At 38.6% G+C, this 243660-nt stretch overlaps 1 protein-coding gene and 7 pseudogenes across 2 annotated transcripts; 1 reads left to right on the top strand and 7 right to left on the bottom strand.

Moving 5' to 3' along the window:
• Positions 1–15917: 15917 nt before the first annotated feature.
• On the bottom strand, positions 15918–47868 carry LOC119525952 (cytochrome c oxidase subunit 7B, mitochondrial-like). Of its 2 annotated transcripts, XM_037824729.1 has the most exons (3): positions 47792–47868; positions 45153–45281; positions 43848–43921 (listed from the first exon to the last, which is right to left on the bottom strand). In XM_037824729.1, exons 1-3 carry the CDS (start codon positions 47829–47831, stop codon positions 43848–43850), a joined length of 243 nt encoding a protein of 80 aa, XP_037680657.1. In that variant the 5' UTR covers positions 47832–47868. The 2 variants fall into 2 exon arrangements, 1 of the variants encoding a protein (XP_037680657.1); XR_005215044.1 differs by lacking the exons at positions 43848–43921; positions 45153–45281 and adding an exon at positions 15918–16255 and having other exon boundaries at positions 47792–47846.
• Positions 47869–60348: 12480 nt separating this feature from the next.
• On the top strand, positions 60349–62037 carry LOC119525948 (annotated as a pseudogene).
• A 327-nt stretch (positions 62038–62364) lies between these two features.
• Positions 62365–105468, bottom strand: LOC119525947 (annotated as a pseudogene).
• A 10279-nt stretch (positions 105469–115747) lies between these two features.
• On the bottom strand, positions 115748–131704 carry LOC119525946 (annotated as a pseudogene).
• A 5148-nt stretch (positions 131705–136852) lies between these two features.
• LOC119525945 lies at positions 136853–138085 on the bottom strand (annotated as a pseudogene).
• An 8246-nt stretch (positions 138086–146331) lies between these two features.
• Positions 146332–146665, bottom strand: LOC119525944 (annotated as a pseudogene).
• A 498-nt stretch (positions 146666–147163) lies between these two features.
• Positions 147164–147645, bottom strand: LOC119525943 (annotated as a pseudogene).
• A 1562-nt stretch (positions 147646–149207) lies between these two features.
• Positions 149208–150649, bottom strand: LOC119525957 (annotated as a pseudogene).
• Positions 150650–243660: the final 93011 nt, after the last annotated feature.

Raw genomic sequence — 243660 nt, 5'->3', positions numbered from 1 at the left:
ATGGGTTTCTGTCAACATAGCAATGGATAAATGAACAACATACAACACCTTTTTGCATTTCTACATTTTTTCTCAGAAATGAAGTGTTAGCATCATGCGAAGGCAATTATTGGAGAAGATAAACTGCATTCAGAATAAATGTATCCTAAATCATTTAAAATTTCTAATTCTTTGTGGAATGACACTTCTGTAAGTAACAAGAAAAATGCATTACTAAATAAATGAATTTTAAAAGCGACAATTTTTTAAATGACACACAAAATTTGAGCCCCAATTTAAAAATTATTATTAGAATTAACAGACGTAAAATGACTTTGTTAAACTGCTATAAACGTTTCCAAACACTCCATTTTCCACACTTACCTATTTGTGGAGTAGCACCAGTCTTCAGACCACACTTTGAGTACCGCTGCTGCAAATTATCAACTGGACCAACAGAATTCCATTTTTAAGCATTTAATCATGATTACTTCAACAAATGCAGATATATTTTCCCACCCTTCTTGATTCTGCATCATTCAGATTCAAGTAGCCTGGGGGAAGGTTGGCTGAAACTGGCAGCTGCTGCTCAAATGTGATGATTCTACCATCCTTCAGCAAAGGTACCCAGGCAAACCCAACTACCAAGACAATAACAAACCATGAGAAATAAAACAGTGTATACAATTGGCTACATAAATGTCCCACTGCTGGGGAGCAGGACAGGGTGGTGATGTTTCCAGAGAGCTGTATGTGGGAGGCCAGGTATTGGCATCTGTGTAATGGGAAAGGATAAATGGGTTTAGATTGTTTCCTAATCCCAGCATGGCGGCTAACAAGTTATTTACCACATTTCCTTGACTATAAATGTGAATTATAATATATAGCCTTTCCACCCAACACTTATAAAAATCAAAGTGGAATAATATTTGAAAACACATTAAAAATTAAGAAATGCACCAATATAATTAGCTTTATACTCTGGGGCTATTTTTTGGCAGATTTTGTTAAAGGTTCAGATTTCTGTCATCCATCCTTATACTAGGGCTGCAGAGTCTCCCAGACAGCGATCACTATGTCCTCAAATTTCTAATGGCAACTCTAGGACAGGAGGATATTAAGGTTGCAAGCCAAGGTTTATACAAGGCAGTAAGCATAAATGATTAAATTGGGCTGAGTTTTCCTGATTATAGGAGAAAGAGGTATAGTGGGAGAACACAACCAGGACATAGTGTTTAAGACTTGAATCCACTGGGAGATTTTTCCCCAATCTCTACATTTCTTAATAGTTCTACCCAAAAGAGCCTCTTGGCTTTCTATTAGAAAACTCACCATGTTCTAGCTAAAAAAACCAGAGCCATCTGTATTGCTCAAGTTAGGTGGTGTCAGTATTTCCATTATAGAGATTACTTTGGGTTTCAAATGTTTATAACTCGGCTGTAAAAAAGCTTGCTCTGGACTAAGTTTTGGCATAAGAGAAAGGGTGTTGGTCTTAGAGCACTTTTTAAAGCCACTGCTTTCTGATTCTTTAAAATTCTTTGTGTATGTGTGTGCGTGTGTATTTATACTGTGAACACAGAAATCAACACAAATCAGGTTAGAATGTTTTCGTTCATGTGTTTAACTTGGCAAATGCTTTCAGTGTTAGAAGAATAAAATGTTGCTTTCTCTGAGTAGACTACATGGCTTTCTCAGACTGAAACATGCATGAAGGTGCATCTTTACTAGCACAACTTCAGAATGGCTTCCCCAGACATTTTCTTTTCCAAAAAGCAGAGGAAAGTAACAGGAGCAGAAGAACCATTAAAACGACTCTGTCAAAGTCGTTATGCTGAAAATTTGACAAAGGAAAATAGGTTTCCAGCTCAGAAAATAAGAAAATAGGAAAATGAAAAGAAAATATATTTCTTGTTCTTAAACAACATTTTTTCCTCGTACAGTTTTTTATTCAGATATGTGCCGGTTTGAGTGTATTGTGTCCCCCAAATGCCATTATCTTTGTGGTCTTGTGTGGGGCAGAAGTTTTGGTGCTGGTTGGTGTCCCGGCCCGCGGGACGTTCAACAGAGACTCCGAATCCTGTGAGGGAGGAATGGTATGGGACAAGAGACGCGAGGAACGACAGCAAGACAGGTTTCTGATCAAGCTGCAAAATTTTATTGAAGAGGCAGAGCATATATACTCTAGGAGAAGGGGAAGTGGCTAGCAAGGGCTCGTGGCGGTCTAGGATTGGTGGCTGCTGTTGCTAGGGTAGATGGCAGATGTAAGGTTAGCACTTTTGGCGCGAACTAGCACTTTTGGTGCGAACTACTTCCGTAAAGAAGGCTGAGGGTAATTTAAGCTGTTGTTGCATCAGCCCTGGCGGCCATGTTGCATATTTCCGGCATTGCTGAGGGTGGATTTTATACATGCTACCTTAATTGCCCTCTACATCTCCTCCCTTTGTTTTTCAAAAGGATGGAGGAAGAATGCTGATCGAGCATTCTTTTGGCATTAACCTGCTGGGGGAAGTAGAGGCCTCATTCCCCAAGTTGTTTGTGGCTCTGTTTTTCTGGGGAGGGGAATTTGTGCAGAGCGAACCCCTATGCTAATGAGGCATACTTCTCAAGGAGCTCGAAAATGGCCTTTAATTGTTTTGGCCCTCCTTTGCAGTGCTTTGCCTCGCACCCAGCGGTACCAATCATAGCATACGCTAGAAGCATATTTTCGAGTTATATGCTGCTCCCGTAGGAGGGGGTTTTTTACCCGTAAGGGTGGGTAGCAGTCAGATGGTCTGGATCCAAACCCTGGTCAGCGAGGTGAAGCTGGTGATAATGCACTTGAATAGGCTTGCTTAGGGCAGAGTCAATTTGATCCTTAACTAGCTGTATTATTCTTTTTATGGCCCAAGGAGCAAAAGATATTATAAGGATTATGGTTATTAAGGGGCCTAGTATAGGAAGGAGGTAAGGGAGGTTTCCATTAAGCCCCCAGGAGATACCCCCTTGGGTTTCTCGCTCACGTTTGCGATTTTCAATTCCTTCCCTAAGTTTGGTCATGGAATCCTTAACTATGCCAGAATGGTCAGCGTAAAAGCAACATTCCTCACCTAGCGCAGCACAAAGCCCTCCTTGCTTAAGGAAAAGCAGATCTAAGCCTCTCCTGTTCTGGAGAACAACCTCCTATAGGGACGTAAGGGATTTTTCAAGATGGGTGATGGAGGTTTCAATGCGGGCTAAATCTTCGTCTATAGCAGCTCTTAGGTGGGAGAAGCCTTGGTGTTGGAGAATGATAGAGGCAGCTCCGGTGCCTAGGCCAGCAACACCTGTAAGTTGGGCCTTTTTTGGTTGCCGGCTGCATGTAGGTTGGGCGTGTTCTGGGCAGGCTACAGCAAAGTTGGCGACGTGCTGGAAGAGAAAAAAGGAGAGAAATTTTTTCTCAGGGAGGGGTTTGTTCCCTGGAAAGGTTATTGTTAAAGGGAAGGGGGGATTTTGGGGCTTGTTTTGACAGTGGAGGATTAATATGTCTAATTAGTCTTTCTGGAAGCCAGCGAGGACCCTCTTTTTCTTGGTCATATATGCAAGCAGAACCTCATCCCCAGATGATAACGGGGTCAGGTCCATTCCATTTTGATGTTGAGGGGTCACGCCACATAACAGTGGCTTGTTGCATCTGTGTTTTGGGATGCCAATGTCTGTCGGCTGCAGATTGTCCTGCATCGTCCAGAGTTAGGAAGTTAAGAACAAAAACAGCATGATGTAAAAGGTCTCGGGGACGTTGTTTCGTGAGATTGAGAGTGCTTTCGGCTAAGTGGCACAGAGCATTTTTTAGGGTGCGATGTGCTCGTTCTACTATGCCTTGCCCCTGGGGGTTATACGGTATTCCTGTAGTATGCTTGATTTGTAATTGTTGACAGAAGGTTTGAAAATTTTTGGCAGTATACCCAGGTCCATTATCTGTTTTAATGGTTTTAGGCTGGCCTAAAACGGTGAAACAATGCAGTAAATGAGAGATAGATAACATGTTTTGAAGCTTCTTCTGTTTGCAAACTAGCTTGAATAAATCCACTATATGTGTCAACGCAAACATGAATATATTTGAGTTGCCCAAAGCTGGCAAAGTGGGTGACATCCATTTGCCAGATTTCATTTGGGATAAGCCCTTTTGGGTTAACTCCCAAATGAGGGACTGGCAGTTGGGTTACACAGTTTTTGCAGGCTTTAACAATTTCCCTTGCTTGTTCCCTTGTAACATTAAATTTTAGGCGGAGGGTGTTTGCATTTAGGTGGTGTTGGGCATGGGCTTGGGAAGCTAAGGTTAGAGAATCGCAGAGATTGGGGCATATTAACTGAGTGGCAGCATCTGCTAGCGCATTGCCTTTTGCAAGAGGACCTGGTAGATTTTGATGGGCACGGAGGTGCCCCACAAAAAAGGGGTGCTGCCGTTTGAGAATTAATTTTTGTAACTTTGAAAATAAGGGGACTGCATTGGTGGATGGTTTGATAAATGGAGTTGTTTCTAATAGTGGTATAGACTGGGCTATGTATGCGCTATCAGTGTATAAATTAAAAGGTTGGTTTTGAAGGTGGGAAAAAACCTGCAGGACTGCATAGAGCTCGACAAGTTGAGCTGAGGTATAGGGAGAGCGCACGGAAAATGCTTGACCCTGGATGACATATGCTGCGGTCCCATTTGCTGAACCATCAGTAAAGACTAAGGTAGCAGAGTCTATGGGTTTTGCTTTAGTGATCTTTGGGAAAGTGAATTGATGGATTTTAGTGAACTGGATTAATGGGTCGTTTGGGTAATGATTATCAATATCGCCTAGGAATGAAGAGCATGCGATAGCCCATTCATCGCTGGTTTGGAAAAGCCAATGGATTTGATCTTGGGTGTATGGGACAATAAGGGAATCGGGATCTTTTCCAAACAGTTGGCGGCTGGTTTGCCGGCCTTTAATTATGAGGGCAGCTATAAGAGCAACGTATGGCGAGAGCACTTTTGTTGGAGTAGCTGGGAGGTGAACCCAGAGTAGTGGGTGGCCTCGCCCGTTTGGTTGTTTTAAATTGGATTGCCAGAATACGCCTGTAGGCGTGTGAATTGTATTAAGAATTATAAAAATTAAAGGCTGGTGGTAGTTTATTTGAAAGCAAGTTTGATTTTGGATAGCTTGATTTATGATGGTAAGCGCTTGCATTGCCTCTGGAGTTATGCTTCGGGGAGAGGAGGGACTTGCGTCTCCTTTCAAAATATTAAAGAGTGGTAGGAGAGTTTCAGTGGGTAGTTTTAGGTAGGGGCGAAGCCATTGAATGTCTCCCAAGAGTTTTTGGAAGTCATTCAACGTTAGCAAATGGGAGGTTCGCAATTGAATGCGGGGTGTTAAAACTTATTGGTGCCAAAGTTCGAACCCTAGATAAGAAAAAGGGTCTGAGGTTTGTACCTTGTCGGGGGCTATTTGAAGACCTTTTGCTGTTAAATTTTTAAGAAGGTCTTGAAAACAAGAATGTAATTTATCTACGTCCTCACCTGCTAATAGGACATCATCCATGTAATGAAGAATGTAGATTTGTGGCCATAGCTGTCTGATAGGGTTAACGGCTTCAGCAACAAATTTTTGGCATAAAGTTGGACTATTGGCCATGCCCTGTGGTAAGACTTTCCATTGAAACCGGGGCATAGGGCCTTGAAAATTGATTTGAGGGACGCTAAAGGCGAAATATTGCCTGTCTTCTGGGTGAAGAGGTATGGAGAAAAAACAATCCTTTAAATCTATAACTATTTTGTAAAAGTTGATAGGGATACCAACTGGTGAAGGGAGACCGGGTTGCAGCGCCCCCATGGGTACCATGGCTTTGTTTACGGCGCGCAAGTCTTGTAGCAGTCTCCATTTACCTGATTTTTTTCTTATAACAAAAATAGGAGTGTTCCAAGGGGACTGAGTAGGTTCAATATGTCTGGCATTAAGCTGTTCCTGTACTAACTTTATAGCCGCTAGGGTCTTTTCCTGAGTCAGGGGCCATTGATCAACCCGTACTGGTTCTATGGATTTCCACAAAATTTTTTCAGCATGGGGTACAGGGATGTCAATGGCCATCAGGCTAAATTTTGGGGGAGCCCAAGTCCTGTTCTACCTGTATTAGGTGTTATAGAGATGGGCAGTTTTATTCCTTGATTAGCTTTGCCTAGGCCTTTGCCAGGGAGAAAATTCATTTTGAGCATTTGAGCAGTAACTGTATCACTAGGGCTGCACATAAAAACTTTCATTTGAGTTAAGATATCTCTGCCCCATAGATTAGCGGGGAGATGGGGATAACATAGGGTATAACTGTACCAGCGTTCCCTTCCTCATCCTCCCATTTTAGGGCTTGTGAACTTTGTAGAGGATTTGTGGCTTCTCCTATTCCCTGTAGGTGGGTGGCAGCGGCCGTGAGAGGCCAGGATTTAGGCCAGTGATTTGAGGATATAATTGTGGCGTCAGCCCCTGTGTCTAAAATACCTTCAAATGATTTACCATTTAATTTTAATCGTAAGATGGGTCGATTATGGGATATTGGCTGTGCCCAAAAAATATCGGAAGATCCAGGGCCCTCCGTGGGGCGCTGGGTTTTTTTGAAGTTTGAGTTAATGCATTGAAGGGGGAGGATTACAAGCTGTGCTATTCGGGTGCCGGGAGGAATAGAGACAATGTTGCTTGAGGTGGCTGCGATTATTTTTATTTCACCCTTAAAATCATTATCCAGCACACCTGGGGTGATTTGAATCCTGTGAAGGGCGGTACTGGCTCTTCCTAAGATGAGGCCAAAGGTATTTGGGGGCAGTGGTCCATAAACTCCCGCTGGTATGAGGAGAGGACTGTTTTCTGGGGTTAATATTGATTTGGAGGTGGTACAGAGGTCCATCCCTGCGCTTCCTGCTGTTGCTCTCCATAAGTCTGCGACATAGCAGCGTGGTTTATAGTTGGGAGCGCAGGTACTGCGACTGGGGATGGCTGAACAAACCGTATTGCCCCTGGGTTTGCTTTGCTTGGGGCCTGGGGCCAGCCCCATTGGAAGTTTCCCTGGAGCTTAGGCTTAAGGGGTTGGCCATTAATGTCTGCGTTAGAGTGGCATTCAGATGCCCAATGGAACCCCTTTTTACAGCGGGGACAAATAGAGGGCGGCAATGGGGGTTTATTAGTAATGGGTAAGGAGGAACTGGTTTGTGGCACGGGGCAATTTTTTGAAAAATGGCCAGGTTGCTTACAGTTATAGCATGTTGGAGGCTTTGCTTGTGTCATAAAATTTTTATGCTGCGCTGCAAAATTTTGAAAGGCGGCACCAATGGCTATTCCAAGAGTTTGAGTGAGCCCAATGCCAGAACAGAGCTTTATGTAATTATTAAGGTTGGTATTATGAAAGGGGCGGATTGCTGCTTGGCAGGCAGCGTTAGCATTTTCATAGGCCAGGTGTTTAATAAAATCACTTTCGTTTTCGCTGGCCCCAAATAAGCGCTCAGCCACGTTTTGCAGGCGGCTAAGGAATTCGCTATATGGTTCATCAGGTCCCTGTCTTAATTTAGCAAGAGAGGCAGTGGCGGCACCCTTTTGCAGAAGTTTTTTCCATGCTCTAAGCGCGGCCGTTTGTATTTGCGCTAAGAGACCTGGGGGGAATTGAGCCTGCTTATTATTCTGATGGTAGGGGCTTTGACCTAAAAATTTGTTTAATGTCCAGGTTTTAGAGGTAGCTTTACGGGCATTACGGGTGGCATACTTTTTACTATGCTCTTCATAATCGGATTTCCACAACAGGAAATCGCCGCCTGACAGGGCAGCTCTGGCTAATTGGGACCAATCGTTAGGAGTGAGTTCTTTTTCACTGAGACTCTCTAATAGGGTGAGCGTGAAGGGGGCGGTAGCGCCATAATCACTCACTGCCTTTTTTAATTTTTCTAAATATTTTAAACTGAGTTTTTTTATATTTAACTGTTGAAGCAGTACTAGCTTCTTCCTGCTCTTCTTCGTTAGAACTAGGGGGATTTGATTGTTCCTCTTCCTCGCTTTCGCTACTAGAATCGCCATTTTGGAAGCTGGCAGCACCATTTTGGGAGCTGGCGGCGCCATTTTGGGTTTGACTACGTGTAACTGGAAAGGCGTAGGTGTGGTGAGCGCAATGGGGACGTGATGAGTGGGCGTTTTCTGGAAGCACAAGGGCTGCAACGCTCTGAGTTGCCGACTGGAGGTCGGCGAGCAAATTGGCGGCTCGCAGCCGCTCTTGATTAAAAGTTTCTCTAAAGTTATCCGCGTGTAGCCGGAGGTTTTCTGTGGCCTCTTCCAAAGCGCGGAACTGAGGTAAGGACGTGACTGGATAAAAATGAGAATATGGTTTTGGAAAATCGGGTGCATAAGGGGGTGGCCGAAACGGAGGAAGGGAGTTGATCTCCAAAGAGGGAGAGATTTTAGGCTCCAGTTCCTCCAAAAAGGGAGAAATTTTAACCTCTGGTTCGATATTGTGCTGATCGGGCGATAGACTAGCTTGACTGGTTGGGGTATTTGGCCTATCCCTGTTGGGGTTTTTGTTTAGGGGATCCTCAGGTATGTTAATAATTACTGAGCTGCATGCTGAAGCGGGACGAGAGTGCTCTCTTAAAGCTTCCTCTCCTTTTTTGCAGAGGTTTTGAATGTCTGGAGCTAAAGAATGGACTCTTAAGATTTCATTAATTAGATTCCAATAAGAAAAGGCAGTAACCGGGACCTTTTCAGGACCAAAGGTCCGTGAATAATCTTTTAAACAGTCGCCGACTCTTAGCCAGCATTGGTGGTCTACAGTACCTTCTTGAGGGAACCAAGGGCAGGTTTTTAACAAAAAATCAAAAAAGCGCGTGAGATCTTTTTTCTTAACTCTAGTTCCTCGTGCCTTGAGCGATTGTTTGACCTGACTAATATATAATTCATGTTGGGAGATTGCTTGTCCCATGTTGGGGGTGGGGGCTTACCTTTTGTTGCTTTCTTTTCTTCTTTCCGTTTCTTCCTTTCGCCGGCACTGATCGACTGCTGAACGGATCTGTCTCGCGAGCGCGCTTCCCCACGGCGATCCCGGGTGCGGTGAGTGTGAGAGGCCTCTCTCCTTGAGTGCGGCGTTCCGTCTCTCACAGAACTCCGAGCCCCACGTTGGGCACCAGTTTGTCCCGGCCCGCGGGACGTTCAACAGAGACTCCGAATCCTGTGAGGGAGGAATGGTATGGGACAAGAGACACGAGGAATGACAGCAAGACAGGTTTCTGATCAAGCTGCAAAATTTTATTGAAGAGGCAGAGCATATATACTCTAGGAGAAGGGGAAGTGGCTAGCAAGGGCTCGTGGCGGTCTAGGATTGGTGGCTGCTGTTGCTAGGGTAGATGGCAGATGTAAGGTTAGCACTTTTGGCGTGAACTAGCACTTTTGGCGCGAACTACTTCCGTAAAGAAGGCTGAGGGTAACTTAAGCTGTTGTTGCATCAGCCCTGGCGGCCATGTTGCATATTTCCGGCATTGCTGAGGGTGGATTTTATACTTGCTACCTTAATCGCCCTCTACAGTTGGATTTGCTTGGAATGTGCCCCACCCAGCTGTGGGAGATGATTCTGATGAGATGTTCCCATGGAGGCGTGGCCCCGCCCATTTGGGGTGGGCCTTGATCAGTGGAGCTATATAAATGAGCTGACTCGGGGGAAGGAAACGAGTGCAGCTGGGAGTGATGTTTTGAAGAGAAGCAAGCTTGCTAGAAAGGAACGTCCTGGGAGAAAGCCGTTTTGAGGCCGGAGCTTTGGAGCAGATGCCAGCTGCCTTCCAAGCTAGCAGAGGTTTTCCGGACGCCATTGGCCATCCTCCGGTGAAGGTACCTGATTGCTGATGTGTTACCTTGGACGCTTTGTGGCCTTAAGACTGTAACTGTGTAGTGAAATAAACCCCCGTTTTATAAAAGCCTATCCATCTCTGGTGTTTTGCATTCTCCAGCATTAGTAAACTAGGACAAGATATAATTCACATACCACACAATTCACCCCTTTAAAGTGTAAAATTCCATGGCTTTTAGTATATTTGTAGAGTTGTACATCCATCACCACTAACTCCAAAACTTTCTCCTGACCCCCATAAGAAACCCCGTGACCATTAAAACTCATTCCCCTTCCTCCCTGCCCCTGATGACCCCTGTCCCTAATCTACTTTCTGTCTATGGAATTGCTTAGGCAACATTCTTGCACTGTGAATTAATCAGAGCACGGCCAAGTGTGTCCCTTAGCAAAAACTCATACAGAGCACTTGGAAGCTGTAAAACTACAAGGTCAAGCACACCATCTGGCTCAAAGATGTGAAGCCACTTGAAGGATGGACAGTTTAAAGTGATGAGTGGCACACTCAATAACTGGGTCATGCTTCACTGAGCACCACACTTGCATCTAGTATTTGGAAAAGGAAACCAGTAATTTCTCTCTCAGAAGGTGCACTGACATGGGTTCTTACTGTTCTGCTACATTTTCTTCTCAACCCTCCAAGTCCCTTCCCTGAACTAAGTAACATGGGGATACAGAACCAGACCACACTATCTACAAAGGCAATTTTCTAATATTCAGTTCTGCTGCCTGCTGGGAATCACTGAGATGCCTCACTAGCAGCTCAAACTCTACATCAGTCCAAAACCTATCATCTGCACACACAATTCTGCTGCTGGCAATACCTTCTTCTTTCTAATCACCCAGTTTTGAAACTTCAATGCTAATTCTGAATTATCTGATAGCTGGTCATTTACCAGGTCCAATATATTCTTGTTCTGCAATTCCCTTTTACTCCATCCTGCCCCCTGCCCCATTACTACCATAGTGTAGTTCTTCCTTACCTGAACCTTTGAAGTAACCCCCTAACTGGTGTATCTTCTTTCACTCTTTTCCTGCTCCAATTCACCTTACCCATTATATTGCTGCCTGATTGAATTTCCTGACAAACAGCTCTTTGTGGTATTTACAACCCACATACACACCTATAGCTCCATACTGCTGACAGAATCAAATCAAATCCTCATCCTGGCATTCAAGGCCTTCCATGTTCTAACTCCAATTTTTCAACTGATGTCCCATGATTTCCCCATCAAGCACCCTGTGCTGCAGTCATACTTGATGACTTGGTGCTCTCCCAATACATACCCCTCAATACTCTGCCTCTGTTCAAGCCATTCCTCCATCCTATAGTCCCTTACTTTTCTGCCATCACTACATTCTCAAACTCGACCCCTCCCTTTAAGGTCTGGCTCAAATACCGTTTCCATGTGGAAGACTTTCCTGATTTCTAGCCACTCCCCCCTGCCACCAGCTGATGCAATAACTCTCTTCTCTGAATTCACATAGCACCATTTTCTTGATAATAACCACTTACTGTCTTATATTAATTATTTATGTAGGCCTCTTAGATCATATGGTCACTGAAAATGAGATCTGTGTTTGATTTGTCTCTGTATTCTCCAGAGTACTGACTACAATGTCTTACACATAACAAATATGCAGAAATACTTGCTGAATGAATGAATGCAAGATTGATCCAGGCTAGCCTGGATCTGAATACCAGGACATGCTGACGTCTACATACTGGGTGTGATAGAGGCTATGTTCACAGGGCCTTCTATGTTCTCCTAAGGATGCTTCCCATAGGTTCATCTAAAGCCTTGCTGAATGAGACCATGCCGATGGCTTCACTAATAAAGCTTACTGAAGATTGTTAAATCTGTTCTATTCTCATTAGAACCAAGCAGCCCCCAACCTCCTTTAGGCTCACAGATGTCCCTGGCTCTGGGCTCACTTCCCTCTTTACCAGCGAGCAGAACTGGAAAATTCTGGTTGCTAGGCCACTTGACATAAGAGAAATAACAAAAATATTGTATTGTAATATGGGTTTCTCTCTGAGAATGGCAAGATTACTTTATGTTGCTTATCGTACTAGCAAGCATTTGGACAACGGTATTTGGAAAAGTGATAAGAAAATGAACACATCCTTCATCTTTTATGAAGAACTTTTTAACTTGGAAATGTACTTTCTGGAGAGGGGGGAGTGGTCTGTATCTTGATGAAAAGTGGTTATATTCCAGACAATTCCACTTCAAACAGCTGTAGAGAGAGAGACATTTAAAAAGCACACCTACCTGGAGTTTCAACTGTGTCCTGTTTTTAGTCGTTCCCTTTGTATTAATTTTGCAACTTACATGATAAAAAGTGAAAAGCAAATGAAGTTTCTGATGAAGGTGAATGGGAAGCTCAATTTTAATATGAAATGACAGCAAAATTACACATGGCATCTGGTTTTCTTTTAATTGTGAAGCTTGATTGTCAGACATTTAGTTCAGTTTTATCATACTTTCCCAGAAATACTTCCTAAGTGACAGGCCAAATGGCCAAATAATATGTATAATTCAAATATATTTCAAATGCTTTTCTGGTCAGTTTTAATTTGACAATTATTTTCTCCCTGGTTGAGGGCTGATTTATTATCTTTGGCTGGAGAGTTCAACGGATTCTACTAGATCCAACTTTGCAGCCGTACTTTCTAAAACACTGAATCAAAATCCCATCTTCACAGCCCAAGAATACTGTGTAACTCAATCTGAGTCAATGAATGTCAATCTATTTAAAATGTGCACTGAATTTGAAAGACTACTTTTTTCTAAGTCACTGCTCTCTGTTGCATGAAAGAAACTTTAAGCCTTTACAAATAAACATGCAAAAAAAGTCACCATGGTATTATGGTATCCACAAATTACAGTTCAGATCAATTTCTCTAGAAGAAATAAGACTTTACACTTGAATAAAGAGATAAAAATTCTCACTCTGGATGCATGAATTTAGTATTAAAAATTAATGCTTATATTAAAGTATACTTGTTTTCCAATAAGAGCCCAAATGAATGTTTATAATACCTCCTAGAGGTATGTAATAGACCAATTACAGGTATTGATTATAATGCACATACATGCACACACATGGTTATATATGCAAACACACACACACACACTCCTGGTCGAAATACAGAGTGAATAATTGAAAAGCCTGTTGATATCAGGCAACCTAAGAACAGTGGAATAGCTTACTATGTAATCACGTTTTCTGTAGTCACTGGTGTTGGTTATAGAGATGGACAAATTAAACAGCTTGGTGATGGACATCTGGCCCAACTGTCATTCACACAAGGCATGGTTTTGGAGTAACAAACTAATTTCTGTTGTAGGTATATTTCACCACAGAACATGCATATTCAATGCATCAAGACCATCTGGGTATCTAAGGCTCTGCTGCACATAAATATGGACATACTCCCACCCTGGGTGGTAAAAATGCAGGGCACCACTACTCCCCCTCTCCTGAAACTAGGGACATTAGATTAAGAAAGAAATGAGTGAGGCCTAAGGCCTCCACACAGTAGCAGATGGACCTGGAGAAAATGTGACAGCACGAGGAAAGCATTCAGACAAAGCCAGGATGGGAACCGTGCAGAAAGAAGCAGAAACAGCAGAAAATCTGGCCCAGGATACAAATACAGGTTCCATGGAGACATGTAGTTATCAGAAGCAGTCTACAGATTTGGATACTGAAGCTGTGACGGAGACATTAAGAGAGATACTCAGAAGCACACAAAGATGTAGAGACAGAAAAGTGGGAAGAAAGAAAAAGGCAGAGACAGGGTCAGTAGGAAAGAGCAGACTCTTAAGGGAGACGCAGATACCAGGAGAACTCTGCACTAAGGGGATTTGTGCAACCAGCAGAATTCTAGCAGCCTAAACATACCACTGCATTTCTCAAAGCATTTCACTCATGGAGAGGTTGCCCCCCATCACACACAACCACATGGGAAAGAGCTAGAAGGGCCTTCAGAAAATCTCTGAATTTCTTATTTGAAAGCTGAGGAAATGGAGACTCTGAAAGAGGAAGTGACTTGCTCAAGGTCACAGAGCTGATTGTCAAAGCAAGGGTTAGAATCATACTTCTAAGTTGGGTGTTTCCCATTTTGTTATTTCAAGTTATGGAGTCCCTTAAATTCATGGGCAAATCTTCCATTGTCGTCAAAGGCACCAAGCAGGCAGCGGCCCTTCATTTTGATGTGACATTTTCTGTTTTCATGGAACAAAACATTCAGGGATTTAAAGTGCAGATGAAATAAAGGAGATGAATTGAGGAGAGAAAATGGCAACCACTGCATTTTATAAATGTCAGAATAATGTGCTCTTACCTCATCATAGAACTCTGGATTTTGGTTGTGATGCGAGACAACAGCGTATGCCTTTGTGTTAAAAGCAGACCCCACAGGTTTTCCATAAATGTACTGCAAAAGAAGGAAACAGAGTCACCATTCTAAATGACAGTCTTTAAATACGATGATTGGGAACCAAATACAGTTAGAGGCATCTGTGAGTACAGGGCCATAGCCAAGTCCAACTGGCTCTCACCATGAGCCTATTAACTGAGAGTTGTTTACATAGTCACTCCAGACACCACTCAAGATAATGCCTAACTTGGCTGTGCAGATGATTCTGAATTTCTGGTCAAAGAAATGCAATTCCAAACTAGTTGACAGTAAGAAGCTGAACACTTTTAATCATTTGGAAGGAAAACACTCTCAATACCAGGCACCAAGCTTTATCAGTAAAGCTTATTTCTTTCAAGCTTTTTGCATTTCATAGTATGAGAGGGATCACCCTCAGCCAGTCAGAAACATCTGCCTATAGGAATTAAAAATTGAATGTCTGTTAATCAACAGACAGTTTACTGTTCTCTCTCTTTATAAGCCACATGCTAAAACAAAATCACCAGCTTTCTGCTATGCCAATGTAATAAATGTAATCCTTTCTACAGCCCGATGGAAAGATACAATTTCATTTCTAGCTTGAGTTTTTCACTTTCCTAGACCTAATAAACTCAACAGTGAATATGGAGCCAGCCAGACAAGGTACTAATTACCTCACTCTGTTACTTCAGAGCAAGCTTCTCAGCCTGCTAAGAAATGAAATTGAGACTCCATATGACCGCATATTCCAGCTCTCCTTAAATATGGTTATGAGGGCAATTTGCAAGAACTGCTGAGAGGTAACCTAAGAATCTTTAAGTATACAAAAGGATATTGCATGGAGGAAAAGGAACACTTGTTCTCATCTCCACAGAAGGGAGAGCCAGAGAAAATACACCTAATTTGAGCTAGCTAATCCTTAATTTAACTTAGGTTTCTCTGTGGAAAAAAAAATATCTTTTTAAAAGTCAGGGCTATTAACCATTCACGACTGTCAGGGGCAGTCTAGCCTCTTTCCCTAGGTGACTTGGGTATCAGACTAGCCACCCATCTGTCTGCTCTCAGCTCAGTCTAGAAAAAGAGAAAAAAGAAATTTATAAAAGAAAAGAAAAAAAGTAAAATTCAGCTACAAAGAGTCAATACATAGAGGCACTGTGAAGTGACAGGTACTTAAGGATTGCTGTATCAGATGACTCAGATGACACTTTTCATAAATCACTAATCCAAGTTTGGAGGCCCCATTAGGCCAGTCATAGAATAGAAGTCAGATCTCAGAGCCAAGCAGTCATGCTGTGCTTCTGTCAGCTCAAAGCCTGCTGAGATTTCAAGGTGAAAGGAGTTTATAGGCCCCGATGGTACCATTATAAACCATCAGGTCATAAGAACAAATGACTTCCTGAATGGGTGTCAGAGCAATGTTAAACCAAAGTGGAACAAAAGCAAAAATCTGATATATGAAGCTTAGCCAGTTTTAAAACTATTTATTTGCTCCCAACTCATTTTATTACTTATTCTTTCCTATCTATCCCTTAAAGTTAGTAAGGTTAGGAAAAAAAATATTACATTTGCTGCTTTAATACATTTTATTTTGGCTATGTAAACAAATTAAAAGCATAGAATGAGACTGTGGAGTGCCAATATCTCTAACTGTACTAAACATATATGCTTATCAGTATCATAAACAAAACTTTAGAGCACTGGCATCACTTTCATCTGAGTCCCAGAATTCCACACAGACAGCAATGTTCCTTGCCTAAAATGATGATTCAAAATGAGTCACCAAATTATAAGATTATGAAGAACATTCTATACCCCAAAATGTAAAGCTTACCCTACTAACCTTGGCAAAAGTTTTCTGGCTATCATATTTTAATTGCAAGGGATATACATACAGATGGTTTCTGTAAACAGTAAATGGGTAACAGTATTTTGTCATTTCTGGAACAAACTCTTCAACCTCCACAGTAATATTTTTACAGTTCTTTTCAAAAGGCTTCAGGGGCACATATGAAGAAGTAATACAATCTATAGTGGGAAAAACAGGCAAAGAGAATACAGTTTAACAATCATTAACACATTCCTGCATTTATAAAAACATATTGTGTTCAAATGGACAATGTCATCAAAGACTGATTTAAAAAACGAAATTCTTAGTGACTGACAAAGTCATACAATCACTTTAAGAACCCAAAAAGATAACATGGAGCAGAGCAGAACCCTTCAAATCAGGCACGGATTGCTATTTCATTCTCAATGTCTACTGGAGTGATTTGCCAAATATAACACATCATAATGCTGACAAATGTAAACTCTGCAAAGAAATCCATTACATTCTTCTTCTTGTGGCTACAATTTAGCTTTCACAGCAAATTTTTATTGGTATCAGGGAAATAACAGTAAATTTATGCTTCAAATTAACTCATGGTGAGTTGCTTTTAAAGTTACCTTGGGGCAAGTGCAACTTTTCACCTAAGAAATAATGGAAGCCTTTTGAAACTACAGATCTTCTATGTTACCAATAATAAATACAATACCCCACAATGTGAACAATACAAAGCTACAGAAAAGTTTACCAGCATGTTACTGAAGTAGCCACCATAGGAAAAGTTATTTGCGGGTAGCTGAGCTTGTACCTCAGCTTGCCAGGCCTGGGCCAGGGGACCTGATCACCCCCTGGGGAGGGTAGTAGGTACGGGCGTGAGTGCCCTCTGCAGCCCCCCCGAGCCTGGGGAGCGAGGTCAAGGCAGCTCCCTTTTCCTCACCCAAAATGTCATGGGCAGGGGAGGCTTGCCGGAGGAAACCGCCTTTCTCCCAACCGCCCTTTCCTCACTTCCCTATCTTGCCCACACACTCCCTTGTGCCAAGGCCACTCCTGCCACCGCCAGCGCGCATGCACCGTGGCCAGAACAACCCCCGCCCGCTGCAACGGCTCCTGCGTCCTCTCAGAACCAATCCTAGCCCCTCTCCCTTCAAATTGCCATTTTAGGCTGCTTCACCTCCTTTCCAGCCCTGCCCTTCTTACCAGCCTATATAACCTGTGATCACCCCTGAATAAAGTCTCTTTGGCGCATACTCCTACTGGATGAAGAGTGTCTTGTCCTTATCGCCGCCCTCCACACCTTGCACGCCTCCCGCCGAGGACCCGGCCAAGTCCTCCGCCTCCCCCTCGCCTCCGGGAAAGAGCCCCCGCCGCCGGTACCCTTTAAGCAGCCCCGAGAGCTGAGGGCTCAGCTACCGGCCGCCCCTCCCCCCAGAAGCAGTAACCCCGGCCGCAACTGGTGCCCCGTGTGAGGAACGTCTCCACACGACAGTTCGGCAGGTCGCCCGCTCGCCCGGACGCCTCTCCAGCTTCCCGTTTCCTCGCCTGCAAGGTAAGGGCCGCCTCTCCTTCGCCGCTTCCGGAGCCGTGGGAGGTTCACTGCTCCGAGGCCGCTCCTCCCTTCCCCCACGCTCTCTTCATCCAGTAGGAGTATCCCCCACGCTCTCTTCGTCCTCTTGTATGCGCACTTCTATGACCCCCGTTCCTCCTAACGCTCTCCCTCTTCCCCTCCATTACTTTGCTGTAGTTCTTTGTATCTTTCTTTCCTCATTTGGCACCGTGTGCCTCTTTGCAACCGCCCCCCCTGACTGCTCCCGTTGCCAAAGGGCACTGCTTTCCGCTCTCGCCGTCTCCTTCGGCCTCAAGGCCACGGTTTATCTCATTCTCTCTGCTCGGTAAACAACCCCCCCTCCTCCCCCCTCAGCTATGGGTAATCGTCTATCTACATGCCAGGCACCTCAAGTTCGTGCTCTAGCGGGTCTCCTAGACACGCATCGCTGTAAAGTGTCTGTCCGGCAGCTGCAGATATACTGGGACCTCCTGCTGCCCTTTAACCCATGGCTCACCACTTGCCATCTTTGGGACCCTGTTATTTATGATCGTCTTATTGATCGAGTCACCAACGCCATGGAACATGAGAGCAAGCGCTTCCCTCCCGGCTTGCTCCCCACTCTGATAACCATCCGCTCCTGCCTTCAAGGCTCCCTCCCCCCTGATCGAGGCCCCGTTAAATCCAAGGAGGCCCTATCAACCCAGCCAACAGATTTAGATAGCGATACTAATTCAAATCATGACTCGGACACGGAGTCCTTAGTCGAGCAGATTAACAACGCGCTCGAGGTAACTCCCAAAAAGCAAAATAACACTGCGCCACGCCAAGATGGCGAACTTCCTCCTTCTTCTTCCATCGAGGGGAGGAAATGCTCTAGTGATGACGTCAGCCCTAAGCCCTGCCGGAAACCACATACGCTTTACCCCGCCCTTCCACAGGGCGGAGCTAGTCCACCATCTTGTGCCTTGAACCCTGCCCTTTCACAGGGCGGGGCTGATCCACCATCTTGTGTCTTAGCCACGCCCACCGCGCCGCCGTCTTGCAACGCTTGGGGCCTCCCACTCCCGCCTCCCCCTTCGGCGAGCTCCCCCTCGGAACCGCTACCGGCAGCTGCCGCCGCTCCTTCCACCCTGCCGACTAACAACCCCTGGCTGCCTTCTACACCTCAAGGCAATCCTTGGGGCAACGCTCCCCCTACCCCCACTCCCGCGCCAAGCCCTCTGCAAGCGCGTCCTCCTTTCTCTCGTGCTTTTCGCTGCTTTCCTCTTAACCTTGCCCCCACCCCACAGAAACTGCATGACTGGTATCCCATTGACTCAGATACTATCAAGCAGCTTCGCAGGGCCGTCAAGGAGGACGGGTTAGGTAGCCCATACGCTTCCCAAATACTGCAGGATCTCGCCATGAACTATTGCCTCCCCCAAGACTGGGCCTCGCTTGCCCGTTCAATTTTTAACCCCGGTCAGTTTGTTGACTGGCGTGCTCACTTCCAGGCAGAAGCAGCTAAGCAAAGTGAGCAAGACGCAGCCACTGGAGTCTATCATCACCCCGAAGCCTATCTAGGCACGGGAGCGTTTCTAAATGCGTCTGCTTATATTAATGCACCTGCCACCTTTTGGCCTATCCTTTGGGGAATCGCCTTACGAGCATTTGCCAATTGCTCTGCCTGTCGGCCTAATAAATTCACCAAGCTCTTCCAGGAGCCGAGTAAGCCTTTCGCCACCTTTGTCTCCAGAGTCGAAGAAACCTGCGCTCGAAAGGTAAGTGATCCCCAGGCCCAATATTACATGTGCCCATCCTCAAATCCTGGAAAATCGTACTGTAATTCCCCCAACGAGTACTACTGTGCATACTGGGGGTATGAGACATTAGCCAATAATTGGAAGCCTCCTGTTCCTGATCATTACCTTACCCTAAAGTGGGCCCCTACAGGGTGCAAACTCCCTACTGTTAACTGGCTCAGCCAAGAAAGTGAGGGATCCTGCACACATCTTAATCTTACAGTGCAGCTCCCCACTAATCCCTCCTGGTTACTCAGTCAAACTTGGGGCTTCAGAATCTATGAGAAAGGAACCGACCGAGAATCACTTATTCTAATAAAAAAGGAGGCTGTAAGCCAACCATGCCAAAATACTGCATTAAAAACACCCTCTGGCATAGGTCCCAACCAAGTCCTTAACCCCCTTTTTCCACAGCCTTCCAGCCGCACCTCAAGTACAAGCAGCGCATCCGAAAACCGCACCTCAGCTACAAACAGCGCATCGCCAACCCCACCACCCCAACCTTTTCTGCCCCCCTCTCGTTATTCCTCTCCCCTCCTCAGCCTCATTCAAGCAGCCTTCACCTCAGTAAACTCCTCCAACCCCAATCTTATCTCCTCCTGCTGGCTCTGCCTCTCCACCGCCTCCCCCCTGTATGAGCCAGTTGCCTCCAACCTCTCCTTTTCAGAAAACACAGAAGACAGCCCCTCGGAATGCAATTGGAATACCTCTGCCGTCCCCCTGACCTTTCATTCAGTCTCCTATACAGGAAAGTGCGTCCGCCCTCGCTCCAGTAACTCTCCCGACCTCACTGCCTGTACCAGCTACTCATCTCCCAGCAGCTCGGCAAAATTTCTCATTCCTCATAACTCCTCCCAATGGCTCTGCTCCTCTACAGGACTTACCCCCTGTCTCAGCACGAATATCATCAGTGAATATAAAGAAACTTGCCTCCTAATTGTCCTTATCCCTAGGGTCTTATACCACAGCGAAGAAGACTTCTTCCTCCATCTGGAAAAAACTGCAGCTCCTGTCCTTCTGCAAAAGCGAGAGCCCATCACCGCCCTCACAATTGCCTCCCTCCTAGGTCTTGCCGGCGCTGGCACCGGAATCGCTGCACTAGCCAGTCAAGGCTCCGCCCTAACTCACCTCCGGGCGGCTGTTGACGAGGACATTCGTCACCTACAAAACGCTATTTCCCATCTAAAACATTCTGTCAATTCCCTCTCTGAGGTAGTGCTCCAAAACCGCCGAGGTCTCGACCTTCTCCTCCTCAAAGAAGGAGCCCTCTGCACCGCCCTAGGAGAAGAGTGCTGTGTATATGCCAATTCCACAGGTCTCGCCGAGGACAGCCTGAAGAAGGTCCGAGAGGGACTGGAACAACGCAAAAGAAACCGTAAAGCCACCAGCTATTGGTCCCACATCTTTACCCCCCTCCTCCCATACCTCCTCCCTCTCCTCGGCCCTCTACTAATGATTATTCTAGCTCTCATCTTAGGACCCTGCCTCATCCGCAAAATTGTCCAGCTTGTAAGGAAACAAACGGATGCCATTTTTTCCTCGTTCGTGCAAATCCAGTATCAGCAACTCGCCACCTCTGACGCCCCCCACTCCAAGATGACAGCCAACCCTCCGCGACCTCAACGCCACCGGTCAACCCGCCGACCGCGAGGCCCTTCTCAATCACCTGAACATCGCTCTCGCCTCGAGTTCCAGCTTCTCTGAGCCCCTGAACTTTAAACCCCTCACCTTCGCCCAGCCCGCTGCAGCGAAGCCATTGTCAAGCGCCCGGGCACCACACCTACACTGAGCTCCAGCCTCACCGAGCCACCGTCAACCCCTTTTTCCCTTCCCTGACCTCCCCCTTCCCTCACCCTTAGCGGGCCTCTCCGGTAAAGCCTCTTCCTCTAATTAGAAAAGAAAGGGGAATTGCGGGTAGCTGAGCTTGTACCTCAGCTTGCCAGGCCTGGGCCAGGGGACCTGATCACCCCCTGGGGAGGGTAGTAGGTACGGGCGTGAGTGCCCTCTGCAGCCCCCCCGAGCCTGGGGAGCGAGGTCAAGGCAGCTCCCTTTTCCTCACCCAAAATGTCACGGGCAGGGGAGGCTTGCCGGAGGAAACCGCCTTTCTCCCAACCGCCCTTTCCTCACTTCCCTATCTTGCCCACACACTCCCTTGTGCCAAGGCCACTCCTGCCACCGCCAGTGCGCATGCACCATGGCCAGAACAACCCCCGCCCGCTGCAACGGCTCCTGCGTCCTCTCAGAACCAATCCTAGCCCCTCTCCCTTCAATATTGCCATTTTAGGCTGCTTCACCTCCTTTCCAGCCCTGCCCTTCTTACCAGCCTATATAACCTGTGATCACCCCTGAATAAAGTCTCTTTGGCGCATACTCCTACTGGATGAAGAGTGTCTTGTCCTTATCGCCGCCCTCCACACCTTGCACGCCTCCCGCCGAGGACCCGGCCAAGTCCTCCGCCTCCCCCTCGCCTCCGGGAAAGAGCCCCCGCCGCCGGTACCCTTTAAGCAGCCCCGAGAGCTGAGGGCTCAGCTACCGGCCGCCCCTCCCCCCAGAAGCAGTAACCCCGGCCGCAGTTATTAATATATTTAAGGCACTTTAAAGACTGCTTGCCCTTGCAGCAGGGTGGTATTGCCAGAGAAGGAAGACCCATAGAGAGTCAAACCTGAGGACACAGTGAAGTGGGCTCCCTCCCCTTAATCTGTAACAAGAGAGTCCCCTTCCCCCTCAACCAGTAATGACTGCAAAGTAAACATTAAAGCCCTGAGAGGAAGGGAGTGAAACTGTGCCGTTTTAGGGAGTGAGACTTGCAGATGTATGCATTAGCCAAGCGTAACCATTTCAATAATTAATCATTGCACCGGCCTTGAGAAAACTTCTCAAGGTTGCTAAAGATCTTAAGCACCCATTAATTAACCGCCAACTCTGCTTTTGTCAAAGTAGCTTTCTTGCATTTTCAGGATGTGGTTTCTGCCTATATAAGTCTCAAGCACTCTCCGGTGGCTGCTGCTGCTTACTAAACTCCCTGTGCGGAGTGACAGGCGGCAGTCACCGGCCTATTGTTAAATAAAGGCTCTTTAAATTCTGTTTGGCTGTTTCGTACTTTAACTCGCGGGCACCGTAACACACAGTATTTTTGTTGGATTTGTTTTTCTGATAATTATAGTAATATATACTCCAGATAGACAATTTGGAAGTATAAACAATTGATCATTCCACTACCTAGAGATAACTACTGCTAACATTTTTGCAGGTTTTCTTCCCGTCTTCCTATGCATGTTTTATGTAATAACAAAATCCTACTGTGTATAGAAACTTATCCTGATTTTTTGGATATTTTATCTGATGTCTTATTCCATGAATTATGTAAACATCAGTTTTAATGGCTGCATAACGTTTCATGGTATCTACCTATCATAACTGGCTTAACCACATAGTGTCAGATTCTTTGATTGCTTCCAAACTTTTCCCAATATAAATGGCACTGTAAAGAACATCTTTAAGCATGAAGTCCTACCTTCATTTCAAATTACTTGTTATAGAAAAAAAAAATCCATTCTACTCTGAGAAGTCTTAAAATGTAAATTAGATGCTACTCCCCCACTGACTATCTTTTAGTGACTTCTTATTGCATGTAGAATAAAATCTGATCTTATTGAGTTCCCGGGTTCTTACACCATCCCCTGCACGATCTGATCCTTCCTACTTCCCCAACCTCAACCTCCATCTCTACTATTCCCATCACCCACTAAACCAGAGCCACATTGGTTCCCCCCCCTTTTTAAAAAATTTATTCTTTCACAGAAGACAAGGCTATTCCCAACTCCAGGTCTTTTTTAAATTTTTAACTGTTTATTTTGGAATCATTTCAAACTTACAGGACAGTTGCAAAAATCATACAAACCCCATACAGAAAATCCCTATGTATTTGCAGCCCTCCCAAATACTTAGATCCACCAATTTTAATATTTTGCCACATTTGCTGCATCACTCTGTCTCCCTATCCTTCTGTCAGTCCATCTGCCTGGCCTGCCTTCCATCCATCTGCTGCCAATCTGTCTGTCTATCGATTAATCTGTCTTCTGAACATTTGACAGCAGGTTGTACACATGATGCTCTTGAACACATAATACTTCCATGTACATTTCCTAAGAACAGGGGTGTTCAGATAGGGAATCACCTTAAGTGCAATTATCAAGTTCAAGAAATTTCATATTGATATAAATAAAGCTTACATATCTATATTCTAATTTTTTCATATAGTCCCCGCACTGAACATTTGACAGCAGGTTGTACACATGATGCTCTTGAACACATAATACTTCCATGTACATTTCCTAAGAACAGGGGTGTTCAGATAGGGAATCACCTTAAGTGCAATTATCAAGTTCAAGAAATTTCATATTGATATAAATAAAGCTTACATATCTATATTCTAATTTTTTCATATGTCCAAGTTATGTCTCCTTGGGTCTTTCTCTCCCATTATTAGATCCCATCCATGATCACATATTACACTTAATGATCATTGTCTTTTTAGTTGGTCTTTCTTACAAAGTGTGGAAACATATATAAAACATGAATCTTCCCATCACAACCCCTCACAAGCACACCATTCAGTGGGATTAATTACATTCACACTGTTGCAATACCCTCACCACCATACATTTACTAGAACTTTCCCTTTACCCCAAATGGAAAACCTGTACCCATAATGCTTTTTAACTCCCATTGCCCCTGCTAGACTGCATTCCACTTTTTGTCTCAATGAATTTGCATATTCTGATATGTTCTATGTGGTTAACTTGGGGCTTAAATTCAACATTTTCAATCTATAATAATCTTGTTTGCTTTGATACCAACTTAATTTCAACAGCATACACACACTATGTTCCTATCCACCCATCTTTATGGAGTTCTGTCACAAACTACATATTTATACGAGTCCAAAACAATTGATTTATCTTTACATTTTATGCATTTGCCTTTAGATTCTATAGGAAGTAAAAATTGGAATTCCAAACCAAAAATACAATACCATGGATATTTATATTTATCTGTGCCATTTACTTTTTTTAAAATTTTTATTGCGATTGTTCACATACCATACAATTATCCAAAGATCCAAAGTGTACAATCAGTTGCCCCTGGTACTCTCATACAGCTGTGCATCCATCATCACACTTAGTTTTTGTTCAATTTTTAGAACCTTTTCATTACTCCAGACAAGAAATAAAGCCAAAGACGAAAGAAGAATAAAACAAGAAAAGGGAACTCGAATCCTCCCATATCCCTAACCATCTCCCCTCAATTGTTGACTCATAGTATTGATATTGCACATTTGTTACTGCTTATGAAAGAATGCTGAAATACTACTAACTGTAGTATATAGTTTGCAATAGGTATATATTTCTTCCCTATATGCCCCTCTATTATTAACTTCCAGTTGTATTGTCATACATTTGTTCTGGTTCATGGAAGAGATTTCTAATAGTTGTACAGTTAATCATGGACATTGCCCACCACAGGATTCAGTTTTATACATTCCCATCTTTGACCTCCAATTTTCCTTCTGGTGACATACATGACTCTGAGCTTCCCCTTTCCACATCGTTCATGCACCATTCAGCACTGTTAGTTATTCTCACATCTTGCTACCAATACCTCTGTTCATTTCCAAACATTTAAGTTCACCCTAGTTGAACATTCTGCTCATACTAAGCAACCGCTCCCCATTCTTAAGCCTCGTCCTATATCTTGGTACCTTATATTTCATGTCTATGAGTTTACATTTTATGATTAGTTCCTATCAGTTAGACCCTGCAATATTTGTCCTTATGTGTCTGGCTTATTTCACTCAGTATATTGCCCTCGAGGTTTTGTCATCAACCCATTTTTTTTTAAGATGGTTTTGTTCACATGCCATACATTCCATCCTAAGTAAACAATCGATGGTTCTCTGTATGATCACATATTTATGTGTTCACCACCTTCACCACTATCTATATAAAGGCATCTACATTTCTTCCACAAGGCAGGAGGGAGAGTCAAAGAACGTAGAGAGAAAAAAGAAAAAAGAAAGACGAAAAAAACGACAGCTAGGAAGCAGCAAAATGAAAAAGAACCTTAAATCAAAGTAGTATAAAGGGTCAGACAACACCACCAATGTCAAGTGTCTAACATGCCTCCCCTATCCCCCCCACTTATCTGCCATTTACCTTGGTATATCACCTTTGTTACATTAAAGGAAGCATAATACAATGATTCTATTAGTTACAGTCTCTAGTTTATGCTGATTGCATCCCTCCCCCAATGCCTCCCCATTTTTAACACCTTGCAAGGTTGACATTTGCTTGTTCTCCCTCGTAAAAGAACATATTTTACATTTTATCACAATTGTTGAACACTCTAGATTTCACCGAGTTACACAGTCCCAGTCTTTATTTTTCCTCCTTTCTTCTGGTGTCTCACATGCTCCCTATCACTCTGTAGTGCTCCCTTTAGTATTTCCTGTAGGGCAGGTGTCTTGTTCACAAAGTCTCTCATTGTCTGTCTGTCAGAAAATAATTTGAGCTCTCCCTCATATTTGAAGGACAGCTTTGCTGGATATAGGATTCTTGGTTGGCACTTTTTCTCTTTCAGGTTCTTAAATACATCACACCATTTCCTTCTTGCCTCCATGGTTTCTGCTGAGAGATCCACACATAGTCTTATTAAGCTTCCTTTGTATGTGATGGATTGCTTTTCCCTTGCTGCTTTCAGGATTCTCTCTGTCTTTGACATTTGATAATCTGATTATTAAGTGTCTTGGCATAGGCCTATTCAGATCTCTTCTGTTTGGAGTATGCTGTGCTTCTTGGATCTGTAATTGTATGTCTTTAATAAGAGATAGGAAATTTTCATTAATTATTTCCTCTATTATTGCTCCTGCCCCTTTCCCTTCTCTTCTCCTTCTGGGACACCAATGATATGTACATTCTTTTATTTTGTTTTGTCCTTAAGTTCCTGGAGACATTGCTCAAATTTTTTCATTCTTTTCTCCATCTGCTCCTTTGCATGTAGGCTTTCAGGTGTTTTGTTCCCCAGTTCCTGAGTGTTTTCTTCTGCCTCTTGACATCTGCTGTTGTATGTTTCCATTGTCTCTTTCATCTCATGTTGTGCCTTTCATTTCCATAGATTCTGCTAGTTGTTTTTTTGAACTTTCGATTTCTGCCTTATGTATTCCCAGTGTTTTCTTTATAGCCTCTATCTCTTTTGTGAAATATTCTCTAAAGTTTTTGAATTGATTTAGCATTAGTTGTTTAAATTCCTGTATCTCAGTTGAAGTGTATGTTTGTTCCTTTGACTGGCTTATAGCTTCGTTTCTGTTAGTGTAGGTTGTAGTTTTCTGTTGTCTAGGCATCTGACCTCCTGGGCCACCTCAATCAGGTTTTCCCAGATGAGAACAGGCTCAGGTCACAGAAGGAGGAAATATTCAGTATCTGGTTTCCCTGATGGTTTTTCTTAGAGGATTGACACACCTGTGCTTTTCTGCCTGGCAGGTGCACCTGTCAGCCTGTCACCGCCTGTGTAAGAGGGTGTGGCCTGTGGCTCTCCTCCCCAGGCTTTGGGGTCTGGTTCCGGTAAGGCAGGCAGTAGAGCTGGGCCCCTCTCTTTCCTCTTTGGAAGCTATGCCCCCTCCAGAGAGGGCATCTGCATACCAATAAGTTCTTTGTTTCTCTGACTCTGCTGATCAAAGTGTTTTGATTTTAAAATGGCTGAGGCTGTCTTTACTGCAAAGCAGTGCAGGCTGAAAACAGCTGAGGCTTTCTCCACACAGAGAGAAAGGGACAGAAAGCTCCCAGATTCACCTGTCAGCCAGAGATAGCAGCCGATCCTCTGGGCTCCCCATCCTGAAACAGATATGTCCCCCGACTCTCCCAAGGTCAGTTGTCACCAAAAGCCTCTGTCTGCTTGTTGGGGATTCGCTGTCTGTATTGAGCAGTTAACATTAAAACCCCAGTTGGAGCTGGGCTGAGGTACACTAGCTTGTTCGGAGAGTGCTGCTCTCTAGCTTCTCGAGGCTTCCATGAGGGACGGGCTCTCGGCTCTCGGCACAGGTCCACAGTTTTTACTTACAGGTTTTATGCTGCAATCTCAGTCATTCCTCCCAATTCAGGTTGGTGGATGATGAGTGGACAGTCATGTTTGTCTCCCCACAGAATTCCAGGTTACTTACTAGTTTTTTGGTCGTTCATGATTTGTTACGGGGGTCTAACAGTCTTCCACTCCTCTCTATGCTGCCATCTTAGCTCCTATGCCATTATCTTTACAAAAGAAATTTTTTTCTTCATGCAACCTCAACCTATTTTCTAGTGTCCTTTCTTTTCAACCTGAAGAACTCCCTTTAATGTTGCTTGCAGGGTTGGTCTAGTGGTGACAAACTTCCTCAGCTTTTGCTTATCTGGAAATATCTTAATTGATCACTCTCTTTTTATCTTGGAGAAGTTGTAGATGTACAGAAAAATCATGCATAAACTAGAGATCCCATATACCTGCCTTCACAATGCAGTTTTCCTATTAGCAACACTTTTCATTAATGTGGTACCTTAGTTACAACAGATGAAACATTATACTACTAACTGTAAGTCCACAGTTTACATTACAGCCACTGTGTTGTACAGTCCTATGTTTTTACAAATTTTATTCCATTGATGTATATACAACCTAAAATTTCCCCTTTTAAACATGTTCAAATATATAATTCAGTGGTTTAATTACATTCACAATGTTGTGCTACCATCATCACCATCCATTATCAGAATTTCCCATCACCTCAAACAGAAACTCTGTGTCCATTAAGCATTAAATCCCCCTACCCAGGCCTCTGGTAACCTGTATTCTAGTTTCTAACTCTAAGAATTTGTTTATTCTAATTATATGTCCTTTTGTGTCTGGATTATTTCACTCAACATGATGTCTTCAAGGTTTATCAATGTTGTCACATGTATCAGAATGTCATTCCTTTTAACAAGTGAATAATATTCTATTGTGTATATACCACATTTTGTTTATCCATTCATCAGTTGAAGGATATGTGGGTGGCTTCCATCTTTGGGCTATTGTGAATAATGTCACTATGAACATCAGTGTGCAAATTATCTGTTTGAATCATTGCTCTCTCTTTAGCTATATACCTAGAAGTGGGACTGCAGCATCATATGGTAATTGTATACTTCACTTCCTAAGGAACCACTGAACTCTTCCACAGAGACAGTACCATTTTACGTTCCCACCTACTATGAACGAGTGTTCCCTTTTCCCCATAACCTCTCCAGCACTTGTTGTTTTCCTTTCTTAAGAGTAGCCATTCTAGTGGGGGTCAAAAGGTATCTCGTACTTTTGATTTGCATTTCCCTAATGGATAATTATTTTGAACATCTTTTCATGTGCTTTTTGGCCATTCGTATATATTCTTTGGAGAAATGTCTTTCCAAGTCTTTTGCCCATTTTTTTAATTAGCTGGTCTGTCTTTTTGTTGTTGAATTGTAGGAGTTCTTTTTATATTGGATATTAAACCCTTGTCAGATATGTGGCTTCCTCTTTTCTCCCATTGTATAAGTTGTCTTTTTACTTTCATGATGAAGTCCTTTGATGCACAAAAGTTTTAAATTTTGATGAGGTCCCATTTATTTTTTCTTCAGTTGCCTGTGCTTTTGGTATAAAGTCTAAGGAGAGGCGGGGCAAGATGGCAGACTGGTGAGCTGTATGTTTTAGTTACTCCTCCAGGAAAGTAGGTAGAAAGCCAGGAACTGCGTGGACTGGACACCACAGAGCAATCTGACTTCGGGCATACTTCATACAACACTCATGAAAACGTGGAACTCCTGAGATCAGCGAAATCTGTAAGTTTTTGCGGCCAGGGGACCCGCGCACCTCCCTGCCAGTCTCAGTCCCGTGGGAGGAGGGGCTGTCAGCTCCGGGAAGGAGAAGGGAGAACTGCAGTGGCAGCCCTTATCGGAAACTCATTCTACTGATCCAAACTCCAACCATAGATAGACTGAGACCAGACACCACAGAATCTGAGAGCAGCCAGCCCAGCAGAGAGGAGACAGGCATAGAAAAAAAAAAACAACACGAAAAACTCCAAAATAAAAGCGGAGGATTTTTGGAGTTCTGGTGAACATAGAAAGGGGAAGGGCAGAGCTAGGCCCTGAGGAGCATATGCAAATCCTGAAAAAAAGCTGATCTCTCTGCCCTGTGGACCTTTCCTTAATGGCCCTGGTTGCTTTGTCTCTTAGCATTTCAATAACCAATTAGATCTCTGAGGAGGGCCCCCCTTTTTTTTTTAATCCCTTTTTCTTTTTCTAAAATAATTACCCTAAGAAGCCCAATACAGAAAGCTTCAAAGAATTGCAATTTGGGCACGTCAAGTCAAGAGCAGAACTAAGAGAGCTCTGAGACAAAAGGCAATAATCCAGTGGCTGAGAAAATTCAATAAACAACACAACTTCCCAAGAAAAGGGGGTGTCCGCTCACAGCCACCATCCTGGTGGACAGGAAACACTCCTGCCCATCGCCAGCCCCATAGCCCAGAGCTGCCCCAGACAACCCAGTGTGACGGAAGTGCTTCAAATAACAGGCACACACCACAAAACTGGGCGTGGACATTAGCCTTCCCTGCAACCTCAGCTGAATGTCCCAGAGCTGGGAAGGTGGAGCAGTGTGAATTAACAAAGCCCCATTCAGCCATCATTTGAGCAGACTGGGAGCCTCCCTACACAGCCCAGCAGCCCAGAACTGCCCTGGGGGGACGGCACTCACCTGTGACATAGCACAGTCATCCATCAACAGAGGACCCGGGGTGCACAGCCTGGAAGAGGGGCCCACTTGCAAGTCTCAGGAGCCATACGCCAATACCAAAGACTTGTGGGTCAGTGGCAGAGAAAAACTGTGGCAGGACTGAACTGAAGGATTAGACTATTGCAGCAGCTTTAAAACTCTAGGATCATCAGGGAGATTTGATTGTTAGGGCCACCCCCCCTCCCCAACTGCCCAGAAACACGCCCCACATACAGGGCAGGCAACACCAACTACACACGCAAGCTTGGTACACCAATTGGGCCCCACAAGACTCACTCCCCCACTCACCAAAAAGGCTAAGCAGGGGAGATCTGGCTTGTGGAGAACAGGTGGCTCGTGGACGCCACCTGCTGGTTAGTTAGAGAAAGTGTACTCCACGAAGCTGTAGATCTGATAAATTAGAGATAAGGACTTCAATAGGTCTACAAACCCTAAAAGAACCCTATCAAGTTCAGCAAATGCCACGAGGCCAAAAACAACAGAAAATTATAAAGCATATGAAAAAACCAGACGATATGGATAACCCAAGCCCAAGCACCCAAATCAAAAGACCAGAAGAGACACAGCACCTAGAGCAGCTACTCAAAGAACTAAAGATGAACAATGAGACCATAGTACGGGATATGAAGGAAATCAAGAAGACCCTAGAAGAGCATAAAGAAGACATTGCAAGACTAAATAAAAAAATGGATGATCTTATGGAAATTAAAGAAACTGTTGACCAAATTAAAAAGATTCTGGACACTCATAGTACAAGACTAGAGGAAGTTGAACAACGAATCAGTGACCTGGAAGATGACAGAATGGAAAAATGAAAGCATAAAAGAAAGAATGGGGAAAAAAATTGAAAAACTCGAAATGGACCTCAGGGATATGATAGATAATATGAAACGTCCGAATATAAGACTCATTGGTGTCCCAGAAGGGGAAGAAAAGGGTAAAGGTCTAGGAAGAGTATTCAAAGAAATTGTTGGGGAAAACTTCCCAAATCTTCTAAACAACATAAATACACAAATCATAAATGCTCAGCGAACTCCAAATAGAATAAATCCAAAAAAAACCCACTCCGAGACATATACTGATCACACTGTCAATCATAGAAGAGAAGGAGCAAGTTCTGAAAGCAGCAAGAGAAAAGCAATTCACCACATACAAAGGAAACAGCATAAGACTAAGTAGTGACTACTCAGCAGCCACCATGGAGGCAAGAAGGCAGTGGCACGATATATTTAAAATTCTGAGTGAGAGGAATTTCCAGCCAAGAATACTTTATCCAGCAAAGCTCTCCTTCAAATTTGAGGGAGAGCTTAAATTTTTCACAGACAAAGAAATGCTGAGAGAATTTGCTAACAAGAGACCTGCCCTACTGGAGATACTAAAGGGAGCCCTACAGACAGAGAAACAAAGACAGGACAGAGAGACTTGGAGAAAGGTTCAGTACTAAAGAGATTCGGTATGTTCGGTATGGGTACAATAAAGGATATTAATAGAGAGAGGGAAAAATATGGCAAACATAATCCAAAGGATAAGATGGCCGATTCAAGAAATGCCTTCACGGTTTTAACGTGTAAATGGATTAAACTCCCCAATTAAAAGATATAGATTCGCAGAATGGATCAAAAAAAATGAACCATCAATATGTTGCATACAAGAGACTCATCTTAGACACAGGGACACAAAGAAACTGAAAGTGAAAGGATGGAAAAAAATATTTCATGCAAGCTACAACCAAAAGAAAGCAGGTGTAGCAATATTAATCTCAGATAAAATAGACTTCAAATGCAGGGATGTTTTGAGAGACAAAGAAGGCCACTACATACTAATAAAAGGGGCAATTCAGCAAGAAGAAATAACAATCGTAAATGTCTATGCACCCAATCAAGGTGCCACAAAATACATGAGAGAAACACTGGCAAAACTAAAGGAAGCAATTGATGTTTCCACAATAATTGTGGGAGACTTCATCACATCACTCTCTCCTATAGATAGATCAACCAGACAGAAGACCAATAAGGAAATTGAAAACCTAAACAATCTGATAAATGAATTAGATTTAACAGACATCTACAGGACATTACATCCCAAATCACCAGGATACACATACTTTTCTAGTGCTCACGGAACTTTCTCCAGAATAGATCATATGCTGGGACATAAAACAAGCCTCAATGAATTTAAAAAGATTGAAATTATTCAAAGCACATTCTCTGACCACAATGGAATACAATTAGAAGTCAATAACCATCAGAGACTTAGAAAATTCACAAATACCTGGAGGTTAAACAACACACTCCTAAACAATCAGTGGGTTAAAGAAGAAATAGCAAGAGAAATTGCTAAATATATAGAGACGAATGAAAATGAGAACACAACATACCAAAACCTATGGGATGCAGCAAAAGCAGTGCTCAGGGGGAAATTTATAGCACTAAACGCATATATTAAAAAGGAAGAAAGAGCCAAAATCAAAGAACTAATGGATCAACTGAAGAAGCTAGAAAATGAACAGCAAACCAATCCTAAACCAAGTACAAGAAAAGAAATAACAAGGATTAAAGCAGAAATAAATGACATAGAGAACAAAAAAACAATAGAGAGGATAAATATCACCAAAAGTTGGTTCTTTGAGAAGATCAACAAGATTGACAAGCCCCTAGCTAGACTGACAAAATCAAACAGAGAGAAGACCCATATAAACAAAATAATGAATGAAAAAGGTGACATAACTGCAGATCCTGAAGAAATTTAAAAAATTATAAGAGGATACTATGAACAACTGTAGGGCAACAAACTGGATAATGTAGAGGAAATGGACAATTTCCTGGAAACATATGAACAACCTAGACTGACCAGAGAAGAAATAGAAGACCTCAACCAACCCATCACAAGCAAAGAGATCCAATCAGTCATCAAAAATCTTCCCACAAATAAATGCCCAGGGCCAGATGGCTTCACAGGGGAATTCTACCAAACTTCCCAGAAAGAACTGACACCAATCTTACTCAAACTCTTTCAAAACATTGAAAAAAATGGAACACTACCTAACTCATTTTATGAAGCTAACATCAATGTAATACCAAAACCAGGCAAAGATGCTACAAAAAAGGAAAACTACCGGCCAATCTCCCTAATGAATATAGATGCAAAAATCCTCCACAAAATACTTGCAAATCGAATCCAAAGACACATTAAAAAAATCATACACCATGACCAAGTGGGGTTCATTCCAGGCATGCAAGGATGGTTCAACATAAGAAAAACAATCAATGTATTACAACACATTAAAAACTCGAAAGGGAAAAATCAATTGATCATCTCAATAGATGCTGAAAAAGCATTTGACAAAATCCAACATCCCTTTTTGATCAAAACACTTCAAAAGGTAGGAATTGAAGGAAACTTCCTCAACATGATAAAGAGCATATATGAAAAACCCACAGCCAGCATAGTACTCAATGGTGAGAGACTGAAAGCCTTCCCTCTAAGATCAGGAACAAGACAAGGATGCCCGCTGTCACCACTGTTATTCAACATTGTGCTGGAAGTGCTAGCCAGGGCAATCCAGCAAGACAAAGAAATAAAAGGCATCCAAATTGGAAAAGAAGAAGTAAAACTGTCATTGTTTGCAGATGATATGTTCTTATATCTAGAAAACCCTGAGAAATCGACGATACAGCTACTAGAGCTAATAAACCAATTTAGCAAAGTAGCGGGATACAAGGTTAATGCACATAAGTCAGTAATGTTTCTATATGCTAGAAATGAACAAACTGAAGAGACACTCAAGAAAAAGATACCATTTTCAATAGCAACTAAAAAAATCAAGTACCTAGGAATAAACTTAACCAAAGATGTAAAAGACCTATACAAAGAAAACTACATAACTCTACTAAAAGAAATAGGAGGGGACCTTAAAAGATGGAAAAATAGTCCATGTTCATGGATAGGAAGGCTAAATGTCATTAAGATGTCAATTCTACCCAAACTCATCTACAGATTCAATGCAATCCCAATCAAAATTCCAACAACCTACTTTGCAGACTTGGAAAAGCTAGTTATCAAATTTATTTGGAAAGGGAAGATGCCTCGAATTGCTAAAGACACTCTAAAAAAGAAAAACGAAGTGGGAGGACTTACACTCCCTGACTTTGAAGCTTATTATAAAGCCACAGTTGCCAAAACAGCATGGTACTGGCACAAAGATAGACATATAGATCAATGGAATCGAATTGAGAATTCAGAGATAGACCCTCAGATCTATGGCCGACTGATCTTTGATAAGGCCCCCAAAGTCACCGAACTGAGCCATAATGGTCTTTTCAACAAATGGGGCTGGGAGAGTTGGATATCCATATCCAAAAGAATGAAAGAGGACCCCTACCTCACCCCCTACACAAAAATTAACTCAAAATGGACCAAAGATCTCAATATAAAAGAAAGTACCATAAAACTCCTAGAAGATAATGTAGGAAAACATCTTCAAGACCTTGTATTAGGCGGCCACTTCCTAGACTTTACACCCAAAGCACAAGCAACAAAAGAGAAAATAGATAAATGGGAACTCCTCAAGCTTAGAAGTTTCTGCACCTCAAAGGAATTTCTCAAAAAGGTAAAGAGGCAGCCAACTCAATGGGAAAAAATTTTTGGAAACCATGTATCTGACAAAAGACTGATATCTTGCATATACAAAGAAATCCTACAACTCAATGACAATAGTACAGACAGCCCAATTATAAAATGTGCAAAAGATATGAAAAGACAGTTCTCTGAAGAGGAAATACAAATGGCCAAGAAACACATGAAAAAATGTTCAGCTTCACTAGCTATTAGAGAGATGCAAATTAAGACCACAATGAGATACCATCTAACACCGGTTAGAATGGCTGCCATTAAACAAACAGGAAACTACAAATGCTGGAGGGGATGTGGAGAAATTGGAACTCTTATTCATTGTTGGTGGGACTGTATAATGGTTCAGCCACTCTGGAAGTCAGTCTGGCAGTTCCTTAGAAAACTAGATATAGAGCTACCATTCGATCCAGCGATTGCACTTCTCGGTATATACCCGGAAGATCGGAAAGCAGTGACACGAACAGATATCTGCACGCCAATGTTCATAGCAGCATTATTCACAATTGCCAAGAGATGGAAACAACCCAAATGTCCTTCAACAGATGAGTGGATAAATAAAATGTGGTATATACACACGATGGAATACTACGCGGCAGTAAGAAGGAACGATCTGGTGAAACATATGACAACATGGATGAACCTTGAAGACATAATGCTGAGCGAAATAAGCCAGGCACAAAAAGAGAAATATTATATGCTACCACTAATGTGAACTTTGAAAAATGTAAAACAAATGGTTTATAATGTAGAATGTAGGGGAACTAGCAGTAGAGAGCAATTAAGGAAGTGGGAACAATAATCCAAGAAGAACAGATAAGCTATTTAACGTTCTGGGGATGCCCAGAAATGACTATGGTCTGTTAATTTCTGATGGATGTAGTAGGAACAAGTTCACTGAAATGTTGCTATATTATGTAACTTTCTTGGGGTAAAGTAGGAACATGTTGGAAGTTAAGCAGTTATCTTAGGTTAGTTGTCTTTTTCTTACTCCCTTGTTATGGTCTCTTTGAAATGTTCTTTTATTGTATGTTTGTTTTCTTTTTAACTTTTTTTTTCATACAGTTGATTTAAAAAAGAAGGGAAAGTTAAAAAAAATAAAAAAAGAAAAAAGACAAACAAGGAAAAAAAAAAAAAAGATGTAGTGCCCCCTTGAGGAATCTGTGGAGAATGCAGGGGTATTCGCCTACCCCACCTCCATGGTTGCTAACATGACCACAGACATAGGGGACTGGTAGTTTGATGGGTTGAGCCCTCTACCATAAGTTTTACCCTTGGGAAGACGGTTGCTGCAAAGGAGAGGCTAGGCCTCCCTGTATTTGTGCCTAAGAGTCTCCTCCTGAATGCCTCTTTGTTGCTCAGATGTGGCCCTCTCTCTCTGGCTAAGCCAACTTGAAAGGTGAAATCACTGCCCTCCCCCCTACGTGGGATCAGACACCCAGGGAAGTGAATCTCCCTGGCAACGTGGAATATGACTCCCGGGGAGGAATGTAGACCCGGCATCGTGGGATGGAGAACATCTTCTTGACCAAAAGGGGGATGTGAAAGGAAATGAAATAAGCTTCAGTGGCAGAGAGATTCCAAAACGAGCCGAGAGATCACTCTGGTGGGCACTCTTACGCACACTTTAGACAACCTTTTTTAGGTTCTAAAGAATTGGGGTAGCTGGTGGTGGATACCTGAAACTATTAAACTACAACCCAGAACCCATGAATCTCGAAGACAGTTGTATAAAAATGTAGCTTATGAGGGGTGACAGTGGGATTGGGAATGCCATAAGGACCAAACTCCACTTTGTCTAGTTTATGGATGGATGTGTAGAAAAGTAGGGGAAGGAAACAAACAGACAAAGGTACCCAGTGTTCTTTTTTACTTCAATTGCTCTTTTTCACTCTAATTATTATTCTTGTTATTTTTGTGTGTGTGCTAATGAAGGTGTCAGGGATTGATTTAGGTGATGAATGTACAACTATGTAATGGTACTGTAAACAATCGAAAGTACAATTTGTTTTGTATGACTGCGTGGTATGTGAATATATCTCAATAAAATGATGATTAAAAAAAAAAAAAAAAAGTGAAGACGCCCGGTCCTAGATAATCTTTGTGACCAGGGACAGTGTCTTCCTTTTATATTCCAGGAGGGTACTTCCTTGGGCCATTGCAAATGCTAAAATATCAAGCCAGTAATAAATTCCTGTTAGTTGGAGACTGAAAAAAAAAAAAATAAAAAAAATAAAAGAAATGCAGAACCTTCAAGTTCTCCCAGAAGTAAAGGTTGTAGTGTGTTAGATGGGATTATTCTTGCTCTTCCCTTTCTATTTTTTAAACAAATTCCACTGCTTCTGCATGTATTTTTCAAAGAAAAACAACCTGCTGCATGAGAGAATACAGATGTTAACCTATCCTTTGGGGGAATCAGCGTTTAACCTAATCCTAGGTAGAGGCCAGGAATCAAGATCTTTGTAAGACTATAATTAGAAAATAATAAGAAGTTTCTGTAAGGGTAGAAAACCAGTAGAGAAATCAATTTGGAGAAGAATATGAAAGCAAATATTTCTTTAGAGAAAACCTGGAACAGCTCCTGGCTTTAGAATATGTTGTTATTAATTCCCAGCAATTTTAAAAAGCATTACAAATCATATTTAAGACACAACACTCAGTCAGAATTAAAGTAAAACAAGCATTTTTTCTCTTTTACATTTGAATTTACATCAGAATTAAACCTTATCATTATGCATTAACACCGTTTTCATCATTTCCACGTGTTTTTTTTTTCTGTGTATATGCTTTTTAAAAATTTTTGCTGGAGGGTAGTTGGATATAGTTTTAAGTTTACAATATCTACTATTATCTATTCTATTTTTATTTATTTTTTATCTATTCTATTATTTTTTTCCTTTAACCAATGACATCTAGCAAGATGTGGCTGTGTTAGAAATAGGGATGTTGTCATAATGTGTTACCAGATGCCCAACATATTTTCAGCCCCCAGGACTTTGCTCACATTATTCCTTCTGCCTAGACTGCCCTCCTCCACCTCCATTTCTGCAAAGCTAAATCCAATCCATTTTTCAAGGCCCAGCTCAAATGCTTCCTTCTCTGCGCTCTCTTAGCACTTTCTGTCTCTAACATACAATGTAACTGTGATAAAAGGTGTTTAAGTAACTGTCTTTCCTACTACATTGTGAAATCCTCCAGTACCAAAAAAACCCTCTCATCATAAAAGTTTCAAAAATAAAAAAAATAAAACCTCAGTTCAAAATATCCTTTAAAAAAGGATGAGATAAACAGTCTAGTTACTCAATCCAGAGGGGCTGCTAGAACCCGTTGTCTTCATTATTAGGTGAACTCACCTAACCTGATCGTAAACTCTTTTGGTCTTACTTCTTCAGCAGCAACTTCCCCGTCCCAACTCAGTATCACCTAATTTAATGTTGTGCACACATGAAGTCTCAACAGAAAGTAATACTACTATAGATGAAGCGTCTATGATTAAAACAGATATCAGTTCCTGAAAAATCAACTGTGAAATGATAGAAGAGTGTTGTCGGTACTTAGGTTAGCCTCAATGTCTACAACAGAAAGTATCAAAGATAAAGATGCAAGAGAATGGGACAAGGATGGGAAAAGGGCACAAGATTAAATGCAGTGAAAACAAGAGTGCTCTCAGTTTAGCTTATGCTATCAGAGAGAAACAAGCAAATGTCTATTTTTAAATTATTATTTTATTAATAATGGTGACCTTAGTAGCCTTAGTTTCCAAAGTAAAAAGAGGTATCACTAAGCAGAGACCCTAATCCATGTGACTCCTCCAAAACCGGGCACAGACCTCCTGCTACCCCAAAAAGACCATGAATGATCAGGACACTCTCCCCAGCGGGGTACAAGCGAGTGACGCGGACCATGGGACGATAAAACATAAGTGCGGTAAATAACCAAATTGTGAAGAAGTAAGAATTTGGAGACTGCCCCAGATTAAAATGACCTTCTCACCAAACTCAATTGTACAGATTGACAGTACAGAACACCCTACCCAGTAGAAGAGGATGATGGGAAGCCCATACAAGACCTGTGTTTTCTGTTGTATGGTAAAGCCTCCGGAGCTACGCAGACCGTGACAGCGATAAATCCAACAAGCGCGGGCTCCAATCTCACACACTGGAAGAAGTCTCAACAACGGCGACTGTGGTGGTGGCGGCAGCAGCTCCTCCCTCTGCTTCTCTTCTTCCTCCAACCACTGCCGCCACCGCCGCCGCCGGCCTTTACCGGTCCCTCCCCGGGCTACCCCACTTCCGGGCGATGCCCCAGCCAGAAGCAGGGCGGACGAGGGAGAGAGAATGAGGAACGCACAGACTGGAGCCAAGCTTCTCCTGCCACCTGCTGACCTTGGACCGAGGCGCAGCTTCAGGCAGAAGTCTTCCTTTTGGCGCTCCCCATCCCTACGCCCTCCTCCACCACCACAAACCAAACAAAAACAACTGGAGTGCCTCTGTCATTTGTAGTTTCCTAACTTAAAGTCATGATGAAGAGGCTGTTATTGTACCACATGAACTCCCTATAAATCGTCTTCTACATATTTCATTGTTTCCCAACATGAATTAAATCGCTTCCGTTTTTTTTGTAACCTGACTCCACATGTAAATGCCACAACTACTAACCTGCCTTCACCCTGCCATTGAAAAAATGACCAAGTGGGAAAAAAAAGTCCTTGTGTGTTGAAGTTTGTGGGGGAAGGAGCGACTTTCACATAGCCATCCCAAGCTTTGAACCACTTCCCCCATTTAATCATCTCAGTAAGCCATCATTTTAAACAGCTAGAAGATTCCAGGGATGCAAAAAATATTAGAGTATCTATCATCAAGAGTTTAGAAGAGATGAGATGCATAAAATGTAACAATGCAATGCAATAAACGTGGTAAAAAAGGCATAAGGAAGATATGATTCTTTTACTCCTGTTTTTCCAATCTTACTGTTTTTTTAAATCTAGGACTTAAAACTTATTTCGAAGCAACATGTGGACTTTTCATATTTCTTCTCAAATATGTGTCCTAAGATACAGGGGAAAACTAATCACAGGACCATTTGTATTTTCAAATGGAACCATTTGAGCCCAGTTCTCATACAAGAGTATCAAGTCTGAGAATGTTGCAGAACTCAAACTAGTACACAACATACAAATATTAAATAAGTTAATAATTGTAAAAGGCTCAGAAAAGTCTCTGGCACACGGTACACACACACACACACACACACACACACACACACACACACACACACACACAGGATGTTAGTTTTCATCCTACCTGTCAAATTCCTGTTAAGTCTTGACAGATAACCTTTAAAACCGCCCAGACCAAATTTTAGACCTGCTATTACGTATTTCCAAAAGAATTATCCCTTCCCTCCCCCCTACACCCACCCAAATAAAGTTGCAAGTTGGTTTGCAACTACAATATTAGCACTGCTTTAAGCATTCGAAGAAATTCACTAAAAAACAGAAAACAGAAATATCACCTTATCAGAGTAGTATCATATCTACTAGCACTCTAGTTTTTTATATAAATATTAAAGTTTACCACTATGGGCCAAAATATTCTCTATCAGTCATGTACATTTAGACACTGAGCCTTTCCCTCACTCTAAAATACCTTGCATATCTGTAAATGCATCATCCCTAATCCCCTTTATCAATGCCAAGCACACTAACATTTTTTTCACAATTACTATACGTATTATTTTGACTGACCTTTCAAACTGAGAAGGATATGTTCAAGAAGTAATCCAGTTTGCTGAGGTCGAGCAGATAGTTAAATGCCCCATAAATGCTTATGATGTGGTTTTAATACCTCAACTAAAGTTAACTGTCTTCAGGGGGAGGTCTCAAAATCTGTGCCTCTACAACTATCACAACACCTAGTTTTATATGTTTGTTGAAACAACTTGAACAGAACACAGGCACTAAAAATAATTCAGTTTTAAAGTGAAATTAAGAATGGGATTTATGACATTCACACTAATTTTTAAAAAAAATACTTCATAGCCCTCTAACAAATAGAGAACTGGCAGTGCTTCTAGAGTAGGTCAAATATGTAATGTGACAGGTTTGTCTCAACACTGCAAACCTATGATCTCTGTCAGAAAAGGCCTAAACCTAATCAGGTCGTGGTTCAATGGTTTTGGGCTTCATCAAGTAACCTCCCACCCAATTAAGAGTACATGAACAGACAATAGTTTAAAAGTAAGGAGCTCTCAAGACAAAAATTCACCTTTAACATATTTTTACTAAAGAAGCACTTAAGGAAAAAGGAACAAGTTTAAAATGCAAAAATTAACTGATACATTACCAAGCCTGGGAGCCCCCATTCTCCCAAGACACAGCTGGACATGAGATCAGAGAGCTCCCTCTTGTTTGAGTTACAGAAAATTTATAGCTTCTTGATTTAGAATTACTTTAATTAAGTCATATTCTATTTTTACATTAAATGATGCTTCATGAACACAAACGTCTCATGAAGCGAAGCATCTCGATCCATGAGTGGTTCAAGATCAAAGGAGGGTATCTACGTTATCAGACTTAGCCTTGAATGCCAGAAAAACTCTGATAATATTTTTACTAATTAAGCTATGATTTCTGTAAGAGCAATATAACATACTTTTACTTGTATAAAGACTAAAAACTTAGAGATTACTATTGTAACTTATTAAAATATAGTTTTTATTTTATTCTGATTAGTTTAGCCATCACATATTGATAAACATACATTTGATTAGGACTGTATTCAACCTTCTACATTATTTACAACTTATTTATATTTAAAGTAACAGCTGAAGCCCATCCTGTTGTCACAGAGGACTAGGTGATTATGATGTATCTGTATCTAAGAAGATTGGGAGGGCCTTTCTGCTTTCTTGAAAATATTCACAGCTTTTTAAACTGTTTAGCTTCTCCTTCAGTAATCTTCTCATATGGGATTTGAAGGCTATGAACCATCTTTCCCACTTAGTATAGTAAGGCCTTGCCACTTTTTATCATTTGGAAACTGTACTCGAGTGTTTTTAGGTAAAAGTTCTGTCAAATACGCTTCTGTATCAGAAGGAATGACTGGTTCTTCACTATCAGAACAGCAAACATCAGGTGGTATGTGAGACCAGCATGGAGAAGAAATCAGAGTTCTCATTATCAGATTCCTCAGTAGAGATATTATCCTGCGATACTAAATTCTTCAGACATACAGTTACTTAAGAATAGGAAGACTACTTTGATGATCTTCCAACTCTAGGTATTAAAACTCTTTAACTGAGGTGATGTGCTATGGGCTAAGTTTAGTGCATCTTGTGTGAGAGGATAAAACTTTTTATCTGAATGTACTAAGAAAGCTGCAAAGTCAGAATATTGCGATGGCATAAAGAATTTGAAGACTTAAACTACTGCTTTCTTTCTAGTAGTGGCCATGGTAGTTTTAGAATTACTCATCAGGACAAGGTAGCTATGAAATTAAGTTTTAGAAGCTTGCTCAAAGGTGCTGCCTATCATCACCAGGTTTTATAACAAAAAGCAACTTATACTTCTGCAAACAAATAGAAAAATACATTCCAAAATACCATATGTATTTCTTTTCACCTGTCAGAATAGCTGACACTATCACTCACCTGACAGTAGTAAAAATCATACTGAAAATTACCTCCTGTCATTAGAATACTCCTAAGTCAATGAAAACTATCTAATGGAAGATTGAGACCTCCTGAAACACATTTATTTTGCTTAATCACGTCTTAGAGTTACATGTGAATAATACTACGAATAACATTCTTTCTAAATGTGGTATGTTTGTATTCAAATTTTATTTAAAAATGGTGCTAGTTACTAGTTTTCTAACCTTATTTTGTAATGACAATTTTTCCCAAACCATGAAATTTCTGACATTAGTGCATTTGATGAGAAGTTAGGACATGTTATGAAAGCACTTCTAGTATTTCACGTAATATAATAAGCAAAAAATTTTACAAATGTTTGGTTAAGTTTAAATCCTTAGCTACATTAGGTAAATTTGGAGATTCCCAAAAGCCAGTTACCTAAACCTTTTATACTAACGTAAGTGGATTTTAGAAATCTCTAGACTTAGCTAATATATATTGCTACTCAACTGAATTTCATTTTCTTCATACTTGACCAGTCAAAACACTGCTATAGGAGAAAACTTTATAGCCTTCAGCCAAGGAAGTAATGAAGCCCTTGGTGCAGATACTGTTTTCTTCAGCTAAACATGAAATCCCATGTCATATAGTGAACTTACTATAATCCACAAAATGAAACATTGTTATAATAACAGTAAGGCAATAGGAGAGGCTACTGAAAGATTATTGTGAATCAACTGTTTTTGATGAGATTAAACTGTTTTTGACAGAACCCTTCTTAAGTGACATTTTAAACTTCTCTAAACAATGCTAACTATAAAGCTCTAAATAAACGTGCCAAGAGAGCAAGGAGCCAACAGGTCTTCAAATAACCTAGGAGTTCATGTTCTATGACCATACTTCTGTTGGTTCTGATGACACCGTAAGTTCTCTAGGCAAGAGTGAAAAGAACTTAATGCAAATTCCAAATATAAATATAAATGAGAGATAGAAAGAAGTAAGAGTAACCAAAATCTGGATACCAGATTTTAAGCTCAAAGATGACCTAAAATATCTCTCGTGATCATATGATATAATTTCAGACTTCTGGGTGACAGCCAAATGTTTCTTTTACACTACTTTACAGAGAAAAGATATTTAAGATTGTATAGCATTTTGACTTTAATATTAAAACAAAGGTTAAATAAATGAAAAGTGATCGAACTTGGTTTCATATAAAAGGAAACAAAGCCTACAAAAAAGGTTTCAAATGTACTTTATTTCTTCAATAATGCCGTATTTTAATGGACACACAATGCTTTTTACTTTCATCAATTATAAGTTGGTTTTGAAACATTTCAATAATCACATCAGCTGGGATGATTACTGATCTCTCCATTCCTTTGGGGTGACTCTGCCAAAAGGGGACAGGTTCCATTCTATTCTAATTTGTGTTGCTGTCTCTAAGAATGAAAATGCTGTCAGTTATACACATTTAAGTCAAACTCCACTTTCCCTTGAACCCTATTTCTTGAAAGTGACAAAGGTATTTTGCTCTATAGGTTAAAACACACAGAAACTCATCTGGAATATAGCCCTCCATGTAGACTAAAGAGCAGTGCTGTCCAATAGAACTTTCCTCAGATGATGGAGTATTCTATAATGTTTGCTGTCCAACATAGTAGTCACTAACCACATGCGGCTATTGAGCAAGAGGAATGTGGCTATTATGACTGAGGAACTGAATTCTTAATTTTATTTAATTCAAATTTACATTGTGTATTTCTATAGTATTTGCTCAAAATATTCCTTCCTTCAACCACAACAACCTAAGTAACTGCCAAAGAGACAGTTTTAACAGCCCTTCATTAAGGAGAACTTCATCTCTAAAAGCTCCTCTGATGACACACTTGTTCAACATCTGCTTATCCTTCTAATTAAGTACACAACTATTGTAATAGTATAACTGATTTCAGGAAGATCAACACAAGAATGGAAAGGGTCTATTAAATAAAGTTTGGTTAGCAAGGTAAGAGTTGATTTACTTTTAAAACCTATATATATACATTTCTTTTAATTTCAGAATTCCTATTTTTAACCAGCAAGAAGCGTGACTGCTAAATAGACTGTTAAATATACAGATGTAAAAAGCAAAAATATTGAAAGTAAATTACTTTACATCTCATCTGTCAGGAATACCATGCTCAGTTCTGTGCATACAATTTTAAAAGAAAAAATAACTAGAGTGTGTCCAGGAGGGTGAAAATCCTGGAAACCACGTAGCAAAAAATGACTGACAGAACTAAGGATGTTTAATCTGAAAGAGAGTATTCAGAGAGAGATATGATAGCAATTTTCTAATATCTGAAGACTGTTACATAGAAGTGGGATCAGAATTCCTGTGGGGCAATAGAATAATACACAGACTATAAAGGGAGGCAGATTTTAACAACATATCCTTTTACAGCTATAAGACACGAAAAGGGCTGCCAACTGATCCAGTAAGCCACTTGTTACTGAAAATGTAAAGAAAAGAAGATGGATGAATGCTGAATGCTGATGAAGAAATTCCTGCATTGCTTAGTCCCTCCTAACTATAAATGTATGCTACTGTGTTAAAACACGTTGAATACATGTGCAAAAGAAGAATGAGACACATCTAAAACAGAAATTACTAATCAATAGTACTTATATACGTCCATACAGCAACACAGAAAGTGGCTCCACTAGCTAATACAGCATTACCGTATGTGTCATGGAAATCAGGTGCACGTTTCTGGTGGCTCTGCCTTGCTATTGTTTGCTGAATGCTTCGAACTTAAAGAAAGAAAAAAAAAAAGATACAGAAGTATATCTATCAATTATCAGGAAAACAGAACACATGTGACCAATATTGCCAATCAAGAAAGCTAAGGAAATTAACTTCATAGCATTAAGCAGTTCAATAAAATGTTAAAATATTATAGTTAAAAGCAAAATAACAAACTTGAAATGCATCAGAAATAAAGATTGATGGATGGATAATGTGATAACAAATGTAGCAAAATGTGAACAACTGCAGACTCTACATGATAGGTATGTGAGTGTTCATCATATAATTTTTCCAACTTTTCTGTATGTTTTAAAATTTTCATATGTTGGGGAAGAAGGCAAAGAGGTGATGTTAGTCACATTCACTACAAATTGGTATTTGTAAAACCTCTGAAACTTGGTTCCTATTCATCCTATTCATTAATTTGAACATTTGTCTTAAAATTTTCACTAATGTTTACTCAACATTGTTCAACAACTCACAACATACAAGGGCAAATAAACTCAAAATTAATTTCAAATTACAGCAAACTAAATATTTATGACCATAAAAAATTTTAAACCTAAAAATTAGGGCAATTTTGATTTTTAAAAAAGTATGAAAATACAAGGAAGTAGAATTTTAGCTAAGCAGTTTGAATGACAAGTAGGATTTGATAATGTAAACCTGGGGAAGGGAAATCGGTACAAAGGTAAAAAAGCCCAATGTACTGGAAAATCTAGTTTGGTTGAAGGACAAGGTATGTAAGTAATAGGGGATAACACCAGAAAGGATCGTGGAGGGCCTCCAAGGCTGGGCCACTTTTTTTGGTAGATAAAGGTTTTTGAGCAGAATGACAAGCTTAAAACTTTGCTTTTACTATTACTCAAGTAGAAAGGGTAGAACAATTTTCAAATTGCCTCTAGAGGCACTTAGGAGGGGCGAGGAAAGAGCTTGGGAAATGCATAGATGAATATTTCTGGTATTTCGGTGCTTTTTTTTTTTTTTTTTTTTTTTGTTTTGCCCTTCCTCTCCAATCTATGTAGCAAGTCCTAATTGTTTTGAAGAGGGCTTCAAAAGGTACTTGTGTTAAGTATGTAATGGAAAGCATGTTAGAGAAACAGCAATACTGCCCATTCCCTACTAGCATTTAAGCACATCAAATGGCTCTTAGGTGACATAATGGGTTATTTCAGGAAAGTTATTTGACCTTTAATGGTTTCTTCTTATAACTGCCTTGCACAGCTTTTGTTTTCATCTTTAAACAGTCATACCTAGTATGCTTAAATTTACAAACATTTCACAATATAGTCTGCTCTTAAACAGTTAAAAAATGTGTGCTGAATTCCACCTTAAAAACAAAAGACAACCCTTTCCTGAGGTGCAAGTCCCTACTTGCTCAAAGGGAAAAGAAATTAAAAGTGATTACCAAACTGATAGAAGTTTTGGTAATGGATGATGGTGATGGTGGCACAACACTGTGAATTTAATACAACTAAATTGTATAATTTGAAGTGGATAAGACGGAAAATTTTAGATTTTATCTGTTACTAGAATAAAAAAATTTAAAAAACAGTTTTTAAAAAAAGTGATAAATAACTCTGCAATACCTCATGACCTCAAAATTCAGGTTACCCAACAAGATTTCTTTAGACCTCTCCTCTGTAACAAGAAAAGGTTTGGTTACCACACACTGGTAATCTCATATAATCCTCAGTAACCCTATGAGGTATTATTTACTAACCCCCTATTTTACAAAGGAGGAAACTTAGGTTCACAGAGGTTGAATCATCTGCCCAAAGTACAAAAATAATAAATGTGACTTGGGGAATATGAAAAACAAAAGGGCAACTATTTTTTTTTAGCTATTTTCAAAGTTGCCTGAGTGTTATTTAAAAGTAAAAGAAAGGCTAAAGAAGCTAAATGGTTATTGCTTAAGGTCATCTTCACTGTAAAACAACTGCTAACGCTGAAAAATTAATAATTACTCAAGGTCATCTTCAGTACAAATGAAGTATAGAAATGAGTTTTTCTCTCCAATCTAGTGTATTCTCAATACATAATGTGGTCTCAAATTTTCCCTGTACTTGCCTAACTTATAGGTTAAAAAAAAGGACCACAATTGCTTTCGGAGCACTAATATTCAGTAAATAACCCTCAAATTATTTCAAAGCTGCAGGGCTACCATTCAAGTTGTCTCCCTGCAATGAAACCAAATGAAAAGCTAGATTTACAGTTCCCTTCCGTTATGGCTATAGGAATTAGATAGGAAGTTCTACGTGGAAATAGAACTTAGGGAATTTAGGGAATCGCTTAAGGAACGAGAGGTATCCACCAAGTGTCCTTCCCTGAAATGGCAGACTACTGAATAACAAGAAAGCAGGGCCAGGTAACAGAGAGAAGGGAACCGAAGCAGATACTCCGGATGAGAAAGCCAATGCTAAGGACATCTTCCCAATTACTTGCGGCACGGTGGGGGAGGGGACTGAGGACAGCTGGCAAATGGATATAAGGCTGCTGAAAATGATTTGCTCACCTCCGAGACGACTCAGTGCATTTTTGGCCAAGGGAAACATCGTGAAGCTGGAGACACAACTAGAGCAACTGCTGCAGCTGGCTCAGTTACCCTTGTAAAGAGCCCTGAAACACAAAATGGCTTTCGGCAAGGCTCATTAATGAGATTTGATGAAATCTCGCGAGATCTGAAAAACCCCATCTAGAGATTGTATTCGCTTTTCTCAGTAAAAAAATGAGGGGTTTTGGGAAATGAAGTTTCAGCCTTTATAAATGACGTATCCAGTGTTTAATGAAGAACGGGAGAACCCCCTGAAACTAGCTTTAGGGCTCTTTAGAGGAGAGCTAAGAATCGATCTTAGGCTGAGTTGTCTGAGGCATCGGCTTCAAGATGATGTTCAAGTTCCAAAGGCTTAGGTTTGTATCTGGCTCCACACTGGCTCGTTCTTTCTGTCCCCCCAAAACTCCCTTCACTTCTTTAATTTTGTCTCCTTTTACTACATACTAATTGGCTTAACTTTTTATTTTGAAATAGTTTCAAATTTAGAGAAAAGTTGCAAGGATAGTTAAAAGAATTCCTGTACTATATGGATAAATATGTAATAAATATGTCATAAAGCAAATATAACAAACTTGATTGTAGAATCTTGGAGGTGAGTATTCAGAGAACAATTCTTTCCATTTTCTGTGTGTTTGAACATTTTTATAGTAAAATATTGGGGGACAGGGAGGAACTGTGTACTCGTTACCTAGGTACACCAACTAGTAATATTTTGCGACATTTGTCGTCTCTCTATATATAGTTTTTTTTTCTGAACAATTTGAGAGGAGGTTGCATACATTATATCATGCACCTTTATCTAATAGTACTTCAGGGTTCATTCCCAAAAGGTTATTCGCTTACATATAGCCACTGTACAGTTAATCAAATTAAGAAAATTTAATACTGATACAATACAGCCCATATTACAGTTTCACCAATTGTCCCAATAAAGATGTCCATACACATTTTTTTTCACATCTCTATACCACATTTCTTCACTGCGGAATAAGCTATCTTTGTTTCCATACGTGTCTCCTTGTCTCTCCCACATAATGAAATTATAAGTCATATGATATGTTCCCACCACACCAAAATAAATTCAAATTATAGGCGACTGACTTTATTTGGTTGGTTGTTTTTCTCTTGGGTATACTATTATTCGATAGTAAAGTTATCCCTAGTCAACCCGCTGTGATAAACAAAACTCGGCCAAAGAAACGGGAACTTCTTCAGCTATGGAGGATTTTTATTATACTTAGATAGGAGAATTCGATGTTTAAAGAAAACTGTATATGACGATGAAAGAGGAAGTAAAGCCTTGCAATCTCTTGCACCTATCTCTGAAACAAATATAATAACATAAAAGAGAATGCACTTGCTCTCTTTAACCCGTAATTTAAGTCCTTGGGGGTGCTTTAAGTATCAAGGCGTTTAACTAAAAAATATATAAATAATATGAATAGCTTATATTATAATTTTTGACATCCTCTTTCTCAGTGCACGTGGTAGGATTCCTGGACCATAGAAGGTATTCAACAAGTTGTTGTTCGTTTGCTTTTTAAAAACCCCCTCAGTGATATTAAGTACATTTTTGCTTTCCTACTTTTACTTTTTTTTTTTTAAATTTGAAGTACTTTAGTGGCACGATGAGACAGAGGCAAGATGAGAGACTAAGGTAGCTCTTAGTAATCACGTAGTTAGGTCTTATTTCCCTAGAATATTTCATGAAAACGGTGGATTTCAAGGACTTCTGAATGAACCTCTTGGTCTGAATGAGTCTTTAGGGCCGGGAGGAGAATACCAGGTTTAATCAGCATTAAGCCATTTTGCGCTCCAAAAAACCACGACATTTCGGAGGCGGGGCAAGATGGCAGACTGGTGAGCTGTAAGTTTTAGTTACTCCTCCAGGAAAGTAGGTAAAAAGCCAGGAACTGTGTGGACTAGACACCACAGAGCAATCTGACTTGGGCATACTTCATACAACACTCATGAAAACGTGGAACTGCTGAGATCAGCGAAATCTGTAAGTTTTTGTGGCCAGGGGACCCGCACCCCTCCCTGCCAGGCTCAGTCCCGTGGGAGGAGGAGCTGTCAGCTCTGGGAAGGAGAAGGGAGAACTGCAGTGGCAGCCCTTATCGGAAACCTATTCTACTGATTCAAACTCCAACCATAGATAGACGGAGACCAGACACCAGAGAATCTGAGAGCAGCCAGCCCAGCAGAGAGGAGACAGGCATAGAGAAAAAACAACACGAAAAACTCCAAAATAAAAGCGGAGGATTTTTGGAGTTCTGTTGAACATAGAAAGGGGAAGGGCAGAGCTCAGGCCCGAGCTCAGGCCCTGAGGCGCATATGCAAATCCCGAAGAAAACCTGATCTCTCTGCCCTGTGGACCTTTCCTTAATGGCCCTGGTTGCTTTGTCTCTTACCATTTCAATAACCCATTAGATCTCTGAGGAGGGCCCCCCCCTTTTTTTTTTCAATCCTTTTTTCTTTTTCTAAAACAATTACTCTAAGAAACCCATTACAAAAAGCTTCAAAGACTTGCAATTTGGGCAGGTCAAATCAAGAGCAGAACTAGGAGAGCTCTGAGACAAAACGCAATAATCCACTGACTGAGAAAATTCACTAAACACCACAACTTCCCAAGAAAAGGGGAGTGTCCGCTCACAGCCATCATCCTAGTGGACAGGAAACACTCCTGCCCATCGCCAGCCCCATACCCAGAACTGCCCCAGATAACCCAGTGTGACGGAAGTGCTTCAGATAACAGGCACACACCACAAAACTGGGCGTGGACATTAGCCTTCCCTGCAACCTCAGCTGATTGTCCCAGAGGTGGGAAGGTAGAGCAGTGTGAATTAACAAAGCCCCATTCAGCCATCATTTCAGCAGACTGGGAGCCTCCCTACACAGCCCAGCAGCCCAGAACTGCCCTGGGGGAATGACACTCACCTGTGACATAGCACAGTCATCCCTCAACAGAGGACCCGGGGTGCACGGCCTGGAAGAGGGGCCCACTTGCAAGTCTCAGGAGCCATACGCCAATACCAAGGACTTGTGGGTCAGTGGCAGAGACAAACTGTGGCAGGACTGAACTGAAGGATTAGACTATTGCAGCAGCTTTAAAACTCTAGGATCACCAGGGAGATTTGATTGTTAGAGCCACCCCCACCTCCCTGACTGCCCAGTAACACGCCCCATATACAGGGCGGGCAACACCAACTACACACGCAAGCTTGGTACACCAATTGGACCCCACAAGACTCACTCCCCCACTCACCAAAAAGGCTAAGCAGGGGAGAACTGGCTTGTGGAGAACAGGTGGCTCGTGGACGCCACCTGCTGGTTAGTTAGAGAAAGTGTACTCCACGAAGCTGTAGAACTGATAAAGTAGAGATAAGGACTTCAATTGGTCTACAAATCCTAAAAGAACCCTATCAAGTTCAGCAAATGCCACGAGGCCAAAAACAACAGAAAATTACAAAGCATATGAAAAAACCAGACGATATGGATAACCCAAGCCCAAGCACCCAAATCAAAAGATCAGAAGAGACACAGCACCTAGAGCAGCTACTCAAAGAACTAAAGATGAACAATGAGACCATACTACGGGAGACAAAGGAAATCAAGAAGACCCTAGAAGAGCATAAAGAAGACATTGCAAGACTAAATAAAAAAATGGATGATCTTATGGAAATTAAAGAAACTGTTGACCAAATTAAAAAGATTCTGGACACTCATAGTACAAGACTGGAAGAAGTTGAACAACGAATCAGTGACCTCGAAGATGACAGAATGGAAAATGAAAGCATAAAAGAAAGAATGGAGAAAAAAATTGAAAAAATCAAAATGGACCTCAGGGATATGACAGATAATATGAAACGTCCAAATATAAGACTCATTGGGGTTCCAGAAGGGGAAGAAAAGGGTAAAGGTCTAGGAATAGTATTCAAAGAAATTGTTGGGGAAAACTTCCCAATCTTCTAAACAACATAAATACACAAATCATAAATGATCAGCGAACCCCAAATAGAATAAATCCAAATAAACCCACTCCGAGACATATACTGATCACACTATCAAACACAGAAGAGAAGGAGCAAGTTCTGAAAGCAGCAAGAGAAAAGCAGTTCACCACATACAAAGGAAACAGCATAAGACTAAGTAGTGACTACTCAGCAGACACCATGGAGGCGAGAAGGCAGTGGCACGATATATTTAAAATTCTGAGTGAGAAAAATTTCCAGCCAAGAATACTTTATCCAGCAAAGCTCTCCTTCAAATATGAGGGAGAGCTTAAATTTTTCACAGACAGACAAATGCTGAGAGAATTTGCTAACAAGAGACCTGCCCTACTGGAGATACTAAAGGGAGCCCTACAGACAGAGAAACAAAGAAAGGACAGAGAGACTTGGAGAAAGGTTCAGTACTAAAGAGATTCGGTATGGGTACAATAAAGGATATTAATAGACAGAGGGGGAAAAATATGACAAACATAAACCAAAGGATAAGATGGCCGATTCAAGAAATGCCTTCACGGTTATAACGTTGAATGTAAATGGATTAAACTCCCCAATTAAAAGATATAGATTCTCAGAATGGATCAAAAAAAATGAACCATCAATATGTTGCATACAAGAGACTCATCTTAGACACAGGGACACAAAGAAACTGAAAGTGAAAGGATGGAAAAAAATATTTCATGCAAGGTACAGCCAAAAGAAAGCAGGTGTAGCAATATTAATCTCAGATAAAATAGACTTCAAATGCAGGGATGTTTTGAGAGACAAAGAAGGCCACTACGTACTAATAAAAGGGGCAATTCAGCAAGAAGAAATAACAATCGTAAATGTCTATGCACCCAATCAAGGTGCCACAAAATACATGAGAGAAACACTGGCAAAACTAAAGGAAGCAATTGATGTTTCCACAATAATTGTGGGAGACTTCAACACATCACTCTCCCCTATAGATAGATCAACCAGACAGAAGACCAATAAGGAAATTGAAAACCTAAACAATCTGATAAATGAATTAGATTTAACAGACATATACAGGACATTATATCCCAAATCACCAGGCTACACGTACTTTTCTAGTGCTCATGGAACTTTCTCCAGAATAGATCATATGCTGGGACATAAAACAAGCCTCAATAAATTTAAAAAGATTGAAATTATTCAAAGCACATTCTCTGACCACAATGGAATACAATTAGAAGTCAATAAACACCAGAGACTTAGAAAATTCACAAATACCTGGAGGTTAAACAACACACTCCTAAACAATCAGTGGGTTAAAGAAGAAATAGCAAGAGAAATTGCTAAATATATAGAGACGAATGAAAATGAGAACACAACATACCAAAACCTGTGGGATGCAGCAAAAGCAGTGCTAAGGGGGAAATTTATAGCACTAAACGCATATATTAAAAAGGAAGAAAGAGCCAAAATCAAAGAACTAATGGATCAACTGAAGAAGCTAGAAAATGAACAGCAAACCAATCCTAAACCAAGTAGAAGAAAAGAAATAACAAGGATTAAAGCAGAAATAAATGCCATAGAGAACAAAAAAAACAATAGAGAGGATAAATATCAACAAAAGTTGATTCTTTGAGAAGATCAACAAGATTGACAAGCCCCTAGCTAGACTGACAAAATCAAACAGAGAGAAGACCCATATAAACAAAATAATGAATGAAAAAGGTGACATAACTGCAGATCCTGAAGAAATTAAAAAAATTGTAAGAGGATAGTATAAACAACTGTATGGCAACAAACTGGATAATGTAGAGGAAATGGACAATTTCCTGGAAACATATGAACAACCTAGACTGACCAGAGAAGAAATAGAAGACCTCAACCAACCCATCACAAGCAAAGAGATCCAATCAGTCATCGAAAATCTTCCCACAAATAATGCCCAGGTCCAGATGGCTTCACAGGGGAATTCTACCAAACTTTCCAGAAAGAACTGACACCAATCTTACTCAAACTCTTTCAAAACATTGAAGAAAATGGAACACTACCTAACTCATTTTATGAAGCTAACATCAATCTAATACCAAAACCAGGCAAAGATGCTACAAAAAAAAGGAAAACTACCGGCCAATCACACAAATGAATATGGATGCAAAAATCCTCAACAAAATACTTGCAAATCGAATCCAAAGACACATTAAAAAAATCATACACCATGACCAAGTGGGGTTTATTCCAGGCATGCAAGGATGGTTCAACATAAGATAATCAATCAATGTATTACAACACATTAACAAGTCAAAAGGGAAAAATCAATTGATCATCTCAATAGATGCTGAAAAAGCATTTGACAAAATCCAACATCCGTTTTTGATAAAAACACTTCAAAAGGTAGGAATTGAAGGAAACTTCCTCAACATGATAAAGAGCATATATGAAAAACCCACAGCCAGCATAGTACTCAATGGTGAGAGACTGAAAGCCTTCCCTCTAAGATCAGGAACAAGACAAGGATGCCCACTGTCACCACTGTTATTCAACATTGTGCTGGAAGTGCTAGCCAGGGCAATCCGGCAAGACAAAGAAATAAAAGGCATCCAAATTGGAAAAGAAGTAAAACTGTCATTGTTTGCAGATGATATGGTCTTATATCTAGAAAACCCTGAGAAATCGACGATACAGCTACTAGAGCTAATAAACAAATTTAGCAAAGTAGCGGGACACAAGGTTAATGCACATAAGTCAGTAATGTTTCTATATGCTAGAAATGAACAAACTGAAGAGACACTCAAGAAAAAGATACCATTTTCAATAGCAACTAAAAAAATCAAGTACCTAGGAATAAACTTAACCAAAGATGTAAAAGACCTATACAAAGAAAACTACATAACTCTACTAAAAGAAATAGGAGGGGACCTTAAAAGATGGAAAAATAGTCCATGTTCATGGATAGGAAGGCTAAATGTCATTAAGATGTCAATTCTACCCAAACTCATCTACAGATTCAATGCAATCCCAATCAAAATTCCAACAACCTACTTTGCAGACTTGGAAAAGCTAGTTATCAAATTTATTTGGAAAGGGAAGATCCCTCGAATTGCTAAAGACACTCTAAAAAAGAAAAACGAAGTGGAAGGACTTACACTTCCTGACTTTGAAGCTTATTATAAAGCCACAGTTGCCAAAACAGCATGGTACTGGCACAAAGATAGACATATAGATCAATGGAATCGAATTGAGAATTCAGAGATAGACCCTCAGATCTATGGCCAACTGATCTTTGATAAGGCCCCCAAAGTCACTGAACTGAGTCATAATGGTCTTTTCAACAAATGGGGCTGGGACAGTTGGATATCCATATCCAAAAGAATGAAAGAGGACCCCTACCTCACCCCCTACACAAAAATTAACTCAAAATGGACCAAAGATCTCAATATAAAAGAAAGTACCATAAAACTCCTAGAAGATAATGTAGGAAAACATCTTCAAGACTTTCTATTAGTCGGCCACTTCCTAGACTTTACCCCCAAAGCACAAGCTACAAAAGAGAAAATAGATAAATGGGAACTCCTCAAGCTTAAAAGTTTCTGCTCCTCAAAGGAATTTCTCAAAAAGGTAAAGAGGCAGCCAACTCAATGGGAAAAAATTTTTGGAAACCATGTATCTGACAAAAGACTGATATCTTGCATATATAAAGAAATCCTACAATTCAATGACAATAGTACAGACAGCCCAATTAGAAAATGGGCAAAAGATATGAAAAGACAGTTCTCTGAAGAGGAAATATAAATGGCCAAGAAACACATGAAAAAATGTTCAGCTTCACTAGCTATTAGAGAGATGCAAATTAAGACCACAATGAGATACCATCAAACACCTATTGGAGTGTCTGCCATTAAACAAACAGGACACTACAAATGCTGGAGGAGATGTGGAGAAATTGGAACTCTTATTCACTGTTGGTGGGACTGTATAATGGTTCAGCCACTCTGGAAGTCAGTCTGGCAGTTCCTTAGAAAACTAGATATAGAGTTACCATTCGATCCAGCAATTGCACTTCTTGGTATATACCCGGAAGATCGGAAAGCAGTGACACGAACAGATATCTGCACGCCAATGTTCATAGCAGCATTATTCACAATTGCCAAGAGATGGAAACAACCCAAATGTCCTTCAACAGATGAGTGGATAAATAAAATGTGGTATATACACACGATGGAATACTACACGGCAGTAAGAAGGAACGATCTCGTGAAACATATGACAACATGGATGAACCTTGAAGATGTAATGCTGAGTAAAATAAGCCAGGCTCAAAAAGAGAAATATTATATGTTACCACTAATGTGAACTTTGAAAAATGTAAAACAAATGGTTTATAATGTAGAATGTAGGGGAACTAGCAATAGAGAGCAATTAAGGAAGGGGGAACAATAATCCAAGAAGAACAGATAAGCTATTTAACGTTCTGCGGATGCCCAGGAACGACTATGGTCTGTTAATTTCTGATGGATATAGTAGGAGCAAGTTCACAGAAATGTTGCTATATTAGGTAACTTTCTTGGGGTAAAGTAGGAACATGTTGGAAGTTAAGCAGTTATCTTAGGTTAGTTGTCTTTTTCTTATTCCCTTGTTATGGTCTCTTTGAAATGTTCTTTTATTGTATGTTTGTTTTCTTTTTAACTTTTTTTTCATACAGTTGATTTAAAAAAGAAGGGAAAGTTAAAAAAAAAAAAAGAAAAGAAAAAAGACAAACAAGGAAAAAAAAAAAAGATGTAGTGCCCCCTTGAGGAGCCTGTGGAGAATGCAGGGGTATTCGCCTACCCCACCTCCATGGTTGCTAACAAGACCACAGACATAGGGGACTGGTGGTTTGATGGGTTGAGCCCTCTAGCACAGGTTTTACCCTTGCGAAGACGGTTGCTGCAAAAGAGAGGCTAGGCCTCCCTATGGTTGTGCCTAAGAGCCTCCTCCCAAATGCCTCTTTGTTGCTCAGATGTGGCCCTGTCTCTGGCTAAGCCAACTTGAAAGGTGAAATCACTGCCCTCCCCCCTACGTGGGATCAGACACCCAGGGGAGTGAATCTCCCTGGCAACGTGGAATATGGCTCCCGGGGAGGAATGTAGACCTGGCATCGTGGGACGGAGAACATCTTCTTGACCAAAAGGGGGATGTGAAAGGAAATGAAATAAGCTTCAGTGGCAGAGAGATTCCAAAACGAGCCGAGAGGTCACTCTGGAGGGCACTCTTACGCACACTTTAGACAACCCTTTTTAGGTTCTAAAGAATTGGGGTAGCTGGTGCTGGATACCTGAAACTATCAAACTACAACCCAGAACCCATGAATCTCGAAGACAGTTGTATAAAAATGTAGCTTATGAGGGGTGACAATGGGATTGGGAAAGCCATAAGGACCAAACTCCACTTTGTCTAGTTTATGGATGGATGAGTAGAAAAATAGGGGAAGGAAACAAACAGACAAAGGTACCCAGTGTTCTTTTTTACTTTAATTGCTCTTTTTCACTCTAATTATTATTCTTGTTATTTTTGTGTGTGTGCTAATGAAGGTGTCAGGGATTGATTTGGGTGATAAATGTACCACTATGTAATGGTACTGTAAACAATCAAAAGTACGATTTGTTTTGTATGACTGCGTGGTATGTGAATATATCTCAATAAAATGAAGATAAACAACAACAACAACAACAACAACAATGTAAGAGGACCCGTACCTCAAAATGTATACAAAAATTAACTCAAAGTGGATCAAAGACCTCAATATAAGAGACAATACCATAAAACTCCAAGAAGATAATGTAGGGAAACATCTTCAAGACCTAGCATTTGGAGGTCACTTCTTAGACCTTACACCTAAATCACAAACAATGAAAGAAAAAATAGATAAATGGGAACTTCTCAAAATCAAGAGCTTCTGTACCTCAAAGGAATTTGACAAAGAGGTGAAGAGACAACCACCACAATGGGAGAAAGTATTTGGAAAACCATGTATTTGATAACAGACTGATATCTTGCATATATAAAGAAATCCTACAACTCGATGACAACAGTACAAACCGCACAAATAAAAAAAATGGGCAACGGATGTGAAAAGACAGTTCTCTGAAGAAGAAATACAAATGTCTAAAAAACACATGAAAAAATGTTCATCTGCACTAGCTACTACGGAGATGCAAATCAAGACCACAGTGAGATATAATCTCACACCAATAAGAATGGCTGCCATTAACCAAACAGGAAACTACAAATGCTGGAGAGGATGTGGTGAAACTGGAACTCATTCATTGCTGGTGGGACTGTATAATGGTACAGCCATTCTGGAGGACAGTTTGGCGGTTCTCCAGAAAACCTGTTACTGAGTTACCCTTCAATGCAGCAATTTCACTTCTCAGTATATGCCAAAAGGTCTGAAAACAGTGACATGAACAGATATTTGCACACTGATGTTCATCGCGGCATTGTTCACAATTGCAAAGAGATGGAAACAATTCAAATGTCCTTCAAGAGATGAGTGGATAAATAAAATATGGTACATACACATGATGGAATACTATGTAGTAGTAAGAATGAACGAGGTCATGAAACATGTGATGACATGAACCTTGAAGACATAATGCTGAGTGGAATAAGCAGGAGACAAAAGGAGAGACATTGTAAGTTGACAGCAATGTGAACCCTGTGAAAAATGTAAAATAAGTGTCTTATAATGTAGAATATAGAGGTTGTAGAGATGGTCAGAAGCTAGTGAAGGGGGAATGATATTCTAATATGTACAGATATGATAATGAGGGTGAACTTAATGGTATGGGAATGATCAGGTGTGACTATGGTTCCTTAATGGGATTGTAAGTATCAGTGATGCACTGAAGGCAAACACATTCATAAATGGTTGTTTAAAGACACGTAACCCACACAGTAGCACCACAAACCTAAATACCTGCTAGCACGATATACTTATGAGGTATGACACTGGTGTGGAGGTTTAACAACAGAGTCTATGGAAAAACTACCCATTACATATTAAAGAGTATATTTAATAGGAATATCTTACCAATACTGAACTAATACTGGGGATGAATAATTAGTAGCTAAAAGCTCTGGGATGTATTATGTTATGATAATTGTTTAAAGTTGAGAGTGATGATGATTGTACAACTAAGTGAAGATAATGTAAGAAACTGACCATTTATCTTGGGATAAAATATATATTAAGTAAAGTTAGGAACCCACTACTTAATAAATGAAGCCCTCAACCTGAGGCTTGCTCTTGTGAAATCTATGGCTGAGATCTCCTATAATTATGCCTAAGAGGCACCTCCAGGGAACCTCTTTTGTTGCTCAGATGTGGCCTCTCTCTCTAAGCCCAACTCAGCAAATAAATTCATTAACACCCCCCCACCCCCCACAACGAGGGACATGACTCCCAGGGGAATGAATCTCCCTGGTGACATGAGACATGACTCACAGGCATGAGCAAGGGATTGAAAGTACCTAGTTGATCAAAAGGGGGGGATAAGGTAACAAGCCGAGGTCACAGTGGCTGAGAGACCCAAATAGAGTCAAGAGGCTATCCGGGAGTTTTCTCTTATGCAAGCTGCAGCTAGGCATCCCAAATGGCCACGGTATGCCATGCCCTTACCAACAGTAGTTCCCAAATACCTAGGTCCCTACCTGAGATTCTATAAAAGACTCACTCGCTAAGTTTTATCTCTCAGAAACTTAAATCCACCAGAGTGTTCCTATACCAGACAAGTCCAGAGGTAACAGTCTCTTTAAGATTGACAATCAGATGCAGCACCCTTCCCCATAATGTCAACACCCCCTTTCAGTCTGAACAAGTTCGGGTGCTCACTGCCTAGATATCCCTAAAGATGGAGAAGGAGATTAAGTGAGAAGAAGGGGTAGCAAGAAACAAGATAATATTAACAAAGGTCTATGAATAGTGAAACTTCATGTAAATATGTGTGTGTGTATATGTGTGTATGTATATATATACATATATGTACATATATATATATTTAGATTCCCTGGGTGTTGGAGTAGCTGGAAAGAGGTAAATAACATGGTGGGACTGTAACCTATAACATCCTTTGAAATGTGCTCTACAGCTACTCGTTGAATTGTGCTTTGAAAGTCTTCACCTTTCCGTATATACCTCATATTGCATAATGGGGAAAGAACTGAGACTGTGAAACTGTAATCTGTCCCGGCCCGCGGGACTTTCAACCGAGGCTCTAACTCCTGCGAGGGAAGAATGGTATGGGACAAGAGACACGAAGAATGACAGCAAGACAGGAACTCTGATCAAGCTGCAAAATTTTATTGAGAAGGTAGAGTATATATGCACTGGAGGGAGAGGGGGTGGCTAACAGGGACAGGTGGCAGTCTGGGATTGGTGGCTGCTGTTGCTGGGGTGGATGGCCAATGGGTGGCTACTGTTTAGGCGCGAACTAGCTACTGCTTAGGCGGGAACTACTGTTTCCGTAAAGAAGGCTGACGCTATTCAAGGTTATTCTTGCATCAGCTCTAGCGGCCATGTTGTGTGCTTCCGGCATCGCTGAAGGTGCAAGTGCCCCCAACAGTAATCCATAACAATTTTTGAAATTACCTACAAAACTGCATGTCGAGCTATACATTGAACGTTAATACCTTTTTTGTATGTATGATATATTTTGAAATTTGCTCTCTAAATACTTGTTGAATCATACTTTGAAAATTATCAGTATTATGTATATATATTAAAGTTCATAATAATGAAAAAACAAAAAACACAAAACCTTATCAGGGCTGCAGTCCCTTCTAGGGAACAGGTGGCCACCTGATGCTTCTCCAATAACAGCACATGGGGAATCGCAGCTCCCGGCACAGCAGAAGCCAGATGCATCTCTGCGTTGGCCGAGCCCAGACCTGCCGCTCCCTCACCTCACTGCCACCATGAGGCCTGGAGAAGTTCTACAGCTCAGGTAAGGGCAGGGAGCTGTTGGCCCTGCAGCCCTTCCAGGTGGGGAACATGCTCGTCTCCTGCCCAGCCTATGCCTACCTTCTCATGGTCAAGGAGCAGGGAAACCCCTGCAAACACTGCTTTGCCAGGAAAGAAGGAGTGTACAAATGTGGAAGGCGCAGGCAGGCATTTTACTCTAATGTGGACTGAAAGAAGATTAGCCCATGCACAAATTGGAATGTTCTCCCATGGCTGTTTTTGGGGAAAACAGGAATCACTCGAAGACTGTAAGGCTAACAGCAAGGATTCTGGCCAAACAGAAAATCCACCCAGAGAGAACACCTTCAGGAAAACTGTTAACTGTAAGGGAGTTTGAATCACATCTGATAAGTTAGAGGAAGGATTTGATCCAGAGTGACACTGCTGCTCTCTGTCACTTTTACTCAAAGCACCTAGAATTCCCTGATAATGATGGCCTGGTAGTACTCTGCAAAGCTTAACTGTAATGACTTCACAACTGAAGATGATAAACTTCCTCATTTGGGTTCAGCAATATTTCCATGCATTGCATTGATGAATCACAGTTGTTGTTCCAATGTGATTGTGACCTAGAAGGGGACCCTGTCAGAAATAAGAACGGTAAAGGAAATCAGCCTAGGAGATGAGGTTTTTACGAGCTATTTTGACCTTCTGTATCCAACAGATGACAGGAATGACTGGTTAAGAGATTCTTATTTCTTCACCTGTGAGTGCCAGAAGTACACCACCAAAGACAAGGATAAAGCCAAGGTGGAAATCTGGAAGCTCAACAGTCCCTCAAAGGCAGAAGCCAACTATGACATAGTCAGATATACCTAAAATATCACTGAGGAATTAAGGAGGGCCAAGCACTACAAATCCCCTAGTGAGCTGCTGGAGATCTGTGAGCTCATCTAGTAGAAGATAAGCTCTATGTTTGAGGACGGTAATGTGTTCATGTTGCACATAATGTACCAAGCCATAGGTGGCAGCCTGTACATGAAGGACTGGGAAAAAGCCCTGCAATATGGACAGAAAATCATTAAACCCTACATTAATAAGCATTACCTTTGTACTCCCTTAATGTGGACTCCATGTGGTTGAAGCTAAGAAGGTTGTACATGGGCCTGGAAAACAAAGCTGCAGGAGAGAAAGCCCCAAAGAAGGACCTTGCAATCATGGAAGGTGTTCATGGCAAAGATCATCTCTACATTTCTGAAATCAGGCAGGAAATTGAAAGACACTGCAACTATGCAACATTTTAGTTTTTTTTAAATTCAAGTGGCGACACGTTAAATAATTTGAATATTTCACATCTTACACATCACTTTAGCATTTCTGTAAAAAAATCAGAATAAAAGTACTACATGATTGAAAACCTCACACATTGCTTACTTGGAGATTTGTCTTAATCTTTAACCTTATTATTAAATTAAATTTTGAATGCCTTTTTTCCTAAGAGATAATGTCATGATTTCATATAATATATAATTTCCTCTAGACAGAGCAAGTTTTTAAAAAATGTTATTGTTTATTCCTTCATGAATGTTGTTTGGATAGCTCAAGTTTAAAAAATGCAACAATTTTTCCCTTCATGCCTGTTGTAATGTTCTGAACAAATCTGAATGGTAAAAGAGAATAAAAAAAAATTAACAGTATTTCGGAAAAAAAACCTTATCAGATATATGGTTAGCAATTATTTGCTCCCATTCTGTAGGTTGTCCTTTCACTTTCTTATAGTGTACTTTGATGTACAAAAGTTTTTCATTTTGATGAAGTCTATTTTATCTACTTTTACTTTTGTTGCTTGTGCCTTTGGTGCCATATTTAAGCAATCATTACCAAATCCAAGTATATCAAGGTTCTCCCCTCCATGTTTTCCTCTAAGAGTTTTATGTTTTTAGCTGTTATATTTAAGTCCTTAATCCTTTAGAGTTAAATTTAATATACGATGTGAGGTAGGGGTCTATCGTCAATCTTTCGCAAGTAGGTATCCAATTTTTCCAGCACCATTTGTTGAAGAGACAATTATTTCCTAAAATAAAGTATTTGGCACTCTTGCCAAAAATCTGTTGGCTATAGAAGATGGCAGTGAGATACTTCACACTCCAAACCCCTACAGAAGCTTTGAACAACCAGCGAGTACTAGCAGAAACATTTTTCTCAAAGCTCCAGAAAACAGCTAAAGGATTGCAGTAATGGAAGAAATGCTGAATCAAGAACAACATCATTTAAAAGTGATAGGATCTCATGGCATCTTGCCTGTCCCCTCCCCTGTCCCCTCTCTGGCTTGGTGCTAAGCTGGCCTGAGCTCCCAGTGCAGACTCCATGCACACAGTTGGAGGATGTGTCTCTGGCCCAATGTGTCTAGAGACTCACTGTCCTATAACTTACCCTGTGTGTAGAAGGCAGCTCAAAGAGCTCTCCTACAGAACACTGCAGGAGAGCAGTCAAGTCCTGTTGCTTAGGACAAGAGATTGCTGGCTATAGAATATACAGTACAATGCCTGGGACTGCATGGAAACTTTCCAAGGGAAGAGGGGACATTGGTATCAGTGTAAATGGGGAAATTCCTAGGGCCACACATGCATGCCCAAGACAAGAGGCATGTGCAGAAAGGATCAGGAAGGCCCCTACGCTTTGGCCTGGAGCTATTCTCCAAACTTCTGTATAGATAAGCCCTGAAGGAGATCACACATGTCAATCTGCAAAGACTGGGAAAGATGTTTTCTTTTTCCCTTCATATTCTTTTTATTTTTTGTCAGCTCCAGCATTCAAGGAAAGCTCTGCCATAACACTACCTGGATATAATCTTAAGGAACAGACATCTCAGACTCTAAATTCGAGCCATAACACACTAAAATATCAAAATGTCCAAGTTGCATGAGAAGATTGCAAACCACATAGAGAAACAGGATGTAATGGCCCAGACAAAGGAGAAGTTAATTAAATAAAGCTTTAGAAAGCACCAATAAGGAGGATCAGAACTGGGGCATTCCGGACGAAGACTTTTAAAACATGGTCCTCAATATGCTCAAAGAGCTAAAGGAAAACAACATGGACAAAGAACTAAAGGAAATCAGGCAAATGATAGATGAACACAAAGAGAGTATCAGTAGAGAGATGGAAATTATGACAAGGAACCAAACAGAGCTGAAGACTACAGTAACAGAAATTGAAAATTCCCTACAGTTGGGTCCAACAGCAGATTGGAACTAGCAGAAGAAGCAATTGGTGAACCTGAAGATAAGACAATTGAAATCATCTAGTTTGAGGAACAGGAAGAAGAAAGAATGAAGAAAAGTGAACAGAGCCTGAGGAAACTATGGGACAGAATCAAGCATAAAATGTATGCATTGTGGGAGTCCCAGAAGGAGAAGAAAGGGGCAGAGAGAATATTCAAGGACATAACGGCTGAAAACTTCCAAAACTTAACAAAAGACACAAATATGCACATCTAAGATGCTCAATGAACTCCAAACTTGATAAACTCAAGTATACTCATGCAGCGCCATGCTATGATCAAACTGTTGAATGCCAAAGACGAAGAGAAAATTTTGTAATCTTCAAAGAGAGAAGCAACATGTCACATACAAGGAAGCTCATAAGATTAAGCATCAATTTCTCATCAGAGAATATTATTCATTTGTAAAAGGAATGAAGTTCTGATATATGTGACAACATGGATGAACTTTGAAGACAGCATATTGAGTGAAATAAGCCAGAAACCAAAGGACAAATATTGCATGATCTCACTGATATGAAATAATTGGAATAAGAAAATTATTAATAGTCAGAAACCAGAATACAGGTTACAGGAGCTAGGGTGGGGTAGGGAATAGGGAGTTAATGCTTAATTGGTAGTGTTTCTGGGTTTGAGTGATGGAAAAGTTTTGGTATCCATTACCAAAACTTAATTTAATTAATCAATTACTTAATGTAATTAATGCCACTGAATTATATATTGGTTAAAAGGGAAAATTTTTGGTTGTATATATGTTGGAATAAAAATTTAAATGTGTGGAAAGGGATAGAGGTGATGGTAGCACATTACTGTGGGTATAATTAACAGTGCTGAATGGTATGTGTATGTGGTTGATGGGAAATTTAGGGTCATATATGTCACCAAAAGGAAAGCCAGAGGTTAAAACATGTGACTGTACAACTCATTAAATCTTGTGGTGGATGATGATTATGATTAGCAGTATAAATATAAAAAAATTCTTCCATGAACTAGAACAAATGTATGAAACTTTTACAAGGAGTTAATAATAGTGGTATAGGGGAAAAAACTGACCTACTGCAAACTCTTAGTTAATAGTAATATCTTAATATTCTTTCATCAACAGTAACAAATGTACCACACCAATGCTAGGAATCAATGATGCGGGGGGGGGGGGGATAAGGGGTATGGGATATTTTCGGTTTTCTCTCTCTCTCTTTTTTTTTGAGTAATGAAAATGTTCTAAAATTGATTGTGGTGAAGAAGGCACAACTGTGTGATGATACGGTGAGCCACTGATTGTGTACTTTGGATGGATTGTACTGTATATGAATATATCTCAATAAAATTGCATTAAAAAAAAACCCACAGGATGTTACAACACAAATAGTGGATCCTAATATAAACTATGGACTAGAGTTAACAGCATAAATATAATAATATTGCTTTATCAGTTGTAACAAAGACTACCACACTAATGCAAAATAGTAATAATAGGCAAAACTGTGCGTGAGGGCAGTATACAGGAACTCTATTTTCTGCATGGTTTTTCTGTAAACTACAACTTCCCTAATAAAAAAAATCAGTTAAATTTCACCTAAACTCCATCCTTCCCCCCAAATCCTATAACTCTATCTTTTCCTTTGTTAAGATGACCCACAGTTCCTCTGATGTGTATGTAGTCTTCCATGCAGCAATGAGCCAATAAGCGTGACTTGATCAGACTACAACTTTGTCCCTGGTGGTTTTCAGCTTATTGGGCCAAGACAGATAGCACAGTAATGATTTCCAAAGGATATTATGACCTGCATTAACACGATAGCACCCTGAATAAAATGCTGTAGAGCAAATACTAGATAATGAGAAAACAGACAAATATAAATGTAGCACCAAGAATTATTATAAAGAGGATACTGAACAGAAGAACAATGTGTGTTTCAGCTACAAACTGGGCTTGGCTGCTTCCATGTATATAATTCTGGGGATAAAAGACAAAAGGGAATCTTTAAATATACATTAACTTTTGGTAGCCTAACTCTAAAATGGGCTATTTTAAAAATCCAATAAAAATATTAATTGACCTGGTGTATGTAAGCATGTAACATATTTGGGTCTGTGCCATTCATCAGTAAATAAATTTAGTTACAGTAAAAGCTATTTCTGTATTATTTATTATTTATTTATATTTTCATTGTATTTATATTGTGTTCTCAAGAAGAGAATATCTGAGAAAAATAGTGTATAAAAGCATCAGGTACAATAATGTGCACTCCATGAAAACAGGAACCACATTTTTCTTATTTATTACTAATAATACCTAAATAGTGCCTAGATAGAAACAGCAGATGCTCAAGTACTTGACCAATTATTCTATTCAGATGAAGCCTTTCATTCTCAGCCAGCTTAGTCAAAAGGATTCACCAAATGGGATAAGGAGCTTCCCATTTTTAAGAGCACTGCATGGCCTTCTCAGCAACTGAAACTTGCTAACACAGCAGAAGTTGAAAAGTTAAAAGTGAATGTAGTTGCCTTTGTATGCTGGTACTGATTTCACATTTAATGTTAACTTTGGCATACAATGGAAAGAAATCCTGGCCTTCCCTTACCACATGTCTTGTATGGGGATTCTTATGAGCATATGGTGGTCCTCTTACGTGGTTCCACATTTGACCAGATGTCATAGCAAGCACAAAACACTAGGAAACAAACAAAAAAATAAGTAAATACTCATATAACATAGTGACCAGTCCTCACCTTAATTAGACTAGCAGGATATGAAAAAAAAATACTGTTCAAGTAATACATGAAAAAGAAATTTTTTTTCAGATAAATGATTATTTTCTTAAGGCTTATATTTTGTCACAAAGGTAACAGGAATTACAATTCAATAATATTTACATCAAAATGCAAACACTATTTAAAAATTATAAATAAGGTGACACAAGTTTCAAAACTGCATATTGAAAAGGCCTTTTGTCTATTATTTAGGATGAATAAAAAACTGGGCACAATCAGTTCCTCAAAGCTCTGGTCATCCTAATGGGATGATGGAGGTAATAAACCGATTTTAAGGCAGAAAGTAAAAATATATCAAACCCTTGCTCTCATGTAAGAAATAAACAAAATGCTACTTCTCATATAAATGAAAGGTTCCCTGAAAATGCAGTATTAGAAGTTTTATTTAAATACTTTTTCTTCTAACTTCACTCACCAATGCTGCAAATGCCCATCCAGTTTTGTTAAAGAGAAAATCCATATTGCTTCTTCGAAGATACACAAACCCACCAATAACAGCCCAAAGCAATCCCAACATAAGGGGACCAGCATAATTTGGGGGTCGTATTACCCTGATCTAAGTGGACAAGGAGAGAAAAACATTTTAAAATATAAAATGTATTCATTAACTATATAGGTCAAAATAACTTAAAAGTAATCAAAATTAGCATGGTTACTTCCAGGAAAAATGATACTTAGTCATTCATCCCAGTCAAAATAATCTATATCATATCCTTAAATTTGATGCAACAGGTATAATATTCTGTATACAACATAACATCTTTTAGATTAAAAAGGATTTGCCAAGTACAGCTAGATAGCCCATGCACTTTAAAAAGGTCAAAAGAGTGGTCTCCATGCTGAATTCAATAGGTTAATACAGGATGCTTTCTAATTTCATCCTGTCCTCAGTATGATTCTGTTAAATGCTACTTAGGAAGGGACAGCCAAACTATTGCTTATCATCTCAAGTAATATGGACACAAGACCAATAAGGACCTCTGATTAAGAGTCAAAGGAGATACTAAAGTAACTTTCTACAAACTAGGGAAACTTACATTGACATCAGTTCTGTCAGCTATCCACCGGGCAATCTGTTCAGCTGAAAAACCCCACACCTGCAACTCGTATGTGTCACCTTGTTTGGGTTTCCCCTTTGCAGGAAAATTGATAAAAGTTGGAGCTGAATTCATATTTAGCTGAATAAAAAGGAGTTAATGATAATGCAAGTTATCAAGAAAATAATCCTAACCGCAAAGAATATCATGTGATTTAGGCATTTACAGATGAGGAAGTCCAGGTTTAGGAAGGTTAAGTGATTTACCTAAGGAATTACAGTCAGTAATAGTGGAACCAAGATTCAAACCCAAGGCTGCTTGTGACCTTAACCACTATACTTTACTGACCAAATATAAATTCTTAGCTAAGAAATCTACATTTTATTCCATTAGAATGGAAATGTGTTCCCATAACTCAAGTATTTTAATCTGTTCAGAGATTATGCAAAAAAGATTAATCTATGAGAACCAATTCTTATGCTCCAAAGAGGGTTTATCCTCAATTTGGAGGGAACGTCAGAATACCACACAGCTCTAAAATTGTAGTAAAAACCAATATAAACTGGTAGCCATATGTAGAAATGATTAATTCTGAGAGTTTACAAATCTTTATTCGCAAACACCACATTTCTCTATTCTTCATCATGACATGATTGTATGAGAAGACAACACTGGAACTGCTGAGGTAAAGAATCCATAGCCCTCTCATCTGCATTATATGTTTCCTGACATGGTATAACTGTACTTGTGGAAAACAGAAAGTCTCACAATAGAAAGTCTCATTAAGTCCAGGGGAAAGATCCTGACCAACAGATGCAAGAGATCCCCTCAGCAGGTAAATACTACAGTGGAGACTGATTTATATAAAACAATTATAACTTAAAGACATTAGCCACTAAAATAATCCAACCTCCTGCTTTGATTCTATACTCACATTAAAATCCTTCTAACTAATTTTTGCTAATACTTTACCATAAGGAGAGAGAGTATACTGATTAGTGGATATGATATTTTGGTCTCTTTGGCAGTATACTATGATGAATTAATGAACAGATTAGCACTTTGGTTATCAATGCCCATAGATTTTTATGTTTGGTCAGTGCACACAAGGTATCCAGAGCTGGATACACACTGTCTGCACAGTTAAAATTCAATTTCTGGGTCTGCAAAGTGTCCAGATCTGGACAGTGTTCATGCCACCAAACTGCTGCCCAAATCCTTTTCTTTTATATATATTTAACTATACCACCTTTGTTTTTTTTTGAAAATTTCTAAAAAAATCAAAATAAAAACTACATAATAGATGAATACATTTCCCCTGTAAAAAGTTTTTTTAAACACACCCATTAGGACAGCTATTATGAAAAAAATGGAAATTAACAGTTTTGGCAAGGATGTGGAAAAATAGGAACACAGACATTGTTGGGGGATTGTAAAATGTGCACTTGCTGTGGAAAACAGTAAAACAGTCTGGTGGTTCCTCAGAAAGTTGAAAATAGAAGTACCGTATGACCATTTCTAGGTATATACCCAAAAGAATTGAAAACAGGGTCTTGAACAGATATTTGTATACCAGTGTTCACAACAGCATTGTTCAAAACAGTCAAAAGGCAGAAGAAATACAAGTGTCCATCAGCAGATGAATGGATAAACAAAATGTGGTATATTCCTACAAGGGAACATTATTCTGCCATAAAAAATGAAATTCTGATACATGCTACAACGTGGATGAACTTTGAAGACATCACGTTGAGTGAAATAAGCCAGACATACAATGGCTAATGTTGCATGATTTTTCTTATATGAAATACTTAGTATAAGCAAATTTAGAGATAGAAAACAGAATAGTAGTTTCCAGGGGCTGGGGGGAAGGAGGAATAAGGAGTTATTGCTTAATGGGTATGAGTTTATGTTTGGGATAATGAAAATGTTCTAGAAATACACAGTGGCAAAAGTTGTACAACATTATCAATGTATTTAATGCCACAGAATTGTATATGTAAAAATGGTTAAAATGATTTTTATGTTATATATATTTTACCATAATATAAAAGGGGGGGCACCCCACCCTGATCAAGATGGTGGAGTGAGATGCTTCAGGGCTTGGTCCCCCCACAAAAGCTTGAACAAACGGCAAGAACTGGAAGAAACTTCTTTCTCAGGGCTCCTGTTACTTAGGACTGCAGTAACAGAGTGATTACCGAATTAAGAAAAAGTCTTCTTAAAAGCAGTAGCACCTCACCCTTGCTGGCCCCCCTCCCACAGTCACCAGCTTGGAAAGGAGCCAGCCAGTCATCCCAGTGGGGATTCCTGGTCCTGGTACCAGAGGGTCCAAGCTGGCCCTTGTGCACATACTGGGAGCTTGTATGTTTGGCACAATCTGTCTGGTGTGGCCGGAGGGACTTACCATCCCAGAACTTGCCCTGAATGTAGAAGGTGGCTTGCTGAGCTCCCCTATAGAACACTGTGGGAGATCAGTCAAGTCATGGCTGCCTGGGGCAAGAGACTGCTAGCTGTTAGGACATATAGTGCAGTGACCTGGACCATGAGGAAATGGTTTCCTAGGGAAGAGCTGACATTCCTTAACTGTATAATGGAATTCCTAGGGTCACATGCTCATGCCCAAGATAAGCAACATGTGCAGAAAGGATCAGAGTGGCCTCTATGCTTTAGCCCAGAGCTATTCTCATACAACCCATTGTATGGATAAGCCCTGAAGAAGAGAACCTGCACAGGTCAATCTGCAAAGACTGGGAAATGTGATTTCTTTGGTTTCCTATCCTTTTCTTTTGGCATTCAAGATAAACTCAGTCATAGTACTAGCTGGATGCAAGCTTAAGGAACAGACACTGAAGAGTCTAAATTTCAGTGATAACACATTAAAATATTAAAATCTCCAGATTCCAACAAAAGGTTACAAACCATACAAAGAAACAGGAAGTGATGGCCCAGGCAACAGAGAAGATTAAATAAAGCTTTAGAAACCACCAATGAGGAGGATCAGACCTGGGGCATTTTAGACAAATAATTTTTTTAAAAATGGTCCTCAATATGCTCAAAGAGCTAAAGGAAAACAACATGGACAAAGAACTAAAGGAAATCAGGCAAATGATAGATGAACACAAAGAGAATGTCAATAGAGAGATGGAAATTATGGCAAGGAACCAAACAGAGCTGAATATCACAGTAACAGAAACTGAAAATTCCCTATAGTGGGGTCCAACAGCAGATTGGAACTAGCAGAAGAAACAATCAGTGAACCTGAAGATAAGACAATTGAAATCATCTAGTTTGAGGAACAGGAAGAGGGAAGAATGAAGAAAAGTGAACAGAGCCTGAGGAACCTGTGGGACAGAATCAAGCATACCAATATATGCACTGTGGGAGTCCTGGAAGGAGAAGAAAGAAAGAAAGGGGCAGAGAGACTATTCAAGGACATAATAGCTGAAAACCTCCCAAATTTAACAAAAGACACAAATATGTACATCCAAGATGCTCAATGAACTCCAAATAGGATAAACACAGATAGACCCATGCTGTGTCATATTCTAATCAGAAATGCTCAAATTCCAACAATAAAGAGAGAATTCTGAAAGCCATAAGAGAAAGCAACATATCACATACAAGGGACCCCCAATAAGATTACTTGCTGCATTCTCATTGGAAACCATGGAGGCAAGAAGTTAGAGGTAAGACATATTTAAAGTGCTGAAAGCAAAAAATTTCAATCCAAGAATTCTATATCTGGCAAAATGTCTTTCAAAAATGAGGGCAAGGAGAAACTAACATGGCGGCTAGCTGAGACAGGGTGAAAAAAATGCCTCTGTGAAAAACACTAGCTAAAAACCAGAAAGTGACCTAGAATACCGGTTACAGCAGTGTGCCAGCTGGACGAGGGCTCCTAGCTCCAGAGGGGCTGTATACTTGGTGAAACCGGGAGTCTGCATTCTGAAATGAGTGAGTAAGCTGGTTGGAAGACCTGCGGCCGTGCGGCGGGCTGGGGAAGCCAGGGTTCAGCATATGGAGACCAGCTGGCTCTTTAAAAAAAAAAAAAAAAGGAGCAGCTGCAGCTGCGATTGTGAGAACCACGCAGTAAAACACAGCAAGAGGGGGCTGGGCCAGCCTCTCAGTGTTTGGCCGGGAAGATAGCCTGCGGCAGATACCCTTGGGTTCGGGGGAACGGAGGGGAGAGCCGGAAGCAGAAAGAAACCCCGCAGCTCACAGCTGGCCCCCCACAGCCCAGAGTCCCGACAGTTGTCCTGGAGCGGGGAAGGAGGAACTGTGTGAGAAGGAGGGGGCTGAGATGCCCCATTCAGCCATTTTTTTGCCTCAGGCTGAGAGCACACCACTGCATGGCCCAGTGGCCCAGGACTTTCCATGAGGGATGGCATGCACTGGTGATGTAGCACAGCATTCCTTCAGCTGAGATCCTGGAGGAGTGTGGCTGGGAGGGAGAATCCACTCAGAGAACCCAGGGACGCTATGCCAAGTCCGGTGGTTTATGGATCACCGAGAGAGAGGGTCTGGGGCTGAACTGAAATGAAGGCTTAGACTCTTGTGGCAGCCTTGAATCTCCGGGATCCTGGAAGATTTGAACATTAGGACTGCCCTTCCTCCCTGGCCACCCATACACACACCCCACATTCAGGGCGGACAGCTCCAGCAACACACCCAAACTGAGTTCTCCAACTGAACCCACAAGAATCATTTCCCCAAACACCGCGGGAACAAGGTGGAGAACTGACTTGAGGGGTATAGGTGACTCACAGACGCCATCTGCTGGTTAGTTAGAGAAAGTGTACACCACCAACTTGTATTTCTGAAAAATCAGATTGGTATTTTTTTTTACAACTTGAAAGAACCCTATCAAGCAAATCAAATGACAAGAGGCCAAAAACAACAGAAAATCTTAATGCATATGATAAAACCAGATGATATGGAGAACCCAATCCCAAACACACAAACCAAAATATTGGAAGATACACTACACCTTACAAAATTAATCAAATAACTACAATCAAGGAATGAAAACATGGCAAAGGATTTAAAGGACATCAAGAAGACCATGGCCCAGGATATGTGTGACATAAAGAAGACCCTCGAAGAGCATAAAGAAATTACAAGAGTAAATTAAAAAATAGAAGATCTTATGGAAATAAAAGAAACTGTTGGCCAAATTAAAAAGACTGGATATTCACAATACAAGACTAAGAGGAAGCCGAACAACATCTCAGTGTCCTAGAAGTCCACAGAACAGAAAATGAAAGAACAAAAGAAAGAATGGAGAAAAAAATAAAAAAAATCAAAATGGATCTCAGGGATATGATACATAAAATAAAATGTCCAAACTTAAGACTCATTGGTGTCCCAGAAGGGGAAGAGAAGGGTAAAGCTCTAGAAAGAGTATTCAAAGAAATTGTTGGGGAAAACTTCCCCAACCTTCTATACAATATAAATACACAAAGCATAAATGCCCAGCGAACTCCAAATAGAATAAATCCAAATAAACCCACTCCAAGACATATTCTGATCAGACTGTCAAATACTGAAGAGAAGGAGCAAGTTCTGAAACCAGCAAGAGAAAAGCAATTCACCACATACAAAGGAAACAACATAAGATTAAGTTGTGACTACTCAGCAGCCACCATAGAGGCGAGAAGGCAGTGGCACGATATATTTAAAATTCTGAGTGAGAAAAATTTCCAGCCAAGAATACTTTATCCAGCAAAACTCTCCTTCAAATTTGAGGGAGAGCTTAAATGTTTCACAGACAAACAAATGCTGAGAGCCTTTGCCGATGAAATACCTGCTCTACTTCAGATTCTGAGGGGAGCCCTGCTGGCAGAGAGACAGGGAAAGGAGAAAGAGATACAGAGAATTTTAACAGACATATATAGTACCTTACATCCCAAATCACCAGGACACTCACTTTTCTCTAGTGATCACAGATCTTTCTCCAGAAGGGACCATAAGCTGGGACATAAAACAAGCCTCAAGAAATTAAAAAAAAAATTGAAAATACTCAAAGCACATTCTCCAACCACAATGGAATACAAATAGAAGTCAATAATTTTTGAACTGTAAGTCCACTAGTTACTTCCTACATGATATAAAATACACAAACTCTAAGGACAAATCAGTGGTTTTGAACTCAGTGCAAAATATGTAATTTTAGACAACTATATAAAGGTGGGGGAATGCAGGAGTATAGGAACATAGTTTATGTGCCCTATTGAAGTGAAGGTGGTATCAAAGAAAAACAAGATTGATAAGGATTTAAGAGGTTAATTTTAAGCTCCACAGTAAACACAAAGAAATTATCAGAGAATATAACCATAGAGATGAAAAGTAGAGTTTGGGGTAAGAGAAATGGGGGAAGGGGCAATGGGGAGTTAAGAAATGAGTGTAGGGTTGCTGTTTGAGGTGAAGGGAAATTTCTAGTAATGGATGGTGGGAAAGAGCATTACAACATTCTAAACGTGATTAATCCCACTAATGAAAGGCTAGGGAGGGAGTGGAATGGGAAGATTTAGGCTGTATATATGTTTCCACAACTGAAAAAAAAAAAAAAAGACAGTCTAACTAGATGACAATTGAATGCTAAGGATGAACTTGGATGGGACAGGAGGATAGAGGACAGGTGGCTCAAAGGGACACAGTTGAGACATAAGGAAAAGGAAATACAGAATGTAAGCTTTGTATCATTGTTTAATCTCTTCTACTTCTTAGCTGCGCTTAATGGGGTTGCATAAAAGAATGTTCTTGTTCATGGGAAGTGTATACGTGAATTATAGTGAATGCTCAAGGATGTGTGCAGCTAACTCTCATATGTTCAGAAGACAGAGCAACAGATGATGGATGATAGGGAGGGAGGGAAATAAATAGCAATGTCACAGCATGTTAAAGTTGGTGGATTGAGCTATTGGGGGAGGGGGGTCAGGGTATGATGGAATTCTGTGTATGGGGCTAGTATTGTTTTTGCAACTGTTCATATAACTTTGAATTTATTTCAAAATAAAAAAAAATGCGGGCAAGATTACAACTTTCTCAGATAAGTAAAAGCTGAGAAAGTTCATAATCACTAAACCATAAACCTAAAACAGATGCTAAAGAGTTCTGCAGATTGAAAGGAAAGGACAAAGGACAATACATGATAGATCAAAGCCACATGAAGAAATAAAGGTCTCCATTGAGGGTTATGACTTGGGTATATATATAAATGCCATTACTATTTTATTATTGATTTGTAATTCCACTTGTTACTTCCTACAGGATCTAAAAGGCAAATGCATAAAACGTACAATCAATCATTAGTTTTGGACTCATAATGTATAAACATGTATAGTGTTACAAGAACTACATAAAGGTGGGGGGATGTAAGAGTATAGGAACATAGTTTGTGTATACTATTAAGTTAATTTGGTATCTAAGCAAATGAGATTGTTATAGATTTAGGATGTTAAATTTAAGCCCCATAGTAACTACAAAGAAAATATCAGAGAATATGCAAGCTCAGAGACAGAAAGTAGAGTATGGGTTGGAGGGAGCAGGGGGAATGGGGAGTTAATGCAAAATGGGTGTAGAGTTTTTGTTTTGGGAGATGGGAAAGTTTAGTAATGGATGGTGGTGAGGGTACTGCAATATCGTGAATGTGATTAATCTCACTGAATGAATGGTATGACTGGCAGTGTTTTAGATGGGAAAGCTTATACTGTATATATGTTCCCACAACTTAAAAGAATGAAAGAAAGAGCAACTAAAGAGACAGTAACAATTAAATGCAATAAATGATCCTAGATGGGATCTAGCAAGGGAGGAGACAAAACTCAAAGGGATATTATTGGGACATAATATAACTGGAATATAGACAGAAAGCCTAATATCAATGTTAAAATGCTTAAACTTGATAACTGTACATAAGGTGGTCATGTAAATGAATATGTGTCTTAAGTAATGTTCAAGGCAGTATTGAACGTTAGAACATAATATATGCAACCTACACTTGGGTGTTCAGAAAAAGGATTGAGAAATAGACGAATAGACAGAATGATATGGCAAATATGGCAAAAAAACAATTGGTAGATCGGGTACTGGCGGTAAGGGTATGCAGGAGTTCTCTGTATGGGGTTTGTATTATTTTTAAAACTGTCTTGTAAGTTAGAATATATTTCATAATAAAATGTTAAAGGGAGAAATGATTTAAAAACATTACAGGGTTACAGGGAGCAATCCCAGTTCCTTCTGGTAGCCAGTTACCATTTCCAGACCTTTCTGAATATATTCATATACATATGTATATATGCCAACAAAAATATAATATTGCTTTATGTCTGATTTTTAATGTAATGGTATCATATTAATTGTATCATTCTGCGAATTGCTTTGATTCAACCATGTTTGAAATATCTATCCATGACAGTACATATATATCAGCCCTAACTGCAGTTTTTAAAGTAATGATGCTACTGATGGACTTTCAGTTTTTTTCAATTAAAAGTAATGTTGCAGGGAACATCCTTGTATATATATCTCCCTGTACACATATGAGACAAATATTGTATGATCTCACTTATATGAAATAATTAGAATATGCAAATTCATAGAATAAGAAATTAGAATGCAGGTTACTAGGGACAGGGATGGGGGTGGGGAATTGGGAGTTAATGCTCATTTGGTACAGAGTTTCTGTGTGGGGTGATGGAATAGTTTTGTTAAGGGATGGTGGTGATGGTAGCACATTGAGAATTTAATACCACTGAATTGTATACTTGAAAGTGGCTAAAATGGTTAATTTTAGGTTGTATATATGTTACCAGACTAGAACTATACAAAACAAAGAGTGAACATTAATGTAAACAATAGCTTTTGGTTAATATAATTACAATAATAATGCAGCATCAGTTGTAACAAAGGAACCACACTAATGCAAAATGTTAATAATATGAAAACTGTGTGTACAGTGGATGGGGTATACGGGAACTCTGTAGTTTCTGCATGATTTTTCTATAAACCTTACAAGTACTCTACAAAAATGCGGAAAAAAAATGGATATGGGCAAATTGCCCTCCAAAGTGGCTATAGCAATGTATATTTCTACACATCACTGCAGGAAAGTATCCGTTTCCCCACACCCTTGCCAACAGTTGACCTGATGGGTGAAAATTTGTTTTTTTTTGTTTTTGTTTATTATTTATTTCCCTGATTAGTAGAAGGATATCCTTATACAAAATCAGTTCTTTAAAAAATTTTGTAAGCTTTGAAAATCCTTGAACATTAACAAGCCAAAATAAGATACACTATTCTTGGTAGGTTTACTTTCATCTGTGTTAAGTTTTTGTACATTGTGGTATATCACACTGTTACTTGGAGAAAGACTTGAATTTCTTTCACAGATGTACAGGCTACTCTCCTTCTACCACTAACTCTTAAATGAGGCTCTAAAATGGATTAATAGACATTGATATTACAAACCATTTGAGGTGGAAGAAAAGTGAACTTGCAGTTTTAAAAATCAACCACAGAAGTTCTTTACGTGTCTCTTCTTAAAATGAATGGAATTATAACTTTCTTTCTAAAACAATTACAGTTTGAATAATAGAGAATGAGAAAGCAATTCCTTATACTCCAGAAATTGTTTCCTTTGGTTTAATAAGTCTAAATGCAATAACCTTTTAGGTTTTAGTATGTTTTATGAATATACCCATTTTGATCTTTGGAGACGGCCACGTGAGACTGGAATACGAGTAGCACAATGATATACTGTAAAATGGGAACCTTAAGCTATTTGTTCAACATTTACTGAGCATCCATTATGTGCTTAGCTCCGAAAGCCTTAGGATGTAGGTCTTGCATATATTCTAAGAGACTGTGAAAAATTATAGGGCTAATTCTGTCATAAGATAGAATGTGGATAAGTATATAATAGAAAAAGAAGGGAATTACTGTGACCATGCAAGAAAAGGGTTGACTCACATTTCATTTGAAGAATATGAAAAGGCTTCATGGATGTAACTGAAATGAGGATTAAAGGATAAGCAGTACTTTTAAGTGGGGAGAAGGGGGACAGAGGAGAAAGTATACTTCACGTTGTTGGAAAAGAACAATGAACAACACTGCAATAAGATAATCATGGCATAATATGATTATGGGAAAGATGGTCTTGGGTGGTTGAAGGAAAAAGTACATTACGTAAGGAGGACCAAGGAATTCTGGCTTTAATCTATTGACCACTATTTTCAAAATTATGTTCCACTGGAATCTGGTAAAAATGCTCCATTAATTGGTCTAATAAGTTGGAAAATTCTCCATATTCTATTGGGAAGATATAATACATTTCAGCATGTTAAAGTGTCTGAGAAATCCTGTGTTCGGAAACAATTCTCTATGGGTTTCTTGTGGTTTTGGTATCTTCAGAGCAGAGGCATGGATAGCCTTTGTTTTGGGTAATGTTTTCAAGGATGCATGTATAGCCTTAGAAAAGAGATAAGAGTCTTCCGCCAAAACAAAGGGCAAGCAGGCTTATGCCTACTATAGAAGATTTAGGTTCTCTAGGCTTGGAGTACCTCCCTTATAATACAACCCACTGATCCTATTTGCATCACCCTGTAGCTAGAATTGAGGCCCCGGAACTGGTGCAAAAAAGTGTTGATAGCTTGGTTACTGCTGTTGCTGTGAGTAATAAAGTCCTCTAACTTGGATTCAAGTGTCTCATGTCTTCTGCCGGCATACATGAAACTGACAGGCTAACTTGTTAGCTTGTAAGTAGAATAAAACCTCAGACCCTTTGCAGTTCATGACACCCTGAAGAAACCAGTTTTATTTTGTTTAAACTACGGTGTCCCAAACTTAATTTTTCCCAAATAATTCTTAGTAATACTCTGTACGACAAACTCCAGGAAATGTTATAGCAGGCAATATGGAAAGAGTACTATATGGAAGGCAAGTGGACCAGTTAAAAGACCACTGCATTAATTCAAGTGAGAGAAGATGAAGGGCTTGGAGTGGAAAGGTAGGATGGCTATGGCCAATGTAGAAGATGAAGACAACAAAGAAGTGTCAATAATCACATAAAACACAGGAAGACCAGGTTTAGATGAGAGTGGGAAAAGACAGGAGTTTAACATGGGACATAAATTTTTGGATTGGCAAGACATTCATATGAAGATGTAGAGCAAGGAGTTATACTCAGATTTTTCCTTTTTTGTTTTAGATAATTATTATTGAGCGAAACATGTCCAAATGCATGAGTTAGACACATTTATAAACAAAGACAAAATTGAATATATGTCTTTGAGGAAGGGGAAAGAACTATTAGAGAGGGTGAAGTGAAAAATACAGGTGAGAAGGGGTCATGATTGACAGATGGTATGGGATTCAGGGACGAAGAAAGGGTTCAGCTTTGAATAAGACAGATCTTTTCCACTAAGATAAGAAGCAAAAAGAAAAAGAGGTATCTTGTTCTCTTAAGGACTTCAAGCCAACCACAGTAAAACATCATGGTGGTATAATGACCCACCATGATTCATGCTATGATATAAAAAGTTACTTGACAAACCCTCAATATTATTGAGTCTTGTATGGGTGAAACTAATGGCTGTAGAGAGGAGGCTAAGCTCACCTGTAATTATGCCTAGAGTTACCTCCAGAGAACCCCTTTTGTTGCTCAAATGTGGACTTTCTCTCTCTAAGCCTAAATAAATTCTAAGCAAATAGACTGATCACCCTCCCCCCAACGTGGGACAGGACCCCCCAAGATGAATGAGCTTTTCTGGTGACATGGGACATGGATTCCAAGAATGAGCCTGACCCTGGCACCAAGGGACTGAGAATGCTTTTTGACCAAAAGGGGTAAAAGAAAGGCAACAAAATAAGGTCTTAATGGCTAAGAGAATTTAAATAGAGCCAGGAGATTGTCCTGGAGGTTACTCCTATGCAAGTCTCACCAGACATGCCAAATGACCACAGTATGATAGGCCCAAGTCAACAGTAGTCCCCAAAACCTTAAAGAGTGCCCAGATCCCTATCTGAGACTCTATAAAGGTTTCATTCACTGAGTTTATTCATCAGAAACTTAGATCCCTCAGAGTGTTCCTATGTCAGCTAAGTCCCAAAACCCAGAGGCAATAGCCTCTTCAAGAACATGGACTAGATGTGTCCCCTTTGCTTATAAAGTTGACACCCTTTTCAACATGAACAGGTTGGAGTGGTCACTGCCTAGACATTCCTGAAGATCAGGAAAGTGATTGAACTAGAGGGAGGAGTAGCAACAGACAAGATGGAATTTAACAAAGGATTATGAATACTGAATATTAATATAATTTTCTTTTCCTTAGTTGCTAGGGTATTAGAATAGTTAGAAGGAAAGAATTGAAATGGTGGAACTGTAACCCACAGCATCTTTTGAAATTTGTTCTATAGTTACTTGCTAAATGGTAATTTGAAATCTATACCTTTTTGTATATATGTTATATTTCACAACAAGGAAATGACTGGAACTATGGTACTCATAATAACTTTGGAAATTTCCTATATATATACTAGTTATATCATACTTTGAAAGATATTACCTTTTTGAATGTATGGTATATTTCATAATAAGTAAATAACTGAAACTATGGAATTATAACCTATAATAGTCTTTGAAATTTGCTCTCTAACTACTTATTAAATTGTACTTAAACAGTTAGCACTTTTATGTACATATGTTATAGTCCACAATAAAAAAAAATGAAAAAAAAAGTTACTTGACAGATACTACCCCAATTTCCATTTTCCAGAAGACTATCACTGACCACTACATTTCATGGTTACCTCATGTTCAGTCTTTAGTTCTCTATTCCTTATCTTCCATAGGACCAGTCCTATTTAACTTTTTGTAGCCACTTAGAAAAAAGTATTCCACCTTACCCACATTTTACCTGTTCCTACTTGTGATGGTTGGGTTCATGTGTCAACTTGGCTAGGTGGCCTAGCTGTCTGGTCAAGCGGGCACTGGCCTGACGATTGCTGTGAGGCTATTTGAGGCTGGTTGGTTTGTCGGATCATCAGTCAATTGACTGCAGCTGACTGATGAATCATCAAGGGGCGTGCCTTCCACAGTGAGAGAATGCAATTGGCTGGATTTGGTCCGGGTGATCAGTTGGAGGCTTATATGCCGGACGGTTAGAGAACCTTCACTTCTTCTTCAGCTGCTCAGTGAAGCTTTTCCTGGGGAGCTCGTCGAAGTTGCCGGTTCGTTTCCTGAGGAGTTCGTCAAAGTTGTCGGTTCGTTTCCCAAGGAGTTCGTCGGACGTCTTCCTTGGAGTTGACAGCTTGTTGATGGCTCTGCAGAATTTGGACTCGTGCGCTCCCACAGTTGCCTGAGTCACTTTTAAATTTGATAATAAGAGACATCTCTCATTGATTCTGTTTCCAAGGAGAACCTTAACTAATACACTACTCAACAGAATAAACCAAAGATCTTACCATCTGAAATACATCAGAGCCTTCATTAAAATCCACCATACAAAAAATATCCTGTTGGTAAATGCACTGGAGTATCGCCAGGAGTTTGCCAGGATCTGGAATTCTTCATCAGCTTGCCTGGATGTCATCATATTTGTGAACAGAACATTTGAAGCAATTTTTAAAAGCAATAGTTTATCAGCAGTAAAAAAGGTCTGAATAAGCAATAGCAAAGTTTTTTCAATGGGGGAAAAATGGTAAGGAAGCCAAGCTCTACTAACAGGGGTAGGACAAACCTTGGAAAACACGGCCATTGTTTTGGCATATGAGAAACCTTGCCCGAAGTATTGGGGATTTCATCAGAAAGTAATAACTGCCTGACTCTGCTTCATTTTTGTGCCTGTTCCTCATCCTAAAGCTCTTTCAAAGGTCACTGGAAATTTCCAGCTTATTGTCTCTACAATAATCTTTAATACTCTAAATAACTTCTAAGAGTTTAAAGAGAAAATAGAAGTATTTTCTCCAGAGAAAGTGGGACTACAGAAGTAATCAATATTAAAATCTAAGCACATATTTTACTCAGTAAATAAAAATATAGTCAGAAGAATTAATTAGGGAAATATAAAAGGAGTCCAGGGAATTCATATTAATTGAAATCTCAAGTCATTTTTGACTTTTATTTCCCATGCGCTTTGTTTCCAACATCTGTCAGTTCTTCATTTAATTTCATTGCCAGCATCCAAAGTCAGATCTTTAATATCTAACATGAGGCTATTAAAATACTGACTCTAGCCCTCAACCCTCCAATCTTTTTATACAACAATATGTATCATTCTCCCTAAATTAATGCTTTCCTGAAATCCTTCCTCTCCTTGGAAACCACTGTCTCCAAACTCTTTCAACAATTATTCAAGGTTTTTTATCATCTAGTTCCAAATAATATATCTAGATTTTACCTGGCCTTATCATTAATAAATTTCAAACAGGATCCCTTAATTCCAGCACCTTATTTGCACCTCTATGCACATCACTGCATTCAGAATATCCTGTCTCTACCTAAATCTGATCCATCTGTCTAGGCCTAGAATATGTCCTATCTCCTCCACTAGGCCAATCCTAACCGTTCATTCCTGTTAATGTTCTTCTGAAATTTTATAGTATTTATTATTTAATAGTTTATTTGATACTTAAACATAAATTGCTTTATATTGCCAGCTGAATTCTCATATGTTACTTATTTCCCCAAACAGATGATAAGAGTAGGGAAACTTTCTTATACTTCTCATCCCAGTAGTACCAAATATATAGTATTATACATTTGCTGTTGCTTAATTTTTATTTGTTGAATACATTTAGGAAAATGTGAGCTAATTCAAATTTTTTCTTGTAAGATACCAGTAAAATACCAGTAACAATTTGGGTTAGTAAGAATTCCATTAGTTTGCATTTAATACAAATTACATTTAATACAGATACTAATCACAGTTATGTAGGAGTTGGTTTATTTCTTGATATTTTTGCATACTCCTGACTGCCAGAGAGAGAAACAACTGAATTGGGAGTAATTCTAGATTTTAAGTTTATTCATGGTTAATATTTACTATTCTTTTCCTTCTTCTACTAAGTTTTTATATTCAGCATACACCTGCAAAAATAAACATTCTGGAAACAAATATCTTAATTATACCCTACCTCCTGGGAGAAAATCCTTTAATAAAAGTTAGCAAGGCTTTGGATAAGATATTGCACATTATTCTGAGAGAAGGCTGTCTATTCCTTCACATGATCCAGGTTGCCAGAATTTGGAGAGCTTCTAAGTTCTTACAAAATTAGTTCTTCACTTTGTCATTTCATTTAAAGTGAATTTCCAGATCAGACATACTGATCTAAAAATAAAAGTAAAAAACACCAAAAAGCAAAAGCTATTTTATTAGATGACTGTTGCTTTATCTATCTTTTGGGACTGTTGTGTTAAAACAAGAGTATGAAGTTGAAAGCACTTATAAATAATAAAACACTATGTTAATGCTACATGTTTTTTATGTAAGTTGATACCAATTTATAAGGTGACTTTGATTTTTAAGCTATACCACAATACTTTATCAATGTTCTTTGTACCCCCAACTAATAAGGACAAATAACAACCAACTGTAAAAAGCAGTATATGTGTTACTATAGACATCTTAAGTGAAGATGTCTACAGTAAAATTATTTATATACCTAATTATTTAAATACTCATTGAACTAATTTGGTTTATCTGGGATCGAGAAATGATTAAAATCTTATGAGTTATTTAATTTAAAGTGTAGATGAAAGTTTATACTTGCACACGACACACTGTTTATGAAGTTGAAGAGCAGTGAACATGACAATAACAGAGCAGTTTCTCGGTGGGGCTTTAACAAGGCGACGGAATTTGTCTCCATTCATTCTTATTACAGGCCTTTTATTGGTCCATTCCATCAGCTGGCTAACCTTTTCTGATAACACCATCTAAAAAAGACAAAAGGAGCATGCTGTTAATACATTCAACTTGGCATTTAAAGTTCCTTTTAAGTAGGCAGCTTACTTAAAAATCAGACTAAAGAGCAGAGGTACAGAGAAAATGGGAGAGATGTAAAATTAAAATTTAGTAGTCAGGCCTGATGACAATTATTCTTAAAATTATATTCTTTCACAGTGAGATTTAATCAGACATTACGTTTTTAGTGTAAATTATTTATTATTTACTAAGAAATAACAAAAACTCATAAAACCTTCATTTACAAAACATTACAAAAAATGATGAGTTAAATCAATAGGCCTGTTTTATGTAAGATTTTGCTTCTCAGAAAAAAAAAGAGCTACAAAGAAACTACAATAGTTAAACAATCTTGAAAGTGAAGAATAACGCGGGAGGAATCACTGTATCTGTTCTTAAGGCTTACTGTATAGCTCCAGAAATCAGGGACAGTGGCGTATTGCTGAAGGGAAAGACAGAATAAAGAACCTGGAAATAAAACCACATATGTACAATTGATTTTTTTTTTTTTTTAGTTTATAGCTTTCATTTTATTTTTCAATTTTTAACTTTTTATTTTTATATTTACATAAACATACAACCTAAAATTTCTCATTTTAACCACTTACAAGTGTACAATTCAGTGGTATTAATTACATTCACAGTATTGTGCTATTGTCATCAACATTCATTATCCAAACTTTTTCATCCCCTCAAATGGGAATTCTGCACCCCTTAATAACTCCCCATTCCCCTTACTCCCCAGCCCCTGGTAACCTATAATTTACTATATTTATCTATGAATTTGCTTATTCTAGGTATTTCTTATCAGGGAGATCATACAATATTTGTTTTTGTGTCTGTTTTATTTTACTCAACATGATGTCTACAAGGTTCATCCATGTTGTATTATGTATCAGAAAATCATTCCTTTCTAGAGCTGAATAATATTCCACTACATGTATATAACACATTTTGTTTATCCATTCATCTATTGATGGATACTTGGGTTGCTTCCACCTGTTGGGTATTGTGAATAATGCTGCTATAAACATTGATGTACAAATATCAGTTCGAGTACCTGCTTTCAATTCTTTTAGGTATATATCAACTATGCTCAACTTTCTGAGAAACTGCCAAACTGTCCACCATCAACATCTATTCAAGTCTCTGCTTTCAATTCTTTGGGGTATATGCCTAGAAGTGGGATTGCTGGGTCATATGGTAATTCTATATGCAACTTTTTGAGGAATTGCCAAACTGATTTCCATAGCAGCTACACCATTTTACAATTCCACCAGCAATGTACTAAAGTTTCCATTTCTCCACATCCTTGTTAGCACTTGTTACCTTCCAACTTTTAAACAGTAGCCATTTTAATGAATGTGAAGTGGTATCTCCTTGTAGTTTTTATATGCATTTTTCTAATGTCTAATGATGTTGAACCTCTTTTCATATGCTTATTGACTATCTGTGTATCTTCTTTGGAGAAATACACGTTCAAGTTATTTGCCCACTTTTGTAGTGAACCCTTCAGAATGCCTTCTCATTTCTTTCTGTGCATATTTTTCCAATATTTTCTTTGTGATGACCATGGGGCTTAAACTTAACATCCTAAATCTATAACAATTTCATTTGGTTTATACCAACCTAATTTCAATAGCGTACACACACTATGTTCCTATATCCTTCTTTCCCCTCACCTTTATGTAGTTCTTGTCACTAATTACATATTTCTACATTATAAGTCCAAAACCACTGACACATTACTTTTTATGCATTTGCAGTTTTGATCCTGTAGGAAGTAAAAAGTGGGGTTGCAAACCAAAAATACAACAGTACTGGCATTTATATTTACCCATGTCATTACCTTTACTGAAGACCTTTATTTTTTCATGTGTCTTAAATTTGTTAGCATTCTTTCCTTTCAACCTGAAGAATTCCCATTAGCATTTCTCGTAGGGCCATTCTAGTGGTCACCACCTCCCTGAGCTTTTGTTTATCTGGTAAAGTCTTAATCTCTCCCTCAGTTTTGCCTGATACAGAATTCTTGGTCAGCAATAATTTTCTGTCAGTATTCTGTCCCACTGACTTCATGTCACCCCACTGCTTTCTTGCCTCCATAGTTCCCTAGAGAAATAGGCACTTTGTCTTACTGAGGCTCCTTCATATACGTTTCTTCTCTCTTGCGGCTTTCATAATTTTCTCTTTATCTTTGGCATTTGATAGGTAGATCATCATATGTCTCAGTGTGGGTCTATCTGGGTTTGTACTGTTCGGAGTTTGTTGAGCTTATTGGATGTCCATATTCATATCATTCATTAGATTTGGGAAGTGTTTAGTCATTATTTCTAGAATAGTCTTTCTTCCCTTTTCTTTCTTTCTTTTCCTTCTGAGTTTCCCATAATGTGTATATCTGCACACTTAATGGTATACCACAGTCTCTCAGGGTCTGTTTACTTTTCTTCATTCCTTTTTCTTTCTGCTCCTTAGACTGAATAATTTCAACTTTCTTATCTTCATTCTTTCTTCTGCCAGCTCCAATCTGCTGTTGAACCCCTCTAGGGAATTTTTTATTTCTGTTACAGTGATCTTTAACTCTGTTTGGTTCCTTTCATGACTTCTATCTCTTTATTGACACTCTCTTGTGTTAAACTACCATTTTTCTTTTGTTTCTCCATATTTTCCTTAAGCTATCTGAACATATTTATAACTACTTTTAAAAAAGTCTGTCTGGTTTGCCAGAACACTGGAACTCCTCTTTGATGGTTTCTTATTCTTTAACCTTCTCTTTTCCATGAGCCATCTTTTAGTAATCATTTGTAGGTTTTGTAATCTTTTGTTGCCACCTGGACATTTTGATATTGTAATGTCATAAGCCTGGAATTTGGACACTGAAGTGTCTGTCTTTTTAAGCCTGTGTCCAGTTAGGGTAATGACAAATTTCCTTGAATGCCAGGAGCTAACATACATACATACATTCATTCATTCATACATACATACATACATACATAAATGAAGAAAGAAAAAGAAAAAAAACCTTTCTCATATTTTGCAAACTTACCTGTGCAAGTTCTCTCCTTCAGAGCGTTTATCTCTCCTAAATATAAGTTAAGGCAATAGCCCAAGGCACACATGCATCTTGTCCTGGTCATGTCCACCTGTTTACAGGGATCTGAATGTCCTTTCTTCCCTAGGAAACAGTGTTTCTTCATGGTCCCAGACCCTGCACTGCATGTCCCACAGGCAGATGTGATTTGTTCTGTAGGAGAGGAACATGCAGAGCAAGTTTTGGGACAGCAAGCATGCAACAAGTGTCCTGGTTCAGTCCTTCAGGCTGCGCCTGGACATATTAGCATAGGCATACATGCTCCTGGTATGTGCACAAAGGTTACTCTGGTCCCTCCAGAATCTGGACCACGAACCTGCACTGGGAGCATGGGAGTGATAGGGTGGGGAGTGGGACTCCATCCAGGATGCCACAAGAGCCTACAGTTTTTAAGTTGCCTTTTTCTTGACTTGGTGTTTGCCCTGTTACTACAACCCTTCAACAGTTTTCTGGAGCTTTGAGGAAAACAGTTCTGCCAGTTTTGGGTTGTTGCTTAAAGCTTCTGTATGGGGATAGAGCCCACCATCTTGATTGGAAACTCCCTTTCTCCATTTTAAAATTTGATTGTTTGCCATTTATGTTGTTTAGTTGTAGGAGTTTTTATATATTGTTATTAAACCCTTTCAGATATATTGTTTCCAAATAATTTCTCCCATTCTGTAGGTTTTCTTTTCATTTTCTAATAAATGTACTTTGATGCACCAATGTTTTAAATTTTGATGAAGTCATATGCATCTTTTTCTTTTTTGCTTGTGCTACTGGTGTCTTCTCTAAGAATTCATTTCCTAACACAAGATCCTGAAGATTTTTCCTCTTCTCCTTGGAATATATGAATAAATTTTCTACTATTCATACAAAACAAAAATGTGCAATAATTTTCACAATTAAATTATAATATGCATAAACTTAAGCAAGCTTAGTCTTTCTATTCCCTTGAAACAGTTCACTTGGCATGGCACAAAATAACCTCACTAAGGGGAAGTCAATGTGTCAAATACTGATGGTAATAATCAAGTGTAATGAGAATGTAGGACTACAAAGGGATTAAGAGGGACAAAAAAGGGAGGTGAGACAGCAGTCCTCATTTCATTCTAATTGCTTACTGTGCTGGTTTGGATGTATTACGTCCCCCAAAATACCATTATCTTTGATGTAATCTTGTGGGGGCAGATGTATTCAGTGTTGATTAGATTCTAATTCTTTGATTGAGTGTTTCCATGAAGATGTGACCCACCCAACCGTAGGTGATAACTTTGATTGGATAATTTACATGGACGTGTGGCCCTGCCCATTCAGCATGGGCCTTGATTAGTTCACTGGAGCACTATAGAAACTCAGACAGAAGGAGTAAGCTTCCTATAGCCAAGAGGGACACTTTGAAGAATGTATACAAGCTGAGAGAGTAGCTACAGATGAGAGACAGTTTGAAGATGGCCACTGAAAGCAGACTCTTGCTCTGGAGAAGCTAAGAGAGGACAAACACTCCAAGAGCAACTAAGAGTGACATTTTTGAGGAACTGAAGCACAGAGAGGAATGTCCTGGGAGAAAGCCATTTTGAACCCAGAACTCTGGAGCAGATGCCAGCCGTGTGCCTTCCCAGCTTACAGAGTTTTTCCGGATACCATTGGCCATCCTCCAGTGAAGGTACCCAATTGCTGATGTGTACCATGGACACTTTATGGCCTTAAGACTGTAACTGTGTAACCAAACAAACCCCCTTTTATACAAGCCAATCCATCTCTGGTGTTTTGCATTCTGGCAGCATTAGCAAACGAGAACACTCACATAATATTTATTTTAATTAATTTGAGCAAAGTAGCTTAAGACAATTACAGATTCTCCTACTATCACTGAATATCATTAGAAATAGAGTATATGAGGAGGTCATGCCATCAACACGGCAACGTAAACAACTGCCAAAAACTTCTCTCCAGATATTCAGCAAAAAAAGGGGATAACCCTGACTTGTTCGGAACTCTGGAGGAGGGTGTGAATGGTGTGAATGGGAGAAGGACCGTATAGATGCCGAACTGAAGAAGAGAGCTATCAGGTAGCAGAATTCTATCCCGGGCCTGCAGGTCCTTTCACCTCCCCCTCACCCAGTCTCATGCAGCACGGAAGGAGCACAGAACCAGCAATTAGGATTCCTCTCACCTCCCACCTGGGACACAGACTAAAAAAATGCTCGTAACAGTGAGACAGATCTCCATTGCTTGGAGATTAGGGGGACAAGGGAGGACATTTCAAGGCCCAGATAAGTGAGGAGATGAAGAGTCTGGGAAAACATGGGCAGAGACTGTTTAAAGACCTGAGTCGGAAAGCCCTTCCCCCATCCTTAAGGAACACAGCAGCTAGTGGCCTGATATGTGTCATCGGTGTCCCAGAAGGAGAACAGAAGGGGAAAGGGGCAGAAAGAATAATGGAGGAAATAACTGAAAATTGTCCATCTCTTATTAAAGACATAAAAATACAGACCCAAGAAGTGCAGTGTACGCCAAACAGAATAGATCCCAGTAGACCAACTCGAAGACATTTAATAATCAGATTATCAAATGTCAAAGACAAAAAGAGAATTCTGAAAGCAGCAAGAAAAAAGTGATCCATCACATAAACAGGGAGCTAAATAAGACTATGTGTGAATTTCTCAGTAGAAACCATGGAGGCAAGAAGGCAGTGGTATGATATATTCAAGATACTGAAAGACAAAAGCTGCCAACCAAGAATTCTATATCAGGCAAAACTGTCCTTCAAAAATGAAGGAGAATTTAAAATCTTTTCAGACAGAGACACTGAGAGAGTTTGTAAACAAGATACCTACTCTATAAGAAATACTAAAGGGAGCACTACAGGCAGACAGGAAAAGACAATAGAGAGGGATTTGGAGAAGAGTGTAGAAATGAAGACTATCAGTAAGGGTAAAAAGAGAGAGACAGGAAAAAAATAAAAATAAAATGAACTATGACATATAAAATCCAAAAAATAAAATGGCAGACAGTAGACATTACATTGAGTGAAATTATCCAGAAACAAAAGGACAGATACTGTATGGTCTCACTAATATGAACTAATATTGATGAGCAAAATTTAAGAGTTGAGATCACAGGTTATCAGGAGATAAGAAGAGGTTAGAGATTGGGCATTTGATACTGAAGGAGTACAGAAGATTCTATGGGATTAACTGTATAGATCCAGAAATGGAATGGATAGCATAATAGTGTGTAAAGGTAGCACAATATTGTAAGTACTCTGAACAAAGATGAGCGTGAGTACAGTTGAAAGAGGAAGGCTAGGGACATTTGTGACACCAGAAGGAAAGACAGGAGATAAAGACTGGGATTGTATAATTTAGTGAAACATCGAGTGGTCAATGATGGTGATTAAATGAGCAAATATAAGAATGCTTTTACAGGAGGGAAAACAAGTAATTGTCAACATTGAAAGGTGTTAAAAATTGGATGGTATGGGGGAAAATACAATCAAGGCAAACTAAAGTCTATAGTTAATTGTAACATTGTAAGATGCTTCCATTAATTGTAACAAAGGCAATATACCAAAGTTAATGTCTATAAGAGGGGGATATAAAGGAGTGATACGGGATTCTTGTGGTGGTTTTGTTGTCTGACATTTTAATTGTATTTTATTTTATTTTTATTTTTCTTCTATCTTTTACATTTTTATTCTTCATTTGTTTTCTCCTTTTCCTCTTTCTTTGTGGAAGAAATGGAAATGTCTTCATATAGATTGTGGTGGTGAATGCATAATTATGTGATTATACTAGGAATCAGATTGTTTACTTAGGATGGATTGTATGGTGTGTGGATAAAACTGTTTCAAAAATAAACAGAGGGATACAAGTGCTGGAGAAAATGTGGAGCGAGGGATGTACTTCCCTGTTGGTAGGGAAGCAGAATGGCACAGTCCAGCTGGAGGGCAGTGTGCTGGTTCCACAAGAAGCTAAACACGGGGTTTCCATAGGTCCTGCTGTCCCATTATTGGGTATATACTTGGAAGACCTGAGAACAGGGACATGAGCAGATACTGCACACTGGTGTTTATGGCAGCCATATTCATAATTTGCATGGATGGAGGTGGCCTAAGGGTACATTGACTGATAAACGGAATGGTGAACTGTGGTGTATACATACAATGGAAAACTGAGTGGTGGCAAGAAAAAATGAAGGTGTGAGGTATGCAGCTAGGTGAATGGACCTTGAGGACAGTATGTTGAGTGAAATCAGCCAAGATCAAAAAGAAAACATTATAATGACTAACTATAATGTGCAAACTCTGAGAACTGAATCTGAGAGCACAGATTATCAGGGGAAGGCTTATGGTAAAGGTTCCTAGATTGAAAGCTCTTACACTAGTCCCATCTATTCATGAGTTGTAATGGTTATTTCTAAATTCTGAGATGCTGAGCTGTTTGTATATAACCTGGTCTGTTCCTGTAACTTCGGATATCTGTGTGACACCTGAGACTCCGAGCCAGAGTTTGGCAGCTCTGAATGTCAACATTACACCATACAGCAAATGTTAAAGAGGTTGAAAAAGAGATCAGACTTCAATTGGAGATACGAACAAAATGGACTTGATTAGAACTAAGGTAAACCAGACTAAAGGGAAAAGGATGATACTGACTGTGTTTTAAAACCTCAACTCTAGTGTGAGACCAAAGGAGGAGATGTTTATTTGGTGCAAAATCTTTATTTTCTATAGCATGCTATATAATTTAAATTGTATGATCAGTTTACTCAAACACCATAATTACATGGAACGTTGAATAGGGAGCGAGATCTAGTTGGTCTGTACAGGTTAGTGTGAAACTCATACATCCCAGAGTAATTTGGGCAGAGAATAAAAAGTATTTGAAAAGCCTCTTTAAGGGACTGGGGAAAAATGTGGAAATATTAAACTTCCAAACCTGGGAACTCCTGATATTCTCGCTTGTACTGGGGACTACCAATTTAGTAGGCCAAGCCCCTGATCTTGAGGCTTGCCCTTACGAAGCTTTTTATTGCAAAGAAGAGGCTAAGCCTACTTATAATTGTGCCTGAGAGTCACCCCCAGAGAACCTCTTTTGTTTCTCAGATATGGACTGTCTTTCTCTAAGCCCACTCGGCAGGTAAACTCACTGCCCTCCCCACTATTGGGACTTGACTCCCAGGGGTATAAATCTCCCTAGCAAAGTGTGACATGACTTCTGTGGATGAGCCTGGACTTGGCATTGTGGGATTGAGAAAGCCTTCCTGACCAAAAGGGAGAAGAGAAATGGAACAAAATAAAATTTCAGTGGCTGAGAGATTTCAAATGGAGTCAAGAGGTCATTATGGAGGTTATTCTTATATGTTATATAGATATCCCTTTTTAGGCTTTAGGGTATAAGAATAGCTACGAGGAAATACTGGAAACTGTTGAACTGCAATCCAGTATCTTTGATTCTTGAAGATGATCATATAACTATACAGCTTATACAGTGTGACTGTGTGATAATGAAAACCTTGTGGCTCATTATCCAGTATATGGACAGATGAGTAGAAAAAGGGGGACAAAAAGTAAATGAATAATGGGGGGGGAGTATGAGATGTTTTGGGTGTTCCTTTTTTAATTCAATTTTATTGAGTTATATTCACATACCATACAATCATCCAAAGTGTACAATCAATTGTTTACAGTACCACTATATAGCTGTGCATTCAGCACCTCAATCTATTTGTTGAATATTTTCCTTGGACCAGAAACAGTAAAAATAAGAATAAAAAATAAAAGTAAAGAAGAACACCCAAAACACCCCCCACCCTATTTTTCATTTAGCTTTTTGCCCCATTTTTCTACTCATCCATCCATATACTGGAAACAGGGAGTGTGATCCATAAGTCTTTCCCAATCACACTGTCACCTCTTGTAAGCTACATTGCAATACAATCGTCTTCAAGAGTCAAGGCTATAGGATTGCAGTTTGATAGTTTCAGGTATTTACTTCTAGCTATTTCAGTGCATTAAAACCTAAAAAGGGTTATCTATATAGTGCATAGGAATGCCTACCAGAGTGACCTCTCACTCCATTTGGAATCTCTCAGCCACTGAAACTTTATTTCGTCTCACTTCACATCCCCCTTTTGGTCAAGATGTTCTCAAGCCCACAAAGATGTTCTCAATCCCAAGGAGATTTACACCCCTGGGAGTCAGATCCCAAGTAGGGGGGAGGGCAGTAAGTTCACCCACCAAGTTGGCTTAGCTAGAAAGAGGGCCACATCTGAGCAACAAAGAGGTACTCGGGGAGACACTTACACACAATTGTAAGCAGGTTTAGCCTCTCCTTTGCAGTGACAGGCTTCATAAGGGCAAGTCCTGTGATAGATGGCTTGGCACATCAAACCGCCACTCCTCAATGTTTGTGACAACATTAGCAACAATCCAGTTGAGGAAGCCCAACACCTCTCCATTTTCCCCCAGCTCCTTAGGGAGGCCCTGCATATATATTTTTATTTTCTGTCCAAATTACTTTGGAATGTGTTGCTATTTCACACTAACCTATGCAAACCTACCAGGTCTCACTTCCTATTAAAAGTTTCATGCAATTTTGGTATTTGAACGAACTGTGTGAGTTAAGATTGTTTAGGAAATATAGATCTTGCACCAACTAAACATTTCTTCCCTTGGTCTCACATGGAATTTGAAGTTCTAAAATGCAGTCAGTATTGTCCTTTACCCTTTGGCCTGATTTGCCCTAGTCCTAACCACCTCTGCTTCACTCATATCTCTAACTGAAGTCTGGATTGTTTGTCAGCTTTTTTAACAGTTGCTACATGTGCTAATACTGACATTCATATCTGCCGAGTTCTAGCTTTGTGTTTCAGGTGCCACACAGATACCCAAAGTTCCAGGGATCAATTAGGTTATACACAAGGGGATTAGCATCTTGGAATCTGGAGATAGCCATTACAATTCAGGAATAGATGTGACTGCTGAAAGGGCTTACAATCTAGGGACTGTTACAATAAGCTTTTCCCTGATAAGCTGTGCTCTAACGTTCAATTCTGAGTTTATACATCGTAGTTAGTCCATATTGGTGAGGAATTATACTGTTTGCCTTTGTTTCTGGCGTAGTTCACTAAAAATACTGTCTGCAGGTTCCATTAACCTCGTTGAGTGGCACACAGCTTCAATCCTTCTCACATTAGCTCAATATTTCCTTGCATGCACACACAGCAGTTCACCATTCTGTTTCTCATTCAATGTGCCCTTAGGCCACCTCCACCCATTGCAAATCATGTATACTCTCTTCATAAACACCAGTGTGCAAATGTCCATTCATATCCCTGCTCTCAGATCCTTCAGGTAAATGCCCCCTAATGAAATTGCAGAACCTTATGGCACTTACATACTTAGCTTCGTGTGGAACCATCCCACTGTCCACCAGAAAGGCTATACCATTCTGCCTCCTAACCAACAGTAAATACATACATCCCTCTCTCCATGTTTTCTCCAGCACTTTTATCCCTGTTTATATTTTTCCATACAATTTTTAGAGCTATATTGACATACCATATAATTATCCACAGTATACAATCAGCTGTTCATGGTATCATCATACAGTTGTGCATTTATCACCACAATCAGCACTTGAACATATTGATTACTATGGGGAAAAAGTTCTTTTCTTTTTTTTAATGAATAATAAAAAAGATAATAAAAAGAAAAATAAAATATCATACAATACAGTAGTAGGGTCAGACAATATTGGGTGTTCCTTTTGACCTTTATTTTTTATTCTTATTTTTTTGAGTAATAAAAATGTTCAAAAAATGGATTGTGGTGATGAAATGCACAACTATATGATTATACTGTGAACAACTGATTGCACATTTTGGATGATTGCATGGTATGTGACTACATCTCAGTAAAATTGCATTAAAAATTGGCAAAAGTGTCATGCAACAGAACACCTACATTTTTAAACTTCCCCTGAGTAAGATCACAGTAATTTTTATAATATAGTCTAAACATTCCTAGTTCCAGGAGGAAGGGGTAAAAAACAAACCAACATCTTTACCAGCCTTTATCAATGCCATTTTTACAGATGAGAAAATTCAATTTTATAGATTGTGAAAACTAAGCAAACCAGCAAATTAAAGAACAGATTCCTGACTCTGTATGTGCACAGTTAATGAAACAATTCTATGTTTATTAAGGACTTTTTGATATATACTGCTGAATTCATCTCAATCCACCTGGGGGAATTAGGAAAGGATTAGCTGAGGAAGAAGGTAACATTTGAGCTAATAGTTGAAGGCAGTGTAGGAACCCTCAGGTGAATGGGGTAGGAGGAAGAGAAGATGCAAGACACTAGCAGAAGGTCCTGGGAATGCAGGGATTGAAAGCAAGAGGTCCAGAAATGCAGGTAATTCAGTATGACTAGTACAGAGAAGAGCCTATACTGAGATGAATCTGGAAGAAACAGATCACAGGCTATAGAGACCTTTTATACTTTGCAAATACACCTGCGAGAGTGATAAGGGTCTGAACAATGGCCAAGAATATTGCAATAACTGCCTAAATGGCAAATGTGGTCATTGTAAAAATCCAGAAAATATCAGTATATAGAGTAAATAATGAAAGTGTTCTCCTCATCCACCATCCCACTCCCCAGAAACAGCTACTGTTAGCAATTTGTTATGTAACCTAAAGTTAAGGTTTCTCTATACATATTCATACAGCTGTGTACAATGTTTTTTCTTCCTTTTTTTTTTTAACATAAAAGAGCTCTAGAATATAAAATTATGTTTTGCTCTGCATCTTGTTTTCCATGTAACAATGACTTGGAACCCTCCTAAAAAAGCACATCAATTTCTAGTTCCACTGGGTATGAGCCGGCTGACTTCACCATAGTGCTTATAATGGCCTATTTTTAATTTTACTTTTGCCAATCCAATAAGTAACTCATTTCAATTTGCTAACTTATGTTTTAATGGAATACTTCAAATATTTAGAAACATACAGAAGATAGCTTCTCTCTTATTTCTGTTCAAGTGGCAAGCATCTGACATATTTAATGGACATTTTAAAAGTGCATGTACATGTTTTGTGTACTAGAGGAAGCACAGAATGTATAGGAAATAGCACTAATCTGACTGACCTAGGGTGTTAGTCCTTCTGCAATATTAACTGTGTAAACTCAAGACTCGGGTTTCCTCATCTATAAAATGAGGGCACTGGTATATGTAAAATCGCTAATAATCTTTCTTTTAATTGCCTTTGTTACATTTAATGGAAGCATATCACAATGTTACTGTTGATCACAGACTCCAGCTAATAATCTTTTAAAGCTCTAAGAGTATACGGCTTTGAGCCACAAATGTTTCAAAACACAACGTTAAAATTCCTCTGCTTGGATTGCTTAAAGATGAGTAAAGAATACTGTATCTTCCCCACTTCAAAGCCTGTAAATTCCACATGGAGGATCTCAGTTTTGTTCACTTATGTAAACCAAATGTCTGGAACAGTGCCTGCCACGCTTGATATCTGTAGATGTTTTAAAGTGGGTTAAGCGCTTCTATTCTAACTAGCTTTGAAACATTTGGCGAATCAATAAATTTGGTATAGTTTTACTCTTAAGTCTAATTCTTACACTCCTGAAGTGAAAATGCTACAAAAAATATACATAGCTCTTATGTGTGCAATGAGAGAGTTATACACGCCGATAGCAAAAAGACGCTCAGATATATTTATCCCCGGTACATAAAGTCTAAGCACCCCCACGTGGCCCATACCCAAAGAAGTGTCAAAACTAGTAGCTATGTACATTCACAGGCCTATAGTTGTCATCCAGTCCCTCCCCGCTTTCAGTCTCTACGTTACCATAGGAAAAAGCTGTATTTCTTTCTCACGCACCACACAACTCTTAAAACGGCGGAACTGAAGCCATCAAAGCAACGAACTAGCGGGGAAAAGGGGCGGGAAGAGGACGACAGACACTCTCAAGCCCCACTTTCATTGGGAAAAGCCAACGTTGCTGAAAACAACGTCCTCACCTCCTTCTTTCTTTGGGCAGAGGTCGACGGAACTCGGTAAACGAGCAGAAGAGCCACTGCCACGGTAGCAGAGACATACCAAAGCCACCATCGCGCTGCCACGTTCGCTCCTCTCTCCCCGGGTAAGCGAAACTTCACTCATGCTAGCTTGCAGGGTGGGGCGTGAGAACAAGCTAACCGGCCCCTTACATTTCCTCTTTGGTCTAGTTCAGACCTGCCTGGCGGGGCTTCCCGTTATGTCATAGCTTGCCAAGCCTGACACCCGCTAAAAGACAGTTCACTTCTAATTGGTCCCCGTTAGCCAATAGAAAAAAGATAATCTAGAGGTTTTTCATTGGTCCGCTAAGGTTAATGGCGGTCCCTTTCATTTACTTAAGATGACGGACGCGCTAAGTGGCTCTTAAAACACGCATGCGCAGTTGTGAAATGTCCTGGGGTTTTTTTTTGTTTTTTGTTTTATTTTATTTTTTTTCCTTTTTTTATTTTTTATTTTTTATTTTTTTGGCGTTTATTACATTTTTTTTAATCTTCATTTTATTGAGATATATTCACATACTACACAGTCATACAAAACAAATCGTACTTTCGATTGTCTACAGTACCATTACATAGTGGTACATTCATCACCCAAATCAATCCCTGACACCTTCATTAGCACACACACAAAAATAACAAGAATAATAATTAGAGTGAAAAAGAGCAATTGAAGTAAAAAAGAACACTGGGTACCTTTGTCTGTTTGTTTCCTTCCCCTATTTTTCTACACATCCATCCATAAACTAGACAAAGTGGAGTGGGGTCCTTATGGCTTTCCCAATCCCATTGTCACCCCTCATAAGCTACATTTTTATACAACTGTCTTCGAGATTCATGGGTTCTGGGTTGTAGTTTGATAGTTTCAGGTATCCACCACCAGCTACCCCAATTCTTTAGAACCTAAAAAGGGTTGTCTAAAGTGTGCGTAAGAGTGCCCTCCAGAGTGACCTCTCGGCTCGTTTTGGAATCTCTCTGCCACTGAAGCTCATTTCATTTCCTTTCACATCCCCCTTTTGGTCAAGAAGATGTTCTCCGTCCCACGATGCTGGGTCTACATTCCTCCCCGGGAGCCATATTCCACGTTGCCAGGGAGATTCACTCCCCTGGGTGTCTGATCCCACTTAAGGGGGAGGGCAGTGATTTCACCTTTCAAGTTGGCTTAGCCAGAGACAGGGCCACATCTGAGCAACAAAGAGGCATTTGGGAGGAGGCTCTTAGGCACAACCATAGGGAGGCCTAGCCTCTCTTTTGCAGCAACCGTCTTCGCAAGGGTAAAACCTGTGCTAGAGGGCTCAACCCATCAAACCACCAGTCCCCTATGTCTGTGGTCTTGTTAGCAACCATGGAGGTGGGGTAGGCGAATACCCCTGCATTCTCCACAGGCTCCTCAAGGGGGCACTACATCTTTTTTTTTTTTTCCTTGTTTGTCTTTTTTCTTTTCTTTTTTTTTTTTAACTTTCCCTTCTTTTTTAAATCAACTGTATGAAAAAAAAGTTAAAAAGAAAACAAACATACAATAAAAGAACATTTCAAAGAGACCATAACAAGGGAATAAGAAAAAGACAACTAACCTAAGATAACTGCTTAACTTCCAACATGTTCCTACTTTACCCCAAGAAAGTTACCTAATATAGCAACATTTCTGTGAACTTGCTCCTACTATATCCATCAGAAATTAACAGACCATAGTCGTTCCTGGGCATCCGCAGAACGTTAAATAGCTTATCTGTTCTTCTTGGATTATTGTTCCCCCTTCCTTAATTGCTCTCTATTGCTAGTTCCCCTACATTCTACATTATAAACCATTTGTTTTACATTTTTCAAAGTTCACATTAGTGGTAACATATAATATTTCTCTTTTTGAGCCTGGCTTATTTTACTCAGCATTACATCTTCAAGGTTCATCCATGTTGTCATATGTTTCACGAGATCGTTCCTTCTTACTGCCGTGTAGTATTCCATCGTGTGTATATACCACATTTTATTTATCCACTCATCTGTTGAAGGACATTTGGGTTGTTTCCATCTCTTGGCAATTGTGAATAATGCTGCTATGAACATTGGCGTGCAGATATCTGTTCGTGTCACTGCTTTCCGATCTTCCGGGTATATACCAAGAAGTGCAATTGCTGGATCGAATGGTAACTCTATATCTAGTTTTCTAAGGAACTGCCAGACTGACTTCCAGAGTGGCTGAACCATTATACAGTCCCACCAACAGTGAATAAGAGTTCCAATTTCTCCACATCTCCTCCAGCATTTGTAGTGTCCTGTTTGTTTAATGGCAGACACTCCAATAGGTGTTTGATGGTATCTCATTGTGGTCTTAATTTGCATCTCTCTAATAGCTAGTGAAGCTGAACATTTTTTTCATGTGTTTCTTGGCCATTTATATTTCCTCTTCAGAGAACTGTCTTTTCATATCTTTTGCCCATTTTCTAATTGGGCTGTCTGTACTATTGTCATTGAATTGTAGGATTTCTTTATATATGCAAGATATCAGTCTTTTGTCAGATACATGGTTTCCAAAAATTTTTTCCCATTGAGTTGGCTGCCTCTTTACCTTTTTGAGAAATTCCTTTGAGGAGCAGAAACTTTTAAGCTTGAGGAGTTCCCATTTATCTATTTTCTCTTTTGTAGCTTGTGCTTTGGGGGTAAAGTCTAGGAAGTGGCCGACTAATAGAAAGTCTTGAAGATGTTTTCCTACATTATCTTCTAGGAGTTTTATGGTACTTTCTTTTATATTGAGATCTTTGGTCCATTTTGAGTTAATTTTTGTGTAGGGGGTGAGGTAGGGGTCCTCTTTCATTCTTTTGGATATGGATATCCAACTGTCCCAGCCCCATTTGTTGAAAAGACCATTATGACTCAGTTCAGTGACTTTGGGGGCCTTATCAAAGATCAGTTGGCCATAGATCTGAGGGTCTATCTCTGAATTCTCAATTCGATTCCATTGATCTATATGTCTATCTTTGTGCCAGTACCATGCTGTTTTGGCAACTGTGGCTTTATAATAAGCTTCAAAGTCAGGAAGTGTAAGTCCTTCCACTTCGTTTTTCTTTTTTAGAGTGTCTTTAGCAATTCGAGGGATCTTCCCTTTCCAAATAAATTTGATAACTAGCTTTTCCAAGTCTGCAAAGTAGGTTGTTGGAATTTTGATTGGGATTGCATTGAATCTGTAGATGAGTTTGGGTAGAATTGACATCTTAATGACATTTAGCCTTCCTATCCATGAACATGGACTATTTTTCCATCTTTTAAGGTCCCCTCCTATTTCTTTTAGTAGAGTTATGTAGTTTTCTTTGTATAGGTCTTTTACATCTTTGGTTAAGTTTATTCCTAGGTACTTGATTTTTTTAGTTGCTATTGAAAATGGTATCTTTTTCTTGAGTGTCTCTTCAGTTTGTTCATTTCTAGCATATAGAAACATTACTGACTTATGTGCATTAACCTTGTGTCCCGCTACTTTGCTAAATTGGTTTATTAGCTCTAGTAGCTGTATCGTCGATTTCTCAGGGTTTTCTAGATATAAGACCATATCATCTGCAAACAATGACAGTTTTACTTCTTCTTTTCCAATTTGGATGCCTTTTATTTCTTTGTCTTGCCGGATTGCCCTGGCTAGCACTTCCAGCACAATGTTGAATAACAGTGGTGACAGTGGGCATCCTTGTCTTGTTCCTGATCTTAGAGGGAAGGCTTTCAGTCTCTCACCATTGAGTACTATGCTGGCTGTGGGTTTTTCATATATGCTCTTTATCATGTTGAGGAAGTTTCCTTCAATTCCTACCTTTTGAAGTGTTTTTATCAAAAACGGATGTTGGATTTTGTCAAATGCTTTTTCAGCATCTATTGAGATGATCAATTGATTTTTCCCTTTTGACTTGTTAATGTGTTGTAATACATTGATTGATTATCTTATGTTGAACCATCCTTGCATGCCTGGAATAAACCCCACTTGGTCATGGTGTATGATTTTTTTAATGTGTCTTTGGATTCGATTTGCAAGTATTTTGTTGAGGATTTTTGCATCCATATTCATTTGTGTGATTGGCCGGTAGTTTTCCTTTTTTTTGTAGCATCTTTGCCTGGTTTTGGTATTAGATTGATGTTAGCTTCATAAAATGAGTTAGGTAGTGTTCCATTTTCTTCAATGTTTTGAAAGAGTTTGAGTAAGATTGGTGTCAGTTCTTTCTGGAAAGTTTGGTAGAATTCCCCTGTGAAGCCATCTGGACCTGGGCATTATTTGTGGGAAGATTTTCGATGACTGATTGGATCTCTTTGCTTGTGATGGGTTGGTTGAGGTCTTCTATTTCTTCTCTGGTCAGTCTAGGTTGTTCATATGTTTCCAGGAAATTGTCCATTTCCTCTACATTATCCAGTTTGTTGCCATACAGTTGTTTATACTATCCTCTTACAATTTTTTTAATTTCTTCAGGATCTGCAGTTATGTCACCTTTTTCATTCATTATTTTGTTTATATGGGTCTTCTCTCTGTTTGATTTTGTCAGTCTAGCTAGGGGCTTGTCAATCTTGTTGATCTTCTCAAAGAATCAACTTTTGTTGATATTTATCCTCTCTATTGTTTTTTTGTTCTCTATGGCATTTATTTCTGCTTTAATCCTTGTTATTTCTTTTCTTCTACTTGGTTTAGGATTGGTTTGCTGTTCATTTTCTAGCTTCTTCAGTTGATCCATTAGTTCTTTGATTTTGGCTCTTTCTTCCTTTTTAATATATGCGTTTAGTGCTATAAATTTCCCCCTTAGCACTGCTTTTGCTGCATCCCACAGGTTTTGGTATGTTGTGTTCTCATTTTCATTCGTCTCTATATATTTAGCAATTTCTCTTGCTATTTCTTCTTTAACCCACTGATTGTTTAGGAGTGTGTTGTTTAACCTCCAGGTATTTGTGAATTTTCTAAGTCTCTGGTGTTTATTGACTTCTAATTGTATTCCATTGTGGTCAGAGAATGTGCTTTGAATAATTTCAATCTTTTTAAATTTATTGAGGCTTGTTTTATGTCCCAGCATATGATCTATTCTGGAGAAAGTTCCATGAGCACTAGAAAAGTACGTGTAGCCTGGTGATTTGGGATATAATGTCCTGTATATGTCTGTTAAATCTAATTCATTTATCAGATTGTTTAGGTTTTCAATTTCCTTATTGGTCTTCTGTCTGGTTGATCTATCTATAGGGGAGAGTGATGTGTTGAAGTCTCCCACAATTATTGTGGAAACATCAATTGCTTCCTTTAGTTTTGCCAGTGTTTCTCTCATGTATTTTGTGGCACCTTGATTGGGTGCATAGACATTTACGATTGTTATTTCTTCTTGCTGAATTGCCCCTTTTATTAGTACGTAGTGGCCTTCTTTGTCTCTCAAAACATCCCTGCATTTGAAGTCTATTTTATCTGAGATTAATATTGCTACACCTGCTTTCTTTTGGCTGTACCTTGCATGAAATATTTTTTTCCATCCTTTCACTTTCAGTTTCTTTGTGTCCCTGTGTCTAAGATGAGTCTCTTGTATGCAACATATTGATGGTTCATTTTTTTTGATCCATTCTGAGAATCTATATCTTTTAATTGGGGAGTTTAATCCATTTACATTCAACGTTATAACCGTGAAGGCATTTCTTGAATCGGCCATCTTATCCTTTGGTTTATGTTTGTCATATTTTTCCCCCTCTGTCTATTAATATCCTTTATTGTACCCATACCAAATCTCTTTAGTACTGAACCTTTCTCCAAGTCTCTCTGTCCTTTCTTTGTTTCTCTGTCTGTAGGGCTCCCTTTAGTATCTCCAGTAGGGCAGGTCTCTTGTTAGCAAATTCTCTCAGCATTTGTCTGTCTGTGAAAAATTTAAGCTCTCCCTCATATTTGAAGGAGAGCTTTGCTGGATAAAGTATTCTTGGCTGGAAATTTTTCTCACTCAGAATTTTAAATATATCGTGCCACTGCCTTCTCGCCTCCATGGTGTCTGCTGAGTAGTCACTACTTAGTCTTATGCTGTTTCCTTTGTATGTGGTGAACTGCTTTTCTCTTGCTGCTTTCAGAACTTGCTCCTTCTCTTCTGTGTTTGATAGTGTGATCAGTATATGTCTCGGAGTGGGTTTATTTGGATTTATTCTATTTGGGGTTCGCTGATCATTTATGATTTGTGTATTTATGTTGTTTAGAAGATTTGGGAAGTTTTCCCCAACAATTTCTTTGAATACTATTCCTAGACCTTTACCCTTTTCTTCCCCTTCTGGAACCCCAATGAGTCTTATATTTGGACGTTTCATATTATCTGTCATATCCCTGAGGTCCATTTTGATTTTTTCAATTTTTTTCTCCATTCTTTCTTTTATGCTTTCATTTTCCATTCTGTCATCTTCGAGGTCACTGATTCGTTGTTCAACTTCTTCCAGTCTTGTACTATGAGTGTCCAGAATCTTTTTAATTTGGTCAACAGTTTCTTTAATTTCCATAAGATCATCCATTTTTTTATTTAGTCTTGCAATGTCTTCTTTATGCTCTTCTAGGGTCTTCTTGATTTCCTTTGTCTCCCGTAGTATGGTCTCATTGTTCATCTTTAGTTCTTTGAGTAGCTGCTCTAGGTGCTGTGTCTCTTCTGATCTTTTGATTTGGGTGCTTGGGCTTGGGTTATCCATATCGTCTGGTTTTTTCATATGCTTTGTAATTTTCTGTTGTTTTTGGCCTCGTGGCATTTGCTGAACTTGATAGGGTTCTTTTAGGATTTGTAGACCAATTGAAGTCCTTATCTCTACTTTATCAGTTCTACAGCTTCGTGGAGTACACTTTCTCTAACTAACCAGCAGGTGGCGTCCACGAGCCACCTGTTCTCCACAAGCCAGTTCTCCCCTGCTTAGCCTTTTTGGTGAGTGGGGGAGTGAGTCTTGTGGGGTCCAATTGGTGTACCAAGCTTGCGTGTGTAGTTGGTGTTGCCCGCCCTGTATATGGGGCGTGTTACTGGGCAGTCAGGGAGGTGGGGGTGGCTCTAACAATCAAATCTCCCTGGTGATCCTAGAGTTTTAAAGCTGCTGCAATAGTCTAATCCTTCAGTTCAGTCCTGCCACAGTTTGTCTCTGCCACTGACCCACAAGTCCTTGGTATTGGCGTATGGCTCCTGAGACTTGCAAGTGGGCCCCTCTTCCAGGCCGTGCACCCCGGGTCCTCTGTTGAGGGATGACTGTGCTATGTCACAGGTGAGTGTCATTCCCCCAGGGCAGTTCTGGGCTGCTGGGCTGTGTAGGGAGGCTCCCAGTCTGCTGAAATGATGGCTGAATGGGGCTTTGTTAATTCACACTGCTCTACCTTCCCACCTCTGGGACAATCAGCTGAGGTTGCAGGGAAGGCTAATGTCCACGCCCAGTTTTGTGGTGTGTGCCTGTTATCTGAAGCACTTCCGTCACACTGGGTTATCTGGGGCAGTTCTGGGTATGGGGCTGGCGATGGGCAGGAGTGTTTCCTGTCCACTAGGATGATGGCTGTGAGCGGACACTCCCCTTTTCTTGGGAAGTTGTGGTGTTTAGTGAATTTTCTCAGTCAGTGGATTATTGCGTTTTGTCTCAGAGCTCTCCTAGTTCTGCTCTTGATTTGACCTGCCCAAATTGCAAGTCTTTGAAGCTTTTTGTAATGGGTTTCTTAGAGTAATTGTTTTAGAAAAAGAAAAAAGGATTGAAAAAAAAAAGGGGGGGGCCCTCCTCAGAGATCTAATGGGTTATTGAAATGGTAAGAGACAAAGCAACCAGGGCCATTAAGGAAAGGTCCACAGGGCAGAGAGATCAGGTTTTCTTCGGGATTTGCATATGCGCCTCAGGGCCTGAGCTCGGGCCTGAGCTCTGCCCTTCCCCTTTCTATGTTCAACAGAACTCCAAAAATCCTCCGCTTTTATTTTGGAGTTTTTCGTGTTGTTTTTTCTCTATGCCTGTCTCCTCTCTGCTGGGCTGGCTGCTCTCAGATTCTCTGGTGTCTGGTCTCCGTCTATCTATGGTTGGAGTTTGAATCAGTAGAATAGGTTTCCGATAAGGGCTGCCACTGCAGTTCTCCCTTCTCCTTCCCAGAGCTGACAGCTCCTCCTCCCACGGGACTGAGCCTGGCAGGGAGGGGTGCGGGTCCCCTGGCCACAAAAACTTACAGATTTCGCTGATCTCAGCAGTTCCACGTTTTCATGAGTGTTGTATGAAGTATGCCCAAAGTCAGATTGCTCTGTGGTGTCTAGTCCACACAGTTCCTGGCTTTTTACCTACTTTCCTGGAGGAGTAACTAAAACTTACAGCTCACCAGTCTGCCATCTTGCCCCGCCTCCGAAATGTCGTGGTTTTTTGGAGCGCAAAATGGCTTAATGCTGATTAAACCTGGTATTCTCCTCCCGGCCCTAAAGACTCATTCAGACCAAGAGGTTCATTCAGAAGTCCTTGAAATCCACCGTTTTCATGAAATATTCTAGGGAAATAAGACCTAACTACGTGATTACTAAGAGCTACCTTAGTCTCTCATCTTGCCTCTGTCTCATCGTGCCACTAAAGTACTTCAAATTTAAAAAAAAAAAAGTAAAAGTAGGAAAGCAAAAATGTACTTAATATCACTGAGGGGGTTTTTAAAAAGCAAACGAACAACAACTTGTTGAATACCTTCTATGGTCCAGGAATCCTACCACGTGCACTGAGAAAGAGGATGTCAAAAATTATAATATAAGCTATTCATATTATTTATATATTTTTTAGTTAAACGCCTTGATACTTAAAGCACCCCCAAGGACTTAAATTACGGGTTAAAGAGAGCAAGTGCATTCTCTTTTATGTTATTATATTTGTTTCAGAGATAGGTGCAAGAGATTGCAAGGCTTTACTTCCTCTTTCATCGTCATATACAGTTTTCTTTAAACATCGAATTCTCCTATCTAAGTATAATAAAAATCCTCCATAGCTGAAGAAGTTCCCGTTTCTTTGGCCGAGTTTTGTTTATCACAGCGGGTTGACTAGGGATAACTTTACTATCGAATAATAGTATACCCAAGAGAAAAACAACCAACCAAATAAAGTCAGTCGCCTATAATTTGAATTTATTTTGGTGTGGTGGAACATATCATATGACTTATAATTTCATTATGTGGGAGAGACAAGGAGACACGTATGGAAACAAAGATAGCTTATTCCGCAGTGAAGAAATGTGGTATAGAGATGTGAAAAAAAATGTGTATGGACATCTTTATTGGGACAATTGGTGAAACTGTAATATGGGCTGTATTGTATCAGTATTAAATTTTCTTAATTTGATTAACTGTACAGTGGCTATATGTAAGCGAATAACCTTTTGGGAATGAACCCTGAAGTACTATTAGATAAAGGTGCATGATATAATGTATGCAACCTCCTCTCAAATTGTTCAGAAAAAAAAAACTATATATAGAGAGACGACAAATGTCGCAAAATATTACTAGTTGGTGTACCTAGGTAACGAGTACACAGTTCCTCCCTGTCCCCCAATATTTTACTATAAAAATGTTCAAACACACAGAAAAATGGAAAGAATTGTTCTCTGAATACTCACCTCCAAGATTCTACAATCAACAGTTTGTTATATTTGCTTTATGACATATTTATTACATATTTATCCATATAGTACAGGAATTCTTTTAACTATCCTTGCAACTTTTCTCTAAATTTGAAACTATTTCAAAATAAAAAGTTAAGCCAATTAGTATGTAGTAAAAGGAGACAAAATTAAAGAAGTGAAGGGAGTTTTGGGGGGACAGAAAGAACGAGCCAGTGTGGAGCCAGATACAAACCTAAGCCTTTGGAACTTGAACATCATCTTGAAGCCGATGCCTCAGACAACTCAGCCTAAGATCGATTCTTAGCTCTCCTCTAAAGAGCCCTAAAGCTAGTTTCAGGGGGTTCTCCCGTTCTTCATTAAACACTGGATACGTCATTTATAAAGGCTGAAACTTCATTTCCCAAAACCCCTCATTTTTTTACTGAGAAAAGCGAATACAATCTCTAGATGGGGTTTTTCAGATCTCGCGAGATTTCATCAAATCTCATTAATGAGCCTTGCCGAAAGCCATTTTGTGTTTCAGGGCTCTTTACAAGGGTAACTGAGCCAGCTGCAGCAGTTGCTCTAGTTGTGTCTCCAGCTTCACGATGTTTCCCTTGGCCAAAAATGCACTGAGTCGTCTCGGAGGTGAGCAAATCATTTTCAGCAGCCTTATATCCATTTGCCAGCTGTCCTCAGTCCCCTCCCCCACCGTGCCGCAAGTAATTGGGAAGATGTCCTTAGCATTGGCTTTCTCATCCGGAGTATCTGCTTCGGTTCCCTTCTCTCTGTTACCTGGCCCTGCTTTCTTGTTATTCAGTAGTCTGCCATTTCAGGGAAGGACACTTGGTGGATACCTCTCGTTCCTTAAGCGATTCCCTAAATTCCCTAAGTTCTATTTCCACGTAGAACTTCCTATCTAATTCCTATAGCCATAACGGAAGGGAACTGTAAATCTAGCTTTTCATTTGGTTTCATTGCAGGGAGACAACTTGAATGGTAGCCCTGCAGCTTTGAAATAATTTGAGGGTTATTTACTGAATATTAGTGCTCCGAAAGCAATTGTGGTCCTTTTTTTTAACCTATAAGTTAGGCAAGTACAGGGAAAATTTGAGACCACATTATGTATTGAGAATACACTAGATTGGAGAGAAAAACTCATTTCTATACTTCATTTGTACTGAAGATGACCTTGAGTAATTATTAATTTTTCAGCGTTAGCAGTTGTTTTACAGTGAAGATGACCTTAAGCAATAACCATTTAGCTTCTTTAGCCTTTCTTTTACTTTTAAATAACACTCAGGCAACTTTGAAAATAGCTAAAAAAAAAATAGTTGCCCTTTTGTTTTTCATATTCCCCAAGTCACATTTATTATTTTTGTACTTTGGGCAGATGATTCAACCTCTGTGAACCTAAGTTTCCTCCTTTGTAAAATAGGGGGTTAGTAAATAATACCTCATAGGGTTACTGAGGATTATATGAGATTACCAGTGTGTGGTAACCAAACCTTTTCTTGTTACAGAGGAGAGGTCTAAAGAAATCTTGTTGGGTAACCTGAATTTTGAGGTCATGAGGTATTGCAGAGTTATTTATCACTTTTTTTAAAAACTGTTTTTTAAATTTTTTTATTCTAGTAACAGATAAAATCTAAAATTTTCCGTCTTATCCACTTCAAATTATACAATTTAGTTGTATTAAATTCACAGTGTTGTGCCACCATCACCATCATCCATTACCAAAACTTCTATCAGTTTGGTAATCACTTTTAATTTCTTTTCCCTTTGAGCAAGTAGGGACTTGCACCTCAGGAAAGGGTTGTCTTTTGTTTTTAAGGTGGAATTCAGCACACATTTTTTAACTGTTTAAGAGCAGACTATATTGTGAAATGTTTGTAAATTTAAGCATACTAGGTATGACTGTTTAAAGATGAAAACAAAAGCTGTGCAAGGCAGTTATAAGAAGAAACCATTAAAGGTCAAATAACTTTCCTGAAATAACCCATTATGTCACCTAAGAGCCATTTGATGTGCTTAAATGCTAGTAGGGAATGGGCAGTATTGCTGTTTCTCTAACATGCTTTCCATTACATACTTAACACAAGTACCTTTTGAAGCCCTCTTCAAAACAATTAGGACTTGCTACATAGATTGGAGAGGAAGGGCAAAACAAAAAAAAAAAAAAAAAAAAAAAAAGCACCGAAATACCAGAAATATTCATCTATGCATTTCCCAAGCTCTTTCCTCGCCCCTCCTAAGTGCCTCTAGAGGCAATTTGAAAATTGTTCTACCCTTTCTACTTGAGTAATAGTAAAAGCAAAGTTTTAAGCTTGTCATTCTGCTCAAAAACCTTTATCTACCAAAAAAAGTGGCCCAGCCTTGGAGGCCCTCCACGATCCTTTCTGGTGTTATCCCCTATTACTTACATACCTTGTCCTTCAACCAAACTAGATTTTCCAGTACATTGGGCTTTTTTACCTTTGTACCGATTTCCCTTCCCCAGGTTTACATTATCAAATCCTACTTGTCATTCAAACTGCTTAGCTAAAATTCTACTTCCTTGTATTTTCATACTTTTTTAAAAATCAAAATTGCCCTAATTTTTAGGTTTAAAATTTTTTATGGTCATAAATATTTAGTTTGCTGTAATTTGAAATTAATTTTGAGTTTATTTGCCCTTGTATGTTGTGAGTTGTTGAACAATGTTGAGTAAACATTAGTGAAAATTTTAAGACAAATGTTCAAATTAATGAATAGGATGAATAGGAACCAAGTTTCAGAGGTTTTACAAATACCAATTTGTAGTGAATGTGACTAACATCACCTCTTTGCCTTCTTCCCCAACATATGAAAATTTTAAAACATACAGAAAAGTTGGAAAAATTATATGATGAACACTCACATACCTATCATGTAGAGTCTGCAGTTGTTCACATTTTGCTACATTTGTTTATCACATTATCCATCCATCAATCTTTATTTCTGATGCATTTCAAAGTTTGTTATTTTGCTTTTAACTATAATATTTTAACATTTTATTGAACTGCTTAATGCTATGAAGTTAATTTCCTTAGCTTTCTTGATTGGCAATATTGGTCACATGTGTTCTGTTTTCCTGATAATTGATAGATATACTTCTGTATCTTTTTTTTTTTCTTTCTTTAAGTTCGAAGCATTCAGCAAACAATAGCAAGGCAGAGCCACCAGAAACGTGCACCTGATTTCCATGACAGATACGGTAATGCTGTATTAGCTAGTGGAGCCACTTTCTGTGTTGCTGTATGGACGTATATAAGTACTATTGATTAGTAATTTCTGTTTTAGATGTGTCTCATTCTTCTTTTGCACATGTATTCAACGTGTTTTAACACAGTAGCATACATTTATAGTTAGGAGGGACTAAGCAATGCAGGAATTTCTTCATCAGCATTCAGCATTCATCCATCTTCTTTTCTTTACATTTTCAGTAACAAGTGGCTTACTGGATCAGTTGGCAGCCCTTTTCGTGTCTTATAGCTGTAAAAGGATATGTTGTTAAAATCTGCCTCCCTTTATAGTCTGTGTATTATTCTATTGCCCCACAGGAATTCTGATCCCACTTCTATGTAACAGTCTTCAGATATTAGAAAATTGCTATCATATCTCTCTCTGAATACTCTCTTTCAGATTAAACATCCTTAGTTCTGTCAGTCATTTTTTGCTACGTGGTTTCCAGGATTTTCACCCTCCTGGACACACTCTAGTTATTTTTTCTTTTAAAATTGTATGCACAGAACTGAGCATGGTATTCCTGACAGATGAGATGTAAAGTAATTTACTTTCAATATTTTTGCTTTTTACATCTGTATATTTAACAATCTATTTAGCAGTCACGCTTCTTGCTGGTTAAAAATAGGAATTCTGAAATTAAAAGAAATGTATATATATAGGTTTTAAAAAGTAAATCAACTCTTACCTTGCTAACCAAACTTTATTTAATAGACCCTTTCCATTCTTGTGTTGATCTTCCTGAAATCAGTTATACTATTACAATAGTTGTGTACTTAATTAGAAGGATAAGCAGATGTTGAACAAGTGTGTCATCAGAGGAGCTTTTAGAGATGAAGTTCTCCTTAATGAAGGGCTGTTAAAACTGTCTCTTTGGCAGTTACTTAGGTTGTTGTGGTTGAAGGAAGGAATATTTTGAGCAAATACTATAGAAATACACAATGTAAATTTGAATTAAATAAAATTAAGAATTCAGTTCCTCAGTCATAATAGCCACATTCCTCTTGCTCAGTAGCCGCATGTGGTTAGTGACTACTATGTTGGACAGCAAACATTATAGAATACTCCATCATCTGAGGAAAGTTCTATTGGACAGCACTGCTCTTTTAGTCTACATGGAGGGCTATATTCCAGATGAGTTTCTGTGTGTTTTTAACCTATAGAGCAAAATACCTTTGTCACTTTCAAGAAATAGGGTTCAAGGGAAAGTGGAGTTTGACTTAAATGTGTATAACTGACAGCATTTTCATTCTTAGAGACAGCAACACAAATTAGAATAGAATGGAACCTGTCCCCTTTTGGCAGAGTCACCCCAAAGGAATGGAGAGATCAGTAATCATCCCAGCTGATGTGATTATTGAAATGTTTCAAAACCAACTTATAATTGATGAAAGTAAAAGCATTGTGTGTCCATTAAAATACGGCATTATTGAAGAAATAAAGTACATTTGAAACCTTTTTTGTAGGCTTTGTTTCCTTTTATATGAAACCAAGTTCGATCACTTTTCATTTATTTAACCTTTGTTTTAATATTAAAGTCAAAATGCTATACAATCTTAAATATCTTTTCTCTGTAAAGTAGTGTAAAAGAAACATTTGGCTGTCACCCAGAAGTCTGAAATTATATCATATGATCACGAGAGATATTTTAGGTCATCTTTGAGCTTAAAATCTGGTATCCAGATTTTGGTTACTCTTACTTCTTTCTATCTCTCATTTATATTTATATTTGGAATTTGCATTAAGTTCTTTTCACTCTTGCCTAGAGAACTTACGGTGTCATCAGAACCAACAGAAGTATGGTCATAGAACATGAACTCCTAGGTTATTTGAAGACCTGTTGGCTCCTTGCTCTCTTGGCACGTTTATTTAGAGCTTTATAGTTAGCATTGTTTAGAGAAGTTTAAAATGTCACTTAAGAAGGGTTCTGTCAAAAACAGTTTAATCTCATCAAAAACAGTTGATTCACAATAATCTTTCAGTAGCCTCTCCTATTGCCTTACTGTTATTATAACAATGTTTCATTTTGTGGATTATAGTAAGTTCACTATATGACATGGGATTTCATGTTTAGCTGAAGAAAACAGTATCTGCACCAAGGGCTTCATTACTTCCTTGGCTGAAGGCTATAAAGTTTTCTCCTATAGCAGTGTTTTGACTGGTCAAGTATGAAGAAAATGAAATTCAGTTGAGTAGCAATATATATTAGCTAAGTCTAGAGATTTCTAAAATCCACTTACGTTAGTATAAAAGGTTTAGGTAACTGGCTTTTGGGAATCTCCAAATTTACCTAATGTAGCTAAGGATTTAAACTTAACCAAACATTTGTAAAATTTTTTGCTTATTATATTACGTGAAATACTAGAAGTGCTTTCATAACATGTCCTAACTTCTCATCAAATGCACTAATGTCAGAAATTTCATGGTTTGGGAAAAATTGTCATTACAAAATAAGGTTAGAAAACTAGTAACTAGCACCATTTTTAAATAAAATTTGAATACAAACATACCACATTTAGAAAGAATGTTATTCGTAGTATTATTCACATGTAACTCTAAGACGTGATTAAGCAAAATAAATGTGTTTCAGGAGGTCTCAATCTTCCATTAGATAGTTTTCATTGACTTAGGAGTATTCTAATGACAGGAGGTAATTTTCAGTATGATTTTTACTACTGTCAGGTGAGTGATAGTGTCAGCTATTCTGACAGGTGAAAAGAAATACATATGGTATTTTGGAATGTATTTTTCTATTTGTTTGCAGAAGTATAAGTTGCTTTTTGTTATAAAACCTGGTGATGATAGGCAGCACCTTTGAGCAAGCTTCTAAAACTTAATTTCATAGCTACCTTGTCCTGATGAGTAATTCTAAAACTACCATGGCCACTACTAGAAAGAAAGCAGTAGTTTAAGTCTTCAAATTCTTTATGCCATCGCAATATTCTGACTTTGCAGCTTTCTTAGTACATTCAGATAAAAAGTTTTATCCTCTCACACAAGATGCACTAAACTTAGCCCATAGCACATCACCTCAGTTAAAGAGTTTTAATACCTAGAGTTGGAAGATCATCAAAGTAGTCTTCCTATTCTTAAGTAACTGTATGTCTGAAGAATTTAGTATCGCAGGATAATATCTCTACTGAGGAATCTGATAATGAGAACTCTGATTTCTTCTCCATGCTGGTCTCACATACCACCTGATGTTTGCTGTTCTGATAGTGAAGAACCAGTCATTCCTTCTGATACAGAAGCGTATTTGACAGAACTTTTACCTAAAAACACTCGAGTACAGTTTCCAAATGATAAAAAGTGGCAAGGCCTTACTATACTAAGTGGGAAAGATGGTTCATAGCCTTCAAATCCCATATGAGAAGATTACTGAAGGAGAAGCTAAACAGTTTAAAAAGCTGTGAATATTTTCAAGAAAGCAGAAAGGCCCTCCCAATCTTCTTAGATACAGATACATCATAATCACCTAGTCCTCTGTGACAACAGGATGGGCTTCAGCTGTTACTTTAAATATAAATAAGTTGTAAATAATGTAGAAGGTTGAATACAGTCCTAATCAAATGTATGTTTATCAATATGTGATGGCTAAACTAATCAGAATAAAATAAAAACTATATTTTAATAAGTTACAATAGTAATCTCTAAGTTTTTAGTCTTTATACAAGTAAAAGTATGTTATATTGCTCTTACAGAAATCATAGCTTAATTAGTAAAAATATTATCAGAGTTTTTCTGGCATTCAAGGCTAAGTCTGATAACGTAGATACCCTCCTTTGATCTTGAACCACTCATGGATCGAGATGCTTCGCTTCATGAGACGTTTGTGTTCATGAAGCATCATTTAATGTAAAAATAGAATATGACTTAATTAAAGTAATTCTAAATCAAGAAGCTATAAATTTTCTGTAACTCAAACAAGAGGGAGCTCTCTGATCTCATGTCCAGCTGTGTCTTGGGAGAATGGGGGCTCCCAGGCTTGGTAATGTATCAGTTAATTTTTGCATTTTAAACTTGTTCCTTTTTCCTTAAGTGCTTCTTTAGTAAAAATATGTTAAAGGTGAATTTTTGTCTTGAGAGCTCCTTACTTTTAAACTATTGTCTGTTCATGTACTCTTAATTGGGTGGGAGGTTACTTGATGAAGCCCAAAACCATTGAACCACGACCTGATTAGGTTTAGGCCTTTTCTGACAGAGATCATAGGTTTGCAGTGTTGAGACAAACCTGTCACATTACATATTTGACCTACTCTAGAAGCACTGCCAGTTCTCTATTTGTTAGAGGGCTATGAAGTATTTTTTTTAAAAATTAGTGTGAATGTCATAAATCCCATTCTTAATTTCACTTTAAAACTGAATTATTTTTAGTGCCTGTGTTCTGTTCAAGTTGTTTCAACAAACATATAAAACTAGGTGTTGTGATAGTTGTAGAGGCACAGATTTTGAGACCTCCCCCTGAAGACAGTTAACTTTAGTTGAGGTATTAAAACCACATCATAAGCATTTATGGGGCATTTAACTATCTGCTCGACCTCAGCAAACTGGATTACTTCTTGAACATATCCTTCTCAGTTTGAAAGGTCAGTCAAAATAATACGTATAGTAATTGTGAAAAAAATGTTAGTGTGCTTGGCATTGATAAAGGGGATTAGGGATGATGCATTTACAGATATGCAAGGTATTTTAGAGTGAGGGAAAGGCTCAGTGTCTAAATGTACATGACTGATAGAGAATATTTTGGCCCATAGTGGTAAACTTTAATATTTATATAAAAAACTAGAGTGCTAGTAGATATGATACTACTCTGATAAGGTGATATTTCTGTTTTCTGTTTTTTAGTGAATTTCTTCGAATGCTTAAAGCAGTGCTAATATTGTAGTTGCAAACCAACTTGCAACTTTATTTGGGTGGGTGTAGGGGGGAGGGAAGGGATAATTCTTTTGGAAATACGTAATAGCAGGTCTAAAATTTGGTCTGGGCGGTTTTAAAGGTTATCTGTCAAGACTTAACAGGAATTTGACAGGTAGGATGAAAACTAACATCCTGTGTGTGTGTGTGTGTGTGTGTGTGTGTGTGTGTGTGTGTGTGTGTGTGTGTACCGTGTGCCAGAGACTTTTCTGAGCCTTTTACAATTATTAACTTATTTAATATTTGTATGTTGTGTACTAGTTTGAGTTCTGCAACATTCTCAGACTTGATACTCTTGTATGAGAACTGGGCTCAAATGGTTCCATTTGAAAATACAAATGGTCCTGTGATTAGTTTTCCCCTGTATCTTAGGACACATATTTGAGAAGAAATATGAAAAGTCCACATGTTGCTTCGAAATAAGTTTTAAGTCCTAGATTTAAAAAAACAGTAAGATTGGAAAAACAGGAGTAAAAGAATCATATCTTCCTTATGCCTTTTTTACCACGTTTATTGCATTGCATTGTTACATTTTATGCATCTCATCTCTTCTAAACTCTTGATGATAGATACTCTAATATTTTTTGCATCCCTGGAATCTTCTAGCTGTTTAAAATGATGGCTTACTGAGATGATTAAATGGGGGAAGTGGTTCAAAGCTTGGGATGGCTATGTGAAAGTCGCTCCTTCCCCCACAAACTTCAACACACAAGGACTTTTTTTTCCCACTTGGTCATTTTTTCAATGGCAGGGTGAAGGCAGGTTAGTAGTTGTGGCATTTACATGTGGAGTCAGGTTACAAAAAAAACGGAAGCGATTTAATTCATGTTGGGAAACAATGAAATATGTAGAAGACGATTTATAGGGAGTTCATGTGGTACAATAACAGCCTCTTCATCATGACTTTAAGTTAGGAAACTACAAATGACAGAGGCACTCCAGTTGTTTTTGTTTGGTTTGTGGTGGTGGAGGAGGGCGTAGGGATGGGGAGCGCCAAAAGGAAGACTTCTGCCTGAAGCTGCGCCTCGGTCCAAGGTCAGCAGGTGGCAGGAGAAGCTTGGCTCCAGTCTGTGCGTTCCTCATTCTCTCTCCCTCGTCCGCCCTGCTTCTGGCTGGGGCATCGCCCGGAAGTGGGGTAGCCCGGGGAGGGACCGGTAAAGGCCGGCGGCGGCGGTGGCGGCAGTGGTTGGAGGAAGAAGAGAAGCAGAGGGAGGAGCTGCTGCCGCCACCACCACAGTCGCCGTTGTTGAGACTTCTTCCAGTGTGTGAGATTGGAGCCCGCGCTTGTTGGATTTATCGCTGTCACGGTCTGCGTAGCTCCGGAGGCTTTACCATACAACAGAAAACACAGGTCTTGTATGGGCTTCCCATCATCCTCTTCTACTGGGTAGGGTGTTCTGTACTGTCAATCTGTACAATTGAGTTTGGTGAGAAGGTCATTTTAATCTGGGGCAGTCTCCAAATTCTTACTTCTTCACAATTTGGTTATTTACCGCACTTATGTTTTATCGTCCCATGGTCCGCGTCACTCGCTTGTACCCCGCTGGGGAGAGTGTCCTGATCATTCATGGTCTTTTTGGGGTAGCAGGAGGTCTGTGCCCGGTTTTGGAGGAGTCACATGGATTAGGGTCTCTGCTTAGTGATACCTCTTTTTACTTTGGAAACTAAGGCTACTAAGGTCACCATTATTAATAAAATAATAATTTAAAAATAGACATTTGCTTGTTTCTCTCTGATAGCATAAGCTAAACTGAGAGCACTCTTGTTTTCACTGCATTTAATCTTGTGCCCTTTTCCCATCCTTGTCCCATTCTCTTGCATCTTTATCTTTGATACTTTCTGTTGTAGACATTGAGGCTAACCTAAGTACCGACAACACTCTTCTATCATTTCACAGTTGATTTTTCAGGAACTGATATCTGTTTTAATCATAGACGCTTCATCTATAGTAGTATTACTTTCTGTTGAGACTTCATGTGTGCACAACATTAAATTAGGTGATACTGAGTTGGGACGGGGAAGTTGCTGCTGAAGAAGTAAGACCAAAAGAGTTTACGATCAGGTTAGGTGAGTTCACCTAATAATGAAGACAACGGGTTCTAGCAGCCCCTCTGGATTGAGTAACTAGACTGTTTATCTCATCCTTTTTTAAAGGATATTTTGAACTGAGGTTTTATTTTTTTTATTTTTGAAACTTTTATGATGAGAGGGTTTTTTTGGTACTGGAGGATTTCACAATGTAGTAGGAAAGACAGTTACTTAAACACCTTTTATCACAGTTACATTGTATGTTAGAGACAGAAAGTGCTAAGAGAGCGCAGAGAAGGAAGCATTTGAGCTGGGCCTTGAAAAATGGATTGGATTTAGCTTTGCAGAAATGGAGGTGGAGGAGGGCAGTCTAGGCAGAAGGAATAATGTGAGCAAAGTCCTGGGGGCTGAAAATATGTTGGGCATCTGGTAACACATTATGACAACATCCCTATTTCTAACACAGCCACATCTTGCTAGATGTCATTGGTTAAAGGAAAAAAATAATAGAATAGATAAAAAATAAATAAAAATAGAATAGATAATAGTAGATATTGTAAACTTAAAACTATATCCAACTACCCTCCAGCCAAAATTTTTAAAAAGCATATACACAGAAAAAAAAAAACACGTGGAAATGATGAAAACGGTGTTAATGCATAATGATAAGGTTTAATTCTGATGTAAATTCAAATGTAAAAGAGAAAAAATGCTTGTTTTACTTTAATTCTGACTGAGTGTTGTGTCTTAAATATGATTTGTAATGCTTTTTAAAATTGCTGGGAATTAATAACAACATATTCTAAAGCCAGGAGCTGTTCCAGGTTTTCTCTAAAGAAATATTTGCTTTCGTATTCTTCTCCAAATTGATTTCTCTACTGGTTTTCTACCCTTACAGAAACTTCTTATTATTTTCTAATTATAGTCTTACAAAGATCTTGATTCCTGGCCTCTACCTAGGATTAGGTTAAACGCTGATTCCCCCAAAGGATAGGTTAACATCTGTATTCTCTCATGCAGCAGGTTGTTTTTCTTTGAAAAATACATGCAGAAGCAGTGGAATTTGTTTAAAAAATAGAAAGGGAAGAGCAAGAATAATCCCATCTAACACACTACAACCTTTACTTCTGGGAGAACTTGAAGGTTCTGCATTTCTTTTATTTTTTTTATTTTTTTTTTTTTTCAGTCTCCAACTAACAGGAATTTATTACTGGCTTGATATTTTAGCATTTGCAATGGCCCAAGGAAGTACCCTCCTGGAATATAAAAGGAAGACACTGTCCTGGTCACAAAGATTATCTAGGACCGGGCGTCTTCACTTTTTTTTTTTTTTTTTTTAATCATCATTTTATTGAGATATATTCACATACCACGCAGTCATACAAAACAAATTGTACTTTCGATTGTTTACAGTACCATTACATAGTTGCACATTCATCACCTAAATCAATCCCTGACACCTTCATTAGCACACACACAAAAATAACAAGAATAATAATTAGAGTGAAAAAGAGCAATTGAAGTAAAAAAGAACACTGGGTACCTTTGTCTGTTTGTTTCCTTCCCCTACTTTTCTACACATCCATCCATAAACTAGACAAAGTGGAGTTTGGTCCTTATGGCATTCCCAATCCCACTGTCACCCCTCATAAGCTACATTTTTATACAACTGTCTTCGAGATTCATGGGTTCTGGGTTGTAGTTTAATAGTTTCAGGTATCCACCACCAGCTACCCCAATTCTTTAGAACCTAAAAAAGGTTGTCTAAAGTGTGCGTAAGAGTGCCCACCAGAGTGATCTCTCGGCTCGTTTTGGAATCTCTCTGCCACTGAAGCTTATTTCATTTCCTTTCACATCCCCCTTTTGGTCAAGAAGATGTTCTCCATCCCACGATGCCGGGTCTACATTCCTCCCCGGGAGTCATATTCCACGTTGCCAGGGAGATTCACTTCCCTGGGTGTCTGATCCCACGTAGGGGGGAGGGCAGTGATTTCACGTTTCAAGTTGGCTTAGCCAGAGAGAGAGGGCCACATCTGAGCAACAAAGAGGCATTCGGGAGGAGGCTCTTCGGCACAAATACAGGGAGGCCTAGCCTCTCCTTTGCAGCAACCGTCTTCCCAAGGGTAAAACTTATGGTAGAGGGCTCAACCCATCAAACTACCAGTCCCCTATGTCTGTGGTCATGTTAGCAACCATGGAGGTGGGGTAGGCGAATACCCCTGCATTCTCCACAGGTTCCTCAAGGGGGCACTACATCTTTTTTTTTTTTTCCTTGTTTGTCTTTTTTCTTTTTTTATTTTTTTTTAACTTTCCCTTCTTTTTTAAATCAACTGTATGAAAAAAAAAGTTAAAAAGAAAACAAACATACAATAAAAGAACATTTCAAAGAGACCATAACAAGGGAGTAAGAAAAAGACAACTAACCTAAGATAACTGCTTAACTTCCAACATGTTCCTACTTTACCCCAAGAAAGTTACATAATATAGCAACATTTCAGTGAACTTGTTCCTACTACATCCATCAGAAATTAACAGACCATAGTCATTTCTGGGCATCCCCAGAACGTTAAATAGCTTATCTGTTCTTCTTGGATTATTGTTCCCCCTTCCTTAATTGCTCTCTACTGCTAGTTCCCCTACATTCTACATTATAAACCATTTGTTTTACATTTTTCAAAGTTCACATTAGTGGTAGTATATAATATTTCTCTTTTTGTGCCTGGCTTATTTCGCTCAGCATTATGTCTTCAAGGTTCATCCATGTTGTCATATCTTTCACCAGATCGTTCCTTCTTACTGCCGCGTAGTATTCCATCGTGTGTATATACCACATTTTATTTATCCACTCATCTGTTGAAGGACATTTGGGTTGTTTCCATCTCTTGGCAATTGTGAATAATGCTGCTATGAACATTGGCGTGCAGATATCTGTTCGTGTCACTGCTTTCCGATCTTCCGGGTATATACCGAGAAGTGCAATCGCTGGATCGAATGGTAGCTCTATATCTAGTTTTCTAAGGAACTGCCAGACTGACTTCCAGAGTGGCTGAACCATTATACAGTCCCACCAACAATGAATAAGAGTTCCAATTTCTCCACATCCCCTCCAGCATTTGTAGTTTCCTGTTTGTTTAATGGCAGCCATTCTAACCGGTGTTAGATGGTATCTCATTGTGGTCTTAATTTGCATCTCTCTAATAGCTAGTGAAGCTGAACATTTTTTCATGTGTTTCTTGGCCATTTGTATTTCCTCTTCAGAGAACTGTCTTTTCATATCTTTTGCCCATTTTATAATTGGGCTGTCTGTACTATTGTCATTGACTTGTAGGATTTCTTTGTATATGCAAGATATCAGTCTTTTGTCAGATACATGGTTTCCAAAAATTTTTTCCCATTGAGTTGGCTTCCTCTTTACCTTTTTGAGAAATTCCTTTGAGGTGCAGAAACTTCTAAGCTTGAGGAGTTCCCATTTATCTATTTTCTCTTTTGTTGCTTGTGCTTTGGGTGTAAAGTCTAGGAAGTGGCCACCTAATACAAGGTCTTGAAGATGTTTTCCTACATTATCTTCTAGGAGTTTTATGGTACTTTCTTTTATATTGAGATCTTTGGTCCATTTTGAGTTAATTTTTGTGTAGGGGGTGAGGTAGGGGTCCTCTTTCATTCTTTTGGATATGGATATCCAACTCTCCCAGCCCCATTTGTTGAAAAGACCATTATGGCTCAGTTCGGTGACTTTGGGGGCCTTATCAAAGATCAGTCGGCCATAGATCTGAGGGTCTATCTCTGAATTCTCAATTCGATTCCATTGATCTATATGTCTATCTTTGTGCCAGTACCATGCTGTTTTGGCAACTGTGGCTTTATAATAAGCTTCAAAGTCAGGGAGTGTAAGTCCTCCCACTTCGTTTTCTTTTTTAGAGTGTCTTTAGCAATTCGAGGCATCTTCCCTTTCCAAATAAATTTGATAACTAGCTTTTCCAAGTCTGCAAAGTAGGTTGTTGGAATTTTGATTGGGATTGCATTGAATCTGTAGATGAGTTTGGGTAGAATTGACATCTTAATGACATTTAGCCTTCCTATCCATGAACATGGACTATTTTTCCATCTTTTAAGGTCCCCTCCTATTTCTTTTAGTAGAGTTATGTAGTTTTCTTTGTATAGGTCTTTTACATCTTTGGTTAAGTTTATTCCTAGGTACTTGATTTTTTTAGTTGCTATTGAAAATGGTATCTTTTTCTTGAGTGTCTCTTCAGTTTGTTCATTTCTAGCATATAGAAACATTACTGACTTATGTGCATTAACCTTGTATCCCGCTACTTTGCTAAATTGGTTTATTAGCTCTAGTAGCTGTATCGTCGATTTCTCAGGGTTTTCTAGATATAAGATCATATCATCTGCAAACAATGACAGTTTTACTTCTTCTTTTCCAATTTGGATGCCTTTTATTTCTTTGTCTTGCCGGATTGCCCTGGCTAGCACTTCCAGCACAATGTTGAATAACAGTGGTGACAGCGGGCATCCTTGTCTTGTTCCTGATCTTAGAGGGAAGGCTTTCAGTCTCTCACCATTGAGTACTATGCTGGCTGTGGGTTTTTCATATATGCTCTTTATCATGTTGAGGAAGTTTCCTTCAATTCCTACCTTTTGAAGTGTTTTTATCAAAAAGGGATGTTGGATTTTGTCAAATGCTTTTTCAGCATCTATTGAGATGATCAATTGATTTTTCCCTTTCGAGTTTTTAATGTGTTGTAATACATTGATTGTTTTTCTTATGTTGAACCATCCCTGCATGCCTGGAATGAACCCCACTTGGTCATGGTGTATGATTTTTTTAATGTGTCTTTGGATTCGATTTGCAAGTATTTTGTGGAGGATTTTTGCATCTATATTCATTAGGGAGATTGGCCGGTAGTTTTCCTTTTTTGTAGCATCTTTGCCTGGTTTTGGTATTACATTGATGTTAGCTTCATAAAATGAGTTAGGTAGTGTTCCATTTTTTTCAATGTTTTGAAAGAGTTTGAGTAAGATTGGTGTCAGTTCTTTCTGGGAAGTTTGGTAGAATTCCCCTGTGAAGCCATCTGGCCCTGGGCATTTATTTGTGGGAAGATTTTTGATGACTGATTGGATCTCTTTGCTTGTGATGGGTTGGTTGAGGTCTTCTATTTCTTCTCTGGTCAGTCTAGGTTGTTCATATGTTTCCAGGAAATTGTCCATTTCCTCTACATTATCCAGTTTGTTGCCATACAGTTCTTCATAATATCCTCTTATAATTTTTTTAATTTCTTCAGGATCTGCAGTTATGTCACCTTTTTCATTCATTATTTTGTTTATATGGGTCTTCTCTCTGTTTGATTTTGTCAGTCTAGCTAGGGGCTTGTCAATCTTGTTGATCTTCTCAAAGAACCAACTTTTGGTGATATTTATCCTCTCTATTGTTTTTTGTTCTCTATGTCATTTATTTCTGCTTTAATCCTTGTTATTTCTTTTCTTGTACTTGGTTTAGGATTGGTTTGCTGTTCATTTTCTACCTTCTTCAGTTGATCCATTAGTTCTTTGATTTTGGCTCTTTCTTCCTTTTTAATATATGCGTTTAGTGCTATAAATTTCCCCCTGAGCACTGCTTTTGCTGCATCCCATAGGTTTTGGTATGTTGTGTTCTCATTTTCATTCGTCTCTATATATTTAGCAATTTCTCTTGCTATTTCTTCTTTAACCCACTGATTGTTTAGGAGTGTGTTGTTTAACCTCCAGGTATTTGTGAATTTTCTAAGTCTCTGATGGTTATTGACTTCTAATTGTATTCCATTGTGGTCAGAGAATGTGCTTTGAATAATTTCAATCTTTTTAAATTTATTGAGGCTTGTTTTATGTCCCAGCATATGATCTATTCTGGAGAAAGTTCCGTGAGCACTAGAAAAGTATGTGTATCCTGGTGATTTGGGATGTAATGTCCTGTAGATGTCTGTTAAATCTAATTCATTTATCAGATTGTTTAGGTTTTCAATTTCCTTATTGGTCTTCTGTCTGGTTGATCTATCTATAGGAGAGAGTGATGTGATGAAGTCTCCCACAATTATTGTGGAAACATCAATTGCTTCCTTTAGTTTTGCCAGTGTTTCTCTCATGTATTTTGTGGCACCTTGATTGGGTGCGTAGACATTTACGATTGTTATTTCTTCTTGCTGAATTGCCCCTTTTATTAGTATGTAGTGGCCTTCTTTGTCTCTCAAAACATCCCTGCATTTGAAGTCTATTTTATCTGAGATTAATATTGCTACACCTGCTTTCTTTTGGTTGTAGCTTGCATGAAATATTTTTTTCCATCCTTTCACTTTCAGTTTCTTTGTGTCCCTGTGTCTAAGATGAGTCTCTTGTATGCAACATATTGATGGTTCATTTTTTTTGATCCATTCTGCGAATCTATATCTTTTAATTGGGGAGTTTAATCCATTTACATTCAACGTTAAAACCGTGAAGGCATTTCTTGAATCGGCCATCTTATCCTTTGGATTATGTTTGCCATATTTTTCCCTCTCTCTATTAATATCCTTTATTGTACCCATACCGAATCTCTTTAGTACTGAACCTTTCTCCAAGTCTCTCTGTCCTGTCTTTGTTTCTCTGTCTGTAGGGCTCCCTTTAGTATCTCCAGTAGGGCAGGTCTCTTGTTAGCAAATTCTCTCAGCATTTCTTTGTCTGTGAAAAATTTAAGCTCTCCCTCAAATTTGAAGGAGAGCTTTGCTGGATAAAGTATTCTTGGCTGGAAATTCCTCTCACTCAGAATTTTAAATATATCGTGCCACTGCCTTCTTGCCTCCATGGTGGCTGCTGAGTAGTCACTACTTAGTCTTATGCTGTTTCCTTTGTATGTGGTGAATTGCTTTTCTCTTGCTGCTTTCAGAACTTGCTCCTTCTCTTCTATGTTTGACAGTGTGATCAGTATATGTCTCGGAGTGGGTTTTTTTGGATTTATTCTATTTGGAGTTCGCTGAGCATTTATGATTTGTGTATTTATGTTGTTTAGAAGATTTGGGAAGTTTTCCCCAACAATTTCTTTGAATACTCTTCCTAGACCTTTACCCTTTTCTTCCCCTTCTGGGACACCAATGAGTCTTATATTCGGACGTTTCATATTATCTATCATATCCCTGAGGTCCATTTAGAGTTTTTCCATTTTTTTCCCCATTCTTTCTTTTATGCTTTCATTTTTCCATTCTGTCATCTTCCAGGTCACTGATTCGTTGTTCAACTTCCTCTAGTCTTGTACTATGAGTGTCCAGAATCTTTTTAATTTGGTCAACAGTTTCTTTAATTTCCATAAGATCATCCATTTTTTTATTTAGTCTTGCAATGTCTTCTTTATGCTCTTCTAGGGTCTTCTCGATTTCCTTCATATCCCGTACTATGGTCTCATTGTTCATCTTTAGTTCTTTGAGTAGCTGCTCTAGGTGCTGTGTCTCTTCTGGTCTTTTGATTTGGGTGCTTGGGCTTGGGTTATCCATATCGTCTGGTTTTTTCATATGCTTTATAATTTTCTGTTGTTTTTGGCCTCGTGGCATTTGCTGAACTTGATAGGGTTCTTTTAGGGTTTGTAGACCTATTGAAGTCCTTATCTCTAATTTATCAGATCTACAGCTTCGTGGAGTACACTTTCTCTAAGTAACCAGCAGGTGGCGTCCACGAGCCACCTGTTCTCCACAAGCCAGATCTCCCCTGCTTAGCCTTTTTGGTGAGTGGGGGAGTGAGTCTTGTGGGGCCCAATTGGTGTACCAAGCTTGCGTGTGTAGTTGGTGTTGCCTGCCCTGTATGTGGGGCGTGTTTCTGGGCAGTCGGGGAGGGGGGGTGGCCCTAACAATCAAATCTCCCTGATGATCCTAGAGTTTTAAAGCTGCTGCAATAGTCTAATCCTTCAGTTCAGTCCTGCCACAGTTTGTCTCTGCCACTGACCCACAAGTCTTTGGTATTGGCGTATGGCTCCTGAGACTTGCAAGTGGGCCCCTCTTCCAGGCTGTGCACCCCGGGTCCTCTGTTGAGGGATGACTGTGCTATGTCACAGGTGAGTGCCGTCCCCCCAGGGCAGTTCTGGGCTGCTGGGCTGTGTAGGGAGGCTCCCAGTCTGCTGAAATGATGGCTGAATGGGGCTTTGTTAATTCACACTGCTCCACCTTCCCAGCTCTGGGACATTCAGCTGAGGTTGCAGGGAAGGCTAATGTCCACGCCCAGTTTTGTGGTGTGTGCCTGTTATTTGAAGCACTTCCGTCACATTGGGTTGTCTGGGGCAGCTCTGGGCTATGGGGCTGGCGATGGGCAGGAGTGTTTCCTGTCCACCAGGATGGTGGCTGTGAGCGGACACCCCCTTTTCTTGGGAAGTTGTGTTGTTTAGTGAATTTTCTCAGCCACTGGATTATTGCCTTTTGTCTCAGAGCTCTCTTAGTTCTGCTCTTGACTTGACGTGCCCAAATTGCAATTCTTTGAAGCTTTCTGTATTGAGCTTCTTAGAGTAATTGTTTTAGAAAAAGCAAAAAGGATTAAAAAAAAACAAAAAACAAAAAACAAAAAAAAAAACGGCCCTCCTCAGAGATCTAATGGGTTATTGAAATGCTAATAGACAAAGCAACCAGGGCCATTAAGGAAAGGTGCACAGGGCAGAGAGATCAGCTTTGCTTCGGGATTTGCATATGCGCCTCAAGGCCTGAGCTCCGCCCTTCCCCTTTCTGTGTTCACCAGAACTCCAAAAATCCTCTGCTTTTATTTTGGAGTTTTTCGTGTTGTTTTTTTTCTATGCCTGTCTCCTCTCTGCTGGGCTGGCTGCTCTCAGAGTCTCTGGTGTCTGGTCTCAGTCTATCTATGGTTGGAGTTTGAATCAGTAGAATGAGTTTTCGATAAGAGCAGCCACTGCAGTTCTCCCTTCTCCTTCCGGGAGCTGACAGCCCCTCCTCCCCCGGGACTGAGCCTGGCAGGGAGGGGCGCGGGTCCCCTGGCCGCAAAAACTTACAGATTTCGCTGATCTCAGCAGTTCCACGTTTTCATGAGTGTTGTATGAAGTATGCCCAAAGACAGATTGCTCTGTGGTGTCCAGTCCACGCAGTTCCTGGCTTTTTACCTACTTTCCTGGAGGAGTAACTAAAACATACAGCTCACCAGTCTGCCATCTTGCCCCGCCTCCCCTGCATTTCTTTTATAAATTCCTTGATATAACTCCTTTTATTTATGTATTTAAAAATTCTTGACAAACTTTAATCAAGACTTTTAACAACCCAGTGAGTAAAAATAATCTTCATTTGCTAGTTGGGAAAGTAAGTTGTGAGGAGTGAAGATTTATCTGATGTGATACAGTGACTGGCAGAGATGAGAATAACGTTTTGGAGTTTTGTCTCAAAAAAGTTTTAGCAATGACTTTTCTAAATGGTGATTTTTCATAGAACGTAAGTCAAGGTAGTGGCAGGGAAGTGGGGAGGCATTAGCCAGCAGTAAGGCAGAGTATTTCAGTTCAGTCTACCATCCCAGCAATTATGTTTTTCAGTTCTAAATCTCAGTCTTCAGGTTGATTTAATGTGATATAACTTGCTTGCTGACTTGCTGAGAGAGTACGGCAGAAAAAGTATAAAAATTCCTTTAGAATGTGTTTCATTAAAGTGAAAGGTACAGTGTTTCTGGTTTCATAAATATGTTCTGGTTTTTCCAGCACTGTTAGCAAATTGAAGTGATTTCCTCATCTTTGTGAGCCCACACGTGTGGAATATTGGTAGAATACATCATTTTTTCACATATATTTCTTTCCTTAAAGGAAATTATAAAATATCTCCATTTTGAGCCACTTAGTTGCACTTTGTCCCATGTTTCTGTCCACATTTAGAATTATTCAGCTACGTCTCAAGATATTTAAAAAATTTTACCCACTTTTGCTTTGGAAATCCAATTTTCCAGGCCTATAAACATAAGTGTATTTTAACAGTTTACTAATTGGAAGAAATGGATTATTTCATATCTCAGGGAAATTGTTTTAGCCTGGCTAAACTGTTTAGTTGATTTTGTTTGTAAAAATTAATGTGTTTTGTTTTATGTTGTAATTGCTGCTGATCCTGCATGTGCAGTTGATATCCCAACCAAAAATAACTGAATTGTTCCCTTCCTCCACTCCCATTTGAGAGTTTGCAGAGCATTGTATACTTCTTGGGATTGTGAAGAAAATAGATTCTACACTCATAAGTGTTCACCTGAAGTGAGCATTAAGAGGGCTTCTGTTAAGACCTGAAAATCTGTAACAGAGAGAAAGAATTCCAAAGTGGAGAGTCCTCTAAAGAAAATTCTCAGGACTGTTTAGGATAAACCTGTGGCTGACCTCTGGTGTCATGAGGCTACTTAAGAATTGATCCTTAAGCTAACAAAAGCTTATAGAGAGTTTAGTTGTTAAAGATTTCTGAGTGGTAGGAATAAAATAATAATCTGAAATGGCAATTTTAAAAAATGATTCCATTCCCAATAGCATCTAACATCTAAAAGAATAAAACACCTAGGAACAAATTAACCAGGAGGTGAAGGAGACTTGTATACTGAAAAACGAAGCACTGCTGAAAGAAATTAAAAACTTAAATAAATGGCAAGACATCTCATGTTCATGGGTAGGGAGACTCAGATGGCTAAGATGTCAATACTACCTAAAGCAATCTATAGATTGAACGCGATACCTGTCAAAATCTCAGTGGGCTTTTTTGCAGAATTGGAAAAGCCAATCCTCAAATTTACATGTACTCACAAGAGGCCCCATTAGCCAAATCAATATTGAAGAAGAAGGAAAAGGTATCTAATTTTTTTGGTGATAAAATTATGTACTCTAAGAATTGTAATTGCGTTCTTAAATTGTTAAATCTAACATCAAATTAATATTAAACATAATTAATTAATAAAAACACTGTATTATTAACTATTGTTAATGTTAAATTATTTGCATATAGATACTTTCGTTTTGACCTATAAGTGCTTTCTCTTATGTTACTCTATCTTTTACTGTTAATTTTAAGTATTACCTTTTAGTTCAGATTTATAACCATAATATTCCTGATATTAATTTCTAACCACAACTGTAAGTGCATTTTTATGTATTAACAATCTGATTGGTGTCACAGTTCAAGGATTATCTTCTTAAAGCTCAGTGTTTTTCTTGTTCATGTGTTTTCTAACTAACTGATAAAAGGATTAATTTTGGTCACACATACTTTTGTAGTCTCCAGATAGTTTTAAAGCCTTAAATCCATTGTGTGATGATGTACAAAAGAATAATTTATTTAGTATAGTATATTATTTGACCTCAAGTGTCAGAGCATGATCATGATTGCCAAAGAGTTTGTCCACTGTATTTATTACCAAAATCCCCTACAAATTCCTGATGCTTAAAGTTAGGGGAAGTAGCAAGTCATGGGATTTTTTTTTTCACTTTTGTAAAAGATTAAATTTGAACTTACACAGCCTGCTGCGTTGACAAATGTATTACATGGGACCTTCTTTACTAAAAAATTATTCATTGTTTATCTGAAATTCAGATTTAACTGGGTGTTCTGTATTTTCATTTGCTAAATCTTGCAACCCTAATATGTGATTTTATGACTTCAAGAGAGCTATATTAACCAATACACTGTGGTGTTAGTGCAAGAGTAGACATGTAGTTCATGGGACAAAATAGAAAGCTAGAAATAGACCTACAAATAGATAGTCAATTCATTTTTGACAAGGTTATTCAATGGGGAAAGTATAGTCTTTCCAACAAATGGTGCCAGCAAAACTAGGTATCTGTATGACAAAAATGAACCTTAACAACAACAAAACAAAGATCAAAGTACTAAGCATCAAAGCTTTGTTAGGGCGAGGTTAGCATCATCCCTCTGGGATGTCTACTGAATACCGTGGATGTTCAGTGAGGGCTTTCCTGAATCCCAAGACAGACCCATTTCACTCCAGTTTTACACCTGTGGTTCCACTGTTTGCTGAGGTTCTGAAAGACCATTGGTATTTCTCCTTCACAGAGATAATCAGACTTGATAGAATATATTGTTCATATATGTAACCCAACATCTCCACAATTTTCTAAATCTTCTAGAGATAAAAAAATTTTGTAGTAAAGGAGAGTCTAAAGTTGTATGTAATGGTGCCTAAGAGTCTCCCCCTGAGTACCTCTTTGTTGCTCAGATGTGGCCCTCTCTCTCTCTAACTGAGCCATCTCGACAGGTGAACTCGCTGCCTTCCCCCCTACATGGGACCCGACTCCCAGGGTTGTAAATCTCCCTGGCAACGCAGAGTATGACTTCCGGGAATGAATGTGGACCCGGCATCGTGGGACTGAGAGTATCTTCTTGACCAAAAGGTGGATGCAAAATGAGATGAAATGGTTTCAGTGGCTGAGAGATTCCAAATGGAGTCGAGAGGTCACTGTGGTGGACATTCTTATGCACTATATAGATAACACCTCTTAGGCTTTAATGTATTGGAATAGCTTTAAGTAAATAGCTGAAACTACCAAACTCCAGCCTAGCAGTCTGGACTCCTGAAGACAATTATACAATAATGTAGATTACAAGGGGTGACAGTGTGATTGTGAAGACCTTGTGGATCACACCCCCTTTATCTAGTGTATGGATGAGTGGAGGAATGGGGATAAAAACTAAAGGACAAATGGGGTGGGCTGGGGGGATGATTTGGGTGTTTTTTTTCACTTTTATTTTTTATTCTTGTTCTGGTTCTTTCTGATGTAAGGAAAATGTTCAGAGAGAGATTGTGGTGATGAACGCATAACTATGTTATCATACTGTGGACAGTGGATTGTATATCATGGATGATTGTATGGTGTGTGAATGTATTTCAATAAAACTGAATTTAATTAAAAAAATTTTGTGGTATTATTTTATCTAATAGTTAACAAAAGAGACATCTACTTACAGCCAATCAACATGACACAAATTGAAAATTTTCTCCTATTTGGTGTTAGGAGACACATTGCTGAATCCCGTGCTAGTTAAACTGCTGAAGGTAAAATAAAGTGCTGTGACGTATTTGCCTTTAATGGATGGTCCAGAACTTGAGACACTCCTGTTGTAAAGTTTCCGAATTTGCTGTCCTAAGGAATCCAACCATCCAATTTTGTCAATCGGGTATGGCCTTTCAACATTACCAATCGCATACCACATGCAAGCCAGCCAGTGAACAATCAGGGCAAAAATGCACATTAAGAGCATCAGAACAGCAGCATCATGTTCTGAATATCGATCAAGTTTCCTGGCCACTTGCACAAGACCAAGGAGTCATTGAGCTGTTTTCAAAAGAGTAGTTAACATTGTTGTTTCATCAGTACCAGATCCAAAAATTAGCAAGTCAAAAGGAATTGCTGCACCCGTGTCAATCAGGAACTAGCCTTTGAAGTAGTGTTGGCAGGATCACTTACCACCTCTTCATTTTGATTTACATATGTTGTTCTGAAGTTTATTAGAGTATCTGTGATAAACATAATATCCACAATCAAAGGGCTGCATGAGTAGCCATATTCTTGTCTTTTCTGTTCTTCTCTGTCATTGTGGAGAAAGGCTGCAGAGTAGGGGATGAATATAGCAGTGTATATGACCAACAGCAAAATAAGCCAATCCCAGACAGCTCTGAAGGGACCGTAGTTTAATATTGTAAACTTGTTTATGCACGGTGTCTGCAATTTATATTCCGGCAAGACATCTGCTCCTAAAGAGGGAACCTGGGTTACTTCCTCTGTCACATTGTGTGTTCAGTCTTTAACCTTGGGTGCAATAATGATTTTATCTGAAGAAGGAGGGAATGTATTTTTCTTTTCAGTTTTGACATCTGAAAACTTCAGAATGAGCTGCAGAATCTTGTTAGTAGTGCTGTATTTGTTGAGGTTTGAATCCAACGTGGATCCCAGAAGGCTCGACTTGATATGATTAAAAGGCCCTTCACTTGCATGTCAAGTCTCTAAATATGTTCTTGGGGTGGACACTGAATCCTTCTATATCATGCACAGAAGATGCCTTGCGTATACTGCAAATGCCTTCCTTCGATCTGGAATGGGTCAACTGGGAACTTGACTGTTGCATGTCAGGATAGAGTCGGTCCCATTGTCTTTTGGGAGAGGAATGGTCAGGAGGTCCTGATATATTCACCAAAGGAGAACATTTGCTGGGCTGTATCAAGGCTTTTGTATCATCTGCTTCAGAGGGGCTGCAGCTGTCTTTGGTAGGAGACTTAAAGTGCTTGAAGCTACTGAATCATCACTGTGCTTAGAAGAATCGATTACTACCACATCAGGATCTTGTGATAAGGACCAGTTTGGATGTATGTCCCCCAGAACGCCATTATCTTTGATGCAGTCATATGATTAGATTGTTATTATTTGAGTGTTTCCATGGAGATGGGACCCACCCAACTGTAGGTGGTGATAACTCTGATTAGATAATTTCCATGGAGGCGTGGCCCCGCCCTTTCAGCATGGGCCTTGATTAATTCACTGGAGCCCTATAAAAGCTCAGACAGAAGGAGCAAGCTTGTTACAGCCAAGAGGAACACTTTGAAGAACACACAGGAGCTGAGAGAGGAGCTTCAGCTTACAGAGACATTTTGGAGACAGCTTTTGAAAGCAGACTTCTGCTCCAGAGAAGCTAAGAGAGGACAAACGCCCCAAGAGCAACTGAGAATGACATTTTGAAGAGGAACTATGGCCTAGAGAGGAACATTCTGGGGCAAAGCCATTTTGAAACCAGAACTTGGAGCAGACACCAGCCACATGCCTTCCCAGCTAACAGAGGTTTTCCGGATGCCATTGGCCTTCCTCCAGTGAAGTTACCTGATTGTTGATGGATGCTTTATGGCTTTAAGACTGTAACTGTGTAACCAAATATCTCCCCTTTATAAAAGCCAATCCATTTCTGGTATTTTGCATTCTGGCAGCGTTAGGAAACCAGAACAGACTGCTTTCTGTAGGTGAGAACTCTCAGACCAGGGAACTTGAACCCAAAAAGTTTTCATGACTGTGGGGGCTGGCCAGTCTGAATTCCATGGGGCAGGCTGGAGGCTGGAAATTCTGATGAGAGTTACATTGACTTCCGTAGTTTCAGGAAGGAGTGGAGGGTGCGGTCTTGAGGAAAAATTCCTTCTAGTCATGGGATCTTGAATCTTTTACTATTTTATTTGGTGCACATAAGTTAAGGCAAATGAGAACTGTTCCTCTGGCTGATGTGAAAAATAGATCTGGTATTCTTTCTAGTGTTTGCACTTTGGTTAAGAGTTGATATACTCTTTCAAAGGACCAATTTTTTTTCCCCAGACCTAGGAAGTGGCTAGAGTGGTATAGAAAGCCAGTCACTATGGCTAATATAAAGGAACTGTATTTTGTAAAGTATTTGTACATTTGAGCAAAGTTAGGTTTTTTGGAATTAAGTTCACCATTTATTCTAAAAAGGAAAACAACCATTCATCTTTGAAAGTATGAATAAGCAAAAGGTATAGTAAGTCAATTACTGATTAGATGATTAAAAAATAAAATGTTGGCACTTTGAAAGTAATCTCAAAAGAAAGGACCCCTAGTTTTGTTTTTGGATAATCACATTATTTAAAAATATGCTAAAAGACCTAATGTTTAAAATGGTGTCAGTCTTACTTTATTTGTATTCTCAGACCCTTCCAGCAAGATGAAGGAAATGGCCCATGTGTGTTTTTCCATCTTTACAGTGAGCATGTCTTTGAATTTGGCTAGACTTTGAAGCTCATAGTAACATTTTTAGAATTTAAACTGTACTAAAAAAAGTACAATGAAAGTTGATAATCAAGCACAAATTGGAACATTTTTGTTTACATTTTCTGGACTGTTGAATATTGTTCTGTTGATACTTCAAGGCATCTTAACTTCACCACTGAATAGTGATGTGCTGTTTTCAAGAGACAGTATAACATGGGATTAAGAATGGGGACTCTGGAGCCAGACTGCTGGGTTGGAATTCCAGCTTCTCTACCTACCACATGTATGATCCTAGGGAGGTTTCTAACCCCTCTTTGCCTCAGTTCCTGCAAATTTGTAAAATGCTGGCAATAGCAGTGCCCACCTTGTAGGGTTGTCAATGAGTGCATACATATAAACCCCAAAGAACACTGCCTGGCAGGTAGTAAGCACACAATCAAGTTTAGGTAGGATTATTTTAATATATAATTCACTGTAAAAGTAATTTTAGGGTCATATATAATAAAATTGTAAATTATAGTTCTGTACTATAAATTTAGTATACTGCAGGAGGAATATAGTAATCCATACCTGCAAGTAATATTTAATCTCTAAATTATACCACAGAAAGTGGAAAAATCAAATTAGTAGGGCACAGTAGACTATAGTACACCTTACAGTATGCCAGCACACCATCTCAGAAAGTCATTATGACAGCTAGCAAATCAAGTCATTCTGATGCACTCATTCTACTTCACCACCAAGAAAGCTCATAACACTCTGCTTGTGTAATTAATGAGCCGTGGACTCTGGACCATCGAGATTTTCCAGATTATTTCCCTAATTGCTAAATGCTGAACCATATTTCTAATGAAAGAGTTCTGAAATACAAAATTCAGTTAAGGGAAAATGCTTTATGCATGTCTAATTACAAAATAGCTGCATTATTACAATGTTGTCTGGAAATTCAATTTTTATAAATCATATTAGCACTAAAATTAGTAAATGTTTATCATGTGCTTGTTTTGTATCCAGTGTTTACCTAGGCCCTGTAAGATATGCAAAGAAGCATAGGACATATTCTCTGATGTCTTGGCTGGGAAAGAAGTCTTACATCAAACAGCTATAGAGAAATTAGGTACTAAATTAAGGTGTTTGGAATTCATAAAGAAAGTGGGTAGGAATATTGGACATGTTTTTTCATGGGGGAAGTGTGACTTAGATTCATTTACTCATTCAACAATTGTTGAGTAGCTACCATGTGCTAGGTACTGGGGGTATGATGGTGAACACTGAAGATATGGTCCTGCTTTTTGAAGTTTACAGACTAGTGAAGTGATAGAATTTAAATATGTAGAAGAGCGTTCTAGGTGAGGGGAGTGTTCTAAACAGTTAAGATACAGAAAGATATGGTAAGCGTGGATTGTGTGGGAATTGTTGAGGGGACTTGCCTGATTGTAACAGAGACTTTATGTTGAGGAGGAGTATTGAAAGTGGTAGATGAGCACTGTGGGGCCATCTTTTAAATGCTTTGAAGAACTATTCCATCAGGTACAGTGTATTGGAGAGGGATAGCAGCATGGGATTTGAAGCCATACTGCCAAGGTTTGATCCCGTCTCTACTCTGTTTTCTAAGTTTAGAATTTTGTATTAAGTTTTCTTAATGACACAACTTACATGAGGAATAAAATGATATTTTCACAAAATGGCTAGGATCACTAACCCTGGTTGCACCAAGTAACTCTAGAGAGGTTAAGCAGTATGCACATGAAGTTCCAGGGGGAGGTCCAAGGAAAATTTGGGAGAAGTAGAAAGCAAGGAAAGAGAAGGAACGACATTCCGTGATGGTTGGTAGAATGTCATCAGAAATGTCTTCAAACAAAATGGAGTGCATTTGCCTAGTCTTTGTTTTCATTTATGTTTCTGTAAGAAAAGTGTATTTCCCTTGTTCAAATATACTAAAAAAAATCTATTAAACTGTGACCTTGGACAAGTTACTTGGTGTCTCTGGGCCTTTGTTTCCTTATCTAGAAAAGAATCCTAATACTGTCACTCTTAGCTACCCAAGAGTTGTTGTTTCCTCACCCCTACATCCAGTCAGTCACCAAGTTTGTTGTCTAGTTCTTAATATTTCTAAATTTGCCCCCCTTCTCTCTGTTTGCATTCAGTCCCTAATCATTTCCCTCCTGGAAAATAGCCTCTTTTTTTAATATTGTGTTAACATATATTCGAAATAAAATTTCCCATTTTAACTGCTTTTAAGTATTCAATTCAGTAGTATTAAATATGTTTACAATGTTGGGCTACCATCTCCACCATCAATTACCAAAACCTTTCCATCCTCCAAAACAAATCTGTATTTCCATTAAAAATTAAGTCTATTCCCCTGACACCCCCACCCCACCACTAATAACCTGTAATCTACTTTCTGTTTCTATGAATTTGCAAATTCTAGGGATTTCATATGACTGAAATCATTCAATATTTGTCTTGTGTCTGACTTATTTCACTCGACATAATGTCTTCAAGTTTCATCCGTGCTGTAGCATGTGTGAGAACTTCATTCCTTTTTTTTTTGTTAATCTCTTTCCCCCATTCTTTCAACCTTTATTATATGAATAAAAGAACTTGAGACAATTTAGCTCAATTTTAATAAAATGCTTCCCAAGCATTACTTTGACAAAGTACCCAGGTTTAAGTTATGAACATTGACAGTGTCCATTTATATAACACTTGAAGTTAAGGACTTAACCATTTTCTAATATTAGCCTATTTTCTATCCTGCTTATTCACATATGCCCATTAACAAATGGAATGTTTTCTGTCATGTTTATTGATTTTGTGAGTGTTTTCTGGAAAACTTCAGTTTATTTGTGAAGGCTGATTTCCATGCTGGCATTGCTTGCATCCAAATATTAATGCACAGAGGCACAGGATTAGAGCAATGAGGCAGAGCATATTCAAACACTAGCACACCCCATTACCCCTTTTATTGCTTGTTTTTGCTTAGTACTTTGTAAAACAAAAAGAATCTTTGAATTCAGTGTTCAACTGCCAAAGAATAACAGCAGGGCACATATTTAGGGCTCAAATCAAATTCTAAGCACTAACTGGTGCAAAACAGACATTGGTTTTCATATATGATTCTTGTTATCTAAAAGTCCTCTCAACTAGGGTCTGGCAAACAAATTGATAATCCATACCAACATAATTTAGGTTGAAACATACACATGGAGTAACAGTGTGTTCTTTGGGAATTAAAGTGAGAGTAAGAATTCCAGCTATCCAAAATTCAATTCAGGCCTTTGGGCAGTGAGAAGGTTGTACTAAGCAACTGTGCTACATTTCTGCTGCATTAAGTTATTTTGAATGATTATACCTAGAGTATCCTTGGTTTTATCCAGTAAAATGCAGAGTGCCAACAGGAAAGCATGCCAGCAAGGTAAGAGTTCAGCAATGCATGATTTTTATTCTCTTGCTCTGAGAGCTTGTATCAGTTAAAAAATTAAACCAAGGGAAACAACTGAAGAGTTATGTGCCTCTTGTTCTTCAGAAAGGAAAACAAAGGTAGCCACTAATTTGCTTCAATACAGCAGGCTTAGCGGTCCTGTATTTTGATAAGTTTTTGAGAATTATTTTTAAAATATTAAGAAATGAAAAACCCCACTACCCTATTTTAGAATTTAAGCATAGGGCAAGAGGCCTTCTTTACATTCAAATAATATTCTGGCAGCAGTTCGAGTGTGACCAAGATAAAGAGAAAGGAGATTGTCTAAATACAACTAGTACTTTTAGGAAAGCTAACACACTAAAATGATTATTACATTTTTTTAAAGAAAATGCACAAAAACCAAATAGGAATTTTGAGATTTTTCATTTGAAGGTAAATCTTAATGCCATTAAATTCACAAATACACTAATTTAAATACCCAATCCTAGTTGTTATCTAAAACACACATTGCAAACGTACAAGTTATCTATTCTCTCCATATGTCAGTGTCCATTCATATGGTTTGGAAATGGGGAGAATAGATTCCCCTTAAACTGCAAGTCAGCAGGTGTTTCTTTACAGTTAACTTTAGCAAAATTCATACAAAATAGTAATTAACAATGATCTTCTTTACTTGTTAACTCACAAGCAAACACCTTCAAAACTGCATTTTGTTAAGTTTCTGTGCTAAAATGTAGAAAAACTCAACTACACAAATATTGAAAAGTTAAAAATTCCTTAGTTTTTTATTCTTGGTGCCACTACTACAGTTTACAGGACAATATACCTGATGTAATGAAAAGAAAAAGAAAAAGACAAAGCTACAGCAGGTAAAAGACCTCAGGAATGTACATCGAATTGACACTACATAGCATTAATCAATAGCTGCACTTTTTGCAAACTGTGGCTATGGCAGTTCTGAACACGAAGGGTTTCCTGTTTAAGCTGCAATAACTTCTGACTATGGATCATCGTTCCTTCTGTGGCAGATTTTTACAGTTCCTCTAATGCATTTGGGACGACTGTCTCAAAGTAACCTGCAGCTTTCCTGACAACTCCTCGCTCTCTCTCCTGCTAAGAACTGTAGCCATTTTCTGTTGAGTTTTTAGAACCTTCTGCTACCATATCCACCACTTCCACCACCAGATCCATAACCATCACCATAGGGACTGACTGAGCTTCTTCCACCAAAACTGCCCCCTTTCATGGGTCCATAATTTGATTGCTGTTATTCACTATAATTTCCAGAATCATTATAATTCCCACCACCACCATCGTTACCACTGCCAAAATTTCCTCCTTCATTGTAACCATCGTATCCTCCACCACCACCACTATATCCACCACCTTGGTTTCCATATCCTGGTCCAACACCACATAGCCCCCTCTACTACTATAACCAGGACCACTGCCATAGCTGCCACTGTCACCTCCAAATCCATTGTAACCACCATCACCTCCTCCATACCTACCTCTGCTGCCACCTGCACCACCATAGCCTCCTCTTCCACCAAAGTTTCCACCATGGCCAAAGTTCCCTCCACCACCTCCAAAGTTCCCTCCATGGCCTATAAAGTTGCCAGATCCACCTCCACGACCTCTTTGTGATCCAGCAGACTGCATCTCTTATTTAGAAAGGGCCTGTTTCTCTTCACAATTATGCCCTTTAGTAGTAGTAGTGGTATTTCTAAACAACAGTTTTATCAACTGTATCATGATCATCGTAAGTTACAAAACATCCTCTCTTTTTTCCACTCTGCCTGTCTTCCATAACTTCTGTGTTTTCTATCTTGCCATACTTTTCAAAGTAGTCTCTCAAATTATATTCTTCTCTATCTTCTTTAATACCACCAACAAAAATTTTCTTCACTGTTAGATGGGCACCAGGCTTTACAGAATCCTCTCTAGAAATAGCTCTCGTTGGTTCGACTACATGCCCATCAACCTTGTGTGGTCCAGCACACATTGCTGCATTCACCTCTTCAACACAAGAGTAAGTCATAAAACCAAAGCCTCTGGAATGTTTTGTTTGGGGGTCTCTCATCACCAGACAACTGTGAGTGTGCCCCATTTCTCAAAATTTTCTCTTAAACTATCATCCATAGTTTCAATGCTCAAACCACCAATAAACAGTTTTCTCAACTGTTCTGGTTCCTCGGGCTGGGGGCAACGGGGCGGCGGTTTTACCTCCATTTTGAGACCGTGCTTGCCTCCTCCAACTCGGGTTCAATATCCATTCCTTTTTTTTTTTAAATTAGGGAAGTTGTAGGTTTACAGAAAAGTCACGCAGAAAATGCGAGTTCCCATATCTCCCCCTGTTATTAACATCTTGCATTAGTGTGGTACATTTGATACAATTGATAAGAGAATATAATTGTACTATTAACTATAGTACATGGTTTATATTAGGGTTCCCTGTTTGGGTTGCACAGTTCTATACTTTTTTTTTTAAAAAAATTTATTCTGATAACATATATACAACCTAAAATTTCCCCTTTTATCCACATTCAAATATATAATTCAATGGTGTTACTTATGTTCACAATGCTGTGCTACCGTCACCACCATCCATTACCAAAACTTTTCCATCATCCCAAAGAGAACCTCTGTACAATTTAAGCAATAACTCCCCATTCCATACCCCTACCCTGGCCAGTGGTAACCTATATTCTAATTTCTGACTCTATGAATTTGCTTATTATAATTATTTCATATCAGTGAGAGCATACAATATTTATCTTTTTGTGTCTGGCTTATTTTACTTAACTGATGTCTTCGGGGTTCATCTGTGATGTTGCGTGTATCAGAACTTCATTCCTTTTTACGGCTGAATAATATTCCATTGTATATATATATACCACATTTTGTTTATCCATTCATTGCTTGATGGACACTTGGGTTGCTTCCATCTTTTGTATATATATATACCACATTTTGTTTATCCATTCATTGGTTGATGGACATTTGGGTTGCTTCCATCTTTTGGCTATTGTGAATAATGCTGTTATGAACTTCTGTGGGAAAATAGCTGTTCAGGTCCCTGCTTTCAGTTGTTTTGGGTATATAACCAGAAGTGAGATTGTCAGGTCATAGGGTAATTTTCTTAACTTTCTGAGGAACCATCACACTGTCTTCCACAGCGGCTGCACCATTTTACATTCCCACCAACAATGTATGAGGGTTCCCATTTCCCACATCCCTCCAATACTTGTTATTTTCTGTTTTTCTTTTCTAATAGTAACTATTCTACTGGGCATGAAATGATATATCATTGTGGTATTGATTTGCATTTTCCTAATGGCTAATGATGTTCAACTTTTCATATGTTTATTGGCCATTTGTGTATCTTCTTTTTAATTTTTTCCATTTTTTCCTATAAGTTTTACTCTAGAAATGTACATAGAACCTAAAATTTCCCCTTTTAACCAAATTCACGTATATAATTCAGTGCTGTTACTTACATTCACAGTGTTGTGCAATGTTGTGCTACTATCACCACCTTCCATTACCAAAAGTTTATAATCAACCCAAATAGAAGTTATGTTCATTTTTTAAAATTTAATTTAATTTTTTTTTATTTTGAAATAAATTCAAAGTTATAGGAACAGTTTCAAAAACAATACTAACCCCATACACAGAATTCCATCATACCCTGACCCCCCTCCCCCAATAGCCCAATCCACCAACTTTAACATGCTGTCACATCGCTGTTTCTTTCCCTCCCTCCCTCCCTATCTATCATCCATCATCTATTGCTCTGTCTTCTGAACATATGAGAGCTAGCTGCACACACCCTTGAACAAACACTGTAATTCACATATACCCTTCCCATGAATAAGAACATTGTTTCATGCAATCCCATTAAGCGCAGCTAAGAAGTACAAGTGATTCAACAATGATACAAAGCTTACATTCTATATTTCCCTTTCCTTATGTCTCAACTGTGTCCCTTTGAGCCTCCTGTCCCCCATCCTCCAATCCCATCCAGGCTTATCCTTGGCATTCAATTGTCATCTATTTAGACTGTCTTTTTTTTTTCAATTGTGGAAACATATATACAGCCTAAATTTTCCCATTCTGCCCCCTCCCTAGCCTTCCATTAGTGGGATTAATCACATTTAGAATGTTGTAATGCTCTTTCCCACCATCCATTGCTAGAAATTTCCCTTCACCTCAAACAGCAACCCTACACTCATTTCTTAACTCCCCATTGCCACTTCCCCCATTTCTCTTAACCCATACTCTACTTTCCATCTCTATGATTATATTCTCTGATAATTTCTTTGTGTTTACTGTGGGGCTTAAAATTAATCTCTTAAATCCTTATCAATCTTGTTTTTCTTTGATACCACCTTCATTTCAGTAGGACACATAAACTATGTTCCTATACTCCTCCATTCCCCCACCTTTATATAGTTGTCTAAAATTACATATTTTACATTGAGTTCAAAACCACTGATTTGTCATTAGAGTTTGTGTATTTTATATCATGTAGGAAGTAAATAGTGGAGTTACAGTTCAAAAATTATTGACTTCTATTTGTATTCCATTGTGGTCGGAGAATGTGCTTTGAGTATATTCAATTTTTTTTTTTAATTTCTTGAGGCTTGTTTTATGTCCCAGCATATGGTCCCTTCTGGAGAAAGATCCGTAGTCACTAGAGAAAAGTGAGTGTCCTGGTGATTTGGGATGTAAGGTACTATATATGTCTGTTAAAATTCTCTATATCTCTCTCTCCTTTCTTTGTTTCTCTGTTTGTAGGGCTCCCTTTAGAATCTGAAGTAGGGCAGGTTTTTTACTGGCAAAGTCTCTCAGCATTTGTTTGTCTGTGAAACATTTAAGCTCTCCCTCAAATTTGCAGGAGAGTTTTGCTGGATAAAGTACTCTTGGTTGGAAATTTTTCTCTCTCAGAATTTTAAATATGTCATGCCACTGCCTTCTCGCCTCCATGGTGGCTGCTGAGTAGTCACAACTTAGTCTTATGTTGTTTCCTTTGTATGTGGTGAATTGCTTTTCTCTTGCTGCTTTCAGAACTTGCTCCTTCTCTTCAGTATTTGACAGTCTGATCAGAATATGTCTTGGAGTGGGTTTATTTGGATTTATTCTATTTGGAGTTCTCTGGGCATTTATGCTTTGTGTATTTATATTGTATAGAAGGTTGGGGAAGTTTTCCCCAACAATCTCTTTGAATACTCTTTCTAGAGCTTTACCCTTCTCTTCCCCTTCTGGGACACCAATGAGTCTTAAATTTGGACGTTTTATTTTATGTATTGTATCCCTGAGATCCATTTCAATTTTTTCATTTTTTCCCCATTCTTTCTTTTGTTCTTTCATTTTCTGTTCTGTGGACTTCTAGGACACTGAGAGGTTGTTCAACTTCCTCTAATCTTGTATTGTGAATATCCAGAGTCTTTTTAATTTGGCCAACAGTTTCCTTTATTTCCATAAGATCTTCTATTTTTTTATTTACCCTTGCAATGTCTTCTTTATGCTCTTTTAGGGTCTTCTTTCTGTCACTTATATCCTGGGCCATGGTCTTCTTGATGTCCTTTAAATCCTTTGCCATGTTTTCATTCCTCGATTGTAGTTCTTTGATTAATTCTGCCAAGTGCTGAGTCTCTTCTGATATCTTGATTTGTGTGTTTGGAGTTGGATTCTCCATATCGTCTGATTTTATCATATGCATTAAGATTTTCTGTTGTTTTTGGCCTCTTGGCATTTTCTTTGCTTGATAGGGTTCTTTCAAGTTGTAATAAAAAAAGATACCAATCTAATTTTTCAGAAACACAGTTTGGTGACGTACACTTTCTCTAACTAACCAGAGGATGGCATCTGTGAGTCACCTATACCCCTCAAGTCAGTTATCAACCTTGTTCCCGCGATGTTTGGGGAAATGATTCTTGTGGGGTTCAGTTGGAGAACTCAGTTTGGGTGTGTTGCTAGAGCCCTGAATGTGGGGCATGTGTACGGGTGGCCAGGGAGGAAGGGCAGCTTAAATATTCAATCCCCCAGGTTCCTGGAGATTCAAGGCTGCCGCAATAGTCTAAGCCTTCATTTCATTTCAGCCCCAGACCCTCCCTCTCGCTGTCCCACAAACCACCGGATTTGGTATAGTGTCCCTGGGTTCTCCGAGCAGGTCCCCCCTCCTAGCCGTGATCCTCTAGGAGCTCTGCTGAGGGAATGCCGTGCTATGTCACCAGTGCGCGCTGTCCCTCAAGGGAATTCCCGGGCCACCGGGCCATACAGTGGTGCTCTCAGCCTGATGCAAAGATGGCTGAACAGGGTGTCTCAACCCCCCCTCCTTGCACAGTTCCTCCTTCCCAGCTCTGGGACAACTGGCAGGGCTCTGGGCTGTGGGCACAGCCCCAGGCAGGAGTTTATCCCACCCTCCAGGGAGCCAGCTGTGAGCCGCGGGGTTTCTTTCAGCTTCTGGCTCTCCCCTCCGTTCCCCTGGCCCCAAGGGTATCTGCAGTGGACTATCCTCCAGGCCAGACACCGAGAGGCCAGCCCAGCCCCTTCTTGCTGTGTTTTACTGCGTCGTTCCCACTCCTGCAACTGCAGCCGCTCCTGGGTTTTTCCCCTTTTTTTTTTTGAAAAGAGCCATTCGGTCTCCAAACGCCAAGCCCTGGCTTCCCCACAATGCTGTGCGGCTGCGGGTCTTCCAGCCAGCTTACTCACTCGTTTCAGAATGCAGACTCCTGGTTTCACCAAGTATACGGCCCCTGTGGTACTAGCAGACCTCGTCCAGCTGGCGCATCACTGTAACTGGTATTCTGGGTCACTTTCTGGTTTTTATCTAGTGTTTTTCACGGAGGTGTTTTTTTGCCCTGTCTCACCGAGCCGCCATCTTAGTTTCTCCGAAGTTCTGTTCAATTTAAGCATTAATTCCCTACCTCCAACCCAGCCCCTAGTTACCTATATTCTGGATTCTGACTCTCTGAGTTTGCTTATTCTAATTATTTCATATCAGTGAGATCATACAATATTTGTCCTTTTTTCCCAGCTTATTTCACTCAACATAATGTCTTCAGGGTTTATCCATGTCGTCACATGAACAGAACTTCATTCCTTTTTAATGCTGACTAGTATTCCATTGTATGTATATACCACATTTTGTTTATCTATTCGTTGGTTGATGGACACTTGGGTGGCTTCCATCTTTTGGCAGTTGTGAATAATGCGGCTATGAACATTGGTGTGTGAATATCTGTTTGAGTCCCTGCTTTCAATTCTTTTGACTGTATACTTAGTAGTGGGAGTGCTGGGTCATATGGTAATTCTATACTTAACTTTCTGAGAAACTGCCAAACTCTTTTCCACAGTGGCTGCACCATTTTACATTCCCACCAGCAATGAATGAGTGTTTGTATTTCTCCACATTATCTCCAACACTTGTAATTTTATATGTTTTTAATTAGTAACCACTCTAGTGGGTGTGAAGTGGTATATTGTTGTGTTTTTGATTTGCATTTCCCTAATGGCTAATGATATTCAATATCTTTTCATAGCCTTATTGGCCATTTGTATATCTTCTTTGGAGAAATATCTTTTCAAGTCTTTTGCCTATTTTTAAATTGGGTTGTTTGTCTTTTGCTTGTTGTGTTGTGGGAGTTCTTTGTATATTCTGGACATTAAACCCTCTTCAGATATTTGGTTTCCAAATATTTTTTAATTAAATTCAGTTTTATTGAAATATATTCACATACCATACAGTCATCCATGGTGTACAATCAACTGTTCACAGTACGATCATATAGTTACGCATTCATCACCACAATCTATTTCTGAACATTTTCCTTACATCAGAAAGAATCAGAATAAGAATAAAAAATAAAAGTAAAAAAGAACACCCAAGTCACCATCCCCATCCCACCCTATTTTTGGTTTAGTTTTTGTCCCCATTTTCTACTCATCCATCCATACACTACATAAAGGGAGTGTGATCCACAAGGTTTTCACAATCACACTATCACCCCTTGTAATCTACATTGTTATACAATCATCTTCAGGAGTCCCGACTACTGAGTTGGAGTTTGATAGTTTCACATATTTAATTCTAGCTATTCTAATACACTAAAACCTAAGAGGTGTTATCTATATAGTGCATAAGAATTCCACCAGAGTGACCTCTCGACTCCATTTGAAATCTCTCAGCCACTAAAACTATTTTGTCTCATTTTGCATCACACCTTTGGTCAAGAAGATATTCTCAATCCCACGATGCCAGGTCCAGATTTATCCCTGGGATTCATATCCTGTGTTGCCAGGGAGATTTACACCCCTGGGAATCGGGTCCCACGTAGGGGGGAGGGCAGTGAGTTCACCTGCCAAAGTGGCTCAGAGAGAGAGAGAGGGGGCAACATCTGAGCAACAAACAGGTACTCAGGGGGAGACGCTTAGGCACAATTATATGCAAGTTTAGCCTCTCCTTTGTGGTAATGAGCTTCATAAGGGCAAGTCCCATGATAGAGGGCCCGGCACATCAAACAACCAGTCCTAATGTTTGTGACAACATCAACATCAGTCCAGGTGAGGAAGTCCAACACTTCCACACTTTGCCCCAGCTTCTCATGGGGGCCCTGTAAATGTATTTTTATTGTCTGCCCAAATTACTTTGGGATGTGTCACTGTTTCACTCTAACCTATACTACCCTACCATATCTCACTTCCTATTCAAAGTTCCATGTAATTGTGGTGTTTGAACAAACCAACTGTAGAGTTATACTGATTAGAAAATATAGATCCTGCACCAAATAGACATCTCTTGCCTTGGTCTCACATGGAATTTGAAGTTTAAAACACAATCAGTTTCAACCTTTACACTTTGGCCCGGTTTGCCCTAGTCTTAACGAGAGATCTGCTTCATTCATATATAGTTGAAGTCTGGACTCTTTTTCAGCTTTTTTTTTTTTTTTTTGAACAGTTGCTGTATGCGCTAATACTGACATTCACATCTGCTGAGCTCTAGCTCTAAGTTTCAGGTGTCACACAGATACCATTGTTCCAGAGACCAATCAAGTTATACACTAAGGGATCAGCATCTCAAAGTTTGGAGATAGTCATTACAATTCAGGAATAGATTTGACTGCTATTTACAATTCAGAAATAGATTTGACTGCTGTAACAGCTTACAATCTAGGGACCATTACAATAATCGTTCCCCTCTTAGACTGTGTTCTAAGATTCAATTCTGAGTTTACACACTGTAGTTAGTTCATATTGGTGAGGCATTATAGTGTTTGCCTTTATTTCTGGCATACTTCACTCAAATGCTATGTACAGGATCCATGCACCTTGTTGCGAGTCTCACAGCTTCACTCCTTCTCGTAGTCGCTCAATATTCGATTGTATGTGCATGCCACAGTTCACCATTCTGTTCCTCAGTCTATGTACCCTTAGGCCACCTCCACCCGTTGCATATCAGGTTTCCAAATATTTTTGCACATTCTATTGGTTGTCTTTTTACTTCCTTCCCAATGGTCTTAGATGCACAAAGGCTTTTAATTTTGAGGACTTTCAATTTTTATGTTTTTTCTTTCGTTGTTTATGCTTTCATTATTATCTAAGAATCCATAATGGAATATCCTGAGGATTTTTCCCTATGTTTTCTTCTAAGGCATTTGTAGTTTTAACTCTTATATTTAGGTCTTTGATCCACTTTGAGTTACCTTTTGTATTTGGTGAGGTAGGGATCCACTTTTAGTCTTTTGCATGTGGATATTCAGTTTTCGCAGTACCATTTTTTCATAAAGAGTATTCTTGCCCTATCGAGTTCACTTGGCTCCCTTGTCAAAATCATAGTCATAGATATGTGGGTGTGTTTCTGCACTCTCGAGTCTATTTAGTGTCTATATGTCTGTCCTTGTGCCAATACCACACTATTTTGATTACTGTGGCTTTGTAATTAGTTTTGAAATTAGAAGATATGAGTCCTCCGACTTGGTTCTTCTTTTTTTCTTAATTGATACATTTATTAAAAATATAGACTAATGGTGCTGTGTTTAAATGCCATTGTTATGCTGACTTTCACAAAACATAACTAATTGTAAGGGACTCTTTGCAGTATACTCCTGACAGGTAAAAAGATAAATAGAAATGACTGTCAAGACAGTGCCATTTCAGACATGATTCCTGTTTAATACTTGCTAGAAAGTGGAGCTTAACATTGTTTAGAATTACACCAACATACATGGAGGCTGAATATCACAGGCATAAGGGTGTACTGTGACAACAAGAAATCTTTTCTTACTTCCCAAATGGTCTTACATTTAGCTACAAAGGTTGGTCACCTGAGCTAAACTTGTCCTTGACAAGTAGAATTTTTATGTCCATGCAGTCGAAGAGTTTCTTACATCTTTATGGGTGTATTCACTTGTAGAAATTAGCAGAAACTGTAACCAGGATCTTCAGCTCATTTATTCATATATGATGGCCAATATTCATATGCTGTCCAGTTTCTTTAAGATAAAAGGAGTGACTTGTAGCAGGGCCACATGTATGAGGAAGTTCCATATGGAGGAGAGCATGTCTTCATGCATCTTCTATTTCATTTCTTCTGGGTCTAGCTTTGGTACAAGGCCCTTGATCCGAACATCACTGTCTCCCTCCTTCCAGCTGCCCCACTCCCTGTTATTCTTTTGTTTTGTTTTTGTTTTGTTTCATTTTCAAATTTCATCTTTTTGATAAGCTTCATGAAGCACATCCTAAACACAATATGAGATACAACAGAATCTTTCTTTCTTTCAGTATTAAAAAGATGACATCTACAAACATTTTTAAGAAGCTCTTCTATATAATCAGGGTGGTGGGCTCAAAATGTAGAGTAAAGAACACCTCTTAGCAATTACATTCTTGACAGAGATTTCTTGTAGGTATGTTTGGAAATTGCTTCCTAACAATGGTAAGAAAACATTGTGTACATATTTTTTAAATGTTCCTAGATGCATATTAATTAAAAAATCATTCTGACCAAACTTTTTTGCAAGAAACAATAATCCTGTGTGCACGAACTGAAAAACTAGTAAAAGAAAAATACCCAGACTTTACATTTGTTCCCGAATTAGTCTTTAAATGGAAGGAAAAAAAAAATTGAAACACATAGAGCTTTCTAAAAGGTCTTTGACAGGCTACCCTGGGAGCTCAATTCAAAAGCAGAAGTTGAGATACTAAAACAAAGATGTTTTAGGGCAGTTCTAAAAAAGCATTTGGAAGGGTGATGCTGGGTCAGAAGAATTTTTATTCCTTGTATACATTATGTGTGCATGCCTCAGCTCAGTTGTCATAATTGTCTCTGTAATTCCCTCCAGAGTAGTGGTCATAACAACCATGGCATCTGCCACCATGGTCTCTGAACCTTCCATATCCATGTTCTTATCCTTCAGGCCGACTGTCATACCAGCTGCTCCCATATCCCTGGTCCCCACCACCTCTAGAGTAGCTGTGACCATGCCCATGACCCCCAAAGGCACCCCCTCTGGTTTCCTGGGCTGACTTGCCTGCATGGGCCAAATGGATCTGGCAGCCATCCATGGACTCTCCACTCATGGCTTGCATGGCTTCCAAGGCATACTCTGGATTGGTGAAGGTGATGAAGCCAAAACTTTGGGACTGCTTAGTCTCTTGCGCCTTGATGACAACCAAAACACTTCAAAGATAGGCCTGAAGCTGCTGAAGTCATCTTCCAACACCTGCTCGTTGGTGTTGAAATTGAGCCCTCCCACGAAGAGTTTTCCTTCTTCAGACCACGTGGCAGAGAATTTGAGTCCCGGAAATTAGAAAATAAAATGGTCTGAGCAACAGCTGAGGAGCAGAGAGAATGGGGCTCTGTTCTTCTTTTTTCAAGATGGTTTTGGCTATGGGGTCCCTTGCTCTTCCATACGAATTTTTTAAAAAAATTGTAAAAGTCTTTTTATTTGCTTCACCATTATTATTTTACAATACAAATATCACTTTGTGAATGCACACAAAAAAACCCTATGGGAGATAACTCTGCTGCATGTAAAATACAGAATGGAGATACATAAGGCTTCATTCTTAAAAAACTGTTTTGTTCTCCAGATTGGTAATTATAGAATGAATACTTCCCCAAATATATGTATGGTAGTAATAAAACTTAGAATTACATGCAGTTTCTGCACAAATATATTTTAAAGAAATAGATCTCTTTTTTGTTGTTCACCAACAAAATTGCAATGAAAGTAAGGATAATTAATTCTTATAGCTTTCAAGTGATCATTTTCAAAACTCTCTTTATAAAAAGGATATTCATGGCTGTTTCCATTGTATAGTTAAAATCGAACTACCAAATAGTTGATAAAATAATTTAAATGGTACATGTCATTACCACCTGCTCACAATATGTGAACAGGATGTGACCCTCTAATTTGTTTCTCCATTTTCTTTAATTCATAGCAATTTAAAACCATAAACAGTCTTCTGATTTAATTTAGCTATACATGCAAAATTTAGTAGTGTATACAAACATTTTTATTTTCATGGAATACTTTATTTTAAATAAAATTATTTAAGATTGCCTACTGACCACACATTCAAGACAAAAAAAGGCACTAGAACCATAGACAAATTTCTCTCCCAAGAAGCATTTTTAAATATTAACTGTCTTCTGTCTCACATGTAAAAATCTTTAAATTTGGTTTTCACGTTCTTTTGAAAAATAGTTAGGAAATACTTAGAAAATCACTTTATAATAGTCTTTTTTTTTGCACTTTTTGACACACTGTAGCTGCTGATTTTACCAAACCCCGTTACCAAACCTTTCTGTGTCTGTCATTTTAATTTGCATATTGATGCAACAGGTAGTTAAGACTTCAGAATCCAACCCCATTCAGGTACTTAGAAACTTTCATAGAGAAATTTGCTAGAAATGGCTTACAGCCCAGTCACTGGGGCAACAGATAGGAAAAGTATGTTTTCCCAAGAAAATAATATGCTTTATTTCCAGATATGACTGGAAAGACAAGAACTTATGATATAAAAACTTACATTTATGGTATTGCATCACATACAAAAGAACATGGTGGTCATGGGTTATGTAAATCCGAAACCCAGAAGCAGGAAACGTGTACAGTGCATGGTGGGTTAAAATTTCTTTATTGTTGTCCAATGTAGGTCCTTTGGAGAGAAAAAGGGATCACAGTGCTGGCCAGGTAACTCAATAGGTTAAGTCAAAATAACTGTTGAAAGATAATAGGATTAGGGAGGTGTTTTTTTTATGGCGTCTTCTCTTATGGAGTTCTTAGCACTTTGGGCAGCCCGTCCCCCCCCCCCCACACACACACACACACTTTTATAGCTGTTATGTGTCATTCACCAACTGGCTGTATTTAGCTTGTCTACCAAGATGGACTACTGGCCAGGGGAAAGGCCAATGATAAGATCAAAGTACAATTCCTTGAACGTTCTTTTCAAAGTATTGAAATGGCCTGTACCACCACATCCTGGCTAGGAGGTTCATCTGGGAAGCTTCTTTTAGCACTTGCTGATTGGCCGTGATATGATACCACCAGGGGAGTCTTGTGGTGATGTTATATGCCACCACCTCATCCACAATGTAGTGTTCATGTGGTAAGATAATACAGAAGATTCCAACTACACTGAGAAGCCAGTAAATCCAGTGGTACCACCAAAGTTGCCAAGGGGAGTACTCTCTGATAAATAAGTAGGTGAATGTTAGCATGACCGTGTGGCCTCTGTATAGATAGTCCCCACCCACACATATTGTGACAGCTGGTAATGGACAGGCCACCTCCAGCAATGAGCTTCATTATTCTCTGCAGTTGGGCTCCCCAGTCTCCAAGAAGCTTGAGAACAGTTGAAACGCATACTGGATACTGGGAGTGTAGTTACATACATTGTGATATACTGATACAGGTACAGTGTGCCAACTATGAGGAAAAAATTCTCTGCTAATGACAGATTTGTATTTTTTTTTAAATTCAGTTTTATTGAGATTTATTCACATATCTTGCAGTCATCCATGGAACACAGTCTACTGTTCACAGTACCATCATATAGTTGTGCATTTATCACCCCAATCAATTTTTGAATATTTTCCTTACTCCAGAAAGAATGAAAATAAGGATAGAAGTAAATAGACTTGTATTTTAAGAGTAGCCACTGAATTAGCCAGAATCCTGTGAGGATCATGCCGTTAATTTCACAAATAGAAAATGCCCACTGCACCTTGTTAAAATGGTCAAAAACTGTGTCTGGTAGTGGAGGCTGCACCTCCTTAGGAGGTACTTATTCATGGGTGACTGAGATCATCACTGTGGTGAGAACAAAACAGGAAAGTGCATAAAGAAAGGCCAGAAAAGTCTTGCTCCACTCTATGGAGTACTGGGAGCTCTCTGGTTCTCACATGGGAATCTTTATCATCTCCTTCCTATACCCATTTGGCATCCTTCTGGGTTTTATCTTGGTGTTGAAGCTGCTGTTAGGGACGTGGATGTTTGTGCCAATGCTGAGGTGCCCATTGGCATGGTCGCTCCTGTATGCTTCAGTGTGGTGCTTCATTTTTAGGGTCTCTATCATGTCCAAGAGCTGCTGCCTATTGCCATAGGAGACTCGGCACAAGGAGGGCTTTTTGAAATCCTGTTGGGTTAGGCTCATCAAGTCTCAGCCTGTGAAATGTTCCAGAGGCTCACAGTATCCTGGCATAGCATTCTCCAACAGCCAGTCTGCCACCTTCTCGGGTGACCACTACAACACTTCCTTCATTGTACTGACAGACAACATGCAGACCCCAACTTGCTCTTGGTAGGTCATCAGTTACTATTCCTACAGGGAAGGACACCATCCCTCCTTGGCTCATTTATCCTGTCAGCCTCGTGAGCAGACACTTGTTTGGCAAGATGGTCAGAGAGGTTTTTAAACACTTCATGTAGCTGTGGAGAGTTCTTAAGTGCCTGTGCATTAATGCACCTCATTTTTGAAGAAGATTCTTAAAAAATTCTTGTCATCTTGGCTTCCTATAAGTTACTGTCTTCTCCCATGTTCCAGTATATTCCCATCACCTTCAACATTTGCATTTATTAATAGGTTCCTTTAAAATTATTCTCATGTACGCTTCCTGAGGCAGGATCTTGTCTTCTATTTTGTAAGTTTCCCAACCATACACTTTTTTGCATCCCAAAGATGCAATTGTTTTAAAATGGTAAATGATATCTTAATATTAAGTCTTCTAATTCAAGAGCACTGAATATCTTTCCATTTATTTAGGTAAATCAGTAATGATTTATAGTGTTTTGTTTTTTTTTTTTTTTTTGTACAACTCCTTTACATCCTTGGTTAAATTTATTCCTAGACATTTAATTTAGTTGCCACTGTAAATGGAATTGTCTTCTTGGTTTCCTTTTTGGATTGTTCATTGCTGGTATATTGGAACACCACAGATTTTTAGTATTGATCTTGTACCCTGCCATTTTGCTGATTTCATTAACTCCGGTAGCTTTCTTCTGGATTCTTTGGGATTTTCTCTATGTAGGATCATGCCATTTATGAATAGAGATAGTTTTAGTTTTTCGTTTCCAATTTGGTTGCCTTTTTGTTTGTTTGTTTTTCTTTCCTAATTACTCTGGTTAGCATTTCTAGAACAATGTTTAATAGTGGTCGTGAAAGTGGGCATCCTTGTCTTGTTCCTGATCTTAGGGGAAAAACTTTTCAGTCTTTCACTGTTATGATGTTATCTGTGGGTTTTTCATATATGCTTTTCATATATGCTCTTTTTCATATATGCTCTTTTATATATACACTCTCGTCTATCAAGAAAGGGTGTTGGATTTTGTCAAATGCGTTTTCTGCATCAATTGAAACAATCGTGTTTTCTCTTGTTTCATTTTATTAGTTATTGATTGATTTTCTTATATTGATCTACCCTTGCATTTCTGAGATTAACCTGACTTGATCATGGTATATAATCCTTTTTATGTACAGCTGGAGTCAGTTTGCTAATATTTTGTTGAGGATTTTTGCATCCATATTCTTAAGCGATATTATCTGTATTTTTTTTTTTTTTTTTGATATCTCTGTCTGGCTTTGGTATTAGGGTAATGCTGGCCTGGTGGATTGAATTAAGTAGTTTTCCCTCCTCTTTAATTTTTTGGAAGAATTTAAATAGTATTGAAATAACTTCTTTGAATGTATAGCAGAATTCACCAGTGAAGCTACTTGGTCCTAGACTTTACTTTTTTGTGAGGTGTTTTTTAAAAAACATCTTTATTTTGAAATAATTTCAAACTTTTAGGATAGTTGCAAAAGAAATATAAAACCCATACAGAGAATTGCAATATAGTCTCCACCCAGACATCCATATCCACCAATTTTAAACATTTGCCACATTTTCTGTATTATTCTATCTCATATCTATTTCATCTGTCTGTCCATATATTTATCTACTTACTAAACCTTTGAGAGTAGGTTTTTATACATCATGCTCCTTGAACTCTTGATATTACCAAGTATATTTCCTAAGAACAAGGATATTCATTAATGTATCCATCTTAAATACAGTTATCAAGGTCAAGAAATTTAACATTAATAGAAAGCTTACAGTCTGTATTTCAGTTTTTTTGTATGTTCCAATAACGTCCTTTTCAGCATTTTCTCCTCCTTTATTAGATGCAGTCCAGGATCATGTATTATGTTTAATTCCCATTGTTTCTTTAGTTGCTGGTTTTAAAAAAAAATTATGGAAACATATATACAGCATAAACTTTCCCGTTTTGACTACCTCTGAATCTCCTATTCAGTGGGATTAATCACAGTCACAATGCTGTGTCACCCTCACTACTATCCATTACTAGAACTTTCCCATCACCTCAAACATAAACCCTAACTCCCTATTTCCACGCTTTCCTGCCTCTGATAACCTGGTCTCTACTTTCTGTCTCCATGAATTCTAGCTATTTTATGTAAGTGAAATCAGATAATAACTGTCCCTTTGTTGTTGGGAGGTTTTTGATTACTGATTAAATCTCTTCACTTGCTATTCTTCTGAGATTTCTATTCTTGAGTCAGTTTAGGTAATTGCTGTGTTTCTAGGCATTTATCTAGTTGATCTTTAATATCTACTCTGTTGGCATACAATTGTAGTATTTTTATAATTCTTTTTAATTTCTGTAAGGTAGTTAGTAACGTCTCTTTTTACTTTGTCAGTGTACATAAAGCTTTGTCAATTTTATTAATATTCTCAAAGATGCAACTTTTGATTTTGTTGATTCTCTCTATTGTTCTTCTATTCTTTATTTCATTTTCTCCTTTCTGAACTATTATTTCCTTCTCTCTGTTAATTTTGGGTTTAGTTTGCTCTTTTTATAATTCCTGTAGATGTGCAATTAGGTTATTGATTTCATTTATCTTTTTATATTGCTCAGGCTCTATCCACTCATGGATTATAAAATGGAACTTTTCACATTATTCCAGCCATTTCCATCAAACTCACTAGTGTGTGTACATGTTGAGGACACTGATTTGCAAGTATCTGGCCAGATATAATTTAAGTCACCCCAAAGTATGGCAGTATGATCTTTGAACACACATACTTAGACATTTTTAGTTTGTTGTGTTTACCTTTCTCTGAGGTAATATGTCAAAAACTTAATTTTCTACATTCATATCCCCCCCCCCTTTACAAATGGAGACGTTGGCAGTGATAAAACATTAGATATTGGTAAGTTCAGCCTTTGTTTTTCTTATTTGTGTGTTTGTGTGCCCTTCAACAACAGTAGGAAAAAAACCAGATAGGCAAGAGAAGAGGCAGTTTAATAATTTATTTCAAGGACCCAACAGAGTATACTGAACCAAAATTTAGAATTTAATTGTAGCTAGACACCTCACAGAATTTTCAGAATTAAAAAGGGGAACCCCCATGTGGTTAGTGGGGAAATTTTAGGTTGTATATGTGTTACTAGAATAAAAATCAAAAGCAAAAACCCATGGAAATGCACAACAAAAGCAATGAACTCTAAGATAAACCAAGGTCTATACTTAATAGTACAGTTATAAAAATGTACTTCTATCAGTTGTTACCAATGTACCACACCAGTGCAACGTTTTAATAATATGACAGTGTATGGGAATCCTGTATTTTATGCATGATTGTTCTGTAAACTCACAACTTCTGTAATAAAATAAATGTGAACCCCCCCCCCCCTTAAAGCAAACTAACAGTGTATCTTTCAAGGGAAGCATATAGTTTGCGAAAATTGAAAGTCTAAAATGGGGAAAAATAGCATCCTTTTAGGTAGAGCACAGTTTTTACTTTCCCAGAAACAACTTTCTGAAAATTATAGAGTCTGAGAAGTAGTGGTGTTAATTCTTGGAATGTTTGGTAAAATTCCCCTGGGAAGCCATCTTGTCCTGGTCTTGTCTTTTGAGAGTGGTTTGTAAATTACTGATGCAGTCTCTGTATTAGCTATTGATTTGCTGAGATTTTCTGTTTCTTCTTGAGTCAGTGTAGGTACTTTGTGTGACTCTAGGAATTTATCTGTTTCATCTAGGTTATCTGATTTGTTGGTGTACATTTGTTCATAGTATCCTTTTATACTCGGTTTTATTTCACTTGGGTCAGTAGTAATGTTCCCCTTTTCATTTCTGATTATAGTTATTTGTGTTCTATCTCTTTTTTTTCTTTGTCAGTGTAGCTAAAGGTTTGTCAATTTTATTGATCATTTCAAAGAACCAGTTTTGATTTTGTTGACTCTCTATATTGTTTTTTTGTTGTTGTCGTTTCCCTATTTCACTTATCTCCACTCTAATCTTTGTTATTTCCTTTTGCTGCTCATTTTTGGTTTAGTTTGCTGTTCTTTTTCTGATTCTTCCGGTTTTGAGATTAGGTCTCTGTTTTGAAAAATTTCCTCTTTTTATTGTAAGCATTTAGAACTATAAATTTCCCTCTCAGGAAATTTATGATCCATCCCATATGTTTTGGTTTCTTACATTTTCATTTGCATTCTGCTCAAGATATTTCCTAATTTCTTAATTTCCCTTATGCTTTCCCTTTAACCTATAGGTTGTTTAAGAGTATGTTGTTTAATTTCCACATATTTGTGAATTTTCCATCTTTTCCTCTATTACTGATTTCTAGCTTCATTCCATTGTGGTTGGAGAAGATACATTGTATGATTTCAATATTTTTTAATTTATAGAGACTTGTTTTGTGACCTAAGATACAGTTTATCCTGGAGAATGCTCCATGTGCACTCAAAAATAATGTATATTCTCTTGTTGGGAGAAGTGTTTAGGATATGTCTGTTAAGTCTAGTTGGTTTAGAGTATCATTCAAATCTTTTATTTTCTTATTGATCTTCTGTCTAGATGTTCTGCTGAAAGTGAACATTCACACCATTACTGAAAGTGGTATATTAAAGTCTCCTATTAATATGTAACTGTCGATTTCTCTCCTCAAATGTGTTATTATTTGCTTCATATATTTTAGGGATCTGCTGTTAGGTGTGTGTGTGTGTGTGTGTGTGTAATTTTATTGAGATATATTTGCATACCAGATAATCATCCAAAGTGTACAGTCACTGGTTCACAGTATGATAATGTAGTTGTGCATTCATCACCATGATCACTTTTTGAACATTTCCATTACCCAAAAAAAGAATAAAAACAAAAAGAACACCCAAAACATCTCATACCCCTCATCCCCCCATTATTTATTTATTTTTTGTCTTTATTTTTTACTCATCTATCCATACACTGAAAAAAGAGAGTGTCAGTCACAAGGTTTTCACAATTCCACAGTCATACTGTAGAAGCTACATAATAATCTTCAAGAATCAAGGCTTACTGGATTACAGTTCAACAGTTTCAGGTATTTCCTACTAGCTAGTCTAATGCACTGAAATTAAAAAAGCTTATCTATATAATGCAAAAGAATAACCTCCAGAGTGACCACTCATCTCTATTTGAAATATCTCAACCACTGAAACTTTATTTTGTTTCATTTCTCTTCCCCCGTTTGGTCCAAGAAAGTTTTCTCAATCCCACGATGCCAGGGCCAGGTTTGTCCCTGGGAGTCTGTTCTCCTTTGCCAGGGAGATTTAAAACACTGGGAGTCATGTCCCATGTAGGGAGTAGGGCAGTGAGTTTACCTGCAAAGTTGACTTAGAGAAAGGGGCCACAACTGAGCAGCAAAAGAGGTTCTCTGGGGGTGACTCTTAGGCATAGTTATAAGTAGGCTTAGCCCCTCCTTTGCAGGAATAAGTTTCATAAGGGCAAGCCCCAGGATCGAGGGCTTGGCCTATTAAATTGGTTGTCCTCAATGCTTGTGAGAATATCAGGAATTCTCTGGGTGGGGGGGGGGAGGTTAATATTCCCACATTTTCCCCAGTCCCTCAAGGGGGCTTTGCAAATACTTTTTTATTCTCTGCCCAAATTACTCTGGAATTTATTGGGGTTTCATACTAACCTGTACAAGCAACAAGATCTCACTCCCCATTCAAGTTTCCATGTAATTATGGTATTCAAATAAACAAGTTAATTTAGATCATGTGCTACAGAAAATATAAATTTTTCACCAAATAAATATCATTTCCTTTGGCCTCACACAAAAGTTGAAGTTTTAAAACACAGTCAGTAGTGTCCTTTACCCTTTAGCCTGATTTGCCTTAGTCCTTACCAGATCAGCTACATTCATATTTCTAATTGAAGTCTGATCTGTTTTTCTGCTTTTTTAACAGTTGCTGTATGGGGAAATGCTGACTTTCATAGCTGCAGAAGTCTAGATCTGAGTCTCAAGTGTCACACAGATACCCAGAGTTCTAGGGAAAGACCAGGTTATACACAACGCCTCAGCATCTCAAAATTTAGAAATAAATGTAACAACCTAGGAACCTTTACAATAAGCCTTTCCCTGATAACCTGTGCTCTCAAATTCAATTCTGAGAGTTTGCACAATATATTTAGTCAATAATAGTGAGGCATTATATTATTTACCTTTTCGTTTCTGGCTTATTTCACCAAACATACTGTCCTCAAGGTTCATTCACCTAGTTGCATGCCTCATACCTTCATTCCTTCGTGCAGCCACTCAGTATTCCATTGTATCTATACACCTCAGATTCCATTGTATCTATACATCTCAGTTTGCCCTTACATTCATCAGCTGATGTACCCTTCAGCCACCTTCATCCATTGCAAATCATAAATACTGCTGCCATAAACACCAGTGTGCAAATATTCATTTGTGACCCTGCTTTCAGTTCTTTCAAGTATTTACCTATATATATATATATATATATATATATATATATATATATATATATATATATATATATGCAGGATAATGTGGCAGCCCTATACTTAGCCTCCTGTAGAACCACTACACTGTCCTCCAGATGGGCTGCACCATTCTGATTCCCTACCAACAGTGAATAGGTACATCCTTCTTTCCACATTTTCTCCAGCACTTGTACTTGTCTGTTTATTTTTAACCAGTTTTATTCACACACCATACACTCCATCCTAAGTAAACAATCAATGGTTCCTGGTATAATCGCATAGCTATGCATTCACCACTACAATCTATATGAGGACATTTCTATTTCTTCTGCAAAGAAAGAGGGATAGGTCAAAAATTTAAGAATAAAAAATAAAAATTACAAAATAAAATAAAATAAAAAGGAAAAACAACAGTAACACCAAGAATCCCATGCCTTTCCCTTGTATGTCCCACTTACTGACATTTAGCTTTTGTATATTGTATATTATTTTCCTTGTAACAGAAAAAGTGAAAAATGCGGGCAAAAAAAAGAAAAAGACAGAGTAAAAACAGAACACCCAAATTGTTCCCCACATTCTTCCTTTCATTTTTTTTTTCTTTTTTTTGCCCGCATTTTTCTACTCATCCATCCATAAACTAGACAAAGTGGAGTGTGGTCCTTATGGCTTTCCCAATCCCATTGTCACCCCTCATAAGCTACATTTTTATACAGCTGTCTTCGAGATTCATGGGTTCTGGGTTGTAGTTTGACAGTTTCAGGTATCCACCACCAGCTACCCCAATTCTTTAGAACCTAAAAAGGGTTGTCTAAAGTGTGCGTAAGAGTGCCCACCAGAGTGACCTCTCGGCTCCTTTTGGATTCTCTCTGCCACTGAAGCTTATTTCATTTCCTTTCACATCCCCCTTTTGGTCAAGAAGATGTTCTCCATCCCACGATGCCGGGTCTACATTCCTCCCCGGGAGTCATATTCTACGTTGCCAGGGAGATTCACTCCCCTGGGTGTCTGATCCCACGTAGGGGGGAGGGCAGTGATTTCACCTTTCAAGTTGGCTTAGCCAGAGAGAGAGGGCCACATCTGAGCAACAAAGAGGCATTCAGGAGGAGACTCTTAGGCACAATTATAGGCAGGCCTAGCCTCTCCTTTACAGCAATCATCTTCCCAAGGGTAAAACCTATGGTAAAGGGCTCAATCCATCAAACCACCAGTTCCCAATGTCAGTGAGCACATCAGCAACCATCAAGGTGGGGCCCAACACCCCTGCATTCTCTCCCAGCTCCTCGGGGGGGGGGGGGTCTGCATAGTTTTTTCATTGTTTTTTTTAAATTAGCTATTAACTTTATCAAAATAAAAAATAAAAAAAAATACAATAAAAAAACATTTCAAATAAACCAAAACAAGGGAATAAGAAAAAGACAGCTAATGTAAAATAACTACTTTACTTCCAACATGTTCCTATTCTACCCCAAGAAAATATACAGACTATAGAACCCAGCAAAGGAATAAGAAAGACAGATAACATAAGATAGCAACATTTCTGTGAACTTGTTCCTACCATACCCACCAGATATTAACAAACCATGGTCATTCCTGGGCATTCCCAGGATGTTAAATTTTCTCACTATAGCTTATCTGTTCTTATTAGGTTATTGTTCCCGCTTCACTAATTGCCCTCTATTGCTAGGTCCCCTACATTCTACATTATAAGCCACTTACTTTACATTTTTCAATGTTCACATTAGTGGTAGCATATAATATTTCTCTTCTTGTGCCTGGCTTATTTTGCTCAGCATTATGTTTTCAGGGTTCATCCTTGTTGTCATATGTTTCACGACATCGTTCTTCTTACTGCCACATAATATTCCATCGTGTGTATATACCACATTTTATTTATCCACTCATTTTTTTGAAGGACATTTGGGTTGTTTCCGTCTCTTGGCAATTGTGAATAATGCTGCTGTGAACATTGGCTTGCAGATATCTGTTTGTGTCACTGCTTTCAGGTCTTCTGGATATATACTGAGAAGTGCAATTGCTGGATCGAAGGGTAGCTCTGTATCTAGTATTCTAAGGAACTGCCAGACTGTCTTCCTGAGTGGCTGAACCATTATAGAATCCCACCAACAATGAATAAGAATTCCAATTTCTCCACATCCTCTCCAGCATTTGTAGTTTCCTCTTTGTTTAATGGCAGCCATTCTAATTGGTGTGAGATGCTCTCTCATTGTGGTCTTAATTTGCATCTCTCTAATACCTAGTGAAGCTGAACATTTTTTTCATGTGTTTCTTTTTTTTTTTTTAATTCAGTTTTATTGAAATATATTCACAAACCATACAGTCATCCATGGTATACAATCAACTGTTCACAGTATGATCATATAGTTATGCGTTCATCACCACAATCTATTTCTGAACATTTTCCTTACATCAGAAAGAATCAGAATAAGAATAAAAAATAAAAGTGAAAAGAGAATACCCAAACCATCCCCCATCCCACCCTATTTGTCATTTAGTTTTTACTCCCATTTTTCTACTGATTTTTTTTCAATTTTTTAACTTTGTTTATCAAAAAATTAAAAACAAACAGGCAAACAACAACCAAAAAAAACCCCACAACATTTCAAACAAAGCAATGGATTAAGGAAAACAAATAACCTAAAATAACTACTTTGCTTCCAATCTGTTCCTACCATACCCCAAGAAAATTAATAAACCATGTCCAAACAGAGGAGTAAGAAAAACAAATAATCTAAAATAACTACATTGCTTCCAACATGTTCCTACCATACCCCAAGAAAATTAACAACCCCTAAGAAAACAAAGGAATAAGAGAAAAAAAAACCTAAAATAACTCTCTTGCTTCCAACATGATCTTACTATATCCAAGAAAGTTTACAAACCATAATCATTCCTGAGCATTCCCATAACATTGCGATTACCCTCCATAGTTTATCTGTTCTCATTAGATTATCATTCCCCCTCCACTAATTGGTATCTCTAGGTCCCGTACATTCTACAGTATAAAACATTGTACATTTTTCACAGAATTCACATTAGTGGTAACATACAATATCTCTCTTTTTGTGCCTGGCTTATTTTGGTCAGCATTATGTCTTTTTTTTTTTTTTTTTTAATCTTCATTTTATTGAGATATATTCATATACCACGCAGTCATACAAAACAAATCGTACTTTCGATTGTTCACAGTACCATTACATAGTTGTACATTCATCACCCAAATCAATCCCTGACACCTTCATTAGCACACACACAAGAATAACAAGAATAATAATTAGAGTGAAAAAGAGCAATTGAAGTAAAAAAGAACACTGGGTACCTTTGTCTGTTTGTTTCCTTCCCCTATTTTTCTACTCATCCATCCATAAACTAGACAAAGTGGAGTGTGGTTCTTATGGCTTTCCCAATCCCCTTGTCACCCCTCATAAGCTACATTTTTATACAACTGTCTTTGAGATTCATGGGTTCTGGGTTGTAGTTTGATAGTTTCAGGTATCCACCACCAGCTACCCCAATTCTTTAGAACCTAAAAAGGGTTGTCTAAAGTGTGCATAAGAGTGCCCACCAGAGTGACCTCTCGGCTCCTTTTGGATTCTCTCTGCCACTAAAGCTTATTTCATTTCCTTTCACATCCCCCTTTTGGTCAAGAAGATGTTCTCCGTCCCACGATGCCAGGTCTACATTCCTCCCCGGGAGTCATATTCCACGTTGCCAGGGAGATTCACTCCTGTGGGTGTCTGATCCCACGTAGTGGGGGGGGGGGCAGTGATTTCACCTTTCAAGTTGGCTTAGCTAGAGAGACAGGGCCACATCTGAGCAACAAAGAGGCATTCGGGAGGAGGCTCTTAGGCACAACCATAGGGAGGCCTAGCCTTTCCTTTGCAGCAACTGTCTTCCCAAGGGTAAAACCTGTGGTAGAGGGCTCAACCCATCAAACCACCAGTCCCCTATGTCTGTGGTCATGTTAGCAACCATGGAGGTGGGGTAGGCGAATACCCCTGCATTCTCCACAGGCTCCTCAAGGGGGCACTGCATCTTTTTCTTTTCCTTGGTTTTTTTTTTTTTTTTTAACTTTCCCTTCTTTTTTAAATCAACTGTATGAAAAAAAGTTAAAAAGAAAACAAACATACAATAAAAGAACATTTCAAAGAGACCATAACAAGGGAATAAGAAAAAGACAACTAACCTAAGATAACTGCTTAACTTCCAACATGTTCCTACTTTACCCCAAGAAAGTTACCTAATATAGCAACATTTCTGTGAACTTGCTCCTACTATATCCATCAGAAATTAACAGACCATAGTCATTCCTGGGCATCCCCAGAATGTTAAATAGCTTATCTGTTCTTCTTGGATTATTGTTCCCCCTTCCTTAATTGCTCTCTATTGCTAGTTCCCCTACATTCTACATTATAAGCCATTTGTTTTACATTTTTCAAAGTTCACATTAGTGGTAGCATATAATATTTCTCTTTTTGTGCCTGGCTTATTTCGCTTAGCATTATGTCCTCAAGGTTCATCCATGTTGTCATGTTTCACGAGATCGTTCCTTCTTACTGCCGCGTAGTATTCCATCGTGTGTATATACCACATTTTATTTATCCACTCATCTGTTGAAGGACATTTGGGTTGTTTCCATCTTTTGGCAATTGTGAATAATGCTGCTATGAACATTGGCGTGCAGATATCTGTTTGTGTCACTGCTTTCCGATCTTCCGGGTATATACTGAGAAGTGCAATCGCTGGATCGAATGGTAACTCTACATCTAGTTTTTTAAGGAACTGCCAGACTGACTTCCAGAGTGGCTGAACCATTATACAGTCCCACCAACAGTGAATAAGAGTTCCAGTTTCTCCACATCCCCTCCAGCATTTGTAGTTTCCTGTTTGTTTAATGGCAGCCATTCTAATCGGTGTTAGATGGTATCTCATTGTGGTCTTAATTTGCATCTCTCTAATAGCTAGTGAAGCTGAACATTTTTTCATGTGTTTCTTGGCCATTTGTATTTCCTCTTCAGAGAACTGTCTTTTCATATCTTTTGCCCATTTTCTAATTGGGCTGTCTGTACTATTGTCATTGAGTTGTAGGATTTCTTTATATATGCAAGATATCAGTGTTTTGTCAGATACATGGTTTCCAAAAATTTTTTCCCATTGAGTTGGCTGCGTCTTCACCTTTTGGACAAATTCCTTTGCAGTACAGAAACTTCTAAGTTTGAGGTGTTTCCATTTATCTGTTTTTTCTTTTGTTGCTTGTGCTTTGGGTATAAGGTCTAGGACATGACCACATAATATAAGGTCTTGAAGATGTTTGCCTACATTATCTTCTAGGAGTTTTATGGTACTGTCTTTTATATTAAGGTCTTTGATCCACTTTGAGTTAATTTTTGTGTAGGGTGTGGGATAGGGGTCCTCTTTCATTCTTTTGGATATGGATATCCAACTCTCCCAGCCCCATTTGTTGAAAAGACCATTATGACTCAGTTCAGTGACTTTGGGGGCCTTATCAAAGATCAGTCGGCCATAGATCTGAGAGGGTCTATCTCTGAATTCTCAATTCGATTCCATTGATCTATATGTCTATCTTTGTGCCAGTACCATGCTGTTTTGGCAACTGTGGCTTTATAATAAGCTTCAAAGTCAGGGTGTGTAAGTCCTCCCACTTCGTTATTCTTTTTTCGAGTGTCTTTACCAATTCTGGGCATCTTCCCTTTCCTAATAAATTTGGTAACTAGCTTTTCCAAGTCTGCAAAGTAGGTTGTTGGAATTTTGATTGGGAATGCATTGAATCTGTAGATGAGTTTGGGTAGAATTGACATCTTAATGACATTTAGACTTCCTATCCATGAACTTGGAGTATTTCTCCATCTTTTAAGGTCCCTTTCTATTTCTTTTAGTAGAATTACATAGTTTTGTTTGTAGAGGTCTTTTACATCTTTGGTTAAGTTTATGCCTAGGTACTTGATTTTTTTTTAGTTGCTATAGAAAATGATATCTTTTTCTTGAGTGTCTCTTGGTATTTTAATTGGTATTGCATTGAATCTATAGATCCGTTTAGGTAGAATTGCCGTGTTAACTATATTTAGTCTTCCAATCCATGAATACAGTGTAGTCTTCCATTTTTTTTTTAGGTCCTGTTTGATTTCTTTTAGCAGCTTCTTGTAGTTTTCTCTGTAAAGGTCTTTTGTGGCCTCGGTTAAGTTTGTTCTTAAATACTTGATTCTCTTGGTTGCTATTGTAAATGGAATTTTTTCCTTTATTTCCTTCTCTTGTTGCACACTACCTGTGTATAGGAACACTACAATTTTTTTGCGTGTTGATCTTGTAGCCTGCCTCTTTGCTGTATTCATTGATTAGTTCTAGTAGCTTTGCTGTAGATTTTTCTGGATTTTCTACATGTAGAATCATGTCATCTGCAGACATTGAAAGTTTTACTTTTTCCTCTCCAATTTGGATGCCTTTTATTTCTTTTTCTTGCGTAATTGCTCTAGCTAGAACTTCCAGCGCAATGTTGAATAATAATGGTGACAGTGGGCATCCCTGTCTTGTTCCTGGTCTTAGAGGGAAAGCTTTCAGTCTTTCCCCGTTGTGAATGATGTTATCTGTGGGTTTTTCATATATTGCTTTTATCATATTGAGAAAGTTCCCTTCTATGGGGAAATTTGAAATTTGAAGTGTTTTCATAAAGAAAGGATGTTGAATTTTGTCAGATGCCTTTTCTGCATCGATTGAAAGGATCATGTGGTTCTTCTGCTTTGATTTATTAGTGTGGTGTACTACATTAATTTATTTTCTTGTGTTGAACCAGCCTTGCATACCTGGAATAAATCCTACCTGTTCGTGGTGTGTAATTCTTTTAATGTGCTGCTGGATTCGATCTGCGAGTATTTTGTTGAGGATTTTGGCATCTATATTCATTAAAGAAATTGGTCTATAATTTTCTTGTTTTATAGTATCTTTGTCTGATTTTGGTATTAGGGTGATGTTGGCTTCATAGAATGAGTTAGGTAGCTTTCCCTCCTCTTCAATTTTTTTTGAAGAGTTTGAGCACAATTAGTACTAATTCTTTTTTGAATGCTTGGTAGAATTCACATGTGAAGCCATCTGGTCCTGGGCTTTTCTTTTTGAGAGCTTTTTGATGACTGCCTCAATCTTGTTACTTCTCCTTGGTTTGTTGAGATCATCTGTTTCTTCTGGAGTCAGTATTGGTTGTTTGTGCTTTTCTAGGAAGTTGTCCATTTCATTTAAATTGTCTAGTTTATTAGCATATAGTTACTTGTAGTATCTTCTCATTATCTTCTTTATTTCTACAGAGTCAGTAGGTATGTCTCCTTTCCCATTTCTGATTGTGTTTATTTGCATCTGTTCTTTTTTTGTTGTTGCTGTTTTCCTAGATGGGGGTTCATCAATTTTATTGATTTTCTCAAAGAACCAACTTCTGATTTTATTGATTCTCTCTATTATTTTCCTGTTCTCAATTTCATTTATTTCTGCTCTCATCTTTGTTATTTCTTTCCTTCTGTTTGCTTTGGGGTTAGTTTGCTGTTCTTTCTTTAGTTCTTCCAGGTGAATAGTTAATTCCTCAATTTTTGACCTCTCCTCTTTTAATATAGGTGGTTAGGGCAATAGATTTCCCTCTCAGCACCGCCTTTGCTGCATCCCATGAACTTTGATATGTTGTATTTTCATTGTCATTTGCCTAGAGGTATTTACTAATTTCTCCTGTAATCTCTTCCTTTACCTACTGGTTTTCTAAGACCATGTTGTTTCGCCTCCATATATTTGTGAATTTTATGACCTTTTGCCTATTATTTATTTCCAAGTTCATTCCATTATGGCCCGAGAAAGTGTTTTGTATAATATCAATATTTTTTTAAATTTGTTGAGATTTGCTTTGTGACCTAACATGTGGTCTATCCTAGAGAATGTTCCATGAGCACTTGAGAAAACAGTGTATCCTGCTGTTGTGAGGTGTAGTGTTCTATAAATGTGTTAAGTCTAGTTCATTCAACATACAATTCAACGTCTCCATTCTTTTTTGTTCCTCTGTCTAGATGTTCTATCCATTGATGAAAGTGGTGTACGGAAGTCTCCAACAATTATTGTAGGGGTATCTACTTTTCCTTTCAGTGTTCTCAGTATTTGCCTCATGAATTTAGGGGCCCTCTGGCTTGGTGCATAAATATTTATGATTTTTATGTTTTCTTGATGAATTGACCCTTTTATTAATATATAGTGTCCTTCTTTGTCTCTTTTAATTGTTTTAATTTTGAAGTCTAATTTGTCTGATACTAATATAGCTACTCCTGCTTTTTTCTGTTTTTTGTGTGTGTGTGAAATATCTTTTTCCACCCTTTCACTTTCAGCCTATTTTTGTCCTTGTGTCCAAAGTGCGTTTCTTGTAGACAGCATATAGATGGGTCCTGTTTCTTTATCTATTATGCTAGTCTATGTCTTTTTTGGGGGCAGTTTAATGCATTAACATTTAGTGTTATTACTGTAAAGGCAGTAACTTCACCTATGATTTTGTCTTTTGGAATTTGTGTCATGTCTTATTTTTTTGTCTCTCTTTTTACCCATACTGATAGTCTTCATTTCTACCATTTTGTCTTTTAGATTTTATATGTCATATCTTATTTTTCGTCTCTCTGCTTTTATCCTTCCTGATAATGTTCACTTCTACACTCTTCTCTAAACTTCTATCTCCTGTCTTTTCCTACAAGCCTGTAGTACTCCCTTTAGTATTTCTTATAGCATTGGTCTTTTTTTCACAAACTCACTCAGTGTCTGTCTGTCTGAAAATATTTTAATCTCTCCCCCATTTTTTAAATTAAATTCAGTTTTATTGAAATATATTCACATACCATACAGTCATCCATGATGTACAATCAACTGTTCATAGTACCATCATATAGTTATGCATTCATCACCACAATCTATTTCTGAACATTCTCCTTACATCAGAAAGAATCAGAATAAGAATAAAAAATAAAAGTAAAAAAGAACACCCAAATCATCCCCCTCATCCCACCCTATTTTTGATTTGGTTTTTGTCCCCATTTTCCTACTCATCCATCCATATACTAGATAAAGGGAGTGTGATCCACAAGGTTTTCACAATCACACTGTCACTTCTTGTAAGCTACATTGTTATACAGTCATCTACAGGAGTCCAGACTACTGAGTTGAAGTTTGATAGTTTCAGATATTTACTTCTAGCTATTCCAATACATTAAAACCTAAGAGGTGTTATGTAAATAGTGCGTAAGAATGTCCACCAAAGTGACCTCACGACTCCATTTGAAATCTCTTAGCCATTGAAACTTTATTTCATTTCATTTTCCATCCCCCTTTTGGTCAAGAAGATATTCTCAATCCCACAATGCCAGGTCCAGATTCATCCCCGGGAGTCATATGCTGCATTGCCAGGGAGATTTACACCCCTGGGAGTTGGGTCCCACGTAGGGGGGAGGGCAGTGAGTTCACGTGCTGAGGTGGCTCAGTTAGACAGAGAGAGGGCCACATCTGAGCAACAAAGAGGTACTCAGGGTGACACTCTTAGGCACAATTATATGCAAGTTTAGCCTCTCCTTTGCAGTAATGAGCTTCATAAGGGCAAGTCCCGTGATGGAGTCTCTCCTTCATTTTTTAAGGACAGTTTTGCCGGATATAGAATTCTTGGTTGGCAGTTTTTCTCTTTCAGTATGTTAAATATTTCATACCACTGTCTTCTCGCCTCCATTGTTTCTTTGGAGAAATCTGTACATAGTCTTATTGAGCTTCCCTTGTATGTGGTATTGCTTTTCTCTTGCTGCTTTCAGAATTCTCTCTTTGTCTTTGACATTGGACAATCTGATCAGTAAGTGTCTTGGAGTAGGTCTATTGGGATCTATTTGGTTTGGGTTACTCTGTAGTTCTTGAATCTGTAATTTTCCGTCTTTCATAAGAGTTGGGAAATTTTCATTCAATGTTTCTTCTGTTATTCTTTCTGCCCCTTTTCCCCTCTCTTCTCCTTCTGGAATACCCATAACATGTATATTCATGTGCTTCATGTTGTCACTGAGCTCCCTAAGACCCTGCTCATATTTTTCCATTCTTTTTACCCTCTGTTCTTTTGTGTGTATTAGTTCACATGTCTTGTCTCCCAATTTATGACTCCTTTCTTCTGCCTGTTCACATCTACTGTTGGGTCCCTCCATTGTGTTTTTCATCTCCTCCATTGTGCCCTCCATTCCCATAAGTTCTGTCATTTGTTTTTTCAAGTTTATGAATTCTTCTTTATGGTCATCCAGTGTCTTCTTTATATCCTTCATCTCTTTTGCTGTATCTTCCCTCAGCTCACTGATTTGTGTTTTGAATTAATTTAGGAGATCTGTTTGATTCTTATTTTTTTTAGTTCCTGTATCTCAGTTGAAGTGTTAGTTTGTTCCTTTTGTTGGTCTGTTTATTCGTATTTCCTAGTGTGGCTCATTATCTTAAGCTCTCTAGGCATCTGATTTTCTTGATTAGTTTATTATGGAGCTTGTTCTTACTCTTTTACCTAGGGTTTTCTTGTTGTTTGGCTTTGTTTTCTCTCCTTTGGTGTTCTGTTCAACTTATTTTAGATCTCTAACTTAGGTTCTATTTAGTTGATCAGACTTTTTCACCTCTTGTTTTTCTCTTTCTTGCCTTGCCTTTATGTAACCTTTTTGTGAGAGGGTCTCCTCAGATATGGTCAACCCCAGTCAGGCTTTCCCGTTTCAGAGAGGCCCAGGTTTCAGGAGATGAATATAGAGTTTCCCTGAGAATGAGACCCTTCTGTGAGGCCTTTGGAGTGTGTGCTTTTCCTATCCTGTCCAGCAGGTGGGGCTTGCCACCCTGCAGCGCCCTCACCAGTGTAAGGAGGTGTGGTGTCTTTAGTTCTCCTGCTGCCTCTTACCCTGTTGGGGGTGGGGGGGGTGGTGGCTGACTGAAGCTGGTTTCTGATTTCCAGCCCCTTGGGTCTGAGCTCCTTGAAGGAGGGCTGCCAATTGAGTTGGACCATGCACCCCTCTTCTTGGGGAAGTTATATGCCCTTCAGGGAATTCTCTCCCCAACTAGGCTCACTGTTTTATCTGTCAGACCTATCTCAATAGCTCTCCATTTCCTGGATTCAGAGAACAGTTGGCGATATCTGAAAAGAGAGATTTCACTGTGAAATCAGCTTTTCCACACATTCCAGACCTGTGTACGATGTGTGACTGGTCACTGGAGACCCTGAATACAGTTTCATGCAGTTCCTTACTGATTATCAGCTGCACTAGAGGACAGACTAAATTCCACTCCTCACTGCTTCACCATCTTGCCCCACCCTCACTATGTACCCCTTTTCATTATGCTTTTCTGTTCTGGGACCAGATTTGTCTTATAGCAGTTCAGTCCCTTACCACTACCACCCCCCACCCTTTTTCTTCTGTGAGACTTTTCTTCTTCCAGTTTCTTCTCGTTAGGGTATTCTGCCCCAGGGATCCAGATGGGGTCAATCCAGAGAGGTCTGTTTTGCATTTAGGTAGTTCAGAAAATAGATACTAGATTGAGTATATGCACTTCTTAGCAACAGTTCTGCCATATTCTCTTTTTTTTTCATTTTTTTTTCATTTTTATTGAGATTGTTCAGATAACATACAACTATCCAAAGATCCAAAGTGTACAATCACTTGCCCCTGGGTACCCTCATACAGCTGTGCATCCATCACACTTAATTTTTGTTCAATTTTTAGAAACTTTTCATTACTCCAGACAAGAAATAAAGTGAAAAATGAAAAAAGAAAAAAAAGAAAAGGAAACTCTAATCCTCCGCTGTCCCTAACCAACCCCCCTCAATTGTTGACTCATAGTATTAATATAGTACATTTGTTACTGTTTATGAAAAAATGTTGAAATACTACTAACTGTAGTATATAGTTTGCAATAGGTATATAGTTCTTCCCTATATGCCCCTCTATTATTAACTTCTAATTGTATTCTCATAGATTTGTTCTGGTTCATGGAAGCTGATCATGGACATTGCCCACCATAGGATTCAGTTTTATACATTCCTATCTTTTGACCTCCAGCTTTCCTTCTGGTGACATATATGACTCTGAGCTTCCCCTTTCCATCTCATTCAAACACCATTCAGCGCTGTTAGTTATTCTCACGTCTTGCTACCAACACCCTTGTTCATTTCCAAACATTTAAGTTCATCGTAATTGAACATTCTGCTCATACTAAGCAACCACTCCCCATTCATAAGCCTCGTCCTATATCTTGGTACCTTATATTTCATGTCTATGAGTTTACATATTATGATTAGTTCCTATCAGTGAGACCCTACAATAATTGTCCTTATGTGTCTGGCTTATTTCATTCAGTATATTGCCCTCGAGGTTTTGTCATCAACCCATTTTTTTTTAATATGGTTTTGTTCACTGACCATACATTCCATCCCAAGTAAATAATCGATGGTTCTCTGCATGGTCATACATTTATGTGTTCACCACCTTCACCAGTATCTACATAACGGCATCTACATTTCTTCCACAAGGCAGGAGGGAGAGTCAAAGAAGATAGAGAGGCAAAAGAAAGAGGAAAAAAAAATAACAGCTAGGAAGCAGCAAAAGGAAAAATAACCTTAAATCAAAGTAGAGTAAAGAATCAGACAATACTACCAATGTCAAGTGTCTAACATGCCATATTCTCTTTTGTATGTGGCGTTCCTCAGCCGCTTGTGTTATGCCCTGGGTCTCTGCCTACTTGGGTCCCTGTGCTTGGATGTGCATGGTGTTCTACCTTGCTGCTGTGAGTGGCTCTATGGTCTGCATCCACTGCAGGAGGGAACCAGGCTTTGCTGCTTCTGTGTGACTCTTAAGCTGCTCGGGATCAAATGAGGGGGAGGGATCTGGACTGGTGGGTCCACCATGTAAATATCCTACCTGAGTTTTGTTTTGTCTTTTCTTTTCTTTTTTTTTTTTTTTTGATTTAATATTTGTGGATTCCTTCTTCAGTCTCTGTTTTACTTCTGAGTTTCAAGCAAGTGAGATCTGTCCTTTTATTAGTTGATTCTGAGGAAAAACTTTTCCAGAGGGCTTCTTATGTTGTCATGTTGATGATGTCACTCTCCTAAGTTATTTTTTATTATAAAAGTAATACTAATGCTCATAGTAATAAAAAGTCATGAGGTCTAAGATGGTATATTCGGTAAAAAGTAAAATTCTCTGACTTCCCATTTCCACTTTTAGAGATAACCACTCTTGATAGTTTTTTCTGTGTCTTTCAGAAATTTTCAGTGTATTTGCAAGCATATTTAATGCCCATCTCTCTCTTTTTTTAACATAGATGGAATCACACTATATATATACTAGTTTGTACCTTGCATTTTTTCATTTCATATATGTTGTACATCTTCTTTAAATACATATAGATGTACTTCATTTATAAATGGTGTGTAATACTCCATCATGTAGATGTTCTGATTTTTATTCAATCAGTCCCTTTTTGATTAACATTATGTTGTTTTCAGTTCTGTGCTATTATATAGTATGCTTCATGATATCCTTGTACATTTTATCTTTATGAGCATATATTTTGGATAATATTTGTAGAATTGGAATTGCTAGGTCAAGGGGCAGGTACGTTCTGCATTTTGGTAAACAGTGCCAGATTGCCTCCAGAAAAGTTGTACCAATTTATATTCCCACTCACAGCTTATAAAAGTAGTTAATGGTTTTTAAGGCTTTTGGTACATATTCCCAAATTGTTCTCCAGAAAGATCATACAATTTTATGCTTGTACTCGTAGTGTAGGAGTGTCTCTGTTTACCTGTACCTACACTGGATATTATTAAAATTCTTTTTAAGCTTTTTCAATCTGTTATGTGAAAACGTGACCATCTGTTTGTTTTTATTTCCGATTACTAGTGAGACTGCTTAGCTTTATATATGCTTTGTGACCATTTGTATTTCTTCATTTGTGAATAGCCTGTTTATTTTCATCATGAATTTTTCTTTTGGGTGTTCACCATTTTGTTATTGACATGTGAGAGCCTTTTTATATTTAAAAGCTATTCATCATTTGTCTGTCATATAGATTGGTAGTAGTTTCTCCACGTTTCTTGTTTATCTTTTTTCTGTTTGTGTTTTTTTCCCTATTCACAAGCTTTTAATTTTTATGTATCATGATATCATGCTTGGAGAGGCCTTTCTTACCCCAAGGTTATACTAACATTTGCTTTTACTTTCTTTTAGTATTTTTTGGTATTTTATATTTAGATCCTTAATCTGCTTAGAATTTATTTTAGTTTAAGTATATAACATGGGGAACTACCTTCAAAATGACTAATTAACTGGTTGTCCTGATACCATTTATTAAGTGAGCCATGATTTCCTCACCTTCTTGAAATGCTGCCACTATCATGCAAACACACACACACACACACACACACACACACACACACACACACACACACACAGAATTCTTGTTTATACTATCTGTTTCTGAACTCTTTGTCCCATGGATCTATTATTCTATTCCAGCATCTGTTTTAATTGCTGTACCTTTATAATGTATTTTTCTATCTAATAGGATACTCTTCCTTATTTTTTTTCATAATTTGCCTGTGTGTTCTGCAAGTGGTGTATTCCTTCATATCAAACCTTAGGATCATTGTGCCTGGTTGTTCTCCCCTAACTTAAAATTTTCATCAAACTAAATTGGAAATTTATAGAGCAATTTGGGTAGAATTAACATGTTTACAATATTGAATCTTCTTGTACATTTCTTATTAAATTTCTTCCTTAGTATTTTCTTTTAGTTTGTGTGTGTGTACACAAGGAAGTGCCATATGAATGGGTCCTTTTACTATTATATTTTCTAGATGATTATTGTCATTGTATAAGCAATTGATTTTGATGTATTTAACCACCAACCTTATGAAATTCTCTGTTACTTCTCTATATTAACGCAACCTTAACAAACTCTAATTGCAGTGAATGTTCCAGGAAAACAAACATTTTAGATAATGCAAATTTTCTGTAGAATGTATAAGGTAATGTCAACATACATCTGTTTTATTACTTGCTTTTTTCATTAGATCCATATAACAACCCTATGATGTAGGTAAAGTTGTTACTCATTTCCAAGTTATGTAGGACCATGATTGACAAAGTGTAGTCTGTTTCTTCCCTGCATTAGAACCCTTAGAAGTGTTTGTTAAAAATGAAGATTTCTGGGCATCACTTCTGTCCTAACAGTTTAAAAAATTTTGGTGTGGGGCCTAGGAATCTGGAGGTCTTTTTTAAATGCAATTTTATTGAGATATATCCACCTACCATAAAATCATCCAAAAAAAATCTTCCGAAGTGTACAATCAGTTGTTCACAGTATGATCATATAGTTGTGCATTCATCACCTCAATCAATTTTTTTGGACATTTTCATTATCCAAGAAATAAAAATAAGAATAAAAATATACATAAAAGTAAAAGAAGAACACACAAAACATCTCATACTCCTTTCCCTCCTGTATTATTTGTTTACTTTTTGTCCCCCCTGTTTTCTACTCATCTGTCCATACACCAGATAAAGGGAGTGTGGGCCACAATGTTTTCACAATCACGCAATCATCCCATATAAGCTATATAGTTATACAATTGTCTTCAGTAATCAAGGATACTGGATTGCAGTTCAACAGTTTCAGGTATTTCATTCTGGCTATTCTATTACACTATAAACTAAAAATGGCTATCTATATAATGCATAAGGATAACCTCCACAATGACCTCTCAACTCCATATGAAATCTCTTAGCCATGGACCTTTATTTTGTTTCATTTCTCTTCCCCTTTATGGTCAGGAAGCCTTTTTCAATCCCATGATGCTGGGTCCAGGATCATCCCCAGGAATCATGTCCCACATTGCCAGGGAGAGTTACACCCTTGGGAGTCATGTCCCATGTAGAGGGGAGGGCAGTGAGTTTACCTGCAGAGTTGGTTTAGAGAGAGAGGCTACATCTGAGCAACAAAGGAGGTTCTCTGGGGGTGACTCTCAGGCACAGTTGTAAGTAGGCTTAGCCTCTCCTTTGCAGTAACAAGCTTCATAAGGGCAAGCCCTAAGATCAAGGGCTTGGCCTACTACAATGGTAGTTCCCAATGCTTGCAAGAATATCAGGAATTCCCCAGGTGGGGAAGTTTAATACTTCCAATTTTTCCCCAGTCTGTCAAGGGGGCTTTGCAAAATACTTTTTATTCTCTCCCCAAATTACTCTGGGATATATTGGGGTTTCATGCTAACCTGTACAAGCCAATCAGATCTCACCCCTTATTCAAGGAGGAATCTGGAATTTTAAAATTCTCTCCTAGCTGATTCTAAGCATATTCAACTTTGAGAAATTCTGAAGAGAAAAACTGAGGCTCTGAGAACAATTAAATGACTTTTCCAAATTCACATAGGTGATTTATTCTTGGCCACATGTTTCCTGACTCTTGGCGTAGTGTTCACCACTGTCTCTGGGTGTGAGTATGTACGTGTGTGTGCGTGTGTATGAGTCCTAAATATAAAGTTTTCATTTGCATCTTTAGAATGAATATTTCTTACGTTTTCCCAATTGCCTTGAAAGTTCTGTTGAGTGGGTATCAGAACTAATATCATCTATAATCTAAATGCTATAATCTAGATATGAAAGTTAGACACCTTAAAAATAATAAGAATAAATATTATATTCCTTTGCTTGTAGTTAAGTATATTGCACTAAGAGAATTTATTTCTCTGGGAACAATCTTGATCCATAGGTTCCAGAATGGAAATTATGTGACAGAGAGCAGATTCAGATCTTTCAGCCTTTTGTGTAGAAAGAATAGTCAGAAAAGTGATATATCCATTTTACCTTAAAGTTCAGGCAGCTTGAAATGACTGTAATGCTTTAATTATCAAGGCAGTATGACCTCTAAAGTTATTTTGCCCAAGACAGATTTATTGCTGTTGTTTGTTTGTTGTTGTTGAGTTGTTGGGTCCAAAATATATATTGCCTACTGTTAAAATTTTCATTTAACTTGCAACCCTCTGTAATTGCTCATTCATGGGGTTTTAATGTAATTGTCTCATTCCTCATTTGAAAGACCTTTTTTTAATGCAATTTTACTGAGATATAGTCGTATAACATACAGTTCTCCGAAGTGTACAATGAGTTGTTCATAGTATCATCATATAGTTGTGCATTCATCACCACAATCAATCTTTGTGATTGACTTTCTATATTACTAATTTTGGAGGAGAAGACAATTAAATTTGATTATGGAAAAGTTGCCAATTCCTTTGTCCCAACTCTGTTGTCAAAGCCAGATTATTAGGATGTGTTGTGTGTTTTTCCTTATTATCCCTGCAATCCTGAGCTAGACAATTTGGGAACTCTTTTGTTCCTCTTTCTCTGACAGTATAATTTCCTGACCACAGTTGGACTTTCCTAGCTTTTAAAATCAATCATAGTGAAATTTGTTGTTGCTTCTGCTTATTTTAAATCCCCCTTCTGTGACTGAAGAAAATTTTATGTATTATTCTTTTAATTTCTCTTATAAATTTAATATTAAAGAAATATTCTGCTCATTATTTTAATGCCCATCACTAAAAGTATTCCTTTTTTAGTACTCTCTCCACCAGCATTTTCTTCTTCCTGTTTCCTCAGTTCCTTTATTTTCTTCAGTCTCCTTCTTTGTCACCCTTAACCTTTGCTGATCTTTAAAAATAGGAACTGTACATGATCTGCTTCCTCTTTGTGTTAAAAAATGCTATTTGTAAATGTCTAAAGTGCTAGAAGAGAATAAATCCATCCAACTCAAGCAAAGAGATATCTTTGGCCAATTCCAGTTTTTTCTTTATTATTTTTACTGAATACTAAAAGTAAAGTAATTCAGAAGTGTATAAAGTAAGAATAGAAAGTCACCCCCCCCAAAGGTTAACGACTCTTAATAGTTTGTATCCTTCTAGACCTTTTTCTATTCATGTATATTCTTCCATGTCAGTTCATACAGGTTTCGCTCATTCTTTGTAATGGCTGTATTGTATTCTACATAGCATGAATGTGTCATAATTTGTCTATTTCCTTAGGTGGATGTTTGGAGAATTTCCAGTTCTTAAACTATTTAAAATATGCTTGTTTGTATGTATAGCCTTGTATAGCTGTGTAAATATTTTTGTAGGTTAGTTTTTTTTTTAGTAAAAGTGCTGGACAAGGGTTATGTACTGCCATATCTTGATAAATATTGCAAAATTGCCCTTCATAAAAGGCCATGATAAAATATTTTTCTGTACCCTAGGCAATATTGAATAGATACATCAGTCTTTTAAATTTTTGCCAACATGATAGGCACAAAATGTCAATGTTTTAGTTTGTACTTAATTTGTAATTAGTTTGTATTTGATTTCTAGCTACTTTGAGCCTTTTTCATTTGTTTTAATAACGAAATTATATATCAAAATTATATATAAATTATATATCAAACTAAATTATATATCAAATTAGAGCATATACTATAAACTTCTAGCAAGAAAAAACATACACCTTAGAGGAAAGTGTGTAATCTTTTTTCCCCCTTCTTTTCTTGCGTATTCTTAGAATGATGTAACATAATATACCAATTGATCATTTTTTCAGGTGCCTATAAAGAAATCCCAACTGACAGACTTTAGTATATGTTGGGGTGATAAGCCAAGTGGCTCTTTCTTAGGCTGCTCATTTGCCTGTTATCTGGCTGAACACGTTACTGCTCAAGTCTTTCAGTGAGAATGACATAGCTTTGCAAACAGTTATATCATTCCTGATAGTAGGCTAATTATTTTTGACTTCATAAATCTTTATTAACGTGTATTTTAGATGTCCAGTTTAGCACACTGCTAATTAACATCAGTCTGCCATGGCAACTCTATTTATTTTGTGTTTATAGGTCAGAGTCCCTGTAGGTGTATGTACTAAATTGACCGGAATTATACAATAAAATCACAAGGCTAAATAGTCGCGTAAGTATAATTTTCCAAATTATCTCAGTGGGTCACACTGATATTGTAAGTTGTGAGTCACTAGAATGTGACTCTTCCATGAAAACTTCAAAAACTGGGAAGATTCTTCTATTGGTTCTGGTTCAGTAATGCCTTCAAATGAGGGATTTTATTTGCTGACCTTTATTAAGACCTACAGTAAGATTCTATGTTGTTATAGTTCTAAGGCTACAAATTACTTTTTCAAAATTACAGATATGTACTTCTGACTTTTACTGTATATCAAAATCTGAGATTTAAATAAATTTACAAGTATAGTAAGATAAACGAGTTATGTTCTTTTTACCTCAAGATCTATGGGAAGTAGTTCCAACCCCTAAGGTCTTCCTACATGTTCATATGTGTTAAAGCTTTTTTCTATTAGATTTTGCATTTCAATCATAGCCATATTTGTTAAAAAAAAGATGGGATAATTAAAGCTATACTTGCATGTATATAAAATAGTTTTTGTTTATAAATCCCTTGAAGACATGGACTGCTTCTTCCCAGATTTCCCAGTTTAATACTTGTATGGCATAAGAATTCAGTAAATGCTGAATGAATCAGTTTTATCATTAAAACATAAATATTAGCTATTAGAATTTGTCAGTATGTGTCCAGAATCTTCAAAATGCTTTTATGTTCAATTGGAATACCCACCTCCCTGCTCATAGGTGAATTTTCAAAGGAGAGGAACAGGAAGTTCATAAGAGAATAAATGTAAGCAGTTAAGAAACATATGAAAGGGTTGTTAACCTCTTTAGTAACACAAAAAATGAGAATTTAAATCTATCATATTGCTAAAGATTAAAAATACTTGAGTGGATGTGAGTTGCATAAAAGGGCAATCTCATCCTGATGTTAAGAACATGATTTGGTGCAACTTTTCTGGAGAAAATTTTGTCGGTATGAATTAAACATTTTTTTTCCCTTCGACTTTGTTTATTGATGTACTGAACATGAAAAATACAAACAATCCAAACACAGAAGAAAACATGTACAGCCTCTTAAATACTCAACGGAATATATTTTCTATTCCAACAGATAAACACTGTTTTTGAATGAAAAAATTTTAAACACACAGAAAATTTGAAAAAATTGTACAGTGAACACTCTTACACCTATCATGTAGATTCTACAGTTATTTTGCTATATTTGCTTTAGTACATATATATATTTATACATATCTATCATGGTAACTTTTATTGAAATGTAATTCACATACCATAAAATTCACCTTTTCTAGTGCAGGATTCAGTGGTTTTTAGTGTTTTCACAAAGTTTTGCAACCATTACCACTATCAAATTCCAGAAGATTTGTATCATTCCAAAAAGATCCCTGTAACCGTTAGCAGTCATTGCCCATTCCCCACTTTCTCCACTTCCTGGAAACCATTAATCTTTCTGTTTCTATGGGTTTCACTATTCTGGGCATTTTATGTAGAAGGAATTGTACTGTATGTGGTCTTTTGTGTCTGGATTCTTTCACTGAGCACAATGTGTTTTCAAGGTTCATCCACATACAAGCACGACTCAATACTTCATTCCTTTTTTTGACTGAATAATATTCCATTGTGTATATATATATATATATATACAGAATTTTGTTTATTTGTTCATCAGTTGATGAACATTTGGGTTGTTTCTGCCTTTTGGCTACTATAAGTAATGTTGCTATGAATATTTGTTTACAATTTTTTATGAGGACATATATTTTCAGTTAGCTTGCATATATACCTAGGAGTGGAATGCTGGGTCATATGGTCACTTTATGTTTAACTTTTTGAGGAACTGCCAGATGATTTTGTTATACCATTTTACATTCCCACCAGCAATGTATAAGTGTTGCAATTTCTCCACATCCTCAGCAAAAGTTTCTATACTCCTTTTTTTTTAATTAGAGAAGTTGTAGGTTTACAGAAAAATCGTGCAGAAAATAGAGAGTTCCTGTATATCTCCCCCCCCACCACAGTTTCCTCGATTATTAATACTTTGCATTAGTGGGGAACTTTTGTTACAATTGATGAAACAATATTATTATAATTATACTATTAACTGTAGTCCATAGTTTACATTAGAGTTCACAACTTGTGTCGTACAGTCCTATGGTTTTTTTTAAAAACTATTCTAGTAGCAAATAGAATCATATAATTCCCCTTTTAACCACAATCAAACATATATTTTCAGTGGTGTTATTTACATTCACAGTGTTGTTTTACATTACTACCATCCATCACCAAAACTTTTCCATCACCCCAAACAGAAACTTTGTACCAATTAAGCATTAACTCCCTATTCCCTACCCCCACCCCAGCCCCTGGTAAGCTGCATTCTAGTTTCTAACTATATGAATTTTATTATTCTAATTAGATTATTCAATATTTGTTAATTTGTGTCTGGCTTATTTTACACAATATGATATCTTTAAGGTTCATCCACATTTGTTGCATGTATCAGAACTTCATTCCTTTGTACTGCTCAGTGATATCCTACTCTATGTATATAGCACATTTTCATTATCCATTCGTCTGTTGATGGCCATGTGGGTTGTTTTCATCTTTTGGCAATTGTGAATAATGCCACTCTGAACATTGGTGTGCAAATATACCTTTTGAGTCCCTGGTTTTAATTCTTTTGAGTATTTACCTGAAAGTGGGATTTCCAGGTCATATGGTAATTCTATTTATTTTTCTGAGGAACTGCGAAAATTTTTCCACAGCTGCTGCATCATTTTACATCCGCACCGACGTCTGAGTGTCCTTATTTCTCCACATTCTTGTCAACACTTGTTATTTTCCATTATTTAATACCACCTATTCTAGTGGGTGTGAAATGGTATCTCATCATGGTTTCAATTTGCATTTCCCTAATGATTAATGATGTTCAGCATTTTTCATGTGCTTTTTTTTGCCATTTGTTTATCTTCTTTGGAGAAATGTCTATATTCAAGTCTTTTGCTAATTTTTTAATTGGGTTTTGTCTTTTTGTTGTTGAGTTGTAGGATTTCTGTCTATATATTGGTCATAGATGTGAGGGTTTATTTCTGAACTTTCCAATTCAATTCCGTTGGTCAATTTGTCTTCCCTTGTGCCAGTACCATGCCATTTTGATTACTGTAGCTTTGTAATAAGTTTTAAAATCTGTGCGTGTGAGTCCTCCAATTTGGTTTTTCTTTTTCAAGGTGGTTTGGCTCTTCAAGGCCCCTTACCCTTCCATATACATTTGATGATTTGCTTTTCCGATTCTGCAAAGAAAGCTGTTGGAATTTTGATTGAGAGTGTATTGGATATGTAAATCATTCTAGGTAGAATTGACATCTTAACAGTATTTACTTTTCTAATCCATGAACACAGAATGTCCTTCCACTTGTTTAGGTCTTTGATTTCTTTTAGCAATGTTTTAATTTTTTTGTGTACAAGTCCTTTACATTCTTGGTTAAATTTATACTTAGATATTTGGTTCTTAATTCCTATTATACATGGAATTTTTTTCTTGATTTCCTCTTCAAATTGTTCATTACATAGTATATTTTTTATTATACTCCCCCTCCCCAAGGATTGTGAAGTGGTATCTCACTGTGGCTTTTAAAAAAATATTTTAAAATGCAATTTTATTGAGATATATTCACACAACATATAATCCACCCAAAGAATACAGTCAATGTTACTGTGATTTTAATTTGCATTTCCCGAGTGACTAATGATATTAAGCATCTTTTCATGTGTTTATTGACCATTCCTGTATTTTCTTTGATGAAGTGTCTATTCAGATGCTTTGCTACTTTTTTAACCTCAGTTATTTGTATTTTTAATGTTGAATTATGAGTTATTTATGGATTATGGGTATCAGACACTTATTATATGTATGATTTAAAAATATTTTCTCCCATTCTGGGCATTGTCTTTTCACTTTCTTGGTGGGTATTATTTGAAATAGAAAAGTTTTAAATTTTGAGGAGGAGTGATTTTGCTTTTCATGGCATGTCTCAGAAATCATTGCCTAATCCAGGGTCATGAAGATTTTCTTTTGTTTTCTTATAAGTTTTATAGGTTTAGCTCTTCCATTTAAATGTTCAACTCATTTTTAGTTAATTTTTGTATATGGTGTAATGTAGGGATCCAACTTAATTCTTTTGCATATGGCTACCCAGTTTTCCCAGCACCATCTGCTGAAAAGAGTGCTCTTTCTCATTTAATTATCTTGGCACCCTTGTCTGAAAGCAGTTAACCTTAAATGCATGGTTTTACTTCTGGACTCTCAGTCATATTCGTTTGATGTATAGGTCTATCCTTATGGTAGGACCACATTGTTAAATACTTCATAAGTGGTACATAGGAGGTAAGTAATGCCTTAGTGCCCCGGTATTAATGCCACTAAGACTGATCAGTGAATTAGGGTGGTCTTTGCTCCCTTGAGTTTTTGTCTTAAAGTCAAGGAAAATTACAGAGTATCTGGCAAGGATCTCAGAATTTTAACAGATTCCCACTACTTTTGGTCTTTTGACCAAAAAGAAATCACTTTTCCCTTTTGGCTGTCTCATCTCACAGGTGAATTCAGAGGTTGTTTTTCTATCCATCCACTTGACTGACCAACAAATCAACAGAAAATCATATATTGATCAGCTGCTCTGGGTGTAGTTTTCTCTCCTTTCCCCATCTTATTTTCTCCCCTAATTCAGATTTGGAAGACATGACTGTAATCTAAGTAAAAGAGAGAAACGTAGGGGCACATTCAGCCTTTCCTTACTATCTGGCACTAGTTGGGAATCCCTGTTAGTGGAGAAACAAAAAAAGTGATTATATTTGTATCTAAGTTTGGCCAATACTTGTGATTTGGGCTTATGCTCTTAATCTCTGTCTTTTTTAGTGTATAGTATTGCCTCTTATAATTATAAATAACATTTGTAGCATTCACTAGTGCTGGGTGCTTGTTTATATTTACTCAATAATAGAAACAATTTCCTACTTAAAATTTCCTGAGATTTTATACTGTTACATTGGTCTTAAATGCATTACAAATTATTTAGTTCTTGTATGGGAATAACGTGCTATTAATGCTTACATGGATTGAGGACAAGTATTTTAATAAGTAACTTCTGATGATACAGTTCAGTTCCTCTGAAATTATTTTCCTAAACAGGTATAACAGCTGAGTTATTCTGGGTGATAGAATATGTTCCTAGATTCTAGATATTGCCCACATAATCTTGACTAGTCAGTCTACTTTGTTGCAGTAATTGTGGATAGCATTGCTTCATCATTAGTTGCCTGTTCATTTCCAGCACTGTAAGCGAAATACCTTATCTATTCTTTAGTATACTCTTACCAACTTTAGCAGAAAGTTTAGAGAGATGTATTTAAATCTGAATGCTAGTTTCTGAAAAACTGGTGTGAAGAAAATTCACAAACTTTCCTTTTTCATGTCTACTCTAACAATAGGCATATAATGAATCAAGATTACCTGCTAGCGACCAGTTATTATATGTTCTTATTCTGATCCCTTTGAACTCATTCCAAGTTATTGTACTAACCTATTGAGTTAATCATCCATAGAGTTCGAAGCAGTAATACTTCACATTTAAAGTATACATTGTAACCAGTTGTTGCCAGAAAATGAGAATATAGAGCAAATTTTCAAGAAAAATTATATTATATTTTAAATGAAATAAAATAACAACGAAATGATTGATTTAATGAAGAGTTAGGTTTTTACATTTATTTCACAATTTTTATTCTTCTATTCTTCATTGAAATTCCAGAGATACAATACAGAAGTATCTCCTTTTCGTAGGAAATAGTTATTTTGCTATTTATTTTTAGAGAAAGAACAAATGTCATATAAAACTGTGTGAGGAAAATAATCTCTGACTCACTCAGTATTCTGACTGATGACAACTTAAAAAGTAGCAGCATAACATATTGGTCATTTCCATCATAAATGGCAAGTACAGTTCATGGCTTTATAGAACAAACATGGAGAAAAATTCAATGATGGGAAGAAGATTCTTCAGGGCCTAGATTTCAGCCATGTCCTTGTTAGGGTTGCACATTTATACATCTAAATTTATTACTCAGCTGTTTATAAAAGTTGGGTTATGATAGGTTTAGTCAAGGTTGAAGATGGAAATTACTAGGGCCCTCTTTAAAACGGGATCAGGTATTTTTTTGTCTTTGGTGTTCTGTGGTATAGTCCAGAGTCTTCCCTCACAGAGGTGGAAATATGGTAGAAACCCTTCTAATTGATTAGTAGTTGGTCAGTTAATAAAAAACAAGTTGAAGAAGGGAATCATAAAAATTATGTGTATGTAACTTAGTCACTTTTTAAAAACATGTGCTTTCGTTCTCCAATATTTATATGTAAAATCAAGGCCCTTCTTTGCACATGTGTTCTCTGGAATTCTCCTTTCCTTTCTTAGATAAATTACACTGATACTACTTCATTCCAGATTTCCAATTTGATTTCATTAAAGTAGATCAAAGAGAATAGACTTCTTTTAGATTTTTATAATTTTTCCCTTAATCTCTTAAAGTTGCTTCATCTACATTTGTCTCATTAGTTATTTTTAGTTAACTTTATTGAACCTTTCTAAAGTCTTCAGGTTAGTTTCCATAGAAACAACAACTCTCTTTTATGCTCATGTTTCATTAGTTTACATAATTAACTAAATCACATGATGATATGTTCACTGGCCATAATCAGGCTTGGAACAAACACAGCTGAATCTCTAGTATGCCAATAATTTGGCTGGTAGGAACAAGGAGTATGCATGCAAGCACTGGGCACAAGTGGTAAGCATGCTGTGGGCATCTAAATATTTTAGTGATATAAAAAAGACTATCAGTCAACCCATTGGAAGTTGGTCCGGAGAACTTGCTGCAGAGTGGAAATTTGCTTTTTCTCATCTAATGTATTGTGAACACTTTTCCTCTCTCTAAATAGAGATCTACATTATTGTTTTTAGCGGCTACGTGGTTATTTCATTTTATGTGTATTAGGCTGGGTTCTTGCTTACAGATAACATAAAGCAATTCTGACTAACTTAACCAGAAAAGGAATTAATTGGTAGGCTGTAATATTGCTTATTGTGTCAACAGGAAGGACGGTCAGCCAGTCTTGGAAAATGGGCAGGAACCTAATGAGGCTAAAACAGGCCAAGGTCACACTCCAGAAACAGTTTGGTGAGGACCTCTCCACTGGCACTGCCTTTCTCAGGACCTTTGCCACTGCTACTGCTGGCCTCTTGACTCTATAACTGCTGTGAATTCTCTTTAACTGCCCTTGTATATTTGTGTCACTTCCTCAGGTTAAAAGTCCTAGGCAGGAATCACTTGGCAGTATCTCAGCTTCAAGGTAACAGGGAGGGGGAGTATCTGTCTCCCCTCCCCATTAGACACTATTGCTTCAGCAGTAGGAAGCAGGGTCCTACTGCCTGTTACCCAGACACTCATAGCAGAGGATTTCCTTAACATGGCATGTGTATTTGGATGCTGGGTAATAAAAAATATGACAACTACCCATTATAGTGTGGATGCACTAGAGTTTAGCTAATGCCTTATTGTAGAAAATTTAGGTTGTTTCCCCTTCTGTTCTACTTTAAACCACATAGTAGTGGGCATATTTTGCCAATTTTACCAATCTGGTAAGGGGAAAATAATGTATCTTGGTTTTTTTAGATTTACATTTTAAAATTATCAGTGAGGTTGAATAACTTCATGTATTTATTAGCATTTTGGATTTCTTATTTTGTAAATTGTCTGACATATGTAGTACATGTTTTTCTATTGAGATATAGTTTACATACCATAAAAACCACCCTTTTAAAGTATACGGTTCAATGGTTTTTAGTATATTCACAGACCCACAACTATTACTACTATCTAATTACCTCATAAAGAAAGCCCATGCATATATATTTTTGCATTTTGTTTACATGGTGTTTTTTGCCTCATGAAATTTTAAAATTTCATTTAATTAAATTTTATCAACCTTTTCCTTTATGATTTCTGCTTTTGGCTTATGCATAGAAAAGATCTTCCCCACCCCAAGTGTTTTGTTGTTAATATTCACTGTCACATTCTCCTAGTATTTTCTATTTTATTTGTATATTTCAGCCTTTAAATGGGAATTAATTTTGCTGTAAGGTCTAAGATGAGGTCTAAAAATGTTCCCTTCAGATGGTTACCACTTATTGATTTCCCCATTGATTTGAAATGCTGCTCTTGTTATGTGCTAAATTCTTTTTTTTTTACATTACATATCTCTTTTATTTATGTTAGTTTCATTCCTAATACATGTGTATTTAAACATAAAAAAAAACAACACAGTAATCCATTAGAATTATTGATTGGGGAATTTAGTCAGGGAGACAAAGGTTACTCCTTTCCTATGTATTATCTACAACAAAACAAATTTTCTGTTCGATTCTTTTTTTTTTTTTTTAATTTTCATTTTATTGAGATATATTCACATACCACGCAGTCATACAAAACAAATCATACTTTCGATTGTTTAGAGTACCATTACATAGTGGTACATTCATCACCCAAATCAATCCCTGACACCTTCATTAGCACACACACACAAATAACAAGAATAATAATTAAAGTGAAAAAGAGCAATTGAAGTAAAAAAGAACACTGGGTACCTTTGTCTGTTTGTTTCCTTCCCCTATTTTTCTACTCATCCATCCATGAACTAGACAAAGTGGAGTGTGGTCCTTATGGCTTTCCCAATCCCATTGTCACCCCTCATAAGCTACATTTTTATACAACTGTCTTCGAGATTCATGGGTTCTGGGTTGTAGTTTGATAGTTTCAGGTATCCACCACCAGCTACCCCAATTCTTTAGAACCTAAAAAGGGTTGTCTAAAGTGTGCATAAGAGTGCCCACCAGAGTGACCTCTCGGCTCCTTTTGGAATCTCTCTGCCACTGAAGCTTATTTCATTTCCTTTCACATCCCCCTTTTGGTCAAGAAGATGTTCTCTGTCCCACGATGCCAGGTCTACATTCCTCCCTGGGAGTGTGCTAAATTCTTAAATATGTTTAAATGTTTGTTTCTGGGACTTTCTGTTCTTTTGCAAGGACCTGTCTGTCTTTTTTGGCATCAATATAAAACTTCTAAATAATTAGAACATTTAAAGACATTTTAATATCTGGTAGGGTAATTAACATTGTTATCCTTTTAGTGATGGATTTTATAAAATTAATGACATACTTGAAAAGTGTGGTCAAATTCGGTTGTCATTTGCAGCCTCATCTAACTTTTCTCATTTATTTTATGATTTACTTGTTTGTAACTAGTTATAGCAAATTAGAAATAAATGCTTTTTCAACTTGCTGTCTGTGTAATAAAGACTGATAGCTGTTTTTAGTTTTCATAGTTATTTAATACTTTTGCACCAGTGGTTTGGGGTGCTGTTTTGTCTTGGAAATAAAATTGTTAGATGGATTTTTCATTATGAAGAAAGTTATAGTATTATAGGCAGTCCTTGATTTACTGACAGATTATATTTGACAAGGTTGATGGTGATTGTTTTGATGAGGATAAAAAACATTCCAATTACAAACAATCTTTTCAGAATCTACTTTAGGCTCCTGCACCAAGACCGTATTTAACCCATACCATGATTGAAAAGTAGCTGACACATTTGCAATGTCCAATAGTTGAATCCTGGTCCTTTCTACCTTCCAGAAATAAGTGGTAGCTGCTTTGTCTGAGGCAAAAATTTCACACATACTAAAAACATGTTTTTTGCTTCAGTCTATCATTAACATGTTAGCAGTTGCTCAGCCCTTGGTGGAAAGGCACATAGTAACTTGAAGAATATTTCTCAATTTCTGGGCAACGTGTCTGCACCTGTGTTCATTGCAGAGTATGAATGTTTTTCAGGCATTCTCCACACCACCCACTTTAGCTAGTTTTACTTCGTGCCTTTTGCAAACATTGCCCTATTAAGTTAATCTTTTTGAGGCTATTGTTAGCCCCGGACTCAAGCATGAATTGGCTGTATGAGCTTCAGTTAAATTTGAGTTTTAGATTCCTTAATTGTAAAAGGAGGCTACCACTCAATTTATGTCACAGGATTATTGTGAGATTCATGTATGTGAAAGTTTCATCAACTATGCATTGCTGTGGAATCTGAAGTATTTGTATTGTTATCATAGGACAGCTCATTTATAGAGAGGCTGTGACTAGACTGCAGGTCACAAAATGGTCAGTAAAGCACTTTGCCTTCCCTTAATTTGAATATTCTGCTCTTTTTTTACCCTACTAATATGTCTTAAATATTGCCTCCTGATATTTTAGGAATAGTCAAATGAAAAGAACATTTAAGTTCTAAAACATACACCTACGTACTCCAGCTGTGTCACCTGGGATCTTAGTTCTGTTTACGTAATGACATTTGTCTGCTGAAAGAGATTTGACAGTATTTTGAAAACAAGTGGAGTAGTAAGGTTAATTTTCATTTAAAGTTTTATACAATTCAAAAGAAAGGGATGAATTATATAAAATAATAAAGAAGCTAATGTTTTCTCCTTTTGTTTTTAATTTACGGTTTGTATCGATTTTAAATAAAAGCAACTGGATAAGAAAAAATTAAGTTGATTTGGAAATATGTGGATACCTTAAAGATAGTTCAGTATTGTTTGCATAGCTAGAAATCGCCAATTTGTTTAACAAAACTGGGGTGTTTTTATAGATCTGGTATAATAAAACTGGGTGATTTTGGCTGTTTTATATGTTTGAATTTATCACTGGTCTTCCTTATTGAATTATGTCAATTTTGTTAACTTTTCTCCTAATTTCTGTATTTTCCCTATACTCTTTTTCTCCTTTATTTCCTCTTAAAATGGACTGACTTTCTTCTTTTAAAAATGGTTATAGTGAAATAATTTAGGCCTACAAAAAGTATAGATAATATTATAACAAATACCTGTGAGTCCACTATCCAGCTTAAGAAGTTAAACATTACATACTCAGTTGAAGTCCCCTTTTGTGCTCTTACCTAATAACACCCTTTCCTTCCTCCCCCAACTCTCTTGAATTTGGAATTTATCATTCTTATGTAAATCTTTATATGTTGACTAATAGTACTATACACACACACACACACACACACACACACATATATCTATATATACACATATAAAAATATATATGGAATTGTTTTATGTTTTTAAACTTTTGTTTCCTAATATTCTCCTTAATTATTTTTTTTTTCTTCAGCTGTGTTTCTGAGATTTATCCTTGTTGGTACATGCAGCTTTAGTTCAGGGTTTCTCAACCTTGGCACTATTGACTTGTTGGGCTGGCTAATTCTTTGCTGCAGGGGACTTTCTTGTACATTGTAGGAAGTAGCAGCATCCTTGGTCTCTACCTACTAGAGGCCAGTAGCACCCCTTCTCTCCGCCCACCCGAGTTCTGCAACCAAAAGTGTCTCCAGACATTGCCACATGTTTCCTGAAGGGTGCAGTCTCCCCTCTCTCCAGTAATGACCATCACTCTACTTCACTCATTTTACCTGCTTTATCATGTTCTACTGTATATTCACCATGGTCTATTTTCCGTTTTCCTGTTGATGGGTATTTAGGTTATTTCCCAAGTTTATTGGAAACACTGTTGCAGTGAGCATTCTTGTTAGTATTTCCTTGTTCACATGTATGAGACTTTCTCTCACCCTGGGGCATATACCTAACAATGAAAATGTTGAGTTGTAGTATATACGTATTTTCAACTTTACCTGATATTGGCCAAACCATTTCCAAAATGGTTGTACTATTACACTCTCACCACCTACATAAGAGAGATCCTGTTGCTCCACATCCTCCTCAATACTTGATATTATCAGATTTCGAAATTTCTGTCTACCTGATGTGTGTATATGATACTTATTCAGGTTTTAATTTGCATTTCCTTGGTTAGCACAATGATTAAAAATTATCCATATAGAACTGCAGACCAAACAGATATTAAAATTTACACTATCATAACTTTGTAAAGGTCCAGAAACACTTCCCAAATTATGTGGACTAATTATTTTAGGAGATGTGGTGGCTTGAAACTATATAGCCCAGAAAATCATATTTTTAAAGTAATCCATCCCTGTGATTGTAGGCCTATTGTAAGTTTTCGTGACTTTACTTCAGTTAAGGCGTGTCCCGGGTGGCTTTTTTTTTTTTTTTTTTTTTTTTTTTTTTGTAAGCAGGTAGAAAATTTATTTATTGAGAATGCATATAGGAGGAATATGCATATAGGAGGAATCTCTGAAAGAAAAGAAAGGTCAGAGGTGAGAGGCCCCGGCAATGTGGGGCCATTTGCTTTTATAGATTAGCTTTACTACTTCCCCCCTTCCATTATCAGGGCTCTTTTTCCTACCCTCCCTTCTCCCCAGGGCAGTGCCTGGTGGTATACAGTGCCTTTGGGTGGGTCAGCTGCCTCTGGGTGTTTCCCATATGTGGGTTGTTCCCCGGCAAGTTGTCTATCCAGGACAGGCCCTCCTGACCTTGATTAACCATCCTTGCTCAAGGGCTCCTTCTTGGTATCTTCTCTATCCTCTCTGTCTGTTCTAGTCTGCCTCAACTTCCCCCCTCAGAGAGTTCTTGCTCCTTAATCTTAAGGGTTGCTGAGGGATGAGGGTCTGTCTTCTGCAGCTGCTTTTTGTTTTTTACTTTAGAAGATGTAAGATAGAAAATTTTACTAATAAGCATAGTAAGCATATTCAAAGGAAAAATACAAAGATCCAAGATTCACATCATGATAAATGATAATTTATGAAATATCCTTTTTTGATAAAATTCCAGCTTTTTGTATTTGTTTCTATTTAACTTATCTTGCCACCTTTTCCCCATTGCTTTTCTGTTTCTTTCCTCCACATTTTCCTGTTCTTTGGTTACACTGACAGATTTCCCCTTCTCCTCTGTGGTTATAGAAAGATTACTCGTATACAACCTATGATGGTTACCACTACATTTCTTAACAGCCCCCTTAACTTTACCAACATTTAGATAATATCTATAACCTTCCTCTCCCATCAACCCCAAGTATGTTGTTAGCTATCCATGTACACTTCCTGGTTAGAGATGTGGCGTTTTATTTTCCAGTTTTACCTGTTGATTTTGGATGTGTGTGTTGGGAAGAAAGGATATTATATGTATATATTTGTAGTCACCTTGGATTGCTACAATATATCTGCCTCTTTCAAAGAGGGTATGCAAGAAATAAATGTCCTGAATTCTTCACTATCCCAAAATATCTTTGTTTTACCCCCAAAATTGAATGCCAGTTTGGCTGGTATGGGAGTCTAGGTTTAAAATCTTTTTCCTGCAGAACTTTCATGATACTGCTCCATTTACTTCTAGCATGTAGTGTGTCCAATGATAAATCTGCTGTAAGTATGTTTTCATGATCCTTTGTAGGTTATTTCTTTTCTCTTTCTGGAAGCCTTTATGATTTTCTCTTTATCACTGACATTCCAAAATTTCACCAAGATGTGTCTAGGAGTGAGTCTCTTTTCATCAGTCTTACTGGGTATTCAGTAGGCACTGATAATCTCAAGGCTGAAATCTTGATTTAGTTCTGGAAAGTTTTCTTTAATTATTTCTTTAATTATTTCCTTCCCTGTATTCTCTTTATCATATTTTTTGGGAATTCCTATCAAACAGATGTTGGAGCTTCTGGTTCTATCCTCTATGTCTCTTAATCTTTATTAATTATCTGCTTGGCCATATGCATCGTAGTCTTAGATTCTAGATTTTTGGCTTTTTCTTCAAGTATGTACATTCTGCTACTGAATGCAACTATTAAGTTTTTACTTTCCAAGACTTCTGACTGATAATTTTTAACCTTTCCAACCATTTCTTGTATCTCTATGAATCTATTAATTATAAGATTTCTAAAGTTTTCTTCTGTTTCCTGTACCAAGTCTGCTCCTTTAGATGTTTGCTCTTCTGTTTGCAGAATTTTGTGTCTCTCTTTCTCTGTTTTCCTTAAAAGTTCAGTGACTCCTGAAGGAATTCTCAAATTTGTACATGAATGCTTGTTTTGCTTACCATAACTTATCTTCGGAGAGTTTGAGGGAAAGGATAAATGTAAGGTTGGAGAGGATGTCCTGATTTCTTGAATTTGGAGCATAGCTGTTTTCTCTTCCTTCTAGGTTTTGTCTACCGTCTGGTGTTTTTCCAACTTTTTCATATCATAATCCCAAATGCAGTAATTAGAGGCAATTTCTTTAAGTCCATGTGAGGCCTGTTCTTTCTCAGGCTTGGGAGGTAGTCTTTACCTCTTCTCCTTCAGAGGTCTTTCTTTCTTTCCATGCTAAGTCCTCTTCCATTTCCCACTCTGAGGCTTTTCCTCTTCTGGTTCAGTATCCTCTACCTTTTTGACATCCCTGGGTACTCCCTCAACTTCATGTTTTGTGTCTACTATAGTATGACTCTGACAGGTTGAGTCCTGTTCCTTATGTAAACCTGAGGCCTCTCCTAACCTTGATTAATGGTCCTTGCTCAAGGACTCCTTCATGGTATCTCTCTACCCTCTCTTCCTGTTCTAGCCTGGCACAATGTCCCCCCTCAGAGAGTTCTTGCTCCTTAATCTTAAGGGTTGCTGAGGGACGGGAGTATGTCTTCTGTAGCTGCTTCCTGCTTGTCAGGGGATGTAAGCTCTGCCTGATGGGGCATAGGACTTTCTGGCTATCTCATTTAAGTTGAGAGGGGAGGAGTCCCGAGGGGCAGTTGGAATAGCTGAAAATCCTCACATCAGCATTGGTTTGGTGTGAAAGACTTCTATTCTAGAAGAAATAAACTTGGTGAGGAGTTTAAAAATGCAAGGGCTGATCAGTAGCAAGAGGAAGATAAAGGTGAGTGAACCTAGGATAGACATTAACTAAGAAAGACTGGGGAAGAGGGAAGGGAATGACTGTCCTTTAGGTCCAAGAGTGAATCCTAGCTGGGTAGCTCATTCCTGTTCAACTGGGGAATAGGAGGGTGCATGTGTCAAGTTAAGGGATACAGGAATGAGGCTTAGAAGGGGCTCGATTGATTGGGCTGTGGCTTTGGCTGCCGCGTTGGCTTGGTTATTTCCTCAAAAGATGCTAGTATTATTTTCTGAATGTCAGGGCAATGAATTACAGCTATTTCTGTTGGAAAAGAGCATGGCATTTAAGAGATTGAGTATCTCTTGATGGTGTTTAATTGGGAGAAAGCCTTGCTTTTTCTACACTGCTGCGTGAGAATCCAGAACTAGGAAGGCATACCCTTTTCCTTTTTACTACTTTTAGAGCTCAGATCAGGGCAATTAGTTTTGCTTTTTAAGCTAAAGCCCCTGGGGGCAGGGATACTTAAAAGAAGGTTGTCTAAAATATCTGTCCCCTTCCCTGAAGAAGGGTTATAATAAGGAGGAAGTTCCTGACAGTCCTCCTGGGCATAAAATAATTTGCAAGAACCTTTCATGGATTTATCCTGATATAAGGCCATAAAAAGCTATATGTAAGGAATTTCTTGCCTTTTTACAAAAGAGATTTAACTGTAAAATAGGTTTATAGCTGACTATTCCATTTGTGGGCTAACATTGGCCGTCCCTCAAGTGATACTGCTGCCAGGCAGTATTGCAGCAGAAAATAAGCTTTTTCCTTTTTAGTTCTGTGGTGGGAAGATCATCCCAATTTCATAGCAGGCAGTGCAATGGACTGTCAGACAGAATACTGGAAGCACTACCCATTTCTAAGGAAGAGAGTGAAGGAAAGGGCAGATTTTCATACTAGTGCCCAGTGTCCTGGGTTGCCAGCCTGCTGTTCTGAGTGCTGATCCCTTGGTGCCATGGGATTAGGCTCCCAGGGTGGGTCTTAATCCTCTTTCTGGAGTCTTTATAAAAGAATGAAATGCAGACGAAAAGAGAGAAAGCCATGTAAGGAAGAAGCTGAAATCAAGGAAACCCGGAAGAGAAGAGAGAGACCAGTAGACACTGCCATGTGCCTTGCCATGTGGCAGAGGACCCAAGGATCACTGACAGCCAGTGTTCAGGAAGAAGGCATCACCCTGATGATGGCTTGATTTGGACATTTTCACAGCCTTAAAACTGTAAGCGTGTAAACTAATAAATTCCCATCGTTTAAAGTCAACCCATTTTCTGGTATCTGCTTTCAGCAGCCTAGTAAACAAAAACAGATTTTGGTACTATGAGAGTAGGGTACTGCTGCTGCACATACCAAGAATGCTGAAACGGCTTTTTCATTGGGTAAGAGGTAGAGCCTGGAAGAACTGTGATATGTTTGATAGAAAAGGCCTAGATTGCCTTGAGGAGACTTGGTAGAAACATGGATGCTAAAGGGTACTTCTTGATGAGGCCTTAAACAAAAATGATGACTGTGACATTGTAGATTGGAGAAAAGGCACCCCTTGTTTTATTTTATTTTATTTTTTTGTTAAATCTTCATTTTATTGAGATGTATTCACATACCATGCAGTCATACAAAACAAACTGTACATTTGATTGTTCACAGTACCATTACATAGTTGTACATTGATCACCAAAATCAATCCCTGACACCTTCAGTACCACACACACACAAATAACAAGAATAATAATTAAAGTGAAAAAGAGCAATTAAAGTAGAAAAGAACACTGAGTGCCTTTGTCTGTTTATTTGTTTGTTTGTTTCCTTCCCCTGTTTTTCTACTTATCCATCCATAAACTAGACAAAGTGGAGTGTGGTCCTTATGGCTCTCCCAATCCCATTGTCACCCCTCATAAGCTACATTTTTATACAATTGTCTTTGAGATTCATGGGTTCTGGGTTGTAGTTTGATAGTTTCAGGTATCCACCACCAGCTACCCCAATTCATTAGAACCTAAAAACGGTTGTCTAAATTGTGCGTAACTGTCCACCAGAGTGACCACTCGACTCCTTTTGGAATCTCTCTGCCACTGGAGATTATTTCATTACCTTTCACATCCCTCTTTTGGTCAAGAAGATGTTCTCCATCCCACGATGCCAGGCCTACATTTCTCCCTGGGAGTCATATTCCACGTTGCCAGGGAGATTCACTCCCCTGGGAGACTGATCCCATGTAGGGGGGAGGGCAGTGGATTTCACCTTTCAAGTTGACTTAGGTAGAGAAAGAGGGCCACATCTGAGCAACAAAGAGGCATTCGGGAGGAGACTCTTGGACACAACTATAGGGAGGCCTACCCTCTCCTTTGCAGCAACAGTCTTCCCAAGGGTAAATCCTGTGGTAGAGGGCTCAACCCATCAAACAACCAGTCCCCTATGTCTGTGGTCGTGTTAGCAAACATCAAGATGGGGTAGGCCGATACCCCTGCATTCTCCACAGGCTCCTTAAGGGGGCACTACATATTTTTTTCCTTGTTTTTCTTTCTTTTTTTTTTTTTTTTTAACTTTCCTTTCTTTTTTAAATCAACTGTATGAAAAAAAAATGTAAAAACAATACAATAAAAGAACATTTCAAAGGGACCATAACAAGGGAGTAAGAAAAAGACAACTAACCTAAGATAACTGCTTAACTTCCAACCTGTTCCTACTTTACCCCAAGAAAGTTACCTAATATAGCAACATTTCTGTGAACTTGTTCCTACTATATCCATCAGAAATTAACAGACCATAGTCGTTCCTGGGCATCCCCAGAACGTTAAATAGCTTATCTGTTCTTCTTGGATTATTGTTCCCCCTTCCTTAATTGCTCTCTATTGCTAGTTCCCCTGCATTCTACATTATAAACCATTTGTTTTACACTTTTCAAAGTTCACATTAGTGGTAGCGTATAATATTTCTCTTTTTGTGCCTGGCTTATTTTGCTCAGCATTATGTCTTCAAGGTTCATCCATGTTGTCATATGTTTCAGGAGATCGTTCCTTCTTACTGCCGCGTAGTGTTCCATCGTGTGTATATACCAGATTTTCTTTATCCACTCATCTGTTGAAGGACATTTGGGTTGTTTCCATCTCTTGGCAATTGTGAATAATGCTGCTATGAACATTGGCGTGCAGATATCTGTTCGTGTCACTGCTTTCCTATCTTCCGGGTATATACTGAAATCGCTGGATCGAATGGTAACTCTGTATCTAGTTTTCTAAGGAACTGCCAGACGGACTTCCAGAGTGGCTGAACCATTATACAGTCCCACCAACAATGAATAAGAGTTCGAATTTTTCCACTTCCCCTCCAGCATTTGTAGTGTCCTGTTTGTTTAATGGCAGCCATTCTAATCGGTGTTATATGGTATCTCATTGTGGTCTTAATTTGCATCTCTCTAATAGCTAGTGAAGCTGAACATTTTTTCAAGTGTTTCTTGGCCATTTATATTTCCTCTTCAGAGAAATGTCTTTTCATATCTTTTGCCCATTTTATAACTGGGCTGTCTGTAGTATTGTCATTGAGTTGTAGGATTTCTTTATATATGCAAGATATCAGTCTTTTGTCAGATACATGGTTTCCAAAAATTTTTTCCCATTGAGTTGACTACCTCTTTACCTGTTTGAGACATTCCTTTGAGGTGCAGAAACTTTTAAGCTTGAGGAGTTCCCATTTATCTATTTTTTCTTCTGTTGCTTGTGCTTTGGGTGTAAAGTCTAGGAAGTGGCCGCCTAATACAAGGTCTTGAAGATGTTTTCCTACATTATCTTCTAGGAGTTTTATGGTACTTTCTTTTATATTGAGATCTTTGGTCCATTTTGAGTTAATTTTTGTGTAGGATGTGAGGTAGGGGTCCTCTTTCATTCTTTTGGATATGGATATCCAACTCTCCCAGCCCCATTTGTTGAAAAGACCATTATGACTCAGTTCAGTGACTTTGTGGGCCTTATCAAAGATCAGTCAGCCATAGATCTGAGGTTCTATCTCTGAATTCTGAATTCGATTCCATTGATCTACATGTCTGTTTTTGTGCCAGTACCATGCTGTTTTGACAACTGTGGCTTTATAATAAGTTTCAAAGTCAGGGAGTGTAAGTCCTCCCACTTCGTTCTTCTTTTTTAGAGTGTCTTTACCAATTCGAGGCATCTTCCCTTTCCAAATAAATTTGATAACTAGCTTTTCCAAGTCTGCAAAGTCGGTTGTTGGAGTTTTGATTGGGATTGCATTGAATCTGTAGATGAGTTTCGGTAGAATTGACATCTTAATGACATTTAGCCTTCCTATCCATGAACATGGAATATTTTTCCATCTTTTAAGGTCCCTTTCTATTTCTTTTAGTAGAGTTATGTAGTTTTCTTTGTGTAGGTCTTTTACATCTTTGGTTAAGTTTATTCCTAGGTACTTGATTTTTTTAGTTGCTATTGAAAATGGTATCTTTTTCTTGAGAGTCTCTTTAGTTTGTTCATTTCTAGCATATAGAAACATTACTGACTTATGTGCATTAATCTTGTATCCCGCTACTTTGCTAAATTTGTTTATTAGCTGTAGTAGCTGTATTGTCGATTTCTCAGGGTTTTCTAGATATAAGATCATATCATCTGCAAACAATGACCGTTTTACTTCTTCTTTTCCAGTTTGGATGCCTTGTATTTCTTTATCTTGCCGGATTGCCCTAGGTAGCACTTCCAGCACAATGTTGAATAACAGTGGTGACAGCGGGCATCCTTGTCTTGTTCCTGATCTTAGAGGGAAGGCTTTCAGTCTCTCACCATTGAGTACTAGGCTGGCTGTGGGTTTTTCATATATGCTCTTTATCATGTTGAGGAAGTTTCCTTCAATTCCTACCTTTTGAAGTGTTTTTATCAAAAACGGATGTTGGATTTTGTCAAATGCTTTTTCAGCATCTACTAAGATGATCATTTCGTTTTTCCCTTTCGAATTTTTAATGTGTTGTAATACATTGATTGATTGTCTTATGTTGAACCCTCCTTGCATGCCTGGAATGAACCCCACTTGGTCATGGTGTATGATTTTTTTAGTGTGTCTTTGGATTCGATTTGCAAGTATTTTTTTGAGGATTTTTGCATCTATGTTCATTAGGGAGATTGGCCGGTAGTTTTCCTTTTTCGTAGCATCTTTGCCTGGTTTTGGTATTAGATTGATGTTAGCGTCATAAAATGAGTTAGGTAGTGCTCCATTTTCTTCAGTGTTTTGAAAGAGTTTGAGTAAGATTGGTGTCAGTTGTTTCTGGAAAGTTTGGTGGAATTCCCCTGTGAAGCCATCTGGCCCTGGGCATTTATTTGTGGGAAGATTTTTGATGACTGATTGGATCTCTTTGCTTGTGATGGGTTGGTAGAGGTCTTCTATTTCTTCTCTGGTCAGTCTAGGTTGTTCATATGTGTCCAGGAAATTGTCCATTTCCTCTACATTATCCAGTTTGTTTCCATGCAGTTGTTCATAGTATCCTCTTATATATTTTTTTTAATTTCTTCAGGAACTGCAGTTATGTCACCTTTTTCATTCATTATTTTGTTTATATGGGTCTTCTCTCTTTTTGATTTTGTCAGTGTAGCTAGGGACTTGTCAATCTTGTTGATGTTCTCAAAGAACTAACTTTTGGTGATATTTATCCTCTCTATTGTTTTTTTGTTCTCTACGTCATTTATTTCTGCTTTAATCCTTGTTATTTCTTTTCTTCTACTTGTTTTAGGATTGGTTTGCTGTTCATTTTCTAGCTTCTTCAGTTGATCCATTAGTTCTTTGATCTTGCCTCTTTCTTCCTTTTTAATATATGCGTTTAGTGCTACAAATTTCCCCCTTAACACTGCTTTTGCTGCATCCCATAGGTTTTGGTATGTTGCGTTCTCATTTTCATTCTTGTCTATATATTTTGCAATTTCTCTTGCTATTTCTTCTTTAACCCATTGATTGTTTAGGAGTGTGTTGTTTAACCTCCAGGTATTTGTGAATTTTCTAAGTCTCTGTTGGTTATTGATTCCAATTGTATTCCATTGTGGTCAGAGAATGTGCTTTGAATAATTTCAATCTTTTTAAATTTATTGAGGCTTGTTTTATGTCCCAGCATATGATCTATTCTGGAGAAAGTTCCGTGAGCACTAGAAAAGTATGCGTATCCTGGTGATTTGGGATGTATTGTCCTGTATATGTCTGTTAAATCTAATTCATTTATCAGATTGTTTAGGTTTTCAGTTTCCTTATTGGTCTTCTGTCTGGTTGATCTATCTATAGGAGAGAGTGATGTGTTGAAGTCCCCCACAGTTATTGTGGAAGCATGAATTACTTCCTTTAGTTTTGCCAGCGTTTCTCTCGTGTATTTTGTGGCACCTTGATTGGGTGCATAAACATTTACGATTGTTATTTCTTCTTGTTGAATTGCCCCTTTTACTGGTGTGTAGTGGCCTTCTTTGTCTCTCAAAACATCCCTGCATTTAAAGTCTATTTTATCTGAGATTAATATTGCTACACCTGCTTTCTTTTGGCTGTAGGTTGCATGAAATGTTTTTTTCCATCCTTTCACTTTCAATTTCTTTGTGTCCCTCTGTCTAAGATGAGTCTCTTGTATGCAACATATTGATGGTTCATTTTTTTTATCCATTCTGCGAATCTATATCTTTTAATTGGGGAGTTTAATCCATTTACATTCAACGTTATAACCGTGAAGACATTTCTTGAATCAGGCATCTTATCCTTTGGTTATGTTTGTCATATTTTTCCCCTCTGTCTATTAATATCCTTTATTGTACCCATAGCGTATCTCTTTAGTACTGAACCTTTCTCCAAGTCTCTCTGTCCTTTCTTTGTTTCTCTGCCTGTAGGGCTCCTTTATTATCTCCAGTAGGGCAGGTTTCTTGTTAGCAAATTCTCTCAGCATTTGTTTGTCTGTGAAAAATTTAAGCTCTCCCTCAAATTTGAAGGAGAGCTTTGCTGGATAAAGTATTCTTCGCTGGAAATTTTTCTCTCTCAGAATTTTAAATATGTCATGCGACTGCCTTCTCACCTCCATGGTGGCCGCTGAGTAGTCTCAACTTACCCTTATGCTGTTTCCTTTGTATGTGGTGAATTGCTTTTCTCTTGTTGGTTTCACACCTTGCTCCTTCTCTTCCATGTTTGACAGTGTGATCAGAATATGTTTTGGAGTTGGTTTATTTGGAATTATTCTATTTGGAGTTCGCTGTGCATTTATGATTTGTGTATTTATGATGTTTAGAAGATTTGGGAAGTTTTCCCCAACAATTTCTTTGAATACTCTTCCTAGACCTTTACCCTTTTCTTCCCCTTCTGGAACACCAATGAGTCTTATATTTGGATGTTTTATATTATCTCTCATATCCCTGAGGTCTATTTCGATTTTTTTGATTTTTTTCCCCTTTCCTTCTTTTGTGCTTTCATTTTCCAATGTGTCATCCTCCAGGTCACTTATTCGTTGTTCAACTTCCTCTAGTCTTGTCCTATGAGTATCCAGAATCTTTTTAATTTGGTGATAAGTTTCTTTAATTTCCATAGGATCATCTATTTTTTTATTTAGTCTTGCAGTGTCTTCTTTATGCTCTTCTAGGGTCTTCTTGATATCCTTTGTATCCCATACTATGATCTCATTGTTCGTCTTTAATTCTTTGAGTAGCTGCTCTAGGTGCTGTGTCTCTTCTGATGTTTTGATTTGGGTGCTTGGGCTTGGGTTGTCCATATCTTCTGGTTTTTTCATATGCTTTATAATTTTCTGTTGTTTTTGGCCTCTTGGCATTTGCTGAACTTGATAGGGTTCTTTTAGGATTTGTAGACCAATTGAAGTCCTTATCTCTAATTTATCAGATCTACAGCTTCGTGGAGTACACTTTCTCTAACTAACCAGCAGGTGGCGTCCACGAGCCACTTGTTCTCCACAAGCCAGTTCTCCCCTGCTTAGCCTTTTTGATGAGTGGGGGAGTGAGTCTTGTGGGGTCCAATTGGTGTACCAAGCTTGCGTGTGTAGTTGGTGTTGCCCGCCCTGTATATGGGGCTTTTGTCTGGGTGGTCAGGGAGGGGGGTGGCTCTAACAATGAAATCTCCGTGGTGTTCCTGGAGTTTTAAAGCTGCTGCAATAGTCTAATCCCCAGTTCATTCCTGCCACAGTTTGTCTCTTCCACTGACCCACAAGTCCTTGGTATTGGCGTATGGCTCCTGAGACTTGCAAGTGGGTCCTTCTTCCAGGCCGTGCACCCCCTGGTCCTGTGTTGAGGGATGATTGTGCTATGTCACAGGTTAGTGCCGTCCCCCCAGTGTGGTTCTGGGCTGCTGGGCTGAGTAGGGAGGCTCCCAGTCTGCTGAAATGATGGCTGAATGGGGCTTTGTTAATTCCCACTGCTCTTCCTTCCCAACTCTGGGACAACCAGCTGAGGGTGCAGGGAAGGCTAATGTCGAAGCCTAGTTTTGTGGTGTGTGTGTGTGTTATTTGAAGCCCTTCCATCACACTGGGTTGTCTGGGGCAGCTCTGTTCTATGGGGCTGGCGATGGGCAGGAGTGTTTCCTGTCCACCAGGATGATGGCTGTGAGCGGATAACCCCCTTTTCTTGGGAAATTGTGGTGTTTAGTGAATTTTATTAGCCACTGGATTATTGCCTTTTGTCTCAGAGCTCTCTCAGTTCTGCTCCTGTCTTGACCTGCCGAAATTGCAAGTCTTTGAGGCTTTCTGTATTGGGCTTCTTAGAGTAATTGTTTTAGAAACACACACACACACAAAAAAGATTAAAAAAAAAGATAAAAAAAGGCCCTCCTTGCAGATCTAATGGGCTATTGAAATGCTAAGAGACAAAGCGATTAGGGCCATTAAGGAAACATCCAGGGTGCAGAGAGATCAGTTTTTCTTCGGGATTTGCATATGTGCCTCATGGCCTGAGCTCTGCCCTTCTCCTTTCTATGTTCACCAGAACTCCACAAATCCTCCGCTTTTATTTTGGAGTTTTTCTTGCTGTTTTTTGCTATGCCTATCTCCTCTCTGCTGGGCTGGCTGCTCTCAGGTTCTCTGGTGTCTGGTCTCAGTCTGTCTATGGTTGGAGTTTGGATCAGTAGAATGAGTTTCCGATTAGTGCTGCCACTGCAGTTCTCCCTTCTCCTTCCCAGTGCAGACTGCCCCTCCTCCCACGGGACTGAGCCTGGCAGGGAGGGGCGCGGGTCCCCTAGCTGCAAAAACTTACAGATTTCGTTGATCTCAGCAATTCAGTGTGTTCATGAGTGTTGTATGAAGTGTGCCCAAAGTCACACGCAGTTCCTGGCTTTCTACCTACTTTTTTGGAGGAGTAACTAAAACATACAGCTCACCAATCTGCCATCTTGCTCTGCCTGTTTTAAAATGGCAAAGGTCTTGGGAAAACTGATTCCTGATGTCAGGTGAAAGGCAGAATTTGAAAGTGGTGAGATTGGATATTTAGCTGAGGAGATTTACAAACTGAATGTGAAAAGTACGGCCTAGCTTCGCCTTATAACTTACAGTAAAATGCAAGAGGAAAGAGATTAGCTAAGAACTGCAAAGAGAAATTGAGAAATTAATGGTTTGGAAAATTCTGAGCTTCTGAAAAAATTTATCCCCAGTGGGTAGTGCTCCATGTGAGGGTTTAACTGAACATGGACCCAGTCAGCCATTTCAGTACAAGTCAGGATTGGAGCTGCAGTTATCCAGAAAGCATTTGTGGGAAGTCCTATTGTCTGATGATTGGGACTCCTGTGTACTTCATGCAAAACTGACAGATTTTTTGGCAAGATCTGGATGAATGGAACCACTTGTAGCCTGGAATAAAAGGGACAGAAAAGGGACAGATTGAAGAAAAACTGATTTCAGAAGCAGAACCAAGGAAGCTGAGGTCTGGAATGAAGATATCTTCTTGGGCCGAGAGAGTGGACCCACCCATGTATCTGGAAAGAGTGAGTACTGCCTGGAGCTTGGGGAGGCTCCAGCCCTGTTGTTCAGGAAGAGTGTTACCAACCCAGTTTTCTCAAATGCCTGGGAGATTGCAGAATGTATGACTACCACCATGATGCTTGATGAGGTTGGAGCCTAGAGTCCTCCACCCTGATGCTTGACAAGGGTGGAGCCTAGATTCTGGCTGCTACCCTTATGCTCAATGAGGGTGGAGCTCAGAGTCTGGCCACCACCATGATGCTTGATGCAGGTGGAGCCTAGAGCCTGGCTGTCACCCCAGTGCTTGAAGTTGTTGGAGCCATCACCCCAGTGTTCAGGGAGAGTACAGCTGCTGCACAAACACTTGGAAAGGGTGGAGCTGCCATTCCATCAGGCCTGGAGGACAAAACATTGTTCTATAGATGACTCTCAGTTCAGACCTTGAAATCTAATGAAGTTTGCCCTGCAAGGTTTCAGAATTTTTGGGGACCCATAACCCCTGTTTTCCATCCAATTTCTTCCTATGAGAATGAGAATATTTATCCTATGACTATCCCTCCATTGTGTACTGGAAGCAGGTAACTTGTTTTCTAAGTTTCATAGGTACAGAGTTGAAGGGGAATTGTGCCCCAAAACAGAACACACCTATAACTGATTTTGGTGAGACTTTGTACTTAGCATTGTTACTGAAATAATTTAAGACTTTTTGGATATTGTGATGAAATGGATGTATTTTGCACATGGAAAGAGCATTTCTTTTTGAGGTTCAGAGGGTAGAGTGTGGTGGATTGAAAGTGTGTGTATCCAGAAAATCATTTTCTTAAAGCTAATCCATTCCTGTGAGTGTAAACCTATTGTAAGTAGGATTTTATGAGGTTACTTTTGTTAAGTCATGGCCCAGGGTGGGTCTTAATGCTAATACCAGAGTCATTTATACAAGAATGAATTTCAGACACAAAGAAAAAGTTATGGGAGTAAGAAAATGAAAGCAACAGCAAAATCTGGAAGAGAAGAGAGAGACCAGCAGATGCTGCCATGTGCCCTGCTATGTAGTAGAGGATCGAAGAATCGCTGGCAGCCAGTGTTCAGGAAGAAAGTATCATCTTGATGAGGCCTTGATTTGGATATTTTCACAGCCTCAAAAACTGTTAAGCTTGTAAACTAATAAATTCCCATTGTTAAAAGCCAACGCATTTAATCATCTCTGTTTTCAGCAGCCTAGCAAATTAAAACAAGGACATTTTAAAATAATGTTTGAGCGTCTATGATCAGCTTTAAGAAGTGGTTTTGAGCAACCATATTTAATATGTGTCATGTTTTATACTTAACTTCTGCAATGTCTGTTTCCAAACCAGAGTTCACGATTCAGTCATAGCATTTTTCTTCCTGTTAGAAGATGGTATTACTGATGGTGATTACCATCTGTGTTTGGGGTGTGGCCCAAAATATTTTAATAACTATGAGTTAGTTTCCTCAATATTGCTGGATGCTTTTGTCCTCAGAGTCACTCCATTACTCATAATTGCATGCATGATTGGTCTCTTTGATATTGTGATGTCACAGCACCATATGAAATTGTTTTTGCTCTTACTGTATTTTTTGAGTTATTTTGCTAGATACAATGGGAAGCTACAAAAGATGTTCCTGGTTTTGTGCCTGTATTTGAGATTTAAAACTCAAAAGATAGACATAATGTATATTACAAAATCAGAGTTGTGTATGTGTGTAATGGAGTAGTAAGAGTGAGTTGGAATTCTGCTCAAGTTTTGTGAGTGAGGTCCAATTTAAGTAAAGTGCTGGAAAAAGATCACAGGTGAATTTTGAAGGCAGAAGGAAATATATATGTATTGATAGCTGATTTGGCATGCTTAAATTAGGATTAGTGGAAAAAGTGGATATATTAATGTAATTTTCACTCATGTGCAGACATTGTGGCCTTCCCAGTATGCAGTTCTGGTGTGAATTATCCAGTTAGTACAACAGTGCCTTTCTGCATAACTAATCTTTTTTAGTTTCTCACTAAGACTGAGGGATATTACAGTAATTTGGTGTTGGGCATACTTCATAATAAAACTATATTTAAATCTTGAATTTCTAACTGACTACTTTCATCTGCTAATGTATTGAATTTCAAAAATTTGTTTCAATTTCTATTGTTTGAACTTGACATTTTTCCACAAAACAATTTTATCAATTTTGGTTATGTTGTTAGATCGGCTCTCAAAGGCCCCATTTGACCCATAACGTATCTGAGCTATATGATACTGTGGTGGCTTCGAGCTGTGTAACCCAGGAAAAATATGTTCTTAAAACTTAATCCAAAAAAAAGGGAAAACCATGCAGTGAAGCATGGCAGGAGTGGGCCGAGCCAACCCTGTGGTGTCTGGCATGGAGGATAGCCCGCTGCAGATTCCCTCAGGGCCAGGGGAGCAGAGGGGAAAGCCAAAAGGAGAAAGAAACCCCACTGCTTGCAGCTGGCTCCCTGGCAGGCTGGAGACACTCCTGCCTGGGGCTGTGCCCACAGCCCAGAGCCGCACCAGTTGTCCCAGAGCTGGGAAGGAGGAACTGTGCGAAAAGGGGGGGGGGTGAGATGCCCCATTCAGCCATCTTTGCATCAGGCTGAGAACACCTCTGCATGGCCCAGCAGCCCAGGGCTTCCCTTGAGGGATGGCACGCATTTGTGATGTAGCACAGCCTTCCCTCAGCAGAGGTCCTGGAAGATCACAGCTGAGAAGGGGGGTCCGCTTGGAAAACCCAGGGACTCGACGTCAGTGTCGGTGGTTTGTGGGTCAGTGAAAGAGAAAATCTGGGGCAAAATTGAAATGAAGGCTTAAGACTCTTGCAATAGCCTTGAATCTCCGGGAACACCTGGGAGGTTTGAATATTAAAGCTGCCCTGCCTCCCTAACCACCCACACATACGCCCCACATTCGGGGTGGACAGCTCCAACAACACACCCAAACTGAGTTCACCAACTGAGCCCCACAAGAATCATTTCTCCACACACCACAAAGACAAAGTTGAGGAGAACTGACTTGAGGGGAATAGGTGACTCACAGACGCCATCTGCTGGTTAGTTAGAGAAAGTGTACGCCACCAACTTGTATTTCTGAAAAATTAGATTGGTATTTTTTTTTTTACAACTTGAAAGAACCCTGTCAAGCAAAGCAAATGCCAAGAGGCCAAAAGCAACAGAAAATCTTAGTGCATATGATAAAACCAGACAATATGCAGAGCCCGATCCCAAACACCCAAATCAGAATATTAAAAGAGACACAGTACTTGGCACAATTAATCAAAGAACTACAATTGAGGAATGAAAACATGGCACAGGATATAAAGGACATGAAGAAAGACCATGGCACAGGATATAAGGGACGTAAAGAAGACCCTAGAAGAGCATAAAGAAGAAATTGCAAGAGTAAATAAAAAAAAGAAGATCTTATGGAAATAAAAGAAACTGTTGGCCAAATTAAAAAGATTCTGGATACTCATAATAAAAGATTAGTGAAAGTTGAACGACTCAGTGCCCTAGAAGTCCACAGAACAGAAAATGAAAGAACAAAAGAAAGAATGGAGAAAAAAATTGAAAAAATCGAAATGGATCTCAGGGATACGATAGATAAAATAAAACGTCCAAATTTAAGACTCATTGGTGTCCCAGAAGGGCAAGAGAAGGGTAAAGGTCTAGAAAGAGTATTCAAAGAAATTGTTGGGGAAAACTTCCCCAACCTTCTACACAATATAAATACACAAAGCATAAATGCCCAGCGAACTCCAAATAGAATAAATCCAAATAAACCCACTCCAAGACATATTCTGATCAGACTGTCAAATACTGAAGAGAAGGAGCAAGTTCTGAAACCAGCAAGAGAAAAGCAATTCACCACATACAAAGGAAACAACGTAAGACTAAGTTGTGACTACTTAGCAGCCACCATGGAGATAAGAAGGCAGTGGCATGACATATTTAAAATTCTGAGAGAGAAAAATTTCCAACTAAGAATACTTTATCCAGCAGAACTCTCCTTCAAATTTGAGGGAGAGCTTAAATTTTTCACAGACAAACAAATGCTGAGAGAGTTTGCCAATAAAAGACCTGCCCTATTCAGATACTAAAGGGAGCCCTACCGACAGAGAAACAAAGAAAGGAGAGAGATATAGAGAATTTAACAGATATATATAGAACCTTACATCCCAAATCACCAGGACACTCATTTTTCTCTAGTGATCACGGATCCTTCTCCAGAATGAACCATATGCTGGGAGATAAAACAAGCCTCAATAAATTAAAAAAAAAGTTGAATATATTCAAAGGACATTCTCTGACCACAATGGAATACAAATAGAAGTCAATAATTTTTGAATTGTAACTCCACTCTTTACTTCCTACATGATATAAAATACACAGACTCTAATGACAAATCAGTGGTTTTGAACTCAGTGTGAGATATGTAATTTTAGACAAGAACTATATAAAGGCAGGGGAATGGAGGAGTATAGGAACATAGTTTATGTGTCCTATTGAAGTTAAGTTGGTATCAAAGAAAAACAAGATTGATAAGGATTTAAGAGGTTAATTTTAAGCCCCACAGTAAACACAAAGAAATTATCAGAGAATATGACCATAGAGATGAAAGGTAGAGTATGGGTTATGAGAAGTGGGGGAAGGGGCAATGCGGAGTTAAGAAATGAGTGTAGGGTTGCTGTTTGAGGTGAAGGAAATTTCTAGTAATGGATGGTGGGAAGGAGATAGCATTACAACATTCTAAATGTGATTAATCCCACTAATGGAATGCTAGGGAGGGATGGAATGGGAAGATTTGGGCTGTATATACGTTTCCACAATTGAGGAAAAAAAAAAGACAGTCTAAATAGATGACAATTGAATGCCAAGGATGACCCTGGATGGGATCTGAGGATGGAGGAGAGGAGGCCCAAAGGGACACAGTTGAGACATAAGGAAAAAATAAAAGGAAATATAGACTGTAAGCTTTGTATCAATGTTGAATCTCTTGTACTTCTTAGCTGAGTTTAATGGGATTGCATAAAAGAATGTTCTTGTTCATGGGAAATGTATATGTGAATTATATTGTTTTTTTAAGGATGTGTGCAGCTTGCTCTCATATGTTCAGAAGACAGAGCAATAGATGATGGATGATAGGGAGGGAGGGAGGGAAAGAAATAGTGGTGTGACAGCATGTTAAAGTTGGTGGATTGGGGTATCGGGAGGGGGGTCAGGGTATGCTGGAGTTCTGTGTATGGGGTTTGTATTGTTTTTGCAACTGTTCCTATAACTGTGAATTTATTTCAAAATAAAATTAAAAAAATTATATATATCAAATACTTAAAATTGTACCATAGGACAAGAGACGCTGAAGGTAGTAGTGGAAGCCAACACCAGATTTCCACACAGTTCTGACCCCTGCCCTTTCTCACTCCCCTTCTCTCCTCCTTCTGCAGCTCCCGCGCTATTATCATTCTTTGTGGAAGCACAGTCGACCTAAACCTCTTTCAGAGCTGTAGTTTTCATTCATGATCCAATGGCATAAAATAAAAGATAAGACAAACACCCCCAAATCAATGTGACAGGTATTCATCAACCTGATTTCCAAATGTTTCAGAAAAAAACCCTCTCCCTTAGACAAAATCATTAATAATAATAATAAAGAAGGTCTCCTTGGTTCTCTCCAATGTGGGCTGCTCACCAGGTTGCCAGCTTTCAAGCCTGACCCTTCCTTGATATCCATTTATTGTTCCTAGCCTTAACCCGCTGGGCAATTAGAATGCAGGCGCTGCTTTCTTACCGCCTTGTTTTAGGAGGATGGCATGATCAAGTGGATCTCTTGAAGTGGCAGGCAGTCTGCACCAAGCCCGGGAACATCACAGCTGCTCTATTGATCGGCTCCCGCAAACCCGGCCACATCCCGCCCTTAGAGTTAACATGGTGACACCAAAAGAGAGAGAGTGAACTCTCGTTTTCCTTGGCCGTCTTGGCTTCACCTGGTGCACATAGTGTCTCTTTTCCCTGATGGGGATTTCCAGCCTCCAACCATTCTGATTTCTTTGAAGGCTTCGGACCTCACAAAGTTATTTACGCAAATTAATATTGCTGGCCCTGAGTTGCACTATGATAATAAAACATTGCCTAAAATATATATGTCAGTGTCTGCAGAAGTATTTTCTACTAGCTTTGCTGCTAAAAAAAATGGCATAGAAAAAAAAGCTTAATCCGTTTCTGTGGGTGTGAACACTATCAATAGGACCTTTTCATGAGGTTACTTCAGTTAAGGTGTGGCCCAACTGAATCAGGATGGGTCTCAAGAAATCTTATGACTGGAGTCCTCTTTAAGCAGAATGAAATTCAGGCACATGGAGAGAAAGCCATGGGAAGGAGCTGAAAGTCTTTGGAACCAGAGAAACCAGGATAGTTTTTGGTACCAGAAAGTGGGGTGCTGCTATGACAAATACCTAAAATGTTGAAACAGCTTTGGAATTGGATATTGGGCAGAGGCCTGAAGAATTGTGAGGTGCTTGATAGAAAAAGGCTAGATTGCTTTGGAAAGACTGTTGACAGAAATATAGATGCTAAAGTTACTTCTGATGAGGCCTCAGAAGGAAATGATGAATGTGTTATTTGAAATTGGAAGAAAGGCGATCCTTGTTATAAAGTGGCAGAGAACTTGGCAAAGTTGTGTTCTGATGTTGGGTGGAAGGCAGAAATTGAAATCAATGAACTTGGATATTTAGCTGAGGAGACACCCAAACTAAGTAAGGAAGGTGCAAGCCTGGCTTCTCCTTGCAGCTTGAAATGAGAGAGGAAAGGGATAAGCTGAGAACTGAGCTCTAAGCACAAATAAACCAGAAATTACTGTTTTGGAAAATTCTGATCCTATCCAGAAAGTGTGCTCTGAGACTAGAGCCAGAATCAGTTTGTCAGGGACCTCCTTGAGCTTTTGGGAAGTGAATCCCCAGAGGACAGTGCTCCATGTGAGGGTTTAACTGAACATGGTTCTAGTCAGCCATTTCAGTGGAAATCAGGATTGGAAATGCAATTATGCAGGGAGGACCTGTGGAAAGTTCTGTTGTCTGATGGTTTGAACCCCTGTGAAATGCATGCAAAGCTGATAAGATTTTTGAGAAATTCCTATGAGTAGAACCATTGTCAGCCTGGTTTGAAAGTGACATAGAAGGGAAAAAATGAAGGAGGAATGACTTCAAGGGCAGAACCATAGTAGCTGGGATCTGGACCGAAGAGATCTTGGGTCAGTAGAGCAGGCCCACTTGTGTGTGTGGAAAGGGCAGATTCACCCATACATTTGGAGGGGGTGGGTCATCTGCCCCAGTGCTTGGAGGGGGCAGGCCTTGCAGCCTATTGTTCAGGGAAAGTGCTGTTACCCCAGTGCTCAGGGATGGGGGTCCCATACCTGGCATTCACAGAGAGCCTGGCCACCACACCTGCTCTGAGAGGGTGGGGCCTTCACCCCAGTGTTTGCAGCGAGCATGGTCACTGCAAGCGTGCTTAGAAAGGGAGGGGCTGCCACTCCTGGAGGCCCAGAGGACAAAACATTGATCCACAGATGACTTTGAGACTTTGGTGTCTAATGGAGTTTTCACTGTTGGGTGTCGGAATTGTTTAGGACCTGTGACCCCAGTTTTCCTTCCGGTTTCTCCCTTCTGAAATGGCAATATTTATTCTATGCCTGTCACTTTGTTGTACATTGGAAGCAGATAAATTGTTTTCTAGGTTTAACAGGTCTACAGACAGAGGGAAATTGTGCCCCAGGACAACAACACTCATAACTGATTTTGAGGAGACATTGTACTTAGCATTCTTACTGAAATGACTTAAGGCTTTTGGAATGTTGTGATGAAATGAATGTATTTTGCATGTGGGAAGACCATGTCTTTTGGAGGTCTAGAGGGTGGACTTTGGTGGCTTGGAGCTATGTACCCCATAAAAAACATGTTTTTATACATAATCCATTGCTGTGGGTATGACTCCATTGCAAATATTACCTTAACTTCAGTTAAGGTGTAGTCCAATTAAATCAGATGGATCTTAACCCTATTACTGGAGTCCTTTTTTGCAAAATGAAATTCAAACACATGGAGAGAAAGCCTTGGGAAGAAGTTGGAGGTCAACAGAATGCAGAGAAGCCCGGAGAAGCTACCATGTGCATGGCCATGTGACAGAAAACCCAGGACCAAGGATTGCTGGCAGTCAGCCCCCAAATGCTGTAGTCTTTTGGGAGAAAGCATCACCTTGATGATGACTTGATTTGGATTTCTTCTAGTCTCAAAACCGTGAGCCAGTAAATTCCCATTGTTTAAGCCAACCCAATACATGGTATTTGTTTTAGCAGCTAGGAAGCTAAAAAAGGTACTAAGTCTGAGTTCTCTGTCCTGGAGTCAGAGTCATGTGTTACAAGAGGAAAGCTGAAGGGTCTCCTCCTTTTTTAGGCACAGAACTGGCCTTAGGCAAAATTTTTATAGAATTTGTTGGTTTTAGACATTGTTTTTTAAAAGCAGTTTTATTGAGATATATTCATACACAATACAATCCATCCAAAGTGTACAATCAATGGCTCTCAGTATTACCACAGAGTTGTGCATTCATCACCACAATCAGTTTTAGGACATTTTCATTGCTCCCAAAAGAAAAAACGCATACCCCTTATACCACCCATTTTTAACACTTGGACTTGATGTGGTACCTTTGTTTCAGTTGATGAGAGAATATTGAAATATTACTGTTAACTGTATATAGTTTGCATTAAGTATAGTTTTTCCATATATCACCCTATTATTAACAAGTTGTACAAGTGACATACATTTGTTCTAGTTCATTGAAGAACATTCTTCCATTTGTACTATTAACCACATTCATCGTCTACAGTAGGGCTCATTATGTTATACAATCACATTTCATCCTCTAGCTTTGTTCTAGTGACATACATGACCCTAAATTTCCCCTTTCAACCACAATCACACACACAATTCAGTGCTCTTAATTGCCCTCACGATAATGTGCTATCATCACCTCTATCCATTTCCAAACATTTACAATTTACCTATTAAAAATTCTGTACAAATCAGCCATCAGTTCCCCATTCTCTACTCTCGTTCCATCTCCTGATAATCTATATTCTAGATATTAACTCAATGAGTTATTATAGCTAATTCATATCAGTGAGATTAAACAGTGTCCTTTTGTATCTTGCTTATTATGACCAGTGAGATCATACATTGTCCTTTTGTGTCTTGCTTATTTCACTCAACATGTTGTCTTTGAGGTTGATGCACGTTGTCTCATGCATCAAGACATCACTTCTTACAGCTGAATAATATCCATCATATATATACACCACATTTTGTTTATCCATTCATTGGTTGCTGGACACTTGGGTTCCTTCCATCTTTTGGCAGTTGTGAATAATGCTGCTATAAACATTGGTGTACAGATGTCTGTTCACTCCTTGCTTTCAGTTCTTCTGAGAATGTACCTAGAAGTGGGATTGCTGGATCATATGGCAATAATATACTTATCTTTCTGAGGAATGCCAAACTGTCTTCCTCAGCAGCTGTATCATTCTTCATTCCCACCAGCGGTGAATAAGTGTTCCTATTTCTCCACATCCTCTCCAATACTTGTAGTTTTCTGGTTTTTAATAGTGGCCATTCTATAGGTGTGAAATGGTATCTCATTGTGGTTTTGATTTGCATTTGCCTGATGGCTAGTGATGTTGAGCATCTTTTCATTTGCTTTTTAGCCATTTGTATTTCTTTTTAGGAAAAGTGTCTATTCAAGTCTTCTGTGCATTTTTAAATTGGGTTGTTTGTCTTTTTATTATTGAGTTGTAGGATTTCTTTATATATTCTGGATATTAAACCCTAATTGGATATGTGGTTTCCAAATAGTTTCTCCCACTTACTAGGCTGCCTTTTCACTTTCTTGACAGATCTTTTGGATCAGAAAAGTATTTAATTTTGATGAGGTCCTGTTTATCTACTTTTTCTTTTATTGTTGTGCTTTGGGTCTAAAGTCTAAGAAACCTTTGGCTACCACAAGATCTTAAAGATGCTTCCATATATTTTTTTTCTTGGAGTTTTATGGCCTTCGTTCGTATTTTTAGGTCTTTGATCTGTTTTGAGTTAATTTTTATAAAAGATGTGATATAGGGTGTCCTCTTTCATTCTTTTGGGTATGGATATCCAATTCTCTTAGTACTGTTTGTTGAAGAGGCTGTTCTGTCCCAGCTGAGTGAACTTGGCAGCCTTGTCACATATCAGCTGGCCATGGATATGAGGGTCTATTTCTAAACTCTCAATTCTATTCCATTGGTCAATAAATCTGTCTTTATGCTGGTACCAAGCTGTTTTGACCACTGTAGTTTCATAATATGCTTTAAAATCAAGATGCATGAGTCCTCCAACTTCATTCTTATTTTTAAAGATTTTTTTTTATTTTGGCTATTCGGGACCCATTATCCTTTCTAATGAATTTGGTAATTGGCTTCACTATTTCTTCAACATAGACTGGTGGAATTGTGATTGGGATTGCATTTAATATGTAAATCTCTTTGGGTAGAATTGACATCTTAATGATATTTAGTCTTCTAATCCATGAACATGGAATGTCCTTCCATTTATTTAGATCTTCTTTGCTTTCTTTTAGCACTGTTTTTGTAGTTTTACATCCTTGGTTAAATTTATTCCTAGGTATTTGAATCTTTTAGTTGCTATTGTAAATGGAATTCCTTTCTTGATTTTCTCCTCAGATTGCTCAGTAGTGTATAGAAATACTACTGATTTTTGCATGTTGCTCTTGTGTCCTGCCACTTTGCTGCACTTATGTATTAGGTCTAGTACTTTGTTGTAAGTTTTTAGGGATTTTCTCTATATAGGCTCATGTCATATGCAAATAGTGAAATTTTACTTCTTCCTTTCCAATTTGGATACTTTTTTATTTTTTTTCTTGCCTCATTGCTCTGTCTCAAACTTCTAGGTTAGTGTTGAATAACAGTGGTGACAGTAGGCCACTGACTTGTCTTATCCCAGATCCTAGAGGGAAATCTTTCTGTCTTTTACCATTGAGTATGATGTTAGTTGTGGGGTTTTCATATATGCCCTTTATCATGTTATGAAAGTTTCTTTCTCTTCTTATCTTTTGAAGTGTTTTTATCAAGAAAGGATGCTGGATTTTGTCAAATGCCTTTTCTGCATCAATCGAGATGATGTAGTTTGTTAATGTGATGTATTACATTAATTGACTATATTGTGTTGAACCACCTTTGCATAACTGGAATAAAATCCAGTTGATCATGCTGTATCGTTCTTTTCATATGCTGTTGGATTATATTTGCAAGTATTTTGTTGAGGATTTTTGCATCTATATTTATTAGAGAGATTGGTCTAAAGTTTTGTATTCTTGCAGTATCTTTATCCAGCTTTGTGATGTTGGCTTCAAAGAATGAGGTAGGTAGTGTTCCCTCTTTTTAAATTTTTTGGGAGAGTTTGAGCAGGAATGGTATTAATTTTTCTTGGAATGCTTGGTTAAACTTGCCTGTGAAGCTGTCTGGTCCTGGGCTTTTCTTTGGTCATAGGTTTTTCATGACTGAATCTCTTGTAATTGATCTGTTAAGGTCTTCTATTTCTTCTAGAGTCAGTGTGCATTGTTCATGTGTTTCTAGGAATTTGTCCATTTCATCTAAGTTGTCTGATTTGTTGGCTTACAGTTGAACATCTTAATGATATTTAATCTTCTAATCCATGAACATGGAATGTCCTTTTATAATTCTTTCTATATCTGTTGAGTCAATAGTTATGTTTCCCCTCTCATTTCTGATTTCATTTATTTGTGTCTTCCCTCTTCTTTTGTTTGTCAGTCTAGCTAAGAGTTTGTTAATTTTACTGATATTTTCAAAGAACCAACTTTTGGTTTTGTTAATTCAATTGCTTTCTATTTTCAATTTCATTTTTTCTGCTGCAACCTTTGTTATTTCTTTACTTCTGCTTGCTTTGGGATTAGGTTGCTGTTTTTTTCTAGTTCTCCAGGTATGCAGTTAGAGCTTTGACTTTAGCTCTTTCTTCTGTTTTAATACAGGTGTTTAGGGCCGTTTCCCTCTCAGCATTGCCTTTGCTGCATCCCACAAGTTTTGATATGTTCTCATTTCAGTTCATCTTGAGATGTTGTCTTTCCCAGGCACCATGCACCGTTCTCAGCAGTTGGCTGGGGAGATAACCCTTTACAGCCCTGTGGCTGATGGCTTCTGTACAAGGTACTGGCAGCTAGAGTCAGCAGATGAATGCAGAAGGGAACAGCCTTCCATACCCCATGCACCTGTCTCAGCAGCTGGCTGGAGACATAACCCTTCACGACCCCACAGCCAAGAGCACCCATGCTGGGGATTGGAGGCTAGATCTGGCTGCTGAGTGCAGTACAAGCAGCTTTCCAAGCCCTATTCACCCATCTCAGCAGTTAACTGGGGAGATAACCCTTCATAGAGCACTGGCAGCGATCTCCTGTGATGGAGACTGGTGGCTGGAGCCAGCCGATGTGCGTGGAAGGGAGCAGTTTACCATGTCCCATTCACCCATTTCAGCAGTTGGGTGGGGAGATAACCCTTCATAGTCCCGTGGCAGAGAGCTCCCATGCCAGGGACTGGCCACAAAGGTGGCATCTGAGTGTGGGGTGAGAAGCTTTTCAAGCCCCGTGCACCCATCTTAGCAGTTGTATGGGGAGATAACCCTTCACAGACTGAGAGCTCCCATGAGGGAACTTGGGATTCAGCATCTTTTGGTGACCACACTCATTCTTCCTCCATGGAAGCCTGTGGTTTGCACAGCCATGAGGCAAGGGTGATGCATGGAAGCTCCAGGTGCCCCTCTCCAAACCCAGGGACTTGTGGGTGCACGGCGAACAGGGACTTCAGTGCATTTGATATGGAAGGTGAGATGCACCGCTCCATGGTGCCAGAGTGGTCCACTTGCTGCTTTGGGAATTGTTGGGGCTACTGGGCCCAGGAGCCAACTCCCTGCTGTCCTGCACAGGGCCTGCCTCCCTCCCACAGGGCTGGCAGTCCCAAGTACCTATGGAAAACTGGTGCACTGATTGGATTTCCACCTGGTTTGGACCCAACCAAGTGCACTGAAGTTGGAGGACAGCTGGCTTGAGGGTAAGAGATGGTGCAAGATCGCCATCTGCTCTTAGGACAGGGAAAGTGTGCTCTGCCAAACTGTAGCTCTGCCAAATTATATGTAAATGCTCAAATAATCCTGCATTCCCCAAAATAATCTTACCAAGATAAGCAAATGCCCTGAAGCCAACAGAAAATCATAAAGCACCTGAAGATCCAGGAAGATATGGACAAGCCAAATGGCCAAATAAAGCTGGAAGAGGCACAAAATTTGGAGCAGTTAAGTACAGAAGTAAACACAAACTCCAAAAAAAAAAATTCTGTGAGATGGCTAAACACATAAAGGACATCAAGAAGGCCCCAGAGGAGCATAAAGAAGAATTTTAAAAAGTAAATAACAAAATAGCAAATCTTATGGAAATAAAAGGTATTTCTGATCAAATTTAAAATATACCAGAGAGACAACAGATTTGAAGATACAGAAGACATGATAAGTGAACTAGAGGACAGAACAATGGAATGTGAGTGCACAAAAGAACAAACGGCGAAAAAAATGGAAAAACTTGAAATGGAGCTCAGGGAAGTGATAGACAACACAAAGCACACAAATATAAGAATCATTGGTGTCCTGGTAGGAGAAGAGATGAGAAAAGGGCTAGGAATAGTGTTCAAGATATAATTGGGGAAAAATTCCCAACTCTTCTAAATGAAATAAACATGCAAATCAAAGATGCCAAATGAACTCCAAATGGAATAAATTCAAATAAATCCACTCTGAGACATATACTGATCAAATTGTCAAATGCTGAAGAGAGGGAGAAAGTTCTGAAAGCAGCTAAAGAGAAGCAATTTACCACATATAAGGGAAACCACCTAAGACTAAGTGCTGATTACTCCGCAGGCACCATGGAGGTGAGAAGGCAGTGGAATGACATATTTAATATACTGAAAGAGAAAAATTTCCAGCCAAGAATTCTTTATCCAGCAGAGCTCTCCTTCAAAATTGAGGGAGAGTTTAAAATTTCCACTGACAAATGCTAAGAGAATTTGTTAACAAGACTACCTGCCTTTCAAGAAATACTAAAGGGGGTTCTACCAGCTAAGAAAAAAGGAAAGGAGAGAGAGGTCTGGGAAGGGCACAGAATTGAAGAGTATTAATAAGGGAAACTTAAAGGGGAAAAAATGAGAGGAGGAAAAACATATCTGACAAATAAAAACCAAAGGATAAGATGATTGATTCAAGAACTACCTTTACAGTAATAACATTGAATGTGAATGGATTAAACTTCCCAATTAAAAGATGTAGATTGGGAGAATGGAGTAAAAGGTATGAGCAATCAATATGCTGTTTAAAGGAGACTCATCTTAGACCCAGTGACACAAAGAGATTGAAAGTGGAAGGATTGAAAAAATATTCCACACAAGCTACAGCCAAAAGAAAACAGGGGTAGAAATACTAATATCAGATAAAATAGAATTTAAATGCAAAGATGTCATAAAAGACAAAGAAAGACAATATATACTAATAAAAGGGACAATTAACCAGGAATAAATAATAATCATAAATGTTTAGGCACCCAGTCAAAGTGTTCCAAAATACAGGAGACAAATGTTGGCAAAACTGAAGGAGGCAATAGATGTTTGTACAGTAATCGTGGAAGACTTCAATACACCACTCTCTGCTATAGACAGAAAGCCAGACAGAGGACCAATAAGGAATTTGAGAACATAAACAGTGTGGTAAATGAATTAGATTTAATAGATACTTATAGAGTGTTATATCCCAAATTACCAGGGTGTATATTCTTCTCTAGTACTCATGGAATGTTCTCAGGATAGATCATATGCTTTGATATAAAGCAAACCTCAATAATTTACAAAGATAGAAATTATTCAAAGTACATTCTCTGACCATAATATAATGCAATTAAGAGTCAATAACCATCAGAGAACCAGAACATTCACATATATGTGGAGGTTAAACAACACACACCTAACCAATTGGTGGGTCAAAAATAAATTGCAAAGAAATTGCTAAACATCTACAGATGAATGAAAATGAGAACACAGTGTACCAAAACCTACAGGATTCAGCAAAGATGATGCTGAAAGGGAAATTTATAGCATACATTAGAAAGGAAGAAAGAGCTAAAATCAAAGAACTAATGGAACAACTGAAGAAGCTAGAGAATGATCAGGAAACTAACCCTAAAGCAAGTAAAAGAAAAGAAATAAAAATTAAAGCTGAAATAAATGATATGGAGAATTAAAAAAAATAGAGAATAAATAAAACCAAAAGTTTGTTATTTGAGATCAACAAGATGGACAAACCTTTGGCTAGAATGACAGTCAAAAAGAGAGAAGACCCAAATAAACAAAATTGTAATTGAGAGGGGGGGACATTACTGTGGATCCCAAAGACATTTAACAAAATCATAAGAGTATACTATGAATAACTTTGCACCAACAAACTAGACAATTTAGAGGAAATGAATAATTTCCTGGAAACACATGAACAGCCTAGACTGAACTGAGAAATAGAAGACCTCAACAAGCCAATCACAAGTAAAGACATCCAATAAGTCATTGAAAAGCTTCCTACAAATAAAATCCTAGGGCCAGATGGCCTCACTGGGGAATTTTACCAAAGTTTGCAAAGAGAACTGACATCATTCCTGCCAAAACTCTTACAAAAAAAACTGAAGAAAATGAAACACTATATTACCTAATTCATGTTATGAAGCTAACATCACTCTAATAACCAAAACCAGATAAAGATGCTACAAGAAAGGAAAACTACATGCCATACTCCCTAATGAATATAGATGCAAAAATTGTCAACAAAATACTTGCAAATCAAATCCAAAGACACATTAAAAGAGTCATGCACCACGACCAAGCGGGTTTCTTTCCAGTCATGTAACGGTGGTTCAGTATAAAGAAATCAATCAATGTAATACAACACATTAACAAATAGAAAGGGAGAAATCAGATGCTCATCTCAAAAGATGCTGAAAAAGCATTCACAAAATTCAGCACCCTTTCTTGATGAAAACACTTGAAAAGGGAGAAATTGAAGGACACTTTCTCAATATGATAAATGGCATCTACGACAAACCCACAGCCAGCATAGTACTCAACAGTGAGAGAATGAATGCCTTCCCCCTTAGTTTGGGAATGAGACAAGGATGCCTGCTGTCACTGTTATTCAGCATTGTGCTAGATGTTCTAGCCAGAGCAATCTGGCAAGCCAAAGAAATAAAAGGCATCTAAATTGGGAAGAAAGAAGCAAAACTGTCATTGTTTGAAAATGATATGATTGTATGTTTGGAAAAGCCTGAGAAATTGATGACACAGCTACTTGAATTAATAAACAAATTCAGTGAAGTGGTGGGATATCAAATTTTTTTTATGCACAAAAGTCAGTAATGTTCCTATACACTGGAAATGACCTAACTGAAAGCACACTCAAGAAAAAATTCCATCCACAATGGCAACTAAAGAAAGCAATTTCCTAGGAATAAACTTAACCAAAGATGTAAAAGACCTCTACACAGAAAATTACATAACTTGACTAAACGAAATAAAAGGGGACTGAAAGAGGTGCAAAGTATTCTGTGTTCATGGATATTATGGCTAAACATCATTCTTCTGGTTTGGTAAGGCTGCCATTATGCAAAATACCAGAAATGGATTGGTTTTTATAAATGGGGTTTATTTGGATACAAATTTACAGTTCTAAGGCCATAAACATGTTCAAACTAAGGCATCAGGAAGATGATACCTTCACTGAAGAATGACTGATGGTGTCTAGAACACTGCTTGTCAGCTGGGAAGGCATGTGGCTGGCCTCTGCTGGTCCTTTTCTTTGGGCTGTGTTTCAAAATAGTTTTCTGCAGAATGTCACTGGGCTTATGTCTTTGCTCCTCTCTCAGCTCTTGTGTGTCCTTGCTTCTTTCTCCCAGGGCATTTCTCTCTAATCATCTGGGAGTCCTTTCTTAGCTTCTCTGGGGCAAACTCTGGGCTTCCTTTCTTAGCATAACATCAGCAAACATCCTTCTGTCTGCATTTTCAAGTGTCTCCAAGCATCAGCAAGTGTCTTTGTCTGCACTTGAGTTCTCTTAAATAAACCAGTGACCCAAACAGGAACCACATTAAGTGGGCAGCGTCCACATCTCCATGGAAATAATTTAATCAAAGGTATCACCCACAGATTAGTGAATCACATCTCCATGGAAAGAATCAGGACATTCCACCAACAAAATGGTTTAAAAGATCATGACTTTTGTTAGGGACATAATATATCCAAAGTGGCATAGTCATTAAGACATCAGCTTTAAAAGCCCAGACTTCAATTGGTGATATGAATGAAGCAGATCTGGTTAAGACTAGGGCAAACCAGGCCAAAGGGTAAAGGTCGAAACTGACTGTGTTTTAAAACTTCAACTTCCATGTGAGACCAAGGAAAGAGATGTCTATTTGGTGCAGGATCTATATTTTCTAAACAGTGTAACTCTACAGTCGGTTTGTTCAAACACCACAGTTACATGGAACTTTGAATAGGAAGTGACATACGGTAGGTTAGTATAGGTTAGAGTGAAATAGTGACACATCCCAAAGTAATTAGGGCAGAGAATAAAAAATACGTTTACAGTTTCCCTGCTACCCCTACCCCAAGGAGCTGGGGGAAGGTGCAGAAGTGTTGGACTTCCTCACCTGGACCTGGTGTTGATGTTGTCACAAACATTGGTACTGGTGGTTTGATTTGCCGAGCCCTCGATCATGGGACTTGCCCTTATGAAGCTCATTACTGCAAAGGAGAGGCTATACTTGCATATAATTGTGCCTAAGAGTCTCCCCCTGAGTACCTCTTTGTTGCTCAGATGTGGCCCTCTCTCTCTCTAACTGAGCCACCTTGGCAGGTGAACTCACTGCCCTCCCCCCTACATGGGACCCGACTCCCAGGGGTGTAAATCTCACTGGCAACAGAGGATATGACTCCTCTGGATGAATCTGGACCTGGCATCATGGGATTGAGAATATCTTCTTGACCAAAAGAGGGATGCAAAATGAGACAAAATAGTTTCAGTGGCTGAGAGATTTCAAATGGAGTCGAGAGGTCACTCTGGTGGACATTTTTATGCACTATATAGATAACACCTCTTAGGTTTTAATGTATTGGAATAGCTAGAAGTAAATACTTGAAATTACAAAACTCCAACTCAGTAGTCGGGACTCCTGAAGATGATTATATAATAATGTAGATTACAAGGGGTGACAGTGTGATTGTGAAAACCTTGTGGATCACACTCCCTTTATCTAGTGTATGGATGGATGAGTAGAAAAATGGGGATAAAAACTAAATGACAAATAGGGTGGGATGGAGGATGCTTTGGGTGTTCTTTTTTTTACTTTTATTTTTTATTCTTATTCTGATTCTTTCTGATGTAAGGAAAATGCTCAGAAATAGATTGTGGTGATGAATGCATAACTATATGATCGTACTGTGAACAGTTGATTGTATACCATGGATGATTATATGGTATGTGAATATATTTCAATAAAACTGAATTAAAAAAAAAGACTTCAGCTTTACCCAAACTGATCTGCATATTCAATGCAATTCCAATCAAAATTCCAACAACATACTTTGCAGACTTGGAAAAGCTAGTTATCAAATTAATTTGGAAGGAAAGGGGCCTCAAATTGCTAAAAATATTCTCAAAAAGAAGACTGAAGTAGGATGACTTACACTTCCTGACTTTGAAACCTACTATAAAGCCACAGTTGTCAAAACAGGGTGGTACTGGCCCAAAGATAGACATATTGATCAATGGAATTGAATCAAGAGTTTGGAAATAGACTCCCAGATCTAGGGTTGACTGATTTTTGATGAGGCCCCCAAATCCACTGAACTGGGACAGAACAGTCTTCAAAAAATGGGGCTGGGAGAACTGGATATCCATATCCAAAAGAATGAAAGAGGACCCCTTCTTCACACCCTATACAAAAATTAACTCAGAGTGGATCAAAGACCTCAATATAAGAGAGTACCAAAAAATTCCTAGAAGATAATGTAGGGAAACATCTTCAAGACCTAGTATTAGGAGGTAGCTTCTTGGACCTTACACCAAAAACACAAAGAAAAAATATATAGAACTCCTGAAAATTAAAAGCTTCTGCACCTCAAAGGAATTTGTCCAAAAGGTGAAGAGGCAGACAACGCAATGGGAGAAAATATTTGGAAACCATATATCTGATAAGAAACTGATATCCTGCATATATAAAGAAATCCTACAACTCAGCAACAGTAGTACAAACAGTCCAATTATTAAATGGGCAAAATATATGAAAAGACATTTTTTTGGAGAGGAAATACAAATGGCTAAAAGAGGCATGAAAAAAATGTTCATCTTCACTAATCATTAGGGCAGTGCAAATCAAGACCACAATGAGATATCATCTCACACCAATAAGAATGGCTGCCATTAACCAAACAAGAAACTACAAATGCTGGAGATGTTGTGGAGAAACTGGAACTCTTATTCATTGCTGTTGGAAATGTATATAGCCGCTGTGGATCACAATTTGGCAGTTCCTCAGAAAACTAGATATCATGTAACCCTAAGATCAGGAAATTTCACTTCTCATTATAAACCCAGAAGATCTGAAAGCAGTGACATGAACAGACATTTGCACACCGATGTTCATAGTGGCATTGTTCACAATTGCCAAGAGATAGAAGCAATCCAAATGTGGATAAACAAAATGTGGTGTGTGTGTGTGTATATATATGTATATATATATATGTACAAAAATATACATATATATGTGTGTGTGTGTGTGTGTGTGTATATATATACGTATATATATACATATATATATATATATATTTGATGAAATACTGTGCAGCAGTAAGAAGGACTGAGGTCCTGAAACAGATGACAACATGGATGAACCTTGAAAAAAATGTTGAGTGAAATAAGTCAGACACAAAAGGAGAGATATTTTATGTTACCACTAATGTGAACCCCTTGAACAATGTAAAATCAGTGTGTTATAAGGCAGAATATAGGGGACCTAGACATAGACAGAAGCTAGTGACGGGAGAATGAAAACCTAACATATAAAGGCATGATAATGATGGTAAACTTAAAGGTATTAGAATGGACAATGGTGATCATGGTTCATTAATTGGATTATAAGTATCAATGCTGTATTGAAGGCGAGCATGCTCGTAAATGGTCGTTGAAAGGCATGTAACCTACAGAGTAGCACAAGAAATATAAATAAGTTTTTGCATGATGTCCTTGTAAGGTATTACACTGGTACAAAGAGTTGACAGCAGATTGGTATATGGAAAAGTACCCATTACATTCTATAGACTATATTTAATAGGAATATCTTCCCAGCAGTGCTCTAATACTAGTGTTGATTAATTAGTGGCTGATAAGAGCTCTGGGATATTTTGTGTTATGATAAGTGTTTAAAATTGAGAGTGGTGATTTTACAACTTAGTGAAGATAATGTGAGATACTGATTGTTTATCTTGGGCAGAATATATGCTATGTGAAATTAGGACCCTCATACTTAATAAGTCAAGCCCTTGATCTTGAAGCCTGTTTTTGTGAAAATTATGGCTGTAAAAAGGAGGCTGAGCCTACCTATAATTATGCCTAAGAGGCACCTCTAGAGAACCTCTTTTGTTGCTCAGTTGTGGCCTTTCTCTAAGCCCAAATCAACAAATAAGTTCATTAACCTCCTGCCTACATGGGACGTGACTCCCAGGGGAGTGAATCTCCCTGGCAACATGGGACAGGACTCCTAGGAATGAGCCTTGTCCTGGCATCAAGGGACTGGAATACCTTCTTGACCAAAAGAGGGAAAAGAAAGGTATTAAAATAACTTTACAGTGGCTAAGAGATTTCAGATATAATTTAGTGGCTATCCTGATGGTTTCTCTTATGCACGCTCCAGCTGCATACCAAAATGGCCACGGTATGCCATGCCTTAACCAACAGTAGTCCTAAAATACCTAGGACCCCATCTGAGATTCTATAAAAATTTCACTAAGTTAATCTCCCTGAAAGTTAAATCCACCAGAGTCTTCCTATGCCAGACAAGGCCCAAAACAGACAGGCAATAGCCTCTTTAAGAACAACAATCAGGTGCAGCTCCCTTCCCCATAATGTTGACACTCCTTTTCAATACAAACAAGTTAGGGTGGTCTCTGCTGTACACCCCTGAAGGTCGAGAAAGTGATTAAGCAAGAGTAAGAGGTAGCAACAAAGAAGATAGGGTTTAATAAAAGATTATGAATACTGAACTTTATATAAATATTTGTTAGATGCTATGGTATTAGAACAACTAGAAGGAAATAATAGGTGGAATTGTAACACCATGTGAACATTCTTTGAAATTTGTGCTGTAGAATCTTGTTAAATTGTACTTTGAAAGTTATCACCTTTCTGTATATCTTATATTTCATAATATGGAAAGAACTGAAAGTGTAGAACTTTAACCCATAACAGTCTTTGAAATTACCTATATAACAACTTGTTAAGTTGTACTTTGAAAGTTTTCACCTTTCTTTATATGTTATTTTGTTTACTTAAAAATTTTTAATTTATTGAGATTGTTCACATACCATACAATTATCCAAAGATCCAAAGTGTACAATCAGTTGCCCCTGGTACCATCATACAGCTGTGCATCCATCACCACAATTAATATTTTTTTTCAATTTTTAGAACATTTTCATTACTCCAGAAAAGTAATACAGACAAAAAACAAAAGGAAACTCAAATCCTCCCTTACCCCTAACTACCCCCCTCCATTCTTGACTCATAGTATTGGTATAGTACATTTGTTACTGTTGATGAAAGAATGTTAAAATACTACTAACTATAGTTAATTTGCAATAGGTATATTTTTTTCCCTATATGCCCCTCTATTTTTTTTTAAAGTTTCAGAATAGTTTTAATTTTCTGATATTTATAGTCACCTTATTTGATATCACAAAATAGTGGCCATGTTATAAATTTTACAGATGAGGATATTGTTGCACTATTCTCACCATACTTAGGTTGCAGAATAAATCTGAATACAGATCAATACTCCCCTTCTTCCTCCTTTGTATATTTACAAACATTCCTACACATAACCCTTTCTATTCAAATTATTTTTACCTGAACCAAGGAACTAAATGCATTGAGATAATTTTGTTATGTTTATAGGAATTCTTAATGTAAACTGGACAAGCTTAGGGATCAGAGAGTAGTTTTTTGTTTTGTTTTTTTTTTTTTTTTTTTCCAAACCCTCTATCTGAACTCAGAAGCTAAAATGGTTCAGTATTTTCCATTAACTTTGCAATAAATAGCAAATCTTGGGTCCACAATTAATGTTCTTTTGTTTCAGTGTATGAAATAGAAGCTAATAATTGCCGCTTAAATTTAGTGGTTCAATGACTACAACAGATGTCTCTCCAGATATAATAGACATTTTCACCAACACTTCTCCCTATATGCCTTTCCTCTATATATCCCATGACTATCTCCAGACAATGGCATCTAATCTACACCAACCAATACAACATATTTGAGAATACACATTATTCAATGCTCTCAAAAAGTATGAGTATTCCTTTGGATTTTCAAAAGAAGTCTATATTTTCAGAATTAAATTTAATAGTTTTTAATTATTCTTAGTCTAATTCCTGTTTTATCAATTGGGAAACTAAGAGTCATCTTACAAGTTAAGTGAGATGACCACCTTTACAATCAGCAAGTCAGAAAAGTGAGGCAAGTATCTTCATCTTCTGACTTCTAGCGTTTCAGAAAGAATGCCATACCATAAACCTGAGTTATCCATTTGAAAAAGAGTGAAAGAAATGGTAGCATGGAATATAATGTGATACCAAGTGTGTTTTCTCCTTCATAATGTCACCATTCTGCAATGTCTGTTTATTCCTCTCTGAAATACGGAATTAAAAATAATTTAATATAGGGTTGTGTCTTATGATGACTATGATGATAATAAAGCCAAACTTATATTCAGTGGTCACTATATGGCTTAAAAAATGCATCTTCATCTAATATTATGGAACCTTTCTCCATATCTCTCTCTCCTTTTCTTTATTTCTCTGTCAGTAAGGCTCCCTTTAGTATCTCAAGTAGGGCATGTCTTTTATTAGCAAAATCTCTCAGCATTTGTTTGTGAAAAATTTAAGTCCTTCCTCATAATTTGAAGGAGAGCTTTGCTGGATAAAGTACTCTTGATTGGCAATTTTTCTCTCTCAGAATTTTAAATATCTCATACCACTGCCTTCTCACCTCCATGGTGGCTGCTGTGTAGTCACTCCGTAGTCTTATGTTGTTTGCTTTGTATGTGGTGAATTGCTTTTCTCTTGCTGCTTTCAGAACTTGCTCCTTCTCTTTGTTATTTGACAGTCTGATCAGAATATGTCTTGGAGTGGGTTTATTTTGTTTTATTCTATTTGGAATTCGCTGGGCATTTATGCTTTGTATACTTACATTGTGTAGAAGGTTTGGGAAGTTTTCCCCAACAATTTCTTTGAATACTCTTTCTAGACCTTTACCCTTCTGTTCCCCTTCTGGGGCACCAATGAGTCTTAAATCTGGACGTTTTATTTTATGTATCATATCCCTGAGATCCATTTCAATTTTTTCAATTTTTTTCTCCATTCTTTCTTTTGTTCTTTCATTTTCTGTTCTGTGGTCCTCTAGGACACTGAGTCATTGTTCAACTTCCTCTAATCTTGTATTATGAGTATCCAGAGTCTTTTAATTTGGCCAACAATTTCTTTTATTTCCATAAGATCTATTTTTTAAATTTACTCATGCATTTCTTCTTTATGCTTTTCTATGGTCTTCTTTATGTCCTTTATATCCTGTGCCATGTTCTTCTTCATGTCCTTTATATCCTGTGCCATGCTCTCATTCTTTGAGGGTAGTTCTTTGATTAATTGTGCCAAGTACTGTGTCTCTTCTGGTCGTTTGTTTTGGATGTTTGGGATTGGGTTTTCCATATCATCTGGTTTTATCATATGCTTTAAGATTTTGTGTTGTTTTTGGCCTCTTGGCATTTGGTTTGCTTAATAGGGTTCTTTCAAGTTATAAAAAATACCAATCTAATTTTTCAGATCTACAATTTAGTGGTGTTCACTTTCTCTAACTAACCAGCAGATGGCATCTGCAAGTCACCTATTCCTCTCAAGTCATTTCTCCTCAACTTTGTGGTGTGTGGGGAAATGATTCTTCTGGGGTTCAGTTGGGCACTCAGTTTGGGTGTGTTGTTGGTGCTGTCCGCCCTGAATGTGGGGCGTGTGTGTGGGTGGTTAGGGAGGTAGGGCAGCTTTAATATTCAAACTCCCAGGTGTTCCCAGAGATTCAAGGCTGTTGCAAGAGTCTAAGCCTTAATTTCAGTCTTGCCACAGATTTTCTCTGCCGCTCACCCACAAGTCCCCAGCATTGACTTAGGGTCCCTGGGTTTTCTGAGCGACACCCCCTTCTCAGCTGTGATCTTCCAGGGCCTCTGCTGAGGGAAGGCTGTGCTATGTCACAAGTGCATGTTGTCCCTCAAGGGAAGCCCTGGGCTGCTGGGCTGTGCAGGGGCGCTGCCAGCCTGATGCAAAAATGGCTGAATGGGGTGTCTCAACCCCCCCCCCCCTTTTCGCACAGCTCTGCCTTCCCAGCTCCGGGACAACTAGCTGTGGGTGCACCCAAGGCCACTGTCCATGGCCGATATTGCGGCATGTGCGCGGTGCCGTGGGATACACTCTCAGTCATACTGGGTTTCCTGGTGCAGCTCTGGGCTGTGGGTTGAGCCCCGGGCAGGTGTGTCGCCAGCACGCTAGACAGCCAGCTGCAAATGGCACGGTTTCTTTCTCCTTTTGGCTCTTCCCCCTGCCCCCCTGGCCCTGAGGCAATCAGCAGTGGGCTATCCTCCACACCAGACACCAAGTGGTTGGCACTGCCTGCTCCTGCTGTGCTTCACTGTGCGGTTCTCACTGTTGTAACTTTAGCCACTCCTGGTTTTTTTTTGTTTTTTTTTTTTAAGAAGAAATAGTCCATCTCTAAATACCAACCCCTGGTTTCCCCACACTGCAGTGCGGCCGTGGAACTTTCAGCCAGCTTACTCACTCATTTCAGAATGCAGACTCCGGTTTTACCAAATGCACATTCCGGTTTTACCAAATGCACGGTTCCTGTGGTTTTGGCAGACCTTGTCCATCTGGTACATTGCTGGAAGTGGTGTTCTGGGTCACTTTCTGGTTTTTATCTAGAATTTTTCATGGAGGTGTTTTTTTTTTTTGCCATGTCTCACCTAGCTGCCATCTTAGGTTCCCTCTCTGATTCCATGTTTTTAAGGAAAATTCTGTCCAGTTCTTAGCTATCCACTAAGATAACTTCAGTGGGCACACACAATAATGAATAGGGACTTTACAATATTAGTTCACAAAAGTTACTTAAGAAAAAGAGACATAACAACAATAACAAAGAGCAGCAGTAATCCCTTGGGAGAGAGGAGACTCTGATTTCCAGTATTGCTACATTATATTATTTAAAATGTCCACTTTTCTTTTTGTGTGTGTGTGTGAATTGTGTATTTTTTAAATTCATTTTCATAGAGATATATTCACATACCATGCAGTCATACAAAGTGTCCATCAGTTGTTCCACAGTACCATTACATAGCTGTGCATTCATCACCAAAACTAATTTTGAACATTTTCATTACCACACACACACAAATAATAAGCATAAAAATTAAAGTGAAAAAGAACAATTAAAGTAAAAAAGAATACTGGGTGCCTTTTGTTTTTTTGCCCCTATTTTTCTATTCATTCATCCATACACTGGGCAAACAGGAGTGTGGTCCATGTGGCTTTCCCAATCAGATTGTCACGCCTCATGAGCTACATTGTTATACAATCATCTTCAAGATTCAAGGGTTCTGGGTTGTAATTTGATAGTTTCAGGTATTTACTGCTACCTATTCCAATTCATTAGAACCTAAAAAGGGTTGTCTATATTGTGCATAAGAGTGCCCACCAGAGTGACCTCTCAGCTCCTTTTGGAGTCTCTCAGCCATTAAAACTTATTTCATTTCCTTTTACATCCCCCTTTTGGTCAAGAAGATGTTCTCCATTCCACAATGCTGGGTTTAGAGATTCCTCCCCAGGAGTCATATTCCACATTTCCAGGATGATTCACTCCCCTGGGTGTCAGATCCCACTTAAGGGGGAGGGCAGTGATTTCGCCTGTCAACTTGACTTAGCTAGAGAGAGAGGGCCACACCTGAGCAACAAAGAGGCATTCGGGAGGAGGCTCTTGGCACAATTATAGGCAGGCCTGGCCTCTCCTTTGTAGCAACAGTCTTGCCAAGGTCAAGTCCCGTGGTAGAGGGCTCAGCCCATGAAACCACCAGTCCCCTATGTCTGTGAGCACATCGGTAACTATTGAGGTGGTGAAGTCCAACACCCCTGCATTCTCCACCAGCTCCTCAAGGGGGCTCTGGATATTTTTTCATTATTTTTTTTTAATTTACTCATTTTTTGATATAGTTAATTTAAGAAAGAAACATACAATAAAAAAACATTTCAAACAAACCATAACATAACAAGGGAGTAAGAAAAAGAGAACTAACCCAAAATAACTACTTTATTTCCAACATGTTCCTGCTCTACTCCAAGAAAATAACCTAATATGGCAACTTTTCTGTGAACTTGTTCCTACCACACACATCAGAAATTAACAAACCATAGTCATTCCTGGGCATTCCCAGAACGTTAAGTTTGCCCATGATAGTTTATCTGTTCTTATTGGGTTATTTTTCTCTGTTCATTAATTGCTCTCTCTTGCTAGTTCCCCTACAATCTATATTATAAACAATTTGTTTTACATTTTTCAATGTTCACATTAGTGGTAGCATATAACATTTTCTCTTTTTGTGCCTGGCTTATTTTGCTCAGCATTATGTCTTCAAGGTTCATCCATGTTGTCATATGTTTCACAGCATCGTTTCTTCTTACTGCCATGTAGTATTCCATCATGTGTGTTTACCACATTTTATTTATCCACTCCGCTGTTGAAGGACATTTGGGTTGTTTCCATCTCTTGGCAACTGTGAATAATGCTGCTATGAAACTTGGCACGCAGATATCTGTTCATGTCACTGATTTCAGAACTTCCGGGTATATACAGAGAAGTGCAAATGCTGGATCAAAACATAAATCTATACCTAATTTTCTAAGGAACTCCCAGACTGACTTCCAGAGTTGCTGAACCATTATACAGTCCCACCAACAATGAATAAGAGTTCCAATTTCTTCACGTACTCTTCAGCATTTGTAGTTTCCTGTTTGTTTAATGGCAGCCATTTTAATTGGTGTGAGATGGTATCTCTTTGTGATCTTAATTTGCAACTCTCTAATACCTGGTAAAGGTAAAGATTTATTCATGTGTTTCTTGGCCATTTGTATTTCCTCTTCAGAGAACTGTCTTATCATATCTTTTGTCCATTTTCTAATTGGGCTGTCTGTACTATTGTCATTGAGTTGTAGGATTTCTTTATATATGCAAGATATCAGTCTTTTGTCAGATACATGGTTTCCAAAACTTTTTCCCATTGAGTTGGCTGCCTCTTCACCTTCTGGACAAATTCCTTTGTGGTACAGAAAGTTCTAAGTTTGAGGAGCTCCCATTTATCTATTTTTTCTTTTCTTGCTTGTGCTTTGGGTATAAGGTCTAGGAAGTGGCTGCCTAATACAAGGTCTTGAAGTTGTTTACCTACATTATCTTCTAAGAGTTTTGTGGTACTGTCTTTTATATTGAGATATTTGATCCACTTTGAGTTAATTTTTTGTGAAGAGTGTGAGGTTGGGGTCCTCCTTCATTCTTTTTTTTTTCTTTTTTTTCTTCCTTTTTTTTTCTTCTTTTTCTATTTTTAATCTTCATTTTATTGAGATATATTCACATACCATGCAGTCATACAAAACAAATTGTACATTCGATTGTTCACAGTACCATTACATAGTTGCACATTCATCACATAAATCAATCCCTGACACCTTCATTAGCACACACACAAAAATAACAAGAATAATAATTAAAGTGAAAAACAGCAATTGAAGTAAAAAAGAACACTAGGTACCTTTGTCTGTTTGTTTGTTTGTTTCCTTCCGCTATTTTTCTACTCATCCATCCATAAACTACACAAAGTGAAGTGTGGTCCTTATGGCTTTCCTAATCCCGTTGTCACCCACCATAAGCTACATTTTTATACAATTGTCTTTGAGATTCATGGGATCTGGGTTGTAGTTTGATAGTTTCAGGTATCCACCACCAGCTACTCCAATTCTTTAGAACATAAAAAGAGTTGTCTAAAGTGTGCGTAAGAGTGCCCAACAGAGTGACCTCTTGGCTCCTTTTGGAATCTCTCTGCCACTGAAGCTTATTTCATTTCCTTTCACATCCTCCTTTTGGTCAAGATGTTTTCCATTCCATGATGCCAGGTCTACATTCCTCCCCGGGAGTCATATTCCACGTTGCCAGGGAGATTCACTCCCCTGGGTGTCTGATCCCACGTAGGGGGGAGGGCAGTGATTTCACCTTTCAAGTTTGCTTAGCTAGAGAGAGAGGGCCACAACTGAGCAACAAAGAGGCATTCGGGAGGAGGCTCTTAGGCACAATTATAGGGAGGCCTAGCCTCTCCTTTGCAGCAACCATCTTCCCAAGGGTAAAACCTATGGTAGAGGGCTCAAGCCATCAAACCACCAGTCCCCTATGTCTGTGGTCATGTTAGCAACCATCGAGGTGGGGTCGGCCAATACCCCTGCATTCTCCACAGGCTCCTCAGGGGGGCACTACATATTTTTTTCATTGTTTTTTTTTTTTTTTAACTTTCCTTTGTTTTTTAAATCAACTGTATGAAAAAATTTAAAAAAAAAACGTACAATAAAAGAACATTTCAAGGAGACCATAACAAGGGAGTAAGAAAAAGACAAAAGATAGCTGCTTTACTTCCAACCTGTTCCTACTTTACCCCAAGAAAGTTACCTAATATAGCAACATTTCTGAGAACTTGTTCCTACTATATCGATCAGAAAGTAACAGACCATAGTCATTCCTGGGCATCCCCAGAACATTAAATAGCTTATATGTTCTTCTTGGTTTATTGTTCCTCCTTCCTTAATTGCTCTCTATTGTTAGTTCCCCTACATTCTACATTATAAACCATTTCTTTTACATTTTTCAAAGTTCAGATTAGTGGTAGCATATAATATTTCACTTTTTGTGCCTGGCTTATTTCGCTCAGCATTATGTCTTCAAGGTTCATCCATGTTGTCATATGTTTCATGAAATCGTTCCTTCTTACTGCCGTGTTGTATTCCATCCTGTGTATATACTACATTTTCTTTATCCACTCATCTGTTGAAGGACATTTGGGTTGTTTCCATCTCTTGGCAATTGTGAATAATGCTGCTATGAACATTGGCGTGCAGATATCTGTTCATGTCACTGCTTTCCGATCTTCCGGGTATATACCAAGAAGTGCAATCGCTGGATGAAGGGTAACTCTTTATCTAGTTTTCTAAGGAACTGCCAGACTGACTTCCAGAGTGGCTGAACCATTATACAGTCCCACCAACAATGAATAAGACTTCCAATTTCTCCACATCCCCTCCAGCATTTGTAGTTTCCTGTTTGTTTAATGGCAGCCATTCTAACCGATGTTAGATGGTATCTCATTGTGGTCTTAATTTGCATCTCTCTAATAGCTAGTGAAGCTGAACATTTTTTCATGTGTTTCTTGGCCATTTGTATTTCCTCTTCAGAGAACTGTCCTTTCATATCTTTTGCCCATTTTCTAATTGGGCTGTTTGTACTATTGTCATTGAGTTGTAGGATTTCTTTATATATGCAAGACATCAGTCTTTTGTCAGATACATGGTTTCCAAAATTTCTTTCCCATTGAGTTGGCTGCCTCTTTACTTGTTTGAGACATTCCTTTGAGGTGCAGAAACTTCTAAGCTTGAAGAGTTCCCATTTATCTATTTTTTTTTTGTTGCTTGTGCTTTGGGTGTAAAGTCAAGGAAGTGGCCGCCTAATACAAGGTCTTGAAGATATTTTCCTACATTATCTTCTAGGAGTTTTATGGTACTTTCTTTTATATTGAGATCTTTGGTCCATTTTAAGCTAATTTTTGTGTAGGGTGCGAGGTAGGGGTCCTCTTTCATTCTTTTGGATATGGATATCCAACTCTCCCAGCCCCATTTGTTGAAAAGACCATTATGACTCAGTTCAGTGACTTTGGGGGCCTTATCAAAGATCAGTCGGCCATAGATCTGAGGGTCTATCTCCGAATTCTCAATTCGATTCCATTGATCTATATGTCTATCTTTGTGCCAGTACCATGCTGTTTTGGCAACTGTGGCTTTATAATAAGCTTCAAAGTCAGGGAGTGTGAGTCCTCCCACTTCATTCTTCTTTTTTAGAGTGTCTTTAGCAATTCGAGGCATCTTCCCTTTCCAAATAAATTTGATAACTAGCTTTTCCAAGTCTGCAAAGTAGGTTGTTGGAATTTTGATTGGGATTGCATTGAATCTGTAGATGAGTTTGGGTAGAATTGACATCTTAATGACATTTAGCCTTCCTATCCATGAACATGGAATATTTTTCCATCTTTTAAGGTCCTCTTCTATTACTTTTAGTAGAGTTCTGTAGTTTTCTTTGTATAGGTCTTTTATGTCTTTGGTTAAGTTTATTCCTAGGTACTTGATTTTTTTACTTGCTATTGAAAATGGTATCTTTTTCTTGAGTGTCTCTTCAGTTTGTTCATTTCTAGCATATAGAAACATGACTGACTTATGTGCATTAATCTTGTATACCGCTACTTTGCTAAATTTGTTTATTAACTCTAGTACCTGTATCGTTGATTTCTCAGGGTTTTCCAGTTATAACATCATATCATCTGCAAACAATGACAGTTTTACTTCTTCCTTTCCAATTTGGATGCCTTTTATTTCTTTGTCTTGCCGGATTGCCCTGGCTAGCACTTCCAGCACAATGTTGAATAACAGTGGTGATAGCGGGCATCCTTGTCTTGTTCCTGATCTTAGAGGGAAGGCTTTCAGTCTCTCACCATTGAGTACTATGCTGGCTGTGGGTTTTTCATATATGCTCTTTATCATATTGAGGAAGTTTCCTTCAATTCCTACCTTTTGAAGTGTTTTTATCAAAAAGGGATGTTGGATTTTGTCAAATGCTTTTTCAACATCTATTGAGATGATCATTTCGTTTTTCCCTTTTGACTTGTTAATGTGTTGCAATACATTGATTGATTTCCTTATGTTGAACCATCCTTGCATGCCTGGAATGAACCCCACTTGATCATGGTGTATGATTTTTTTAATGTGTCTTTGGATTCGATTTGCAAGTATTTTGTTGAGGATTTTTGCATCCATATTCATTTGTGTGATTGGCCGGTAGTTTTCCTTTTTTTTGTAGCATCTTTGCCTGGTTTTGGTATTAGATTGATGTTAGCTTCATAAAATGAGTTAGGTAGTGTTCCATTTTCTTCAATGTTTTGAAAGAGTTTGAGTAAGATTGGTGTCAGTTCTTTCTGGAAAGTTTGGTAGAATTCCCCTGTGAAGCCATCTGGACCTGGGCATTATTTGTGGGAAGATTTTCGATGACTGATTGGATCTCTTTGCTTGTGATGGGTTGGTTGAGGTCTTCTATTTCTTCTCTGGTCAGTCTAGGTTGTTCATATGTTTCCAGGAAATTGTCCATTTCCTCTACATTATCCAGTTTGTTGCCATACAGTTGTTTATACTATCCTCTTATAATTTTTTTAATTTCTTCAGGATCTGCAGTTATGTCACCTTTTTCATTCATTATTTTGTTTATATGGGTCTTCTCTCTTTTTGATTTTGTCAGTCTAGCTAGGGGCTTGTCAATCTTGTTGATCTTCTCAAAGAACCAACTTTTGGTGATATTTATCCTCTCTATTGTTTTTTTGTTCTCTATGGTGTTTATTTCTGCTTTAAACCTTGTTATTTCTTTTCTTCTACTTGGTTTAGGATTGGTTTGCTGTTCATTTTCTAGCTTCTTCAGTTGATCCATTAGTTCTTTGATTTTGGCTCTTTCTTCCTTTTTAACATATGCGTTTAGTGCTGTAAATTTCCCCCTCAGTACTGCTTTTGCTGCATCCCATAGGTTTTGGTATGTTGTGTTCTCATTTTCATTCATCTGTATATATTTAGCAATTTATCTTGCTATTCCTTCTTTAACCCTCTTATTGTTTAGGAGTGCTTTGTTTAACCTCCAGGTATTTGTGAATTTTCTAAGTCTCTGATGGTTATTGACTTCTAATTGTATTCCATTGTGGTCAGAGAATGTGCTTTGAATAATTTCAATCTTTTTAAATTGATTGAGGCTTGTTTTATGTCCCAGCATATGATCTATTCTGGAGAAAGTTCCGTGAGCACTAGAAAAGTATGTGTATCCTGGTGATTTGGGATGTAATGTCCTGTATATGTCTGTTAAATCTAATTCATTTATCAGATTGTTTAGGTTTTCAGTTTCCTTATTGGTCTTCTGTCTAGTTGATCTATCTATAGGAGAGAGTGATGTGTTGAAGTCTCCCACAATTATTGTGGAAACATCAATTGCTTCCTTTAGTTTTGCCAGTGTTTCTCTCATGTATTTTGTGGCACCTTGATTGGGTGCATAAACATTTACGATTGTTATTTCTTCTTGTTGAAATGCCTGTTTTATTAGTATGTAGTTGCCTTCTTTGTCTCTCAAAACATCCCTGCATTTAAAGTCTATTTTATCTGAGATTAATATTGCTACACCTGCTTTCTTTTGGCTGTAACTTGCATGAAATATTTTTTTTCCATCGTTTCACTTTCAATTTCTTTGTGTCCCTGTGTCTAAGATGAGTCTCTTTTATGGAACATATTGATGGTTCATTTTTTTTGATCCATTCTGCGAATCTATATCTTTTAATTGGGGAGTTTGATCTGTTTACATTCAACGTTATAACTGTGAAGGCATTTCTTGAATCAGCCATCTTATCCTTTGGTTTACGTTTGTCATATTTTCCCCCTCTCTCTATTGATATCCTTAATTTTACCCATACCGAATCTCTTTAGTACTGAACCTTTCTCCAAGTCTGTCTGTCCTTTCTTTGTTTCTCTGTCTGTAGGGCTCCCTTTAGTATCTCCAGTAGGGCAGGTCTCTTGTTAGCAAATTCTCTCAGCATTTGTTTGTCTGTGAAAAATTTAATCTCTCCCTCAAATTTGAAGGAGAGCTTTGCTGGATAATGTATTCTTGGTTGGTAATTTTTCTTACTCAGTGTTTTAAATATATCTTGCCACTGCCTTCTCGCCTCCATGGTGGCTCCTTAGTAGTCACTACTTTGTCTTATGCTGTTTCCTTTGTAAGTGGTGAATTGCTTTTCTCTTGCTGCTTTCAGAACTTGCTCCTTCTCTTCCATGTTTGACAGTGTGTTCAGAATATGTCTCGGAGTGGGTTTATTTGGATTTATTCTATTTGGAGTTCACTGAGCATTTATGATTTGTGTATTTATGTTTTTTAGAAGGTCTGGGAAGTTTTCCCCAACAATTTCTTTGAATACTCTTCCTAGACCTTTACCCTTTTCTTCCCCTTCTGGAACACCAATGAGTCTGCTATTCGGACGTTTCATATTATCTATCATACCCCTGAGGTCCGTTTCGATTTTTTCAATTTTTTTCCCCATTCTTTCTTTTATGCTTTCATTTTCCATTGTGTCATCTTCCAGGTCACCGATTCATTGTTCAACTTCCTCTAGTCTTGTACTATGAGTGTCCAGAATCTTTTTAATTTGGTGAACAGTTTCTTTAATTTCCATACGATCATCTATTTTTTTATTTAGTCTTGCAGTGTCTTCTTTATACTCTTCTAGGGTCTTCTTGATATCCTTTGTATCCTGTACTATGGTCTCATTGTTCGTCTTTAGTTCTTTGAGTAGCTGCTCTAGGTGCTGTGTCTCTTCTGATGTTTTCATTTGGGTGCTTGGGCTTAGGTTGTCCATATCATCTGGGTTTCTCATATGCTTTATAATTTTCTGTTGTTTTTGGCCTCTTGGCATTTGCTGAACTTGATAGGGTTCTTTTAGAATTTGTAGACCAATTGAAGTCCTTATCTCTAATTTATCAGATCTACAGCTTCGTGGAGTTCACTTTCTCTAACTAACCAGCAGGTGGCGTCCACGAGCCACCTGTTCTCCACAAGCCAGTTCTCCGCTGCTTAGCCTTTGTGGTGAGTGGGGGTGTTAGTCTTGTGGGGTCCAACTGGTGTACCAAGCTTGCGTGTGTAGTTGGTGTTGCCCGCCCTGTATATGGGGCGTGTTTCTGGACAGTCAGGGAGGGGGGTCGCTCCAATAATCAAATCTCCCTGGTGTTCCTAGAGTTTTAAACCTGCTTGAATAGTCTAATCCTTCAGTTCAGTCCTGGCACAGTTTGTCTCTGCCACTGACCCACAAGTCCTTGGTATTGGCATATGGCTCCTGAGACTTGCAAGTGGGTCCCTCTTCCAGGCCGTGCACCCCCTGGTCCTCTGTTGAGGGATGACTGTGCTATGTTACAGGTGAGTACCGTCTCCCCAGGGCAGTTCTGGGCTGCTGGGTTGTGTAGGGAGGCTCCCAGTCTGCTGAAATGATGGCTGAATGGGGCTTTGTTAATTCACACTGCTCCACCTTCCCAACTCTGGGACAATCAGCTGAGGTTGCAGGGAAGGCTAATGTCCACACCCAGTTTTGTGGTGTGTGCCTGTTATTTGAAGCACTTCTGCCACACCGGGTTTTCTGGGGCAGCTCTGGGCTATGAGGCTGGCGATGGGCAGGAGTGTTTCTTGTCCACTAGGATGATGGCTGTGAGCGGACACCCCCCTTTTCTTGGGAAGTTGTCGTGTTTAGTGAATTTTCTCAGCCAGTGGATTATTGCCGTTTGTCTCAGAGCTCTCTCAGTTCTACTCTTGTCTTGACCTGCCGAAATTGCAAGTCTTTGAGGCGTTCTGTATTTGGCTTCTTAGAGTAATTGTTTTAGAAAAAGATAAAAGGGTTAAAGAAAAAAAGGGCCGTCCTCAGATCCTCAGAGATCTAATGGGTTATTGAAATGCTAAGAGACAAAGCAATTAGGGCCATTTAGTAAAGGTCCACAGGGCAGAGAGATCAGCTTTTCTTCTGGATTTGCATATGAGCCTCAGGGCCTGCGCTCTGCCCTTCCCCTTTCTATGTTCACCAGAACTCCAAAAATCCTCCGCTTTTATTTTGGAGTTTTTCGCGTTGTTTTTTTCTATGCCTGTATCCTCTCTGTTGGGCTGGCTGCTCTTAGATTCTCTGGTGTCTGGTCTCAGTCTATCTATGGTTGGAGTTTGGATCAGTAGAATGAGTTTCCGATAAGGGCTGCCACTGCAGTTCTCCCTTCTCCTTCCCGGAACTGACAGCCCCTCCTCCCACAGGACGGAGCCTGGCAGGGAGGGGTGCAGGTCCCCTGGCCACAAAAACTTACAGATTTCGCTGATCTCAGCAGTTCGACGTTTCCATGAGTGTTGTATGAAGTATGCCCAAAGTCACATTGCTCTGTGGTGTCCAGTCCATGCATTTCCTGGCTTTCTACCTACTTTCCTGGAGGAGTAACTAAAACATACAGCTCACCAGTCCGCCATCTTGCCCCACCTCTCTTTCATTCATTTGTATATGGATATCCAGCTCTCCCAGCCCCAATTGTTGAAAAGTCTGTTATGTCCCAGTTCAGTGGCTTTGGGAGCCTTATCAAAGATCAGTTGGCCGTAGATCTGGGGGTCTGTCTCTGAATTTTCAGTTCAATTCTGTTGTTCAATATGTCTATCTTTGGGCCAGTATCATACTGTTTTGGCTACTGTGGCTTTATAATATAAACCCTCAAAGTCAGGGAGTGTAACTCCTTCCACTTCGCTTGTCTATTTTAGAGTGTTTTTAGCAATTCTAGGCATGTTCCCTTTCCAAATAAATTTGAAAGCTGGCTTCTCCAAGTCTGCAAAGTAGGTTGTTGGAATTTTGATTGGAATTGCATTGAATCTGTCGATGAGTTTGGGTAGAATTGACATCGTAATGACATTTAGCCTTCCTATCGATGTACATTGAATATTTTTCCATCTTTTAGGTCCCCTTCTATGTCTTTTAGTAGAGTTTTGTTGTTTTCTTTGTATAGGTCTTTTACATCTTTGGTTCTGTTTATTTCTAGGTAATTGGTTTTTTTTTTTTCGTTGCTATTGAATATGGTATCTTCTACTTTAGTGTCTCTTTACTTTGTTCATTTCTAGCATGTAGAACATTACTGACTTATGTGGATTAACTATCCCACTACTTTGCTAATTTTTTTTATTTGCTCTAGTAGCTAATGTCAGTTTCTCAGGGTTTCCGGATATAAGATCATATCCTCTGCAAATAATGACAGTTTTACTTTTTCCTTTCCAATTTGGATGAGTTTTATTTCTTTTTTCTTGCCAGATTGCCCTTGGTAGCACTTGTAGCACAATGTTGAATAATAGTGGTGATAGTGGGCATACTTGTCTTGTTCCTGATCTTAGAGGGAAGGCTTTCACTCTCTCACCATTGAGTACTATGCTGGGTGTGGGTTTTTCATATATGCTCTTTATCATATTGAAGAAGTTTCCTTCAATTCCTACCTTTTGAAGTGTTTTTGTCAAAAAACAGTGTTGGATTTTGTCAAATACTTTTTCAGCATCTATTGAGATGATCATTTGATTTTTCTCTTTTGATTTGTTAATGTGCTATAACACATTGATTTTCTGATGTTGAACCATCCTGGCATGCCTGGAATGAACCCCACTTGATCATGGTGTATGATGTTTTAAATGTGTCTTTGAATTTGATTTGCAAGTATTTTGTTGAGAATTTTTGCATCTATATTCATTAGGGAGATTGGCCTGTAATTTTCCTTTTTTGTAGCATCTTTGCCTGGTTTTGGTATTAGATTGATGTTAGCTTCATAAAATGAGTTAGGTAGTGTTCCATTTTCTTCCGTGTTTTGAAAGACATTAAGTAAGATTGGTTTCAGTTCTTTTTGGAAAGTTTGGTAGAATTCCCCTGTGAAGCCATCTGGCCCTGGACATTTATTTGTGGTAAGCTTTTTGATGACTGATTGGATCTCTTTGCTTGTGATGGGTTGATTGAGGTCTCCTATTTCTTCTCTGGTCGGTCTAGGTTGTTCATATGTTTCCAGGAAATTGTCCATTTCCTCTACTTTATCTGGTTTTTTGATATACAGTTGTTCATAATATCCTCTTATAATTTTTTTAATTTCTTCAGGATCCACAATAATGTCACATTTCTTGTCCATTGTTTGTTTTCATATGGCTGTACTCTGTTTTTGATTTTGTCGGTTTTGCTACGGGCTTGTCAATCTTGTTGATCTTGTCAAAGGACTAACTTTTGGTGTTATTTGTTCTCTCTATTGTTTTTTTTTTTGTTCTCTATGTCATTTATTTCAGCTTTAATCCTTGTTATTTCTTTTCTTCTACTTGGTTTAGGATTGGTTTGCTGTTCATTTTCTAGCTTCTTCAGTTGTTCCGTTAGTTCTTTGATTTTAGCTCTTTCTTCCTTTTTAATGTATGCATTTAGTGCTGTAAAAATCCCCCTCAGTACTGCTTTTGCTGCATCCTGTAGGTTTTGTTATGTTGTTTTCTCATTTTCATTCTTCTCTATATATTTAGGAATTTCTCTTGCTATTTCTTCTTTAACCCACTGATTGTTTAGGAGCATGTTGTTGAACCTTCAGGTGTTTGTGAATTTTCTGTCTCTGATGGTTATTGACTTCTAATTGTATTCCATTGTGGTCCGAGAATGTGCTTTGAATAATATCAATTTTTAAAAATTTATTGAGGGCTGTTTTATGGCCCAGCATATGATCTATTCTGGAGAAAGTTCCGTGAGCACTATACAAGAATGGGTATCGTGGTGATTTGGGATGTAATGTTCTATATTGTCTGTTAAATTCAATTAATTTATCAGATTTTATAGGTTTTCAATTTCCTGATTGGTCTTCTGTCTGGTTGATCTACCTATAGGAGAGAGTGATGTGTTGAAGCCTCTCAGAATTATTTTGTAAACATCTATTCATCTTTTAGGTTTCCCAGTGTTTCTCTCATGTATTTTGTGGCACCTTGATTGGGTGTATAAACATTTATGATTGTTATTTCTTGTTGTTGAATTGCCCCTTTTATTATTATGTAGTGGCCTTCATTGTCTCTCATAAGATGCTTGCATTTAAAGTCCATTTTATCTGACATTAATATTGCTACTCCTGCTTTCTTTTATCTATAGCTTGTATGAAATATTTTTTTTCTATCCTTTGACTTTCAATTCCTCTGTGTCCCTGTGTCTAAGATGATTCTCTTGTATGCAACATATTGATGGTTGATTTTTTTGATCCATTCTGCCAATCTATGTCTTTTTTTAGTTTAATAAATTGTATTTTCAATTAAATTCAATCTTACAGGAACAGTTGCAAAAACAGTACAAAGCCCGTACATAAAACTCCATCATACCCCGACCCCCCTCCCGATACCCCGATCCACCACCTTAAACATCCTGTCACACCACCACTTCTTTCTTTCCGTCCCTCTCCCCTTCCCTCCCTCCTTCCCTCCCTATCATCCATCATCATTGCTCTGTCCTCTGAACATATGAAAGCATGCTACACATATCTTTGAACAAACAATGTAATTCACATATACCTTTCCCATGGACAAGGACATTCTTTTAGGCAATCTCGTTAAGTGCAGCTAAGAAGTTCAAGAAATTCAACATTGATACAATGCTTACATTCTATATTTCCTTTTTTTCCTTATGTCCCAACTGTGTTCCTTTGAGCCTTCTTTCCTCCATCCTCAGATCCCATCCAGGATCATCCTTGGCATTTAATTGTCATCTATTTAGACTGTTTTTTTTTTCAATGATGGAAACACATATATAGCCCAAATCTTCCCATTGTTTCCTTTGTATGTGGTGAATTGCTTTTCTCTTGCTGCTTTCAGAATTTGCCCCTTCTCTTCAGTATTTGACAGTCTGATCAGAATATGTCTTGGAGTGGGTTTATTTGGATTTATTCTATTTGGAGTTCACTGGGCACTTACGCTTTGTGTATTTATATTGTGTAGAAGGTTTGGAAAGTTTTCCCCAACAATTTCTTTGAATACTCTTTCTAGACCTTTACCCTTCTCTTCCCCTTTTGGGACACCAATGAGTCTTATATTTGGATTCATTATTTTATCTATCATATCCCTGAGTTCCATTTCAATTTTTTCAGTTTTTTCCCCATTCTTTCTTTTGTTCTTTCATTTTCCATTCTGTAGTCTTTGAGGTCACTCATTTGTTGTTCAGCTTCCTGTAGTCTTGTACTATGAGTATCCAGAATGTTTTTAATTTGGTCAACAGTCTCTTTTACTTCCATAAGATCATCTGTTTTTTTATTTACTCTTGCAATTTCTTCTTTATGCTCTTCTCGGGTCTTCTTCATGTCCTTTATATCCTGTGCCATGCTTTCATTGTTTGTCTTTAGTTCTTTGATTAATTGCTCGAAGTACTGCATCTCCTCTGATCTTTTGATTTGGGTGTTTTGGTTTGGGTTATCCATATCATCTGGTTTTTACATATGCTTTAAAATTTTCTATTGTTTTTGGCCTCTTGGCATTTGCTTAACTTGATAGGGTTGTTTTAGGATATGTAGAATTATTCAAAGACTAATCTCTGATTTGTCAGATCTACAGCTTGGTGGTGTACACTTTAACTAACCAGCAGATGGCATCCACAAGTCACCTATTCTCCTCAAGTCAGTTCTTCCCAACTTTGTCTTTGTGGTGTGTAGGGGTCTGATTCTTGTGGGGTCCAATTGGTGCACCAAGTTTGGGTGTGTTGGTGCTCTCCACCCTGAATGTGGGGCATGTGTCTGAGCAGTTAGGGAGGGAGGGCAGCTTTAATAATCAAACCTCCCAGGTGTTCCTGGAGATTTAAGGCTCTTCCAAGAGTCTAAACCTTCATTTCAGTCTCACCACAGATCGTCTCTGCCACTGACCCACAAGCCCTTGACATTGGCATGTGGTCCCTGGGATTTCTGAATGGGTCCCTCTTCCAAGCCATGCCCTTATAAAGCCTCTGCTGAAGGAAGGTTGTACTGTGCCAGAAGTGTTCACCGTCCCTCAAGGGAAGTTCTGTGCCACCAAGCTGTGTAGGGGCCTTCCCAGCCTGCTGTAAGGATGGCTGAATGGGACATGTTAATTTCCCCCTTTTTGCACAGCTCCGCCTTCCAAGCTCTGGGACAGTTGGCTGTGGGTGCATGAAAGGTCCATTCCCAATATCATGGCATGTGTGTGTGTTGCTGGAAACACTTCCTGTCACACTGGGTTTTTTGGCACAGCTCTGGGCTGTGGTGGCTGTGCCAGGCAGAGGCGTTCCCAGCCTGCCAGTAAGATGGCTGCAAGGGGCATGGATTTTTTCCCCTTTTGGCTCTCCCCTGCCTTCCTTGCTCTGAGACAATTAGCAGCAGGTGTGTGAAAAGCTATCTTCCACACCAGATATTGAGGTGTTCGCACAGCCCATTCCTGCCACACTTCACTGTGTGGTTCTCACTGCTGTATCTGCAGCCACTTTTAGGTTTTTTAAAAAAGAACTAGTCATCCTCCATATGCCAATCCATGGTTTCCCTGTACCACAGCATGGCTACAGGATATTCAGCAGGCTTATTCACTGGTTTCAGATTGCAGACTCCCAGTCTCACCAAGTGCACCAAAAATAGAGAAAGTTTACAAAAATAAGAAAGATTATTTAAAAAGATTAATAAGCTAAACAAACCCTAGGGAGATGTCAAAAAAGAAGAGCAAAGGCGCAAACAAAATACGGAATAAGGAAAGGAAATATACTATTCAAATTTTTAAAAAAGAAATAGTATATGAATAACTGTATGCCAATAAACCTGAAACCTAAGAAGAAATGGGCTTATCGCTAGGGGAGAGAAGTATAAATGGCTAAATTTTGAAGAAGAAATCTGTGCTGGTTTGAAACTGTTAGGTACCCCAGAAGAGCCATGCTCTTTTAATCCACTCTTGATGGGGCAGACCTCTTGTGGGTGGGATCTTTTGATTAGGTTGTTTCCATGAAGATGTGACACACTGATTGTGGGTGGGACCTTTTAATTAGATTATTTCCATGAAGATGTGACCCCTCCCATTCAAGGTGGGTCTTAATTAGTTTGCTGGAGTCCTTAAGAGACTCTCTCAGGGAGAGAGAGAGCTCAGAGCAGGGATAGACCCAGATGCTTGGAGATGCAGATAGAAGGATGTTTGGGATGCTAAGCTAAGAGATGAAGCCCAGAGTTTGCCCCAGAGAAACTAAGAGAGGACCCCTAGATGCTTAGAGAGAAATGTCCTGGGAGAGAGAAGGAAGGTCAAAGAGGAGCTGAAAGAGAGGAGCTGATACAACCTGGTACAAGCAGACATGAGCCAGCTGACAGAAGTGTTCCAGACACAATTGGGCTTTCTTCAGTGAGGGTATCTTCTTGTTAATGCCTTAGTTTGGACACTTTTCTGGCTTTAGAACTGTAAATTTGTAACCTAATAAATTCCCTTTGTAAAAGCCAATCCATTTCTGATATTTTGCATTTCAACAGCTTTAGCAAACCAAAACAGAACATGAACAGGCAAATTGTTGGGGAGACCATTCTTTGACCATGCCTCATTTTAAAACACATTTTGGTCTCTCTTCACCCCCTGTTTCACTTCTCCCCGGGGAGAAATAGAGACTTATGTGGTGAATTTTTAAGAATTAGTGGGGTTTGCTTCCATCAGCTCTTTAGGGTCCAGTATTTTTCACAGGATCAGCCTACCAGCTGAAATGTGAATTCTGACCTGCCATGTAAAAAGGGGTCTGCCTAATTCAGGGGGGTGCATTATTAGAAAGGCCATTTGGATAGAGATCAAAACTCTGGGGCTCCTTGGCAGGTGATCTCACTGCCCTCCCCCCTACGTGGGACCTGACTCCCAGGGGTGTAAATCTCCCTGGAAATGCAGGATATGACTCTCGGGGATGAATCTGGACCTGGCATTGTGGCATCGAGAACATCTTCTTGACCAAAAGGGGATGCGAAATGAAACAAAATAAAGCTTCAGTGGCTGAGAGATTTCACATGGCATCGAGCGGTCACTCTGGTCAACATTCTTACACACTAATAGACAACCCTTTTTAGGTTTTAACATATTGGAATAGCTAGAAGGAAATACCTGAAAATGTTGAACTGCAACCCAGTAGCCTTGATTCTTGAAGACGGTTGTATAACTATGTAGCTTACATGGTGTGACGGTGTGATTGTGAAAGCCATGTGGATCAGACGCCTTTTATCCAGTGTATGGATGGATGAGTAGAAAAGTGGGGACAAAAACTAAATGAAAATTAGGGTGGGATGGGGGGGATGATTTGGGTGTTCTTTTTTACTTTTGCTTTTTATTCTTATTCTGAT

The sequence above is a fragment of the Choloepus didactylus genome, assembly GCF_015220235.1.
Source record: "Choloepus didactylus isolate mChoDid1 chromosome Y unlocalized genomic scaffold, mChoDid1.pri SUPER_Y_unloc2, whole genome shotgun sequence".
NCBI lineage: Eukaryota > Metazoa > Chordata > Mammalia > Pilosa > Megalonychidae > Choloepus > Choloepus didactylus.
This window is presented reverse-complemented; position numbering and strand designations above follow the sequence as displayed.

Coding starts and splice junctions, on each gene's coding strand:
- LOC119525952 (XM_037824729.1), bottom strand. CDS start 47,831: ATGTTTCCCTTGGCCAAAAATGCACTGAGTCGTCTCGGAG. Junction 45,282..47,791: donor TGCACTGAGTCGTCTCGGAG/GTGAGCAAATCA, acceptor TCTTTCTTTAAG/TTCGAAGCATTCAGCAAACA. Junction 43,922..45,152: donor TGCTGTATGGACGTATATAA/GTACTATTGATT, acceptor TCTTAGAGACAG/CAACACAAATTAGAATAGAA.